The 288,358-nt window shown below is 41.4% G+C and overlaps 10 protein-coding genes and 3 pseudogenes across 21 annotated transcripts; 7 read left to right on the top strand and 6 right to left on the bottom strand.

Annotated features, from left to right (window-relative positions):
• Nucleotides 1–27,591: 27,591 nt before the first annotated feature.
• On the bottom strand, nt 27,592–27,709 carry LOC117215831 (annotated as a pseudogene).
• A 958-nt stretch (nt 27,710–28,667) lies between these two features.
• LOC117215810 lies at nt 28,668–30,425 on the top strand. Its single transcript, XM_033462286.1, has 2 exons — nt 28,668–29,804; nt 29,886–30,425. The coding sequence occupies exons 1-2, from the start codon at nt 28,668–28,670 to the stop codon at nt 30,423–30,425; spliced, it is 1,677 nt and encodes a 558-aa protein (XP_033318177.1).
• A 23,548-nt stretch (nt 30,426–53,973) lies between these two features.
• Nucleotides 53,974–54,657, top strand: LOC117215830. The gene has a single exon (XM_033462328.1). The coding sequence runs from the start codon at nt 54,121–54,123 to the stop codon at nt 54,607–54,609; it is 489 nt and encodes a 162-aa protein (XP_033318219.1). The 5' UTR covers nt 53,974–54,120; the 3' UTR covers nt 54,610–54,657.
• A 10,013-nt stretch (nt 54,658–64,670) lies between these two features.
• Nucleotides 64,671–65,696, top strand: LOC117215809. The gene is made up of 2 exons (XM_033462285.1): nt 64,671–64,757; nt 64,932–65,696. The coding sequence occupies exons 1-2, from the start codon at nt 64,671–64,673 to the stop codon at nt 65,694–65,696; spliced, it is 852 nt and encodes a 283-aa protein (XP_033318176.1).
• Nucleotides 65,697–66,961: 1,265 nt separating this feature from the next.
• On the top strand, nt 66,962–74,994 carry LOC117215808. Its single transcript, XM_033462284.1, has 7 exons — nt 66,962–68,736; nt 68,804–69,050; nt 69,126–72,286; nt 72,821–73,018; nt 73,181–73,411; nt 73,739–73,932; nt 74,774–74,994. Exons 1-7 carry the CDS (start codon nt 66,962–66,964, stop codon nt 74,992–74,994), a joined length of 6,027 nt encoding a protein of 2,008 aa, XP_033318175.1.
• A 32,189-nt stretch (nt 74,995–107,183) lies between these two features.
• On the bottom strand, nt 107,184–109,198 carry LOC117215807. The gene is made up of 3 exons (XM_033462282.1): nt 109,164–109,198; nt 108,333–108,537; nt 107,184–107,406 (listed from the first exon to the last, which is right to left on the bottom strand). Exons 1-3 carry the CDS (start codon nt 109,196–109,198, stop codon nt 107,263–107,265), a joined length of 384 nt encoding a protein of 127 aa, XP_033318173.1. The 3' UTR covers nt 107,184–107,262.
• Nucleotides 109,199–133,935: 24,737 nt separating this feature from the next.
• Nucleotides 133,936–137,072, bottom strand: LOC117215817 (annotated as a pseudogene).
• A 1,453-nt stretch (nt 137,073–138,525) lies between these two features.
• On the bottom strand, nt 138,526–139,085 carry LOC117215827 (nucleolar protein 14 homolog). Of its 2 annotated transcripts, XR_004489223.1 has the most exons (3): nt 139,036–139,085; nt 138,840–138,962; nt 138,663–138,756 (listed from the first exon to the last, which is right to left on the bottom strand). XR_004489223.1 is itself a non-coding variant. In XM_033462325.1 (2 exons), exons 1-2 carry the CDS (start codon nt 138,921–138,923, stop codon nt 138,544–138,546), a joined length of 297 nt encoding a protein of 98 aa, XP_033318216.1. In that variant the 5' UTR covers nt 138,924–139,059; the 3' UTR covers nt 138,526–138,543. The 2 variants fall into 2 exon arrangements, 1 of the variants encoding a protein (XP_033318216.1); XM_033462325.1 differs by having other exon boundaries at nt 138,526–138,756; nt 138,840–139,059.
• On the top strand, nt 138,714–140,894 carry LOC117215823 (annotated as a pseudogene).
• Nucleotides 140,599–143,463, bottom strand: LOC117215822 (retinol dehydrogenase 14). 3 transcript variants are annotated; one of them, XM_033462320.1, is made up of 5 exons: nt 143,332–143,463; nt 142,326–142,491; nt 141,348–141,587; nt 140,896–141,278; nt 140,599–140,805 (listed from the first exon to the last, which is right to left on the bottom strand). In XM_033462320.1, exons 2-5 carry the CDS (start codon nt 142,456–142,458, stop codon nt 140,701–140,703), a joined length of 861 nt encoding a protein of 286 aa, XP_033318211.1. In that variant the 5' UTR covers nt 142,459–142,491; nt 143,332–143,463; the 3' UTR covers nt 140,599–140,700. The 3 variants fall into 3 exon arrangements, with proteins under 3 accessions (XP_033318211.1, XP_033318209.1, XP_033318210.1); XM_033462318.1 differs by having other exon boundaries at nt 142,326–142,593; nt 143,334–143,436; XM_033462319.1 differs by having other exon boundaries at nt 142,326–142,544; nt 143,332–143,433.
• A 149-nt stretch (nt 143,464–143,612) lies between these two features.
• Nucleotides 143,613–145,355, bottom strand: LOC117215828. Its single transcript, XM_033462326.1, has 4 exons — nt 145,203–145,355; nt 144,836–145,123; nt 144,552–144,761; nt 143,613–144,456 (listed from the first exon to the last, which is right to left on the bottom strand). Exons 1-4 carry the CDS (start codon nt 145,318–145,320, stop codon nt 144,176–144,178), a joined length of 897 nt encoding a protein of 298 aa, XP_033318217.1. The 5' UTR covers nt 145,321–145,355; the 3' UTR covers nt 143,613–144,175.
• A 469-nt stretch (nt 145,356–145,824) lies between these two features.
• Nucleotides 145,825–147,096, top strand: LOC117215824 (proteasome subunit alpha type-2). The gene is made up of 3 exons (XM_033462322.1): nt 145,825–145,930; nt 146,288–146,620; nt 146,691–147,096. Exons 1-3 carry the CDS (start codon nt 145,890–145,892, stop codon nt 147,019–147,021), a joined length of 705 nt encoding a protein of 234 aa, XP_033318213.1. The 5' UTR covers nt 145,825–145,889; the 3' UTR covers nt 147,022–147,096.
• Nucleotides 147,097–147,270: 174 nt separating this feature from the next.
• LOC117215819 (RNA-binding protein Musashi homolog 2) lies at nt 147,271–270,651 on the top strand. Of its 9 annotated transcripts, none has more exons than XM_033462310.1 (6): nt 147,271–147,541; nt 175,969–176,034; nt 204,350–204,471; nt 247,319–247,535; nt 263,037–263,277; nt 264,547–270,651. In XM_033462310.1, the coding sequence occupies exons 5-6, from the start codon at nt 263,044–263,046 to the stop codon at nt 265,420–265,422; spliced, it is 1,110 nt and encodes a 369-aa protein (XP_033318201.1). In that variant the 5' UTR covers nt 147,271–147,541; nt 175,969–176,034; nt 204,350–204,471; nt 247,319–247,535; nt 263,037–263,043; the 3' UTR covers nt 265,423–270,651. The 9 variants fall into 9 exon arrangements, with proteins under 9 accessions (XP_033318201.1, XP_033318199.1, XP_033318195.1 ...); XM_033462308.1 differs by having other exon boundaries at nt 147,277–147,541; nt 247,319–247,592; XM_033462304.1 differs by lacking the exon at nt 247,319–247,535 and having other exon boundaries at nt 147,316–147,541.
• Nucleotides 270,652–288,358: the final 17,707 nt, after the last annotated feature.

Below are 288,358 nucleotides of genomic sequence, written 5' to 3'. Positions count from 1 at the left end.
ATAATTTACTTACGTTGTAAGTGTTCACATAATCGTAAATAAGAGTATACATGTATTTCGTACATATGTAGAATAACAGTAGATATTCTTGAAAAGTTGTCAGAAAGTCACATTTGGGTTGTTTTATAATTATTACAAACAAAAAGGATATAGATTTGATTCTAGTCAAACACCTTATATATAATACATTCTTTCTAACAGTTACCAGTTAACACGTTTCATCATAAACAAAATATAACTATTCTAACGGTACTATAATTTTAAAAAAAGAAGGAAATGCAAAATGAAACTTCATTGCACTAAACTTAGATAATATTGTTACATCAGGATCCTCTTGCATAATAATTTGCTAACAAATATTATGTGAATAAATGTTATTATATAAATATTACTAACACATATTATGTAACAAATATTAGTGAATCGACAAATGTTGAGTTATAAATTGTAGGCTTCTCTGTTATAATTTTACAACGTTACGTTAGATAGTATAGAGAAATTAAAATTTCACTTGTTGCGGGGTCAAACTTGTCCTGATTACGTAAGAGAATCTTCGTATCACTAGTAATTTGTTACTTGTGACTTATAAAATTTCATTATTAATATTAATGAATTAAAGAAGACTATCCAGATATTCGTAATTTATATTTTCATGATTTTTTCATCAGTGTCATATTTCAACGTATGTAGTTTAACAATAAAAATCCTGAATATTCTTATTTAACACCTTTTACACGTTACCTTTTATTACTCCTTTCATACAAAAGATCGATAAGCGTTATTTCAACACCATTTTCTCGACATTGAAAGTCAAGACCCGATTAAATGACTTGAAGAATCGTCGAAGCTCGAAGAGACAAACTGGCCAGATCGATACCGAATATCGAAAACTCAGAATGCTTAAGTAAGAAGCTCATTTACGTCAGTAGAGAGCCGATGAGGCTGAAATATGTGACCTTGGTGAAGCGGAGAGGGTTGATTCTTCGCACTGATTAGCATGCAAAACTACCTCTTCTGCGCAGGTCTCGTTGCACATATCGTAAAACGCATTTCAAGCTCGAACGCTATGGAAAAATGTTAAATGACAGTTATTTTCAGCAACACGATCTTAAACTTTATCGAAGCAATCTTGCTGCGCGATACCCGAGGAATTTTCTAAAGGTGTTCCTCTTGAAAAATTTCTCCAACAGATAAAAGGTCGAACGCGTTACGAAGAATAAACGAGCATTGTAATTATCAATTATTCAACAAATAAATAGTACAAGCGGATAAAACACGCGTTGCATCGTTATGACCGAAATTCTTGTTCGAGTAAATATTCTGTGAAAGATCTTGTCAAAATTTTCCCATCTCATCTTCTGTTTATCTTCCCAAGGTATAACTCGTAGCGAGTAGACGGAATTCTGGAGATTTGCGCACGGGAAACACAAAAAAGACATCTCAGCAACCGCGAGAATCCTTCTGGTTTGAAACCAGGTCGTCTATGTAGAGAAACGAAAAGAATTCCGTATTGGAAACGGAAACGAATGAATCTAAGTCAGTCGATTTTCGAGCAACGTTCCAAATAACGCTATTGAAAACGGGTAGAAGCACGAAATTCTGGAGAATGTATTGTATACGATAATTGCATTTTATGTTTACGTAGGAGATCGAATTCTCGATCTTATTTATATTCTACAATCTGTTTATGTGAATATCATATCTTTCTTCTTACAGTTTCAACGATTCGTTATTTTAAAACATTGCAGTTATACGAGACGACTTACCTACTGGTAGTTTGAAGTTTTGTATATACGGCGAGAAATAAAAGTATTGGTGCAATTGGAATGTGGAAATAAAAAGAAATATTTTCTATATATTAAATGTATTTAAATATATGTAGCAATATGTTATTCATAGATATTTACAATAATAACTTTGCAGTACTTACAACAGTAATTGCAGTACTTAACTATAGTAATTGACTTCTATTTATGTATATTTGTTATCGTAAATGTCTGCGGCTATATTAAATATAATATAGGGCTACTATAGTCTATTCACAGAAATATAATGTAGGACTATATAGGCGACTATAAATAATAATATAGGAAATACTGCTTTCTTTATTTCTATATTCTAACTGTACGAATACTTTTGTCTCTCACTGTATATATGAAACTTCCAACTATCAGCAGGTAGATTGTCCCGTATAACTGCAACACTTTAAAATAACGAATCCTTAAGGCTGTAAGAAAAAAGATGTAATAGATATTCACAGAAATATACGATTGAGAATTCGATTGTATATAATTTAAGAAAATCAAATCAAATTACAAAAAATTTCTAAAACAAATCAATTCTTTCTAAACATTATAATATTGAACTTATTGTAATGATTGACACCATTATAAATAATCAATTAAGATACAAAAAGATTGCAAATTTCGAAATAAATTTCTGGAAACAATTATCACTTTCTTATAACTGTTTGAATTAACTATAACAGTCTATATATCAATCTAAATTTGTATAGATATATTCGAAATATTATAATCTTTTCGATCTAGACTTAACTTACAAGGGAACATCTCGAATTTAGAACATATCGATTTTGATGGAACGTATCTAAATATATGAAAAATAGATCTCGAAAAAGTATTCTCCACGCATTTTTTTTACATCCGCTGTCATCTACATTAAAGGGATAATAATATTCCTGAAAGTTGAGGGTGGAATATATATTTTTTTGAATATCTCTGACGCTTGAGGACGTAGAAAAAAGATTTTTTTAAATTGTGCTTCTTGAAATGGAGAATCTAGCCACACAGAAAATATTTCCCAGAAATTATTTATTTAAATATGATATTAAAAATTCCCATCTTTTTGTTAATTTTTTTGCTAGATATTACTCCATATTCATGTAAATTTGTGTGTATAAAATATGTACCAACTTGGTAAATAGTTTTTAGATTTCTTTGTTTTTTTGGCATTCGACGATAATTGTTTAACGCATAATTTTCTCTCACTCTGTGTTATGGTAACCGTTCAACCATTTAACGTATGTGTATGAATTCCGGATTTGTAAGGATTTTTCCCGAAACATCTCTGACTATAGAATGTCACTAAATGCAGATATAAATTTATGAGAACTGCTTTGTATGTAAGTTTCGTCAAAATCGATGTGTGTAGATTCAATATATTCCTTCATTAGTTACTTTTGATGAAAAATAAATTATGAATGAATTAATCAAAGCCACGATATCAGAAATAATTTGACGAAAATGGATCGTTTTAAACAGATCCCAGGCAAATATACCACTTTGATTCACTCTTAAATCAAAGTATGGTAAAATGGATTGATTTGTCTGCTTCTTGTAAATATACGTATTATATGTATTATTATGTTTCGTCTACACTTTTTTTCTTTTAGTAACTCCTGCTAGATTCTTGCAATGGTTCATAGGTTCATATATAACATTAATAAATGTTCTATCCGAAGAAACATACGCGAAGATATTTGTAAGTATTTTTGTGACACGCGTATTCGAATACAAGAGGCATTTTTGAGTAAGAGCACTAGTTTAATTCTAGCTATTGCTAACGCTTTCTTACAATGCTTTTTACACTTTCAATATTTGTCCCGTTCCAATAGTCGAAAGTGTCATAAACTCGATCTTTAGAAACTGATCGGTACTAATTGGCGTAGCGAATAAGAAACGAAATTTCGCAACCTTTTCCTAATCATTCAGCGCAGGTATATCACAGCCGCTACAGGAAAAGACACAAGAAAAGGAAGTATGTGACAATTAACACGCATGCTGATTGGAATTTTATACGATCAGTAAAAATCAATTCAGAATAATCAGAATGCATAATTCCAGGAACGCTCTTATATGATCTTTGTGAAATCGCTGCGTGGGTCTCATAAGATCAGAATTGTTTCAGTCGTCGCAAAGTACAATTTACCTGAAGACATTAGAATTCAAAAAGTTAAGACCTGGGGAATTGAATATGCTAAGAAGAATACTGAACGTACAAGACAGATGGAAAGAATTAATGGTAATTGTAGCAAAGGAGAATTTATTATTATTTATAACATGATAAAGCATACAACAGCACGACAGTAAGGAAATGCAGCGGAGATATTTTTGATTAATTGGAGGACAATAGGGAGAAAGAAGCCAATCTTGGGTTCCTTACTGAGCTTTTGTTAAAAGGCCCTGTTATTCTGAGCCGCATAACTCCTAAATGCACTATATGGTTGCAAAACAATTAAATGAAGGGGCACGGGAAAAGGAGAGAATATCAAGTTCTAATGCTAAGCATTTCTCAGAAAACAAAAATTTATCTTTCAATATATAGTATAACGTCAAAACATCATATTTTCTCGTATATCAAAATTATAGGGAGAGCGCTTAATGGTTTCAAAAAAAGAAGAGTCACGTTCATTTGAAGAATCCCGGATCTGGACCTTTCGACATTTGCTCGGCGACTGACCGAAACCGATCAGTAACGGTTCGATGATGGAGAGTGATCAGATTATCGGTGTCCAGTCCGTCGTGAACTCCGATGACTGACACGGGTCCTCAAGGGAGGTTTTCACGTTTTATCACCTACATTTCGGCCAGTCCTGATACTCGTGAGGTGTAAGTGTTGTCCGTGGTAATTGTAGCTGCTGGTTGTAGATGTCGCTGCTGGGGTACTGCTGTGTTTCTTCTAATTTACATGCGTGGAAGAAAAAAGATAAATATTACACCTTTTATTAAACCAACTTAAATATTAAACCAACTGTCAAAAAAGATGTTGCACGGCATATCATGAAGAACTAGCGAACGCAGAAGGAACGGTATGACAAGAGTAGGGGAGATGCCCAGACGTGTACCGCAGGAGAATTAGTGCTGGTACTGCGGATCAGTGAACTTGTGACGGGCGCAAGCCAAAAGTTACTTCCGAAATTCAAAGGACCGTCCCGGATTCGGACCGTTTTGCCGAATGAACGCTATGACCTAGAGGATATGCGGGAAAGGGTAAGATGATACTGGACAGTTGTCGCTGCTGATCGGATCAAGCCGTGGATCACGATGCAAGGTGACGACCACGACGGCTCGGAGTAATCCTTTCCTTACAGGAATTGATAGCCCAAAAAACTATCAAGGGTACGATCATGGTACATGGTATGAATGTCCTTACATGTATGTCTTTTCTTCTGTGTGCAGAAAAAAGGTTAAAGAGAGCAAAGTGGGATCCAGGATTGGCTAGCCCCTAGCGCCGGCTCAGATCACGGAACCGTCGAGCAGGACGGATGCCGTGTTGCGCCGTAGCATGGTGGTTACGGAAGCACACATGAGCATGCACGGTGTCGCATAGAGATTAGTTCATTTCAATTCGTTACAATTATAGTAATCAACTTTCCTTGTACACGCTGGTGTATCCGTTGCACGTAGAGGTGCTTCCCTCGTGGATGTAAACGTTTCCTCCTTTTGCAAAGTCTTCGAAATCCACGGGTTTGTCACCTCCTTGCGGCCTCGATTGTTTCTAGGTGACTCGGCAAACGAAATGTTTCTGTATAAACGATGCGTTCTTGCCTGATCTCTTAACCAGATATCTGGGAATCCATCGATTATAAAAACGAGTTCTTCTTGGTGGACGGTGACTTCATTCATCAGCATAACTCTGTCGAAATAATATTCGCAAAAAGACTCGTCTTTCGAATTCTTTGCGCAACGTTGCTTTACTTGGTCGATCATAAAAAACGCGTACAACTTGTCAAGGAGATCCGCAACCATCATTCTCAAATGATCGAATGAAACCATTTTGCCGCTTTTGCACGTAAGCATAAATCCATTAAAATTCTGACACTATTGTCTTCCAGGCGGTAAGTATCTCGCAGTAATTTCAACTGTTACTTCCAATTACGAAAATTATCTTTAGGTCCGCCAGGAAATTCAACCAAAAGATTAGCAATCGTCTTGATTCTGATCGTCGGAAGCATGGAAAGAGTAATAGCACCCTCTGTAGGTTGTGTAAATTGCAACTCTTGCCCATGTTGTGAGTTTCACTCTCGCTTTTTTGCGCATGGAGCCTCTTGCTTGCGTTGCATGGCTGTCATTTCCGCACGCGTCATTTTCAAAATTTACATATCCAAGTTACTTATAGAACTTTCGGCTGCTGCATCTTCCAAAGGTCTTGCATAAACTTCCTCTGTACCAGCCGGAAGAGATTTTACAATACTCGGATTAGCTTGTAACAAACGCGCAGTCAGTTCAACCTTACTACCAGTCACTACCAAATCAGGTTCACGTAATAGTTCTTCTAATTGGTTAATCCTTAATTCTTGCAATTTTCCCTTCCGTCCACTCGGAATCTTGATAAAAAGAAAAAAAAGAACACTTATGTGTACAAACTAAACATCTAATAAAAGGTTCAATACAAAACTTGCACAATATGCGAACCGCGAGATTAACTGTACAGATCTTCAGATTGTCATCATTATCATTCAGATTGTTATCATTAGTTACAAACTCTTTTGAAATAGTATCCGCAGATGGCAATCGATGGCAAGTAAATGGCAGTCGCAGTTAAAACGAAAAATCGCGAATCCCACTAAAATTTTCGATTAACCCACTTTTAAATTTGTAGGGACTATTTAATGTGACGTTTATGGGATTATTATCATACGAGTCAGGCTTTCGAGCAGTGAGAGAAGTCGGCGAGGATATTTTAAACTGTAAAGGAATACGATTGTAATATGTTGGCAAGTATAATGCTTATACATTGGACCAGTTCGAGAAATTCCTGCGATGCGAGATATTGCAAGAGGCCGTAGCGCGGGAGAACACCGGATGTGTCCATCATTGAATTCCCCACAATGGTGTTTTTAATTGGTAAGGATAAAAACATAGCGAGTAGGTTTAGGTCACAGTGAATACTACGTCATTGCTAAATATTCAGCTGACTGAGAGAACATATCAAGTAAAACAAATGTAACGTCACACAGAGAGGAGACTCAATTAACTAGTGGCTTTAACTAACCTCAAATAATCTTGTTTCGTCAGTTTGGTAATTAGGTGATATGCGTAGTGTTCTACACTGTACGTGGATTAAGGAAACGTAGTTTCATCCTAATGCAAGAGACAATGAATATCTTTTAACACTTATTTGCCAAACACCATTTATATTTATCTAAACATAGTTAATGTTGCTAGTTAATAAATCAATAGTCTGGCTATTCATTTCCGATGGAATCGATGGGTCAAAAATATAAGTGCGTTGGATCTCTTTTCGCAAGGATGAAATTTGACATACTAATCAATACTATCGTAAAACTCAGAAAGAAGCAGTCTGGCTAATTTCCGATTATGGAACCTGCAGTCCGGTAACATTCCTTAGATGTTCCCGATTTTTTAAAATTCGGGTTGATTCCAAAACGGGCTGCACTTATTTTCGCATTAATGAAAATTTTTGTGCTGATTAATGTTATTATGAAAAAAGTAAAAAAGTTGTCTGGTTGATGTACAATCATATAATTATACATAATGAAATGATAATTTACATTATGAATCAGGAAAAACACAGCTTGGCTTTTGTTAGAAGTCATTAAAGTATTTCCAGACTAACTGAAAGGATGGGCATAGGATTTGATGAAAAGTCGACGCAGTCTACTCTTGTTGAGGAGGCTTCATAAAACGACCGCCATCAGGATCGTAAGGGGATACCGAACAATATCATATATTCGTTCGTTCGTTCGACCTCCAGGCCCTAGCGCTCATACCATATACCATCATACCATATACGCATATACCATCAACTGCAGGGCCTGTGCTCGGGCGGGGATACGCCCTCTGCCGGCCAGTCGGTCCGCGACGTCCGGGGGAAGGCAAGGCTCGAGACTTCAGAACGGTGGCGTAGTCAGTTCGCCGCCGAGGATACGATGCGGTCTCATTGGGCCGTTATAGCGGTCCTACCGACCTGGGAGGCCTGGAGAGATCGTGACGGGCTTCCACTGACATACAGGATGATGCAGGTGCTCACCGGGCACGATGCGTTCGAGGAGTTCCTGCTAAGGATTCGGCGGGAGGTAACTAGTACGTGCCACCACTGCGAGAAAGAGGAAGACACGGCACAGCACACGCTAGAGCTCTGCCCGGCGTGGGAGGAACCGCGCCGTGTCCTACGACTCGCAATCGGCGAGAGATTAGCCCTCGAGGCGATCGTAGAAGCCATGCTGAGGGAGCAACAGAAGTACATCGCCGTCCGCTCCTACTGCGAGCAAGTCATGCTCGCGAAGGAGCGCGCTGAGAAAAAAAGGGTGAGAGGACAACACCCATCGAGAGTGCCGTCACGCCAAAGAGGGTCTGGTCTCTCCTTCGGACTTGCACGACGGCCTAGGCAGCTTGGCGTCAGGAGGAGTGGTCCCTCCTAATGGCCCAATAAACCAAGGATGACTCCCGATTACACCATCAGGGAGAAGACGAAGGAGTATCCCAGCAGCAATATGAAAAGATGGCCTCGGGGCTCTTCTACCAATCGTCAGGACGATCACCGTGGATGTTTTAGCTGGTACGAATCCGGCACTACCCGGTGCCCTCTCCCTAGAAGGGGCGGGGTGCCTATGAAGGTTTCCTCCACGAAAAAAAAGACTAACTGAAAGGCGCACAACCCGTAAATATCTAAAAATACGAAAAAATATTTTAGATTTTGCATTTTTGAAGCCGTTAGTTTCACAATGTAATTAAATATATCTGAGTTCATTCTTAAATATTCATAAAACTTTTCAGAACAATTTATTTTCTTATATGTGGTGGCACTCGACGACGGAACTTTCGGACGGCTTCGCGACACAAAGCGTAATATCATCAAAGTGTAAGGCCGATATGCCTGATGTACTATCCTATCTATATCCCTTCGGTCTTTCCGTCGATTATTCGGAGGAATGCGTATGCGATAACGGTCGCGGACGTCTAACGAATGCGTGCGTAGTGGGAATATCAAGGAGCAACAAAAGAAAAGAATCTATCCAAAGGTTCATTCGTATTTGAACAGCGAAGTGCGAAGGGTTAAGTGTAACAGCGAAGCAAACAGTCAACAAGCGAGGATTGTTGATTGTTGGTTGTTGACTGTTGATTGTTAAATAAATTATATTGTTGAATATCGAGAGTATTTCTTGGACACTTACATCTAACACCACCTCATGTATAAGTAGTAAAACTCGCTAAAATCCAACCTTTCCGCGTTAATTGAATGACCTCTATATTGATTCTTTCAAACAGTATTTGTTAAAAACCATGATTTAACTCCTGAACTATTATTCTCACTGTCTTTACTACCTCCTAACACGTCAATTAAAAAACTGATTTATTCTTAACTGAAAAGTAAAAAGTGTATTCTAGCCTGTCGTTCGAATCGAAGTAAATTCTAGTCGACGAAACTGAGGTGGTATAATGTTGTCCGTGATACTTGTAGGCTGCTGGCCGTAGATGTCGCTGCTATTTTTCTTCTAATTTAGATGCGCGGAAGAAAAATCGGACTATGGGCGCCGGGATTTTCGTAACCTAAGGTGTTAACCACTGCGCTACCGTTGTCCGGTGGAAGTTAGTGTCGAGTGGTGGTATTTGCTGTTGAGTGCCACCACAGAACAATCGTGCTATGTAAATTTTACGCAGACTTAACTTGACAGTCAGCTGAATAATCCGATACACCACGACCTAAACCGGCTCGCTATGTTTTTAGCCTAAGCAATGAAGCAGGTAAAGAGATAAAGTAAAATAGTAGTGCCGCGAGCTGATTAGTCACCTGTCTCTCTGTGTGATGTCACATTTGTTTTACTTGCTTTGTTCTCTCAGCTAGTCAATCGGAATAACCAGTTCTCTCTGAATAATCAACTATAATATAACCTATGCCTACCTCACTATGTCTAAGAGTCTCACACTACGCTCCCATGGACTCCAGAGTGTCATTTTAAGATTCACACCACGTTAAAAAAAGCTTATTGTGAAATTAAAGGTCACTTATGATATTAATATACATGGAAAATTTTTAAATATATTACTAAATAAAATGTGAATAGCTCCCTGTAATATAACTGATGACTTGTGTTTCAGACACTGTTTAATATGTAACAGAGGAAATGTTTAAAAAATCCACCCAAAGAACATCAAATGGAAAACACTATCGTGAAACAAGAGTCTTCTCGAAGGCGTCACGGCGCCCGTCCTAGTTATCATTTATTTTCCATTTAGCCACCCTTGACAGCCGCGGAATGAAGAGCAGCTCATTAGGATTCTTGCAGCGTTCAGGTATTTCTCACTCGCCAAGGGATTACATAGAGTAGCATGGACGCCGTCTCTTCCGGTTTTCTTCGCCTTTTTCGTTCATTCTTGTTGCGTGCGGGCATGACGCATCGAATTTACGTGAGCTGACAGAACACGGCATGCGAGAAGAAAAGAAAATATGTAAATCGAGTTTGTTTATGCAGCTGGAAAGCTGGCGCGGTAATCGAATTTTCACGGACCATCTCATACCATATTTGCAAGTACAGGCTAGCCAATGTAACAGCCGCGAATGAAGCGACGTGATCGCGTGAAGAAATCTGATTTTCGAACGGCGACAACGACAACGACAACGAAGACGAAGACGACGGCGACGATTGCTACGATGCTACGATGTGGCAGAGGAAAGAAGGATGAATATGTAATCAACAATGAATAGAGTGGCATGATTGTGAGCTAACGGAACGGTAGAAAAATGACCAAGTGGGGGAAAATGTTGGAACTGATTGCCTGTTGACTGACTGACTGTTGTTGTTGATTTGAATGAACTTTCTATAAGGATATATTTATTTTTGCACAGGATAGGATAGTGACAAGGTTCGATATGTGCTTATAAATCCGAATCAAGCACGATATCCAAGGTTCACTTTGTAAGATTTGAATCATTGTATTTACGAAATATTCGATCTTCAGAAACCCTTTTCAAATCTCCGAATGAATACTAACGTTTCGAAAATCTCTTTACAAATACTTCGATATTAAAATGAATCGATACCCTTACAAATACTAGTCGAGTCATGAAAGTCAGAAAGCACTATGCAGGATGGTTGGTAACTGGTGGTACAAGCGGAAAGGGGGTGATTCTACTCGAAAAAAGAAGTCGAAAGTATAGAATAAAAATTTTTCGTTTGAGGCTTTGTTTTCGAGAAAATCGACTTTAAATTTTCGCTCGGTACGCGTGCGGTACGTTATAACGGATCTCACTGTAGATCGTTGTCTCTATGGAAAAATTTAAAAAGGAAAAAAATTAAAAGAAAAAATTGTTACTCTATATTTTCGACTTCTTTTTTCTCATAGAATCACCCCCTTTCCGCTTGTACCACCAGTTACCAACCAACCTGTATATCTTATAAATTTGATTTGTGTCGGTTGGTTTTACGACTGTTTATTACAATAGTGACCGTGTCTAGTGTTCTTTACTGTAAGTGTATGCCTTATAATAGATAAGTGTTTAGTGCAGAAAAAAATGTCTAACGCAAATTTTAGTCACATTCTCGTTACTCTCTCTTTCTCTCTCTCACTTTCTCCCTCTCTCTCTCTCTCTCTTTCGCCACTCGGTCCTATTGATCACTCGTCTTCCTCCTATTATTCACTCAACATTCAAACAATCACCTCATTGTTACCTAAAAGACATTTCTGATTCCGCATTCGTGATCTCATCCTAGTTGATGAAACAACAGTTGTGTTGTATATAATGCAAAGTTGTATTATCTATAATGCTTCTAATATTTAGAGATTTATTAAAAATAAGATACTGTTCTAACAGTTTTTTCACGTGTCATTTTCCAACTCTTATAATCCTAAAGTTTCTATACGTTGTACCAATATCGTAGAGATATTTATTTCACTGAATTTCGATTGCGTTTTTTTCTATTTATACGAATACATGGACATATGTATAGTACTTGTACATTTTATCAAATGAAAATTCATCATACATACATAGATTTTTTACTAGATAGAAGCTTCACAAAGTTCCATCAAATCTCTTCGTTTCTTCGTCATCAGATTGCTATCCCATCTTTCCACGCGTAAACAAACTTCTTCGATTTTTTGTTAGTTCCAGAGTGGTTGGTATCTCGAGGAGAAATTGAAGCCGAGGCATTCGCGAGTAATTGCTGCATCGAATTCCTACAAGAACAGACCTTCCTTGAAATTTTCTCTCTCTCTCTCTCTCTCTCTTTATCTCTCTGTGAATCATTTTCGTGTCTCAGATCTTAGGTTTCAAACGTACCTCGTAATCTTCGTACATTATATTCGATGAAATGTACCAAGAAACAATTTTAGCAATTCATATCAGAGAACTGGGAATACGGGTTTCAAGTAAGACTACTGTTACTTATATCAATATCCTGGCGTAGCACTATGTCTGTATTTGTTACTTTGTGTAAGAGGGAATGATTTAAATATCGTGTTGCTTATTCTTCGAAAATACATATGAACCATTTAGTGCAGCTTGAAAATATGTCAATAGTTTCTTTGTAACAATATCGTATAATTGTACAAGATGGAAAGAAATGTTTTATCTTCGCCAGTACAAACGAATTTTACACCTCCGGTTCAGTGGAGATCTGTCGAAAAAAGGTAGAGAGTAAATAACACAATATTAATAAGGAAACAGCAAATTATTCCTTAGACCATGAAATAGCCAATCATAATCAAAATGAAACAATTAATCCCGCGATTTTACATTATTATAAAATTACATAGGGCACATGAAGACATGTGACTGTTAACTGCGTTTTTTTAAATAGTATCACATTTTTTATGCGGTGATCCACGACTTTCATTATTTCATGTAAGAAACTACGTACTTAGTTGTTCATGCCAAAAAACTATCTCAGGAGATGTTCATTAGTTTTGTTATTTCTCTTCAAAAGTATAATTTATTAAAATATCCTCCAAACTAAATTGCTTTTTGGCATGAGCAAGAATTCATAGAATTCAATTATTTAAATTATCCCTCCTTATACAATGTAATAAACAACATTAATAATCAGCAGAAATTGCGCTGAATCCGAATATTATTAAAATAGTTATTAAAAAACGCAATAGGCCGAATTCGTGATAGTGTCAAATATAATGGATTTTTACATCGTCATTTACCAATAGCTTTAGAAGGTCGACCTGCAGCCAATATATAGCATCTAGAGAAATTCCATTTATTTGAGGTTACACTTCGTTCGGTTTAAGCGTTTGTGTTTAACAAGTATCATAATATCGTTTCCCAAATATGGATCTTTTGGAAACCAAATACTCGGTACCTAACCTAATGGCACTTGGGTACTCAACTTCGGTAGTTCGATGCTTAAGTACCAGTTCTCGGTACTTCGAAGTATCGATTGTTTAACTTAACGAGATTTTCTACCCCATTATCGAGTCTTCGTCCAGTAGCTACCAACTTCTTTACTTCTATTGTAAAGACATCGCGTTACGGATATACTGGAAGGTGTTAACCGAAAGTTGCCCGTTTTTAAGAATAAGTTTAGTTAATCATAGACTGTAGTTTAGCATAGCTTTAGCTTTAGTTATAGTCTCCAGTACGAAATGGCCCTTCGTGTAGTTTTTATTAGTTGACACCACATGCAAACAACGACAAATTCCCACGGATCAATCACGGGAATATTTTTAAAATGAGAAAACTTGTAACAACTCGTAACAATATATATTATTATTCGAAAGTATTTGATCACTTCCCATAGAAACTTTTATGTTCGTATCGTATGTGTTATATAAAACATTTTGAAATCACAATAGCACATTTATTATATTTCTCGGGAATCAGCAGGCTACACAAAATATAATAGTTCAGATATATATATTATATGTATACATACCACTACATATGAATTTATTATTTAAATATCACTGATTCCGTTAACGTCATAAGCATTTTTATCAATCTAGAAAAATTATTTTAATGTAACTTATATTTATCTATTAATTGCCTTAAACAAGATATGGTTTATATAGTCAAGATGTCGCCTGAATTTTGGGATCAGTAAATAAGTCGGTAAGAGAAACTCTGATGTCTACTATAGGTATTTTCTTCGTCGCTTCTTTTGCAAGCAAGTCTACCTTCTTATTGCCAGTAACTTCAATATGAGCTCGTATGCAGACGAACTTAATAAAAATCTGGATATTACTGCTAGATAGGTAACATATTATTACATTCGCGTCATATAATTTCTTTATTTGAAGATTATACGCTCGGATTAGATTCTAAAAAATTCAGGATCAACGCGAATTAAGAATCCTTCCTACGAAAATTCCGCGTAGAGCACAGACTCCTATCCCCCACTACTCCTTTTCCTCAATTTGTAGGTCCATAAAAAGGATAATGATAAGGGCTAAGCGGATTAATTGAACAAGAACTTTGCTGCGAGATAGGGTATCGAAGTCCCTGTTGAATTTTCTTCAGCAACCATATAGTAGTACGTCGAATTACTGTTAGGCATTATCTCACGTTATTCTTTGTCTTCTGCTCTCTCGTTTGTGTGAAAAACGAGAAGGATTAGATTCTTGCTCCGTCGTAATCGAAACTTAACTTTATTAAATTTAAGTTGCAATATTCTTTTCGAAATTTCTTATTTTGTGATTTAGAGTCTAACATAAATATCGCGACTATTACACTCAGCAGTTTTATTTCCCGACTCATAGAATATATATATATTGTTCTTTACTATATAACGTTTTGCTCAATCGTAATATCCAATCCATGAAACCCACAACGGTAGTAAGGTGGTCGTTGGTGAAGGTGCCCACAAGAAATACTCTTGATGTTCAACAATGAAGTTTATTAAACTATTAACAATTAACTATCAAGAGTCAATAATCCGTTTCTCTAATTGTGTTTGCTTCGCTATGACGCTTAACCTTTCGCGCTTTGCAGCTCGGGGCAGAATGAATCTTTGGTTCGAAACCAAACGGATTCTTTTCTTTGTTGCACTTCGATATCCCCACTACGCACGCGTTTATTAGATGTCCGCCACGGTTGCCACGTATGCAATCTTCCGAATATTCGGCGAAAGAACCGTAGGGATATCGATGGTACATTAGGCATGTCGGCCTTATGTTTTGAAGGTATAGCGCTTTGTGTTACGAAGCCGTTGGAAAGTTCCGTGGTCGAGTGCTACCACAGTATACTTTTGTCACTCTAGGTGTTTGTTTCATTAGCTGAATGTTACGAAGCCTACTACTAAACGTTTCTAGCGGCTCCCTTCGATAGCCATACGTTGGTTTGTCCTCGCGCCTATTTCATTCGGCAACCAATGCAATTAACAATAGTGGATTCGCTTGATTAACAACTCCGTAACCTAAACAACACCCTGGCTATTTCAATGAATTATCTATTCAGACTATAACGAAAAGTTGTTTCTGTAGCGATCTAATTACACTTAGGGAGTCAATGACGATAAGAAAATTCATAATAGAAGTGTTCAGGTAATTAAGTTGGCTGAAGAGTGGTATCCTGGTCAGTGTACAATTTTCCCATTTTTTGATAATTCTAGTTACTCTGTTCTATCATGTATTATGATGTGTTAGGCTTGGGATACGGATAGACGACCCGCAACATGTTGCTCAGTACTTTAATGTCGTCGATAAGCTTCCTAGCTACGTCAAGATGGTTAAGATTGCTGAGAAGAAAATTGCTTTGGTTGGTGTAATTCAAAACAATAGTATTTTCGTGTTGAGACAGAATGTCTTTAACTGAAACAAAGCCTCAGATAACTCAATATCTAGTTCCTGATCGCTACTAATTGCATTTGTTCGTGATTTTTATCGTCTTTTTTCTATTTATAAGTTTGCTTGTAGTAATCTATTCGTGATTAACCTTGGTATCGGAATCGTCTGATGAGAGATATAAATTGCACGAAGTTTTCATGTTGGTAGAACAAGACTCGGTATTTGACAGAGGACTTTTGTCATCTTCTGCGTGAATGTCGACATCAAATTCAGCAACTTCGAGAGTGTCACCTATAGCTACAGTTTCTTCGTAACTAATATCTTCTGACTTAACGGGTAACGAGTATTCTGTGGTTATAGTAACGTTTGGACATTGTTTGGCTAAATTGTTGTCTTTTTTGCAAGTGAAACATTTTGGATTATCGGCTAAAATATAAATCCAATAAGTAACATTGTCGCGATCAATTTGTATACAATTGGGTAATTTAGTTATATCACTAATTTCTATGCTAGTCGTTAAGAACTTAAAATATGGGAGAAATTCGTTTCGTTCATACCTACTCCTGTAAATATTATTTGCGAGGTGTACCTTATGCCCGTAGCTGTCAAATTTTTTTTCCGATCGTAGCATGGTGAATAATTGGATAGACATTTGATAACATCTGTAATGTGGTTAACCTTGAAAATGAGCGAATACGAAACAGTGAAACGTGAGTATCAATATTGATATTTACATTAAGGAGAGATTCTCGTATAACAACAGTAGAAGCAGAGACTTTTATGAATTTTTTTTACCTCAACAACAGTAATTATATGAGACCTCTTTTGGATGTAAATATAGTCTCGAAATACGTATGTAATTTTTTTACATTTCTATTCTTCTTATTACTTATACTAACTTTTTGAATTGAATGACGTGTATGATAGATGGAAAACTAATTGATCGATCAATTTCGGACAGATCTCACTTACTTCGTTTCGATCAAAAGACTTGTATGATATACAATAAACAATAAAAAGAATCGGAATAAAATAATTGCATTTGTACTTCGAGACTATCTATTTGCATCTTAGAAAGGTCTAATCATATATAACCAATAATTAGTCTAGGAAAGATTCATACTATATCACTTGCGTGTTGTTGGCTAACAAGATACGTACAAATTCTGTCGTTCCAGATTCTACAGACATTAATCTGATATTAACCGGAGAAATTGCTTTAGTGATTGCCATTGTACATTCCTTGATGAAAACGTCATCGATTGTATCCATAACAATTGCTTGTTCCTTAATCGGGAATAAGACAATCTACGGTACAAACGCCGCGTACGTTACGCATACATCTTCTGCCACAGCTTTCGCTGGATTGACTGATTTGTTTAACTAAACACTTGTGTAGTCAGAAGCATCGATGCTCCTTGTGTTATCTACAGATGAGACCCGCCTGGTACGCAGCAAATGTCGTTGCTTTCCTTAATTGTAATTAATTCGTAAATGTAGCCAAACAATTATTTCACGAACATTTGTGCACTAAACCACTGAAGCGGAACGATGATGTTCATTTTACAAATACATCTAACTGCGTAAATTGTAAAGTACAAATTAAATAAATAAAAAATGTGTACATGAAAAAGAATTTTACAAATATATCTGACTCGCTCAATGGTCTGATCGAGGCTCATCCATCGTCTATCTTATAATTCAGAAATCAGAGGATTTGAAAACAAAGAGCTTATTTCATAATAAAATAATTCTACAAGATTTGACAATAACAAATGCCGGTTTTATTAGTACATATTGATCTTAACATGTAATCGAATTATAATACACCATTACGCGCAGCATTTATCATTATAAAGGATAAAATCATTACAGTACGACTTCTTCATAATTTTCTACCTAAAATACAAGTATAATAATGGTAAGTATAATAATATATTATACAATGTATAATACTAGAGTTTGTAACAGGACAAGGTATTTGCTATTAACAGACACTCTGTTCCGATAGCGAAATTTTCGAATAATGGAGCTTCGGATACGGAATATTCTACTGCATCTAGCGATTAATAATTTCCAAAGACACATATACACACACACATAAATCACAAAAGAGGTAAATCTCTATAGAATATTACATTCAACAAAGAAAATCATAGAATGACTTACGAAATTAAAGATTTACTACGAGAAGTACATATGTAAGAAATGAAATATATGATTTTAAAAGAAAAACGATCGTAAAAAGCTTAGAAAGTATAATTGGGTAAATTTCAGAAACTTGAACTAAAGTGAAATCGAAAGTGTGCGTTGTATACAATGATATAAGAAATTTGTCGTTAAAGATATAAAATATGGGTTTCAATTAAAATACCTAAGTCACAGAAAATTGCAGAGAGTTTAAAAATTATATGAAACACTTAATAATTTAGTGATTTACAAGAATCACAAAAATATCAAAAACATATTGTCCTTACCAGATTATATTATAAATGTTTGTTGTTTAAAGTTCATAATACAGGAGCTTTGCCATCTAAGAATTTAATAAAATATCTGTCCAAGAAATCTTCACACTATTTGTCCTGAGAGTAAAGTAAAATATACGCAGAGGTAAAGTGAAAAATATGTCTCAAAGAAGGTTGTTTAAAGAAAGTCAAGTATTTTTATGGAATATTTAATAATAATGTTGAGTTTATAAAAATAATCTTATTAATACTAAACATATTAATAAAAGCTAAAGCTTGAAACTTGAAACGTGTTTGTAACAGAATTTAAAGAAAAAGGAGTAAAAACCTGGAAAAGCACATACAATATATTAGTATTAAAAAGAATAGTTAAAAAAAGAAGTATACGTGTTGATCATAGATACCTTCCTTCTTTTCTGAAGTCGGTACAAAAATCTAGATAAAATTACAAGAAAAGAGTACAAAATTATCTATTACATAGTTAATTATCTTTTATATTAAGTTTAACTTTGTTTCTTTCTTTTTATTTTTGAGCACAGTAAGAGATTAATAAGTGAATGTTATGAAAAACCATTGTTAATAATAATAACATACTTCCATATCATTTAAACAATAAACTAAGAGAATAACATCTATACAAATAGATATAAACATTTACTATTTCACGCAACAATTTCAAAAATTTATTTGTAATATAAATTTTTATTTATAAATGTAATAAAGGAAAGTACAGTTTAATTTAAAATGCTATTTTCTTCTCTCAAACAAATTTTATTTATCCTGTCTTTTCGATTTGTTATCTAAATAAAACTTGAATTTAAAACCAAATCTTTATTTTACTTGTAAATTTAATAAACGGCAGGACCGTTTGTTTAACGATTGTACTTTTTCTAGAAAGATTCACCACTCTCGAAGAAGATAGAAGGATTCGTTATGTAAACCAGACTTTTGGAATTTTTGCGATTGCGATTCTAAACATGAACAGAAAAAAGGTATTTGAGAATTCATTTGTCTTTTTTTTTATTTAATTCTTTACATACACAATTTGTCCAATTTGGACATTTGGTAGAATTAGAATTCATTTGTGGCAAGTTTCTCTGTTCTCTTTAACATTTTCCCTATTTCCCTTTTCCTTTTATTTTCTGATCATGAAACGGTGATAGAATACAAAGTTCTTGTTTTTTTATATGTGCGATGAATTTTACCTTTTTACTTCAGAAATAGCCGGCGTAGGCAAGTTTCGCTCGTGAATCATTTTTTTTCTCGTTTAAGCGAAATACTTTCCTTCCTCTTGGAATTCCTTTTTCCGCCGCAGGACGAATGTAATTTGTTCTTGTTCGATGCAATGTGCAAGCGCGTTACGTCTTTTTTGAAAATTATTCAAGCGTATAGCGACGTATAGGAGTTGGAAAGAAATTAAATGCACACAAATAAGGACCTGCAAACTTTTGATAGATAAGGTGTGTTTAAACAAAACTTTTTAAAGGGAAGGAAATTAAATTGTGAATTTGATTGGAGAATATTGTAAATTAAAATCAGAATGCTAATGCCATATTGATAAAAGAAACGTATTACATCTAAATTACGGTAGAATGACAGGAAGTAAAGATTCAAATTGAGTAGATATGGTAAACGAAACTGGAAAAGAAACCTGGCAAGATTAAATGAAATTATATGGAAAAGGAAAAGAGAAGAGCAGGTCAGGAAAGAAGAAATATCAGATAGTTGAAAAGTAGAACGGAGGGAACAGGGAGATGATAAGAACAGTGTTAATAGAATCTAGGGTAGGAAAAATAATTCAGGGTAGGAGAGGGAAAGTGATATATAAATAAGAGAATAAAAGCTAGAGAAAAAGAGAATGTAACGAAAACAGACTGGATATAATGTAAGTATTGTATTGATTTGTACATTTTAGTAAAATTCAAATATTATCAGCAAAAAAATATAAAAAGTTTGGATACTTACGTATAATACATAGTGTATTAGATATTAAGTTTGTTTAAATACCATATATATTTATTTATTTTTAAGTTTTGATATTTATCCAAATTCAGTAATAGATATAACATAAGAATGAACCCCTTCCTGTACTTTAGCGAGTTAGACTCGCGATGAAGATTTTGGCCCAATCATGAATATCGCGAGTCTGACTCGCGACCAGATACTTGGGCCAAACGTAAACATAACAAGCCGAGCTCGCGGACTGTTTTTTTGCCCTTTACGATAGTAACTGAATGTTAGTTCCTGTTTACGAGCATCAGTCTGGTCTGTTTCGTCCAACTAAATGGTACGGGAACGGGTTAACAACCACCAAAACGCACTAGTTACTCAATTACTTGACGCGACGGATCAGATCCGCAGGCTAAAAAGACATTACCCTCTAGATTTAAAAATTAGATTCAGCTAGAATCAAACATACGATAATCATTTATTATTCACGTTATAGTACCACGCCAATATGATTTACTTATAATTCTCAATGAGAATTGATTGTAAACTACTTCCAAATAAAAAAAAGTTTTGATATGTTATACATATATGACAATATTTTATTTTACGTAGGTAAATAATTCCAGGGTATTTCAAATTTAATGATGCCTTTTAGGATTGGAATAAAACTAAAATTCAGGAAACCATTAAACAAAATTACGTATTTAATTCACTGCGAACGTTTTTTACATTTTTGAAACGAATATTTCTTTAATAATTCTTAGTTAATAGTTGGTGAACAAAATAAATAGGGAGGGTAAGAATTCTCATAAAAACTGAAATTTATCTTCATAAAAATCATTGAGCTTTACATTTTTCCTATATCAGAGAACTATATACTATTCTCTGATAATCCAGTACCGTAATAATTCTAGATATATTCAATTAAATTAGGAAGGCAGTCGATAACATTGCAGAGCATTTTTCATTAACAAAACCCACTGAATAATAAGTTATGCAGGATGTAGGTAATATAAAGTAAAGAACAAAAGATTCGTACGATTTATGAGAGCGAATCTTTATTCTCGATAAATTATCATTGGTACTAAGAATAGATATTATTACTCATATTGTAATATACATACATATTGGATAATATTAGGATATAGATATGTGATATACATACATATTGGATAATATTAGGATATAGATATGTGATATATATACATATTATAATATGTAGGAAAGAATTTTCTATTTTTAGTTGAAAATTTACAGCAAATTTTAATTAAATTGAGTTATCTTACAATTGGCGTCTTTTAGTGTCTTTTATGACGTATCTGTACTTCTTATGATATACCTAATTCGAAAGATGATTGTAAGTATAATGACAGGCAATAAAATTCGTAGGCAACTATGTTTTAACTAAGCAAAAATTATGTTGAAATTATCGATATAATCTGTTCTACTTGCTCATTAATACTTTAATTTATAATACATATAAAAAACTTGCTACTAAACAACGGGTTTTTATTCATTTATAAGAAATTCGGAAGTATAAAAATGCAGAAATATAATACTCATTATTATATTTCGTAATTGACTGCATAACTTCCATTTTTCTGATTTTATTTATAAAAATACGTATTTACGTAAATATTGTTGAAATACGATCGCAGTTGTGAGCAGGTTGACGGAGGAAAAGAATTGCAGGCCAGACAGACATTACAAAGTGGACTATATAAATTTTTTGGATTTTCGATTTTATAAATTTATTGGATACGTGTCTAACAAGGGACTGCCCCTCATATACATCTTACTTATATAATATCAATATCAACTGTTGTGTCGTGTCAGTCGGACAGACCGCGACCGTTGAACCTCGTGAGAGGGAGGAGAGCGTACTCTACGACTGACTGTTGGTAGCTGCTCGATGAATCTGGCTCGCCGTGTCCGGTGGTCATATCAACATCTGGACATGTCGTAAGGCGCGGGTACAACCCTGTTTCTGATGACTCCTTGGCACCTCTGCCCTTCTTGTGTGGCGACCAGGCCTTGATCCTTGATTCTCGTAAGACGGAAGATAACAGCTATTAATGACTAAGCGCTCGCATCTGCCCGGCAGTTGGTCGCTCAAGATGGGTGTGAAAGTTAAACGTGAAAATTTGCTTCTCTTACTGAGTTGTTTATGGTATTGTTGTCTCTTCAAGAATTTTTTCAGGCCTAGACCCCTCTGAGGACCCACTCAGCAGTGTCATAAATCCTTATCCGTTTCAATGGTCTCGAACAGTTCAATTGTTATAAATATAAATCTCGTATCAATAGCTCTAAAACTTCAAAATTAAAGATTAACAGAATCAATACTTAGAATAATTACAGAATCGAAAAGATCGAAAAATAAGGAGAAACGATTAAATGAATGAAAAATATTTCAATAATTGAAATTATATCAATATTTTAAAAATAAAGGTACGTTTTGTTTCTTACGTGTTGCTGTCAACAACATTTGTCTTTATACCTAATAGATTTAAGAATGCTGTAAATTATATTGATTGATTGAAATTTTGTTTCTTACTATTAGTCTTTAAAACACGTGAAAATGTATTATTTATTTAATTTTTCGTTTACTGGGTACAGTGTTCTATTGGTAACTATTTATTAAAAGTAATTTAAAATTAATAGAGGATGAAATATTTCGAACGTGTGAAAAAGAATGTAATGTAACAGTTTAAATACAAATAAAATTTCTACAGTTTGATTACAATATAATAAATTATTAGATAATTGTTATATTATAGTCATTTGTAATTGAATAAACTAATACAAAATTCTTCTTGCTTTTTAGATGAGAAGTAAAGAATTTAATTGGAATTAAAAATTCATATGGAATATTATCAGAAGGTATAGGATTTTCTTATTAATTGTGTATTAACATTGACTAAGATAAGTAAATGTTATCGATGGACGATAAAACAGTATTGTAATCTTGCGTACAAGTGTGTCTAGTTTCCTGCTTTAGTTCTCTTTACAGTATAGTTACTACCAACTTAGTCAATGGTTGTAAAGAGATTGGAAAATTTCAAATTTCAACGTCTAGCAAAACCCTTCAAAGGAAAATATTCAACAAATACGCACACATACATTTACATACTGTTATATCTATATAAAAAATATAATTAACGACGTAAAGATACCGCTGAGGTAAAAATAGTCTGCCGTACCGGCAATATTCCGATTGTAATTGTCAACCATTGAACCTAATTATAATTCCTACCGTTCCAATGGCGCTAGTAGTTTATTCCACATTAAACCGATAACGTCGCATTTGATAAGAATGGTCTGGGGAGGGGGGGGGGGGGGGTGACATGCGTTTAATTGACTATCTAAATAAAAATAAATTGAATAAAAAAAAAAGCTTTACAGAATCACGTCCAGTAATAGTACGAGGATTCCCTTTTCTGGTAGAACCTAGTGCGCCGGAGATATGAGATACCCAGATAATCCTCTGCTCAATTTACGTTTATAAATAAATAGATGTTTAATTATGTAAAATTTTCATGTATTTTGTTTAAATAATTATTATTCGATTTCTTTTTCTTTGGCTTGTCTAGTTTTCATAATTGCTTTTTTTTTATTTAATTGTTTACATTCACAATTTGTCCGATTTGGACATTTAGTAGAATTTTTTGGCTGTCTGATTATCATGTGGGTGGCTACCCCCAGCGGGGTACCATCTTCGTGTTTGTTAGGTTATGTCCTTTGTGAGATCTGTTGGATGTTTCCTTTTTAGTCTTCTTTCTATGCTTGATGTGTTGATCGTTTCCGTTGCCAGCCGATTCGAGTGCGTTGCTATTCTTTCTCTGTACCTTCTTACACATCTGCTAATCTCCTCCTTGACCGTTGGTATTCCCAGGTCTTTCCGAATGTCCTCGTTTCTAACGTACCACGGGACGTTTACTATTATTATTTTTGCTTGCATTGTCTCTATTTTGGTTATATGGCTCATTACTGCCGCTCCCCATAGTGGTATTCCGTACGTCCAGATTGGTTTTATGATCATTTTGTATATTTTTAATTTATTTTCTATACTTAGTTTGGATTTTCGACTTGTTAGCCAATACATTTGTCTCCTTGTTGTCTGTATTTTGTCTATTATTGATTTAGTATGCTGTTTCCATGTGAGTTGTGTATCTATGTGGAGTCCTAGGTATTTGATTTGCCTTGTTTGTATTATGTGCGTGCCGTTAAGAAAGATGTTTGGTGGTATCTGTTTTCGCAGTGTGAATGTAATATGGTTGCATTTACTGGGGTTTGCTTTAATTTGTTTAACTTGTAGCCACTTTTCTATTTTTGTGATATGTTCTTGTAGTAATGTGACTGCTGTTACAGGGTTAGTGTGCCTGACTAGTACCGCTGTGTCGTCCGCGAATGTCAGTATTTTGCTATTGGTAGTTGTTGGTATGTTAGCCGTGTATAGTGTGTATAGAATTGGTCCTAAGACGCTTCCTTGCGGAACCCCTGCCTTGATATCTTTGACTTCGGAGTATGTGTCCTTGATTTTTATTACGAAGGTTCTGCTGCTTAAGTAGGATTTTATTAATTGGTATATTTGCTCCGGGAATTGTTTCCTGATTGTTTGTTTCTACAAAAGCCTTCTGGCTTTCGTGGTTTATTTTGTCGAATGCTTTCTTTATGTCCATAAAGAGGCCTGTACAGTATTGCTTGTTTTCTAGTGCTGGTATTATTTCGTTGACCAGTCTATGCATTTGCTCTATAGTGGAGTGTTTGTTTCTGAATCCGAATTGGTGATCCGATATTAATTTTTCCTTCTATATTATTGGCTTTATGCGGTCGTAAATTACTTTCTCTAGTATTTTAGAGAACACAGGAAGTAATGATATTGGACTGTATGATGTAGTTTGATGTGGGTCTTTGCCTGGTTTAGGTAACATTCTGATCTGTGCCAATTTCCAACGTTTAGGAAAGTATTGAATTCTTAGTATTGCGTTAAATGTTATTGTGATTTGTCTTATCGCTTTTGACGGAAGGTTTTCCAGGATTTTGACATTGATTAGGTCGATTCCTGGTGCTTTATTATTTTTTGTTTTTTCGATTATGTTTATAATTTCTTGTGCTGTTGTTTTAGGTATGGTGTAGTGTTTGTCAGTTGATGTACTAGTGGTTAGCGCATCCTCGTCCGTATAACTATTGTGGTTGCTGTTGTTGATATTATGCGGTGTAAATGTGTTGCATAGGTGGTTGGAAAATTCTTCAACTTGTTCTTTGTTGCTTCTTACCCATGTGTTATCTGCTCTTCTGATTGCTGGGTCCAGTTTTATTGTCTTCTTTATTTTTTTTTGTGGCTTTCCATAGGGAGTAGTTGTAGTTCTCGTGTGCAGATAGTGACTCAATGAACTTTGTGAACTCGTTGTTGTTGTGTTCTTTTATTTTGTTTTTTATTTCCTTCGCAAGTTTGTTTAGGTGTTTTTTGTTTTCTTTTGTTCTATGTTTTTGCCATTTTGCTTTCGCTTTTCTTTTTTCTCTAATTTTTTCGAGAATGTCTAATGGAATTATTTTTGTTTGTCTGTTGGTTGATTCAGGTATAGTGGTTGCCCATGCTGCTTCTTGAATAGTTTCTGTAAATGTTGTTACTGCTTGATCGATGTGTTCAGGTGTTTTCAATGAGATGTTGCAGTTGATTAAAGTAAAGTATTGGTTTGTTTCTGTATGTAATTATTATAGGTGTATGATCAGAGGTAAGCTCAAAGCTGGGTGCTACGTTTATTTTATTTGCGTTTAGTCCCTTTGTAACTGCAAAATCAAGTAGGTATTTTGCTCATGTTTGTCGGCCATTATGTCGGTCTTCCCGTGGATAATATATTGAGGTTATTGTTTCTAATGTAGTTTTCCAAGGTTCTACCTCGTGGTGTAGTGACTCTTGATCCCCATACTGTGTGCTTTGAGTTGTAGTCTCCAGCTGCGATATACTTTTCACCTAAGTGTTGAAAGTACTCTTCCCACATTTGTGATGTAATTTTGTGTCGCGGCGGTACATATACTGCTGACAGCTGTAAATAGTTGCTGCTAGTTTGTACAGTAACGCTGATTGGTTGTATATGTTCCTTACTAATTTGGCTGTGTAAGTGATGTTTAATGTCATTTTTTATTACTACTGCCGTCCCCCGTGTGTTTTTCCTGAGGGATGCTTGGTATCATATATGGTGTAATACGGTATTTTTACGTAACTTTTTGTAGTGAAGGGCCAAGACCCCGCCGACATCCTTCCACAGGCCGGCCGGGATTCCATCCGGACCCGGAGCCTTCCGAGCTTCGATCTTCCCGGCCTGCCCCGGTCAAGACTGGTGCAGGGTGACGGGGAGCCCCACAAGAAGGGAACGTGTGTGGTCTTGGCAGATACGGGCCCACCAACTTCTCCGAAGTTCTCCGCACCGAATCGGCGAACTAGCGGGTGCCAAAGGCATCGACCAGCCACTACACGGATATAAGAGAATATCAGATTCATCGGTGTGTCCCAGGGCTTGATACTACGGCCTGAGAACCCGTAGCCGCCTCGTGCTCCCCAAAAAGCTTGAAAAGCCCCCTCGAAACATATCAGTTTTAGTCTGGTGGTTTGGCGGCAGCATCCGTCACTTTCTCACTTTAAGATATTGTGAATTTGCATCGAGCCACTCTGTATAAGTTTTAAAGAGATTGAAGGTGTTTACGACACTTTTTTTTTTATATGTACGTGGAGGAAATCCGCACGGACGCCAGGTCGCTTCTGGGGAAAGCAGCGTGGTAGTGTCGGACTCCAACCGACTAAGACCTTGTGACACCAATTATCTCTCAGAGAAAAGACATCGACTCCCGACTGTCGGACGCCAACGCCGCGACGCATCTTAGTCCACATCATAGATAAAGGCTTCGACTCCTGACCTTCGACGCATCTCCGGCTACACAGAAGCTATGACACACCTCAGTCCACGTCATAGATAAAGGCTTCGACCCCCGACCTTCGGACTCCTTTGGACACGTCACCTTATCATCATAGCCTACTCAACATCCTAAATCCAAAGCGTATATAAACCGAGACTTCACCTAGCTCGAGTAGTACTTGTTCTCCTTCTAGTTGTTGTACAGTCCTTGTAGTTTTATAAAGAAAAATTAGCAGTTGGGTTACGACTCAGCCTTCTTGTTATCATCCAAGTACCAACTTTACGTGACAACCTCCACGATGACCGTCCGCTGCGATCGAGAGAGGCCCGAGAGCTGGTGTGAGCGACACACCGCCCCCCCCCCCCCCACGCTCAATGCCACCGCTGATGGAGCGGTGTATGGCCATGTCACACCGCGCCTCGTCGCCGGAGCCGCTGTGCCAAGGAGCCCGGTTCCCTACCGGACTGCTTGGCGGCCCCGAGGCGCTGAGCCGCCAGCGTCCAAGCCCGAACCCTATCAGGGGGCGCGGCGGACCCAGCACGCTTCGCCAACGCCACACGGAGTTCCCAGGCGATCACCCATCCAAGTACTATCCGTGCCCGGCGCTGCTTAACTTTCGTGATCTGACGGAACGAGTGCACTCAGCGCGGCATGGGCGTTGGCCCAATCCATGATACTACAGTATTTTGGGTGGGCCCTTAGGTTTATTGACGGTCTGACTAACGGTCAGCGGACCCTTAGCGGTCAAATAACGAGGGACGTCGCACGGTTTATATCACGCGACGTAACAAATACATTTCGGTAGTTGAAAAATGATGTCCACACTAAGCAGAATATCATGAATCTATGACTATGAGTTGGTGGAATAGTTTGAAAGTAGAGGTGAAAGTAGAGTCTAAGGCTGTTTTCTGTGTATCCATTTTGCTCTCGCTTCTAATCGGATTAATACATGTATACGTGACGAAACAGTGTGGATGTGTGTATTCGGACGAATTTGCGTTATGTCGAATGAAATGTCCAAATACACTCAGAAAAATGTATACATATAGATATGTAACCTGACTAGATTGATATATTCCGTCACACGTGAATTCATCCGAATCTGCATCCACCAAGAAAGTACTCATGAAGAAAAACGAAAACTGGATAATAGTTATCTGAGGAAATATAGGGAAACCTAAAATGTAAAGGCGCGATCGACCTCAGAAGCGGTAGGTTGTATGACCCAGGGTGGGGATATATGGGAGGCAGACGTAGAGAGGACGGAGCTGCGAGCGTAATCGAAATCTCCGGAAAACTGGAGAGCTTGGGCAAGGGAGGTAACCAGAGTGGAGGACTAGTGCCTGTGAACGCAAAGCGGGTGTGGATACGGGAAGTCTGGCTTGGACAAGGAGTTAAAGCAAAACCAACCAAGTGTGAGGTTAGGACGGTGGAGTAGCCATATTAGGACGCGTGACAACAGCGCCGCTACACGGGCTACCCGAGAAACTACCCAGACGCAGCCATATTGGCGCGTGCGCCGAAGCGCGTCGCGCGGGCCACTTGAAAGTGACAGCGACTGGCAGAGTGGCAAGTGCTGACCGAGCGACATTTCCCGCCCAACGGGGAAACAGACGCAACCATGGCGAAAGGGAAGGAGGTAGAGGAAAACGCTAGGGGACGGAGGGAAACGGAACTGGCTGCGGAGCTGCCACACGTCAGCACCAGGAGCATGACGAAGGCGATGCCGCCAAAGGAGGGACCCTCCCGCTTCACGCTGGACAAGGAGGGAATATGGACTGAGGAAACAACAGAGGAGGAGGAAACCCCCGCCAGAGAAGCACCCCGAGCGAAGAGAAAGAAGGCCAACGAATCCCCCGTACTCCCCGCGAACCCGGCTGAAGAAATGAGGACAGCCACAACGGCGGACATAGGAGCCGAACTGATTCGCCGGGCCGCCGAGGTGGCCAAGGCTGCCGAGGCACCCCGCAGCCACAAGGGCACGCAGGGGAAAACCCTGAAGGAGGCGGCGAGAACCATCACCGCGGGCGTGACAGAGATAGTGAGGAGAACGGACCCTGTCACCGACGCACTCGCTATAGCGCAAGGACGCATAGCAACACTGGAGGCGGCGGTAGAGGCACTCCGAAAAGAGCCGGCCTCGCGCTCCACCGCGGATGAGAGCAGCTATAGGGCGCGTCTCGCTGCAGTCGAACACCATGTAGAGAAGATGAGATCCTTGCTACACCGACTGGAGGAACAACTACAGAGAACAGAAAAAGGAGAAGGAAAGGAGGTTGCCCCTGCCGCGAACACGAGAGGGATGGAGCCTGGAGCTCCAAGCGACCCAGCGCCCAAGGGAGGCCGGACGGCTGTCACCGAATGGCAGACCGTCGGAAGGAAAAGAAGCGGAAAGAAGAAGGAGGCAGGGAAGAAGCAGCCGGCGAAGCTGATCCCCGAGACAGGGGCGGAGAGCCAGAGGAAAACTCCGGAGAGTGGATTGGAGAACGCACGAAGAGGGGGAGGCAGGGGGCCCCTCCCGCGCGCACCGCGAATGTCTGCGGTAACAATCACCCTGACGGACAAATCGAGCCAATCCTACGCGGAGGTGCTGGCTGCGGCCAAGGACAGTGTCTTCCTGACCGAGATCGGCATCAACACGATGAGGATGCGGAAGACCATAGCCGGAGGCGTCATCTTAGAGGTCCCCGAGGACCAGGGAAGGGAGAAGGCCGCAGCGCTCGCAGCACAGCTGACGCGGGCTCTGGACCCGAACGAGGTCCGCGTGGCGACACCCTTCCGAGCCGCGGAGGCAAGGGTGTCCCTGATAGACATAGCGGCCACCTAGGCGGAAATCCAGAACACCCTGGCGAGGGAGAGCGGCTGCAAGCCGGAGGACATCCGGCTGGGAGAAATCCGCCCCGCCCGGAACGGACTTGGCACCGTGTGGATACGAGGCCCCGCCAGTGCAGTGAGGAAACTGGCCCAGGCTGGAAAGGTCGCCATAGGCTGGTCGACGGCGAAGGTCGAAGCCATCGAACGGAGACCGTTACAGTGCTACAGGTGCCTCGGGATAGGACACACGGGGAAGACCTGCACCGCCAAGGAGGACAACGGGCACCTGTGCTTCAGATGCGGCGAACCAGGGCACCAGGCGAGAGCATGCACTACTGCGAGCCCGAAATGCCTGCTCTGCGAGGCGCTTGGAGCACCGTCGGTGCACAGGATGGGGGGACCGGCCTACGCCCCCTCGAAGAAAGGAACGAAAGGAGCCGCCCGTGGATCCACGGCTGCAAGAGGCAGCGAGAAAGGCTCCCCGTCGCAAAGCGACCCTAAGCCCACGAACAAGGAGGTAGGCACGGAGGAAGCCACAAACAAGGAAAGAACACCAAAGAACTGAGAATGCGCATCCTCCAGACCAACCTGGGAAGGTCAAGGCGAGCACAAGACCTGCTCCACCAAACCATCCGGGAGAGCACGGTCGCCCTAGCGGTGGTGGCGGAACCATACAGAGTTCTGGATGCCCCGGCGTGGGTCGGAGACACGGACGGAATGGTTGCCGTCACCTGGACATCAACGCCCGGGGCGTTCGCCCACGGAGCCCTGCTGGAACGCGGCAACGGGTACGCCGCGGTCGAGTGGGCAGGGATGATGGTGGTGGGGGTGTACGTGTCACCTAACAGCGGACGGGCAGCGTTCGAAGAATTCCTAGACGGAGTTGGCGACTGCGTCAGGCGACGACTCCCCCGACAAGTGCTCGTCCTGGGAGACTTCAACGCACACTCCACGGAATGGGGGAACGCCAGGACCAACGCGAGCGGCCGCATGCTATCAAACTGGGCCGCGGGACTTGGACTTCTGTTAGTGAACAGGGGCTCGACCAGTACCTGCGTGACGTGCAGAGGGAGCTCCATTGTTGACATAACATGGGCCTCCCCCGAGGCATTCAGGCGGATCTCAGGCTGGAGAGTGGCCGAAGGGGTCGAGACGCTGTCGGACCACCTCTACATATTCATGGAGGTGGACACACCTGGACCTGGAATGCCTACGACAAACGACGGGCGAGGCCCGCCGAGGGGGAGACGCGCGCGCCCATCGCCGAGATGGAAAATAAAGGAGAGGAATGAAGATCTACTCCGAGCGGCTGCTATAGCAACAGCTTGGAGCTGGGAGGCCTCGACAACGACGACCGAAGCAGACGTGGAAGAGGAGGCCGAGAACCTCCGCCAAGCCATGACAGCAATCTGCGACGCATCCATGCCACGGGCCACACCGGGCACGGTGCGAAGCAGAGCAGTTTACTGGTGGAACCCTGACATCGCGGAGCTGAGGACGAGATGTGTCCGGGCCCGAAGACAGTACCTAAGGGCCCGCCGCTGGCGACGACGCGACGAAGAAGAAGTCTCCTTGCGCTACCGGGCGTACCGCGCGCTACGGCGCTCGCTACAAAAGGAAATTAAAAAAGCGAAGGACCGTGCCTGGTCCGAACTGGTCGAAACAGTCGAGTCGGACCCATGGGGGAGGCCATACAGGACGGTGACACAGAAACTACGCGCGAAGGGCCCCCTGACAACGGCAGAAATGGAACCTGCGCTGCTGACGCGGATCACCGGAACGCTCTTTCCCCCACAAGAAAACAGAGTGGTGGAATGGCTACGGGAAACGACACGACCGCTGGAATGGAGGGACGACTGGGAAGTCACGGAGGAGGAGATATGGGAGGCAACCAGAAGAATGACCTCCCGCAACGTGGCACCGGACCCGGACGGAATCCCTGGCCGGATCTGGGGGGAAGTGATGGGGGTCATGGCCCCCAGATTCCGGCACCTCTTCACAAGATGCCTGAGGGAGGGAGTCCACCCCCGGGCGTGGCGGACGGCGAGGCTGGTCCTGCTCCATAAAGAGGGCCGACCTACGACCTCGCCGTCAGCGTACCGGCCGATATGCCTACTGGACGAGGTCGGCAAACTACTCGAGAGGGTAGTCGCCGCCAGCTTGGAACGACACATAGCGGGCCAAGTGCCAAATTTGCACGAAAGCCAGTACGGCTTCCGGAAGGGGCGCTCGACGATTAACGCGGTCAGACGCGTACGAGCGATTGCGGAGGACATGGTCTCCCGGAAAGGCGTGGCGCTGGCGGTTTCCCTGGACATCGTCAACGCGTTCAACACCATGCCATGGGACAGGATAGTGACGGCCCTGGAGCACTTCGAGGTTCCCAGCTACCTCGTCCGATTGATCCGAGCCTGCCTCGACGACAGGTGGGTGTGTTACACCAGTAAGGAAGGAGAGGAAAAGCGATCCGTCGGGCGTGGCGTCCCGCAGGGCTCAGTGCTGGGCCCCATACTATGGAACGTTGCGTACGACGAGGTACTGCGATGCCCGCTACCCCCAGGCGCGGCCATGGTATGCTATGCGGACGACACCCTAATCCTGGTCGAGGGTCGTGGCTGGCACGAGACGCTGCGCATTGGCGGAATCGCAACGGCCTGCGCGACCCGTGCCGTGAACGAACTGGGCCTGAGAGTCGCCCCTGCGAAATCGGAGGCCACCTGGTTCTTTGACAGGAAGAGGCGAGGGTCACCACCGCCCGTCCTATGCATAAACATGGCAGGTGAAACCGTCCGGGTGGGATTACAGATGAAGTATCTGGGACTCACCATCGACAGCCAGTGGACGTTCGAGCCGCACTTCGACTCACTGATCCCGAAGGTGTCAGCGGCTGCCAATGCCCTGTGCGGCCTACTACCGAACATCGGCGGGGCCGGAGACGCGGTGCGCCGACTTTACGAGGGCGTCGTTCGGTAACGAGTGATGTACGGAGCCTCAGTATGGGCGGACGACCTGATGGCAAGCCGTCGCAGCATTCTGCTCCTGAGAAGGCTGCACAGAGTGACCGCCATCAGAATCATTAGGGGATACCGGACGGTGTCTCACGCGTCGGCGTCCACCCTAGCCGCGTCCCACCCGTAGGAGCTGCGGGCGCTGGCGCTCAAAAAGAGATACACCCGCCGGAGGGAATGGCACCCGGGAGAAGACCCCACCGAGCAGGCGGCTCCAAACGACACAGGAACCGCCGAGGGGGACACATGGAACCTGTGGCGATCCCAACTGATCAACGGGAGAAGCGAACATCGAGGCGCGGAAGCGGTCCTACCAAACTGGGAGGCATGGAGGAGCCGCCACGGCCTCCCACTCACATTCAGGATGACACAAGTGCTCACCGGACACGGCGTGTTCGGCGAGTTCCTGAAGAAGATCGGACGGGAGACAACGGACATCTGTCACCACTGCGGGGAGGGCAGGGACACAGCCCAACACACCCTGGAGCTCTGCCCGGCGTGGAGCTGCCCCGCTACACCCTGCGACACGCCATAGGCGAAATACTGACCCCCTCAGCTATCGTGGAAGCGATAATGAGAGGGGCACAGGAATACGAGGCCGTCCGCCTCTTCTGCGAGCGAGTTATGCTCGCGAAGGAGCGAGCGGAAAGGGAGAGAAAGAAAAACTCTCACCCCTGCAGAGTAAGACGCTGGAGAAGGATGGCAGTCAGACGACCCAGAGCCGCCCCGCCACCACCCCAACGGACTACGACCAGAAGAAGTGACAGCGCTAGGGGCAACGACCTCCCCCTAACGCCTACTCAATAGCCGGCTCGAACAAGAGAACGCGAGAAGGGGGTGCAACAGAAGTTAATTCATAAGAGGTTCTTGGAGCACCCCTGTCATACGCGTAGGATGGTCAACGTGGAGTTTTAGTCGGTAGGAGTCCGACACTACTCTGCTGTTACGCGATTATTCCAGCAGCGGAGTGTCCATGAGGATTTCTCCACGTACAAAAAAAAAAGAAAAAAAAGGTTCTATGACCCAAAATATTTCAAATTTCAGTTCAATCGCAGGCAAAGACGCAGTGATTTTTACCGTTTCCTACACGCATACTGCCCGTATAAATAAAAATCTCGGCTCGATCATCTTGATTATATTTTTAATACGACGAGTACCATATCAAGCTATCAGTTTGTAAGCATTCGTTCATAAAAGAGTATAGTACATTATTGAATAAATCTGTACTAATAAAAATGGAAACGCATGATTACATGCATTTTGTAATAAAAATAAAAAAAATGGACTCACTATACCAGTAAAAGAAGATTTATGATGATGTGCCTCACTGAGGAATAGGTTTACCTGAATTTTATAAAGTCCATATATAAGTTTCTGGAGACCCAAACATCGAAAGCCCTAAAAAAATGACAACAGATCAGAAAAATTAAATGTAAGTATCTAAATTGAAGCACAATTATTTTGTAAGAGCATAGTTGAATTATATATTTTATACCTGTAATTAAGTTAAAATTCTTTACTATTCTTACAGTATATTTATTTATGAGTTATCATTGAAGTTATCGCTATAATATTCAAGAATCTACATAATATTACATGTGTTACATTTGTTAAAAAATTTTAATTTTTCTGTAATTTGCATGATTTAAGCAGATCCCGTTGTTACTCATTCATCAATCAAATTGATCATATTCTTAAAATCTGAATAGTTCTCAAGCTTATCCTTGATACTGTTGAAGTATTCGAAGGTTGTTCTACCCTTCCGTGTAGCCTGCCAGCGTTCTTGCCACTTTTCAATGGCTTCTCTGACGATTGCTCTCTCGTTGTTTGCTTCGTCTTGTCCTCTTATTTTCTTATAACATTGTTCTGTAGGCCTTCGTCACTTGGGGGAGTGCCATCCTCTGTGACCTTATCAGCATGTTCCTCGTTTTCCCATTCAACAGGTCGCTCCAGCAGGCTACAGCATATGTGGTTATCGGCTCGAACACCCATTTGTACAAGGTACGCGTAACGTCAATTCATATCAGAGACCAGGCCACACACCACGGACAGGATGGCACCCAGATGTCTGCATATCCTTGGCGCGCACCCTCAATAGTCTTAAGTGCCCACCAGGGGCCTTGGCATTTTTATAGTTAAGGTCCTTCGGACTAAGCGAGTATTTCCTGTCTTAAATTTCCCTTTACGTTTATTGTCTACCACGTGTTAGCTTAGAAAGTTGGTTTTCTCCACATCTGGTATGTTCCGTTGGCAACTTTCTCGCGAGGGCGGCTAAAACCCTTCCTGATCCACCAACCGTCCTATTATCCAATCGGAGACGGTGTCTACTGCCCTCACTTCCTTAACCAAAATTGTCATCAACAAATCCGATAGTCCCGTGTCCTTAGACACGCCCACCCCTAGCTTTCCTCAGACACAGTATCGTCAGTAAAACTTCACTTATTCTGTATCCTTAGAATAGTCAACATATCTATATCGGTCTCTACCCTTATAAGTCGCGTACTTAATGTATTGTTGTAACTAAGTCTTACATAACGTGGTTGGAGTGAATTGTGATTTATGTTAATTCAGTGCGTGTTACATTGTGATTGCTGAATTCATAATAAAGGTTGATTAAAACAAAGTTAATAGTTGTGTTACGACTCAACTATATTTTATTTTCACCAACCAACCCTAAAAATTACGTGACATACGCATGGCTGAGTGTTCGCCTTGGCCACTCTTGCGAGGCTGCTGAATCCGATCCGAGAACATCACGTGCTCGTGGAAAATGGTCGCCGTTCTAGTAGCCATCAGTCTTTACAGTAATTTTCCCACTATAGAAAGCAGGCAGATTGGCCTGTAGGACTTCGGACTACTTCTGCCCCGATCCGATCCCTTCGGGATGGTGATAACATTCCCCACTTTCCATCTTCTCGGGAAGACCCCCCAGGTGAGGCAGCCATTCATGAGCCTAAGGAGATCTTGATGGATCCCCCCCTCCAGGCGCGTTGTATTGTCTCCGCTTCGATTAGGTCGTGACCAGGACAATTTCCCCTTCGTCAGCCGTTTCACAGCGCCGCTGAGTTCTTCAAGCCGAAACTCTGAGGTGTCTTCGACATTCGGAGGGGTTGTCGTGCTACGCCTGATCTCTGCGTGCTCCGGCGTATCTGTTTCTTCTTGGTCGTCGGGTAGGAGGGCGGACAACATCGCCGCTGCGATCGTTCGCCAGTTGGAAGTATCCCCTTGTGGCGTCCGTAGGGTCGATACTGTTTCTTCTCTCCTGAGTTTACCCGTGACCGTTCTACATTTGATACCCCAGGGTTCTTTGTTACCTGTTCGATCGCCCTTGAGTTGTCTCGAATGTATAGGCCTGCCCTGGCAGATTAAGGACGTGGAGGCCGTATTGAGCTTTAATGGCCTCTAGGGCTTCTGCTCTGTCGTCTATATTCTTGCTGCAACACAACGGTGATTTTGCAGTTGGCGGGTCGTATTTCGATCCTCGACAGGCGATCGAGACTCCTGGTCCGAGTCCAGGTATCTTTTCGTCGATGCTGTATGGCTCTTGCATCAGCAAGATTTCATCGCCATCAGCTTTCATCTGCGTCCTGATCTCGTAGGGGACAGTTTTGGATCGCTGCATGTTATCCTGCAGGATCCATATTCCCCTTTTTCTCCCATGTCCTGTTCTGTTCTTGTTTATGCTTTTTTTTCATAGTCAGTTCTGGCTATTATTGCAGATTTCGTAATCGACGCGGCAATATTTTGGCACGTGCCCATAGCCTTGGCATTTATAGCAGCGGCTGACGGCAATAAAATCGCGGACCTTGCATGCATTCTACGAGATATACACCTTTCCCTTTAATAGCTTTTCTCTTACCTGGGAGGGGGGGGGCTACTTCTATTATCCAATTGGTCTCCTCGGAGTCCCTGCGGCCCGTCCTGATAATTGTTGCGGCCTGATCCTTATTTACCTTCTTGCTTGGGTCAAGACAGAACGTTAGGACCTTTCTTACTATGTCCCCTGCTTGCTCACTTATATCAGGTATCGGCCTGGTTGTATCAGGTGCTGGTCGGGATTCCTATTTTGTTTCCTTCTCTTCTTCCTCAATCCTTTTCCTTTCTTTCATTTCTGTGCTCTGTTTCTCCGGCGTTGATCCCTCCGGCTTTTGCGTCCTCAGAGGTTGCAGCACCACCCGCGCCTTCTTGGCTTACGCTCGACATCCATGGTACCATACTAAGTCATTGCCATCATCATATCGTGTAGATGTACGGCCAGGTCACTACCGGCCAGCGACCTGCTAACCGTGCTCGGCAGTTCCAGATGGGACTCACGTAAGCGGGGGCCTCAAGGTACAAAGTACCCGGGAACTTATCCTGACGGTCCCATCTTTGGCATCAGGATCGTGAGTGCGTTACTACCCAAGTACGCAACGGGACGCGAATCGCAACATACGGCACCATTGTGATTAATCTAAACATGTCCCTAAGACGGGCATTTCGTGGTAGCTGATGTTCAAACGAACATCATCGGCGTGGATTTTTTTTTTCTTTTTTTTTTGAGCCACTATGGGTTGCTCGTGGACCCGCGAAATAGACGACTCCTCGACACGATAACCCAATTGTCATCAAGGGGAGGAGTGGGTGTGTGTAAAAAGTTTAGTGGAGTTTGTTGAATTACAAGCGTGAGAAGTTTTTTTTTTTTTTTATTTATTTGTTGAAATTACAATCAATTCTCGCGTTGAGAATTTTCAGTAATTTTTCTGGCGTGGCGCAGTGACATGGCTGTTTATTTACAATAAGTTAATACTTATTATAGATAGGTATAATTTATAAGTATTATAAGTAAGTGCAAATGCTTAATTTGGATAATTAAATGAATCTAACGTTTAGGTCTAGCGGGTAGTGCCTCTTCAGCCTGCGAATCTGGTCCGTCGTATCGAGTAGTCCAGTGATTAGGGGGTTTCGGTGTTTGTTGATTCTTTTGCTATATCTGTCGCTATATTTTGCTATTTCCTCTTTGACGGTGGGTATCTTGAGGTCGCGGTGTATTGTTTTATTGGTTACATACCAAGGTGCGTCAATTAGGGATCTTAGCGTTTTCGATTGAAAGCGTTGGAGTATTTCAATGTTGGAGTTACTTGCTGTTCGCCATAGATGGATTCCGTAGGTCCAGACAGGTTTTATTACGGTCTTGTAGAGGGTAATTTTATTCTGTATGTTTAGTTTGGAGCGTCGGCCCGTGAGCCAATAGAGTTTTTTTAGTTTGTCCTTTAGTTGCTTCGTTTTATCTGAGATGTGTGTCTTCCACGTTAGTCTCCTGTACAGGGTCATGCCCAGGTATCGGACTGTGTCCCTGCTAGGGATTGTTGCATTGTTGATGGTGACCTGGGGGCAGGTTTGTTTTCGGAGCGTGAAGGTTACATGTGAGGATTTCTTTTCGTTGACTTTGAAGCCCCATTTGTGAAACCACTTTTCCATGGAGTCGAGACTTCGCTGGAGAGTGGATGAGGCTATTACCGGGTCTGCGTGGGTAGCTAATAGCGCTGTGTCGTCTGCAAATGTCGCTATTGTTATATCGTTTGATATGGGTAGGTCGGCAGTGTAGATGGAGTACAGTAGGGGTCCGAGGACACTACCTTGGGGTATGCCGGCTTCTATTGGGAATGTTGCGGAAGTGGCGTCTAGGCATTTAACCATGAATTGTCTATTGGTTAGGTAAGATTTTAGGATGGAGTAGTAGGGGTGAGGTAGGATCTTTTTAATCTTGTATAGTAGCCCTTCATGCCATACTTTGTCGAATGCCTGTTGGATGTCTAGGAAAACCGCTGAGCAATATTTTTTCTTTTCGAGTGTTTGGCTGATCGTATGAGTTAAGCGGTGGATTTGCTCTACTGTAGAATGATGTTTTCGGAAGCCGAATTGGTGATCTGGGAGTGTTTTCAAGTTCTCTAGGATTGGAAGGAGTCGGTTCGTGAGCATCTTCTCGAATAGTTTGGACAGGGTAGGTAAAAGACTGATTGGGCGATAGGAGCAGGTTTCGTATATCGGTTTACCGGGTTTAGGGATGAGGGTAATCAATGAGAGTTTCCAGGCCTTAGGATAGTGTTCCAGGCGAAGGATAGCATTAAAAATCGATGTGATGAGTGCTATCCCTTTTGTGGGAAGTTCCTTGATTGCTTTATTGCTTATTAGGTCGTGTCCTGCTGCTTTCTTGGGGTTTAGGCGACTGATTGTTTCTATAGTCTCTGCAGAGGAGAAGGGTTCGATAGGAGGGGACATTTGGAAGGGGGTGTGCAGGTATTCGGTAACGTCCGCGGCGGCTTTGGGGGAATAGGGTTTGAATACTTTTGACAAGTATTTGGCAAACAGGTCGGCTTTTTCTATAGGGCTACGCGCCCATCCACCTTGCGGACGGCGGATAGGTGGGATTATTTGTGGGGGGCGTGTGAGTTTCCTGGAGGCCTTCCATAGTGAGTAGTTGGCGTCGGCTGTGGGGGATAAGCTGGCGAGGTATTTATGGAAGCAGTCGTTTTTATAGATTTTTAAGGTTCTGGATAGCTTCCTAGTTGCGTTGTTAAGTTTGCGTTTGTCCTCCGGTGTTCTATGGGTCTGCCATACTCTTCTTAGTCTACGTTTTTCTGCTATTTTTTTTAGTATGTATTGGGGATATTCTTGTTTGCTGTTAGATGGCTTTGTCGGTGTGGAGAGGCGGATTGCGTTTATTATGCTCGTGTTTAAGTATTCCGTGGCTGCTTCGATATCTTCCTTTGTTTTTAGTGGGGTGAAGGCTGAGGTTGAGTGTGTAAAGACTTCTCTGAAGAGCTGCCAGTTGGTGTGTTGGTTGTGAATGGAGCCGTTAGGTGTATTCTCGATGATTGTTGAACTGACTGTTGCTATCACGGGAGAATGATCAGAGGAGAGATCAGCCGAGGAGTTGATCTGGACGTGTCTTGATGGGATATTTTTAGTTATGAAGAAGTCGAGAAGGTCGGGTATTTTTTTGGTGTCAGTGGGCCAGTATGTGGGTTCGTATGTGGTGAGGTAGTTGATGTTGTTGTTTATTATGCTGTTTAAGAGGTTTTTGCCTCTTGCTGTAACCAGTCTGCTGCCCCATTGGATGTGCTTGGCGTTATAGTCTCCTCCAACTATGAATCTATTGCCCAGGGTGTCCAGGAAGTTATCAAAGTCTTCTTTGGCGATGGAGTGTCTGGGAGTGTCTGGAGTGTCTTCTATTGCTACGTTTGTTGCTTGTAGGTAGTCTTTCTGGAATGATGGAAGTTCGTAGTGCTTAATACTTGCTTTGATTATTATTCCGGTGCCACCGTGGGCCTTTTCGCTGGGGTGTTGGGTATGGTAGAATTTCTAACCATTTATTTTCAGGTAGCTCTTGTCGGTGAAGTGGGTTTCCGATACGAGCATTGCGTCGATTTGCTGGTGTTTTAAGAAGAGTTCTAGTTCAAGTTTGTGTTGCGCTAGATCGTTGGCGTTCCAGAGTGCTATGCGCCTTGGTTTTATTTTGAGTCAGGGCGTGCTAATTTTTCCACGATGAGTGTTAGTAGCGATAGCAAGTGATTTATTTGCTCTGATTGTTTCTCTATTAGCTTTTCAAGCCTTGAGGAGTTGTCTGTGTTAGGTGGGTTGGGGACACTGTTTTGGGGAAGGTTCCTTTGGCTGTTCGGGTTATTTTGGATGCCTTGTACTGCTTGGGCATAGGAGGTTGAGGTGGAGATGAATTTGGTAGGACTGGGTGTTTGGTTGGTTGAGGGGGTTGGGGTAGTCGTGAATTTCGGCGGACTGGGTGTTTGGTTGGATACTTCTTTTGCTCTGAGCTTAGGGTACCTGTTCGTGTATAGTGTTTTATATGCTGGGCAGCCTTTGTAGTTGGCAGGATGGTCCCCTTGACAGTGGATGCATTTCGCTGGGGTTTCCGGTGATTTGGCGCACTGGTCAGTGGAGTGAGTGCCTGCGCGTTTAACGCAGCGGAAAGTATGGTTGCAGTATTTCTGCGTATGACCGTACCTTTGGCACCTTTTGCATTGCACTATTTCTTTTTTCACGAGCGGTGGTTCGATCTTTACTATCGCGTTCATTAGGCGACTGATGTTGTAGATTTCCTTATTGTTCGGCTTTTGTTTAATGTCTAGGAAGAATAAGGATAACGGGTCTTTCGAGACTCTATGCCTTATATTACTTACGTTGATGACTTCGTGGCCGAGTTTTGAGAGTTCGTATTTGAGTTCGTCTATGTCTGCTGAGTGGTGTATGTTTCGTAGGACCACCCGGAAAGGCCTTTCCTGTTTGAGTTGGTAGGTGTGGAAGTTGGCGTTCAGGGTCCTGAGTGTCTTGGTGAGTTTTCTGTAAGCTTCTGGGTTCGTCGGCAGTATTTTTACTCTATTGTTGCTTATCTTAAGGTTATATTCCTCCTTGCTGATATCTCTCTCTAGGGACCTGGTCATTGTCTGTATGTCAATGACGTCGTCCACAAATATTGGTGGGGGAGGGGGGATTCTCTGTGAGTGTTGGTTTGGTGGCGGTTCTACGATTTCCATGGCGTCGTTTGAGGATTCCAATACGGCTAATCTGTTGTGTGTGTTTATTTGCGTTGCTGTTTCTATTTTCCTTTTCTTTGTAGTATTAGCGTCGTTAGTGCGGAGAGTTCTGCTACATTTCTGCCACGGGGGGGGGGGTAGCACGGGGTAGCTGCGAGTCTGCTCCGGAGAGCCTGGTCGCGGTTGTTGGGCCATCATCGAGCTAGTTAATTCGGAATGAACAACTAGTCGTGAGGCTGTGAGGCTAGTATTCGGGTTGGGGTTAGGTGCGTGGGATTTTCTTCTCCCTAAAGGGTAAGGGACACTTAGCTGTGTTCTCTTTCGACGGTTGGGCGACACGTGTTGTTTTCGGACTACGCTGGGCACTAGAGACACGTCTGCACGCTTCGGCACTCCACAGCGAACTGGAGCGTGAGAAGTGTAAAAAGAATTGGTGTTGAGACAAAGGAGAAAGGCAGCCATCTTTGTGACGCGCGACGGTTTTACCGCCATGGTGTCCCTCGGGCGACTAATGAACTACTGTGTAGTGCTGGTAGTAGTAGTGGGAACTGCGTTATCGACGACGGGAAAATTTACCGACGGTGGGCATTTACCGGCGGTGGGAACTTACAGACGGCTATAGAAAACGGAATTAACTTTATCGACGGTGAGTACAGGGTAAAATTCACCTTTGTCGACGGTAGAGAAAAAACCGGCATCAGAAAACCGGCGCTGAGGGTGCTTCTCCAGCCACTCAGGACCCAAAAGCTGGAGGGTAGGAATCCTCCACCAGTAGAAGAGGAGCCCAGCTCTGTCCGCGACTTAAGAGCACAGGCAAAAGAAATAGAAAGAAACATGCTAGCCTTCTGTTTAGACCGAAATAAGAAGGTAAATAAAGAATAAACCGCAATTATTATGCGCTACTTTACAGACATGAGGGGTTATTGTGGAGGAGCTTTCCTTCCACAACAGTTACCTCAATGGTAAATTAGTGGGTAATTAATGGTAAATAATTGGGTAATAAGTGGGTAATTAGTGGTAAATTAATGGTAAATAAGTGGGAACGGCTTGGTCGTGGAAACGACGAAGCCGGAAGGCCTAAGGGCATTCACGGAGAACGCGAAGTTAAAGGAGGCTGAACTAAAAACCAGCACGCCTCAAAGGAGACTACCCCGTGTAATATTATACGACGTACCACGGGAAATCCCGGAAAAGGAACTATTGGTCTGCATCAGGAAGCAAAATCAGGACAGATTGACAGAAGAGGATGTTGCAGCCATTCGATTCTGCTTCAGAACTGGTCGCAAGGACTCTGAAGAAACCAGTTGGGTACTGGAAGTACCCCCCCCCCCCCAGGTAAGGGATAAATTAATATCTAACAAGGTATTTATTTCCTGAAATGCCTGTAAGGTTAGCGATTACATAGCCGTTAGCCGTTGTTTTAAATGCCAAGGATACGTCCACGTAGCAAAGTATTGTAGATTAAATTATGAAATCTGCGCACACTGCGCAGAAAGACCAGCAATACCGCGAGCACTTGCGGATATAATTTGAACATTTAACCGCTTACGGTGTAGTTATCAACCTCGCAAAATGTGAATTTGGCGTGAACGAAATCACATTTTTGGGATACACCGTAAACGAGAAGGGAATAAAGCCGCTAGCCGAACACGTCGACGCCATAGTTAAAGTACCGCTTCCCGCGACCGTTAAAACACTACGTACGTACTTCGGTATAATTAACTTCTACCGTCGTATCATACCGGGGGCTGCGAAAATTGTCCAACCCCTCAATGACCTGGTAAAAGGGGCGAAAAAGGGTAACGCGCCCATTGAGTGGTCGGAGCAATCCGAAACTAGTTTCCGCGTCTCGCTAACGCCGCGATGTTAGCGCATCCGATACCTGGCGCACCTGTTAGCCTCGCGGTAGACGCATCCGACTATGCAATAGGAGCGGTCCTCCAGCAACGCGTCAACGACTCTTGGCAGCCGTTAGGTTTCCTCACCAAATCTTGACCCTCACGCAGCGAAAGTATAGTGCGTACGATCGCGAACTACTCGCTATGTACACCGCGGTCAAGGAATTTCGACACACCATGGAAGGGAGAGATTTCATGATTTTTACTGACCACAAATCCCTTACGTATGCATTCAATCGAAGTCTCGACAGATGCTCCCCGCGACAATTCCGACACCTTTATTACATCGGACAATTCACCACCAACATCCGGTACATAAAGACGTTCTATAATAACGTATCCGACGCTCTGTCACGCATCGAAGCGATAGGGAAATCTGTGGATCACCAAACTCTCGCCGCCGCGCAAGAAAACGATGACGAATTACGCGACATCGTCAACACCAGTACATGCGCGTTACAGTTAAAGAAGATACGTTTTCCTGATCACGACGTAGAAATACATTGTACGACCGTGCGTACCGAAATGCTTGCAGCGCGACGTATTTAATTCGTTCTACGGACTTTCCCATCCTGGGATATGCACCACTCAAAACCTAGTGACGACGCGCTTCGTCTGGCCGCCCATAAACAAAAATTGCCGAACATGGACACGGCAATGCATCTCATGCAAACGATGCAAAGTCACAAGGCACATAGCATCACCAGTTGGAACGTTTGAAGCGTCAGCAGGTCGATTCAAGCACATACACATACACATACACATTATTGTGATGCAATATTCGCGAGGCTACCGATATTTTCTAACGTGTATTGACCCGAAGTGTATTGGCCCGAAGTCATTCTCATCGTCGATATGGAAGCGGCAACCGTTGCTTCGGCCCTCCTTTCTACGTGGATATCCTGTTTCGGCGTGCCTTTTAAAATAATTTCTGATCCAGGACGACAATTCGAATCAAAATTATTCGAGGAATTATGCCGGTTGCTCGGCGTCAATCATCTGCGCACGACTGCCTATCATCCCGCGTCCAGTGGGATGGTAGAGCGCCTACATTGACAACTCGAAGCGGCGATTAAGTGTCACTACACGAGCAATTGGGTCGAAATTTTGCCGATCGTTTTGTTAGGCATTCGAACCGCTACCAAGAAGGACCTCAATGCAACGGCGGCCGAAATGATTTACGGCATCGGTATACGATTGCCGGCAGAATTCTTTTTACCGACGAATCAACGGGCCAATTCGGAATACACGAACCGGCTAAAAGAACAGATGGGGAAAATCAGGCCACATCCAGTTACGCGACGTGGCGAAAAGAAAATCTTTGTTTTTCGCGAACTAGAATCATCGCCGTATGTATTCTTGCGCCATGGCGCGATTGGAGGCCCTTTACAGCCGCCTTACGACGGGCCGTTTAAAGTGGTCCGAACAGGCGAAAAGAATTACACGTTAAAGATAAATAATCGCGATGTAACGGTCTCCGTAAACCACTTAAAGCCCGCCTTTATCGTATCGGAGGACTTCGAACAAAGAACCGCTGATACTCGTAACGTGTTGTTTCCGGTGAAGCTTCGGTACAAACAAGACGCCGATCAAACGAACGCCCGCGATGAGAGCGATACAACCAACGACAACCAGACGAACGAAAAAAACACCCGGAATAGACACGTACGCGGCCAGGGCGTAGAGTCCGATTCTCCGATTGATTTTAGGCAGGTTTCGGCTAGGCTGTAGTAAACAATAGTCTTTGGAAACTGATTTAGAAAAGACATTTGTTGGGTCTGAAGGACCTTAGCAGGCAAGTGACTCGGGTTTATGACGGGTGCTTAAAGCTATTGAGAGTACGCCGTACGGAAGAGCGGACATCTGGTGTCCGTCTGGCCCGCGGTGTGTGACCTGGGCCAGGCAGAGAGTCGCCCGGCGTAACAAAGAGTCTTGAATAAATTTCGTCTGCACGAGTCGCGAGTCGAGACGTGTAAAGAAGCCGTTAGTCAAGTTAATAAACACACTATTAAATAAAACTTCTTGGGCACCCTACGCGTCCTACTACCTCACGTTACACTTAACCAATCGAAAGAAAATAGGCAAACTGTTCATTCCTACGAGCACTGTGCTCCGTGTACAGTAAAGTATTTGTTTTTTTTAGCTCTTGTATCTGATGATTAGCTTCGGAATTGTTCAAGTCATTCTGGTAAGACTTATAATAAAACAAATATTCCAAAGAGTCTCTTCACGAATCGATGAACGTTGTAATATATGTACTTGGATCGGTTCGAAAATTTCTGTTGTGATTTCTGTAAAATTATTCTATTGTAGCTATAGAGACACTTGCGTCAGGTTCAGAGAACGAATCAGACTGCGTGAAAACTTAATTCTTCGCGAGTAAATTCTCAGATCGACTCTTCTTCACCAAATTGTTCTTCGATTTTACATTCACTTCATCGGTGTTAATAGGTAGATCATTGGTTGACAATTCGCTCCAGTGAATTGATCAAATCAACAGACAAACAGGGTCTTCCTATGTTCTTTGTTATCGATGGTCTTTTGATAGTCAGTGTATAGTGCATAGTCAGTGTATTTCATCATCTTCCTCATGAACTTTACCAAGTCTTTCAATTGCGTACGCATCAGTTCGCAATATTTTTTGGTCTTTCCGTTTACTTGTCACCGTATCTCTGTAGCGATATCCCGTTCCGAAACTAGCTTCAGTCATTGTATGTAATCGACTTCCTTCTTCATCTCATTTTTCAGTGGCACAAGGTTGAGTACATAGCCTGTCATAGTTTTTCATGTGTACGATCTCGTCCGTGTGACATCAATCTCATTTCAACCATGAGATAGCGACCCCGAGCTTTGGACTCCTTTGGACACATCACTACCTTATCATCATAGCCTACACAGAAGCTATGACACACCCTTAGTCCACATCATAAATAAAGGCTTCGACTCCTGACCTCCGACGCATCATCGGCTACACAGAAGCTATGACACACCTTAGTCCACATCATAGATAAGACATCGACCCCCGACCTTCGGACACTTCTCCACATCATAACCTACACTTAGCCCCTCAACATCCTAAAACCAAAACGTATATAAACCGAAACTTCACCCAGGTCGGGCAGTTCTTGTTCTTCTTCTAGTTGCTGTACTCATACAACCCCTTTTCTCCAGTCCGGTGTTATTTTGTAAGTGTTAAGATTTATAATAAAGTTTTGTAATATCGTAAGGTAGTTTGAATTAGAAATCGGTTGAAAATAGAAAGACCGTGTACGTCGTCTTTCTGTGGTTCGTTTACATTTAAGAGTGCCTATGTGACTAAAGGCACGTAGTTGGTAGTTCTTACATAGGTATGAGGAAAACAATAGACAACATTAGAAGAAGGACGGTTTCGCTATCCAAGGCGGGACGACCGAAAGATCAGAGTGTGCGAGTCGAAAAGTGTGCGTGTTGCGAGAGTTAGAGCTAATCGAGTCGTCGAAGAGTAGAGTCGTTAGACACCGAAGAGTAGACTCGAGAGAATTGGTAGAGTTGTTAGAGAGAGAGAGTGTGTGTGTTAGATTCGTTGTGACGAGAGTGGCCAAATAACTGTAAAGTTATTTGATATAGATACGAGTATTGCATTTAGTTTCCGTTAAATAAATATCGTTTTCTGTCCAATTTATATTTGTATATTCAATTTAATATTAATAAATTGTAAGCAATCGGGAAAAATTTTCTATCTTTATTTTCCGATATTACAGTTTTATAAAGGAAGATTAGTAGTTGGGTCACGACTCAGCCTTCTTACTATAACCCAAGTATCAATTTTACGTGACATTTTGGCGATCCTGCCAGGATAGTGAAAATTGTTTGTTCGGAAACCAAAAGACATTCATCATCTACGGAAGATAGAATTATTTGGAACTACGGTCATTCGCGACAACGAAGTAACTATCAACGAAACCGGAAGAAACATTCATAAAGCATAAAGCATCTACGGACACTAGATCCCAGGATTGTGAAACATCGCTTCGTCTGGAAAACAAGGACATCCATTCCTACGGGAAGGACTAACTTGGACTACGGTCATCCTCGGCGACGAATTCTTAATCCACGAAACCAGAAGGCCTTTGGAACTGGAAGCATCTACGGAAGCTAACAAATCAAGGTAAACGCTGGATTCATTTTGCATATAGAGGCAGACTATCTAGCTTCGAACAAGACTCAGACAAAGAGTTAGAGACACTTAAAACGATGTCGAAAGATAAAGCAGGCACTGGTAGAAACAAACAAAGTATTGAGGTATCAAACCATCTACAAGAACAAATCACGCAAGTACAAAGACGCCTGGACCTTTTAGCCCAACAAACAAATGGAGAGAACAAGCAAAGGGTTAAGAAAATCGAAATATTGGGACGCACGGTAGCTAAAATAAAGGTAGGGCTGAACGATAACCGAGCCACGTTAATGACAGAAGACTTTGAATCAGTCCACGATGATACGCTTCGACGCACCCGGCCGTCTGCACCAGAGACAGAAAGCGATGACGATGACGTGCGAATGCAGCCAAGAAACACACGTGAACCTCTTCTGACAGCAGAAAAAGCTGTAAAACATATTCCGATACTAAACGGTGATGACGACATAGGTGTAGAGGATTTCATAGCAGATGTCAGAGCAATAAGAAACTTATGTTCGCAAAAGGCATTACTACTAAGGCCATTAAAAACCGAAAAAATAATAGGCCGAGCAACACAGTAAAACTATTACTGTCTTATATACATATTATATTATATCATAACACTATTATATTGCTTATTTATTATATTAGCTCTTAGCATTTAGCTAGTTAGTTAGTTGGTTGGTTGCTTCGGCTCGCACCATTAATTAACTCACGTTGAACACCCCCATAAACTCAACAAGAATACACTACTAATAATATACAGCATGAGAAAACTAAAAATTACAAATATGAAATATAAAGTATAAAATACGAACTCTGGTCGACCCGACTTTATTCATTCATAATAGGAACTCGCGTCGAGCCGATACATTCTCTCATACGCTGCTCGTAAGGTGGCGAGGCCACACATCGCCGCCGCGAACCACCTTACATGCGCATCGCGACCCGCTAGCCCATGCGTCCAGCTCTTCCTAGCCACACAATACGGCTTCGATCACCTACCCACGTGTGCGTCTTTACAAAATCTATTCTCGTTCTGACAATATCGTGCCATGCCACAAGTGCAATCTTGCTACCAGTACTAATTCAATTCATTATTAATATTCACTAAAACGCTCAATTAGCTATCTCTACGGTAAGTAACTAAAGCGTGTCCCGTAAAGTGTAACGTGTGCGTTCGTATACTCAATAATTGATTTATAACGCACAACCACACGTCCACCAGCAGCTCACTTTAATTTATAACATTTATTATTACAACCACAGCTCTATACAGCTATGGAAAGTTCACTGTTCCCAGCTGTACTTGTATAACAATCTATTAGAGGCACATAACCTACTAATGTCAAGCAGAAGCATAACTGAGTCAAGAATAGCTACCTCAGTAAAACTACTACATATTCTTATACATTGCCAATATATCCCACTAAAAACAAGGTATGTATCCAACATGCTTCAACACCCGATAAACTATCTGAAATAAATAAATAAGGTATTTATTTCCGGATAACCTCTGACCCATCATGTGTCACCGTTGCGGCAAAGAATATTCCTACCCCAACGCTTATATATCTTCCCCATCAGATCAACACTGTTCTCTCCGAACTCCGGTAATAAGCTCCATCATACTATCTCAATGGTCAACTGCTTTAAATAATATATCCACCTTTATAACCTATATCCTAACATACGTGAAGAGTTAAAAGCCTAATTCGATAGTCAATAACTATATAAAATCCATAGTACTATTTCCCTAATCATCTACTATAAAATAATAACTAGTCCCCATACCTAATCCATAGTCCATCCTTATAGTAAAATAGTGAAATAAAGTAAAATAAACTAAACTCTATAGTACTATCCTGGAGGCCACTTGCTAAAATAATATAAAATCCACTTCATAAAGTAATCATTTGATACCCACTTTCAACATCAAAGCCTCATTCGCCTAACACTACGCGAGCATCAACTTAGTTCTCCCTACCTCTAGATGTAAGTACCTCCATCTTATATGCCTATAAATAGAGAGTATATCACACCTAAAGCAACATAGAAAAATATGTGACAAATTTAAAAGCCTCCTTCACAAGACAATTACTAGTAATATACATCCATCGTACTAACCCAGCAGTCAATTAATATAGATAATATACTAATACATAGCTAAGTAAACTAACTCCATAGTGCTTTCTGATTTCCAATTGTTAAAATAATATACATAATATAAGATCCACTTCCCAAAGTAATCATTTGTTACGTACTTTTAGGTATCGTAACCTCCTTCGCCTAACACTACACAATCGTCAATTAGTTCTCTCTACCTCTTAAAAATAAGTACGTCCCTCCAAAAAGCTTATAGTAAACAAAAAAATAAATAATAAAACAAATAATAATAAATAAAATTAAATACACATAAAAGTGGTTAATAGTTATAATGACATATAATCACTATACCTAATTCAAAGTCACTGTTTATAATAAAATAACCTAATACATAAATAAAATAAACTATACTCCTTTGTACTATCTTAATGGTCAATTATTAAAATATATATGGTACAAAATTTACTTCACAAAGTGTTCATTCGATATCTACTTTCAATAATGAAACCTTCACCTAGAGCACGCAATCATCAACTAGTTCTCTTACCTCTTAAAAGTAAGTACGCCCCTTCTTATATGCTTATAATAAAATAAACACCTAAACGTGCATAAATAACTACCTAAATAAGTAAACGACATACTCATTTTATTCTTACTTGTAGGTAACAACTCATCAACATACGAGCACCAAGCAGGTATTAACATTAAAATTCCTTCACTGAAACTATCAAGAGCTGCAGAAAGAACACAACTACATCCCTATCACGGCAACTGTCTGTCATTATAAATAATAATATTAATCACAATGAGCATATCACGTGGCTAGCTGCAAGCTTATCTCACTAGTCACCTACTGTTATAAAATAAGGTAAAATTCATAGTACATATACAGTATCAATCAACCCACACAATCAGAATAATCAACATAATAATCACCCTGTGCCTACTTCCAGGTATCAATATAACAAACCCCTCTGACACTCTCGCCCTATGCGAGCATCGATTCCACTATCTCTCACCTAAGCATAAGTAAGTACATACCTACTATAAAACTATATTAATAAATAAATGAATAAATATCTAGCATAACAACACTGTAATATCATACTTGACTCAATAGCTCCTGTAATAGTCAATTGCTTAAATTAAAAATCTTTTATTAAAACTTGCAGAGAGTTGCAGGAAGGATAAGAACTACGTAATAATATCTGACGGATCACCAACCAGATGTATCCTACGAGCAATATCCCTATCACGGCAATATTATAGTTGTAATTATAATTAGCAATACGAAATATAAAACATATAACATACCTACCTTTTAAATGGAAACCTAACCTATACCATTCATCATACATCCTATAATACTGTACTTATAATTGAATTACAAATTTCTATCCATTATCTTAGCATTAAGACTTACATACTAATTAATAACTCAGCACTGTTAACACCCATATTTATTAAATAATTACTTCCATATTTAAAATTTAACACATATCCTATCAACTTTCATACAAGTATTAGAATAATTATAACTTAATGCACTTATCTATCGAGTTAAATCATAACGTCCATTCCGCATCTAAATTACTCCTCCTTTTCATTTTTCATCCTAAAACATTCACAATTACCCCTCAGTCACTTATAATCTAATCACCTCAGTGTAACGCACCAAGATACCACGTTACCACATATTACATCTATCACTCCTACTTAAGAGTATAAAACTCCTCTTAGTAAATTAACTATAATAAAATTACATTACATTTATGCATCAAAAAAATTTATACATCGAATTACTAACTAAACCATCCATACTAAAAATCTTGTTATACAAGTATCAGCTACAACAGGACTATAAAATATTCCTTCAAATTTCAGTTAACATAATTACACCTTGGGCTTACTTATGCAACTTAATTACGCCGACACGCCAATTTATACATCAACTGCTCTTGCAATCACAAAAAAGTTCGCTTTATCAAGTGATTCCCAAATTAACGTTTGTTTACGCTAGATACATAACCGCCTATAACCTAACTTCAAACTTTTTAATTTCCACCATTCATTAGTGGTTATAGGCGACTAATTGTCTCCTCCACATCACGAGCATATGCCACTGTCAACTTACTGTCCACTAAACAGTCTATTGTTAGTTATTTAATATATTTATCCCAAATTGTCCCTCCTCATCTGTCATAACGACATCATATATTACTTATTTGTCTTATATCTGCCCTCCACTTTCATTTCACTGCTTTAACACATTAATAATAGTAGTCTTTACGTCACACGTCACCCTTAATTCTCAATAATTATTTTCGGGAGCGCGCCACAAACACGTCCGCACACGTCAACGTCTCGAGCCGAACAACCTAACTATGAAACCTTAGGTACTATGAAATTTGAGGAAAAATTGAAGAGTTCGGACAAGGAGGGTTGGTCCAACTGAAGTAGCAGTGCCTGTGAGAAAAGGTGTAATAGAATTCGAGCTCACCTCTACATATTTATGGAGGTAAAGGACACACCTAAACCTGAAACGGCGCCCGCGGGTGATGCCCGCGTCCCTTCGAGGGGAGAACGTGCACGGTTGCCACCAAGGGAAGGTCAAGGAGTGGGATGAAGATGTGCTTCGGGCGGCCGCAACAGCAGCTGCCTGGAGTTGGGAGGCATCGACGACGACGACGGAAAGAGGAGTGGAGGAGGAGGCCGACAACCTCAGACGAGTCGTGATTGCAATATGCGAGGCTTCCATGCCGCAAACCATGCTGGGCACCGGACGAAGCAGAGCCGTGTATTGGTGAATTCCCGACATCGCGGAGCGAAGGACGAGATGCGCTCGCGCCCGTACACGGTACCAGAGGTTCCGCCGCAGACGACCCCGCGACACCGGAGAAGTCTCCCTGTGCTACCGGGCGTACCGCGAGCTACGGCGCTCGCTGCAAAAGGAGATCAAGATCGCCAAGGACCGTGCATGTTCGGACCTGGTCGAAGCAGTCGAGTACGGCTCATGGGGAAGGCCATAGAGGACGGTGATGCGAAAACTTCGCGCGAAGGACTTCCCGGCTACGACGGAGATGGAGCCGGCACTGCTACTGAAGGTTTAATCGCTGCAAGTCAACAAGCGACTTATTTATTTATTTAATCTTAGTCCGTGCCTTTCGGCTTTGGGCGACTTCCTGATTACATCTCTTATATTGCCTTTACTTATTTCTAACGCTTATCCTTCTTTGCCTTCTATCCTCTAACCTCATCTTTCTTTTCCTTACTCTTTTCCCTTCTTGGCCCGTTCCCCAGTTCCTTTCTCTCTCCTTTATACATTCCTTCACTAATTCCTTCTTCGATTCCAAGGCTTTCTCCTCATACCTTACTGCTCTTTTCAGTGCCTTTTTTCTAATTTCCTCTATCTTGCACTCTTCTCTCAGGATCTAGTTTGGCGTTGTTGTGTCTAAGCCTAGCAACCATCTCACGTATCTCCATTTTACCCTGTCCAGTCTCTCCTTTATGTTCCATCCCCACACCTCAGCTCCATACAGCGCTACACTCTCTACCAGTAACATCCTCATTCTCTTCTTGTAGTCCCTTTTAAATATCCTTTCTCCTACGCTCCATGTCTTAGCAAGCGACTTAAAACAACGGTTAAGAAAACTGCGATGGCTGAACCAAAGCAGCCCTCGTACGCGGAAAAAGTAAAGAGCGGAAAAGTAAAGTAGCAAGGTCGGGCAGATAACAGTAAAACCACGTAACAGTAAAAAAAAAACAGTAAAAAATCTGCGCACACTACGCAGAAAGCGAGCACAGCACGAGAGCGCGCACAAGCAAGGACAAAAATGCCAGCTGCGTAAACTGCAGGAAGGCAGGGAAGAAGGGGGATCATGCGGCCTCCAACGTAAACTGCCCAATGTACAAAACGGAGTTGGAAGCGACAGTTGCAAGAACAAACTATGAGTAAAGGAACAAATGAAAACAGAAGAGGACATAGGAGAAAAGGAGGAATAAGGATCTTGCAGCATAACATGCAGCGATCCAAAACCGTTCCCTACGAAATCAGGACGCAGATGAGAACTGATGGCGACGAAATCTTGCTGATGCAAGAGCCACACAGTATCGACGGAAAGACACCTGTACTCAGAACAGGAGTCGCGATCGCCCGTCGAGGATCGAAATACTGTCAATGGCGGGAGTAGGCGTGAAATCAGAACACATAACGCCACTCGAAGTCGCCGGACTCTGTACAACGCATTGCGTATATGTGCAGATAAGTGACGGAGAAACGGAATTTCACATGATGAGCCACTACTGTCTGCCGACCGAAGACATCGGAGTCGGCATCGAACAACTGGATAAAGTACTGAGGAGGAGAAGGAGGCACGAAAACCATCATTGGCCTAGACTCAAACGTAAAATCACCGTTGTGGTGTAGCAAGAGCATTGACGACAGAGGAGAAGCTCTGGAGGCCGTTATAGCATAATACGGCCTCCACGTCCTTAACCAACCAGACATACAACTGCATACATCAAGACAACTTGAGGGCGATTGAACATAGACGTAACCATGGCGAGTCCAGAGCCAGTACCACTCGTGAAAGAATGGAGAGTTCACGAGGACGGAACCTCCAGTAACCACAGGATACTGGAGACGCGCCTGGATTTCGAGGAAAGAAGTACCACGCCGCAGCTTCAGGAAAAAAGGTACAACACGCAAATTGCCAACTGGGAGGTGTTCCAAAGAGTTGTCATGGAGGAGAAAGAGGCACTCCGAGAGACAACCCTCCAGCAGGCTGAGGACGCCGAACGAATGGCCGAACAAATGCAGGCAGTCCTGATAAGAGCCTGCGATGCGGCCATTACAAAGAAAAAATGGCATAGGTCAGTACCATGGTGGACGCCCGAGCTCACACGAGCAAAGAGGAACACCTACCGGGCAAGAAGAAGATACCAAGGGGTTAAGGACCTCGCAACGAGGGAAGAAGAGAAGCTGCGGTATAGGGAAACCAGAAAAGAGTACATGAAAATGATCACGAGAGCCAAGGTCCAGAGCTGACAGAAATTCGTAACAAAGGAGGGTAACAAAGAACCCTGGGGTATCGCATATAGAACGGTCACGGGTAAACTCAGGAGAGAAGAGACAGTATCGACCCTACGGACGCCACAAAGGGATACTTCCAACTGGCGAACGACCGCAACGGCGATGTTGTCCGCCCTCCTACCCGACGACCAAGAAGAAACAGATACGCCGGAGCACGCAGAGATCAGGCGTAGCACGACAACCCCTCCGAATGTCGAAGACACCTCAGAGTTTCGGCTTGAAGAACTCAGCGGCGCTGTGAAACGGCTGAAGAAGGGGAAATTGTCCTGGTCACGACCTAATCGAAGCGGAGACAATACAACGCGCCTGGAGGGGGGATCCATCAAGATCTCCTTAGGCTTATGAATGGCTGCCTCACCTGGGGGGTCTTCCCGAGAAGATGGAAAGTGGGGAATGTTATCACCATCCCGAAGGGACCGGATCGGGGCAGAAGTAGTCCGAAGTCCTACAGGCCAATCTGCCTGCTTTCTATGGTGGACAAATTGCTGGAAGGACTGATGGCTACTAGGACGGTGACCATTTTCCACGAGCAATATGGCTTTTGCCCCGGAAGATCGACGGTGGACGCGATTACCAAATTCCGCGAAAAAGTCGAGCAAATGAGCGAAAAGAATTGCGTCCTCACAATTGCACTCGATATATCGACAACGTATGGTGGCCGAACGTAATGCATGAACTGAAGAGAAGAGGCTACCCCAACAACCTGTATCGATTAACGAGGAGCTACTTTTCAGACAGAATCGTGAAAATCGTCGGGAAAAATGAAGCAGTCAGCAAGCCCGTCACGAAAGGATGCCCGCAGAGATCGATATGGCGGCACGGGCCACGGAACTTTCCAACGGCTCTGGATACAAAGCGCTACGCCGTCAAAGCGCAACACCGACGTGCCCAATGTGCCATCGATATCTTCATGCTCTTTCCGCCGAATTCTCATACCGAAGAGCATACACGTGCCAGCCGCGGTGGCACTTCTAATGAACGCACGTTAGAGGAGGATATCGATGGACAACGAAGGGAAGATCCGTTCGATCCGGAACAGAAGGACAGTCAGTCTGTCTTGCGCCGTGAAATAAATAAGTCCTCAGTGACGTTGCATAGCAACGCGCCGGTTGAACTCTTGGTGTCAATTGTTAGTTGTTAATCGTTACCAGTTATTTGTTGATCATATCTGTTACGCCGGGGGACTCTCTACCTGGGTCAGGTCATACACCGCGGGCCCGACGGACACTAAACGTCCTCTCCTTCTTACGGCATATCCTCAATAACATTAAGCCCCGTCATAAATCCCATTAATTTGCTTGCTAAGGTCCTGCAGAACGAACAAATATCTTTCTAAATCAAGAAAGATATTGTTTACTACGGCTTGACAAAGGAAAGTTGGGTTTTTCCGCGTACGATGCTTCCTAATAACAACTTTCTATCGAGGGCAGTTAAGATCTTTGCTAGTCCACCAGTCTTCGTTTGACCAATTAACAACGAAGCCTATTTCCGACACACCCATCACGAGCTTTTCTACGACACAGCATCGTCACTGTAAGTCACTGCTCCTACGATCTCAGGAGAGTCAAGTCAAACTTCTTCTACACCGTTGGAAGAGTCAACTACTTCTTCTATACCGCGAGAAAACACATCAACTAAGTCCAAATCTAACGCCTAAGCACGAACACTCACTTCCTCTACTAAGTATCCTCTAGTGCTACGTCCACTAACATACGAAGTTCAAGTCTAAGAGCCTTGCTCTAGCGTGCATATCTATCGTACCTTCGGGCTACAAGTTGTCATCTAGGAATTGTATCTACTCAACAGTGTAACTTAAGTGTTGAAAATAAAACCTTATAATTCTGTGAATCACAGTGTTATACTAATTCAACCACCCCTATTCTCCTAATGGAAATCAGGGGATCAATCAACTCGTGGTGTCGATTGCTATAATCGTAACGGGAATTTACGACTCCCGTTGACGTCCCTCCTCGTGAGTTCGTCTCCTCGCGATTGGTCGAAAATACAATATCTGCTAATTTTTATTTGTTAATTCTGTGTGTTAAATCGTTTCTTAATAAACTATCGTTCGTTAAACATCTGAGTATTCCTTTCGACATCCTACCTATCACGACATCCCACTCCAAACTGGTGATTACCGACGTGATTTAACGTGATATATAGTGAAAGACGCGACAGTGATAATGCTGTCGCCTTTTTTTAACCACCGATTTTGAGTGCGCCGCGATGATGGAAAATAATACTCAGGGAACTTTAGCCAGCCAGGTGGTCAGCATGTCTTCACTGCTGCCCACGAACACGGCGGCATGGTTCGCCCTTCTGGAGAGACAATTCGAGGCAGCGCGGATTACGGAGGACAACATAAAGTACGTGACGCTAGAAAAATGCCTCAACGATTAACAGCTTCAGGACGTCGAAGACCTGGTGACGAACCCCCCAGAGACCGGACGCTACGAAAAACTGAAACACGCGTTCATTCGCATATTATCCGATACGGACGCGACCCGGATAAAGAAGTTGGTGAGAAGCGAAGAGATGGGAGATAGAAAGCCATCTCAGTTTTACCAACATTTAAAAAAACTTTCCAGCCCGTCCACGCCAGATGATTTTACCTTCACGCTGCGGAGGAACCGATTACCCGCCTGCATCAGGCGTATCCTTGCCGCAGTCGACGACGCGGACCCGGGAAGGTTATTACGGCAAGCGAATCTGATCGCTGAAGAATTCAAAGAAGATTATCAGCGCACCGCCCGAATAACAGCAGTAATGGACCCACCAACGCAAAGCGCTGGAACATACGAACCGATGGCCGCCGCAATCAACGTGTTGAGCGAGCGAATGTCACAGATGCAGGCACAGATAGACGCGTTGAGCATCACTAATCATCGTCGACCACGACCACGATCACGCTCGCGTTCGCGATACCACCGACGTTTGCGCTCGCGAGATCGGCCACGGCAAGACGGTCTGTGCTTCTATCATGCAAAGTTCGGAGAACGCGCGAGGAGCTGTCGTTTCCCATGCACGTGGAAGCCGGGAAACGAGACCAGCCGTCCGTAGACGCGGCAGACGACGACGGCCTGAGATCCCGCCGCATCTTCGTTACGGACAAGGGAACGAAGATTTCTTTCCTCGTAGACACCGGCGCCGACATCAGCGTATACCCCCGCAGTAAAATCCATAGGCACGTCAAGAAAAACGAGTACGAACTATTCGCGGCCAACGGGACGCGCATCGCAACGTATGGTACCACTGCGATTGGCCTTAACCTGTCCCTTAGACGAGCCTTCAAGTGGAACTTCGTAATTGCTGACGTTCAAACGCCTATCATAGGCGTAGATTTTTTAAGCCATTATGGGTTGCTCGTGGACCCGCGAAACAAACGACTCCTCGACACGACAACCCAATTATCAACAAGGGGATATGCTGCCACGACGGAAGAAATATCCATCAAAACCGTAATCGGCGAATCGGTCTACCATCGACTTTTGGCGGAGTTTCCGGATCTAACTCGTCCACCGGCCTTCGGACGAGAGAAAATCCGACACAGTGTGGTACACCATATTGAAACCACACCCGGGCCACCCGTCTACAGTAAACCTCGACGCCTCGCACCGGATCGTCTCAAGCAAGTCAAGGCGGATTTCGCAACAATGATCGAGCAAGGAGTGATGCGGCCATCGAAGAGTCCATGGGCATCACCCCTGCATGTCGTCCCAAAGAAGGACGGAAGTCTACGACCATGCGGCGACTATCGTGCGTTGAACGCTCGCACCATACCCGACACATACTCCCCACCACACATCGAAGATTTCGCGCAACATCTGTACGGTAAGCGTGTCTACTCAAAAATCGACCTTGTCCGCGCTTACCACCAAATCCCGATCGCGCCAGAAGACGTTAAGGAAACCGCGATCACGACACCTTTCGGACTTTTCGAAGCAACCAACATGATGTTTGGGCTTCGAAACGCCGCGCAAACGTGTCAAAGATTCGTTGACGAAATTACCCGTGGTCTGGACTTCGTGTTCGCTTACACAGACGATTTCTTAATCGCATCCGAAACCGAAGAACAACATCGCGAACACCTTCGGATTTTGTTTGAACGCTTAAACGAGTATGGCGTAGTCATCAACCCAGTAAAGTGCGAATTCGGTGTGAACGAAATCACATTCTTGGGACACACCGTAAACGCCGACGGGATAAAGCCGCTAGCCGAACGCGTTGACGCTATTGTAGAAGTACCGCTCCCCCGGACCGTTAAAGCACTACGCAGGTACCTCGGTATGATTAATTTCTACCGACGTTTCATACCGGGGGCCGCAAAAATTTTTCAACCCCTAAACGACCTATTAAAAGGAGGAAAAAAGGGCAACGCGCCCATCAAATGGACAGAGCAATCCGAAGCCAGCTTCCGCGAGTCGAAACGCGCCCTCGCTAATGCCACGATGTTAGCGCATCCGATACCTGGCGCACCTGTTAGCCTCGCGGTAGACGCATCCGACTATGCAATAGGAGCGGTCCTCCAGCAACGCGTCAACGACTCTTGGCAGCCGTTAGGTTTCCTTACCAAACCGTTGAACTCCGCGCAGCGAAAGTACAGCGCGTACGACCGCGAATTACTCGCTATGTACACTGCGGTAAAGCGATTTCGACACGCCATTGAAGGGAGAAATTTTATAATTTACACCGATCATAAACCCCTTACATATGCGTTCAACCAAGATCCTGATAAGTGTTCGCCGCGACAATTCCGGCAACTAGATTACATCGGACAATTCACTACCGATATAAGATACATTAAGGGGTTAGATAATAATGTAGCCGACGCTCTATCACGCATCGAAGCGATAAGAAAATCTGTGGACCATCGAGCTCTCGCCGTCGCGCAAGAAACCGACAATGAACTAAGCAACATTGTCAACTCCGGTACATCCGCGTTATGGTTAAAGAAAATACGTTTCCCCGATCACGACATAGAAATATATTGCGACGTATCAGGTGACTTTGTACGACCGTACGTACCGAAATCCTTGCGGCGCGACGTATTTAATTCGCTCCATGAGCATACACGTGCCAGCCGCGGCGGCACATCTAATGAACGCACGTTAGAGGAGGATATCGATGGATAACGAAGGGAAGATCCGTTCGATCCGGAACAGAAGGACAGTCAGTCTGTCTTGCGCCGTGAAATAAATAAGTCCTCAGTGACATTGCATAGCAACGCGTCGGTTGAACTCTTGGTGTCAATTGTTAGTTGTTAATCGTTACCAGTTATTTGTTGATCATATCTGCTAATTTTTATTTGTTGATTCTGTGTGTTAAATCGTTTCTTAATAAACTATCGTTCGTTAAACATCTGAGTATTCCTTTTGCACCTATCACGACATCCCACCTCATCGGTGTTGGGTCCAAGTATTTGGAAACTTATATTCGATGACCTGCTGGCTGAGTTACTGACGAGCGCGATAGAGTGTGAACCTATCGCGTACGCGAACGACATAGTGATCCTAGTCGCTGGAAACGCGAGGATCGAACTACAGGAAAAGGGACAGGAATTAGCTACACGCGTTTCTACCTGGTGCACCAGGAAGAAACTATCGCTATCGGCGCGAAAGGCAGAAATGCTGCTAGTTAAGGGCGAATTGGACGCGGAGAGATCACCGGTCATCAAGATCAACAACAGGCGTATTAGAATGGGACAAGCGATCAAATACCTCGGAATGTACCTTGAGAGAGGCCTAAAAATCAACCGGTATATGTATGAAGCAACCCATAAGTCCCAGAAACTGTTCAGCAGCCTCGCAAGAGTCGCCAAGGCGAAATGGGGACTCGGACACGCAGCCATGCGTACCTTGTACGAAGGGCTATTCAAGCCGATAATCACATACGCCGCAGCCGGCTGGAGCGACCTGTTGAATGGGAAAACGAGGAACATGCTGATAAGGTCACAGAGGATGGCACTCCCCCAAGTGACGAAGGCCTACAGAACAATGTTATAAGGAAATAAGAGGACAAGACGAAGCAAACAACGAGAGAGCAATCGTCAGAGAAGCCATTGAAAAGTGGCAAGAACGCTGGCAGGCTACACTGAAGGGCAGAACTACCTTCGAATACTCCGACATTATCAAGGATAGGCTTGAGAATCACTGTGTAAGACCCGACCACTACATGACACAGTTCATCAGTGGACATGGGGATTTCAACAGCAAACTCAAGACATTCCGTCTGAGCGAAGTGGACTCATGCGACTGCGGCGAGGAAGAAACCCCTCATCATGTCCTAGAAAATTGTCCAATTTTCAATGTAGACAGACAGAAACTGTGGAACGCAATACAAGAACTGGACTTGCACTGGCCGGAAGAAAAGTGGGAATTTGTAACAAAGGACGTATACCCCCACTTCCGTCAGTTCACAACGAGTATTCTGCAGGCAAAGGAGCAGAAGAGAAGGATCCTACGAGAGATGGGGGGTACATCCCAGCAAAGACAACAACCCAGAGAGAAGATCGACACAACCGGGTGTGTAGACAAGCCAGCCTCCAAGACGAAGCCCAAGGCTGGCTCGACGGGCACCCGAGCAGAACAGAGAAGAAGAACCTACAGCACCGGAAGAAAGAACAACAACAGCAACAATAACGACGAAGACGACAACGACTAATAGAAGAAACTCCACGAAGCAAAACTCGGAACAACAAATAACACAGGACTCAAGATAGGACAACAAACATGAAAGAACCGGAAACAATGGACAAAGAACCATGGGAAAGAAAAATACGATAAGTACGAGTCGGAGAGGAGAGGAGAGGCGGCGCCATGCGTGTGTCACAGGGTAAATTTGACTCCGATAAGATAGTTAATCCTAATTATTTTATCATGAGTCGCCGCCAGGGTAACATCCAGTCACTCCAAACATGACCAAAGTCCAGAGTAACATCCAAACATGATATGACCAAAGTCTTTCTCCCACTCTAACCACTAAACTCATATAAATACTCCTCCCAAAATCACCCGAGCAGTCTGCAGTCTGCAATACTCAAAACCTACCCAAAACCTTATCGTGAACCTCGAATATAATAAAAAGTTTATTGTATAAGTGTGTGAAAATAAAGAGCTCGATCTCCTGTTTTGAGATCGACACTTTGTAATAATTTGATAAATTATTACGCTACATTTTGGCGATCCTGCCAGGATCCATTCGGTTCAGGGAAAACGAAATCACGATTTCGGTGTACGCGCATCATTGAAGATCGAAGGATCAGCGGACCACTACGAATCTTTGTTACTACGAAACCCTGCAGCAACTTTCAACGTTTCACTACGGTGAAACTAGACGAGAGGACTACGGTCAGCGCAGAGTAAACCTACGAACAGGATTCGGGATCTAAAACCAACCAGAGAGGAAACACCCCAAAGGATCCTCAACTACTACGGTAAGCTGGAAATCTGGATTCATTTTTACGTTATTGTGTGAGAAAACCAAGTTTCTCAAGCGTTTCGAGTTCAATTAACAACGATAGTTCAAATTCAATAAACTCCATTAAAATCATGTCCACACCTCGAAAAGAAAAAATCGAAGCCATTAACACCGCTTCTGCACCCGGAGCTATGGATATATCGACTCGTACCATACTCGACGCTATGCAGAAACAAAACGAGCGAATCGAACTTCTTGTGCAATGTATAAAAGAAACACAACAAATGGCCGATAGTGAAAACAAAAAAACGTGCAACAGAGATTAACTATTAGGAAAAAATATCTCGAAAATGAATTTAGGACATGACGCTACTACTGAATTAGGCTCTTTTATTACCATAGACGAACCTAGTACCGCGAAAGACAGACCTCCTCCACCTATTCGACCAGAAGCTAACGATCACCCTTCCGGTGAAGACCGTTTATCGCAATTTACTTCTCCGAGCCACAGACGCGATAGCGTGTATTCCACAGCTAAATGGCGAAGACGATATCGGAGTAGAAGAGTTCATACGCGAAGTACATGAAGTACAAGCCATGTGTAGCGAACAATCAATCCTACTCAAAATGATTAAGATCGATAAAATTACGGGTGAGGCCGCAATGGCCATCCGCAATATACGGATTAGTGAATACGTACAACTGTACGATGCCCTACGACGAAACGTAACCACCCGAGCCTCCGTTCGGGAACAACTAGATCAGCTACGCGAAATAACACAGCACTACAACGAAGATGTTTAAAGTTATATCATCAGGTTCCGCAGAGCGTTCAATAAGCTACAGTATAGTATAATAAACGAATATTCGGACGAAATTACTAGACGAGTGTAATGAACGATAGAATGCCGAGAGACTCCGTAACCGATTTCATTCGAGGCCTAAAAACCGAAATAGGACAAGTATTACTCGCCAGCCCACCATACAATATCATCGAAGCTGAAAAGAAAGCTACCGACATTGAGCGATACTTCAGAGAAGATCGAAATCGACGACCAAGACCAATGGAACAACCAACGACCAATAATCCCAACCCAATCATCATTAAAAAACCAACTCCAACACCTAATCCAATGCCAAGAACCTTCCGGCAAGACGAACGAATGCCATGCTTCAAGTATAATCAAGTCGGACATGCCTCCAGTCAATGTAGAAATTTTCGATCACCCGGCCAAAAGCTTGACAACAATATTCTTTTATTGCAACAGGAAAACAACGTACCCCCGAAACAAGCAGTGTCAAACACAGTTTACTTGGAAGGAAAACCGACAACGATATGCTTTATTAATGGTGGTGATCCAGCCAAAATAACCAGTCTTGCCGAAAACTCAAATACATACGATCAAGTCTCCATATTTAAAGATTCAGTCAGACTCTCGCATATAGAGGAAACTCTCCGCGAACCAATCAAAAAGATATTGCTGTTTTATCTCGACGTATTCAATTTAGAGACCGACTAGACACAGACTCTAAAAAATACACGGCGTTCTCTACACCACAAGGACACTACCATTACAATAGAATGCCATTCGGTTTAAAGAATGCACCTGCAGCGTTCCAACGCATGATGGATACCGCGCTAAGAGGACTTATAAATAAACATTGCTTTGTGTATTTAGAGGATATTATAATATTCGGACAGTCGATTGAAGAGCACAATAGCAACCTTGCGATAGTATTGCAACGCTTACGCGAACTCGGACTCAAAATACAGCCGGATAAATGTGAATTCCTTAAACCAAAACTAGAATATCTCGGACATATAGTAACCGCCGAAAGTGTAAAGCCAAATCTCAAAAAATTAGAGGCCGTTAGTAACTTAAAACAGCCGCGTAATCCCACAGACATCAAATCTTTCCTAGGACTATCAAGTTATTACCGCAAATTCATCAGAAACTTTTCTAAAATCGCGAAACCACTGACTGAACTTACAAAGAAAGAGACACCATTTCATTGGACAGATAAAACCCAAGAAGCATTCCAGACATTAAAAGACAAACTCTGTTCATCACCCGTACTAAAATTCCCAGACTTTGCAAAACAATTTACACTAACGATCGACGCCAGTAACGAAGGAATAGGTGCTATCCTATCACAGGACGGACATCCATGTTGTTATGTCTCACGAACTTTGAACCCACCGGAACGAAATTATTCCACAACTGAAAAAGAACTTTTAGCAATCGTATTAGTAAAATTAGAGAAGTATTAGTGCGATATACAATACACTAAAGGAAAAGACAATACTTCAGCCGACGCACTATCTAGAATACATGTTCTGACGAGACGAAACGAAAATTTAAACATAGAACTCGGTAAAAAGTATCATGATTGGGAAAAATCTACCGACACGTTACCCAAAATTCTCAAAATGACTCCGAACTGTAAATCTTTCTATCAATTATCGATAACAAGCTAGGAAGTTACGACAGAATCAACTAGTTAACCAAATTAAACGAAATCATTCGTAAAAACGATAAGATAGGTACAGGTGACGACAGTTTCACAGAAACCGAAAAGAATACGATCAAACGAATTTCATGATTCCTGAACAACACCAGGTGAAGGAATTAAATTTTGCATGGGACCCAATCCAAACATACAGCGACGGGCCACAAAGCAGTCCAGTAAGGGACGAGGCGCGGTGTGACGTGGCCGCACATCGCTCCATTAGGGGACGTATTGTGCACAGGGAAGGACCCGGTGTGTCGCTCACACCGATTCCCGGGCCCCTCTCGATCGCAGTCGGGACAATCATCGTGGAGGTTTTAGTCGGTTAGAATCCGGCTTTTCCTCATAAGTGGCCTGGTGTTCTGGGTTTCCCCCACGTTAATAAAAAAAAAGAAGAAATAAACTTTAGCATAAAACAATTTGATGGAACTCAAAAAGTCACAGACTGGATATCAGAGTATGAAGAGGAATGCAGAAAATATAAAATCAAAAGTGATGAGGAGAAAGTCAAAGGTTTAAAAAAGTATTTAGAGAAAACAGCAGCAAAATGGTACCAAACAAATCTGCTGAAGGCTGAAGGATACAACTGGGAAGACTGGAAAGACGCATTTCTCAAAACTTTTAACAATAAAGGTTGGTATGCAATACGATACGCTTACAACTGCAAATATGCTTCAGGTTCGTTCATTGAGTATGCCTTAGAGAAAGAACGATTAATGTTGGAAGTAAAGAGGAAAATGGCTGAAGACGTGAGGATTCATTTGATTGTCATTGGATTACCTATCGACATCCAAGATAAAATCGAGAGAGAAATTGTACAATCAACAAATGACCTAATGGGAATTTTGGGACAATACGAAGATCAGAGAAAAAGGAAAGAAACGCAAGAAAAAAAGGTAAACCTGGACAAAAATGCAAATCCACCATCCAAGAAACGACCGTGCACGGTCTGTGAAGCACTGAACTTCCCGGGCCGATTCCACCCAGTAGAATTATGTAGAAATAGAAGCAGAAACGCTCAGAAGAAACCCAAACAGGTAAATTCACTAGAACTATTTAGTCAGTGCAGCCTCAGGAGCGAAAGAAATTATGTGGCTAAAGAAAATATTTCTTGAATGTAAAATAGAGATCCTTAAGTATACGCTATGTGTAGACAATACTAGTGCCGTGAAATTAATTAAGAATCCAGAATTCCATCAAAGAAGTAAGCATATTGACGTAAGATATCATTTCTTGAGAGATGTATACAATAGGGGCGAAGTTGATGTAACGTATGTAACAAGCAAAGAGCAACTGGCAGATATATGTACAAAGGCGTTGCCAAAACCGAGATTTGAATATTTAAGAAAAAAGTTAGGTTTGAAAAGTAAAAAGGATATTAAGAGGTAGTTGTTTGTAAACATGTAGAGTTTTTAGGGAGGGTGTCGAAGTGATTATTACTTCTCAAAAAAAAAAAAAAAGGAAAAACTCTACATGATCTATTTAGTCTTCTAGTTTTTTTTTGTAATAAATTAATTTGTATGGAAAAGAGAAATGCGGCTGGCAAATGTACTTGAGAAAGCATTGACAAATTAATTTTCAGTTATTTACGACAAGAGTTAGAAAAATATTAAGAGATAATTTGTAAATTTGAGATAATTGTTCGTAGAGATGTAGAGTTTTAGGGGAGGTGTTGAAGTGGTTACCACTTCTAAGAAAACTCTACATCTGGTCTTTTTAGTTTTCTCAAGCACTGAAGCCATCGACAGCGCGTAGACAGGCCATAAACAGTAGACAGGTGACGTTGGCTTCAGCGCCCGCTTAGCCGCGGTGGAAACGCTAGTTTCCCATCGATCACGAAGGTTAAGCAACGGTCGCCGCGGCACGGGCAAGGATGGGTGATCGTTCGGCGGGCGCAGACGAAGAGGAAGGAGGCGCACCGAAGCCATTTTTCTGGGACTATCCAAGGAGCACGAGGCAGGCAGAAGCCCCCGGGACACAGGACTACCCTGGGAAACACCGATGGATCTGATATTTCTTATAGTCGGGTGGCGGCTGGCCGGTGTCCGCGGCACTAGCCAGTTCACCGATCCGGTGCGGAAATTTCGGAGAAGTTGGTGGCCCCCACGGAGTCCTGTAAGCAATCCCGACGGATCTGATATTCTCTCATAGACGGATGGCAGCTGGCGGTGTCCGCGGCACCTGCCAGCGCGCCGATCCGGTGCGGAGAATCTCGGAGAAGTTAGTGGGCCCCACGCCTGTCAGGACCGCTCACCACCTCATAACAAGGGGCTCCCTGGCACACCTGCACCAGCTCTGACCGGGTGTGAAGAAGAGTGAGCGGCACCAGGAGACAGGACACACCGTTGACGACCTCGGCAAAAAACCAAAACAGAAAAACATGGATATAGAAAACTTAAGTAACAAAGTTTACGGTGCAGGGGAGGGATACCCCAGTACCGGCGCAGCCGTGGGTAGTGAAGTGGGCCCCACTGCGTCGACATCTCGCGACCACGGCCGTTCGAGGGTGGACCGCCAGGCCCCCGGACGTGTTTCTACGCCTGGCAATGGAACAGGAGACAGGAGGAGGACAACCGGAGGACAACCGGAGGACAACAGGATGGAAACGGCGGAGGAATCTTCGAGGAGGGTGACAAGACGCTCGCTAAGAGCCGCGGACAGGCCGGAGGGCGTCTTTCTCACACCAGCGAGGCTGGACGATGGCACGTCACCGATGGCAGGAGGATCACGGGCGCGAGCGAGGTCCGACGACGAGGATCCGACCGCCTCGATCACCTCGCGCTCGGCTTCGGCGGCATCCAGGGGGAAGAAGAGGAGAATAGCAGCCACAACCCCGGAGGTGTCCGAAGAATTAGAGGCGGAGATGAGGACGAGCTCCCCGGCAGACATCAGCGCGGGCCTGACGATGCACGTGTCTGAAATAATGCACGTCGCGACGGCGTCCACAAACCTTAAGGGGACCTACATTAGATCCCTGAAAAACGCGGCGAGTTACATCACCGCCGCCTGGAACACGGAATCCTCGAGGAGGACGAGACCAGCGCGAGGCACCGACGACGTAGACACGAGGCTGTCCGTGCTGGAAAATGAGAACGCAGCCCTCCGCCAGGAACTAAGGAGACTGGCTGCTCGAGTCCACGAATGCCCGCGATGCACCAACGCGACGCCCGAATACGACCGTCCTCCACGAGAAGATGGAAACGACAGGACACGCCTAGACGCCCTAGAAAGAGTAGTCCGAGAACTGGGACCCTCCATTCTTAGGACCATAGAAGAACAATTCGGGGACACGCGATGGCATCACCCCCCCGAAGCACGACCGAGCAAGGACCATTCCGTCGATCCCCGCGCCGCCCAACCGACGTCGCCCCCAAGGGAACAGGAGGATGGGGGATGGGAACTGGCAGAGACGAAGAAGAAAAGAAGGAGAAGGAGGAAGAAGCCGAACGGGACGAAGACAGCCGCCGCCGCCGTCGGAGGAGAGGCGGCGAGGAAAGGACCGACCGCGCCACCACCGACGCGGACACGGCAGCACCAGCCCCAGCCCGGCAGGACGGCAGGCACACCGAAACAGAGTGCCCCCGCAACGCAGAAAGGACCACTGAACACACCCAAGGTGGCCACGCCCCCTCGCGCACCGCGAACATCCGCGGTGACCCTGACGCTGAACGAGGGAGCGAGGATGTCGTACACCGACGTCCTGGAAGCGGCCAGAACAAGGATCCCGCTTTCGGAGCTCGGAATGGAACGGCTGGAAATGAAAAAGGCGATGACGGGGGCCATCATAATCAAAGTCCCTGGAGACAAGGACAGAGGAAAGGCGACGCTACTGGCGACGCGTCTGGCCCAGGCGCTGGACCCGACGGCGGTGAGAATCGCCACTCCAACCAGGATGGCGGAGCTACGAGTGACCGGGATAGACATCTCGGTCAAGAGGGAGGAGCTGCAGAAAGTACTGGCCTCGGCGGCAGGATGCGGCAGCGCGGAGGTACAGGTGGGCGAGATCGGCGCCACCAGAGGCGGCCTCGGGACGGCATGGATCAAGTGTCCGGCAGCAGGAGCCCGCAAGCTGGCCCAGGCAGAGAAAGATAGCCATCGGCTGGTCAACCGCGAGGATAAGGGCCATCCCGAAGCGGCCGTTGCAGTGCTTCAGGTGCCTGGAACTGGGACACGTACGCGCCACCTGCGTATCCAGCGAAGACCGAGGGCACCTGTGCTACAGGTGCGGCGGAAACGGACACCACGCCAGAGACTGTCCCGCCTCCACTCCCAAGTGTCCCCTGTGCGAGTCGCTCGGGGCGCCCGCGAACCACAGGATGGGCGGAGAGGCATGCACCCCACCGAAAGTCAAGAGAAAGCGACCGATCCGCCAACCAACAGCAGCAGCAGCAGCAGCAGCAGGCGCGGAAGGGACACCAGGAAGCGCCGCCGAACCAACAGCGGCGGACGGCCGGGAGGAGGCCATGGAGGTAACCACATAATTCAAGCGCCTCCTGCAATGCAACCTCGGTAGGTCGAGAAGGGCGCAAGATCTGCTCCTTCAGACCATCCGGGAGAACGAGGTCGCCCTGGCGGCGGTGGCCGAACCATATCGCATTCCCGACTCGCCCAACTGGGTCGGGGACCTGAACGGATCCGCAGGGATAACGTGGACGGCAGCCCCGGGCGTCCTGCTGGACCGTGGCAGCGGCTTCGTCGCGGTCGAGTGGCGGGGAGCAGCGGTGGTGGCGGTATACGTCTCCCCGAACATCGACCTGGCCGCGTACGGGGACTTCCTGGATCGAGTCGGCGAGTGCATCGGAAGATGCCTCCCCCGCCAAGTACTCGTCCTCGGGGACTTCAACGCCCACTCGACGCAATGGGGAAATCCCAGGACCAACCCTCGAGGAAGGATGCTCACCGATTGGGCAGCGGGTCTGGGGTTCCTGCTGGCAAACAGGGGCTCGGCGGGCACCTGCGTGGCGTGGAGAGGATCCTCGGTAGTGGACATCACGTGGGCCACCCCGGAGCTACTCAGGCGAATCCACGATTGGAGGGTGGCCGAGGGGGTGGAAGCGCTATCCGATCACCTCTACATACTGATGGAGGTGGCCCTGGGGGCCGAAGACGACGCCGGAAGACGACGACGACCGGGAGAAAACCGCCGCCGCCCGCCACCGCGATGGCGTTTCAAGGAAAGGGGCAAGAAGATGCTACGGGCGGCCACGATTGTATCCGCCTGGAGCTGGGACGCCCGACGGACAACCGGGCAGGAAAGCATCGACGAGGAGGCGGAGGAGCTCCGAAGATACATGTGCGCGGCGTGCGACGCCTCGATGCCGCGCTCCGTCCCGGGGGGGGGGGGGAGACGCGACCAAAGAATGTACTGGTGGACTCCGGAGATCGCGGAGATGCGAGAGAACTGCGTTCGGGCCCGCAGAAGATTCCTAAGGGCCAGCCGTCGCAGGCTGGCGCGCGACGAGGAACAGATCTCCAGCTGCTACGAGGAATACAGAGAGGCGAGACGCACTCTTCAGCGGGAGATCAAAACCGCGAAAGCTCGGTGTTGGACGGAACTGATCGAGGAGGTCGAATCCGACCCGTGGGGACGGCCCTACAAAGTAGTTACGAAGAAGCTACGACCCTCGGCGCCCCCACTGACCTCGAACATGGATCCGGCGTTGCTGGACAACGTCATCGGGACGTTGTTCCCGCCGGAGGACACGGACACGAGCCAACCAGCGCCATCCTCCCCCTCTGTCGACGACGACGACGACGACGAGGAGGCAGCGACGACAACCGCAACAGGATGGAGCGAAGAACTGCGAGTGACCGAAGAAGAACTCTTCGAAGCAACCAGGAGGATGGCATCCCACGACGTGGCACCCGGTCCGGACGGAATACCGGGCCGAGCGTGGGTGGAGACGATCGTCACCATGGCTCCCCGCCTGCGACACCTGTTCACCAGATGCCTACAGGAGGGCGTCTACCCCCGGTCATGGCGGACGGCTAGACTGGTCCTGCTGCGGAAAGAGGGCCGCCCGCCGGACTCGCCGTCCGCGTACAGGCCGATATGCCTGCTGGACGAGGTGGGCAAGATGCTCGAAAGGATCATCGCCGCCCGGCTGGAGGCTCACATGACCGAGAGGGCGCCCGGATGGCACGACAGCCAATACGGATTCCGCCGCGGCCGCTCGACCGTGGACGCGGTGAAGAGGGTGAAGACCATGGCCGAGGACAAGGTCTCTCGAGAAGGGATGGCAGTAGCGGTATCACTCGACGTCACCAACGCCTTCAACTCGATCCCCTGGGCCAGGATCGTGGAAGCCCTGCGACACTTCGAGGTCCCGGCGTACCTGGTAGGGATCATCCGAGCGTATCTGACCGACAGATACATCGTCTACGCCGGGAAGAACGGGGAGGAAAGAAGACGGATCGAGCGCGGCGTTCCGCAGGGGTCGGTGTTGGGACCGATACTCTGGATCACGGCCTACGACTCCGTCCTCCGATGTCCGATGCCCCCGGGACCAGGTATGGTGTGCTACGCCGACGACACCCTGGTCCTGGCCGGGGGACGGTGGTGGCACGACACGGCGAATCGCACAGAGGACGCCGTGGCGTTCGCGGTGCGCGCCATTCGAAGGCTCGGCCTGACGGTGTCACCGGCCAAATCCGAGGCACTGTGGTTCTTCGACCAGCGACGAAGAGGAACACCTCCTCCCGGACTGTCGGTGAACATCGGCGGAGAAGAGGTCCCGGTGAAACGCCAGATGAAGTACCTGGGTCTCACGATCGACAGCAGATGGACCTTCGGACCGCACTTCGAGCAACTGGTCCCGAAGGCGACGGCCGCGGCCAACGCCCTGTGCGGCCTCCTACCGAACATCGGCGGAGCAGGATCGAGAATCCGCCGACTCTACGAGGGAGTGGTTCGGTCCCGAGTCCTCTACGGGGCACCCGTTTGGGCCAGAAGCTTGACGGCCAGTCGCCGCAGCCTGACCTTGCTGCGGAGGCTGCAGAGGACGACCGCTATCCGCATAGCGAGAGGCTACAGGACGACATCGTACGCGTCGGCGACCGTGCTGGCGGCATCCCCCCCGTTCGAGCTGCAAGCCCTGGCGCTCGAACGCGTGTACGAACACCAGAGGGGCCCGACGCCATCGACCGCCAGCCAGCCGGCCCCGAACATCTGGGAGGAGGCGAAGAAGGAGACGTGGGAACGATGGCGCTCGCAGCTGATCCAGGAGGACGCCGTGCGGCCGCACCGGGCCGTTCGCGCCGTGCTTCCCAACTGGGAGGCCTGGAGGGATCGAAGCGGAGCGCCGCTGACCTTCAGGATGACGCAGGTGCTCACCGGCCACGGAGTGTTCGGCGAGTACCTGCTAAGGATTCGGCGAGAGGCGACGTCCGTCTGTCACCACTGCAAGGAAGAGGAGGACACGGCGCAACACACGCTGGAGTTCTGTCCGGCGTGGGCGGAACCACGATGCGTCCTACGGCTCGAAATCGGCGAGAGCTTAGCCCCCGAAGCGGTCGTCGCGGCCATGCTCAGAGGGCGCCAGGAGTTCGCCGCCATCCGCACCTACTGCGAGCAGGTCATGCTGACGAAGGAGCGGGCGGAAAGAAACCGGGAGCGACCTCGCGATCCGTCCAGGACATCGCAGCGCCCGAGGAACACAACGCGCCGCAGGGGCGCGACGCCGCCACCGACGCAGCCGCGGCCACCGTAGGAGCGCGAAGAACCAGGAAGAGGCGTCAGGGGACGGGGTCCCCAGGATGACGCAGCAGGAGCGAGGCGCTAGGGGGCGTGGTCCCCCCCCCAGCGGTCCAAGAAGAGCAGGACGCCTCCCTTCGACAAAAAGGAGAGATAGACGCCCGGGGGTAACCGGTAGTAATTCGGGAGAGATCCCGGGTGCATCTCGACTCAGGCGTCAGGACAGGTCACCGTGGAGGTTTTAGCCGGTACGAATCCGGCACTACCCAGCGCCCTCTCCCCGGAGGGCGCGAGGCGCCTATGAAGGTTTCCTCCACGAAAAAAAAAAAAAAAGGTGACGTTGGCTTCGGGGTTTTTCAGTTATTGGGTAACACAGCTAGCGCGCGGATCTGGACCAGCTCAAATTGTATTCTTACTTATTACACTTCTATTTAAATATATTTTCTGCCTTAGAATTTATCCACGTGTTTTCTCTGTTTACACATCGAATAACCTCAACATAGCAAATATTGGCCACCAAACAAGAACTATAAACAATATTACAAGGTACGATACGAAGCAACCACTACCGCTATTCTTAATAGAATTAGAACCTAAAAATAACAACAAGGAAATTTTCGATATTAAAAAATTTTTAAACACATTAATTACAGTCGAGCCACCCAGACACAAAAAAGACATACCACAATGCATGAGGTGTCAACAATATGGACACACTAAAAATTACTGCAACAGGAACCCGACGTGAGTCAAATGCGCAGGAAAGCACCTTACAGTGAACTGCCCATACACGGGCATAAATGATGTAAAATGTTACAATTGCGGTGGAAATCACCCAGCTAGTTACAAAAGCTGTTTAGTACGAAAACAACTTCAAGGTAAACTTTTTCCGCCGCTTCGTAACAGGATATACACTAACTCTCACACACATCAGGATAGCACAGTAACTGAAACATCAACAAACATACAGCATGTAATGAACATCAACCATAATAATACCAACACCTTTGGTAGTCGAAGCTACGCGCAAGCAGCCAAACAGTCAACACCCTTAGATAATCAAATCCAGAACAATAACATCGACGACGCTACAGAAATCAAAGAACTGATAAAGCTATCCATTAAAAACACGGAAATGTTAGCAAAAATAATAAGTGAACAAAACGCAATCCTTAAACAGCAAACGCAACAAATCACACTCATGCTACAGCTACTCACAAACACGCTAAGCAAAAAATAAAAATGGACACGCTTAAAATAGCAGCCTGGAACTCTAACGGCCTACAACAAAGGGCCTTAGAAACTAAAACATTCCCGTACAGCAATAATATCGATATACTACTTATTTCAGAAACACACTTCACTATAAAAAACTATTTAAAAATACCGTACTACCACCTCAGGAAAAGCACACGGAGGGACCGCAGTAATAATAAGAAACGATATTAAACATCATTTACACAGTCAAGTTTGTAAGGAATATATCCAAGCAACCACCGTTACAGTACAAACTAGCAGCAACTATGTACCACAGCAACACAAAATTACATCACAAATGTGGGAAGAGTACTTTCAACATTTAGGTGACAAGTATATTGCAGCGGGAGACTATAATTCGAAGCACACACTATGGGGATCAAGAATCACTACACCTCGAGGTAGAACCTTGGAAAAATACATTAGAAACAATAACCTCAAAATATTATCCACAGGAAGACCGACATACTGGCCGACAGACCTGAACAAAATACCTGACCTACTTGATTTTGCAGTTACAAAGGGACTAAATGCAAATAAACTATATATAGCACCCAGTCTTGAGCTTAGCTCCGATCATACACCCATAATAATTACATACATTAACCACAATCTAATCACTAATTGTTACGACCGTTCGCGGAGAGACGTGATCGCGAGATAGCACGTCAACGAGAGTTGTAAATTCTCGCTACGATCATGTTAATCGACGCCGCGAAATAGTCGTTCCCCTGTTTCGTTTAGGATAACAGAGGTGGTTCAATGAATATAGCACTGTGTTAACACTAATAAATTAACGTTTATTTCAACAACTTATTAATTAGAAAGATATAAATGGAACAACAAAAGAAATGTAACTACGTAATGAGCGATGTAAGATATGTATTGACTGTTTGGCTTCTCGAAACGTTCTGCCCGCCCTTCGATTTGTTAGTTTTTTCTGGAAGGCGACCCCCACTACGTTCGGATCACGCCACATTCGTTTACGCCAGATAAAATAACGGCCACGAATCGACGTTTCTGGAGGTCGCTCTGCTTAATGAACCATGCGCTTGCCACTACAATGTTTATTTGTCGGGCAGCCGCGACGATCCGTCCGCGACATTATAGTGCCGCGACCGACAGTTAAGAATATGATCTATGGCAAGCCGCATGGCGTAACACTAATTAAATTAAATAATTTAATAAAAAGCAAAATTAATTCAAACAAAAAAAAGAAAAATTGGACAAAAATCGCAAAAGAAAGTGTGGAAGAGTACAATAACACCAGACACAGTGTCACAGGATTTACTCCGAATTACTTACTGTACGGGAAAAGAATTGAGATCGTACCTAAAGGAACAATTGAAAATAAGATAGACTTAGAAAGAGACAGAGAAGAAGCATTTAAGAACTCAATGAGAAACTTCGAAATTAACAAACAAAAATATAAACACCAGTTGCATGAATTGTTTGTGAACTGATGAGTACACATAAATGAGCTCGTAAATAAAAGTTGTTTTTTATTACAATCAAATATATATTGCTATTGTTATGAATAAAATGAAGTAACTTCGCAAAATGTCAACTTTACATTTTCAATTTGGGTATTTAACTTCATATATACATATATATGCTTTAATCTAATTACTATAATTATATATGCACACACAAACACACACACAGCATTTTAATGAATATATATATATATATATATATATATTAATATATCCAAGATATATACATACATATTGCATTTTGATTAAATTTAAAAATAATGCATTCTAACTACATATTATATTCGGTTTTGAATGTTAAATGTAAATAATGATGCTAACCCGCGCTTTTGACTATACACTAAAGTATACTTGCTTAAACTTCAGTGTTGCATTGATGAATTACTTTTCATAAATTGTTATCCGACGTACCAATTTCGCAAGTATTACACTATTCGCTATATCTCACGAAGTGCATGAACAATCCATAGTATCATTCATCATGAATTGTACTGTTTCTTGCAATAATCTTAACTTTCGTATCAGAAGTTATTACGATATATTATCTTTAATTATAATTTATTATCATTCTGTTATTATATCATTGCAAATATGTTATCCTTTTATTATGTCATTGTTATTTTGTCATTATGTTATTATCTCCTACTAAATGATTAAAGCCTTGGAGATATCTTTTTTAACAAAACACAGAATGGTAAGCCAAAGTAGATTCACAAAATTATCCAACTTCTTCCGTTTAGAAAGTGTAGGGAAATGAAGAAAAGTGTGAATTGTATTTTTATGCGCGGTATAAAAATTATCGAGCTCTTATGTTTATGAAACATATGATTGACTGTCCAATAGACAACACTTTTGAATCTTGAAGCATTTAATAAACCAATTACACGGTTTATGAACTAACAATTTTTATAAATTCAACTTAATCCAATGAACGAAGAAATTCCTTCACTCCTTCATTGTTTTCCTTCTTTCGGTATAGTTAGCATTTCATTATTTCACCTTCACTTTTATTCCACATAAATTGCGATCAGTTAGTGCAAGACTTTTAGGTACAAATACTTCTGCACAACATGTAGCTTTATTCGTTTCAGAGAAAACTGGAGAACTATATGTCTTCTTTCACATGGTGTATTTCTTTTCGTTTATTAAATGAACTAAATGAAATCGTCTAACATTCTTAGAGATTTTTACGCTTGAGCTATACTCGATGGGAAGAGATATGCGCCCTTTTGCCAACATTTGGTGAAACATGCAGTTGACAATTAAGTTTAACAACTGCAAAAACAGTTAGTATATAACTATCCTCAACTTTTATTAAGCATTACTAATCCTGATAGAATGGTAGAAGCTTCCAGTGAATAAAACATATTTTATACCACTTCTTTTTCCTTCTTTCGATACCTTCATTTTATAAATTAGGATTTTTCCGCTGCTTGAATGAGTACTTCTTACGACGATAAATTAAAGTTGTCGGTGACTTTATATGCAAACAATTACAAGAATTAATTACTTTTGAGCTCCTGTGCTACATTTTTCCTTAAAGAAGTAATCCAACGATTATTAAATTTTTTTCTAGAGAATACGCTTGCAGACAAAGTAGTATGGCAATTACATTTCACACGATTCAATGAATCATGAATGAATCGTTGCCTTATTTATATTGAATAAGGTTTACTTACTTATATTGAACAACTTGCGTAACAAATCTTTCATTAATTCACACTATTATAGAATTCTTGTATTATTATGAATGTCAATTATTGAAATGATGCGACCATGAAAGAATATTGAAATGCTCGTATACTTCTGCATTACAGTAAAATATCTGAAGCTCGTCTTCTCACTTGGTATTCGATGACAGATTTATCTTATATATAATATAATCAACTTTATCATTTTTGGGAGAAGTAATTCGCGGCTACAACTTCTCTGGTGACACCGAAATTCAATTCTTTATTATATTTGTTTGTAAAAGGTTGTGATAAAAATACACTTATAACACTTTCCTTCGGCGAATTTGAACACTATCTTCATATAACATCCAGTTTTTAAGTCAACCATAAGCTAGGACTTCCAACAATAACGTTCTGATCTCATTATTTACATCTATCATTCACAATCATATTCTGCTTTTTGTTATTTAGCAGTTGATCTTTTGTTGTTATTTGTAATTTTTATCGAAACTTGTTTCCACAGTTTTTATTATTAATATTGTAAATTACAAGAAATGTGCGATCTATTACACCGATCCACAGAACAGTTATTGAGAATTGAAGCGGTCGCGAACGTCAGTACCGACAATAAATTATTAAATGATTCAATTTTTATAGTGTACATTGCATAAATCATTCACGTACCACTCGATTGTGTCCCACATACCAGCGATTAAGAATCGCTGGTGCATTACGATGATACTACATAGTTTGTATGTATTACTCAATCTGTGTGATAAGTAAAGAAATGACACTTTTTTAATTTCTCTTGAGCTTTATATATGTAGAATGGTTGTAGCCAATTTGTTGAGACGGTTCTTCAATCATAGCTGATATTACTTGTTTGGGCTTCTTTTCATCCCTTTTCATGCCGACATCGATTTTTTTGGATAATTTATCAACTTGGAATATGTATACCAATCTACATTCGGTTTAACTGTTAGTATCTTGCTTTACCATTTTTCTATAATCGTTGTTCGTATTGAAAGCCACGTTTTAGTAATAGTTGATAGGCAATCGAGTCTTCAAAGCATATTTGAAAATTAAAGAGAATATTGAGCACATTCTTCGTGTAATTTATTATCCAGCATCAACATTCGTCTTTGTCACATAACATATTCTTATGTTCTTGTAGTAGCAAGAAATTTTAACAAGTATTTCGTGTCTGCAATGCAACTGCAAAATGCAGTGTCACGTTATTATTAACAACTGCGTAAAAATCAGTAAAATTTTAGAAATAAAGGTATAATTTTGTTCCTGTTACATATAATATATGAATGAACTACGAAAAGGTGCATAAAGTTTTCTAGCAAAATTTTATACAGTTCAACTCATGAACAACAGGTATTTATAACCGAAGCAATCTTTAGTTGCAATAATTGAATATGAAATACAAAGAAATGATTTACGCATTTAGTATATCGTCTTATGTATATATTGTAGCATGAATAGCATAATAACATAGTTATAGTAAATCATAGCGAGTAAATATTTTAGTCGAGTATTGTTGACTTAACTTTTTCGATGAAAAGTAAAGATGAGGATTAGTAACATAAGATTGATTTTTACTTCTTGTAATCAAGAACAGCATATTTATAAGATTAATATCTATTCATAACAATTCTATTGCAATAATTTGAGTTTACAAACTCAAGTACTTGAGTAACTTGTATAGAACGCACTCACTAATTGGTGCATCATTTTTACAACGATGTATTTTGCAAAAAAAATTGTATCAAATATGTCTTGTGTGTATGTGTGTGTGTATGGCATTAAATAAGCAAATCTTATATAAATATAAGGTTTGATTACATGTTTACTTTTTATTTAATGTCAGGATCGTATTTCCTTAGGGGCATGAACCTGTTAAGGACTTATACTATATATTGCATTGTTGAGAATATAAGAAATGGAACTGATGGGACTAGAGATTTTTTTCACCGACTATATAAATGTTATGAGAGACGTTCTATAAATGAGTACCCTAATTTGAATGTTTTATATATTTTTGCATAGTACGAACACTTTCTGCATTTTGTATTTTGTAATTCACCGCAAGTCCACCAATATTTACAGTATAATCGTGAGTAAACTGTTTGCTAATTATAAATGCGTAATTTGAAAAGGAAAGATCAGAGAATATGAAAATATTTATTTCAAATTTTCTAAAATTTGAACGTTTAAACATTAAGTGTGGAAAATAAAAGTATCTTTAATATTTCCATATGGAAGCGGAGTGCGAGGCTGGAATGTGTCAGCTGAATGAATGAGTCCAAAGATCATAAAAGCAATATATGGATAATATATGCATATACCAATATATGCAATAACGTGCTGAGAAAAGTTAGGTTGGTATGATCGCCGTGGCAGTGACTGGAGTGGTGAAGTAGCAAGTGCGGAACAAGTGGCCATTTTTGCGTCCAATGGGGGAAAAAGACGCAACCGTGGCGAAAGATAAGAAGATAGAGGAAATCGTCAGAGGAGGGGGTAAAGCGAAGCTGGTTGCTGAGCCATCACACGTCAGCACTAGAAGCATGACGAAGGCGGTCCCGCCAAAAGAGGGGTCCTCCCACTCCACACTGGACACGGAGAACCTACGGGCGGAAGAAACGACAGAGGAAACCACCGCCGGCGAAGCGCCCCGCGCGAAGAAAAGGAAGGCCGGCGGATCCCCGAACTCCCCACGGACCTATCCAAAGAGATGCGAACATCTACAACGGCGGACATAGGAGCGGAACTGATCCGTCGAGCCGCCGAGGTGACCAAGGTTGCCGAGACATCTCGCAACCTCAAGGGCACGCAAGGGAAAACGCTGAAGCAGAGCAGTCTACTAGTGGAATAGTTCGGGTCTCGAGTCTACGAGTGAGAATAATCCGGGGGAGGCTATGAGTGTACCGATCGTGCCCAGGAGGTCAGCAAGATTACATAAACCAAAGACATGTGATAGTTGTGCTGCATGTGATAGAATTAAGGACAAATTAGACGTTAGGCTGCTAGGTACAGACACTCAATTTTTATCCATCCACCTGAGTAAGCCAAACAGTACCACTGTCGTATTTGATCAATCCGTACAGATCGGTCAAATGCATATAATGTATGTCGCCACTGTAAATCGCCCTCATGTCGCGTGTGCAATAGGGAAATTAAGCCAAAGATGTGCAAATCCGACTATATCCGATTGAAAAGCAGTGAGGCGGATTTTCGAGTACCTGCTGAAGACCAAAGACTTAAAGCTAGTATACCAAAAGACAGGACAACCTTTGAAGGTGTTTTGTAATTCGGATTTTGCGGGCTCTACGGTAGATAGGAAATTCAGGAGCGGGTATGTCTTCATACTCGCTGGTGGTGCAATATCCTGGTTGTCTGAGAAACAACCAATTATAGCTCAATCGACGTGCGAAGCGGAGTTCGTGGCGATGCAGGAAGCAGCAAGGGAAACTGTGGATTTCCTTATTGTTAAGGGAGTTGGGTCAATATGTCATATCAAAGCTATGGGGTTTGTAGAAACTATGATCAAAGGGGAGTATTGAGAAAAGTTAGGTTGGTATGATCGCTAGTTACTACAAGCTAAATTGGTACGACTTCTAGCGACGCTCTTTTGTCTTAGAAGTCAACTACGTGTTAATTGATCAAGTGTATCCTGTGAGTTGAGACGTGTTGTACGAGGCGGAGAAATATATAGAGAAAATCGAATCTGTGTGAATCGATTAATTATCAACCCCAAACCTACATCAATTAACATAACGGTTGTCTATGTATGTTCCCACTCATCAGCGTTACATATACATAATATCTCTGCATGATAAAAATCATTTTAGGAATAAGACAAATTCATGCACTTAATAATTCCAGATATGAAAATTCTTTTGTGAAGGTAGTTTTCGAAAAATTGACCAATATCTATTTTCACGTAGATCTATTATAAAGTCGTATATCGTATGTAATTAATGAGACTGTTTTCACCTTTCTATTCACACAAAATGGTAACACCATTCGTTAAATTTCACCATTACTAATGATGAAACTACCGATATGCATGTGTAATTCAGAAACTTGTGCGACTGAATATTTTACAGGGTATATTGAAAAAAAGTTATCAAAATGGCACAATGTCGTAAATGTCACGACGTAAATATTTATTTCTAAAAATCTTAGTTTCTGTCGCAACGAGCAAATTCTGTTGCTTTTACCAACGTATATCGTTAATGATAATGTGGATTTAGGAAATGTTTATCTTCCAAATAAAGAATTTTAGGACATTTCCAAAATTATTAATAAAATTTTTGATATTTATTACCTGCAACTGCGCAACGAAACATGATTTAATAATGAAGGATGCATTCCTCATGATAGAAATATGACATATTTGGCATTAATTATCAAACTATACAAATATATAGTGTGGCTCGGCCAACAGTTAAGATTTGTAGGCTCAACTATGAAGACGCATTCAAAATTACTGCATTAAAAGAATGTTTAACCAGTTTCACCTTTTTTTCAACAGTAACTCTATATGCTTCTAGACTTTGTAGTATTCTTCTTCCTTGTCTACATTTGCTAAGTCTTATATTTGCAGTATATGCAAATACGTATATGTGTATTGTGTTGCTATTTCGCTTACATTCTCACTTTTTCCATGTATATACAGAGTGAGCCAAAATTATATATCACGACCACCGTGGTCGACGTCGAGACCTCGATATTTTATGACAATCATAACTAAAATCATCAACGACCTAAGAAAAATCGACTTCCTCCCACTTCATATTGATTTGTGACCTAAAGATTGAACTTATCGTAACTTAATATACCTCACTTTCCCATTTTCTACTAAAACTTTCCCATTTAGGATAAGTAATTTTTAAGATATAAAGCAAAATGTAACAAGAATTCGTGTTTTTTACGTTTAATCAATATTTTGTTTAGGAAGCACAGGAGAATTGATTCAAAGCAGCTTATATTTTTCTAAATCCCGTTGCATATTAGGCAAAAACATTTCTATTATCAATTTGTTTCTGAATAAATATTAATTCGATTGGGCTAGAGAGGTCGATTCTGGTTTGGCCGGTTCTTAGTTTAACAAGGAACAATCCTTTTATTATTTAACATGCAAAATACAAAAGTTTTAAGTGAAAGCGATGACAAAGAATCCAGTGATAGTGACGTGTTTGTACCAATCAGAAAGTGTCCAAGGCGTATGATTATAGATGAGAGTAGTGAAGAGGAAGGTACGACGCGTCAATCATGGATTTGGCAGAAAGTAAAAAAACACACCAATAGTTTGGAAGTATTCTAAAGCTCGTGGCATAAAAGCGTCTGTTTTATCTCTAATTTAAGCGAGGATGCAAAAATATTAGACCTACTTTCTATTATATTTGATAACAAATTGTGGGAAATACTTGTTACGGAAACAAATCGCTTCGCATATCAGACAATGCACGACGAGCGTAAAAGACGGAAAGTGGACAACACTTGGTATCCTATTACCTTAGACGAAATAAAGGTCCACTATGCACTGTGTATTTTGATAGGTCAAGTAAAAAAATCATTTATCCAACTGTATTGGACTATAAGAGCAGTAGTAGAAACACCAATATTTAGAAAAACAATGCCTTTCAAGAGATTTCGGAAAATTTCGAGATTTTTACATTTTTCTGATAATGAAACTGTTGATAGTAATGATCGACTTCGAAAGGTAAGACCTATCATCAACCTCTGGAATGAACAATTTAAAGAAATTTACACACCCACTGAATATGTCAGTATAGCTGAATCCTTGATGAAATATAGAGGGCGTTTAGCGTACAAACAATTCAAACCGTCGAAAAGAGCTCGATTTGGATTAAAAATTTACAAATTGTGCGGAGCAAGTACTCGTTTCTGTCATGGATTTAAAATATATACTGACCAGGACACAATTAATCGAAATGATAGTGAGTTGGAGAACGTTGTGATAAAGTTATCAAAATCTACAATAAACAAGGAATATACTTTGTTTCTGGACAACTGGTACTCTTCACTCAACCTCTTTTTAAAATTACACCAGAAAAAGGCAAACGTCATCGAGACAGTACGTAAGAATAGGAAAAATATGCCAAAAGACATTTAAAAGCGTATTTTTAAGAAAGGAGAATGTGTATGGAAGTGTTGCAATAATTTGATAGCTCTGAGATGGAAGGACAAGTGCGTCGCATATATATAATCAACAAAACACGAAAGTGTAGAGATGGTTGAGCAATCAGACAAAGAATTACAGACAGTAATGAAGCCTAAATGTATCCTGGAATATAACAAGGGTATGCGTGCAGTTGATTATCAAGATCAGATGTTATCCTGTTTCCCAATCATGAGAAAAGTCATCAAATGCTAAAAACTTTTCTTTTACACCATTAAACAAACAGAACTCAATTCTGACACCGCATAACACAGGTGTAAAATGTAAATATTGTAAATATTTGTAAATATTGTAAATATTTGTAAACAATCCTATTTGACATCCCCCCCGCCCCATCCCTCTCATCCCACCCCTCCCCAAAGTTACACAGCATCCAAAAAGCAAGCTATCGAAGCGTCCTGTTTTGCGACCAAGTTTTCAGGACAGAAAAAACAACTAAAAACAAAATCACATAGAAGCTCCGCTCCCCCAGCGGCTCAAACCCAAAAATTATATTAAACACGAAAAATGTAAAGCGCCGACACATATTATAGCACGGCTACGTCGTACCGTTGCGTATCGGTACTTTTGCCTAAAACATCACTACAAAAATTCACCGTTTATTGTGAATACCAAAATGTATTTAAAATTATATCTTGGGTTTAATAAACATCTTTAAATAAAAATAAATAGAAAGAAAATAAATAAAAAGAAAAAGGTCCTTATGCACATGATTGCGAAGTACTCTGATGTTTTCCCTATAATTGTTTTGTATCGCCAGGCATTGCTTATTCAAACTACTCGCTAATTACAATATATTGCATTACATAATTATTTCGGATTAAACTTCAACTAAAGATTGTACAAAATAGATTTGGGGTGTTTTAAAGATATCAGTCAGAATAGCATAGCCTTGCTTTCAGAAGAAACTCCTCAAATATTATAACTGTTGCTGGATAATTCCGTGTTATACAAAGAAGGTGAAAGCATTGACGATAAGCATGGTAAATCTTTCTTCCTCAATAGTCGGTATATCCATAAGCACATTGCCATGTTTTATCCACTTTCATGCAAGAGGCTAGAACAGTTTTCGAAGAGCAGAATCATATCGACAGTTCACAGAAAACTTTCAGAGAACTGAAAATATTAGGCTAAGGTAATTATAGCTTTAGTATAGATTAAAGCCACTTCTTGCAGATGTTTTAGATTTTTCTATTTTTTAATTTATAGAACCTTTTTATTTATTGTTTCTAATTTTTTAGTTGCTTTTTTCTTTTTAATTATATATTTTTTATTTAGTAACTTGGGTGTATTGTGTGTGCAGTACGCATAGTGCGTGTAGTGTAGCCGTAGTGCGTGTATTGTGTCCAATATAGTCGTACTTTACATCCTCCGTTATTTATATCGCCTATTACAAAATGTCGTGATTTTTTGACCTAATCTACTGTAAAGAATCCCACATTTTTCTCTGATTGAATTGTAATACGATAGACCTTTATAAGAGTTTTTTGGAAAATTTGCGCTAGTCAACGCCTTCTCTATTGCATAATAACAATGTGTAATCCAAATGCAGATTCGTTTCACGCTCCTAACCCTAATCATAATGTGAACCCGACATATACATGAAAAAACAGTGTGGATGCGTATGTGGCGGCACGGGCCACGAAACTTTTCAACGGCTCCGGATACAAAACGCGACGCCGCCAAAGCGCAACACCGACGTGCCCAATGTATCATCGATATCTTCACACTCTTTCCGCCGAATTCTCGGAAGAGCATACACGTGCCAGCACAGGCGGCACTTCTAATGAATGCACGCTAGTGGGGATATCGATGGGCTACGAAGGGAAGGATCTGCGCGATCCAAAACAAAAGCAGAGTCAGTCTGTCCTGCGCCATTAAAAGTGTAACTCCTCGGTCCTATTTGATAGCAACGCGTCGAACGATATCTCGGTGTCTATCGTTATTTGTTAGTTGTTACCTGTTGTCTGTTAAGTGTAATTGTTGATTATTAATTGTTAACTCTGATTGTTGATTAGTTCTAATAAACTGTTGTTCGTAAAAACACCAAGAGTAGTTCCTTACGCACCTATCACTATACCACCTCAAACTGGTGACTACCGACGTGATTTGACGTAATATTTAGTGAAAGAGGTGACAGTGATAGTGCTATCGTTTTAACCACCGATTTTGAGTGCACCGCGACGATGGAAAGTAATACACAGGGAACCATAGCCAGCCAGGTGATCAGCATGTCTCCACTGCTGCCTACGAACACGGCGGCATGGTTTGCCCTTCTGGAGAGACAATTCGAGGCAGCGCGAATTACGGAAGACACCATTAAGTACGTGACGCTGGCAAAATGCCTCAACGATCAACAGCTCCAGGACGTCGAAGACCTAATGACGAACCCTCCAGACATCGGACGCTACGAAAAATTAAAACATGCGCTCATTCGCAAATTATCCGATACGGACGCGACCCGGATAAAGAAGTTGGTGGAAAGCGAGGAGATGGGAGATAGAAAACCATCCCAGTTTTATCAACACCTAAAAAAACTCTCCAGCCCCTCCACGCCCGATAATTTTACCCTCACGCTGTGGAGGAACCGACTACCCGCCCGCATCAGGCGTATCCTCGCGGCAGTCGACGATTCGGACCCAGAAAGGTTATTGCGGCAGGCGGACCTGATCGCTGAAGAATTCAGGGGGGATTTTCAGCGCACCGCCCGGGTAACGGCAGTAATGGACCCACCAGCGCAAAACGCTGGAGCATACGAACCAATGGCCGCCGCAATCAACGTGTTAAGCGAGCAAATATCACAGTTGCAGGCACAGATGAGCGCGTTGAGCATGATTAATCATCGTCGACCACGATCACGATCACGCTCGCGTTCGCGATACCACCGACGTTCGCGCTCGCGAGATCGGCCACGGCAAGACGGTCTGTGCTTCTATCATGCAAAGTTCGGAGAACGCGCGAGGAGCTGTCGTTTCCCATGCACGTGGAAGCCGGGAAACGAGACCAGCCGTCCGTAGACGCGGCAGACGACGACGGCCTGAGATCCCGCCGCATCTTCGTTACGGACAAGGGAACGAAGATTTCTTTCCTCGTAGACACCGGCGCCGACATCAGCGTATACCCCCGCAGTAAAATCCATAGGCACGTCAAGAAAAACGAGTACGAACTATTCGCGGCCAACGGGACGCGCATCGCAACGTATGGTACCACTGCGATTGGCCTTAACCTGTCCCTTAGACGAGCCTTCAAGTGGAACTTCGTAATTGCTGACGTTCAAACGCCTATCATAGGCGTAGATTTTTTAAGCCATTATGGGTTGCTCGTGGACCCGCGAAACAAACGACTCCTCGACACGACAACCCAATTATCAACAAGGGGATATGCTGCCACGACGGAAGAAATATCCATCAAAACCGTAATCGGCGAATCGGTCTACCATCGACTTTTGGCGGAGTTTCCGGATCTAACTCGTCCACCGGCCTTCGGACGAGAGAAAATCCGACACAGTGTGGTACACCATATTGAAACCACACCCGGGCCACCCGTCTACAGTAAACCTCGACGTCTCGCACCGGATCGTCTCAAGCAAGTCAAGGCGGATTTCGCAACAATGATCGAGCAAGGAGTGATGCGGCCATCGAAGAGTCCATGGGCATCACCCCTGCATGTCGTCCCAAAGAAGGACGGAAGTCTACGACCATGCGGCGACTATCGTGCGTTGAACGCTCGCACCATACCCGACAGGTACTCCCCACCACACATCGAAGATATCGCGCAACATCTGTACGGTAAGCGTGTCTACTCAAAAATCGACCTTGTCCGCGCTTACCACCAAATCCCGTTCGCGCCAGAAGACGTTAAGAAAACCGCGATCACGACACCTTTCGGACTTTTCGAAGCAACCAACATGATGTTTGGGCTTCGAAACGCCGCGCAAACGTGTCAAAGATTCGTTGACGAAATTACCCGTGGTCTAGACTTCGTGTTCGCTTACATAGACGATTTCTTAATCGCATCCGAAACCGAAGAACAACATCGCGAACACCTTCGGATTTTGTTTGAACGCTTAAACGAGTATGGCGTAGTCATCAACCCAGTAAAGTGCGAATTCGGTGTGAACGAAATCACATTCTTGGGACACACCGTAAACGCCGACGGGATAAAGCCGCTAGCCGAACGCGTTGACGCTATTGTAGAAGTACCGCTCCCCGGGACCGTTAAAGCACTACGCAGGTACCTCGGTATGATTAATTTCTACCGACGTTTCATACCGGGGGCCGCAAAAATTTTTCAACCCCTAAACGACCTATTAAAAGGAGGAAAAAAGGGCAACGCGCCCATCAAATGGACAGAGCAATCCGAAGCCAGCTTCCGCGAGTCGAAACGCGCCCTCGCTAACGCCACGATGTTAGCGCATCCGATACCTGGCGCACCTGTTAGCCTCGCGGTAGACGCATCCGACTATGGAATAGGAGCGGTCCTCCAGCAACGCGTCAACGACTCTTGGCAGCCGTTAGGTTTCCTTACCAAACCGTTGAAATCCGCGCAGCGAAAGTACAGCGCGTACGACCGCGAATTACTCGCTATGTACACTGCGGTAAAGCGATTTCGACAGGCCATTGAAGGGAGAAATTTTATAATTTACACCGATCATAAACTCCTTACATATGCGTTCAACCAAGATCCTGATAAGTGTTCGCCGCGACAATTCCGGCAACTAGATTACATCGGACAATTCACTACCGATATAAGATACATTAAGGGGTTAGATAATAATGTAGCCGACGCTCTATCACGCATCGAAGCGATAAGAAAATCTGTGGACCATCGAGCTCTCGCCGTCGCGCAAGAAACCGACAATGAACTAAGCAACATTGTCAACTCCGGTACATCCGCGTTATGGTTAAAGAAAATACGTTTCCCCGATCACGACATAGAAATATATTGCGACGTATCAGGTGACTTTGTACGACCGTACGTACCGAAATCCTTGCGGCGCGACGTATTTAATTCGCTCCATGGACTTTCCCATCCAGGGATACGTGCCACTCAAAACCTGGTGACGACGCGTTTCGTCTGGCCGTCCATAAACAAGGACGCCCGAAATTGGACACGACAATGTATCCCGTGTCAACAATGTAAAGTCACCAGGCACGTATCCTCACCCGTCGGAACATTCGGAGAATTAGCGGGCCATTTCGAACACTTACACATAGACATTATCGTGATGCCATATTCAAAAGGCTACCGATATTGTCTAACGTGTATCGACCGTTTTTCGCGTTGGCCCGAAGCCATTCCCATCGCCGACATGGAGGCGGCAACCGTCGCTTCGGCTCTCCTTTCCACGTGGATATCTCGTTTCGGCGTGCCTTTAAGAATAACGACTGATCAAGGACGCCAGTTCGAGTCGAACCTATTTAACGAACTATGCCGGTTGCTCGGCATCAGACATTTGCGCGCGACAGCCTATCACCCCGCGTCCAACGGGATGGTAGAGCGTCTCCACCGACAACTAAAAGCAGCAATCAAATGCCACGATACGAGCAACTGGGTGGATATCTTGCCGATAGTTCTATTAGGCATACGAACAGCTATTAAAGAGGACCTAAACGCGACGGCAGCCGAAATGGTTTATGGCGCCGGCATACGATTGCCGGCAGAATTTTTTGTACCGACTAAACAACAGGCCAATTCGGAATTCGCAAGTCGCCTAAAAGACCGAATAGGAAAAATCAGGCCTCATCCAATTACGCGACACGGCGAAAAGAGAACCTTCGTGTTCCGCGACCTCGAAACATCGCCTTACGTATTTCTGCGTCGCGACGCCATCGGAGACCCCTTACAACCACCCTACGACGGGCCGTATCAGGTTATAGAGCGAGGAAAAAAGACCTTCACCATTAAAATAAATAATAAAAACGTAATAGTGTCCATAGACCGATTGAAACCCGCATTTCTATTTAACGACAGTATTGAACACCATAGCACGGAAAAGCGCAATGTAACAATACCGCCCGGTGCCCGAAACGAACAAAGCGAAGGAGACTCAAGAGTTCATCACACCACACGCGCGGGCAGGAGAGTTCGATTTCCTGATCGGTTTCAGGCGGGTCTCGGATAGGCGTTAGGAGCCGGCGAACGTGCACCCTTGCCTGTAACATTTATATATTTTTCATTTATATAGCGTTATCACTGGTAAGGAGGTACTGTGGCGGCACGGGCCACGGAACTTTTCAACGGCTCCGGATACAAAACGCGACGCCGCCAAAGCGCAACACCGACGTGCCCAATGTATCATCGATATCTTCACACTCTTTCCGCCGAATTCTCGGAAGAGCATACACGTGCCAGCACAGGCGGCACATCTAATGAATGCACGCTAGTGGGGATATCGATGGGCTACGAAGGGAAGGATCTGCGCGATCCAAAACAAAAGCAGAGTCAGTCTGTCTTGCGCCATTAAAAGTGTAACTCCTCGGTCCTATTTGATAGCAACGCGTCGAACGATATCTCGGTGTCTATCGTTATTTGTTAGTTGTTACCTGTTGTCTGTTAAGTGTAATTGTTGATTATTAATTGTTAACTCTGATTGTTGATTAGTTCTAATAAACTGTTGTTCGTAAAAACACCAAGAGTAGTTCCTTACGCACCTATCACTATACCACCTCACGTATATTCAGACAAACTAGCATTCTGGCGAATGAATGATCTGAACTGCAATGCATACTTTCAGAAAAATGTATACATATAGATATGTGAGGTGTATAGGTCGTGATAGGTGCGGAAGCCTCACGGAGGAAGAGATATGGGAGGCAACCAGAAGAATGACCTCCCGCAACGTGGCACCGGGCCCGGACGGAATCCCTGGCCGGATCTGGGGGGAAGTGATGGGGGTCATGGCCCCCAGACTCCGGCACCTCTTCACAAGATGCCTGAGGGAGGGAGTCTACCCCCGGGCGTGGCGGACGGCGAGACTGGTCCTGTTCCATAAAGAGGGCCGACCGACGACCTTGTGACACCAATTACCTCTCAGAGAAAAGACATCTGTCGGACGCCAACGCCGCGACGCATCTTAGTCCACATCATAGATAAAGGCTTCGACTCCTGACCTTCGACGCATCTCCGGCTACACAGAAGCTATGACACACCTCAGTCCACATCATAGATAAAGGCTTCGACTCCTGACCTTCGACGCATCTCCGGCTACACAGAAGCTATGACACACCTCAGTCCACGTCATAGATAAAGGCTTCGACCCCCGACCTTCGGACTCCTTTGGACACGTCACCTTATCATCATAGCCTACTCAACATCCTAAACCCAAAGCGTATATAAACCGAGACTTCACCTAGCTCGAGTAGTACTTGTTCTCCTTCTAGTTGTTGTATTTAGTTCTAGATTTATTAAGCGGGTAAAAGAAGCTCGAGCCGAATGTCGAGAAAGACGCACGCTATTACGCCTTATTTTAACACAAAGAATCATCGGAGAAGCAGAACGTAGTATCCGCCACTCTGTAATCGAAAGCTATGAAAACCTGTTCGATAGCCACAGAAAATTTGTATCCGTGAGTATCACATCCAACGGAGCCCGCGATAAACTGCAACGTACACGACAAAACTTCAACGAATCGGTACACAGTTATGTGAAGAGGTTCCGACACAACCTCAACGAACTACTATACGCTCTCCAACACGAAATTCGCGATCCGATACGTCATGCAGTCACTATAGATCTTGAAAACGAACGAGCCACCAAGATTTTCACCGTAAATTTGAAACCCGAAATAGAAACACGCACATCATCTAAAGGACCAAAGAATCTCCAACAAGCACAGGATACAGCCTTGGAGGCAGAGTTACTTATAGGGGAAATCGAACGCAACAAAAACATAGCAAGAGGAAGAATAATGAATCGACCAATCGCGAGAGCCGACGCCCAATTCCAAGGAACGCCTAACGCAAAAAGAAATATCACGCTTGAGAACACCACACGGCCGAAACCAATGAATCCACTTACGGAAAGAAGAGCGATGATGGAACGATCACCGCCCAAATGTTTCAAATGTAGTCAAGTAGGACATTTAGCCAACGCTTGTACCCAACAGCGAAATTTTCCATCAGCCAGCCAAAGAAACTTACCGCCTCCGAGAAATTATCCTATAATGACGGACGAAGAGAGTATGAACCCCGAGGAATACCAAGGGTCAACACGACCACAGGAAGATTGTTTACTGTACGGTTCAAGAGGAATGACGGACCAATAACGCACTTAGTCGACACAGGAGCCGGGATCAACCTTATTAAAGAAAATCGGGTGATATCGACTGTTTATAGCACGAACAAACCGCAAACCTTTTATATGGGACAGAGTAAATACAGAACCGACAAATACGTTCTACTAAAAATATTTAATAAAAGCCATAAATTTTTCATAGTGCCTAAGGATTTTCCGTTAATTGAAGATGCTATACTAGGACTGCCGTGTCTAAGAAAATACCAATACTACATATCAAATGAAACTTTGAAATTAGACGATAACTATTTGCACTTCCAGAAACCCATAGCGATTCAACCAGGAGAAAAGAGGGTTCAAACGATTTACTTGGAAGGACAACCAACGAGAGTATGTTTCTTCAACACTGGTGAGAAAAATCACGAAATCTCCAGTTATATAGAAAACAATAAAGATTTAGATAAAATTGCAAAATTCAAAGCCATTTTGAGGACAAATCATATCGAACGCGAATTTAGAGAACCTATAGAAAAAATACTGATTCACTACATAGACGTATTCAACTTAGAAAAGGACGTTTTACCTTGCACGAACTTGACGAAACACGTGATCACACTGAAACAAGATAAAATTATTAATACCAAATCTTATAGACCCCCAGAATGTCACAAAGCCGAAATCGAGAAACAAACGAAAGAAATGTTAAACAAAAATATTATCGAGGAATCGGATTCACCTTACAATTCACCAGTTTGGGTAGTCCCAAAGAAAATAGACGCTTCGGGAAAACAAAAATGGAGAATAATCATAGATTTCAGGAAACTTAACGAGCTGACAGACCAAGACGCCTACCCTTTACCTGACATAGAGGACATACTGAGTCAATTAGGGAATGCTAAGTTCTTTTCCGCACTAGATTTATCTTCAGGATTCCATCAAATACCCATGGATTTAAATTCAAAAAAATACACCGCGTTTTCAACACCGCAGGGACACTTTCATTACAACAGAATGCCATTTGGATTAAAGAACGCGCCCGCGACTTTCCAACGCATGATGGACACAGCTTTGAGAGGTTTAATGTTTTGCTTACATAGACGACATAATAATATTCGGAGATACCATCCAGAAACATAATCAGAATTTAGCAATAGTTTTACAAAGACTTAGGGAAGTAGGACTCAAGATACAACCCGATAAATGCGAATTCCTGAAACCGGAACTAGAATACTTAGGACACGTTGTAACGGGCGAAGGAGTGAAACCTAACCCGAAGAAAATACAAGCAGTAACAGACTTTAGGGCACCGAGGAACCCCACAGAAGTCAAATCATTTTTAGGACTGGTAGGATACTACCGTAAATTCATAAAAAATTTTTCTAAAATAGTGTTAGGGAAGTGATACATTTATACTGTACATGAGAGTGTGTGTGTAAGGGTTAGAGGGCGTCAAGGTCTTAGTGGAGACAAAAGACTGTTGCCAGATGTTAGAAGAATCTAGGATAGTCGGTTGGCGACAAGCGTGCGTGCAAGACGTTCTTCAGAGTGTAATATAGATGTATAACTGTTGTGTGGGAAATATAGTCAATTATTTGTATTCCCAAATCCTCGAATTTCCTTAACATGGTAGCAGAGCGTGGTTACTAGTTTTGCAAGATATTTAGTGCGTGGTTACGATCTTGCGAGTGAGTTTTCAGTAAAGAAAAAAAAAACTTTCAGAGGAAAAAATATACTTCGAGCACGTAGGAACGCTTGAGTAAGAAAAGAAAAAAAAAAGAAGAATCAATTAAAATGGAGAGGTCGGAAATCATGATACCTATATTCGATGGTGAGGATTATGGAATGTGGAAGCAAAGAATCACGATGTTTCTCAAATATAAGGAATGCGAGGTTGTTACAACTAGAATGAAGAACGAAAGAGACGATGAAGACTGGGACAAAAAGGATTTGAAGGCGATAAATATAATTTATAGTGCAATATCGAACAGACAATTGGAGTATGTTAGGGAAGGAAAAACGGCGTATGATATAATAAAAAGGTTCGATGAAATGTACTTGAAAGAGTCGACGGCACTGCAGATCGTATGCAGAAGGAGATTGGAAAACATAAGACTGGAGAACTACAGTGATTCAGCATCATTCTTTAACGATTTTGAGAAATTAAGCAATGAATTAAAAGGTGCGGGCGCACAAGTAAGTGAGAGGGAAAAGCTGAATTACATGCTGAATACGTTACCCGAAGAATACAGCTACATAGCGGACATAATAGACGCATTGAAAGAAGAGGATCAAACGGTAGCGTATGTAAAAAATAAAATAGAGATAGCAGAGAAGAAAAATAAATCCAATCGAGGAGAAAGGCAAACCAACGCCTTTTCTGCAAAAAAGGAAGGATGCTTCAGATGTGGAAGATTAGGACACTTTGCGAGAGAGTGTCAAAATGGCGTCCAAGCGGGAAGCAGTAACGGCTATTGGCATGGGCCAACACGTGGTTGAAACAGTGGAAGAGGGAACAAAGGCAATACGAGCAGAGGACGTGGAAACTTTCATCGTCAATCAACAACCGGCACGGACGAGCATGGAAACTCAAGAGCAGGCATATGGACAGCAACGGCGCACGCAGCAAACAGCAGTGAGACGAATGAAATAAGTAAGAACGAAATAGTGTGGCTATTAGATAGCGGTTGTACCGATCACATAATTAATAATATAAATTATTTCGATAAATCTATCGACCTAAAAGAACCGGTAAATATATATTTAGGCGATAATAGACCGATAAAAGCGACAAAAGTTGGGAATGTTATAAGTTATTTTGAAGCATTCGGAAAACAAAATGAAATAAATATGAGGAAAGTATTTTACGCGAAAGAAATGTCCGCAAATTTGATTAGTTTAGGTAAACTAACAGACAATAAGAATACGGTTATTTCCAAAGGAAATATTGCGAAAGTAATAGATGAGGATAATAAATTTACAGCTGTAGCGTTCAAAGAGAATGGGACATATAGAATAAAAAGTATATTGAAAGGGAAGAAGCACTTAGTAAACAGCGCCGAACGTAGTGGTATGAGTAAAAAGGAAAGATGGCATAGGATGCTAGGACACGTAAATTTTAAATACTTAAAGATTCTGGGTAAAGAGCAGCTAGTGACTGGCATACCGAAAGAATTTGAAAAGGAACTTTTGAAATGTAGGGTGTGTATAGAAAGCAAAATGCATAACTTACCTTTCAAAAATAATCGAACTAAGGCTAGGGAAATAATGGAAATTATTCATACGGACGTATGTGGTCCCTTTAAGACTACCGGATTCAATGGAGAAAAATATTTCATTTCATTTATCGATGATTATAGTAAAATAGCTAGGATCTATTGTATAAAATCAAAAGATGAGGTCTTTGATTCTTTCGTACAGTTCGTAAATGAAGCCGAAAATTTAACGGGCAAGAGGTTAAAAATATTAAGATGCGATAATGGTAAAGAATATTTAAATAATCGAATTTATAAATTTGCTAGGGATAAAGGTATAAGAATAAATAATTGCCCAACATACGTACATGAATTAAACGGGACAGCGGAAAGGTATAATAGAACAGTGATGGACATGGCGCGTTGCTTGTTAGCGGAAGCGAAAGTACATAAAAGGTACTGGCCGGAAATAGTTTGTACAGCGGCATACTTGAAAAATCGAATATTAGCGAATACTATAGAAAGAAAGACACCTTTTGAAATATTCTTCGGGAAAAAACCAAGTGTTAAAAATCTACATCTATATGGAAGTAAAGTTTTTGTAAAAAGGCCAGAACAAAAAAGAGTTTCCAAATGGGACAAGAAGGCAGATATGGGAATTCTATTAGGATATAGTGAAGTAGGATACAGAGTTTTATTAGGTGGGAAAATAACAATAGCTAGACATGTAGAGGTCATAGAGACAGACACTAAATGTATCGGTTTTGAGGAAAATTCATCAGAGGCAGATAGAAATGATAGCGAAGATAACTATTCATTGGTTGGTATGGATAAGGAAGAGTTAGAAGGTAGGAAAGATGAAAATAATAGTAGTATTGAAAGCTCAAACACTCCTAGGAGATCTACACGTATTAAGAAAACTCCAGTAAGGTATCCAGAAAAGGAAAATATTTGCGAGATTCATGCAAATTATTGTAAAGTAGATATCCCTCGTACATTTGAGGAGGCGATTTGTTGCGAAAATAATGAAGTTTGGAAACAGGCTATGGATAAGGAAATAGAATGTCTCTATAAGAATAAAACTTGGAAATTGGTAGAAAGGGTAAAAGGCAAAGAAGTATTAGATGTAAAATGGGTTTACACGAAAAAATCAGAGGACAGGTATAAGGCTAGATTAGTGGTAAGGGGATTTCAACAAAGAAACGTAGCCGATGACATATATTCTCCAGTGGCGAGTAATCAGACCTTTAAGATATTGCTATCATATTGTTGTCAAAATGGATTAATAATTGAGCAAATGGATGTAGAAACTGCCTTTTTAAATGGTGAAGTAACCTCGGAGGTATATGTAAATCAACCAAAGGGATATGCGGACGGAACGAATAGAGTTTGTAAATTATCGAAAGCGCTTTATGGGTTAAAAGAAAGTCCGAGGGACTGGTATGAGTGTTTTGATAAGTATGTGACGAGATTAGGTTTTAAAAAGAACAATATAGAGCTGTGCCTATATACTTATGGAGAGGGAGAAAATGTTGTTTATTTGTTAATATACGTAGACGATTTGTTGATTTGTGGTAAAAACAAAGGGAAGATACAAAGTGTAAAAAAAATTATTAACTGATAAATTTGAAATGAAAGATTTAGGTGAAGTAAAAGAATATCTTGGAATTAATGTAGAGTATGATTATTTAAAAAATGAAATGAGATTAAGCCAAAAGAAATACATAGAATCATTAGCAAACAAATATAAATTACATAATAGCAAATTGTACTGTACACCTATGGAGACCAACTTAAAAATTGAAAAAGGTGAGATAAATGGAGAGGACATTGGATACAAGAATTTAATTGGCGCATTGCTGTATATTAGTGTAAATACCAGACCCGATATAAGTTATAGTGTGAATTACCTGAGTAGATTTCAAGATTGTTGTAACGAGACACATTTTAAATATGCCTTGCGAATATTGAAATATTTGTACCGGACTAGAGATTTAGGGCTACATTATAAAAGAAATGAAAAGTGCGAAACGATAGATTGTTATGTGGACGCTGATTGGGCAAGAGATCATATAGATAGGAAATCGACTTCTGGGTATGTAATTAGATTGTATGGAAATGTAATTGGATGGAAGTCTAAAAAACAAAGGTGTGTGACAAAAGCCTCGACGTATGCAGAGTATGTAGCTCTATCGGAAGCGGTGAGCGAAGTAATGACTATCAGAGAACTAATGAAAATCTTCGATGTAAATGTAGACGATAACCCTGTAAAAATCTATGAGGATAACTCTGGAGTAATGAGTATAGCAAAATACGGAACTTTTAAAAAAAATTCTAAACACATCGAAGTTCATTACCACTACGTTCACGAGTACGTAAAGGAAAATAAGATAAACATAATAAAAGTAAGTACAGAAGAAAACACTGCGGATATTTTTACGAAGGCACTGTGTAGAGAGAAATTTGAAAGGTTTAGGTCATGGATGAATGTAAAATAAGAGAAATGTAAATAAAGCGATAAATGTTAAATATTTTGTTAATTCGACAAGTATGTAAATAAAATTAAGCGTACAGTATAAATGTAAGGAGGCGTGTTAGGGAAGTGATACATTTACACTGTACATGAGAGTGTGTGTGTAAGGGTTAGAGGGCGTCAAGGTCTTAGTGGAGACAAAAGACTGTTGCCAGATGTTAGAAGAATCTAGGATAGTCGGTTGGCGACAAGCGTGCGTGCAAGACGTTCTTCAGAGTGTAATATAGATGTATAACTGTTGTGTGGGAAATATAGTCAATTATTTGTATTCCCAAATCCTCGAATTTCCTTAACAAATAGCTAAACCTCTAACAGACTTAATAAAAAAGGACGTCAACTTCCATTGGACGGATAAACAACAAAACAGCTTTGAAACATTAAAACAGAGACTGTGCGAAGCACCAGTCTTAACATACCCCGACTTTACTAAGACTTTTACGCTAACGACCGACGCAAGTAACGAAGGACTGGGGGCAGTTCTTTCGCAAGAAGGACACCCATGCTGTTTTATTTCTAGAACACTGAACCCACCCGAAAAGAATTATACGACGACTGAGAAAGAACTGTTAGCAATAGTTTGGGCATTGAAACGATTACGACAATACTTGTTAGGACGGAAATGTATTATTAGAACGGACCACCAAGCTTTGAAATGGTTGAATAATTGCAAAGACCCATCGTCTAGATTAATGTGATGGAAACCAAGGCTAGAAGAGTACGAATACACAATCGAATACGTTAAAGGCAAAGACAACCCAGTCGCAGATAGCTTATCTAGAATTCACGCCATTCAAAAGGTAGAAACCCCTGAAGGAACAGTAGCCCTAGATTTCTTACAACATTTTACGAAATGGAAAAAGAAATCAGAAATCCCAAAACGGTTAGAAATGAAACCTAACGATCAATCTTTCTATCAATTGACTAAAACAGAATTAGGAGAGTTTGACGAGGCAATATGGCTGCGGAAAATTAACGACATATTACGAAATAACAAGAAAATAGGCATAGGAGACAACACGTTTGCAGAATTAGAAAAGAACCAGATCAAACTTATGCTTTTATATTTCAACGATACCCGATACCCTGTCACTTTTGCATGGGACCCAATCCAAGAGTTAACCGAAAAAGAGATAGAAGAAATAATTCAGGAAAATCATAACGGTACGATAGGACATTTAGGAACCCAAAAGACATACCAAAGAATCAAAGAACGACACAATTTTCGAGATACGACACAACGAGATACTCAATTTTATATGTTTAGGGTATAATACAGCAGTTCACGAAGGAACAGGATTTACCCCTTTTGAATTAACGTTCGGAAGAAAAGCTAATTTACCGTCCGCAATTGCAAAAACCACCAACTTAACGTATAATGATATGTTCTCTCTATGGCAAAAACAGTTGAACAAATATTTGGAGTTAGCGAGACAAACACTAATAAATAGTCAGAAACGATACGCTCGAGATCAAAAAAGAAAGATCGTGCGAACCCAAACAATTTTCAAAGAAGGAGATTTTGTACTAGTTCACAACGATCACAAAAAAGACAAATTGGATACTGAATGAACGCTTATCTCATACACAACCCTCGTGCTCGGCCTGGAATTAATACCAATTGAAAACAACGCAATTTTCCACGAAAAAATATCTAAAGCTTATTTGTACAATGAGGAGGTTAATGTATATATAGGAATAGATGTAGGTGATATAACAAACCACATCGATACATTAGGAAAACACATAAAAGAGACCCAGAAACATTGTACCACCTCGTGTCGAGTAAAATCAGAAATACTTTCATTAACCAACAAGTTTAACAACGTCAAAACGCTAGGAACACATTTAAGATTACTGACTCACTCTAAAGTTAAGAGAGGATTGATAAACGCTATAGGCTCAATCAGCAAAACACTTTTCGGAACTCTAGATTCTGACGACTTACAGTTGATAGACCAGAATATCGACAAACTATTTAGCGAAGGAAACGAATTAAAAACCATTGTAACTAACCAAACCGCTCTAATTAGGAAAATCCTAAACACCGACAGCCTAAAGCAATTAGAAAAGGTAAACGCGGACATACGAAATGAAATAAATCAGGTAAACAAGCAAGAACTTCTAGTAGTCAAGATTATTTCTATAGAAAGCGCTTTGTCAGATTTACACTTTCAACTCAATGAAATGTTCGATCTAATTCTACTAGGAAAACAAGGAATTATTAGCCCCCAGATCATAAATCATCACACTTTCTTAGAACAATACGCTAAGGCTTTAGGAAAGCACACCATGAATAAAGAATTTTTACCAGAGGAAGGTAACTTCCAAAACATCTTAGACATCTCTACACTCACACTGTTTGTCCAAAGCGAAAAGATCTTCTTTAAAATTTCAATCCCAACAATAACTGACTCAGACTGGGATATAGAACAGGTATACCCCATACCGACTCAAAAGAACGGAGCATTTCTCGCTCCATTAGTCGAACGTTCGATATTTTTTACCTCAGGATTAACTTATATGAATGTAGACCAGACGTATTTGGACAAGCAATGTCGAATCAGACGCGAATTATATATTTGTAAACACACTCAACCCATACATTATAGACGTTCGAAACACGATTGAAACACTAAGATTTTGGAGGACCAAAATCCATCTAAAGAGGGGGGTATGTGACACCAATTACCTCTCAGAGAAACGACATCGACTCCCGACTGTCGGACGCCAACGCCGCGACGCATCTTAGTCCACATCATAGATAAAGGCTTCGACTCCTGACCTTCGACGCATCTCCGGCTACACAGAAGCTATGACACACCTCAGTCCACATCATAGATAAAGGCTTCGACTCCTGACCTTCGACGCATCTCCGGCTACACAGAAGCTATGACACACCTCAGTCCACGTCATAGATAAAGGCTTCGACCCCCGACCTTCGGACTCCTTTGGACACGTCACCTTATCATCATAGCCTACTCAACATCCTAAACCCAAAGCGTATATAAACCGAGACTTCACCTAGCTCGAGTAGTACTTGTTCTCCTTCTAGTTGTTGTACAGCCCCTTTTTCTCCGGTTCAGTGTTTCTCTTGTAAGTGGTAAATCATATAATAAAGTTTTATAAAGAAATATTAGTAGTTGGGTTACGACTCAGCCTTCTTGTTATCATCCAAGTACCAACTTTACGTGACAACCTCGCCGTCAGCGTACCGGCCGATATGCCTACTGGACGAGGTCGGCAAACTACTCGAGAGGGTAGTCGCCGCCCGCTTGGAACGACACATAGCGGGCCAAGTGCCAGGTTTGCAGGAAAGCCAGTACGGCTTCCGGAAGGGGCGCTCGACGATTGACGCGGTCAGACGCGTACGAGCGATTGCGGAGGACATGGTCTCCGGCAAAGGCGTGGTGCTGGCGGTTTCCCTGGACATCGTCAACGCGTTCAACACCATGCCATGGGACAGGATAGTGACGGCCCTGGAGCACTTCGAGGATCCCAGCTACCTCGTCCGATTGATCCGAGCCTACCTCGACGACAGGTGGGTATGTTACACCAGTAAGGAAGGAGAGGAAAAGCGATCCGTCGAGCGTGGCGTCCCGCAGGGCTCGGTGCTGGGTCCCATACTATGGAACGTTGCGTACGACGAGGTACTGCGATGCCCGCTATCCCCAGGCGCGGCCATGATATGCTATGCGGACGACACCCTAATCCTGGTCGAGGGTCGTGGCTGGCACGAGACGCTGCGCATTGGCGAAATCGCAACGGCCTGTACGACCCGTGCCGTGAACGAACTGAGCCTGAGAGTCTCCCCTGCGAAGTCGGAGGCCACCTGGTTCTTTGACAAGAAGAGGCGAGGGACACCACCGCCCCGCCTATGCATAAACATGGCAGGTGAAACCGTCCGGGTGGGATCACAGATGTAGTACCTGGGACTCACCATCGACAGCCAGTGGACGTTCGAGCCGCACTTCGACTCACTGATCCCGAAGGTGTCAGCGGCTGCCAATACCCTGTGCGGCCTACTACCGAACATCGGCGGGGCCGGAGACGCGGTGCGCCGACTTTACGAGGGCGTCGTTCGGTCACGAGTGATGTACGGAGCCCCAGTATGGGCGGACGACCTGATGGCAAGCCGTCGCAGCATTCTGCTCCTGAGAAGGCTGCACAGAGTGACCGCCATCAGAATCATTAGGGGATACCGGACGGTGTCTCACGCGCCGGCGTCCACCCTAGCCGCCCCCCCCCCCGTGGGAGCTGCGGGCGCTGGCGCTCAAAAAGAGATAGACCCACCGGAGAGAATGGCATCCGGGAGAAGACCCTACCGAGCAGGCGGCTCCAAACGACACAGGAACCGCCGAGGAGGACACATGGAACCTGTGGCGATCCCAACTGATCAACGAGAGAAGCGAACATCGAGGCGCGGAAGCGGTCCTACCAAACTGGGAGGCATGGAGGAGCCGCCACGGCCTCCCACTTACATTCAGGATGACACAAGTGCTCACCGGACACGGCGTGTTCGGCGAGTTCCTGAAGAAGATCGGACGGGAGACAACGGACATCTGTCACCACTGCGGGGAGGGCAGGGACACAGCCCAACACACCCTGGAGCTCTGCCCGGCGTGGAGCTGCCCCGCTACACCCTGCGACACGCCATAGGCGAAATACTGACCCCCTCAGCTATCGTGGAAGCGATAATGAGAGGGGCACAGGAATACGAGGCCGTCCGCCTCTTCTGCGAGCGAGTTATGCTCGCGAAGGAGCGAGCGGAAAGGGAGAGAAAGAAAAACTCTCACCCCTGCAGGGTAAGACGCTGGAGAAGGATGGCAGTCAGACGACCCAGAGCCGCCCCGCCACCACCCCAACGGACTACGACCAGAAGAAGTGACAGCGCTAGGGGCAACGACCTCCCCCTAACGCCTACTCAATAGCCGGCTCGAACAAGAGAACGCGAGAAGGGGGTGCAACAGAAGTTAATTCATAAGAGGTTCCTGGAGGACTCCTGTCATACGCGTAGGATGGTCAACGTGGAGTTTTAGTCGGTAGGAGTCCGACACTACTCTGCTGTTACGCGATTATTGCAGCAGCGGAGTGTCCATGAGTATTTCTCCACGTACAAAAAAAAAAGGTGCGGAAGCCTAGTGTAGAGAATGAGATAGGTTCGGTTGCCGGTGTAGATGTAGATGCTATATTTTTCTTCTCATTTAAGAATCGTGGAAGGAAAAATCGGTCTACGGGTGTCGGGATTTTAACCCAGGTTCCGAACGTTCGTAACCGAAGGCGCTAACCACTGCGCTGCCGTTGTCCGGTGTTAATTAGTGTCGAGTGGTGGTATTTGTGCTGTCGAATGCCGCCATATATATAACCTAATTAGATTGATATATTCCGTCACACGTGAATTCATCCGAATCTGCATCCACCAAGAAAGTACTCATAAAGAAAAACGAAAACTGGATAACAGTTATCCGAGGAAATAAAGAAAAACCTAAAATGTAAAGGCGCGATCGACCTCAGAAGCGGTTGGGTTGCATGACCCAAAATATTTCAAATTTCAGTTCAATCACAGGCAAAGACGCAGTGATTTTTACCGTTTCCTACACGCATACTGCTCGTATAAATAGAAATCTGGGCTCGATCATCTTGATTATATTTTTAATACGGCGAGTACCACATCAAGCTATCAGTTTGTAAGCATTCGTTCATAAAAGAGTGTTACGATCGTTCGCGGAGAGACGCGGTCGCGTGAAAACTGTATTAGCAGGTTAACATAAAATAGTATATTTGACAATAATATGATAAACACGCCACAAATTGTTTAACAATGAATACTGTAAATATGTTGCAGAAAGTCGACCGACCTTACGATATCTCTCAATGAATTCGTTAGACTATGCGTCTTTGATTTTGCTCGTCAGATCTCTCGATGTATAACGTTTGGCTCGTCAGAAGGGACTGATTGCCTTTCGATCATTTCTTTGTCTTCTTTGGAAGACGACCCCCACTATGCTCGGGTCACGCCACCGTTCGCGCCTATGATCACGTACGCCGCCTTCTTGTGTGGAAAACGTAACGGACAAAAATCGACGTTTCTAGAACTCGCTGCTTCGCGACAACTATGCGCTCGTCCATACATTGTATGTGTTCCGTCGGGCAGATAAGACGATCTGCCCGCGACACTATAGGACCGAGAGTGACGGTTAGAAATACAGCCAGTGGTAAGCCTCGTGGCGTAACAAAGAGTATAGTACCTTACCTAATAAATCTGTACTAATAAAAATGGAAACGCATGATTACATGCATTTCGTAATAAAAATAATTAAAACGGACTCACCGTACCAGTATAGGAGAAGATTTATCACGATATGCCTCACTGAGGAGTAGGTTTACCTGAATTTTACAAAATCCATATATAAATTTCTGGAGACCCAAACATCGAAAGCTCTAAAAAATAACAGATTAGAAAAATTAAATGTAAGTATCTAAATTCAAGCACAATTATTTTGTAAGAGCATAATTGAATTATATATTTAATACCTGTAATTAAGTTAAAATATTACAACAGCGTATCATTATTTGTTTAAGTTTCATCAAATACTTTTAAATAAGAGAATTTTAATAAAAACAAATAATTTATAGTACTAAAATTCTTTACTATTCTTACAGTATATTTATTTATAAGTTATCATTGAACTTATCGCTATAATATTCAAGAAACCACGTAATATTCGCATGATGTATCTCGTTACATTTGTTAAAAAATTTTAATTTTTCTGTAATTTGCATGATTTAGGCAGATACTTTTGTTAATCATTGATCAATCAAATTGATCATATTCTTAAAATCTGAATGGAGTTAGAAGAATTAATTTGAAAATACCGAGATATAATACTAGATCTAATATTTCATAACATGTACATAGAAAAAAATAATTTTAAATCAATCCAATTTACATAAAAAAGAACATTATTACAATTTAACATTGTAAATTGTAATATATTCACATTTATAAAACTATTCATAAATGTAAAGGAAATAATCCGTCAACTGTTAATGCTTCATTTGGATCGTTTTGGGTGACAGAAATATAATTTCACTTGAACCAATTCTTGACAACTGAAACGATTCTAAAATCAATGGAAATGTATAATAATTTATAAGCTATGACGAAAAGTAAAAGATTCTACAAAAGTTCAATATTTCAATGTGCCATGCGTATTTATTACATTTATAACATATTGTATTTATTTTATTTATTTGCTGTTTATTATATTTATTACATATTATTGTTATTGATAGTGGTTCCGAGACAAACGGTTTTCAACATGTAAAGTTTACTTTTAATACGCATTAAAGAGAATTGAGTAACTGTGTTCTTAACATTATAGATATTAAAGGTGTACTAAATTTACTTGATATTTGTCACAATTCCTTCTTTATATTATAAATAATACATTGGGGCACCAATCGCTTAGGTGCTCAAATTACAGAACATGATCGGACAGTGTTTAGTACAGATAGATATTTTTATAATAGTCAAATATACTACATTATTATTAAATATTTAACAAAAATGTTTAACATTTAATTTTCGTCGCGTATTCTAATTCTAAATTAATAGGTTTACACCTATAATAGAAGAAAAGAAAGAAATTGGACAGATAAAGAAGGTACAGTATATATACACACCTCAAGGACGTAATGTAACAAAAAGCGTATTCAAACGCTTGAAGGTGAACGATGTTCATATCGAATGTCCGGAAAGAACGTTATATGTTCAATAAATTCGGTTGATGTTTGAAAAACTAACCCTATACATCATACTACATAAAAACTTATGACTACTTTATCACATTTTGCATAAATTTATTAGAAACATTAATAGTAACAAATTATTTTTAGCATATTTAATCTTCTATGTATATAACATAATATCGTTATAAACTAACATTAAACATTTATTAAATATTAGAAACTGTAACGAAATAGATATTTTTCATAATTTTCTTCGAAATTATTTTGCAAAATTCTTTATATTTTCACGTTCTTTTATCCTATGTTATCGTTGTTGCTATATGATAAAAAAGTAAATACTCTTTTTTATGTACAATAAATTAACAAGGTAGAGTCTTTTGTTAATAAAACAGTACAGTTTTAAATTTCTTTTAACGGAATGTTTCATGCGGACTATAATTTTTATTATGGATAAAATTAGAAAACAGAATTACGAAAAATATTATAAAAAGGGTCTGTAGTGTAAATAGATATTCAATGCATAAAATCGAAGGATACTTACCTTTTTAATACACGATGCTGCTTTATTTCATCGTTATTTGTTGTAACAAGTAGATTTCTTGAAACAATAGCGGCATCAGTCCATGATGCATTCATTCACCTGAAAAATACATATTTTTATCAATACATTTAACATATATTTAAAAGTAACATGGTAAGTAATATAATAAAAAAATAGTATATATTACAACGCACAATGGAGACACAGTGTTGGAAGTGAAAATTAAGTTACAATAATAACTTACCACCAAACTCTACTGAAAAACATACAGCGCAACGTAATGACTCAACAGCCACTGATATCGACAATCGAGATCGAGATCATCCAACGTTGCCGGCTAGATTCCCATTTCTAGTGCGCAGGATTATATTGCTCGCAAGATCCAATAGCAAAGCAGTTTAAAAGGAAGAACGATTCTAGAAAATATTTTATCTTATCTTCATTTGAATTTTTTAAACAAAAAGAAATATAACTAAAGAATAATTTTAATTAACTTTGGGGAATAATACACATAATATAATTTAATATTATAATATATCTTTTGAATTTATTATTTCATTAAATGCATGAAGGTATTACCAACCTAAGAAATGGTGAACATACTATACAAAAATGAAATCCTTCTTTTGCTTGAAAAAATAGACATTTGATTAGACGTGTGAATATATCTTGCATAAGTGAATCTAAAAATATTAAAAATTTGGATAATATATGTATACTGCAGAAAATGAATATGTAAAATGAAAATGTTCTTACAATTCCGTGAAACGTGCTTCGAAGCGCCTTCTGAATTATTATAAAGTACTTCATTTTTTTACATTTATAAAGTATATGGTTTAAATCTCTCTCTCATTCTCGGATCCTCACTCTATTGGCAAATTCAAATAAAAAGAAAAGGGATAGCGGATTGTTTATTTCGAGTCAGTGATCAGTTATACATTTCAAGGAAAAACTATATATGCGAAAGTACTAATTAGAACTGGAACTAGGAAATAATTTTTTTCTGTTTCTAATATCATCCTTTCTTTACAAATATCAATGACGCTTTTTTTTCGAAGACTGTGCACAGATGCTTTGTAATGATATTCTCGGCTCATATGTACATAGCTATTTATATGGGAGAGACTTTATGGAGGTCGAAAAAGTTTTTGAATTGATGATAAACTTACAGTAACCTTCGAAGAAAAGATGTGGTCTACAGAAGAATATACACTTACTCAATCATATATATAGAATTCACATATGCAGCTTCTCTGTATTAATTTATTTTAAGTTAATTAATTTATTTTTAATTAATTTTCCTTCTCTTCGTGCCACGATTCACGAATGTACGAAAATACTTTCTAACGGTATTTTACAAAATGTGACAATCGTCGCTGTCGTTGGTTAAATGAGCAATTGTTTGAGATTTAATATGAATCGAACAACATATGAAATACAAAAAAGTAATGAAAACACGATTAGAAAAAAATGAACAGCGAAAAACAACGACTTTTGAATTTTATATTTTGTTTTTGTTTCTCTGTGAAGGATATCTTTTCTTTGATTTCTTTAAGTCCAATGGTATTTCATACGTGCTTATTTTCTTCAATATGTTGTTAGTATTGAGCAATTCTTTCGTTATTGCCTTCTCGGCGTTTTGCTTGTTTTTATTTGGCGCGGAAAGTTGTCCTAAAGTATTCTCCTTGTTTCGAAATGCTGTCTTCATTTTTATTAACTTTCTCTTCAACGTTTCATTTCTTTGTTTCAAAGCTTCTACTTCGTTTAGACCTAATGAATAATCAAATTTGTAAAACCGTATAACAAAGAATTAAGAATATGTGATCTAAATAAAATTAATTTTAATATAAATGTAATGTTATAAGAATTGTAATAATTTACAAATCATATCAATCTATAGTTATTACAATATAACTTTTGAATTAAGTTATAACAATAAAAAGATTTTGTAAAGAGGTTAATTTTTATAAAGGTAGTAAATGAAATATGTAATTTTGTAATGTTAAGTTACCTTCTAGCGACAAAAACTATTCGCTATCGATTTCTCGATCTGGCCCATTGCTACTGCTATCATGTATTTTCATCGCTCAAGAAATCAATCATGTGATTTTCAAAGTGTCTTGACTGGTCTCATATAGTATTGTAATAATAGCGTCATTTTTAGTCTTTAAATTCGGTGAATAACTTGATTTACTGCGTTTATTAATGCTTGAGTAGCTTATGGACAACCAGTATTGCGAATTCTAAAATGAATACAAATTTCAATTTTCAGTTTTAGCGTTAATATAATTTAATATAATTTTCGATTAATTCTTAAAAATAACTAAAATATTAAATCATTATACAATTTCTGTTACAATCATAATATGGTATTATGATTACATATTTATTTTATATAGTAAAAGGAACTTGAGTATATGTTTATTTTGTCAATTATAGTGCATCAAAAACGTCAGCTATTTCATGAATTAGTTGTTTAAAAAGAATGAAAGTAAAAACTATAAAAGTTAGAAAACTATATCTACAAAATTATTATTCAATAGATACATGAGTCCCTACAAGTACATTCAAACTTTCAATCAATTCCCTTGCCTTGAATGAGCTGTTTAAGACTAAACAAGAAAATGAAGATACGTTTAATAAAAATGTAAAAGCTAACATTACGTATATGCTTGATATTCTTGTACGTGTATACTTGATAGCCTCTGTAAATGTCGAAGAAACGTCACTAGAATTTAACACCAAAAACAACAAACGTAATGCAGCGAGAAATTCTTTTTTTGTAAGATATTTTATTTTACATGTTGTTTTTTATCTTAGCAGGCTATACAGATGTTATTCCTAGGCAAGAATGTGTTCAAAAGAAATAAGAACTTGCTGAAACATTACAAGATGATGATTTTGAAAATACCTGAACTTAAGACCATTTTTGCTCTGGTTTCTTATCTTATTCTCAGAGGTAAAAGATACATCGAAAATATATCCGACGAAACTATAACCTTTCTTTGCAACTACAGCTACTTTTTGATGAAAATCTCTTTTTATTATTATTTTGTTTTTTATTTATTCAATCCTTAAACCGATTATTTGGGTCATTAGGACTTCATATAACTTTAAAGGGAATTTTATTTGGTATATGAAAGGAAATTGCAATTGTGATTATAATAACCATTCCTTGTTCCAAATCGTAGACAGCAAATCTGGGAAATCTGTTGTATATTTCTGTTAGGTAGATGATACATTTACACTGTACACGTGAATGTGTGTAAGCGCCAGAGGGTGTCCAGGTCTCAGTTGAGACAAAAGGCGATTGGAAGCCGTTATAAGAACCTGGTGGAGTCGGTTGATAACAAGCGTGCGCGCAAGAAGGTAATCTTCAGAGTGTAATATATATGTATAACTGTTGTGTGTGAAATAAAGTAAACTAATCCTCTAACCGAATCCTCTCTATACCTTAACAATTTCTTTCTCATCGTATCGCAGTTTTGGATTCAGTTAACTTAACTGAACTCGAAAATGAATTTTTCAGGTCAATATCATGCTTCTGAAGGGAGAGTTTTATAACATATTCGCAATTTGATCAGTCTAACAATAATAGAGTTGGTACTTGGTATCGTTTTGTACGTCACGAGTAATAATGTTCGATACTGATGGTTATTCTCCTTATTATTTATTATTATTATTCTCCTTATTATTCTCGTCTCTATCAGGGTTATTGATTTGACCAAAAGATTAATGTCGCTTTTTTTCTTATCCGTTGATATCGTGCACTATGCTTTCTGATACAGCAGAACTCCATTTTTCTAAACTTGTCAAGGGACAAACAATTTATACAGGGTCATTCTTATACTGTAACCGACTAAGCTTCCTTTAAAATGAAGGGAGGCAGAGCAGTGGTTAGCGCCGTAGATTACGAACGTTTAAAACCCAGGTTCAAATCCCGGCACTCGTACTCCGATTTTTCTTCCACGACACCTGAAGGAAAAGAAAGCAGTAATACCTCACAGCGACCTTATACACCAGCAGCAACACCATCACCTACAGATATATCCACCTCAAAACTACACGCAATATACTAACAGTAATCCTAATACTATGCACTTCTATTATAAATTAATACTAGTACTTACTAATATTATATTATACTGAACATCATCACAATATTTTTATTTCTAATAAATACATAATTATTCTCGGTGCTAGGAATTTGTCCCCTGTACCCTTTGCGTAGATGTGCTGCTTGGTCTTCGTTTCCACGATTCAGTGTTTGCCCTAGAAAGGTACTGTCGAAACGTTCCAATACCGTTCCTGCCTTCAACAAAAGCATATGTATCTTAAACTGAACAATAACTTGGCGTTGTGGACTTCGGAGACTTCACAATACATTAGCTGTCCGTTCGACAAAGGTATCAAATTGGTCTCGCGGTCGCACAATTAAACTGTTCATCGAACTATTAAACTGCCTCGGCCAACATGGTTGCATTCCGTTCTCAGCCGCGGCGCGGGGCCTTTTTTTCTTTTTGAGGGGGGGGGGGAGGGACGGGAAAATGCAATTACGCATACCCAGTGCCCGTGTCATTGGGTTAAGTGGGACTCAGCAGATGGTCGCCATACCCACTAAAAGCTCCTTCTCTATCCGCTCTTCTTATGGTACCAATCCCGGAACTGACTTTCGGCATTACTTCAGGGTTGGCCCTAACTTGTACCCTTCCTTCGTTACATCTTATCAATTACTATTTCTGTCAGCTCTTATTCTTCTTCTCCTTTCTACGTCCATCTCCTGTTTATGTCTCGCCGTTATAATTCTTTTGCATAGTTCTTGGAACTTATTCCAGTTGTCCTCTTTCTTAATTCCTCAATAATATTTCCCATCGTCAATGTCGTGCCAACATAGCTCTCCAGTTCGGCCCTATCGATGATCCACCTAGGGCAGGACAACGCATGCTCCGCGTTGTCTATGCGTGTTTCCACTAAATATTTTATCATAAATTTCGTCGAATTTTAAAACAACTTTATTTAAATCAGCATCCTTCGACGTATACCTAAAATTTCCTAGGTTACGCCACGTCTTTTTCGTTCTAAAATCGTGCAGGACATACGTGTGTTCTGACGTTGTCCACACCTTTAGTATTTTCCCTCCTACGTATTTCTTGGCCTATCCTCTATCGATACTTACCACATAGATGAAGCTCGTCCTCCCGTTCCTACAGAACGTATAGCTTTCCTTCATGTTAATGGGTACGATGCCGTTCTTCACCAACATATTCATCAGGCTCGTATCCCTGCGATCAATTCTCTAGTCACACCACGCATTAGATTTCGCGTTAAAATCCCCGGCGATCATCATTGAAGAATAACTCCGCCTGTTTGTCCGGATAATGGTCTCCGGACCAATTTCCCTTAGGTAGTAGTAAAATTCTTCTAGCTTGACATTGGGAGAACAATACCCCCCAATGCAAAACACGGCGCTGACACAAATGCTCACTAGTCCGTTTCTGGTTGCCAGAGTACTTTCATCCCAATGTTTTCCTCTGAACAGGGTCTCCCACATCGATGCATCACCTTGTACCAGTAAGTCTGCTGTCGTTAGGGCTCAGTGATAAAGACCACGTCGACTTCGGCTTCGCAGACATACTGGTACATCAGCTCCTGAGCCAACCTGCACCCATTCCAATTTATTATTATTATCCTTATTATTATTATCCTTCACCGCTGGACATGCTAGCGATCCTGTTATATGTCTCAGGTTGGCTCTTCTCTCCGCCGCGCAGATCGCATGCCTTGGCGTCTTACCACAGCCGTTTATAGTGTGAACGCCATCGCCAGACCTCCGACATAGCTCCTTCCCAGGACTTAATACTGTTTATCTCGCCTCATTATGTCCCAGCATATGGCATCTATAGCATCTGAGGGCATTCAGAATAACTCTAGCTGTCGTTATCGTCAACCCTGTCCTAATCCTCATGGTGAGTTTCTTCCTTGGAATGCTATTCGCCGGAATTACCAATAACGCTTGCTGGGTTGCCCGATGTGTCATTCTCAGCGATCTCTAGAGTCTATTTGCCAAGGGCAAAATTTCTATGTCCTTCTTCATGGTCGTCTTCAGCTTCTCTGCAACCTCGTCCGCCGATACCTTAATGTTTATTTCAATTAAGATGTGCCTTGCCCTGGTCTTCCTTACATCAGTTGTTTCCCTGAGTACATCCTTCGCTTCCCCTATTTCTCTGCAAGAGTCGATCCAGTTAGCGTCCTGGTCAACTTTAACCAGGATCGCCTCGTTCTTTCTCCTTGATACTATATCTCTTCTTCCTTCCCTACTGCCTTTCTACTTCTAGGTGCCTCCTCATCGGTCTTATCGGCTACACTATCCTAATCCTTCTTCTCCTGCCGACCATTGTCCATTCATCCTCGCTTTCAACATTTTCTCTATTCCTACCACATGCCTCAGCATATGTTAGCTCCTCCTGCCTCGGCTTTTTCCTATCAGCCGTTGATCTTTTCTCCCACGGCGAAATTTCTTTCCTTTTTGCCGACTGGCCGACTTCTGTTTGGACGGCTACCGACACTCTACCATGGTGTATTTCATCTCACTCCTTAGGGGTCATTTGGGTAGCCACCGTTCTCCTGTCCTGTCGTCCCCTTTTCATTTCGGCATTAGTGTCCATCCAACGCCACACATTCATTATTTCGTTTACATTATCTGTTTTTAACTTCTCCAATATCGGATTTCCCTTGCTGGTACTGCTGATTCTCCTCATCATTCTCTCCATACTCCTTATAAAGAGTTCCAGACTCTTCATGAGGTCCCCGACATTGGTTAGCCCTAGCATTCGGCCTCTGCCTTCGTCCTCGGAAGACCCATCCTCCATGGCTACCTCGTTATTTCTTTTGACTCTCAACCCTTTCTTTTTTCCAACGTTTTTTCTTCCTCTTTCACTCTCCCCTCCTTTCTAGTTCTGCTCGTATCAGGTGTGAGGTAACTACTTTGATCGGTCAACTCCACTTGGGAGTCAACCTCCATCTCACTATCCTGACCCACCAGCTTCTCCTTTACAGTCGGGTTCCTTTCCCGTCTTCACCGCGGTTTGATGGCGTCCACTTCCTTAGTGCTCTCCTTCATTCCAATTAGACTATTCGGAGCCTCCCCTAATCCTCTCTCCGTGTCACTCTCCAGAAGCGCTTGGTCCCGGGTCGCTTTTACCGCGCGAGAGGTAGCCCTGGGACCGACCATCCTCTCGTCGTTCCTCACCCAGTCATTTGATGACCGTCGGGGCGAGTCTGGGGAGGCACCACCCGCATCACCGACGGGGCCTGGGCGCTCCGAAAGACACTGAGCCGTAATTTTTTTCCTTCTTACTGACCTGTCCATACTTTTTTTCTTTCTTTTTTCAGATAGCATAGTCCGGGGATATAGCCAAGTTCGTCATGAATTCGTTCTTCCTTTCTCGTATCCATTACTGTTATCAAGGTCGTCATAATCATTATACCCTTTCCATGTAATACTCTATCAAAGTCCTCAATAATATTTCTAACCTTCATCCACCATTATACACATATCTGACTGTCACTTTATAATCAAAACGGCTACTCACAAATGCTTCAACAGAGCCTTATTTGAACGTTTAACTTTAAGTAAAGGTGACTCTCACCGGTTAACGTTCAATATAAATAAACGGTGTTCTCTTTAAAAAAATTGCGTCTTTGTTACAAACTTTTATAATTTTAGTAGATAATTCTAAGGCAATTTCTGAGGCAATTAAACAAATGTAACTTAAATAAAGAGTAGTTTTATCTTTTAAATCTTATAACAAATATGAATTTACATTATATATTTTTGCAAATCACCTGCATTCTGTAATTGACGCATTTATAATTTTCATAAATGCTTAAACATCCATGATCTAGTCATTAGTATATAATATAATTCAAAAAGAAAGACTTTTAATAGGCTTCTTAATCAGCACCGTATTATAACAAAAATTCATTTATAAAACAAAAAATTTTATATATTTTGTAAAGGTTTATCAGATTTACCTAAAGTTACCTAAATGCTAAAAATAAAGAAGACAAATACTAAGAATGCTAACTAATTTGCTATACTAAAAAACCTTGAAATATGTAGATATAAAATATGATATACAGTGGATTATATATATTTTTATATTATTATTAAAAATAACATCAAACCACATAAACATATTTCATAAATTTAATAATTCACAATTCATTATCAATTAATACAATTTGTATAGGAGCAAAATTAAACCAATAAAAAGTATATGAGCGAGTTTAACATACAAACACATCAAACATAAAACATTTTAATAAGATTTCGGAAGCCATATTAAAATATTAAATATACTTAAAAATACATAAATATTACATAATAATCGATGTTCGAGAAATCTATGACTAAAAATAAGTATTCTTTGTCTTTATGATTTTTAGCTTAAAAAGCGATTGTATAAATAGTGTAATAGTGTTTACAATGTGCCGAGATCTTAAAATCCATCAAGCATCAAGTTTTATATGTTACAGCGTTTGAATGAATGAATTCATACAGTTCCTAATTTTGATCATAAAAGTTTCTTACAATATAATATACTAATTAAAAAAATATAAAACACTTGTATACCTCATATATTCATAACAGTTTCTTGAATTAAACATTATCTATTTCACTATGATATCTTGAAGAATCTTTGTACAATGTCTAATATTTGATGCAGCAAATACTATACGTTTATGTATTGTACAATAAAACATTAATTCTCCATTCATTATATTAGGTTAAGTAAAAAGTTCTGAGCGTTTTTCGCTAGATGTCTTTAGTGAGCCATATCTCACGATGTGCACATCGCATCGAGTCATAGTATACACCGATTTCAAGGTGATATTACGCATCAAAAAGGTTCTTTGTCAGTTTTGTGTTCGGTGAAGCCAGTTGTGTGTTACAGCGTTCGAAAATGGAGATAAAAAAAGAGAAAATTCGATACATTCTTCAGTACCACTACGACCAAGGTGAAAAGGCGGAGCAGGCGGCCAAAAAAATTTGTGCTGTTTATGGACCCAGTACAGTATCGAATGCAACAGCAAAGCGGTGGTTCCAACGATTCCGTTCTGGTAATATGGACGTCGAAGATGAGGCACGCTCTGGTAGGCCAATCGTCGAAAATGTGGATAAAATCATGGAAATCGTCGAGTCGGACCGGCATGTGAGCACTTATTCCATTGCCCAGGAACTGAAGATTAGCCAGAAAACCGTTTGGAACCATTTGCATAAGGCTGGTCTCAAGAAGAAGCTCGACGTATGGGTGCCACATGAATTGACGCAAAAGAACCTTTTGGACCGAATTGATGCCTGCGATTCTTTGTTGAGACGTAACGAAATCGACCCATTTTTGAAGCGGATGGTGACTGGCGATGAAAAATGGGTCACATACGAGAACAACAGCCGAAAAAGATCGTGGTCCAATCGCGGTGGGCCGGCCCAAACGATCGCCAAGCGTGGATTAACGGCCAAGAAGGTTTTATTGTGTGTTTGGTGGGATTGGAAGGGAATCATCCATTATGAGCTGCTCCCATCGGGGCAAACACTTAATTCGGACCTCTATTGTCAACAACTGACCAGACTGAAGCAGGCGATCGACCAGAAGCGGCCAGAATTGGCCAATAGGAAAGGTGTTGTGTTCCATCAAGACAACGCCAGGCCGCACACATCTTTAACGACGCGTCAGAAGCTCCGAGAGCTTGGCTGGGAGGTTCTATCGCATCCGCCGTACAGTCCAGACCTGGCACCAAGCGATTATCACCTTTTTAAGTTTTTGCAAAATTTTCTTGATGGTACAAAACTGGCCTCAAGAGAGGCTTGTGAAAATGAGCTGGTCAAGTTTTTTACCAATAGGGACGAGGACTTCTTCAACCGCGGAATTATGAAATTGCCTTCAAAATGGACAAAAGTAATCGAACAAAACGGCGCATATTTAATCTAAATCGAATAATCTTGACTATGTTAATTTCATCGTCGAAATAAAGCGAAAAAGCGCTCAGAACTTTTTACTTCACCTAATACATCTTCCATTAATATATTGGCCTAAATCCTATATAAAACACAAATAATAAACACAGTAACTCTTCATGCACATCGTTATGAATTAATGAATATACATACTAGGATTTGAAGGCAGGGAGGGTGAGGGTGAGGGTGAGAGTACCGCACCCTCACCCTCTCCGTGGCCTCTTTTCGAAGCATAACTTGCTCACAGAAGGAGATCACGGCCCTCCTCCTTCTCTCGCTTACCAACAATGCCTCGAGGATCGTCGGCGGCGAGAGGTCCCATCCGATTTCCACGATGAGGTTGCGGCGCGGCCGCGCCCACGCCGGGCAGTATTCCAGTGTGTGCTGCGCTGAATCCACGCTCGCATCGCAGTGGTGGCAGCGCTCGATCGCCTCCTTCCCGAACCCTGCGGGACACTGCGATGTACAGCCCTCCCCCCGGTCACCCCTTCGCCCCAGACGGTGTAGATGATGCTCCGGTCCCAGAGGAACGCCCGGATCACACCCCACAGGTACGCGGGCACCCGATGAAATTCGAGGGCCCGGCATATCTTGTCCCAGGGATGCTGTTGAAGGCGTTGACCACGCCCAGCGACACGACCAGCGCCACGTAACCACGCTGCTCGGCCTCCTCGACAAGGGAACGGGCACGGTAGACCGCCCTCCCCGGAAACCGAACTGGCCGTCGTGCAGTCCGGGCACACTCCGGGAATGCGACTCCAAGCGGGCAGCCACCACTCTCTCCAGCAGCTTGTCCGCCTCGTCCAAGAGGCACACCGGCCGGAAGGCGGAAGGCAAGTCCGGGGAGCGCCTCGGCTTCGGCAGCAGGACCATCCGCCCCTCCTTCCACGAAGCGGGGAATTCACCTCGAGACAGACATCCGTCGAACAGACGCATTAGTCTCGGGGCCAAGACCCCGGCGACGTCCTTCCACAGGCCATTTGCTGGCTGGTGAATTTGCTGTAAAGTATTGGTTTGTTTCTGTATGTAATTATTATGGGTGTATGATCAGAGGCAAGCTCAAGGCTGGGTGCTATGTTTAGTTTATTTGCGTTTAGTCCCTTTGTAACTGCAAAATCAATTTTGTTCAGGTCTGTTGGCCAGTATGTCGGTCTTCCCGTGGATAATATATTGAGGTTATTGTTACGAATGTATTTTTCCAAGGTTCTACCTCGTGGTGTAGTGATTCTTGATCCCCATAGTGTGTGCTTTGAGTTGTAGTCTCCAGGTGCGATATACTTGTCACCTAAGTGTTGAAAGTACTCTTCCCACATTTGTGATGTAATTTTGTGTCGCGGCGGTACATATACTGCTGACAACTGTAAATGGTTGCTGCTAGTTTGTACAGTAACGGTGGTTGCTTGTATATGTTCCTTACTAACTTGGCTGTGTAAGTGATGTTTAATGTCGTTTTTTATTATTACTGCTGTGGCGGATGTAAAGAGAGGGTACATTTCGTCCCGGGACTACCGGTAGACTCGTCAGTAAGGCTATACCCGGTAGTCCCTGCCTTAGACGTAGAGGGAGTCTCGCTGGGTGCGGTATTTGTATCAATCGCTCGTATATTCGACCGCTAGCGAGTTAGACAGACTCGTTGTCGTCGTAGCCCTCTAGTGTTAGCGGTTGGTACCAGCGGATCACCCGGGTGGTGTTGCGCCGCGTTGATGCCTCGACCTGTCTGCGTCCTATTGATACCGACCCGCCACACTGCGGTGCCTCCGTGTGCTTTTCCTGAGGGATGCTTGGTATCATATATGGTGTAGTACGATATTTTTATGTAACATTTTGTAGTGAAGTGTGTTTCTGATACGAGTAGTATATCGATATTATTGTTGTACAGGAATGTTTTAGTTTCTAGGGCCCTTTGTTGTAGGCCGTTAGAGTTCCAGGTTGCTATTTTAAGCATGTCTATTTTTATTTCTTATTTTTTGCTCAGCATGTTTGTAAGTAGTTATAGCATGACTGTGATTTGTTCCGTTTGCTGTCTGAGGACTGCGTTTTGTTCGCTTATCATTTTTGTAAGTATTTCGGTGTTTTTGATGGATTGTTTTAGTAGTCCTTTGATTTCTGTAACGTCTTCGTTGTTGTTGCTTTGATTCTGATTGTTTATGGGCGTTGCTTGTCTAATGTTTTGGGTTACTTGCGCGCAGCTTCGGTTTCCTTGGGAATCTGTGTTTCTGTTTATAGCTTTTATTTCATTTTGTGCTTTCAATGTTGCTTCGTTATCCGTTGTACTTTGTTGTTGTTGGTAGTTATCGACTGATCTATTGCGAAGTGGTGGAAACAGTTTACGTTGTAGTTGTTTCCTGATTTCACATCCTTTATAGCTGGCTGGGTGGTTTCCGTTACAATTATAATATCTAACTTCTTCTATTTTTACTGTGTATGGGCAGTGTATTGTTAAGTGATTTTTTGCATATTTAACACATGCCGGGCTTCTGTTACAATAATTTTTTGTGTGACCATATTTTTGGCACCGCATGCATTGTGGAATATCTTTTTTGTAGCGTGGTGGTTCCACTGTTACTATTGTGTTTAGAATTTTTTTAATTTCATAAATTTCCTTGTTATTGGTTCTGGGTTCAAGTTCTATTAAGAATAATGGTAATGGTTGCTTCGTATCGTATCTTGTCATATTGTTTATTGTTCTTGTTTGATGGCCAATTTTTGCTAATTCGTCACTTAATTTTTCTGTGTTAATTTTTGGATGTAATCCTCTTATAACTATTTTGTAGCTCCTTTCCGTTTTGAGCTGGTACGTGTGGTATATAGCATTTTTTTCCTTTAATTCTTTTATCACTTTCCTATAATTTTCCGGGGTATTTGTTTGAATTTTTACTTGTTCTAATTTTGTTTGTTTTATCGTGTAATTATCTTTCCCAACTATATTGTTTAGTCGATCAATAAGCGGGTCTTTTATTTGAGCCTCAACAAATATTGGTGGTGGTTTTGTAATGTGTGTTGGTTGAGTTGTGGTTTTGCTTGTTGGGTCATCGTCTATTTCTTCCGTTAGCGAGCTGAAGGAGTTTCTTAAAGGTAGTTCTTGCAGCCATCGCTGCTTTTCTGTATCTAGATTTCCTGTTATTTTTCGTTTTTTATTGTAGCTCGCCACCTTCCAGCTTTCATCCTGTTGAGTTGTTTCTTTATTGGTTTCCATATCAACTTCGATTGTAACTGAGCAGTCCTGTTCTTGGTTTATTGGTTGACTTGGTTTTGATATGTTTGTTGTTTTATTTATGTAGTATTGTTCGTCTTTGTTAATAATTTTTATCGGTGAGATGTGTTTTTTCATGTTAGGTTTGCTTATAGTCTTCTTAGGAGAAGACACGGGTTTCCACCATTTAGCTATGGGCTTAGCCGTTCGTAACTTTCTTTTCCCCACTTGCCGCACTTTTTCTGAAGCACTGTTTTTTACGTCCGCTTAGCTCGGCTGCTCGGACAGAACTGATCTACTTCCTGTGTTTTCCAAAATACTAGAGAAAATAATGTGGCGGATCGGTATCAATAGGACGCAGACAGGTCGATGCATCAACGCGGCGCAACACCTCCCGGGCGATTCGCTAGTACCAACCGCCAACACTAGAGGGCTACGACGACAACGAGTCTGTCTAACTCGCTAGCGGTCGAATATACGAGCGATTGATACAAATACCGCACCCAGCGAGACTCCCTCGACGTCTAAGGCAGGGACTACCGGGCATAACCTTACTGACGAGTCCACCGGTAGTCCCGGGACGAAACGCTAAACTCTCTTTTCATCCGCCACAATAATATACGACCACATAAAACCAATAATATAGAAGGAAAAATTAATACCAGATCACCAATTTGGATTCAGAAACAAACACTCCACTATAAAGCAAATGCACAGGCTCATTAACGAAATAATACTAGCATTAGAAAACAAACAATACTATACAGCCCTCTTTATGGACATAGAGAAAGCATTTGACAAAATAAACCACGAAAGCCTACTACAAACAATCAGGAAACAATTCCCAGAGCAAATATACCAATTAATAAAATCTTACTTAAGCAGCAGAACCTTCGTAATAAAAATCAAGGACATATACTCCGAAGTCAAAGACATCAAGGCAGGGGTTCCGCAAGGAAGCGTCTTAGGACCAATACTATACTCACTATACACGGCCAACATACCAACAACTACCAATAGCAAAATACTGACATTCACGGACGACACAGCTGTACTAGTCAGGCACACTAACTCAAAAACAGCAGTCAAATTACTACAAGAACATATCACAAAAATAGAAAAGTTGCTGCAAGATAAACAAATAAAAGCAAACCCCGATAAATGCAATCATATTACATTCACACTGCGAAAACAGATACCACCAAACATCTTTCTTAACGGCATGCACATAATACAAACAAGGCAAGTCAAATACCTAGGACTCCACATAGATACACAACTCACATGGAAACAGCATACTAAATCAATAATAGACAAAATACAGACAACAAGGAGACAAATGTATTGGCTAACAAGTCGAAAATCCAAACTAAGTATAGAAAATAAATTAAAAATATACAAAACGATCATAAAACCAATCTGGCTGTACGGAATACCACTATGGGGGACAGCAGCAATGCGCCATATAAACAAAATAGAGACAGTACAAGCTAAAATTCTTAGAACAATAGTAAACGCCCCATGGACCTGGGAATACCAACGGTCAGAAAGGAAATTAGCAGATACGCAGGAAAATATAAAGAAAGAATAGGAACACATTCAAACCGACTAGCTGTGGAAACGATCAACACCTCAAACATGGATAGAAGACTGAAAAGGAAACACCCAGCAGACCTCACAAAGGACACAACCTAACTGTTGAGGTTATTCGGTGTGTAAACAGAGAAAACACGTGGATAAATTGTAAGGTAGAAAATATATTTAAATAGAAGTGTAATAAGTAAAAATACAATTTGAGCTGGTCCAGATCCGCACGCTAGCTGTGTTACCTAATAACTGAAAACCCCGAAGCCAACGTCGCCTGTCTACTGTTTATGGCCTGACTTCGTCGCAGTCTTTTGTCTACGCGCTGTCGATGGCTTCAGTACTTGAGAAAACTAAAAAAGACCAGATGTAGAGTTTTCTTAGAAGTGGTAACCACTTCAACACCCTCCCTAAAACTCTACATCCCTACAAACAATTATCTCAAATTTACAAATTATCTCTTAATATTTTCTAACTCTTGTCGTAAATATCTGAAAATTAATTTGTCAATGCCTTCTCAAGTACATTTGCCAGCCGCCTTTCTCTTTTCCATACAAATTAATTTATTACACAAAAAAAACTAGAAGCCTAAACAGATCATGTAGAGTTTTTCCTCTTTTTTATTTTGAGAAGTAATAATCACTTCGACACCCTCCCTAAAAACTCTACATGTTTACAAACAATTACCTCTTAATATCTTTTTTACTTTTCAAACCTAACTTTTTCCTTAAATATTCAAATCTCGGTTTTGGCAACGCCTTTGTACATATATCTGCCAATTGCTCTTCGCTTATTACATACGTTATATCAATTTCGCCTCTATTGTATAAATCTCGCAAGAAATGATATCTTACGTCAATATGCTTACTTCTTTGATGGAATTCTGGATTCTTAATTAATTTCACGGCACTAGTATTGTCTACACATAGCATATACTTAAGGATCTCTAATTTACATTCAAGAAATATTTTCTTTAGCCACATAATTTCCTTCGCTCCTGAGGCTGCACTGACATATTCAGCTTCGGTCGTAGATAGAGCTATACATTGTTGTCGCTTACATTGCCATGTGATGGCCGCATTCGCATACTTACATACAACGCCTGATGTCGACTTTCTTGTTTCTTTGTCGCCTGCATAGTCAGCGTCGCTAAAGGTTTCGAGACTGCCTGCTTTTGTATATAAGAGTCCCATGTCTGCGGTCCCTTTTATGTAGCGCAAAATTCGTTTGACTAATTTCCATTGATACTGGTTTGGATTCTTTAAGTGTCTCGCCGCTATATTTATTGCAAAACTAGTATCTGGCCTACTTACGGTTTGTAAAAACATTAAGTTCCCTACGGCTTCTCTGTATGGTGCGTTACAATCATTATCGCCTATGTTACTTTCGTTCCAATTAGTCTCGATAGGTGTAGAAACACTGTTTGCCTCATTCATATTAAATTTTTCCAATATGTTTTCGATATACCTACTCTGATGAATGAATATTGAACCATCTTCTAATCTATTAATTTCAAGTCCAAGAAAACTCTTTACTTCTTCCGAACTCGTAATTTTGAATTCTTTATTTAAATCATCGAAGAATTTATCAATTAAAGATTCGTCTGAAGCTGCTACCAGTCCGTCGTCTACGTATATGGTCATCAACATTAATTTGTCGTCTTCTGTATAAATATAAAAACAAGGATCTGCGTTACTCTGATAAAATTTTAAGTTCGAGATAAATTTTGTGAAACGTTCCGTCCAACATCTTGGAGACTGCTTTAAGCCATATAGGCTTTTTAGCAATTTACAAACCCGATTTGTACCATCATCATAACCTTTAGGTTGTTTCATACAAATATCTTCTTTCAGACTTCCATATAAGAATGCGGTTTTAATGTCGAACTGTCCGAGGTGTAAATTATTTTTGGCTGCAATACTGAGCATTAATCTAATTGTGCCAAACCGAGCAACGGGACTATATGTTTCCTTATAATCTATGCCTTCTTTCTGTGAACACCCTTTTATTACAAGTCGCGCTTTGTATCGTTCCGAGTTGTCCGGATTTAGCTTTATCGTTAAAACCCACCTATTGCTAAGTACCTTCTGATCTTTAGGTTTTTCTACAAGTATCCACGTCTTATTTTCATCGTGCGATTTCATTTCATCATTCATAGCTGTTTCCCATAACTCTTTCTTTTCGGATCTCATCGCTTCGTTAAAATCCACCGGTAATTTTTCCGCTACGTACGTTACTGGGTTACCATAAAAATCGGTTCGTTTGATCTTATCTCTATCTCTCAATTGTCTCACATTGTCGCTAGTTCCATGAGGTTGTTTTTCATGTTCACTCTCTGCACTTTCATACGTACATGCTCTATCGCTCTGCGCACTCACATCTTCGCGCTCGACAATTTTCGGTAAACTTAATTTTACGAATTTCGCATTTTCTAGTTCAGGCTTAAATATTACGTCACGGCTTAATATTACATTTTTTACTGTTGGCACGTACACTCGATACCCTCGTCCGTCATCTAAATAGCCTACCAAATATCCTTTGTTAGCCTTTTTGTCAAGTTTTGTCCTTTTCTCCGCAGGTATGTGAGCAAAGCACTCAGTACCGAAAACCCTAAACTTTTCTAAATTCGGCGGTTTCCCGTACCACAGTTCATATGGTGTTTTCTTATCTTGTCTTGTCGGCCCCGTCTTATTTATGACATGTACTGCTGTGTTTATGGCTTCGGCCCATAAGAACAGCGGTAGATTTGGTTTCGAATATAGCATCGACCGACCTGCCTCTATTATTGTTCTATTTTCCCTTTTTGCGACACCATTCTGTTCAGGAGTGTATGGGACGTTAATCGTGTGCCTAATTCCCTGACTTCTTAAAAATTCTTTGACTTCTTTATTTTGGAATTCTTTCCCTCCATCACTATGAATTTCTTTAATTTTATCCTTAAATTGATTTTCAACTTCTAGGCAAAAGGTTTTTAGTTTTTCAATTACTTCTGACTTACGTCGTAAGAAGTAAATCTTTGTGAATTTTGAAAAATCATCTTTAAATGTCAGAAAATACAGTTTCTTGCCTAATGACTCGACTTCCATAGGTCCACATACATCCGTATAAATAATTTCGCGAGGTTTAGTCGCCCGATTGATTTTCTCGTGAAAACTCGATCTATGCTGTTTCCCGTACGCGCAACCTTCTCAGAAAAAGTTATTATCCTCTACAACTTTCATATTTGAATTCTTTAAGAATTCTTTAACATGTCTGATGTTCTGATGACATAGCCGTTCGTGCCATAACTGCAATGTGTCCGCGTTTGACTCCGCTCTATTGCTAAAATTACAAACTGACGGTATGATAACTCGCATATCTACTTTATACAAATTTCCGATAACAGAACCTCTTGCTATTATTTTCTAATTTTGTAAAAATATGCAATTGGTCCCTTCCTTTGAAATACAAAAATCTATGCCCCTTCTTGCGACAGATCTAATCGAAAACAGATTTCTTTTCATACCTGGTACGTATAGAACATCGTTCATTGTACATGTTACCCATTTGCCGTCCACAAAAGTCTCTACTCTGATTTTTCCTTTGCCGCACGCATCCATGAACGTACCATCGCCGATCTCTATCTTCACCGTGTTATCGAATTCTTCGAAAACGCTGAACCATTCTCGTCGTCCTGTCATGTGATCCGTAGCTCCTGAGTCGATTATCCAAACATCAGGGTTTGCCGTTTGTATCGCTGAGGTACTTCCTAATAGACCAATTCCGCTGTGATCCCGATTTTGGTTTCTAGGTTCCTGGTTGTCTCTACTGTTGCTTCTTTTGTTATTTTTAAAACAGTTTTTGCTGGTGTGGCCTTTCCTTTTGCATATAAAGCATCTAAAGCAATCCTTCTTTAGATGGCCAACTTTTCCACAGTTAAAGCAACTTGGTCCTTGTTTCTCGTATTCACGTTTACTTGACTGCTTCTGCTGTTCCCTTTTATAATTATTACCTTTTGTTACCAGTGCCACCGATGTTTCCTGGTCGTCTTCCTTCCATCTAATTTCTTCCGTCATCAGCCTGGTACTAAGCCTGTCTAAGGTCTTCTTTTCTTCTTCCACGGAATCCCACGCACTGTGAAAATGATCGAATTTGTTTGGTAACACCGATAAAATGCGTGTTATCAGCATTTTCTCGCCAATTTCACTCCCAAGGACTTTCATCTTCGCCGCTATGAGTTCCAACTTTGATAGGTTGTAAGAGACATTTTCAGATTCTTCCCATTTAAAATCGAAGAACTGCTTCTGGACCATATTTAAATTCTCATCCGACTTCATGTCATATACTGTATTCAGCTTTTTCCACATTTCATGTGCTGTCGTGCAACATAAAAGAAGATCCAACGGTTTCTTTCCTACTGAGGTCACGATTAATTTTCTCGCTAATCGATCTGCTTTCAAAAATCTTCCACGAGCGATTTCTTTCTCCGCGCTGTTACCTGGATGACACAAATTCCCTTCACACACGTTGATCAGGTCGTCATCTTCCTCCAAAAGTGTACGCATAACAAAACGCCACTGGAGCCAATTTTCTTCGCCGCGTAACATCTCGACCTTCGCACTTGCTGATTCCATTTTAGCACTATCCCTTATTTTACTAAGCACAACACTTTAACAATTTATTCACTTCACGTTGCTACCTTGCAATTTACAGCCCTGGGCCCATAACCTGTTGAGGTTATTCGGTGTGTAAACAGAGAAAACACGTGGATAAATTGTAAGGTAGAAAATATATTTAAATAGAAGTGTAATAAGTAAAAATACAATTTGAGCTGGTCCAGATCCGCACGCTAGCTGTGTTACCTAATAACTGAAAACCCCGAAGCCAACGTCGCCTGTCTACTGTTTATGGCCTGACTTCGTCGCAGTCTTTTGTCTACGCGCTGTCGATGGCTTCAGTACTTGAGAAAACTAAAAAAGACCAGATGTAGAGTTTTCTTAGAAGTGGTAACCACTTGAACACTAACAAACACGAAGATGATATTTCACTGGGGGTAGCTACCCACATGATAATCAAACAGCTAAAAAATTCTACTAAATGTCTAAACTAGACAAATTATGAATGTAAAGAATTAAATAAAAAAAAAAGAAAATTCCTATGCAAGTTCGTAGGAGCTGCGACTGATCGACAGACTTCCAAGAATTGAGTAGTCTTATCTCTATTTTTTAAAGCAGTTTTTTAAACAAATCCAAGTAATATTTTTTCGCATCTATAATTCGCTTCCAAGGGGCAAAAACTTCAATGAAAGTACAAAATCTGTAATCATGTATGACTTTTGCAAAAAACTATTGATGTAGCTTAATTTCTCTAAAAAGTACATTTCTATGAAAGCGCCTGGATTTTTTTATCTAAAGTAGTTTCCAGGATATGAGGACTTTATAGAGTTACGCTAAACTTTGATGATTTTTGTTACTCCTGTAAAATGAATCATCGTTACTAAAAGAAAAAAGCATCTGTTAATGGTATCATCATTCTGTAAAAAGTTAATCAAAATCGGTGTTTTTTAATTGGATAATATTCGTAGACCACGGGGCCTCTCAAAACGCGAGACCGGGTTCCGGCGAATGCACTGAACCTGCCTTGCGCCGGCCCTGTAGACATACAAGTATAGGCATAACTTTCTAGTCTAGTATAGTATAGGCTACCTTTCTTTCATTTCCTCTTTCTTTTCTTCTTTCCAAGATTTCCGTCAAGCGGCAAACCTTAATCTTACGAATAAAATTGTATTCAATTCTGCTAGATCGAAATATCTCTTTCCTTTCTTCCCTATTCTTCCGCATACGTTTCGGGTAATCTAAAGTGAACGGAGCCTGTATATAGCACCGAAAGAGTTTCAGGCGATGCTTTGTTCAAGTTCAGCGACCAATCAAAAACAGCGAAAAACAAGTTATCATTGTAAATAATAGCTCAAATCACTTGGATTGTTGTGGCAAGAAATACGAAGACGTGTAATATCTATAAAGTGATCACCAAGTCTTGAGCGAAGCAGTTATAACGTTGGCCACATTTTCGATGCATCATGTGATTATAAAAAACCGAAATTACCTATAGAGTATTTAATATGGTGTAAGCTTTGCGTTGGGCATGATCCAAAGAAAAGATGAACGTTTAATGCGACGAAGACATTTTTTTCTAATGCAAACATGGATTGCGCCAGACACATTTTTAAGCTGTTGACATCGTTGGCAGCGTCTGTGCGAACGAGTACCATGAATAGTAAAAATTACAATGCGAGTATAAAGCTGATTATCAAATATCAGTCTAAACAGGAGAATGAACTAATACCTATTCGTGCAAAACGTGCGATAACATTAGTTATTTGTAATTTAAAGAATTTGAACGTTTTGATACGTAAATATTTTTTGCACATCCGTTGTTTAACGTAGAACATATCAACCCGTATTACTTTCTTCAACACGCGAGGCGAATTAGTCATCAAACGTGTTATGAACATTATTAATGAACACTTGTCTTTGTAAATGAATGTCGTATTTGAAGCTGAATTTGCGTTACGAAACAGGATTTCGGTGAAGAGTTCTAACACAAAATCATGAGCTATACGCATCATCCGATTTACGCATGTGGTATTTAAGGACATGATGCCCCTAGGCATCGGTGAAGGAGTTTCCGGAACGAGAGGATAGTTGGGCTGTTTCGAGGATATTGTATCTATTGGTAAATAGCAACAAGCACCAACCTCTATAGCTAGGTAACAGCCACTCCCTACCTTAGGCAGCACAATTGAAAAAAGCAGTTATCAATGTCAAATATGGTGGTGATGTGTGTCCATTTTGTGAGCGTGTTTTGCACTGACTGCAACCGTCTTTGTCGCTAAATCGCATTGACAAGTTTAAAAAACGTAACCATATGTCCATAAACATTTACGGATGAAAAAACAAGATGATTTATCCGTGTGAAAATGGACAAGCATGTCAATTTGCTACTCGTTGAAAGTCAAAAGATTCCGTTGCACAATTATCCTGCCTGTCTTTGTGGAATCTTTCCAGACCGATTTCAATACAAATTAGCACTTACCGTTGTACAAAGTATATTTTCGACCGGTAACTAATATCAGAGAGATAAATGACAATTTCAAGCTTATCATTCTAGTTGTTCCCATACTACTATTACACCATGCTATGGAGTACTCAGTTCAAGTAAAATTAGCATACACAAGAATCTGTAAGATTAGGGATCTTGCTCTGTTTGGTTGTAATCTAGCATATATGTATATACCTATGTATTTAAGCTTAGAGTTAGGGATCTGCAATGGTTGGTTGCACACTAGCATAGACAAGAATCTATTGAGTTCCATGCTACAAGAACTTATTTAATTGTACAATTCTACAGAAAAGTTCATATCTAATTTTCTATATAAGATAGGCAAGTATGAGAATGACAAAATCATGCAATAGTGAAACTAATTGTAACTAAAAGAGAAATTAACCGTTTACTATATCTTTTTTCCCCTTTCCCGTGCGGTTTTAGTCGGTAAGAGTCTGACACTATCCCGTCACTACCCCCAGAACAGTGACGGGGTGACCATGAGGATCTCCCAACATAAAAAAATTATATCGGATTCGGTGTTATTACAAAAGTATAAGTTACATGTTGGTAAAAGTTTCATAAGCTTTCGCGATCCAGCTGATTATTTGATTCATTTTAATCATTTTAGAACAATAATATCTTAAATAAACAGGACAGAGTAAATAGTAAGAAATGTATCTCTAGAAACCATTTATTACATATATGTAGTATCGTGGGCGAAAAGCCCAAGAGATATCGGGCGAACCATGAACAATGTCGCGAGAGCCGAGGCGCCGTCGGGTCCATCAATATGTCATCGGTCTTTTCAAGTGCATAGTTTCGTAGAAAAGACCTACGTGACCCTGGCTACGAGCGTCTGCAGAACACGTGTGCCTAGGAAAAGACAACAGAATGCGACAACGGCCAGAGAGTCAGTCGAGGAGCCGAGTGCGAGTTGAGCGGAGACAGAGGTTGCGAGTGGCGTTGCCGAGAGAGTGTTGAATGCATTTTGTGAGAGTCGGAGTCGTTAGCTAGTTATTTAGTTGTGCTGTTTTCTGTACGTTTGGTGTGAATAGTTCAGGTTGAACAACAATCGTCTTTTTCTGTCCGATTAACATCTCTATTGTCCATTCCTTGTAAATACATTATATCACGATATCACATATATATTGTTCATATATATTTTATTCTTAAGATTGCATCGGTTTATGCAGGGTGAGGCAGAAGAACATGTATATACGGTACCAGCGGATGTAAGGCGATCCCTCATGAAAAATAGGAAGGAATTATAAAATCTTCGTATGACACTTCGTCTTTGCGAAAATCGAGTTTGAAAATTTACTAAGTATACTGGAACATTGCTAATTCCAGACTTGTTGAAGTGATTACCACTTCTAAGAAAACACTACATCTGGTCTTTTTTAGTTTTCTCAAGTACTGAAGCCATCGACAGCGCGTAGACAAAAGACTGCGACGAAGTCAGGCCATAAACAGTAGACAGGCGACGTTGGCTTCGGGGTTTTCAGTTATTAGGTAACACAGCTAGCGTGCGGATCTGGACCAGCTCAAATTGTATTTTTACTTATTACACTTCTATTTAAATATATTTTCTACCTTACAATTTATCCACGTGTTTTCTCTGTTTACACACCGAATAACCTCAACAGGTTATGGGCCCAGGGCTGTAAATTGCAAGGTAGCAACGTGAAGTGAATAAATTGTTAAAGTGTTGTGCTTAGTAAAATAAGGGATAGTGCTAAAATGGAATCAGCAAGTGCGAAGGTCGAGATGTTACGCGGCGAAGAAAATTGGCTCCAGTGGCGTTTTGTTATGCGTACACTTTTGGAGGAAGATGACGACCTGATCAACGTGTGTGAAGGGAATTTGTGTCATCTAGGTAACAGCGCGGAGAAAGAAATCGCTCGTGGAAGATTTTTGAAAGCAGATCGATTAGCGAGAAAGTTAATCGTGACCTCAGTAGGAAAGAAACCGTTGGATCTTCTTTTATGTTGCACGACAGCACATGAAATGTGGAAAAAGCTGAATACAGTATATGACATGAAGTCGGATGAGAATTTAAATATGGTCCAGAAGCAGTTCTTCGATTTTAAATGGGAAAAATCTGAAAATGTCTCTTACAACCTATCAAAGTTGGAACTCATAGCGGCGAAGATGAAAGTCCTTGGGAGTGAAATTGGCGAGAAAATGCTGATAACACGCATTTTATCGGTGTTACCAAACAAATTCGATCATTTTCACAGTGCGTGGGATTCCGTGGAAGAAGAAAAGAAGACCTTAGACAGGCTTAGTACCAGGCTGATGACGGAAGAAATTAGATGGAAGGAAGACGACCAGGAAACATCGGTGGCACTGGTAACAAAAGGTAATAATTATAAAAGGGAACAGCAGAAGCAGTCAAGTAAACGTGAATACGAGAAACAAGGACCAAGTTGCTTTAACTGTGGAAAAGTTGGCCATCTAAAGAAGGATTGCTTTAGATGCTTTATATGCAAAAGGAAAGGCCACACCAGCAAAAACTGTTTTAAAAATAACAAAAGAAGCAACAGTAGAGACAACCAGGAACCTAGAAACCAAAATCGGGATCACAGCGGAATTGGTCTATTAGGAAGTACCTCAGCGATACAAACGGCAAACCCTGATGTTTGGATAATCGACTCAGGAGCTACGGATCACATGACAGGACGACGAGAATGGTTCAGCGTTTTCGAAGAATTCGATAACACGGTGAAGATAGAGATCGGCGATGGTACGTTCATGGATGCGTGCGGCAAAGGAAAAATCAGAGTAGAGACTTTTGTGGACGGCAAATGGGTAACATGTACAATGAACGATGTTCTATACGTACCAGGTATGAAAAGAAATCTGTTTTCGATTAGATCTGTCGCAAGAAGGGGCATAGATTTTTGTATTTCAAAGGAAGGGACCAATTGCATATTTTTACAAAATTAGAAAATAATAGCAAGAGGTTCTGTTATCGGAAATTTGTATAAAGTAGATATGCGAGTTATCATACCGTCAGTTTGTAATTTTAGCAATAGAGCGGAGTCAAACGCGGACACATTGCAGTTATGGCACGAACGGCTGTCATCAGAACATCAGACATGTTAAAGAATTCTTAAAGAATTCAAATATGAAAGTTGTAGAGGATAATAACTTTTTCTGTGAAGTTTGCGCGTACGGGAAACAGCATAGATCGAGTTTTCACGAGAAAATCAATCGGGCGACTAAACCTCGCGAAATTATTTATACGGATGTATGTGGACCTATGGAAGTCGAGTCATTAGGCAAGAAACTGTATTTTCTGACATTTAAAGATGATTTTTCAAAATTCACAAAGATTTACTTCTTACGACGTAAGTCAGAAGTAATTGAAAAACTAAAAACCTTTTGCCTAGAAGTTGAAAATCAATTTAAGGATAAAATTAAAGAAATTCATAGTGATGGAGGGAAAGAATTCCAAAATAAAGAAGTCAAAGAATTTTTAAGAAGTCAGGGAATTAGGCACACGATTAACGTCCCATACACTCCTGAACAGAATGGTGTCGCAAAAAGGGAAAATAGAACAATAATAGAGGCAGGTCGGTCGATGCTATATTCGAAACCAAATCTACCGCTGTTCTTATGGGCCGAAGCCATAAACACAGCAGTACATGTCATAAATAAGACGGGGCCGACAAGACAAGATAAGAAAACACCATATGAACTGTGGTACGGGAAACCGCCGAATTTAGAAAAGTTTAGGGTTTTCGGTACTGAGTGCTTTGCTCACATACCTGCGGAGAAAAGGACAAAACTTGACAAAAAGGCTAACAAAGGATATTTGGTAGGCTATTTAGATGACGGACGAGGGTATCGAGTGTACGTGCCAACAGTAAAAAATGTAATATTAAGCCGTGACGTAATATTTAAGCCTGAACTAGAAAATGCGAAATTCGTAAAATTAAGTTTACCGAAAATTGTCGAGCGCGAAGATGTGAGTGCGCAGAGCGATGGAGCATGTACGTATGAAAGTGCAGAGAGTGAACATGAAAAACAACCTCATGGAACTAGCGACAATGTGAGACAATTGAGAGATAGAGATAAGATCAAACGAACCGATTTTTATGGTAACCCAGTAACGTACGTAGCGGAAAAATTACCGGTGGATTTTAACGAAGCGATGAGATCCGAAAAGAAAGAGTTATGGGAAACAGCTATGAATGATGAAATGAAATCGCACCATGAAAATAAGACGTGGATACTTGTAGAAAGACCTAAAGATCAGAAGGTACTTAGCAATAAGTGGGTTTTAACGATAAAGCTAAATCCAGACAACTCGGAACGATACAAAGCGCGACTTGTAATAAAAGGGTGTTCACAGAAAGAAGGCATAGATTATAAGGAAACATATAGTCCCGTTGCTCGGTTTGACACAATTAGATTAATGCTCAGTATTGCAGCCAAAAATAATTTACACCTCGGAGAGTTCGACATTAAAACCGCATTCTTATATGGAAGTCTGAAAGAAGATATTTATATGAAACAACCTAAAGGTTATGATGATGGTACAAATCGGGTTTGTAAATTGCTAAAAAGCCTATATGGCTTAAAGCAGTCTCCAAGATGTTGGACGGAACGTTTCACAAAATTTATCTCGAACTTAAAATTTTATCAGAGTAACGCAGATCCTTGTTTTTATATTTATACAGAAGACGACAAATTAATGTTGATGACCATATACGTAGACGATGGACTGGTAGCAGCTTCAGACGAATCTTTAATTGATAAATTCTTCGATGATTTAAATAAAGAATTCAAAATTACGAGTTCGAAAGAAGTAAAGAGTTTTCTTGGACTTGAAATTAATAGATTAGAAGATGGTTCAATATTCATTCATCAGAGTAGGTATATCGAAAACATATTGGAAAAATTTAATATGAATGAGGCAAACAGTGTTTCTACACCTATCGAGACTAATTGGAACGAAAGTAACATAGGCGATAATGATTGTAACGCACCATACAGAGAAGCCGTAAGGAACTTAATATTTTTACAAACCGTAAGTAGGCCAGATATTAGTTTTGCAATAAATATAGCGGCGAGACACTTAGAGAATCCAAACCAGTATCAATGGAAATTAGTCAAACGAATTTTGCGCTACATAAAAGGGACCGCAGACATGGGACTCTTATATACAAAAGCAGGCAGTCTCGAAACCTTTAGCGACGCTGACTATGCAGGCGACAAAGAAACAAGAAAGTCGACATCAGGCGTTGTATGTAAGTATGCGAATGCGGCCATCACATGGCAATATAAGCGACAACAATGTATAGCTCTATCTACGACCGAAGCTGAATATGTCAGTGCAGCCTCAGGAGCGAAAGAAATTATGTGGCTAAAGAAAATATTTCTTGAATGTAAATTAGAGATCCTTAAGTATATGCTATGTGTAGACAATACTAGTGCCGTGAAATGAATTAAGAATCCAGAATTCCATCAAAGAAGTAAGCATATTGACATAAGATATCATTTCTTGCGAGATTTATACAATAGAGGCGAAATTGATATAACGTATGTAACAAGCGAAGAGCAGTTGGCAGATATATGTACAAAGGCGTTGCCAAAACCGAGATTTGAATATTTAAGGAAAAAGTTAGGTTTGAAAAGTAAAAAAGATATTAAGAGGTAATTGTTTGTAAACATGTAGAGTTTTTAGGGAGGGTGTCGAAGTGATTATTACTTCTCAAAAAAAAAAGAGGAAAAACTCTACATGATCTGTTTAGTCTTCTAGTTTTTTTTGTGTAATAAATTAATTTGTATGGAAAAGAGAAAGGCGGCTGGCAAATGTACCTGAGAAGGCATTGACAAATTAATTTTCAGATATTTACGACAAGAGTTAGAAAATATTAAGAGATAATTTGTAAATTTGAGATAATTGTTTGTAGGGATGTAGAGTTTTAGGGAGGGTGTTGAAGTGATTACCACTTCTAAGAAAACTCTACATCTGGCCTTTTTAGTTTTCTCAAGCACTGAAGCCATCGACAGCGTGTAGATAAAAGACTGCGACGAAGTCAGGCCATAAACAGTAGACAGGCGACGTTGGCTTCGGGGTTTTTCAGTTATTAGGTAACACAGCTAGCGTGCGGATCTGGACCAGCTCAAATTATATTTTTACTTATTACACTTCTATTTAAATATATTTTCTACCTTACAATTTATCCACGTGTTTTCTCTGTTTACACACCGAATAACCTCAACAAGACTAGATAGAAGTAAATAATCAGATTATTCTAGATATGAAAATAAATCGGAAATGTACAATAAAATTTATTCACAAGACGGTTTGCTTTCGAGAAAGATAAATTTGCAAATCTAACACACGTGTACACGAGGACAATTCTTAATTAAACGCGTTCAAATTCTATTTTCTTGAATTAAGCGGAAAAACTAATTGACAAATTTTATATCACACTTTTATTCATTTTCGCATGCAGAATAACCTTCTTCTGACTGTTTATTGCACTCGGTAATTAGCCAAATTCAAGTACACTCGACAAATATTCGAACTCGTCTTTCTTGAAAACTAAGCCTCCTACTAGTTTTTTCCATAAGCAATTACCTTCATATAATACAATTACAGTATCATTTTCACAAACGAAATGCGTTAAAAGATTTTCTTATTATGAAACTTATTTACATTTATTACAGTTAATGAAATTATAAGAATCTTAAAAAAACGCTAATATAGTGATCACGGTCCTTTATATCCAAAGTCATCATTGATACAATCGCATAAAATCATTCAAAATACCAATATTGCCTAAAAAAGATAATGTACACGGACTCCGGAATGCGCGGCTTATTCTATTACTATTATTTCTTCCGTTTTAATTTCTCTAATTCACTTTGTTGCACTGAAGCTTCGCCAAAGATTTCTTGCACCTTGCGCCTGACATTCTTCATCGTTCTTAATCTGTTGTTTTATTTGTAGTTTCGTTAAAAAAGTTCTGTCTCTTCGTATTTCACGCATAGCACCTTTCATTTCTATTTTATTCTTGTGCAACAATTCTTCTCTTTCACCTTTCTCCCTGGACACAGTCTTCTGTTCCTTACCGTCATATTTGTATAGAATATACGAATCTAATATAAGAGTAAGTATAAAAAGATCCTTTGAAATATCTATTCTCTAATGCACTCTGTTGCACTGAAGCTTCGCCAAAGATTTCTTGCACCTTGCGCCTGACGTTCTTCATCGTTCTTAATCTGTTGTTTTATTTGTAGTTTCGTTAAGAAAGCTCTGTCTCTTCGTATTTCATGCATAGCACCTTTCATTTCTATTTTATACTTGTGCAACAATTCTTCTCTTTCACCTTTCTCCCTGGACACAGTCTTCTGTTCCGTCATATTTGTATAGAATATACGAATCTAATATAAGAGTAAGTATAAAAAGATCCTTTGAAATATCTATTTCATTTTTAATACGACATCCAAGTAGTATTTCAGACATAAATATTGCACAGGCGATAGTTACAGATTGTCTGAAATCAGACGTTGGAAATATCAAAGAAACCAATTTGAAGAAAATAAGCTGAAAGAAAATGATGTTTATTAGAAGATTATGATTAATGCTGTTGAAAATATATTGTTAATATAATTATACGTTGAACATACTATATCTAAACCAGGGTAATTCTTATTTTTCTCAAAGTCATGGTGCTTTTCATTGATTATTCCTTGTATAACAGATTTGGCATTCCATGGATTTAGATGAGCAAGATCGAATAAGAAAGGAGACTAACTGAAATAAATATGTATAATATAATATGGATATAATACAAGTAACTAAATTTTATTAGAAAGTTATATATTACCTATCAATAATTTGGAAACCTTTAACTATACTTTCAACATCATTTCCTATAACAGGATCATTTACGTGTTGTAACAAAAACAAAAATAAGTTTGATAACTTTTCTTTATCTGTGTTACTCGGTGACCAATGATTACATTTAATTATACTATCTGCAATTATTGACTGGTAATCAGCGTCGTAATTTTGCAAAAATTCTTGTAACTCTTCAAAAGTTTTTAGAACTTTATATGTGTAAGGTAATTCCTTCCTTGCACTCTCCATGACGTTATTCATTTTTAGAAGACCATCCCCAATTTCTTGCTCTCTAGTCTCACCATCCAATTTCATAACACTTGTTTTTGATTTTCCTTTTGAACCATTTATCATATTGCTTTTGTTTGACTCCTTTTCTTCTTCGCTACAAGATTCTGACTCCTTTCGATAAGTTATCTCCTTCAGAACTTTCAGATCCTGAGATTTCACCGTTACGACTTTCAGCTAATTTCTTTTTGACAGAATTCTTTTTCTCTATCTTCCTTTCTTTCTTAATAAGGTCATTCATTGCAGTAATATTTAATTGTTTATCTCCCTGGATATTTATAGTCTCTTCATTATTTGAACCTGATTCTGCATCTTTAATTGAATTTTTTTCATCTGCTGGAACTTGGTCATTTATAGTTTCTAGCATAAAACCATCATCAACATTTGTGTTTAATCTCATTACTTATATTATTTACAAGTCCTTTCATTCTTGCCAGCCAATCTGCTTCTAAAGCTTCCAATTTCTCCTTTTCCTCTTTTACGATCTCTTCTTCAAATCTTAATTTATCTGACAATGTACCTTTAGCTTCAAACTTATGTACTGCAATATCATAATCATCAGCCTTTGTCTCGGTAGTTCTTTCTTTAACATTCTTATTAGTTGCTAAAACAATTGGAAGGAGATCCCTCCACTCAGAATCAAGTTTCTCCGTTAAACTTATAGCTTCCTCACTAATTTTCTGCTTCTCGGCTTTGCGTTTCTTTGATTCCACTATAAGTTGATGTATCAGGTCTTTCCTAGACTCTTCAGACCTTGATATAGACAAAATACCACCACCAAAGTGAACTTCACCAACAAACTTATGATCCAGTTTGCCGGCTCCACTTTCATCATCGCTATAGTTATCTTCGCTTCTCGGGTCATCAAATTTTTCAATTTCCTCTAATGTCTAACCTCTATGCGTTAATATTTCGTTGTCATTCAAATTATAAATATTCTCTTTTTTATAAGCTCTCCTACGTTCTACAATCTAGCCTAGGCTTTATCTTCTTTGTTCAGACACGAATTTCTTTCAGCTATGCACCTATCTAAAAACAAATTATCCTTGTTTTTTAATTTGTACTCTTGAAGAAGCGTCTCTTTTTCCCCTCTTAATTGCTTTTGCACGAGATACACCTGGGAGACTTTCATCTGTCTTGCTCTTTCTACCCAATACATTTTGTTTGTTCCTATTTACATGCACCTCAAACGGGTTCGAGGATTTCTTCTTTTGTTCATTACGTTTTCGTTGGGAAACTTCCGATAATAACATCTTCTTTGCTTTAACCATTTTTATTTCCTGCCCTTAACGTATATATCTCCCAAATATTTTAATTTAATTTTAAGAAATTTTAATTTTGTATTATAATTATTGTTTCGTAATAACTTATTGTTCGACCGTTATCCCGGAGAAACGTGTTCGCTGTGTAACTCGTCAACGAGAGTCGCAAGATGTCGTCTCGATACGATAATCGACGCCACGAATCAGCCGATCACCTATTTCAGTTAAGATAATAGGGGTGGTTTCAATGATTTTCACAGTTTAAATATCACTATTTATTTCCAACAACTTTTAAATGTGCGTTTAAATTAAGCGTTTGTGAATGTTGCGACCGAAGAAAAGTTGTAGTGTTATTTCCGTAAAATTGATTGGAAGTGAGGAACGATGACGATAATGTCGAGGAGGAAAACTAGCGATGGGTTCTGCCTGCCCTCTACCAACTGTCGCTCGCAGGTAAAAGCGGCCTTCGAGTATCGTACGTGAGAAGTCCACTTTTCTCATGTTGAACTGTGATGAGCAATAACCACAAGGAGATTCTCGACCTGATGAATATATTCTATAAATTTGTGAAGGGCCTCGACAGTAAAGTGAAGAACGCTAGATTTTACGACGGCCATAGACTTGATCGTCGTAAAGAGAATTTTAAACGTGGCAATTAACGGTTCCTTGGGATTATTGTGGGTCCGTGCAAATATGTCGAAACAGCTGTTGAGCATCTTGGCCGAAGGATGCATTAGAACATATGTTCGGGTCACAGGACGTAACATATATTATTGCGAAATATATATCGATCATAATTAACATCGTTTTTTAAATAAAGCGTATTTCTTTAAATGTTATAATCATGTACATTTATAAATATAAAGTACAATATTGAATTCATAACCTATCTTATTGAAAGAGAGATGTATTAGATTATCCAATGATCGTAAAGCTATAAAATCAGAATACGGTCTTATTGAAAGAAAGATGTATTAGATTATCCAATGATCGTAAAGCTATAAAATCAGAATACGGTCTGTTTGTGATATTGCAAATTAAAATAAAGCGTCGTTATTCAATAACAATGTTGTCGAAGATTTTATTCGATAAGATTCTCTTCAAGTTTAAGCGTGTTACCGGTGCTCACGTGTATACGTATACTTCAGTTCGGAACTATCAGGAATCAGAAATCAAGACATTCTCACGGAATTGTCAAGATCTTATGAGTCATAGAAACACGTATATAAAATTTCTTTGAACATTGCTAATTCCAGACTAGATAGAAGTAAATAATCAGATTATTCTAGATATGAAAATAAATCGGAAATGTAGAATAAAATTTATTCACAAGACGGTTTGCTTTCGAGAAAGATAAATTTGCAAATCTAACACACGTGTACACGAGGACAATTCTTAATTAAACGCGTTCAAATTCTATTTTCTTGAAAATTAAGCGGAAAAACTAATTGACAAATTTTATATCACACTTTTATTCATTTTCGCATGCAGAATAACCTTCTTCTGACTGTTTATTGCACTCGGTAATTAGCCAAATTCAAGTACACTCGACAAATATTCGAACTCGTCTTTCTTGAAAACTAAGCCTCCTACTAGTTTTTTCCATAAGCAATTACCTTCATATAATACAATTACAGTATCATTTTCACAAACGAAATGCGTTAAAAGATTTTCTTATTATGAAACTTATTTACATTTATTACAGTTAATGAAATTATAAGAATCTTAAAAAAACGCTAATATAGTGATTACGGTCCTTTATATCCGAAGTCATCGTTGATACAATCGCACAAAATCATTCAAAATACCAATATTGCCTAAGAGAGGTAATATACACGGACTCCGGAATGCGCGGCTTATTCTATTACTATTACTTCTACCGTTTTAATTTCTCTAATTCACTCTGTTGCACTAAAGCTTCGCCAAAGATTTCTTGCACCTTGCGCTTAACGTTCTTCATCGTTCTTAATCTGTTGTTTTATTTGCAGTTTCGTTAAGAAAGCTCTGTCTCTTCGTATTTCACGCATAGCACCTTCCATTTCTATTTTATTCTTGTACAACAATTTTTCTCTTTCACCTTTCTTCCTAGACAGTCTTCTGTTTCTTACCGTCATATTTGTATAGAATATACGAATCTAATATAAGAGTAAGTATAAAAAGATCCTTTGAAATATCTATTTCATTTTTAATACGACATTCAAGTAGTATTTCAGACATAAATATTGCACAGGCGATAGTTACAGGATGTCTGAAATCAGACGTTGGAAATATCAAAGAGACCAATTTGAAGAAAATAAGCTGAAAGAAAAAGATGTTTATTAGAAGATTATGATTAATGCTGTTGAAAATATATTTTTAATATAATTATACGTTGAACATACTATATCTAGGCCAGGGTAATTCTTCTTATTTTTGTCAAAGTCATGGTGCTGATTATTCCTTGTATAACAGATTTGGCATTCCATGGATTTAGATGAGCAAGATCGGGTAAGAAAGGAAACTAACTGAAATAGATATGTATAATATAATATGGATATAATACAAGTAACTAAATTTTATTAGAAAGTTATATATTACCTATCAATAATTTGGAACACTGCTTCACAGAGCTATGGCGATGAGTCCTTCGGCTATAAAACTAATAGTTTATTCCGGAATATCGCAACATGGACAATTGTAGCTAGCTCAAAGACAGGTACGATTATTTGATTGCCCTACTGATTCGACTAGTGCTATGGTTTCCGCTCAAAACCTGCAGAAAACTTCACGGACACGTTTCGCGACTTATATGTGCGTTTGATATAACAATATAGACCCAGCATGTAAAAATCTGGACAACTAGGAACGTTAGTGATATTATATTTTTGACAGGATTGGCGTGGAAATCCTATTGTGCTCTGGTCACCAGCTGTGGAACCGGAAGTTCCTAGTGTGTAAACGTTCCTGTTTGAACAGCCGTCCGATGCGATAAAGCACGGAAGTTTCTATCAAGTTCCTTTAATGATGGGAGTTACGGAAGTCGAATTTAGCGGTATAGCTGCTTGTGAGTATTCGAATTAAGATATTTTGCATAAATATGTTATAAAGATATGAAAATTGAGTATATCCAATTGTTTTATTGAATTGCGCAGTGTATGAAAATGTCACATTAGGAAGTACTTCTGTGTACCCTGAGTTGAACGATAATTGGAATACTCTCGCTCCGATCATATTTATGTACTATCGTAATACATCGCGAGCGAATTACATCAGTAGGGAATTACGATAATTCTATTTCAACGATCAGCCACTTAGCTCGGCTAGCTACAGAAAGCTTGGTGATGTGCGTATCAAATTCTCTTCGTGCTCTAATTGTAATTTGTTTTCCATTGAAATCATAAACAAAATATCAAATCTTTTTCAGATATATGGTGACGCTATAACTAAATTTCCTATGTACCGAGTAATCAAGTTATTCGATACGTATTCGAAATTCCCGGTATACTTTTATAAACTTGCTTTCCAAGGACGATATAGCTTTTATATGTTGAACGCCGATATACCATTTGGTAAAACTGTTTACTCTTCGTTTGTCTGGAAACACAATGAGGGCTATATTTTAAACGTTTTACGTGTCCTTCAGGTGTATGTCATCATGACGATCTGCAGTATCTTTTCTTCATAAAGAGCCGCTTCCCATACTTCAACAGCGACGCACTAGAAATTCCTATGGTGGAAATTTCTACCAGCATATGGTCGAATTTTGTTATGAATGGCGAACCGATCTGTAAGCACGATGGTCAAATCAGGAATGTATTATAAGGTGAGGTAAATTGGTATCTGAGCATGGCAATTTCCTGGAGCTGAATCTTCATCCATCGATCAAAATTAAGTTCTTTCCTGAGAATGGGAAAGATTGTTCCCTGCACTCTAGGTCTCAAATGCGATGAAACATTAAACAAAATAAATAAGAACCTATTTTTGTGATTGCTAATTCTATATTATATTACATTTTCAATAGAATATTAAGCGTGTGCAACATCAATGGTTATTATTTTTCTAAATCAAATTAGAATGTGTAAATGAAATATGAGGAACGTATTACTATTTCTCGATTATCACTTTGCGGGATAATTAAATACAAATCATTCATACAAAAAGTTTAACGAATTAGAAGTCTTTTAATTACAGAAAATTTGCAGCTTTTAAAATAGATTACATAGATTTTTTACATAGATTAACAAGATATGTTTATGTGAACTTTTATATTTTTGGATCTGTTGATTGGAGTTTCACCATGGTTTCGCTGAGTTCCCAAAATTTTTTACCTTGAGATGGATTCTTTATTCCGTGAGGAAGTTCGGTTTCCTAAAATTAATGATATGTAGCAGTAAACAATATCATCGTTATTTAAGAAATGCTATTTGTAAACAAAAAATTGTGGCAAGTTTTGCTTACACGACAATCCGAAAAATATTTGCCAGAAATTCCACTAACTTCACTGGACACTGCAAGATGTATCGTTGTTTGCGCGCCCTGTTCGGCTGTTTTGCAAAATGTGTTCAGCAAAAAATTTAATCCCCAAGAAAATGGAGGCGGAACACTTTTCCAGATTCCAGTGCTTATTAGACCAGGATGCAGACAATTGGCTGTCACACCAGAACCTTCAAGACGTCGTGCTAATTCTAGTGTAAAAACGATGTTTGCATATTTGGAAACATAGTACAAATAGCCAGGCAAGGTCGTCGTTGGATTTACATTGTTTAAATTTAATCTCGCTAAGTAATACAGTCCCGATGCAACGACGATTATTCGACTTGGTTTCGATCGTTTTAGTAAGTCTGCAAAATAATTCTGCAAGTAGTATCTTAGGATGAAGAAGGAAATCGTTAAAAAAGAAATTGTCGTACCGATCAAAAGATGTGTAAGTAAGAATGGACCATAGTGATTTGTTGCCATAGTCATTTCCAGACCGTCTTCCGTCACTTTTTTTTTAAATAGATCTGCAGTTCCTGCGTTATGAATTAATACATCCAACGTAGACTCTTCACGGTTTATTTGTTGCGCAAATTCTCTTACCGAAGTCAGTGACGACAAGTTTAACTCCCGAGCAACGATGTTCTCGTTGCCTGATTCCTTTATTAATTCCTCTATGAAACAACAAATTTGAATTGTGAAATAAAAAATATATAAAACAAGAAGGTTTTGTTCTTTAAATATATAGCGACTTCCAACATACATGTTCATATACATGCTGTATACATGCTGAAAATTTCGATACCTGTCGCTTGTTTCTACATAAACTGATATCGATAAAATTTTTAGCATATATATAACTGATATGAATGTTCAATATGTGTTATTTAAATTTTCATTACGAGCTCAGATAAAAAAGTTGAAAAATTCAATCTCTACCTTTTTCTTCGCGAGCAATTACAATTTTTCAAAATCTTTTTTGTACGTCATTTAATAAACTGATCCTTTTAATTTCTCAAAAACCCAGGTCGTTGATCCAATTTTAAAAAAGTTATTTAGTTTCAAAGGTTGTTGCAACAGTTGTGGAAGTCTCTACTTATAATTATATTAACAACTTAAAATTATCTATTAGTATCATATTAATATATCGTTTTTCCTCTAAATAGCTTTTTACAGTTTTGCAGTTAAGTGCTAACCAAGTTACAATTAGCAATACAAATGATTTCAAAGATTTAATGTCTATCTATAGTATAAACATAATCGTCTTACTTAATTGGAATACATTTGTAATTGATTATATTGCCTCATCTTTAACAAATCCTAAGGACTTTCTGTTTATTTAAAACGCAATAGAACTTGAACAATGATGGTGATTTAATTCTATTATGACAAAAGTAAGGTTTAAGATGAACCTTTTAATTTGTTCGCTGACTCCATATTTCGACAGGCCATGATCAATCTCGCTCCTCTTTTCGCGATATCTTTTGCAGTTTCTTTTCCAATGCCGGATGTGCATCCAGTGATTATAACAGTCTTTCCATCCATTCTGTTCTTACTCTTGCAAACTCCGAACGTGTACTGAATGAAAAAGTGGACCGCCGAAAAGAACAAAAATACAGCAAGCAATGCAGCTGCAGCCAGATACAACGTCGTGCAATGTAGCATTTTTGCTAACATGAGCTAAATGGATAGTATATAAATTGCCAATATATTATAATAACATTTATTGAAATGTAATGAAGAAAAAATATTGCGAAGTAAATTTACATAGACAATATAGTTATAAAACATGTGTTAATTCAATTTTCAGATCTCGATGGACTTAACAAATTATGAAAAACAAAATTTTCTTCCCATATACATATGTTTATACTTGAGAACCGGAAATTTTATTCTTTTGCGACATATGCAGCTAGTAAAAAGTTGACGACCATGAACGCGAACGATTAGAGACACTGACAGTATGACGTTCTACCTGAAAGAATAAGTTGTACAAAGTAACGTGTAAAATAGCTACTCTTTTTAGAATGTAGTATCCTAATATTAAAATTTCGTTTCGTGAAACTTGTGCACCTGTGCATATCTTGTTACGGTAACGCATGTATATGCGATAAAACATTTTCTTCATACTTACATACTTTCCAATTATATGTAAATTATTCTGTACAAAATTATGAAATTTATATATAATTTCATGAAAATTATTAAATGGAGTAATTAATTTTACAATTTGTATTCATCTACAGGCGTAGAAAGCTATTTTACTTGCAATAAATGAAACAATAGAATATATTAATGTGATTACAGTCGAATGAGAACGGTAGACGAATTTCAAAAGAACAGCGTTAAAAGTGTCAAGCAGTGAGCACAAAAAGCCGGCAGAAAAATTCTGTTAATTTAACGTTGAATTATACTCACACCAGTCGCTACCAAATTTTCATTCAGACCGGCTCAAGAGTCACCGTTTCTGGCGAAGTGTTGCCTCTGTACTGACATTGCGATACGTGACCCTGCACTAAGCATTACCCCACTCTCTCTTCGTAGAGAACAGTGATGAGAGAGTGGCTTTTACAAACCTTAATGTCAAGTTTCTCGTAGCCTCGTTTTGAAAAGGAGCTCGTTACATTTTTCAATCCCGAACGTCTTGAATATATATGTATACGCATTCACGTAGTTAGTTCATGTCAAGTGTGTTTCTCTTTGCCTTTACAATGTCGAATGTAGTCAAATAGCATGCGTTTTTGTTTTATCGTCTTTTCAGATCAGTGTGACGATTTTCAAAGATAAAAACTTCGTGTCGAGTGAAACATTATAGTATAAAGTGTTTTCTATTTTTATTTAAGTGCCACTTTCCTCCAATATCAATCGTTTCAAACTGATGATCCTTTAAACGTTAGCATAATATGTCGCCTCGTTAATATTCATTATAACGTAAAAAAATCTTGCACACATTTAAACATTTAAATATTCATATTTATGACGTAGTGAATATGAATTAGAGCGATCATATACAATTAGGAGTATACGAAACGAGTATTATTACACGAAGAAATTATCACTAAACGTTTCGTTGAAGTTATGTGAAAGTAAAAGTACATAAAAATTTTATGATTGTAACTAGTATATCTATATCATACGTGGAGAATTAATGTACATCATCTTAAAAAAAAATAAAGCGACAAGTATCCGAATTAGTTCTATGGTAATTGTATTTATTTAGTATCATTGGCACTGTTTCTCTATTTTTACTTTTTTCTGAACATTATGCGATCGAAGTTTGTGCATCGTTTATTTGGTTTTTTGCAAATTGCTTGGATTCCACAGTGTTGTCTATGATCTCCGACGTTAGGTTGGATATTCGCAGGTCTTTCAGCTTTATCGTGCTCTCAAGGTACGCAAGCTTGTGATTTAGAGTGCAGATAATATCGTCGATCTTCCGGATTTTTCGTCTTAATTGCGCGTATACGTGACGAGGAACAGCGTCTTCTTCGTTGATATTCTCCGATGTTCTTTGTGTTCTAGACGCCTCGGCATCTTCTTTCACTTTAACAGGTAGAAAAATATGTGGAATTCTTTCGCACAGGAATTCGTCTATATACTAACATCTTTTAATTTTGGTAGGTATACATACAACTTACACGAATTTTGATTCTCTAATTGAAACTTTATATTTTGAAAGTAATTCCAGGTGTATAGCCAACTTATGAGCCATTCCAATATAAAGTAGAACATTTCTTTGGCGCGTGTAAATATTGATCTCTTACAATCAAGAGCCTTCAAAATTGGGTGACCAGTAGGACTTGACATTGATTTCTTTGATAACTTTGCCATAACTTTTACATTGTTGCCTAAACAAAGTATTATACACTTTGGAAACATTATGATTAAATTCCTATCAATATGTATCTAATGTTTGTATTACCTTCTTCGATAGAGTCATTTTGTGGTAGGTCCTGAAGATTCCGGGGCTCAATTCCATCTTTTATAATTTTCTTTCTTATTTCTAATAACATATTTTCAGCAGCTCCAGGATGACAGTTTACTAACTGATTAATAACATTTTTAGTTAATTTCATATCAATTTTATTTAGTACTTTTCGATTTAACACTTTCCAATTTTCTGTCTTCGTAGTTAAACTGTTGGCTGGTACGTAATTATGGAGGTCAACATAGCGAGGGTAATACATTTTAAGGATTTCCGCTATTATTACTAAGGAACAGGTTTCCTTATTATTTTAATTACAAGAAGCTAAATGAATTTCGGAATAATTGTTTCGTGCTATAACTACCAGCATCCGAAAGGTCTCTAGATAAATTCTTTGTTGATTTTGAAAGTGGAATCTTAGAGATCCATGCGTACAATTCTTCTACTTGATTTTTGGTATCCTTCTTATTTTCTTCGGCCATTTCTGTATGTATGATAGATATTTGTGTTACTATATTCTGAAATTAATTTAATAAACGCAATGGAAGAGATACAAGGTTGTATCGAAGATACTTTTTCTACAATGTGCAAAATTTTGCACTATACATTGATATAGGTCGTAGAAGAATTTATTAGTACGATAAATCTTATTTTTTGATGGTATTCGTTCGAAATATTTAGTTAAAAATCGTCATAAAATTGACATTTTTCTTTTATTTGAAGTTGGATCCTGCTATATAGAATCATTTTTTGATCATTTTTTTAATCAAACACGTACTTCGCATCGATAAAAGGATTTTTCACGGATTGTCTCGAGGAAATGCAAGATTTCCAAAATTTTGATTCATAATGGCAGAATTTAATAGATAATAGCAGATAGATGTAAAAAAATGTACAGAAATTTTTATTTAAAAGTATAACCACAAATTTATATAGCAGCACAAAATATCCCTAGTATAAAAATCCCTGTTGTTCGTTCGTGCATGTTGCCAAACCTTGCACCGAAAGTTTCACTGTATTTAGTAACCTGTATTGTTGCAAAGTAATTGTCATGGCTTCGGAACGATATAGTTTCTCGTTAACAACTTTCAGGTAAATGTTGTCATTTCTTATAAGAATTCTTTGACTTCAACGAATAAATTCAACTTCATAATTAATATCGTCCACTTCCTATGGTTTAATAAATTAGTAAAAGTTCTCATTAACCTAACCTACAAATGAAATACATTTATCAGTTTACAGGATTTATTATTGAATATACATTAACAAGAAAGCAAATTTTTTCATATACTTTTATTTATCTAAGGCTGGTTATAAAAATTAATATTACTCGATCTATTCTCTTATTGAAAACAAATTGATTTCAATGGAGTATATAATGACTCGTCAAATATCTATATAGAATAAGTTTCAAAACGTAAATATCTCACAATATACTTTGTTACACAGCCCGTCTGGAAAACTGGTGCAGATAGAATATGCTTTAGCTGCAGTTGCTGCTGGAGCTGCTAGTGTTGGTATCAAGGCATCAAATGGAGTTGTTCTTGCTACAGAAAACAAACACAAATCAATATTGTACGATGAACACAGCGTGCAGAAAGTAGAAATGATTACGAAACATATTGGTATGGTCTACAGTGGGATGGGTCCAGATTACAGATTATTAGTAAAACAAGCACGTAAAATTGCACAGCAGTATCAGCTCATTTATCAAGAACCAATACCTACTGCGCAATTGGTGCAAAGAGTTGCCACGCTCATGCAAGAATACACGCAATCTGGGTAAATACCATTTACATAATTTTTTAATTTATTGAACATTCTATACTACTAATATATTGCAAAACTATAGAGGAGTCAGACCCTTTGGAGTCTCTTTGCTAATTTGTGGCTGGGATAATGAGAAGCCATGTTTATATCAGTGCGATCCTTCTGGTGCATTCTTTGCATGGAAGGCTACAGCAATGGGCAAAAACTTTGTAAATGGAAAAGTATTCCTCGAGAAGAGATATAGCAAAAGTTTGGAACTGGATGATGCTGTCCATACTGCGATTTTAACTTTGAAAGAAGGATTCGAAGGGCAGATGACTGCTGATAATATAGAAGTTGGTATTTGTGATGCAAATGGTTTCAGAAGATTGGAACCCTCCAATGTCAAGGATTACCTTGCCAATATTCCTTAACTAATTCCTTATATTACGTTGTTACAGTAATCTTCACACGATCTAAGGCGAATAAACTAGATTCTTATAATGAAATGTTTTATTGAAAATAAAGTTATTAATCCTTTATTTGTGACGTGTATATGGAAAAGTTCTTTTTTTATTTCTGAAAGGTCGATATATTTTTACTTTATTGGGAATTCATTAGAAGAAGATTATTAAAATAATTTTAAAGATATAAAATTTGTGGCCAATTAAAATCATATGTTGCATAGAATTCGTTCGTTAGATTCGATTTTTGAATTATATGAGGAAAATATAATACTTCTCTGATAGAGCGCGCCACGAGCATTCATGTTGGTTGGGCGCGATCGTGCGCAAATGTGAACGAGTTTTCGTAGTCGGTGCGCGGCCGGCCGGTTGGTTTGTTTCGTGTGTTGTTGCATAGTGCTGTCAGTTTTCGGTGGTATTTAGTGTTGTCAAAAAATCGAGCAGAACACGTGACGGCCTCATCGGGCTATTTCTCAACGGATGTGCGTAGGTAAGCTCGCATTTCATTGCAATTAAAGTGCGTTTCGTGATGCTCATCTTGCCACTCGTAGTCTTGCTTCATCCCGATTACCGCAGTATTGTATGTACTTGTTTTCGATATCGAATATATATTCCGATCAGAGTTTTACTTTTACACGTATTAATCTTCGCATTCGATACAAGATCGTATCTATCGAAAATGCAAAATTATTAGTAACTGTCGATAACGGTCGTTTATCGAATCGCGTGTTCGTCGCGTTGCCGGTTGTTTGTTTATGTCAGCCATTAGTCACGATCGGTCGTGGAAATATTATTTATTATTTACTTATGCGTACTCGTCTTTTGCAAAGGTCGCAATAGTATGTTGAAATTATTTACGTGTAATGTTCTCGTCAGATCTAACGCCTAATTTCTTAGAGGCAAGCAGTATACATAATACGTATGAGCCTCTTAGAAACCGGACTATTCAACTCCACTCTTTATAAGATTCTCCATTTCATTACTTGAATACGTGATTAGTATTGAATTTTTGAAAGAAACAAATTATCTATTTCCATGATTTCATTTACCACAAGAAAATGATATATATTCCGAATACTTAAAAAATTCGAAACTCGTTTTTTTACTTTTCAATTTGTGGAGTTAATCAATATCGCTTCTTTATTCTTCTTTAAATTTATATTACTAAGATGACGAATTGTATTAGTAGATTTCTTTTTATCGTATTTCATTTATCTTTAATTACGCAAACCTAGAAAGAAGCATAACAAAATGTAAAAACTCATTAGGTCTGTGAATGTTAGAATTAACTATCATGGATTCTCGATATTTATGTTTATTTTTATATTAGCAGAATATTACGTCAGTTTATGAATCGCAAATTCGCGTTTTCTAGAGGACAGGCCGCGGGCCTATAATAATTTGAAATCACGAATCCCGGCTAATCCCCGATCATCCCTCGGTTTCTATCTATCCTTGTCTCGCTGCTATACTTGCTCTCTTTTTCTTACTAACTCACTTTTCCAAGCGTCGTCTGCATTCGAAACGAACAATACCAGACTTTAATATGACGCATCCACAGACGCGTTTCCACGAGTAACGTCGGCTTTCATTTACTGGTGCTCGAACAGTGTTTCCACGTTGGTACTTGAAGATTTCCGCGGACAATCATGCCCGTCCAAAGTAAGAGAGGGAATTGCGAGGGTGAAAGAGATGGCTAAAGAGAGACACACAGTCTCGCGAAGACGAAGGCTTGGCTGTGCTGGTTGCATGGTTTGCAATTTTAATGTCGGCATTACAAGAGGCCAGTCAGTTCTTCCCTTCCAGCTGGCGAAAACGCTGAATTTACATTTCCGCTTTTGCGGAGAATCGCAAGCGTGCCGATGTCGCTTATTAAAAATTCTAAAAAGCCATCGAGCTCTCCCTCTTTTCATTCTATATTCTTCGGCTTTTGTCTTGGTCTATTGGTCTCTTGATGTCGCCACTTCTTTCCTTTCTGTCTTCTGCCTCTTCGATCTGAGTGTCTTCGAGATCCGGCACCTTCAGATCTACCATCTTCGTTTAACACAGTCGCTGGTTGTTGCTCATTATACGGGGGAATAAGACTATAATGACGCAAATAAAAATTGTCAGAATTTTAATTCAATCATGTATTTCTTAAAAATATTTTTTAAAATCATCATTTATTTAGTTTCATGCTGGAAGATACAGGGTGTCGGAAATATTGGCGAGAGAAGTAGAGATAGAAAAGAAGTCGTTTAGTAGAATGAATTTTTTTTTTATTCTAGAGTTTCTTTCCTTTTTATTCTAGACGTTTGTTCTACGACCTTCTTTTATTCTAATAAAAATTGGCTGAGAATGAAATTCCTTCTAAGTAATATATATATATATATATATATATATATAGAAGTCGTGTTTAATGCTTTTCGGACTTTTGCTTCCGAAAGTTGGGGACATCTGTCGCGACAGTTTGAACCGTACTAGGGTCTAATTACGGGCATTTTTTTTATCCTTTTACTCCTTCTCTTTCATTCCTTCTTTATCAGAGGTCAGCCAGTTGGACTTTACGCGCGAGACAAACAATACGAGAGTGAAATTACACGCTGGTTAATTGCGTGTTAGGTATGCAAGACGCGATCCGCTTGCACGAAAAACGTAATGAGCGTTGACACTTTTGCGGACGGTAGCATAATACCGATTCGATCGTGTCCGCATTTGTTCCTTTGTAACATTCTGCATAATCGACATACCGATTAGTTCATTGGATAATTTTGAAAGTTGGATTCTGACGAACGTAACGCAGTTTGAGTATATTTATTAACTATATTTTTGCAAAATGTCGTTTTTCGGTGCTTCACCCTGTATTTGTAAAAAATGTATATTCTGAATTTATATTCTGAAATATTACGTTTTGAAACTTCAAAATTCTCGATACGAAATTGTTAGAATTAATCTCCGTTTAAATATCACATTTTATCAAATTTATAAAATATCAAATTTATGAAACATTAAGTACTTGAATCCAGCTCGTTGAAATACGAATAAAATAATAATTATATGTTGCTTTCACGCGCTAAAAGTTTCGTTTATTATTTTACTATGTAATATCAGTTGATTAATGTTTAATTAAAACCACGAGAAACGTTCATTTTTCTCGCCACGTACATTAACGAGTCACGAGTCAGTGAAGCGAAAGGATTTTCGTCGACAAGTAAATGAACTTTGCCATCGTCCCCTTTTTCCACGGACGTTAGTAGGTATCCAAAGCTATAATACCACGTATCTATATATCTATATATTTAGAGCTATGCTATATGTATAATGTACACCGATCTAGTAGAACAAGTTCTTAAACTATGTCAGTGGTGTTCGTGTCCGAGAAGCTTCGGTTTAAATAATCGCGCGGTTAGTTCGATAACGATCATTCCAACTCCTCTCGTTACGGTTATAGCTGGCGATATTAGGTATTCGCTGTTTATTTGACACGTTGTCTGCATTGCAGTGACTACCGATATCGAATAAACGTACAAATAGGAGGCTGTTATCCACACGTGTTCGACACTCGGACTCTCGTAACGTTGTCCACGACGCAAAGTGGAATATTAGGCCACGTAAATAGAGAATTCGTCATCGATGGCTGACTGAAGTGGTTGTTGAAAATCAATCACCAATTACTATATAATCCTATAATACGAACAGCTTCGAATCTCTTCTGCCAATTAAACATTCGAAATTTTTTCAAGCGAATGTACTGTGGAAGAATAGCAACGAAGTTCTCGATTCATCGACTCAATCTTGTCCCCTCCTGTCTTTGCGTTCTTAATCATTTATTCCTGCAAAAAAGTTGCAATGTCACGGAGAGCCATCTGTCGCATCCTGTAGGTTTTTACTAGCGAGAAAGGTAGGTAGGTAGGAAGGAAGGAAGGAAGGAAGGAAGGAAGGAGGAAGAACGCAAGACAAGCAATTTAGTCAGACATTTTCGCCGGCGTCTCGCTTCTTCTCGGATGTGTCTACTTTCCACGTTTCGAAGCTTCACCGACGCTGAAGATAGATGGCGAATACACACAGAGAAAATGATAAAAGATTCCTACGATACTTCTTCAAGGTTAGACAGCATTTTCCCTGAAGAATCGTAGGTCTGATTTAACGCATCTTTTACGCGTTCTTTCGTTGCTTGATTCTTAATGGACTAATCTAGTCATCGGCAAAATTACTCGTAGAATATCTATTCTCTATTTAATTGAAACCTAGTTCAATGTGGTCGACAGGGAACCAAAACTACGGTGTACAGAAACCAAAATGGCCCGACATGTAACAAACAGGGCACGATTCCTGAAACGTTTCATTGGATCTCCGGTAAACCGATGGTCCATATATTTTCGACGTAGCTCGTGCGAGTAAAATATAATAGGCAGAACGTGTCCTTCTTCGTTGCAAGCGCAGCTAGCCGAGATGTCTTTGTCTCTGTTTGACGAGAAACGGCATTCGGCCGAGCGATCAAAGCTTCCAGGAGCTGACAAGCCCCGGATGACGTCGATCGCTTCGGTTTCCCGTCGTCGCAAGCTCCGATGAACAGCTTTTTTCATCCCGGCTTGCACAAGCCGCCCTGCAGAAGCTCGTTTTCCCTTTTCACTGTGTGGGAGACCGTGCCCTCCCTCTCGGTCCACGGATAAAATTAGATCGTTGCCCGATCTATCTTCTCGCGCCATTTTTCTAGCTCTAGCGGTTTTGCTCGCACACGTTCACCTTGCTTGCTAGCTCTGTTCCCTTCTAGTTTGTTCGCCGTGGGAACACCGAGTTCGTGCAGACCAATGATTGGACTTGTTATCGATAAAAAAAAAGTTCTCCCGATGAACTTTTGTTGATCGTTTGGTGAATAGGTACCATAGAAACAGGTACACTAGCGTCCATAAGTATTTGCACATTTCGAAATTATTGCGAACGTGTGAAATACAATGAATCTAAGAGACGTAGAAAAGAAAAGTACGACGAAATGCTAATACTGTTTCAAAATATTTCGAGTAAGCGGCACGATAGATTCATAGAAGTTGGTCGCAAATGTTGCAATACTTTGGTGTATCATTGTGTGGGCATGAATGGTTGCGTATACGAAATCAAACTAATTTTCGCTGTATGAGCGCGATGCAGATCACTCGCGTTACCAGGGAATTCCTTTTAACGTTCAAGGTGTCTTCGTCTTTGTCCTGGGAAACATAACTTCGTCCAAGAATACAATGAGCGGCGAACATCGTGGAATGTAATTAAGCCGGAGTTACTGACGGAACACGGCTGATGTCAAATTATGGGGTTGCCTTACCCTCTCCTTCCCTCTCGCCCTAGTTCGTCATACTGATTTATTTCCTGCCAACCAATAGCTTCTGACGTTTTGCGGCGCACGTTCCATCCTTTTGTGTCCAATATCTTGGGAATTCTGTGTATCTGAAACTTCCCTCAATGACGGTGAAAATATTTTTCTAATTTTCATATTTTTCCACGGATAAGTGCTTTGAGTTATTTAAATTATCGAGCAGAGTTACGCGGAAACGAGCATAGAGGTTTTAGATAAAGCGAAGAATGAAATTTCTCCGCTCACGTTTAGACGAGTTTGCTAGTGCAACGTAGTCACTAATACTGAAACCATACGGTAACCGACATGCAATCAATACTATCGTCGCTCGAACGTTATTTCATACTACCTCAATAATCACTAGCACGCGCCAAGTTATTTTCGAGAACGTGTCATTTTAATTGAGATACGGGAATTTCGGAAGCTCTGTGGAATTCCTTTGATTTCCCAGATTGCGAATAATGAAAAAGAAACGAGTAGCAACGATCTTAAAGAATCTTTCCAAATTTACCAAGTTAATCATTACATTTCAACCTGAAAATCTTCGTTGCTTCTCTTTTACTTAAAAAATGCATTTGCCATTCGCCATCGGGGAAAGGAACTTTTCTTAATTACGGAGAAAAATTGCTCGGCATTTTGAGACTCGCGTTCCTCGGATCGTAATTATTCCGTAACTCCATTGTCGCGCTTGAATCACGTCTACCGGTTTATTTTTGTCTTGACTTTGCTCCATTATTCAACAATATTTCCATAACCATCGCTCTCGTGCGCAGCAATTTCGAATTTTCTACGAATTCCCTTGCTATAGCTATATTTTCTAAAAGAGTAAGGCAGTTTCAATCACATTCGTAAGAGTCATGGTCGATTATTCGACTCGCGTTGGATGTAAATGACGAGAAAAAGTCGTGCTTTTAACTGCACGCCGTCCGCCCCTGAATTATAGCAGTTTCGCTGGAAAGTTCTCAAACAACACATCGTTCGCTCGAGTATGTATTCCCGGCGCTCATATACGAACGAATAGGTAGGAACAGCTCTGGATTTCGACAGAGGAGAACGATTCAACCAACACGGGAGAGGACTATTGCCAAAGTTTTGAGATATAGGAATACTTGTTTTTGCAAAAGCTCGCCAGACCCCCGTTTAAAGCGCCTAAGGCCTACGATTTCTCCGGGAAATCGCCAACAACGAATCGGTAATACGTTCGTGAATCTGTAAACATCGGACATTTTCCAACTTCGAGGCTTAGATTATGAAAATATGATTCTCGAGCGTGTTTAGTCGAAACTACGATGTTGTCTGCTGTTTCATTTGCTAAAACGCAATTTACTGCTACAAACTGGTATAACCTGTATTTGATTTCGGCCGAACGAAAACTAAACGCAAGTGTTACGAGGTTTCTCGAATCGCTCGTTTGACTTTTTGCTTTTCAGAGAATAACGCAACAGACAAACAATGGCCCCTGCAATTATTTTGTTAATAAACGTGTATACAAAACGCCGACGGTTATTTCCATGCTTCTACATATTGCCTAAAGTTTCGAAAGGATAAGGCTTGTTCTGAAATAAGAATGTATGCGCGGCATCCGCGTTATTTGTAACGCAAAATGCAGCAGCACTCGGAAAGTTGGGAACAACGTGGAAACTGAGTTACGACACTTGGCGCGTTCATCGAAAAAGTTACGGCGGTTGATAAATTTATTAAAAGGTAGCGCAGCGAGACGGTTGCTCGTGGTTATTACTTTCCCATGTAAATATTGTCGCGGACGTAATTTGTTAAAAAAGGATCCGGCGGAAAGCTGCTTGCGGCTTTTAATTGTGGCTCGTAAACAGAATGCACATTTTCCTGCGAGAAAAGTTTACTCTAGCCCGGCTTTTAACGGGCGTATTGCATGATGTGTACAGTTTTACAGGATAGAAAAGATATTTCGCAAGGCAATTTGAGCTTTCAGCAAATCGCTGTAACTTTTTTCGTTACGTTTCGAATTAGAGGCGAACAAATTTATTTCCCATACGAGCAAAAATATCTTTTAACGCGTGTATTCTACGAAGTATGGGGTTTCCAAAGACGGAGAGAATTCTTTATACATGCGACAATTTCTATAATCTCTGCTACGTTTCAGGTGAAAAAAGAAAAATTGCTTATTAATATAACTGGAAAATATGGGAATATTTGGAGTGGATTGATTTTACCGGTAGATGCTGGTGATAGACGAGTTTGTCTCGGGTTGTACACGGGATGCTAGGTTGCGGTTAGCCCTGCGCATCCTGTGGTATCAGTCCATTATCTCCTTTCCGCACGTATCGTAACATAGTCGCGTAGCAGCGATTAGTTTGCTATTTTATCGTCTAAAGCCGAGTTCATTGCGAGCCGCCCTCTCGATGCCGCGGGGTGAAAGATCGACGATGGTAAGTCGAACCCTTCGGTAACTTGAGATGTCGTTTCAACCACCGGTTACCACTCGTCAGCTTTGCTCTAACTACCACAAGATCACTCTTTGAATGCCTTCGAACCTTTAATGCAACCGAAATGTTCGTTCGCACCATACACGTCGACGTAGATTTTACTTTACGCGTAACGTCACGCTTACGCTTCATCCCTCGTTCAACGAATTAATTATTTCCTTCGACTATAAACATCGGAGGTTTCGTTTTTGAGAAAATCGAGTTTGAAAACTCATTAAATATTCATAATTCTGGTCGTATTTTGAACCACAGAATCTTGCTGATTTTAGTCGTATCACACGACTTACTATTTAAAATATAATTTTCCATTGATCGTCAGTACGATTTATTTGTCATCGTTTCCATTCGATAGGTAAGGTTCTATCTTTATCTCATAAACTTTTCAACTTCTGTCTGTTTCGTTTATTTTCGCGTATACGAAACAACGATTCAAGATCCTATTCATACATATAAGAAAATTTACATCACGCTAAGGATGATCTTACCTATTCGACATGACGAATACGACGGCCAGACGGTTCCTAGACAACAAATATCTGGATTCAGGCTTGCGTCAGGAAAGGAACTTCAAGCTCGGATAAAACAATGGAGATTCGAGGCGAAGACAATGCGGGTTGCCTTGCTGGTACACCGCAGCACCCGACAAGGTGCTCGAGCAGAATTCTGTTCATCTACGCGTATCTAAAGTAACTGCAGCTCCTTCCCGTGAGTTTAGTTTCACCTCCGTTATTCTCCTTGCGTTTTATGTTTCATCCTGTAGTCATTTGAAAACGATAAATCGCTTGATAATTAGAATCATCCACTTTCAAGCAAATTATTTTTTCTTCAAATAAATTTATACAAATATTCGTATGTTGGGGTAGGATCGTTCTAACGATTCTCGTTTTCGCAATTTTGTTATTTGGATCAGTGGCATAAAGTTGAGTGTCACTGACGTATTTTGGAATAATAGGTCGTTTATCATTTAGCGTGATTTGCTTCTAAGCAAATTGTTGTTTCCTTAGAAAATTCTAACTAGGTATTCGTATATTAGAAGAATATTACTTTTTCGATTTTGGTACCTGGACCGGTGGTGCGAAGTTGAGAGTGTTTTCTAGACGGATGTAAAAGGCGACGAAGAAAGAGATCCAATCGGGAGGAAACAATTTGCAGGCGGGTTCGATCGCGACATTCACCGTTCGATCATCCCTTATGGGCTGCTCAGGCTCGACCCTCGTAATTGACCAAAGTTCCTATCCCCCTCTACTCTCGTACCACCATGCGCAAGATTAATTTCCGTAGGTTCAAGGTCTTTCTTTATACCGGAATAACCGGTGGGCATTCTTAATCAGCTCGTCGAGCTTCGATCTCACCTTGTTTCATCACGTTTAGAGTCGTTGGGATGAAATTTTCATTGTCGAATAGGAACAAAACTTTGTCGGTGAATGCTGAATCCGCAAGCGTAATACAACGTACCATCAGTGTCTATTAATTTATGAATAATTTATCAGTTCCGGAAACTTGTCAGTTGTAACTTGTAAATTTCATATACATTATATTAATCATATATATTAATAAATTAGTCCAAAATGTACGACTAGGTAAAACGTACCACTTGATCGAGAAGAAAGTTATTGCTGGTCACATAAAAATCGTAGAGAAAAAAAATTATATCGATGGAATAAAAATGAGACGAGAAGTAAGAATCCTTGGGCTTTGCGCATGCTTTTCATCCCTCGTATCGGTATTTCCGCTTTTGCATCGAATTCTTGAGACCACCACGGAAGGATCTAGTAGGATCGATAACCTGATCCTCGTGGAACCGTGAGTTACGTTCGCGCCCGACTTTACCTCTGATATTTCGTCGTTATTTTGCTTTTTCAAATGGAAACATCCGCGGACACGTTCCTGAGAATAGCGACTTCCTCGCGAGCTTATAACTTGGGTGAATAGAAATCGCGACTAGGGACCGTTAATTCGTTCGAGTAGATTTTTAATTAAAGTCTACCGTAATTGCTCGCTACTTGAGGATATTCTCAAGGAGCTCCGTGATCTTCGAAGCGTTTTAGTAGTCAAGACCGAAATGGGAATGAAATTTTAATGGATTCTTATCGCGTTTCCTTATATCGTGTACCCAAATTGCCCAGACCTCCATCATCTGATGTCTAGAAGGCATTTTTCGGGCTGGAAGATTCGTGCTGTTCTGTACAATTCTGTACAATTCTGATCTGTACAATTTTATAAGTACAAGTTTGTATCTATAGCTTCACGTAGCCTCGATGAGTCGATCATTATTCTGGTAAGTTTACCACTTTGTATTCGGCTTGCGAACACTTTGCTCGCTTACTCGCGGGAATTATGCCGCTCGATTGTTTCTCCAGAAAGTGAAACGAAGTTTCCAACGTTTACTCAGGTACCCAGGTGTCTCCGGCAGAAACTTTCGCAGAGTCCCTTTAAGCTTCGTAAATTACAAATTGCCAAGTTTTTCTACCGATAGTATTTACTTATTCTGCTCCGCACTGGTCTCTCTATTCTTAGTCCCAAGAAATGTTTATGGACAAAATAGATATCTACGTATCGCATTCGTTGGAATGTTCTCAACGAATAAACGCAAGACTAATGAAAAGTATTTTTGACAAAATTTCCAAAGTCACTTGACATATTTTCATTTTAATTGCACCTCTTGAAAACTGGATGCAAAAATTCGCATCTCTTTTGATTAAAAGGTTGCGCACTATGTTCTCTCGATGTCCTCTGAATTCGTTACACGGATAGCGATAGTTTGAACAAACAAGTTCTCCACTGTAATACGGTTAATTATTAGTTGTTTGTGTAGCTGCATGTGTACGTATCGCTTACGCGTGCACGCAAATAAATACAGGACAGAAATTATGATTGTATCGTTGTTAACGAGTCCTGGCACATGCAGGAAATAATCAGATTATTTTCTATACAGTTACTTAACTCGATTATTTTAACACGATGCGGCACGGGGCTACATTACGCTCGCTGCTGACGAGTGGCTTCGAAACACGTATTTTATTATGGAAAAATCAGTCGGAACGGGTAACCTAAAATGCAAAATATTCTACGCGAATAATATTTCTTACTTACCTAATTACTCGTATAGAGGCTTTCCAGTATATACGTTATTTGGTGATTTTTGCGCAGGAATTATTACTACAAATTAACCCTTTTGAGGTGGATTTTTTGTAACGTTGAATAATATAATGGTAGAGACTATAATACACCAAAGGTTGAAAAAATATAGGTCGATTATAATATTTTTAATGAGGTATGTGACTTCGTTTTTCATGTATAACGAGATTCTATGTTTCAGTAAGTCACGCTGACGCCAGAAATATTATAGCAATCCGGTAGTAGTATTCCTAAAAATTCCTTCGAAATTTATCGTAAGAAGTAAAGTGATTTATCAAAAAGTGTTTAGGGTAACCGTTTGTACAAAATTAAATCGATCAAGTAAAGTTAATCTTACTGAAATACCATTTTGCCGTATCATAGAGGACTTGTTGCGACTAGCAAGAAATCGCTGACATTTTGATATTTTTCATTAGATTCGCTTTAAACGGCGAGATTAAAATTCGTTATCGCCGTATCTGAAACACCTTTAAAGAGCTTTTAAAGGCTTTAACAGAGGGGCGGTGGCGTACAGCGAAGGGTGGATATTTTATAATTAACGTAATAATTTATCTCTCTCTTTTCGTCTCTCTCTCTCTTTCTCCCTTGCGATGGCAGGCACAAGAGCTACGACTTTTTTTCATAAAAATTCCGGGGTCAATGGAAAAATAAATAAAAAGAGGGAGACCGACGACCAAGCGGAGAAACCGTGGAAAATGATGTTATTAAAAGTAGCGCGATGGTGCGCGTGTATGCGCGTTTTTACACGCCCACACACGCAGCTTCCTTTCATAAATCGACCATGCTTGTATCCCGCTGGCTGTGAAAAATCTGCTGCTTCCAGTAATTAGAATTATCTCTAAATCACTTGATTAAACAATTAAACGAAACAACGATCGTCCGTTAGTTTCAAAGCGATTCTCGATCGTTTTTGCTCAAACGCAAAATTTAAACGCCAACGCGTCTCCGTTTTTAATTCATTTCAATATCAATTCGATTTCTATTTTGGAATTTTAATTATTCGATTGCACCGTTTCATGGAAGTTGGTTAACCGTAATTGAAATCTCGATACATAGTTAGTTGAGAGAAAAAAAAATGGTAAAAGAGGTCAGGTCGTGGCAAATTGAAAAACAATATTGATCGTGTTAAACTTGTTTAACGCTCGTAACTTACTGGTCCAAGGTAGTGGTATTTGTTTATGTAATGCAGGCGTCTCTACGATCGCAGCTGATGACAACAATAATGGATGGAACTGCCGGTGAACTTTAGTCACTGCTAGTCACATTCGCAATGGATGCTGCTCGAACAAGTTAAAGAACCACGCTTTGTTTTTCTGTCACAGAATATACATGTAATGTATAATTTCATTTTCGCGAGATGGCATCCACGGCGTGGACAGAATAGTCATGAAATAATTTTGGTTAAATACTGCGAAAATTGGCAGCGAGTTATCCGAACGAAAAAGCCGAAGTCCTCAGCTGAGGCGTGTTCTGCAGAGAATGGCCGACGCTGGGATTTCGCACGTTAATAATTTCGGTATAATGCGCCTATCTGAGATATATGACGAGCGATTTCTGCGTGCGGCCTGCTCGTGAAGTTTATCGCCGCCCCTTTCGTGTAGGACGTCGCTTGATGACAGAAAAACTGGCAGAAAGAAAATTTATACGATCCGTTGCGTCGACCCTCCTCGTACTAGAGGATTTGCTCTGCACTTGTCACCAACCTGCACATTCTTCCTTTTGATTTATCTTGACGAGGATTAGTTGAACTTTCGATGGTCTCGAGTCTAATGATATCGCGAGAAAGAAGAAGTTAAAAATCCCTCGTCGATAATATAACGGAGCCTTTCTGAATGTAAGATGATCAAGTTTTTATTAAATCAACATCTCGAAACAGAAATCTTATTTTCATAAATTTATCTTAAGGGGATAACGTGAACCCGGAAGAAAATAAAAGGAGAATATTTGCAATTTGTCGTTTCATCCATGCGTTTAATTTATGAAGTTGATCGTGGCTTCTGAGCGACTCAGTTAATGAGAAGCGTATTGATCGAATTTTCCCGTGTGATATTCGATCGCAATGTCGAAGAGAATCTCCGCGTTCCCTTTTCCCTTGCTTTTCAAAACTTCTGCAAGCCCGGCCGAAGTTTAGTAAATCCAAGATACAATAGGCTGTGCAGTTTAATCCAACTCATGACTAATCCAGCCGAGAAACTTGCCTCCGTGGAAACTTCATCTTCTCGCTTGGAAAGACCGATGGACGAATGAGTAGCCATCGGTGTTTAAACTTGAAGCATTCTAACTTCGACCGAGGCGGTGCATTTTTTTAGTTTAAATTTCAGCTGGCTGCTTGATTTAGAAGCTTGTTACTTTTCGAGAAAGAATCCTTAACATTTTATATTGGTTATCTCTCGACGAAATAACATATTTTTTAATAAAGCGAAGGGTTTAGTTAGGAAAGACGAGAAAAAAAACGTTATATTAAATCGTGTCTCTCGGTGGTGAATTTTCTCCGAAGGAATTTTTTCACACAGCGACGCATCCCAGCAATTTGAACAATTAGGTAATTGGCACTTCTAGTAATTGTGTCTCAAGGAGGCGTTGCATAATTAAAATTGCGACCAGCGCTTGGGAAACTACTCGTATACCACCGAAAATCTTATACTTAAGTCTATCGATTAAATTCATTTTATACCTGCGGTGGTCTAACAAAAAGATTAAGTAGTACACAGGGAGGAATGTTCTAGAATAGAATAGAGTAGGTTCATCATCAATTAAGATCGTAAAAGAACGATTGAGATTTCTCTATACCTTGTATGTGTTCTATGAAACATTTTGTAGCACTGTAACCGCTGTAACGACTGTCGATATTAAATTCAAATAATTTCACCAGCTACGTTTCTAAAATCTACCGAGTTGAAAAATAAGTATTAAATAACGCGTAGAGTAGTAAAACGGAGGCAAAATCACGACGCAGTAAATTCACAGTAAGCTGACGCACACATCCTTCCATCCTTAACGTTGGAGAGCCCTTCAGTTCCCGTGAAAATAACGCGATAGTGGCAGAAATGCTGAGCCCTAGTTCCTTTGAGTGCCAAGCGCATTTTAGGGGGTCTAAAGTGCTCGAGCATCCCGAAGGGTTCTTTCACACCCTTGTTCTCCGCGTTTCCTTCTTCGGTTCCGAAGAATGGAATCGTCACGAAGGACAGATTGCGAGAAAGATAATGAAATCTCACGCTCGACTAGAATATGTTTCGGATAACGCGTTTCGTGATAAACGTACAGGTTCCCGCCGAAGTCCACGAACTTTTCTTTGTGAATCACGCTCTTAATCTTTTCATCTCTAGCAAAAGATTGAAACGATCGATCACGCATGTTGGCGATGGTTCTTTCATCTTTTCTTTTTTTCTCAAACTTTTTTCTCAAACACTCGAAGGAAGACAGTCTGAATTATTTTAAAATTCGGTACATGTTTGTTAACGATAGGAAACTGCAATGAGGTTGAAAATGATTCGAGGAACGCAACAGGGTTATCTTTCGCACGAAGCACCTGTACTTTCGTACTTAGCGTATTATAGTATTCTGTAGTATTATAGTATAGCTGGAACAGTTTCAAACGATTGAAAGACGACTGATTACAGGGAACAGGAGATCCTTCTGAATGCGAGAAGACGTTTAAAAATCTCAGGCTCGATTTCTATTACGGTCACCGGCTTGTCAGTTTTTTTTGCACGCCAACGAAGCTCGAACAAATTTTACGGCTTCGTTATTATCGAGAGCGCCTCACATTGTTGGCTTCTGCTTTCAGCGACATGAACGTAACGATCGAACGTTCCTAATCATCGAGCACTTTGGAAAGCTCTCGACCCGCTGAGTGCAAGCACTAGACGATGCACTAGGCAAACCTTTGCATAGAGAGGAGAAGGATAGGGTGAAGGGGCAAGAGAGGTGGAACGAAGGGGGAAGAAGGATCGGAACTAAATGCGCTAGTATGTGCAAACTACCATTCAATCAAACAATTCTGCACAATGGACGCAGACACTTGTTCTACGTATCTACTAGGATGGCTCGTCTACAATTCCTTTGCCAGTCATCTCTATTTGCTGACTTTGTTAGTCGCTCCTCCAGCTGACTGGACGCTTTTTAATCCCTTAAATTCACCAACTCTTTGCACTCGTTCTGTTCTTTGTAGCTATTTCTGATCTATTGTCTTTTTTAGTTAAAACTTCGTATCTATCTACCATTTCGAAACATTCAAGAAAGCCGAAGTTTTATTATTTTTTGTATCATTTTTGTTTCTCTTCGTTCGATTGAAAATATTTAGTAGACGAATAGAAGTATTCCAGGTTTTAAATAGTTGTATCTATGTAGTCGGTTAATCGATTAATATGGATGCTTTGGTTATTGGTATCTTTGATTGGAAGATATTCCCGCTCGTCGGATTTATTTATTAGCTGATTACGGGAAGGACAGGAGGAAAAGAGGAGCGTTAAAGTTTCGATTAAAGATGGACTAACAGCCAACTTTACGACCAACTTTAGACACGGAATCTCGACGTCTGAAACTTTAATGGATTCCGTGTTTCCATAAAATTTAAGAGTCGCGATCTTTCATTGCATTACTCCTACACGATAACGTCTTTCGCGTAGTTCATTAAGCTTCTTAATCATGTGACTCTCACATCAGACTCTCCTAGACAACCTCCTAAATATAGGAACGAATTTTTACAGTTCTACGTAATAGTTATCGCGGCAGACTTGACACGAGTTGTGAATAAAATTATCGTTGGAGCCTGGATTATTCCACATCACAATTTTATTTATTTACTTGTTATTTAGCGAACAGTAGTTACAAGTTTTATCTTCTTGAAAGCAAGTCGAAAGGAATCAATTCAAAGTTTTCGTCGTTCGAAACAACTTGGTCTCTTAGAGTTTCGTTAATTCGCGAATTAATTCACAGACCGTTGCCTCGTTGCATCAGCGTCAATTATTTATCAATGATGTCGAAATGACGGTCCATAAATCCGAATATAATACGGGGGATTCTTCGGTGCGAAGAAAACGGCACCGGTTATCTTTCCACGTGAGCAAGTCGAAGGAAAAGCGTATCGGAGGAAAAGGGGGTTGCCACTTAGGCTAACGAGTATATAATCGATGATATACTGCCGCGTGGCTTAATCACGCGCGAAGATAAAACCGTTCTCTTTATCTCCGGGCCCAGTTAAATCTAACCCTCGTGTCATCTGGCCACCCTTGCTTTACTTCCTGCAAGGTACGCTCATTATACTTCGCCAGACAGAGAAAGATTTTATTACCACGACGAGGAAGACTTTTTTACGGTCTGGCAAAAAGATATTTTCGCGCGCAGAATTTTCGCAATGACCGAGCAACTTGGCGATTCTTTAGGTTAATGTTGAAGTTGAGTAAACTTTTTACTTCTTTCTTCAACGTTCATCGTCTGTTTGTACGAATTAACCCCTGTGCAGCCAAGTGACTACCATTTCTTTACGTTTCTTTTAACGATTCTTTATCGTCCTATAAATCTAACGCAAGATCACTGCAAAATCTAAATCTTTGGACATTTTTACATTGAAACTTGTTGGAAAACTTTTAGATATTAATCCGATCGCCCACGTAGGATCAAATACGTGTTCGAAATAGAGAAAGATTAAAATACCCCAGTATTTTTTGCTTTTCATCGCATTGCGTGCAGATCACCTATAAACACCGAGTCATAAAAACGCATTGTACTATTTGTGTGCAAATTTTACCTCCGTAGACGATTTTTACGACTGATTTTACGGACCTTCTCGATGCAAAATAGTCTCACAATCCATCCCTTTTTCCCCCATCTCGTTCCTTCGATCTTCCCCATTGTCTGCGAGGAATACTTACGGTGCATCAGAGCTTGTTTGCAGTTCGTGAGCTTCAACGAAGGTAGTTTCTTGGCTTGTGCACCTTGGTGGAAGATTAGGCACGACAACTGCGCCTTGTGCGTCTCACCTTTCGGAATAAGGGAAATCGAGTTTTTAACAAAAAACCTTGGAAACGATATCGTTTCTTTTACTTTTTTCTTACTCTAGAATTTCCATCCGATTAATTAACGTTTCACGTATATTATTAAATCTCTTATAAAGTACGTGATTCAAACTTGGATCAAAATTTTCCACTTAACTCGTTTTAAACTTTTTCAATGATTTTTAAATTAGGAAATTATGAAGTCAACGTATATGTAATTATTTCACTCTATAACTCTCGCAAACAGCTTTTATGTATATTACATTGTTATGTTATGCTATATGTTATTTATTTATTTACAGAGAAAAAGACTAACCCATTGCTTACAGTAGCCATGTAAGCACGCGTAATATGAGAAATACATGCAAATTAAATTTACGAAGCTACATACCGACAAACAATAGCTTACAAGCTGATGTAAACTGAATAAGATACGACACAACTAGTTCTTAATTTTAAGCGGTTGGATGGAGGAACAGTATCGACTTGAAGAATAGGCACTAGTGAAGTTTTATACTATACGGTTGACACCAGTATGCTACCCATACGTTGTTTTATGTGGGTTTGCATACAGGAGACCATAATATCGCAGATTTCTCACAGAAACGAACGAATTGAACAATTCGAAGTTCGACAATTTGTGGGCAACTCATAAAGCTATTGAATACTTTGTAGGCATATTACACAACATTCTCATCAATCGACCGTTTTCCTGGCAATCTATTTAGATCGAATATGGTGTTTTGCATAAAAGACGTTCAAACACGCGTTGTAAACGGGGGTTGTAGGATAGAATATTGCCGAAAATTTGATGCGATTATCCTTAAATTCGTGGCAGCTCGCAGACTGCGAAGGTTAGAGTTTATTTCCAGCGGAACAGTTCGACTAGATTGCCGGGTAGTTCCACCCGATTCACCTAGTTTTACCCGACGAAACACCGGCTGACATGCACACGTCTCTGCATACTCATTCTGCCTGTAATTCACAGGCTATCTACTTCGAGCGGGATCTATTAGGTATTAGGTAGCCAAGTGGATATAGGCATTGCCTGATTATGGATTACCTTCCTGTCGGATGACATTCACTGGCAGAGATAACTGCAAGTAGATACGTGCACATGTAATATCTATAGGGAAGTGGAGTGTAGTCGGCGTTGTGCGCTCTGATAGATCGCTAGTAACAGCTTCGAACTACTCCTGTAATTTCTCTTCGAGAATGAAGGTTCTTGCGAGCCGATCCTTCCCCGCGGTAAGTTGTCCTTTCCACAAGAAAACCTACCTACGCTTGTAAATTATCTAGCGTCTAATTCAAACTAAACTTCGACTAACATTGGATGTCTTTTGCATTCGATGACGACAAGATACAACCAACACCCAAATAGACTCGATTAGACAATTTTTGAATACAAAATTTCATAACTTACAGTGCTCTATATTAACGAATAATTTTTATATCATAGCTACCTATTTTTATATTGTAAGATTTTCTCACGTTGTTCTACAATTTTTTGAGTTTTACGTATTCGCATTGAAATTGGTACCATACAGATTCTCGTCGTATGGAGCAAATACGTTTAATCGATTTATTGTATCATCGATGTGAATGACATTGATTAAGCAGCAGAATCATATATATATGTATATAATAGATAATCGCAGCGCGTCGTCGCCGAATTTTGGTTGTTATTGTTTATCCGATCGAAATCGGAATGAAAAGCCGCACAGATATTTCGCTGGTCGACATTATGCTCGACAGATTGACTTTGATTTTGCACATGACGCGCCAGTGATCGTTTCATACGATAATGGTATTGATGTATCAGTCCAGTTCGTGAAGGTATCGATTACTTTGGAACAATAATAGCTACGGTTAACACAGACTCCGGTAACAAATATTCAGTCGGCGAAATAATCATTTTTATTTGCTTCGAGTGAAACTAACGGCAGCGGTTCGTTTCTTCACGATGATTTATTTATGTTACGTTATTCCATCAAGCTTTTCGAATTTGTCACGTTCCCTCGATCACGTACGATATCAGAGATCGCCGAGCTGATTACTCGGTGAACACTTACTGTTCCGTTCGAAGGAAATTCCAAGATCTTAATGTTTTAGCATGACATATTTCTTATTTTCTCCGCGCTTCGATAAAAGCTTTGGTTTGAACAACAACCGAAAAATGCGTCAAACGGCTCGGACGAATTAAAACGCTCGTCTCGCGGACAAACCGCGCGCACGTTCTTAATTAAACTGCGCGAGTTAGATCGATACACGTTTTAAAGAACTTTCATATCTTTTTTTCCTTCTACGGTGAATAATCGGTGGCATTCCTTTTTAATTCAATTACATCGTTCGTGCGCACGATAATGAACCATATTAAAAAAAAAAGAAAAGAAAAAAGAAGAAGACGAAAGAAGCAAAAACGAAAAAAGAAAATATATGCCCTGAATTATTCAGAACCGACGCTGCAGCGGTAAGAGTACCTAGACTCTTTTACGGCGTTACGTTGAAACTGCTAAGAGAATTTTATCGATTACTCGATTCACCTTTTGTTCAAGGCATCGTACTTTCCCGCGCCTTCTACAACAAAATTGACGATGTTTGCGATGGACGAGCGAGTCCGATTCTTTTCCAATAAAATTTCATTCGTTATCCAGATGTAGCTTCTCCATCAGAGCATTGAATGTATTTAAGTTACCGTAAATACCTCTCTTCGGTTTTTAATTCACGTTTTTAAAAATTTGCTATTGACCCGAGTCTTCTTCGACATCTATTCTGCTATTTCGTTTTTTTCACACTTTTTCTTCGCTTTTTTCTTCCGCTCACACGTTCCATACTTCGTCTGCTCTTCACCGGAAGTCGGTCCGAGTCTTGTTCTGAATCACTAATACATCTCGATAGAAGTTTCTTCTTCATTCCTTTGCGCTTCCCTTTTAAATCTTCCATTCTCTCAACGATGAGAGAATTCAATAATTTAACTGATTGAAAAAGAATTGCAAATGAAATGTTGCGTTAACGCTGACCTTTAATGGATCAAATCAGCTGTAATTCGATACGCGGGAGTCTAAAGCGTGTCCAGTTATGTGTTTTACTGGCGCCAAGATTTCTTTCAAGTCTTCCGTATTTTCTTTAATGGAACGTCCATTTGAGATTATGTTTTCCTGGAACTCAAATCGATTAGTACGCTCTGTCTCTTAATAAAACGCTTAGACAAAAGGTTCCATTGTACCCTCGATGCTTCCATTTTCAAATTTTTTCCAGGCACAGCCGACTATTATAGCCAGTCGATAAACGTTCTCTTGGAGTTTACTGACACGTAAAGTGGCTACTATTTCGTGGATCACAACGACTTTCGCGTTGCCGACTCGATACGTTCGGATATCGAGTTAATCAGCCATGCGAGAGCGGCCGTCTCGAGCAGAGTCGCGCTTTTTTTCGAGATTATCGAGCGACCCGTGCGGCCAGGAAGAAAAGCGCTGCCAAGAAATTCTAGTATCGACGAAAGGAACGCTGGTCTGCCGTTGACTTTGCGAATAGGAATACGGGTCAACGGGTATCCCGAACAGAAATAATGCTTCGGTCATTTCTAGCGGCCAGCTCTTTCGAGCACGAGTCGAGAATTCGTCCAGCGAAATCTGCGAAATGGCCGAATTGCGAGGACGTTTTCCTCTTTCCGCCATTTTTCGCTCAACCTCGGCTCTTTTATGAAAATCTTACGCGAATACGCTTCGTGTACACACAGTAGAATCTCGTTTCTACCTACAAGCTACACTGTTCAGATTCAGATGTACGAACTGAAAGCTGAACCTCTATTGTCTGAACGAATTTAAAGATCAGACGCAATTTCAGTTGCATGAAAAAAAAAAAAGAAAAAAAAAGAACAAAATAAAACACTTATCTTACTTGTAATAAGTGCAATCGTTTCTTCATAGCAGGATGATGTAATATAATTTCGTTTCCTTTGGATACGGGAATGGAAGTTGTTTTTATGAAAACTACGTTCAGTTGGGATTCCGTGAGTGCCGCAGGTGGCTCGTCTCTACGAAATGGACCGTACTTCATGACTTATATTAACTTCCGGAAACAGACTATTCGCAAACCGTCGGACCTTTTCGGTAGATTAATTCCAGATGTTAGTCAATATGCTTTGCTCGTATTCCTAGCAAATTTACGATCAGCCCGTAATTAGTAATGTAACGGTATTACGACGGAGAAGTACTATTTTAATTCCACAAATTCACAGAAATGAAGAAATATTTCACGAATACGTTACGTGCCTTAAGCGAGACGTTTTGAAACTTTATTGGCACTGTAACGAGATCCACATTGATCTCAAATTTTACCAACACGATCATTACGGTGCTAATGAAATTTTTAACCGTTTTCTATAATCTACGAAATAATGTATAGTAAAGTTTATGGTAATAGATACAAATACTTTTGCGAGCCATCGTATATCGATCCTTTGGTGAGCTGTAACTGCGAAAAATCGTAGTTCGTCGAAAGGAGACTTTTTCCCTCGTGTTCCTTGGTCTTTCCGCGCCGCGGGAGCCATGACATTTTTTCCGCGGAGATGATTTTTCGTGGTAGACGAATTACACGGTTGTCGGACGCAGCGTTGACTCGCCGGCGACTTGTCGCTTAATACAGAAACGGCGAAATCGAGCGTGATAATCCGTTTCTATCGTTCCGTAATAATTGAACCAGAGCCACCCTTTCCCTGACATTCATTCCGTTTTGCACGGTCGTGATCCTGCGGGAAAATTAACTCCCCGTTTTCGATCCTGTCGCTCAGGTTTCTTTGTGATTTCGACGATGCGCTTTACCCGAGGGGAATACCTTCCCACGGAGAACCTTTGTTTCCATTTTTCATTGTCACCAAGGTTTCGCTCTTCGTTTTGGATTCGTGTTGAGATCTTTTTCAATTTATCTATTAAATCATGCGGGCTGTTGCGCCGATATTTATCCATACGTTAATCTATATTTTTACGAGCATAGGTAGATAACTAGATATTATTACAAATATAGTACTTTAAATATTTTATATATTTTTGCGCGTATGATTTGCATTCCGTAGATATTTGCGTCCTTAAATTTCACATAAACGTATAAACGTCCGTAGTCTAGTAATAAGCTCATTCCCCTCGCGTCTAACATTCCAAACTTGGTTTAATCATTTCCTAACGACTGCTTCTTCTTTTTCTCTGAATGGCCTGATACTTGTAAACAGGGATGTATATGCGAGTTTGATTTAGGGGTGGGAATCTGTCCTTTTCTATGACTTTTCGTTGCAGGAGAATCCCGAGATTAAAGAAGTCTGGGGACGACAATCTTTTAAAATAAGCACGTGGTCCGTATGTAATTCGCGTACAAAGCGAAGCGTGTCCTTCCGGCTCGCGCGTCGCGCTAAGATTAAAATGGCAGAATGCTTTGGCTACGAGGATCTCGAGAAAGAAAGCAGACGGCGAATAAATATGAGTTTGAAGCTTTGTCCCATCCTCATCAATGAAATGCGACGAGATATTCCCAGAAACGTGACGGCAGTTGCAGACAAATTCTTTTTCCTCGAAAAATTCTACTCTTTTTATTTTTACGTTTTAATGCTAAAGTTGCGGGAAACGGTGAAACGTTCCGAAAGCAGAAAAACACGAGAAAAAACACACAACGAAAGAAGCAAAAATATTTAAAAATCTACCCTGTTGGAAGCTCGAGTTCGGACGAAATACGCGAAGGGGTATAGCATGTTAAGCAAACAAGAATCCTTCGCAGCGTGCGGAGTGGAGATATTTTTGAAAATACCTTTGATTTTGCCGATATTACTCGCGATCGAGATTTACGTCGCATGGAGAAACAAGAAGCGAGCGGACGCAGCGATCTGTCGATTATTACTTATTTCTGACGGTGCAGAATTTCTTCGATAATGAAAAATTTAATCGCTCGTCGTAATCAACCGTTCCTCGTTTCATTCTTTTGTTCCAAAACGACTGCAGACCTGTCCCCCCGCAGATATGATACTTGGAAAGTGAACGAAAAGTGTCTCGAGATTGCTATTGATATCGGAGCACGTATTGTTCATTGGTTTGAAAATGTTTCATATTTTTCCTTAACTCTTCAGTGCATAATACGTCAAACGTATTCATGTAGAACGTATCCAATATTCAATTGATTTGTTGAACGTATTCTATAGATAACTCAAATTTTTCAATATCATTCTCGGTGTTCGGAACGATTGTATCCTTTTAAGCTTACAGTTATCGCGCAACTTTATCTTTCAAACAAAGAAGTAATACAGTGACATTGTTTGCTAAGAAATCCTGTTAATTTAAGGGTTAATTCATGCAACTGACAAATAAATATTTGCCAAAACGAGATACAGATTAGGTAGGAAAAAGAGAAGAAGCGTAACATACATACGCTTGTATTAAACTTTGGAAACTCGAGGTTTTAAAAATTTCAGTTGCAGAGAGAGAAAGGGGGAAGAAAAGTAACTATAAAATATTTCAAAACAGGCCCTTCACGACGCAACCTATTTTTTCGCTGCGACGCGATGTCTTTTCTCCCCTTTTGTTGAGCGGCTGGCTATTCAAAAAATCGAAATGAGAGCGAGGAGTAATTAACTTCCTTTCCGTATTGTGCGCCACGTACGCGTGCTCCCAGTCGGAACAAAAATACTGTCGGGCAAACTTATTTTCGTTGTTCTTAAAAAAAAAAAAGGACAGATTTTTTTTTAACGAATCAACCGGGAATCTATTATTCGATGACCTGAATACAAGATTTAATGTAGTTTACAAGAATCTATATTAACACTCGTAAAAGTGTAATACGATTATAGCAGATTTGTTTCATCGATTTCATTATCGCTTCTTTCGTCCGTGTTTTGTAATCAGTCGTTGCAATTTCAGCGTAGTTTCAGTTTCTATTTAGATCACAACCTACAAAGCAAAATCAAACTGTGAATTGGTTGAAAAAATATTTAATTCGAAACGGAATTCAAGCGGCTATTTCGAGATTGAAGTTAATAGATTTTATGATCTGGACAAAATATTCCAGAACGCAAATTGCATTCCCATTTCTCTCACTTAAATTTGTAAAATGTTTATCTGTTGGTTAAATCGATCCACTCCAACCAATTCATCGCTTTATCTCGTAGAAATAATTTCTACGTAAAACGTACATATATATTGAAGCAATTATAATTATTTTCTAAAGCAGCAAGTATGTACTCTGTTACGATTTTCTTCTCACCCTGTCTGTTCTCGCAGTATTACTAGTGTACAGTGTACCTCAAAGACTAAGCAACAACTATTTTTCTCGACGCTAAGCTCTCTTTATGGCGCAAACGCTGCCCTAACTCATTGTAAATTATTTTGTAGCTCTTACACGTGGACGTCTTGTACCTCAACCTTGTTCTCACTGTACCATAGAAAAATTCAATTTTTATAGCAATAATTTTATTACTTCTCCGTGTCAAGAGCTAAAGGATATTGATTCTTAAATTTTTCAAAGCTAAAACGAGTAAAAACAATGTTACTGAATCCGTTGCATTCTAGAATATTCATATCTTCGGTTGCTCGTGTGTAAGCGCGGATGCGTTTCAGCATGGAAACTCTAGCGGCTACGTCTTTACTATATTTCCGTTGATGCATATTATTCTTCGTAGGCTTGTTCTCGTCTGGCGGAGCCGTGACTTCGCTCGTGCTTCAGATAGATGCATGTTTATTGCTGCATTAGCGCGAGACCGTAGCAAGGTAAAGCCAGCAGCCGGTAGGATTCCGTTGGTTTACTGGAGGATTTCGTACTCCCCCGCAAAATATCCTACCCGGAAGATCTGCTCGTCCCGTTTTCGCGCAACCGCAAACAGCCTAGCATCTGAAGCTTCCAACAGTAAATCAGGATAACCTATTACAGTTATTGAATTTAATCTCATTGATAATCTCGAATAAACATTGCTACGAAATTCGAATAGAATTTTAATCTTTCGAGTGAAATAAGACTTATTTAGCAGCGTGTACCTTTTTCTTGTATAAGGTACCAGATTACGATATTCCTTTGTAAAATCATTACTGATGGAAATCGCTAGTTTAGAATGTAACGCGTGATGCAAAAACAAAGTACACGAGTCTAGTAGAGAGTCTAAACTGTAGAACCACAGGAGCAAAACAACGGTCCACCACCATGGGTATATTATTCCGCAATGGCGGAACGATTAGTCAGGCCTCCCCACGCACCGCTGACACTCGCACGCGCAACCTGCACATGATTAATAATCATAGCTGACCGTCGCGTCGTTATTGGCGCGGACGTTATCGTTATCTTCCGCCTATTTGCTCGCACTTTTGAGTGACGATCAGTCGTGACGCGACTGTCAGAAATTAATCTGCCCATCCTAAAACGTGATCAAGTATCTACCAATGTATCTCTACCAATTACTATATAGGCTAGCTATCTTTTAGACTTTTGGAGCGCTTGTTTTCCACCGCAAACATTCATTCAAAATGTACACTGGCTGAACAAAGTTTTCGAACCTTTGATTTCAGACGTGTCTCGATACAAGGCTAATGAGATTTTGAAAGATTTCATATAACACACTATATATATTGTAGTATTGTGGACAAATGTAGTATCGCGAGAAAGCCTAAGTGCCAACAGACCCATCAACCTGTCGTCGGTCTTTCAGTCGAATAGTTACGCGGAAAAAAGGCCTACGTGACTATAGCCACCGACGGTTGCGGAACACGTACGTGATGGAGCTATGAGAAAAGACAAAGGGATGGTAAGGGAGAAAGACGAATTAACAGTCAGTGTGAGTTGAGAAGTCAGCGTTGTCAGAGAGTGTAGTCCGCGTGAAAGAGAGAGTTGGAATCGTGGTGACGAGAGTTGTAAATTAACTATTTACTTGTCTTAATTATAACACATAATTGTATTTAGTTTACGTTAAAAAACCATGGTTTCCTGTTTAATCCATTTTAAATAAATAATTATAAAATCCTATAATATATACAGGGTGGTTGGTAACTAATGGTACAAGCGGAAAGGGGGTGATTCTACGCGAAAAAAGAAGTCGAAAATATAGAACAAACATTTTCTTTTTAATTTTTTTTTTTAATTTTTCCATCGAGACAACGATCTACAGTGAGATCCGTTATAACGTACCGCACGCGTACCTAGCGAAAATTCAAAGTCGAAAACAGAGCCTCAAACGAAAAATTTTTATTCTATATTTTCGACTTCTTTTTTCGCGTAGAATCACCTCCTTTCCGCTTGTACCACCAGTTACCAACCACCCTGTATATATATATATATATATATATATATATATATATATATATATATATATATATATATATATATATATATATATATATATATATATATATATATATATACGGTACGGTATATTATAGGATTTTATTCTATATATTTTATTTATCTATCTATCTATCTATCTATAAATATATGTAGATAGATAGATAGATAGATAGATAGATAGGTAGATAGGTAAAAGTTTTAGAGCGAATGTTGAAATAGTTTGCGCCTTTGTACATAGAAATATTTATTTCCAAGTTCCGTAGAATGGAATGAATTTATGGAACGATGGAGCGTTCGAAACACCTGTCTTGTATACGTGATTCAGAATAAGTTGATCGAGGAAATGCGTTCATAGTGTTTGAACGAATGACCGTGTAGTTGAAAGATCATGTTTCGCGAGGCGAATGCAGCAGAATCGTGATATTTGGTGTGCAGCGACGACATGTGCGACGCATCTCTGCAGAGGGGCGGCAGAAAGGGATGAATTATTCGTTGTCTCCTACACTCTGCACCCCCGGACACTGACACCGCGTTGTCCTGTCTGCCGTGTCGACCCTCTGTCGCTGACACTGTCATCTATAACGTTCGCGAGCATCCACCGACGCGCACGTGTGTCGCTTTTTTTCCACCAAGGAACATCAACATTCTTACTCTCTGTTGTAAAAATTACACCACGCCTCTGCAAGCTGTCTGAGTCGAACCTTTGAATGTCATGACGAGTGGCTGCGTTATGACAAAGGTTCTCAGTACTCCTTAGTGACAATCGTTTCTTTTACAGTACGATTGTACGACCAGTTCTTTAATAGCGTCGCGCGCGATAGCTTCCATAGATAAAGGGATAAAGGACTGATTCGAGCTCGTGAAAGATAAATATAAGGAACGTGATGTTTGAAATGTATCATAGTGAAAGCAACAGCGTCTCATCTAAGTAAAATTAAAACGAACGAACGCATGGAAATGACATTGCTCCGTGCAAAATCCAGTTCGGACTAACACGCACGAATTTTAGAATCGTTTTCTCGATTGGAGAAACGTTACGTTCGCGTCTTGATTATCCGCTAGTGACTTGGCCTCGTGATCCTTGTGCATCTCGAGACGATTAAATCCACCATCTATTTCTATCGAAGCTATCGTAAATGAAGAGATCGCGCGTCAGAAGGAGAACACGCTCGGAGTTAGCACAATACAGCTGCGAAGTCGGACGAATGCTTTCGCGAGGGGAAGAAGGGCGAGGGGCTTAGAAAACGAGGGAACAGAGAGGGGCAGAGGGTGATTCGAGCGACGCGTTCCGGGGAGCCAGGAATATCTGAGCTCCGTGGCGCTAATTAATTGGTCCGTAAATTAGCACGCAACAATGCTCGGCCATCGTGTAACCAACGAATCACGGAATTGCCGGCACGCGTGCGAACGTAAGAATACGCGTGATCTACGAGGTATTCCAGGCTGCCTCGTCCTACCTGCAGCCCTCGTTCAATTTTCTCACCCCATCGCAGACTGGGGAGACCACCCTTCGACTTCTCCCGTCCTACGCTTTTTCGATTATCCGTTTTCAGGATGCAGACAGTTTCTATGGGAGGGTTGAGGTAATCCTGAAGTCGCGATAGGAAACGTATAACGGTATATTCGATGATTTCCGCAAATATCTCGAATACGACGCAAAATACTCCGTGAAAAGATTGAAAACTATCTTTAATTTTTTTAATCGTCAAATTACCGCGTTCTTAAATGTAGGAGCAACTACGTTAATCTTGAGATTACTGTGACTTTCCTGCGTTGAACTTTATCAAACTCAGGTTTTTTAATTTTATTCCTAGATGAATCACCTTTTCCTACATCTGTCGCAACTGAGGTGGTGTTGGATGTAAGTGTTCAAGAAATACTCTCGATGTTTAACAAAAAAGGTTTATTTAACAATCAACAGTCAACAATCAACAATTAACAGTCAACAGTCAACAATCAACAGTCAACAATCAACAATCAACAATCAACAGTCAACAATCAACAGTCAACAATCAACAGTCAACAATCAACAGTCAACAATCAACAGTCAACAGTCAACAATCAACAATCAACAGTCAACAATCAACAATCAACAGTCAACAATCAACAGTCAACAATCAACAGTCAACAATCAACAGTCAACAATCAACAGTCAATAATCAACAGTCAACAGTCAACAGACAACAGACAACAGTCAACAATCAACAGTCAATAGTCAACAATCAACAGTCAACAGTCAACGATCAACAATCAACTATCACGCTTCTCGAATGTATTTGCTTCGCTGTTACGCTAGATCCTTCGCACTTTGCTGTTCGAAACGGAATGAATTTTTTGTTAAAAACAAAACGGATTCTTTTCTTTGTTGCCCCTCGATATCCATCCCCAATACGCACGAGGTTGTTAGACGTCCGCGACGGTTGCCGCGTATGCATTCTTCCGAATATTCCGCGGAAGAACCGTAGGGATGTCGATGGTACATTAGGCATGTCGGCCTTACGCTTTGATGGTATAGCGCTTTGTGTCGTGAAGCCGTCGGAAAGTTCTGTCGTCGAACGTCACCACAAACTATTACGCGATGAATATAACCTTTTTTTGCGAACGTAATATTCTTCCATACGACTTTTGTACTTCTTTGACGTGTAATTGTTGAAATAATTGGAAGAATGTTGATTTACCTCTGTTTCAGACAAGCCAGAAGCATCCTGTATAGCTGTCTCTTTTCTCGGTTTGATCGTAGATGTAATCTTCGCTGGTAAGCTACTTCTCTTTAAATTTCATCTATCTTATTTAGACATTACAAACGAAGCGTGTAAGTACATTGTTCGCGAGAACTTTCATTGTGGACTGTAAAACCACCGAAGACACGGAATAACCAGCGGGGAAACATTTGTGGAGTTTGCGTTTTTTTCGGAGAAATGTACGGACCATCGAGAATTATACTTTGGGAAAGTTGAGCGGTCCGGAGGATCGCGACGGTTAAAAATTAAATGAAAGGCGAACCGAAACAAAACGTGCGACTGTAAATGAACCGAGGAACCGGAATGACTTTCTATTTCGTTTAGAGAGAACGTGCAGCGAACCGACAAGAAAAGATAAATAGATACATAAGTTGAAAAGAACAGGTCGGGAAGAGAGGATGTCCGTAGGCGCGTGCATCAACCGACAGAAAAAACACCCATGTGCTTTTCAGGAGATCTTCCGTCGTAGTTTTCGGTCCTTTACAGCTTCAATTCTCTGTGTATACATACCTGCAACGGCAGTCAGGTTGTAAAGGGTCGCGAATTGAGTGCACCTGTTGCGACTAGTTGCAGCCAACCTACACATGTAATGGGAAACAGAGTGGCAACGTTGTTTCGAGGAGCAGCCACAATTTCCTTTTCGTCTTCGTTTTCGTTTTCTTGCATATTATCACGTTAGCTGATAACTTGTGGGAATTCATAGTCATAAGAGAGAGAGAGAGAGAGGGAGAGAGAGAGAGAGTACAAACTATTATATATGGTTAGTTGATTATAAATATTTATACATTTATAGGCAATTTAAAGAGCTATAGATTTACATATATGTATAACGTATATATAATTCGTCATAATATTTGATAGGTGAATCGAATTTCTATTTAGCGTAACGCGATATTGAAATCAGCCATATATAGAACAGTTCTCAAATTTTGCCACCCTTAATCGAAATAGATTAACTTAGCATTGGTACGAGGATTAGGATTGCCTGTATTTATGCTCAGCTAGCGATTATATAGTTACAATATTCATGAGAAATGGCACAGATTAATGTGTATTATTTATTCATAAACTACCGTATTCTATTTCCATCCCGTAAGAAGGTAAAAACCCGCTGCAATAAATAAATCCGTCGATTTCGATCGAATTAATTGCAAAAAGGACAGTGACGAAATAACAGAGTTGGATCGATGGGAATCGCCTTGATAGATTCCCATAGCTGGCAACAAAAGTTCCGCTCCCCAGGGGATTCTCACCACTGCAGCGTTCGCCTGTTCGATTTTTCATAGAGCGCTTTTTCAGTTTATAAGTGCGTTTAGTCATCGAGCGAACAGATAAGCCTTTTACCATGCACGCAAACAGGGCAGGAACGTTTTGAACGCACCGAGTAGAAACGTTTTGTTGGGATTGAACGCGGCGTTATTGACTGGAAGCTTGATAAGCGAGAGGCATCCTCGGAGCTCGCCACCACGAAAATCCATCGGCGATAAAAACTTAATCGTAAATGATCGTGAATCCGGGATACAGACTCATTGACGAGAGCAGAGAAAAAATCATTCCCGATGCAAATTGCTCGATCGAGTTCGATTTGTCCCGATCGTCTACCGTCATCCTGCTATGTATCGATTCGAATCAACTTTTTTAGTTTCGCATAAATTGCATTTTGATCCGGCAACGGCAACATTGTTGCTGTATTTGTTGGAATAGGCCAGGATAGATCTAACTCAGTTTATGTTTCTAAAAAACGGCGTGCTCTTCTTGTTATACTATAATTCTTGCAACAATTTAAACGAATTTCTGCTTCGTCCATGCATCGAATTATGATATTTTAATAACTATCCTAGTATTTATGAACTAGAGTATACTTATGTAAGATGACTCTCTCGGTAGTTGAAATTTCCAGTAGATAAAAATCGTAAGGAGTATCGATCGACGAGAGGAAATTGTTGGATCTGCCAGTAAAACTTCCTTGACTCGATACCGTGTCCAACTGCGGTCGTTGTCTGGCCATTAGCGAGCACCGGGCTTTTTCTCCTTTTTGTCGCTTCTGTTGGCCGTTTTTACGCCGACATGACACCACCAGTTCGGAAGCTCATAAGGTTTCTTGCTCGTTTCTGTCGACATTTCGTGCTGCTGAGCTAACGATTTCTCCCGGATGAAAATACGCTCCGATCTTTCCAACGAGTATGCATCGAGCGGAACCTTCCCGAATCGTGGCTAAATCGATCGGTTTTTTTGCCAATCCTATTTCGTATTACGGGCTATGGTTCTGGCTATTTGCTGGCTAGAATCGTTCGCAGTAAATAAGAAAGTGGCGATGATGTCGCGAATCGCTAGTTCGCAAGGTCGCGATAAAGCACGCGAATTCCTCGTTCTTCAGTTCGTCTGCTGGCTCGCGCAGCCAACACGATGGCTGATCATTTATTAAAAGCTCGTTCGCGAGTCTACCGCGCGTGGAATCACGGACTATGGTCTTTCTGCCAACGGTAGTCGCCACTATTATTAGCGTCCACGTGCATGACAATGAGACGAGGCGCGTTCCTGTTAAGCTTGAGATGGTCATTCTCCGAGCGATTCCGCTTCGATTTTACATACAGTGGCTTTCGAACTTATTTCAACGCCTGTATAAACTTTTTCGATTGTATCGGGTGTTTATATAATTTTCCGTGTCTCAAATTTTTCTGCATAAATTGCAGAGATGTAATCGATAAGTGAAAATGGGAAAGAACCGTTACATGATGTTTCGCAATAAACGTTTATTGGAAAGTTATGAGCAAATATTGAGCGCAACACGGAATACGTGTATACCAATTCATCGTTAAATTAACGGCAGCGTAGTACTTGTATACATAATAAATTGACTGTAGTATAGCGCGATGCAACTTAGTTGCTCGCTGATATTCAACAAAATTCTCAAAGGACTTGAAATATAATAAATTCCATATTACATCGACGTCGAGCCTGGATCAACGTATCATTGTGATATTCTGAAATGAAAATTTAAGCACTTCCGCGATTGCTTACGGTACGAATAGAATAAAATAAATTAACTACGACAGACTTTTATATTCTGTAATAAACAGTCCATATTTCAATCTGCACTTGATATTTATTTATAATACGTTGTAATAAAATAATTGCAACAGAACGTCGTATACTCTTTTTCCTTGAAAAATTGAAAATACCAATGGAAACGCGCTTGAGGAGGAAAGAGAAGATTCTGTTTTATGATTTCGCGATTGCAGTGAATAAGTGCAAATAAGATGCGAAAAGAAATTTCGCGTGAAATAACGTATCTACATTCGGTTGTGTTTGTCTGATTCGAAGCCACAAACTCTCCAACTCTAAAGCCGATATAAATCGCGTACGTGTGATGAAATTAGATTACAGCCGTGACTCTAAAGTTGGCCGAATTCCGTACTAGCGAATCGAATTCGAACTAGTAACAAATGGTTTTCGGCTAGGACACGGATCGAAGAATTTTTGATGTTCGATAGAAACGAGAATAGACGTTCGCCACGCTGCGAGGTCGATTAACTAATACGCTTATCTTCTTACCTGATGATTTATTAATCTCACGTCACACCTCGATAAATCGTTCCATTCGAAACCATCCCACGTTGTACGTATAAGGCTTTTACATTTCGATTTCTGGTAAAAATATTTATTTACTTTGCATTCTTTTCGTATGCGATTAATTGCGTTCTGCGAAACTTCGTTTAATTTCTCCCAGCTATAAAAGTTTACTACTAATTGCGAGTGAGCTCGAGTTAAATTTTTACCTGAACTATTTAATTTTAAAGCCTCAATTCTATATATTTGGGTGATAAATTCCATTGATTGCCTTTAAACATATAAAGTATAGAATGCAAGTTGATTCACTCGGTATCTGGATGGAGGAAAAAGCAAAACGATATTTATACAACGCGTGTCGTTTTGTTTGATGTACCTACAGATACGCTGAATGTCTTTTAACTGATGCGTTTATTTCGTACTAGGTGCCCGGTTGCGTGAACTGGTTTATCGATCCGTTATCGAATGTCAATAAGTAGAGTGATTTATGCACGGGTGTCGGACAACATTTGCGATTGCATTTGCTTGCATCGTTTCATCAACAGGACGAAAAGAGGGGTGCGATCTGCAAATTAATAGTTTGTCCAGTTAATTAGACTTTGTGATCGATTTGTTTCTTTAATATTTATCGTACCAAGATTTTCCTAAAGGCTGTTGTTTTCTGCGAATCTCGGAATGAACGGATTTGCTGATTTTATTCCTTGTTCCAAGGTACATCTTTTTTCTACGATTTTACCAGGAAAATGATCGTACTTTTACGGTTTTATCGTCGACGATAATATTCCAGAGAACATATCGTTATCTCGTCCGTTTTCCCTACCGGTTTGCTAGTTTCCCGAGATGTTCTGGAATCATAGCGAATCAATACCAACGGAATGTTCCACCCACGTTCAAGCAGCGCGCGCTGGAATGCAATATCTCACTGTTGCGTTATATTAAATAAGTTAAATTACACCCGTTAACAAGCCGATTGCCCGCAAATTAATGTCATCGCGTTCGATGCATCTATCCAACCGTTCTTTGGGGCAAACGACGTTACGCCGCTTTCCATTGATACTCATTTTCCGATTAATTAATAATAATTTTGCAAGATTTCAGCCGCGTTTCCGTTCAATTCTTTCCAACGATTTTTAAATCTATTTCTTACTTTTGGCGGACAAAGCAGCGAATTTACGAACTGAAGCTTTAAACAAATACATTGATCGATCTAATCACAGCTAGGACTATACGCATGTTCTGAACGCGTGTTCAGTTAGCAAACTCTATTCATAACTTGATATCTCGAACTGTTGCTTACAATTTTCAATTAAAAGCACGCTGTGTTAACCCTCTATTATTTTATACCATGTAGTAATGATTTTCTCTAGTAAAAGTTCACTTGTATCCCTGAAAGAAAAATTAGCCCGAACAGCGAGCCGATGTTTCTAGCTGCTAACGAAAACTATTAGGAGCTATTTTAAGGCACTAATCTTGATATTCGTAAAATACGATATAAATTACCAAAGACGAACGTAACTTGGGAAAACATTAATGGACATAATGACATCCGATAACACGTAGTTCAGAGTCACGACGTTATGCTTTTCAAACGTTTATCGCTCCTTTGATCCTCTCTCTCCGTTTCGATGACCCAAACACGTGTACTTTCAGGCCTGACTAATTTCACAAGCTCGTTATACGTATCTCTTGCACTAAACATATTGTAGCAAGAGACGTTACATAGTTGCACGTGTCGGCGAATTGCAATCGATCGAGTATCGATCGAGCAGCGATAAAAAAGCTACTCTCAGACTTGGCTGAAAACATTAACCGCAGCTAACGCGTTACTCGACGAGTAAAGACTGCCACCGCGCACTCTGCTGTGTATCGACTCGCGGTATGGTCCGATTAACGTGACGGTGCATCCTTCCCATAAATACACACCGACACCAGGATGGTTAGCGAGACGCCGATGCGGTCGCCTTAAATTTGCCAACTAACGTTACCTTAAATTTTCCCGTCTCCCGGGAGCTTAGAGTGCTGGTCTACATCGTGTTTCTTGTTTATCGAATGGCCCGTTTGCCGCGACGATTAATTCGTTGGCTCGTGTCGCGGTTTTGTACCACGGAACGTGTCGATATTCTACGAGCTTCAGGCAGAAGCTTTTCTCCACTCTGTGCCGCCACGCTTCGTCTTTCTCGCGTTCTTTCATTTTTAATGCTGTGTTTTAATCGTTATCCATAATCGGTGGCTATCCGTAACTTCACGTTCGTTTATTTTCAATGTCGGATTTTAATTGCGTGTAAATTAACGATCCTGTTTCGCAACAGCGCGAAGTTGGGCTAAAAATTTCTATTGAAAGACGGTTTATAAGATACTTAAAGTATACTTCACGTTACGGTGTGGATATATAACGTGGCTTTAATTGTAGCGCGATGCGCTTTATACGATCGATTCTCGGTAACCAAGCCGTTTGCTGCGTCAGCAGCTCCATTGAGTCTTCGGGTAAATAGCAATGTTTCTGCCACTTTTACGATACATCAGCGTATTTTCAGTAATAAAATGTCGCAAATGTATGTACGTGTTTGTCGAATTAAAATAGTTAATTTAAGTTCTAACTTCTTGCATCGTTACGTAGAGGATGTGCATAAACTCGCTGCAAATACGCGTGCATTGATTAAAGTCACATTGAATTTTGTTTAGCGGCAACTACATTGTTATCGCGTTTGCTCGTTACAAGTACACGATCCAAAGTTTAATCTAAATCCTACTTAGGCCGCGTTCGCGTAAATACACCGGTCGTCTCGTAATCAGCACAGAGTTGAATAATATCTTTCGAACAATACGCTGCAAAAGCGACTAATGCGCCAAACAAACTTTGCTCGCACGCGTTAAATTCGAAATATACACCTCGCTGAAGCGACAGTTGATAGAAAATATCTGAAATTTTCAAAGAAAGTTTATATATCCGATTGATTCTACGAAAGAGGAATTGATTCTCCCGCCATCCTATTCAACGACGATATACCATTTTTGTCGTATTATATTCACTTCCACGTACAGTCACTAGGTATTCCATACTCTATGATTTAGTACTATGAGTTACGTATTTTCTACTTATTACTTTGCTCGTAACGTTGCATAACAGAATTGTTGGTTAAAACCATGATAACTCTCGACGTGACGCTATCGCCATACGTGTTAACTATTAGCGCGTGATATACATATTTATTTAAGTATTTTTCCCATTACCTTACTAATATTCAAAGTTATCGAGTCTTCTTACAAACATAACCCAAATTCCGACGCGCAATTTACTAAACTCCAACGTTGACAAGCAATTAAATCCAACAGAAGATCGACGACGTTAGTTGCACCGTTTAGAAATTCATTGTGCCGCTACCATGGCCGAACGACAGCACGCGAGAAACAAATTACTCAGAACGAGCTTGACCCGAAACGAAACTGTCGCAGGACAGGTGTGAATCAATGGATGAAAAATAAAAGAGGGAAGAGCTTTCGTCGCTAGCGAGAGGGTTGCTCGGTTATATCGTCCTTGAGGACGCAACGTGGTATGTGCAAGTGGTTCGCGCGGCCCGACGGCCGGCCCGATCAGCGTGACACGGTGCATCGTCTGCGTAAATAGACGTCGAGGTGGCCGGTGGCACCGGTGCCACCGGTTGCCACTTTGCGGGCAAAGCATGCACACGATCGCCGGACGCACGCGCACTCCTGTTATGTCGCTTTATAGACACCGAGCGAGTGGTGCACCCTCCTTCGCCCGTGCACCCTTCGTCCGGTCGTCGATGCCGTTCCTAACCAGCCGAGTGGGGGTAGAGCTCTCCTCCGCGGACTATCCCTCGAGGAGGATATCAAACTCAGTCGCAAAGCGTACGCTCGCGCGCGTGTTCGTTCGTGCGTCTTCGTCGAGAGACCGCTGCTCGCCGCGTGACTCCAATCATTCTGAATACAACGCGGTTTCCTCGATTGCAAGCTTCGATCTCCCGAACGGGAGATCCGTACGTTCCTTTAACCCTTCGAACGACCGATTTAATTTACTTATGTGAGTGATCGAGCAGGAGGTGATCGAGGAAGTCGACTAATCAGTGACTTGTTGAACTTGCTGCAACGATATGAGGTGACTATCCGAGAGGTGTAAAGGGCGAAATGACATTTCATATGTTCGGAGGATTATTTAGAGGTTTCACGAGATACGGAGGTTTCCTACGTCCAGGCATATGACATTTCGTTGTTTGAGATGTGTTTGAGTCAAAGCATACGTAACTCGTTTCGAGACGTGCGAGTAGAATACGCGTTAACGTCTCTGGTTGCTTCATCGATAAATCGTACGGTATCCTACACGTTTTGACCATAATTTCTGTCTATCGTAAATCTGGAATAGAAGACGGAAGATGTGCATGATTTATATCTATCTGTGAGAGAAACGTGAATTACCAAGCTTTTATATATAAAGGTAGAAAAGTAAGAAAGATCGGCGTAGATGTTGTGCTTTGAGCTACCGATAGATCTCCGAGCGGTTTCGTCCTTCACCCGGAAAAGGAAATTGAAGACCATCGGGATACGGCTTAGTGCCAGAATCAATAATTCCGGCGGCAGGCGAAGGCTGAACACGCGAAATATTCTGGCAAAGTCGCGACGAATGACGGCGATCCGTTGCCCCCGTGATCAGAAGCCGTGAATCAATCCGTACACGCACGCATCAAGCGACCTAAATCCGCGTGAATTAGTCGCTCGATGTCGGAAGTGGCGAATAGTCCGGGTAATCGATAATCCGCCGCGAATCGCTCCAGCAAAACTTTTCTCCGTCGGAGAAAAACCGATACCAGTCGTTTTTGCTTTGATATACCCGCTTGGAAAGCCTGTTTTTTCCGTTTTTATCAGCCGCTTTGCGAAGATCGTGAACTTTATGTTAAAAGGCGTCTCTGATCGAGTGGATTCGCTGCCGATCGATCACGAATTTTCGACGTCGCGAGTTATTAGGTTGTTGTATATGAAACGATCGATTTCACAAACGCGTGAAGATTTCAGGCTATACTAAAGTGACTAAAAGTGCTATTGAATAATGTTTATTGGATGCCGATGTAAAGCTTGAAGCTCGAGAGACGAGACGTAATCAGTGTTTTGTCGATCGTCTTATTATTAAAAGGGAAATTATGTGCATATCTGAGCGAATCGTGATTTCACATCGAATTGGAGTACCTACACAATTTTAAATCTCGACTCTAACAGAATAAAAACCATATTAAGAAAAGATACAATCTGCTGTTAAAGTCGAGTGCTCACTAAAGTAACAAAACCTGAAGCCGCGTTAACGTGTATTTGATTTTAATGCTGTACCAAATTGACAGATACAATTTGTTGATTCCACTAGAAGATCGGTATTGCTCGGTATGGATCGGTAGTCATTGAGTTGAAAGGGCTAGCGCAAAAATTTTAGATCGAGAAATAGAAACAGAAAGATGAATCGAAATCTGATCAAGGATGATTAATATATCGAGATATTGAAAGATATTGGTCTTCATGATCGTAACTTTGTCTTACAACAGCCAAAATATATCGGCTCTATCAAATCATAATTCGATTATCGCCGTTTTCAAGGAAGCTACGAAAGGTTTCAGCCGTTTTACCTAAATCTAATAATCTGATAAAAGCGTACCTCAAAACTGTTGCATCCATCAAAAAGACCACGTTACGCGTGTCAAACTGCCCGCTTCCCTGCGCTTCCCTCGCAAACACACAAAGTTAACTCGATAAAAACTTTGTTGCATCCCGTGCAAGTAACTCGATCGATAATATCTATTACGTTCTTTACGAAAACGAACAATCGGTTTAAAGCCAGATACCCGATTGAAATTTCTTACGTATGTGATCCGCAAGAAGCGTCGTAGTCGTTTAACAATGTTTCTCGGTCGCGTGCATTGAACGTTGCACTATGAAATCTCGCGTAACGTTCCGTTGGCCTTCGATTTCTCGTTACTTTTGCAAATCGTTTAGTCGGCCGTTTTTCATTCTCCGTTCTGTCTAGCTTTCGTTCACGTGAAATAAAACGTCGACAGAGAGCGAGAAGTATAGACGGAGAGCAATGCGAAACAGGTTACCGAACAATAGGGAAAATTTTATCTCCGCTCCGTACGAAAAGTTGGCGGTTTTGTTTTCCTGGCTTTCTATCGGCGATCCGGCCGGTTAATTTGCAATTATCGATTGAGCGGCTTTCGTCGGGATCCGAAAGCGTGTAAAGGCCGTCGAAACGTCGAACACGCTATCCGAGAGCAGTTTTATCCGAGCGAATTGGGTCACCAGTATCGTATTGCCAAAAGTTGATCGAGTCGAACTCTTCCGTCCCACCCATTCATCCTATCGTTACGTCAGGAGCGAGTCCCCTAGGTAATGTCAGAAGACACCTATCGAGCCTGTTTTATCGTTAGACCGGTTAGACAACCGAACGTAACTTCTTCGTACATGTTTCCGAGCAGTGAAATTGAAAAATTCGTGTAAATGGAGTTCATCGTTGTGGCTTTCGAGAGGCTACAGTCACAATTTCTTATTACAAATCTCGAGAGTTTATAGTTTAGCACGTACGGTGTACGAGTTTCACGTACGCAAATGAAAGGATTAAAAAATGCGGGTAAATTATGGAAAAAAATCGAATTTTTAAAATATATAACACGGGGAAGAATAAATATAATTTTCGAAGAACACAATGTCACCTGCCTGTGTTGTTATACCCAGTGACATAACCCGAGATAACGATGTGTTCCGCGTGATAAACCTTGAACTCGAATCGTTGAAGACCATCGACGTCTCGCTGTCTTAACGACTTGTTCTCACGTAAACTAATCTAAAGCTGTCTAATTTATTGGATTACGAATCCGTTCGAGAATCGTATATTTTTCGACAACTTTTTCTTGAAACGTATTGCTCGAAAGAATGGCGCAGCAGGTTTATACGTGGCAAGTACTAGACGCGTCTCAGAGATAAAGCGCCCTAAACACTTTCAGAAGAAGTTTGGAAAGCGTAAATATACCATTTTACTGGTTGCGTTATGACGCTGTTAAAATTTACGCTCGCTTGATTTAAGCCGCGCCCATACGAAACCGTTCAAGCAATTTACCAGAGAATTCGCGTTTCAGGAGCATATGGATGGCTTCTTCGCGCGTCTACCTTTGCTCTATTACGTAAATATCGGATCACGTTGATACTATTTTCATGATCTGTAGGTTATCTCACTATTTTCTAATTAAATATTGTAAATCTGGGTCGGCCAATGCAGATTAAGAGAATAATAATACAAATTGCATAATAGGAAGTTTAATTAAATGATCAAATAGTGGTGGGTTATTTTAGCGCGAAGGAAAAAGAATTTCATAGTCAGTGGAGCGATCGTCGGTGGACGTCAGTGAGGAACAGTGGTTCCCTATTTAGAATTTCATTTTGATCGTTTAATATTCCACGCTATGCGCAGTATGCCGGTGTTTGCGGCACCCTCGTGCCACGGGGTGTTTTCCGCGCAATCTTGCCATCTACTCTTGGCGCAACATCGTCATCCTTCAACTTTGCGAAACTTCCATTGCAAGCGTGTCTTCTCGTGGCTCTGTTGGCCGTTTCCTTGATGGAAGACACAGTGTCGAAGATTTTGTGGTATCTCCATCCTTTCGCGCTTCGTGTTTCGCATACGCAGCATTCTAGATCGTATAAGTTGTTATTCGCTAAAAGATAAATACGTTTGTTAATACGTATAATTGGTACGACGATAACCAGCTTTCTTCGCGTATGTTTCGTTTATAGCGCAATTTTTAATTATCTTTCCTGTGTTCAACGCGCTTTCGTACCGCACAAATTCTTTTGCCTGCAATTGCGGCACATTTCACCGTGAACTCTTTACTCTCGCACGTCAACACAAAAATCTTTCTATTTCGTGCAACGTTTAAATCGATCCTTCCTTCATCGAGTCCACGTTTTTTCTTTTGCGTTGTCGAAAGATTCGCGGAACAACCTTTTTCGTCGGTATCAACGACTGGGCGAAGGGAAACAACTAGGTTCCTCGATTTACGAAATCGTCTATTTCAAACCTGATCGGGGGTTCATCGAACCAGAGAATAGACTAAACCAGATGCCGGCTAAATCCGTAGCGTTTGGCGACTTTGACCGCAACTTCAAAGCATCTTCTTGCGTTGAACATTGTCTAGAAAATTATCATTTCCCAGTCGAGAAATCATTTTAACCGTGTCAAGGTATCCGAGCCAGAAATGTCCTTCGCGTAGAAATCGTTATTAATTTCGACGAGATTATTGAAGCAGACTATGAACGTGCGTGGAACGCGCGGGATTTACTCGGCCGTTTCGCCGTTTATTTCCAGCGTCATCTCGAACAAACAGACGGGCTCGCAATGATTCAATCAAGCGTGAACGCGCTCGCTCCTCCAATCCGACAGTTTTATTGTTCTGGGGCGAAGGTGGCTGAACATGAAACTTAATGGTTGCACTGTTCTTGGCGGGATACCCTTGCTAGGATCCGCGTTGATTAATGATCGAGTACTGCCATAAACGCTGATAGATTCGCCGCTATGCGTGCGAACCTCGCTCGTTACAGCTTCGGGAAAATGAGGAGGAATTCCTGCGAGTTGTATAAGCTGACGTTTCCAAACAATACGATCACGATCGACGAATTTTCCATTCGACGAAATCGTTGTTGAACGTCACATTTTTTCTTCGCGTCGCGTTTCTCCTTGTCCGGATAAGATAGGCTTCGACAGGGGAAAGATCGTATAGTTGCGAGCACGGCTGAATTTACGGCGAGTGTTTCTGACGTTTGAGAAACTGGCGATAACTTGAGTGCACCGGGGATGATCTTCGTTACTGTTTTTTAACTACAGAATTAACGAGGCTACGAGTATCGATTTCGTTGATTCTGTTCACTGGTCGAGTTAACACGTTTCACGTGTACCACGTGAATCTCTTTAGGATGCAGAATCGAATGTTGGAAATGCGAAGTGATGAAAAATCACGGCACCGTAGAAAAAATGTTTTACGATAACTCGTATGAAACAAACGTTATGTAAAATTTAACGATGCAAAGACAGGTATTGTGGACAGCGAATGTATGCAGTGAATGTTTACGAATGTATGAATGAATGTTATATATTTAAACTGAATTAAAAGGTGCAAAAGTGTACAGAAAACTCACACAAAGCTGTATAAAATATGGATCGCCGTAATATTCGATGGATGCGATTAAAATCTCTGCCTAGGTTGTATTTCTTTGGTCGAATTCACAGAAATATGATTTTGCGTATACGTTCGCGGTTGTAGATGAAAATCGAATGTGTAGCGATCTAATTAAAGAACTTTAAAGAAGTAAAATGTATTTCTGTGTACAGAAATAGTACGGAAGTTATAATCGTCCAATCGGTGAACGTGTTAATTGAAAATCGACGTGGGATTGGAGAGCCGCGTTTTTCCTAAAACGAGCATCGCTCTCCACGCTATGTTTAGTATTATAGAAACGGGCATACGAAGCGAATCGGACCTGTGTCTCCTTGCTAAACCGCGTCAGCTGGCTAAACTTGGAACTTAGACTTTCGTCTGGCTTCCGTTGAACGGCGCTCGGCGTACTCGACCATTTTTGTTTTACAGTTTATGTAATCCTTAACGCGAACATCGCTTTCAATATTTTTAGAATCGCACTTTTCTTTCAATGACTCGGTCTGGCGCACGCGGTCACCTGTCAATCTTTCATTTTCTATTCAAATCGTAAGAAACTGAATCATCGTTTCACGCGTTGCTCTTCATTTTACTTGCGAGATATTTATCGTAACGTTGATCGATTCTCCATTTGTACGATGCACCTTGCACATCATCCCATTATCAAAACGTCAGATTTTCGACGCTTGGTTTTTGAGAAGATCAAGTTTAAAGTTCAACGGATGCTATACGCGTAATCGTACGTGTAATCGCGCTGTGCGTTATTGACTCTTAAAATGCATGTATTTATTCATACTGGAGATAGGTGCTAAATAGTTGCACCGAGCGTCTATTCTTCGCCCAGTCTTCGCACATAGTTCACTGCATCTCGAAATATTCTGTATACGCTATTCTCGTCCTCCATTATGCTCTTAAACGTCTCTATGCGCAGTTTGTTTCTTCGTTTTGAACGTCGCGTTGAGGAGAATGGGAACGTCGATCGATGGAGAAAGTTGCGGTTCCTTTCGATTTTTATTTAAAGTAATCGCTAGACTGGCGTGCCAGTGGCAACGACGATGAAAATCATAGGGCCAGAAAGACAAAGGGAAGGCCGGCGATTCCGTGGGGGCAGCTAGGAGGCTGGAGATACGAAGGCCGAAACGAAAAACGTGCAGAAAGTCTGTGTTACACAGCCGGAGAAAAAGAGAGAAAAGAACGAAACTCTTCGGCTGCGTAGCTTTCTCATTATCGCGATTGTTCCACGATGGGTACCGGTCGACAATAGGCGACACAGTTTTTTCGTCGTGGAAGAAAGAACCGTGCTGTCTCTCCTTTTCTTTCTTCTCTTGGCTGCCCTGTCTCTTTCCTCGTCTCCGTTTCTTTCTCTCTCTCTTTCTCTCTCATTTTGTCTTTTTTCTCCTTCCAGGCTCGTCTTGAGTTGCAATAGTTTCCATTGTACCAGTACGTAACTAGAAACAGGTCTACAAACCGTCAATAGTAGGTCATCGGCTGGTTGTTGGTACACGCGCTTATTTGCTTCCTCTCTTTCTCTCTCGTTCTCTCTGTCTTTTCTCTGATGTTCCTTTTCGAGCTCTGTTTCTCATTTTTCGGCTCAAGACGGTTTACGAAATAGATACAGAGAATAATTAAGATCGTGGCTAAATGAGAAAAAAGTAGCAGTACAAAACATTAATCGCACCTCTGGTCAAATATCATGCTCCATGTACCAATTTTTAGATTAAGCTAACTCCGAGCTCGAGATCTTGGAGGTTTCGAGGTTTCCTCGGAGAGTCGGTTGATGAAACTACTGATCCCCCTGTTGTTCTTCGTGTGTAATCGTGTTTTTCCTGTGTAATCATGTAGTCCGTGTTTGTTCAGTATTCGTTACCGAAATAATTCGGAAGTAAGTTACTCGTGTCGCGGCGTATCAACTTTCCATGTTTCCTCTTTTGTTTTACAACGAAAATATATACCCAGGTTGAGAAATCGTCTGGATTACAAGGAACGCGCGGTAACAGGAAAAAACAACATAATTTCATTCCGGTGATAAAAGTATGACGCGTTCGCAGTTAGCTGAAAACAGCTCCAACCTTCTCATTTCGCCTTCCTCGCCTTGCTCGCTGGTGCTGAGAGTCTCGCAATTATACTTTGCAAATCTGCGATAAAATAGATTGCGAGTGTGAATGTTAAAAAAAAAAGGAGGAAAGAAATACTCTTTGGAAATCCGGTTATCGCGTAAATCCAACAAATCTGTCGCTCTTTTTACCTGAGCGAGTTTGGCTTTGTACAGGTAATAAACGAAAAAATTTTCCCAAACAGAAAGCCGTCATTTCGAGTTGCTTTATTATGTATATAAATTTTGAAATTCTGGAAACAAAGGGAAGCAAGTCTTTCTGCCAACTTGTATGAAAATGGCGAAGATATAACAAATTTTTATGATAGAAAATGTTTCTATAAAATGTAAAGAAAAAAAGTAACTTAATAGTGGCGACAACACGATCGACTAACACGTGAAAAGGAGCGAAAATCTGAATTAAAATCATAAAGGGGGAAAAGGATAGAGAACGGCGCCTCTGTAGAGGAAAAGATAATGGGGATGCAAGGTACATGCAAGGAAAATTATGTCGCGGAAATGTCGAGAATCTGTCTTGCTCGGTTCCCGTCGGTGAACCTAAAAAACAGCCGTCGAGGAGGTCGAGGAGACTCGCGGAGACACAACGACGTCAACGAGTGAGGAGACAAGATGAAAGGGATGAAATGGTCTCGTGACGCAATCAGTGACGTAACTCGCTCGACGAAAAAGTCCTTTCGCTGCGAAAATCCCATTCTTTATTCTTCAGAAATTTTTTCGTAGAACATGAACGGTATGTCTCTGACCAGCAAAAAGTTTGCCCGGTTGAAACGCAACCGGAAGCTATAAATGATCCATGGACGAAAGAATACTTAGCGTGCGGAGCAGATGGCGTTACTACTTTCCAGTGATACAGGTCAACGCTAGGTCGGCATATCGCCAAGTTTCTATGGACATAAAAGAAGTGAAACAGAGATCAGAAATCGTAAACGTTTTCTCCTTTAATTTAATTGATTAAAATTTTTGTCCCGTTAATTGTAATTACATCAGCCTCTCGTGTGGGTTATTTGTTAGAGATGCAAAGGAATACAAAGTTACGATTATAGATTATTATGTAATCTTAGGACATCCTGAGTAATATAACGGTTCTTGTATGGATTTATGACTTCGCATAAAGTCGATGAATTTGACGAGGAAATTGGAAGAAATCGATAATCGAAAAATTGGATTGGCGACGATACGCCACTGCAAGTTGCGGCAGACTCGATTTATCTTTAGCTGACGTCTTTATCTCGGAGCAAAACAGTCCGGGTTTTTCACAGACTCGTGTTTCCACTATTTTCGATCTTCCATCCCCTTCCTCGTCCTCAGTCGCAGCCGTGCATCCCCTTGAAGACAGCAAATGGCACACGGCGCATGCAACACGATCTCTTTGTTGGCGAAGAATGAAAAAGTCTGGCGTGTATTGCTCCACCGAGCGGTTCGTGACTACACAAGGTACATTAAAAGATTTTCATCGGGGATTTCTGTGCTACCGTGCACATTCCCCGACGTCGACGAAGAAAAAAAAAACATTTCTGTGGAATTCCTGCGTGTTCGTCTGCGGTTTCATCATCAGAAGCAAAGTAATTACACATCTTGTTTTCTTGCACCGCGATTGATCCAACCTGACGATGGAACAGGATCGTTCGTCGAAACAACGGAGATTATTTTCATTCTTATTTCCATCTGGTTTATCGTACAGTGGCTACGAAACGTGCAATTGTATTTACTGTTTATTGTAACATCTGCATATTAATCAATCGCGTGCAACTATATTAAATTTTGTATTATTTGATAGAATTTTCATGCGAATGGTAGGGATTCGCTTCATTAGATTAGATCGAGGGTAAATGCGAGTACTTTTTATTGGGCCATTATAAGTGAAAGGTAAATTTTAAGTATGGCTCTTTCGAAGATCGATCCAAGGATTTTCCGGTATCATCGTACTAAGGGATTAAATATTTGGCCAAGGTTCAAATTGCAGGGTCTAATTTGGCCGAGATCGGACCGTCCACAATCCCCCATGACGTTTTCTTTCGCGTATTCCCTATAAACGGACACTTTCGATAAATTATACCGGGATGCTCGGATGAGTTCGGGCGTTCCACCAATCTTGGAACAAACTTTGCTCGTTTTTCCGAAAGAAAACTTGGCTTTCAAGAAGCCAAGATACATCGCGAGTACGCAATGCAGAGTACAGTTTGAAATCTTGTAAAATCATCGATGCCGAACTAGAAATATCGTTCGTCCGTATGAAATAACATTAAATCATCTCGAAGAAAAGTACGTAAGTTTTGACTATTTTTCTCGATGGTTGTATAGATAAAATTCAGATCTAAAGACTGCTCGTTTTATAAAAACAAGAGAGAGGCACCACTTTCTGACCTTCTCTTTTTTCTTTCTTTTTTCTTTTTTTGATAAAAAGAAAAAGTAAGGACTCATTGACACAATTCAAAGTCTCGGCGTGTATGAAATTAAGTGGCACGTGAAAGCATACCAACGCTGGTTGGATGTCGGGGTCAAGAGATTAAAGCCTCGTGTACGCTACGCTACCTATATGTGATGCGTCGAATTAAGCTAAGCCACGCTCGAGCGTTTACGCCTGTTCGAACATCTTTCTTCTTTTCGGTCTTATCCGCGCGATAGAATATCTTCTGGCATTTAATTAGGCATTATACGTGCTCGAGAATTTAATAAGCGTTTACTTAGCCCGCTCGTTTTCTGGAATATGGCTAGTCCGCGTGGAAATGCGAATAAACTATGCTTCGAGGAGATAATTATTCTAGTTTCAGTCGAAATCCGGTCTCGAGGTTCCTTTTTACGGGACATTGCCCTATCTAAGTTTGCTCGCCAAATACAATGGCAATGGGATTCGGCTGAATTCCTCCAGAACAAGTTCTTGCTTTCTCTGTGAAAGATTAACGTTAGCCGTGCATATCGTACTCGGACTTTCGCGTAGCAACCATGTTATCTGACGCTTCTTCTTCCAAGCTATTTCATATCGCTTTGCCTTTACGATTTGTTACTATATCGCGAGATTGCAATGTTATCAGTCGTACGTGATTAATTCAATGACGTTTCGTAGCTCTGTTTCGAACCTCGAATTTTTATATCAGTCGGAGGCATGTACCGATATGCAGAATCGATTGAAACGACGAAAGGTTTTTAGTTACCCTTAGACGTTGACACGGCTAAACGTAGTTATAGGTTTTTATAGTAACCTCGTTACGAACGAAGCGAAGAGAATCGTGATTTAGCGATGTAACGACGAAACTGCATTTCACGCGAGTAGAAATAAGGCACGATAATAATTAGTTAGGTAATAACGTCGCGTGCTGAACGAATGTTCTCCTATCTCGGTAAGTAATCGCGGATGTGCACCACATCCATTCGACGCAAACTATGATAATTCAGATGTTAATTAATGTCGAGTAACGCATAGACACTGATTTCGTTCCATCTTCCAATTGCCTCGTCGTTTTCTGAAATTCCTAATTAAGTATCTACTTCTCATTAGTATTCCAACAACTCCACTTAACGTGTATCCCTTTACTGAAAATCTTAATCGTAGATACGCTTTCTTCGCCCGCCAAAAACGCTCGTACCTCTGTCTATATCGTGAAAATCAACATGCTTCGTACAATTATCTACATCGCCGGTGGATAAATGGAGGCTGTAAAGAATTGACGGAGAGCAAATTGGGTTATGACGTAGTTACATTGTCATCCATAAAAGTCGACGAAGACGTCCGATACGGCAAAATCGCCGATAATGTTCTTAGCCTCGACATAAATGCCATGTCAATTATTGGCTAGCTCGACCCGATAATACTTCCGACAAAAGTCAGCCAGAACGTTGTTCCGTTCCCTAACGTTTACCCGACATTCCGTAAGGATCATTCACGTTAGCCGTTCATCTTTAACACGCTTCGACTGGACCGAAGCTGCGGGTTAAAGATCCTAATTTTTCCTTGCCAAGAAAGTATACGTCTCTCCTTGTTACTGCTTGAGTCTGCTTCGTTAGGATAATCGGTTTCTTTCCTCGGGCTCGAATAGAAAAAAGCGGTGACGTAACTGTAAAAGATAAGCTGACTCGTGGTATTTGTTGTCACACAGAAAATATTTTTAAAACGAGGTAAATCTAAAAAATTGTTAAGATATTGTTAGAACGTTTGGGAATTGCTGCTTCGTTCGATATCGTTAAACTAACGTGGATAGGAGAAACTATATATTCGATGTTATAAATGGAAAAAATGAAACGTATTGTAACTGTAACACAATCGTAAATTAAAGATTTAACCTTTCGATGCACATACTCGTGACATGGACAGTTATGAAAGTTGGAAAGGAAATATCGATGGAAGCTAATACGATTTACAGACAGAATCAAAGGAAACGTGGCACGCTTGGGAAATCCATTAAGATGTGTAACTTAATCGTTTTTCAGCTGGTTGACTCGGTGAAAGAGAAGAACTATATGGAAGACGTACAAGCGATACACCAGCCATGGCCAACGAGAAATCGTGCCCATTCTGGTTTGCCCACGTGTTCGTTTCGTTCGTTGACTCGTTTGATCGGTATAATCGGAAAAACAGTGTACTTTGTGATACGTTCTTATTCACAAGAACACAATTTAAACGATATGTTATTGTAATCTATTTCATTACTTACAGACAAGCGCATGATTCGCAAGATTTTTTATTTATATAGAAATTAATATCATTACACTTTCGAATAAACTATTCCCAAAATTGCGATGAATATTCAGCCGCGTGGCTATTCACGCAAAAACAGACTCGAAGTATGCATTGTACGAATGAAATATAATTTCAGTAAAACGATATAATCCGTACGAACACTAGCAGCATTTTCCAATAAGATTGCCGATAAGTTCTACGACTTAGACTCGCTGTTACATATTAAATTGCGAAATTCTTCGGATCGGAACGGGTTAGCGAGCGAGCTGTAACCCGTGCTATACACACGTCGAGTTGCGTAAAACATTATGCGGTTGCTTCGTTTCGAAGTAGATATACGTTGATGTAAATAGTAAAGGGGATTTACGACTTCCTAGTCAAAGGCGATAGAGAAAGTGGACGCGATCCGCAAGTCGACGGCGCAACTTACCGTTTATAGTCACCAGCCGTACTCTCGATACGTCTTAATGGCCATAACATCCACGACATATCGCCCTCTTCCGACTTCGATCGCGTTCGCCTTACGACTTTCAGTCCTCGGAATTACCAATGAGACGCTCAAGCTTCTACTAGTATTAACTCTTTCGCTATGAGGCTTTCAGACCGTCAAATATTACTATTATAATTAACAGACGGTGTGAGTAGCTCATCCTGTACATTGAATTGCATTAAATTAAAGAAAAGAAGAAAACAAGAAAGTTAATATAACACGCACTGATATGATACATATTGTATTAACAAAGGGAGTACACGAATAAATTTTGTATACAGGAGGAAGAAGGAACTTTGCATAGTGATAGATTTCCTCACCCTGTTTCCATATATACATAAATTATAGGAGCTGATACTCGATATTGTTGAAAATATTCATGAATCTTGATTAAAATTTCATTACCGTGGTAAAATAATCATGAGATCATGTAATCGTTCGTTTAATTCTCTGTAATATAGACTTGTGTTTATTTTCATCTGTATTTAACACGTTATAATTAATCGTATAAAGTATTTCAATGTTCATACGCGTATCATTTTCCTATTATCGGAAACCGTGTCGTTGTGAAGGCTAAAAATGCCTTCAGTTTCTAAAGCGCCATAGCGAGAACGATTTCTTAGAACAAGCGAGTCTAGTTTTTATTCTCAGTCGTTCGGTTTATTCCCTCGAACAAGTAATTGTAGACAGTTACTTGCGTTGGATGTTCGCGATGAAAAACGAAGATAGACACGCAAACGTATACATTCTACGACAAAGTGAGTCATTGGTACAAATACGAAAGTGTGCAGAAGGCATATTTGGCTGTTTTGCCTTGTAAAAACAAGGAAATCCACATTGAAAATATTTCCACTGTTTTAAAGCTATCCCTGGCACCGTGCCAATCTCGTTGACCACGGGATATCGGTAAAAACCAGATCGAACGTGAGTTGAAATCTGCCTGGTTTGTGTATCAAAGTCCAACAGGCTCAATGCGGAAATTTACTTATTCTCGCTTCTGTTTCCATACACTGTGAACTGATTCTAATGGCTCTAAATTTCAATCTTTCCAACGTTCTTCGTGAAATTTATTTCATTTGATCGACGAAAGCGGTGCGAGAGGTTATTTAGAAATCTTTTTCATTCTGTATAGTTGGAAAGGTTTTAGCGGAGAATACTTTTTAAATACTTTGCGGTACTTTATCGCTAAATTCGTTAAAAAGATACGTAATCCCACCTTTGCACGGTCGGTAGAAACTATAAGATCATAATAGCGGGATTATCGTGTCATCGTGAAGAAGTCGGAATAGAAGTAACACGCGTCGGGCTCTCGACGAAATTGATTCCGTAGAAAACTAAAGAAAGGAAGAAAAACAAGCCACTCGACGTTGTAACCTAGATTTTGAGTGCACTACGCGAACCGGAAGACACAAGCACCCGCGAGATCCTCCCCGCTCGAATACGATCGCAAGATCCTTTCCGGCTTTTCTGCTTCGCTTTTTGACCTTTTTTTCGTACGCGTTTCATCGTATTCAGCTCGAGAATTGCCGGACCGACTACTCTCTCTCTCTCCCTCTCTCTCTCCCTCTCTCTCTCTCCCTCTCTCTCTCTCTCTCTCCGGCGATCTTCTCAGGATTCTCCTTGCTCCCTTTTCCCATGTAAATCGTGCACCTAACCCAAACCAGACAACCGTTCGTGTTTCGCGGAACTCCGCGTCGTTTCGCTTCTTCGACTCGCTAGTGAAATTCGTCCCGAATTTCTCGAATGCTTTTCTCACGCCGTTCGTTTAGACTTTTGTGAATCCGACGATATATGTTTTTTATTTTATATGTTGAGAATTTATCTCAACGAAAGATTCAAGCTAACGCTTTTCGGTTAATGTTACTAAAGGCAATGCGCGAAAGTCGAGAGATGGCGAAGATCAAAATCGAAGGAAAACGCGAAAGAAAGGGTAGAATGGAATAGAAATTGGACGCACGATCAGCGCGCTCTGTGAACTTTATTAATTCTCAGCTTTCTAATTGGATTACTCTCGAATTAATTGGCACGATTAAACGGTCAAACTCGACATTACCGACGTCGACGAACTCACCCCCACTTTCCGATTTAAATACGCGGAAATTTATTACACGTCGTTTCGACATTGCTCGAGTTTTCTTCGTAGAGTCGCAGAAATCTCGTCATTCAACTCTGACCATCTCTTTACACAAGCTCGCAATTTTACGACGTTTCTTTAAATCGAACTGCATCGCAATAAAGGTTAAGATAAGATTGGGGATAATTTATTATTTGCCTTCAATATTAAACATTCGAATAAGCGCATCAAACGTCCGAACGACTCGTTAATTCTTACGAACTAAAGCGCCGAATAAAATTTTTATATCACGTTCCATTGATACTTGGGCACTCGCTTCCTCGATTATCGTCGTTTATCGATTGTTTACGAATTCTATAGCTTAATCGCGACAGATCGCGTAGACATTTATCGGCAATTCGGCAATATGTATTTAAGATATTTCTATATCGTTTGATCCGCCAAATCTGAAGCTTTCTTTCTAAATATTTTTATTTCGCAAGGCAGAGATACGTGTCGATATGAACATAACTTAACACGTTGAACTTTGGCCAACCAGCCGGAAGTTAACTTGGAAGATTACCAAAAGATAGTTTGTGAAGGGGGTGGGCGGCAGTCATCCTGGCGCCCGTACAACCCCATTTGACGATGACGAGAAAATAAAAACAAAGAAGAGAATGTAAGTTGCACGGATAGATTTGCATCGCAAGCGATTTCCTCTTGAACGCTTCTCATAAGCTGCTACACTTTTTTGCACCTTCCATGCTCCTCTTCTTACCAGTCCCTCGATTGACACAGTTATCAATTATCCATTTTCCATTTTCCTAGCACCCCATTCCCGTTAATTTATTGATCTCTAGATCAAGAAATTATATTATCTTTTGAAACGTGCTTTATATTCAAAATATGAAACCCATTCTTTCTCTTCCAATAAATATAATTTCTGGATATTTGAGTTGCCTTTAAATATCTATGTGCTGCCTGCTGGGTCGCGCTTCGGCAGAATGTAATTTGAATGCAAGAACGAGAGATACCTATAGTCGTTAAAGATACGAGCATGTCTCGCTTCAACAGGTGCAGAAGGTCATTCTCTACGTAACAAACCTGTACGTCATAAACTACAAATCTAATGAATATTTAACCAGTATCATATAAACTACAAAGTGCTACTGTCAGTAGGAACACTCAACTGTCGTGTTACTTAACTGCGTCACTTAATGCAACATCCTTTGGAGATCGAACCATCGATTGACGATAACTAATCCCTGCGAGAAAGCCTCTAGCCGCATATAATAGCGAGTCTATGCACTCGCGCGAACTTTCTATTTGGTTCTTTCGCAGATTCTTTTCGTTCATTGATTTTAGGAATCGTATACTAACGTAATCTCTCGTCCTTCTAAGAACGAGTTCGTCGAGAATATTAAGTTTGCAAGGAGGTTGTGTACTCGTGCGTTAGATGTGATCGATAACTGGTCTGCAAATTCTCTGCGCTAGGAAAATAATAATCGGCCTGCTGCAATAACGCGCTATTGGTGAAAGGTTGCTCGAGTAGCAGTAGCAGTACCGGTTCGATTCTTACGAATCACAGCTCTTGACATTTTTTTTTTCGATCGATTGTCTTATCGTACGTCGATGGTTAACCGCCTTGTCTGCCCGCTTTATGTTAGAATATTTTTAGAAAGTTGTTTGGATAATTCGAGATCCGATTGAAATTTTTTTAATTTACAACCGATAAAATGAGGTGTATGAAAGCCTAGGAACTCTTATTTCAGTGGTAATTTAGAACGACTATTGTACTAGTTGCGGATTAATAAGGAAACGATCATTTTCTAAATCATTTATCCTGAATCTTACGTCAACTTATTACACAGTCGCAACTTATTAATTCAGCCCGAGGCAACGTAATTGCTTACAGAGATCTAGAAACAACGTATTTCACGCTAATTTCGATGATGTTAAACCATTGTACTTCCATTTATCGCTCACTTCGCAAAACGCTGATAGTTTCTAACCATCCTTGAATGGAAGCAAAGTGGCAAATTGATGATCGTTGTTCGATCGTCTTGATGGAAGATCGTCGAAACGTGTCCTGATGGGATTCTCGACTCGGTTTGGATACCTCGGTCTATGAAGCTATTCGGTAGTGTGCTGATAGCCACGGTGGGGATTGTTCAGAGTCGCGTGACGCAACGGAGTACGAGTAAGTAGACAGGGAACATAGTGGTCAGACATCGTGGCGCTATGCTTCCAAACGAAATCTTACGCTTCGTTACACTTTACTCTACATTTTCGTCCTTCGATCGATCATCGCGCTCAGGCAAATATTTAATTTCCGTACAATCTTCGCGTAATATTCCCCTGTAATTTAGTAATTCGATGGAACATTTCATTCCGTAACATAGCATTTTTCCTAAATGTCACGAAATCGAACGATTTGGAAATTCAAAGACTTCTCATTTGGCTATTTTCACCTCCCGTAGATCATCTATTTCGAACTGGGCCGATCAGATGTTTCATTTGGATAGCTGCCAGTTTTCCTACGCTACTATATCTATAATAAGAATAGAATTATCAAGATGTTGCGATACATTAACTTTCCGATATAACAGCTGCGATCCGTTGAGTCATTTTGCACCGTTTTTGTGTAGGTTTTGGCTGGTTTTTGATCGTACGAAGGTCGTATGAAACATACTCGATTCTTAAATATCAGTCGATGTAGTCGATGTAAGTATACATTTTAGATGTACGTACATAGAAGAAGAAGAAAACCTTCTCATCCACGAATGGATTCGTTCCATCCATATGCAATGGATCGTCTCCTAGGATGTTAATTAATCCGAAAACGGGCGCAGTTCGATGTACGTGTTTGTATGTATGCGTGTCGTTCGATCGATAGAACTTCGTTTCGGAAGTTGGTGGTCCAGCGAGGATACACGCAAATGAGTTCCGAACCGAGTTATGGAGAATTCGAATTATTACCCCGAGATCGCATCGAACGCTGTGAATCCATCACGAACACAGCGTTGTCTAGAAACTTGTCGTCTTTTCCTTATCTTGCTTACCGTTTTACTTTTACTTCGGTAAATACTTCTTCGGATAATCAAAGCCAGAAAAAGAATATCGGATCCCTTTTATTATTTGTTCAATGTTTAATCCTTGACCAGAGAAGGCTGATCATAAATATTTTATCGTATGAAAAAATTCTCATACAATCGCTCAATTTATTACTCAAAGTTTGGTAGAATGACAAAAGTAAATATAACTTGGATTAGAAGAAACGTGAGACCAGAATGTGACCAGCCTTCGCTATTCGAGGATTAGATTTAGTTGTTGGAATGACTCGTAATGACAGATGATAAAACCTATCGAATCCAAAAAGGCTCGACTAGGCGTCCCCCGATTGGACACAATGTTCTCCAATTAATTCCGGAAGTCGAGCGCGCGCGTTTCAAAGCGATCGATGAACCATGACTCGAACAAAGAAGCCTCCCCCGTTTCGCCAACTATCCTCCAAAGATAATGCCACGAAACGCGAATCGCAACCCTTATCAACGACGCGCGAGCCGACAAACAATGGCGGCGGACAATGCCGGCGATCGATGACAACGAATTTCGTGGCTGTCGCTTTCTCCATCCAGTCGCCCCGTTTCTCGCGTTCCCAGCGTTCTCCGATGTTCCCGCTAATTAGTACCACCCCCTTCAAGCCCCGTTTTCGGTCCACTCATCGACGAGAACTCGGCTCTTCGAGCTTTTCCACGCTCGCTTTCCAACTTTTCGCTTACGATCGGCATTACGATCGATGATCTATCGTCAACGTGCGACGATATCCATAGCATATCGCGAAAGTATTAATATTCGATTTAATGTTATAATACTATTCGAACCGTTCAGAAGACACACTCCACACCCAACTCCATAAATTGAAACGCAGGAAAAAATGGTATTGTTGCAAACACTTGGAGTCCCATCCTCGTGAATATTTCAAAATTATCAATTGTCGCGATATTAAGTAGACTCTTGATTTTTTTTTTTTTTTTTGGCAGAAACACGGTGTATTTCTTATTTTCTTTTCTTTCTTTCTTTTTTGTTTTGTAAAAATTTTCGAAGAATTCGAATGCGATTAGGGGAACTTTCGCGTAAGATGATTCGAATTTGATACAGAGAAGGAATTCGTCTCGATCGATTTAAGCTTGTTCCACGCTGATCCAGGATTAATGCTTCTCCTCCAAGACGATCCCGAACACGACGAATTTCTCGCGAAATTCGTGGATGATCCATTTGTTATGACGTAGGATAGAGCAATCTGCCAAATAATTTCCCCATTAGTCGGTTAATTTGGATCGCGCCGACAAACATTCCAGGCTGCGTGGAATTTGCATGCTGCTCGTGTGAAATCTATTTCGACGTTCTTGAATTGCCAACCACCCTTTGAAAGGTTTATGTAGAAAGCTCTTCGCGCGTTTGTTTCTCGCGAACGTTTAGCGACTGCGAATACCTAGTTGCAAATCGTTTCAGTTTAATCGTTTTTCATTTCATTTAATCAAAGAAAAATCTGGCTGAAATGAATGGTAATCTATCGTGTTCTCCGATGGCTTCCAATTTTACATTTTACTCTTGAACCGTCTAAACGAAAAGACTTAAGTTGAAAAAAAGTGACGAGAAGCGATTCACCGGGCAGACATCGATTCGTTGCGATGATGGTCGTTCGAAAATGGAATCTCGTTGCAATTTTAACGCGATATCGACCGAGTCCGAACGCAGAACAATAGACCGCGTACGAGACCAGCCTGAAGCATTGCCTAGAAAGGTTCCTCTCGGTAACAATTTTCTCTTCTTCCCCCTCGTCTTCGTCGCCCTTTTTCCCACCTACTCGAACGCTCTATCTTTCTACATCAATCTTCCTCTCTCTATCCTCGCTAACGGTATCCATAATCTTCTTTGTCGTCCTATTCTACTTTGTCTTTTCTCTTCTACGTTTCCTTTCTCTTTTTCGATGCGTCCACCCTTCTCTTTTAGTCTGTCGGTTCTTTATGCTCGGCTACTGCGACTCTCTTCGCGCGATTCTTCTCCGTTATTCTCCACCCCTTTGCCCGGTCTCCGCGTGTGTTTCAACGATACAGAGAATCCTCCCCTGTGTTTCTGTCGTCGGCTCGGTTCACGGTGGACCCGCTAACTGAGCATAATAAAGCGATCCATCCAGCCCTCGTATCTGCCTATTTATCTTGCTCAGCCGGCTTTTTCCGAGGACGTAGCCGGCAGACAATCAGGTAGCCGCGCGATAATGATACACGCAACAAGGACGAAGTTGAGCTTACACGTGTAACAACTCTTTCCCGGCTAGCTATTGGTTCGGCTGGTTAAAAGCTCCCCGGCTCGGGGGAAAAAGAAACGACGCGATTTGAAAGCGAGAAAATAGCGGCCGTCGGAGAAGGAACGACTCTAAAACGTACGGAGAACGGGGCAAAACGCGAGATAAAAACCGGCCCTTGGAAAAGAAAGGAACGCGGAGTCGGTGGAGAAAGGGAGAAGGAAACGGGTGGTGGAAAAATAAAAGTAGGTGAGGGAACGAAGGAATAGAGAGAGAGAGAGAGAGAGAGAGAGAAAGAGAGAGAGAGAGGAAGAAATCCACCGATACGGAGGAAAAGGGAGAAACCGGGTGAAAGAGTCTGGTAGGAATCCATTAACGAGTGCCGTTTTCATACCTCTTCTATGCCATCGCTCTCTCTCTCTCTCTTTCTCTCTTTCTTTCTCGTTTTCGTTCTCGTTCTCCAGTTGCCCCCGCCTCCCTTACCTCGTCTCTTTTGCTGTCTGAAAGAGCACCTACCAGCACAATAGATCGTTCATTACCGATACCGGGTGCCGGTGCGACGCAGACCCAGTCGAAAGTAGAAAGATAATAATGCGAGAAAGGAAGAGCGTGGAAGGCGCGAGTTCTCGTCGCGGCTGTATGCCACCCCTCCGCGAGTATCTCCCAACGACGCTTTAAGTGCTAAATGGAAAATGTATCGCGGACATCCCTTCTAACTATACCCGTCAATTTTCTTCTCTTCTCTCTAACGAGCATCCATGAAACCTTTCCTCACGAATCAGCGAGAATTCCGCGTCCTAGGTCGTTGTCCATGAGGGCAGTACTTTTAACCGAAAATCTTGCAAACATCGTGCTAATAACGGTTTTAAAAGATTTTTCGCTTTTTAGAAGCTTAATGGGTCGTTTTGCTTCCGTTTCAGCAACGCAACGGAGCCGTGAACAGTCTCGGTAGTGACAGGACAGACAGGATACAGCCGCGTCCACCGATGGCGGCCGCGAGCTTTCCGCCAAACTTCTCGAACGTCGGCATATTGGAGAACTGGTAAGTGATTGTGTCACAGCTTGTCACGCTTTCGAATTATTACTAGAAGCCTCTTAAAAGTCTCGAAAGCTTCGTTAAGACTAGAGGTTGCCACGAGGCTAGAGCAGAAATTCGTGCAGGCGCCTCGATACCATTTTCTTCTCTCAATTTTTTCCAAATTGCGAAATTTAGGTTAATCCGTTGATAGAAAATTGACAGGAAATAAATGGTCGAACGATTATATCAAAGATTTAAATAGTAAGTTCGCGCCGCTTATCTCTTCAGTATTTATAAGCTTTCAACTTTCGTATTATTTTCATTTTCCTTAAATTACCAAATCGATATGAAACCTTCAGAACTTTAATAAATGCCTTTTAAATCGATAAACCGTTTCTTTCATTTGATTCGTTATGAATTTTATATTTTCGCGTCTACTCAACTAACGATATCCACCAATGGCACCACGCTGTTGGAGTTAACTATTCGTGCACGATAAATTATTTCCTTTACTTTTCACGTATTCGATTATCGAATTTTCTTACAGGATAACGCAATTGGACAATGGCGAAAAATCACGATACGTGAATTTATTTCTCTAAAACGGCATCTGTAGACTAAATTTCATTGCATAAGATTAATCGTCTCGCACGTTTATCGTTTTGTGCCTATAAAACAGCCAAAGAGTGCATATATACACATCGCAGCACGAGTATATCGAACGACCTAATATTTCCACTGTAGTTAACAGGGGATAATAACCGAGGCGGCTGCACGCGCTACCAACGTCTAACCGAACCCGTAGTGTCCCATTGAAAGCTTCGTTTGAGCATTAAATATCTATTCGTAGTGCATGCTGTTTGTGTATGACACAAGCGTCAATTAGAATCAACGAAGACGTACATGTTCGCGATGGAATACTTCGCTCGTCGAAAGTCTCTTTGTGCCGCGTCCTTAGCCGATACTTCTTCACGCTCGTTACGCTTTTCGATAACGATTACGTTTCGCGCTTTGAAAGGAACGTTGATCTCGAAAATTTGAAACTTGCGAAATTCTGGTTAGGTGTGTTCGACTCTGAAGGAGGCTTCGCAATCAACTTTGCCGTGGTTTCTTGATTAAATATCGCAAAGTGGATTAGACGCGGCGCTTTTTAAATGAGATCTTCTCGTCTTAACACTGAGACTACCGAGGGCTGAAATAGAAGCGAATAAACAAGGTTTTATCCATATACTTGAGAAAGAATCGGTCGAATGCAGAAAGATACATCGTCGCGAATAGAAACTTCCGTCGACAATTATTAATTTAAAAGTTTATAAATACATCGTGATAGTTCTAGCGCCTGTTGAGTTCTAGAAAGGATTATGAATCGTCTATGTTCTCGCGCGTGTTAAAAAAAGCGGCAGAGGATAATATTATGGGAATAATACTCGAGTATTCGCGTTTAAATCGAAATTTAAACGATTCGTCTTGGCGTGCTACTTTTGAACAGCGGCCATTGTCAACCAAATCCGCACATCGCGAAGACTGAATCCACCTTAAAAGTCGTCTGGCGCACGGAGAAAGGACGAAAGCGTCAGAGGAGGCATAATGGGACAAAGAAAGCGGCAACGGGCCATTGTTGCGTGCAACGAAAAGCCCGAAATATACTTCAAAGAAAACGAAATACATTCGAAGCGCGGTTATTGGTACGGTGAATTTCAGATTTCAACGAGCTTGCGGGTATCCCGCAGCCTTTCTATGAAAGTGTTTTAACTCTTGCAGAAAGGCTGTAGGATACCCGCAAGCTCGCTGAAATCTGAGATTCGCCGTACCAGTGCTCCGAATGTATTTCGAGTTAAAACACTTTGGAGATTTCTCATGACGATAACCGTCGTTGAGATCCTTTCGTCATAAGTTGAACGCGTCGCTGGCTCTCCGTGCTTGCTCCTTGTCAAGGTAATTCAGAAGCAATTTCATTAGAAGATGAAACAACGAGAGATTGGCGAGCAGATTTCTCGAGCGTTATTAATGGTCCCCGTGTGCACCGACGACGGAATTGCCGTGGCGCGTTCGCACTCTCGCTGTTGATATCGCGAACAAAGTGGCACGGACAATACGTGATTGTCGTTAACCTTCAGACAACGTGACATAGGCGAAAGGTCAGACGAATCGCGTAGGTTTGGTCAGAGTAGCTAAAAAGTAGGTCTACTCTCTCGCGCGCAGTTCTGATTAAAACTTAGAAGAAGGGAGGGGAGCACGTTGTAATTTTACAGCCGCGACCGTCCCTTTTTTTCGCGCTCCGTCGACAGTCAGGAAGTCGCGATTAACTCTTTCTTCGCGAACTTCCTTTATTACCGAGCGAAGGGTACGGAGATTCCGTGGATCGAACGAGGGAAAGATAATCGAGCTTTGTGACTACGATGCGCTACGATCTCCAAGATGATGACTTGCCCTGTTTACTACGATCCACTCGTCGTATTAATGGCACCCATGACTTAAGCTCTCTATGATCGGTTACTTTCTCTCGTCGATCGTTAGATTCGAGCTAAACGAAACTCTACCACTCGTTAGTTTCTTCTGGACTACCCACACGGCTGAATTGCATCAAAATTGCACACCAGAATCGTTAACGTTAATGCAATCGATGGGTATGAGTGATGTACGAAGAACGCGAGGAGTACACAATGGCGATCTAAGTATTTCTCTCGTTTTCCAACATGCAACGTTCCTCTATTTTTCTAAAGCTATTAATTCAATAGGTCGAGCTGGAGCTCCGAGTGTGCCGAGGCTTATACCTATTACTGCAAATCAACGAAAATATCCGCTACCGGCTCTCTACAACTACCAAGGAGTTGGCGAGTTGGCTAAATCGCGGTGTCAGCTTTTCATTGTATCATTCACCGCTGGGTATTCAGATCCTACGGTTGATTGCTCTAACGCTTAGTCGAAATAATTCCATAGAGGAAATAAACAGATAGAGGTGTAAGATTTTATGAGTAGTTTCACGAATTATATCAAGTTTTGGATTCTTTATATTCTGATCACGTCACGAGGACGATGGATATTTTTCTTGATCGTTCTCTTTGTGCGTGAGCGCAATTACTTCTAAAATTCGACACGGGAGATCAGGCATCGATCATTCGGGAAGAGATTAATGGCGTTCGTCCCAAGGAAAGACGTGCGCGCTATCTGCTCCGATAATTCGGATTGGATTCGATGGTTATTCCTACCATAATTCCCTGTTAAGCGAATATAATAATGGTGCAATTAACCGTAATTAAACGTATGTCGAGGAAAGCGTGACTAGACATCGGTTTGTTAAGTTGGCGCACACCTGTGACGCTTACTATTTTTAATGGTTCATTGAAGTAGGAAGAAGATGTTCCAAGTGACGGGCGTCATCGGGTTGACTGGCGTGGTGTTAATTTATTTCATGAGCGAAACACACGTACAGTGTCAGGTGCAGGGACACCCACGCGGTGTAAATTCGGCGACTGGAATAACGTGGGTGGCATTCTGACTTAGCTAATGCCAACCAGAACCGTAACCTATTGTCGTTGGCTATTTAACAGCGTTAAAAAAGGATTTGAAAGTTTAAAGAGTTAGAGTGGGTGTAGACAGGGGTCAGAATCGTCTGATCGTCGTAGATCATAGAAGCGATGCTTGCGTTTTAATACGTGGCGTTTTAAAAATTGGCGCTATGTGAAATAGAGACGAACCGATGAATTCGAAATTACTGGAGATCCTTCGAATTTTTTGAAACCGAATGGTTAGGAACCGCTCGTCGTATATTCTATTTGCACGCGATATGATCGGTGAATACTCCGCGGCGTTTCTACGTCACGCTGCCATTATCGTGAATATTGGAGGATGCGCGCGACCGTAATCCTTCAGAAGCGGCTCAGCTTTCGCAAATGGAGCGTTCGCGGCTATAACGATAGGCTTTGCCGATGCTTTCAAGATATGGGACACCGGCTGCTTTTCCACGACTTCGCTAATTTAGTGGGAAATCCAGTCATACCGCAACCGATACGACGAATTTAGTCGAGAAACTCTGACAAATCGTCGCGTCACGAGAATATGAGCTTAAAAGTGAGTTGCCCGGCGGCATAAAACTCGCGGTACACGGTCAATTAGACTACAGCGAAAGGATTAATAACATAATAGCTTAGCGCTAAAAAGAACGCTGACTCGAGAATGAGAATCGAAAGGTAAATGCGAGGTTCGAATATTTTTTTAGCGTCGAGAGACGAATGGAAAAATTTCCAATAGTTGGACGTAGACGAGCAGAGGCTGTCTGTGCCGCCCCACGTTTTAATTACACTTCGCACGAATTTCGACGAAATACCCGAGGAGCTGGCTCGCAATTTTGTGCCGCGTAACAGTAAGGAATAAAATAGCGAGGAGGTTTGAACGGTGGAGAGATCCGTTGACCTAAAATATGCGGCGATACAGCGCGGCAAATGCGCCGGGAAGATTCCTCGATAAACCCGTAACACATATCGAACTATATCCCCGCGGCCCGGGTATTTTGTGTTACGTGTATCGTAACTAATATGCCGCGTTCGAAACGTTCGCCGCAAAATGTGAAAAATTCCGAACCTTCGAATATTTTCAAGCTCATACTACTGATGTACAGCGGCGGACACTGGCCTCTGATACGCTGACTATTAATACGAGTATTAATCGACCCATGTGCCAACTGCGCCGTGAATCTCCAGCTTTTATTTTAGACTGCCGCTACATTTTCGTAGCCAGGATGCGTTCGCTTCAATCTCGTCTCGTTCCACTAGCAAACTTTCCATACTAAAGTTAGACCGTCAACGTGATATTAGATCACGATAAACGCACGGAATAAGTATTTCAGCCTCGACGACATATTTTTAATCAAGAAGCCCTTTGAAAGAAGTGCACGTAGGATAAGACGATGGATCGAGTGAATCTAGTTGGAAGTTTTAGTTTCAACTATTTAATATCAGTTGGGGTTATTTTATCTAAGTTAATATCAGAGTGTTATCTTATCTGTAGATTCTATGTATAAGACTGTAGATTCTCGTATAAGACAGTTTCTAAGAGTCCTAATAATCGCGAACAGGATCGTATTTACCATAAATCTACAGACCTTTTTTCCAGAAAGGTCCTTAACTTCTTTTTCCGAATAATCATTAGGTTTTTCTAGGAGAAAGATGCTCCGATGCGGAACGACTTCTCGCGGAATCGCGTGTCGATCTAGATTCCGATTCCCGTAATTATAATTATCGCGTGCAGGTCGCGAGGGCACTTCAACAAAAGGGAATTTCTTTCGTTTCAATTACGTTCGAGATAACAAGGTGATGCTTGCATCGGATTGATTGCGAAATAACGAAATTAATTATATGGTAATTGCGGTGTACAAGTTATATGTCGATAATAAGCAAAGGAAATCGCTAATGGATCATAGACTATTGCAATTATTTCATATATTTTACATCGCGTTGCTTTCGATTCCAGAGTATTTATCATCGTAACACTGGATGAAACAGCATGAAGGGAAAACACGAAACATCAATGATACTCACCAATGAAAAACACACAAATTCATCGTGGCGAAATGGGCCACTGTTTACGAAACCATGATTCTTCCAGTCCCGAGAGAGTTGTAAAAGCAGTTTGCAGCCTCGTAATAGCGGTTCCTCTCGTTGAAACGCAGTTGCTTAGTACACTGCCACGATTTTGCTCGAGAAAACAGACGATACTGAATTGTAAAAGTCACAGCTCCCCTTCTTTTCAACGGTAAAGACTCGACGTTAGAAAAATTATAAGATCGAACTGTAACATTTGTCGGTTCATCGATCTCAATTTTATCGAACAGGACGATATTTCAATTGCGATTGTTTTCCTCAAATTGTTTAAAATTAAACGAAACACGGAGAAATTTGATTTGAAGAAATATTGTTCTTCGTTGACTGAGATAATTAAAAATTGAATACTTCGACAATTTTTGATTGGATATAACATTTCTGCGAATCGAAGTGAAACAATTTCCATCTGAGAATCCTTAACATAAGCATTCGCTTATTGTTGCAGACACTACGACACAAAAGTTAACGAATTCTCAGTTTTTTTTTTTTTTTTTTTACAAAAGCTTTGGTCGTTCTCAAGATTCAGACTTCGTGATTCGACTTTGTTTTTCTCTCTCGTTGAAGTACCAAACTCGATGACGTTAAGAAGAGTAGAAGAATTCGATTAGAGACAGATAAAAAATCCGCGAGAAAATTATTGAGAAATACTCGCAAAAAGGAAAAGCTAAAAGTTAACGAAACTCGAAGTCGGCGAATGCCAGGTATCTTGAGACTTGGCGTTACGCTCGAATTAACGTCTACACGGATGGCTTCCTTTCTCTGCGTGATCCTCGTTCCTCTCCGTTTACCGCGGAAATGCGAGTTTAAAGAGTGCATTCGTCCCATCAAGTTGACTATAAATAGACGGCCAACAGACGTTTTACCGATAACACGCTATCCTTTCGATGTCTTTCTTTCGTCCGCTAAACTGTAATACGTTCATCGTTTACGAATAAATCACCGAGAAAATATAATAGAAAGAAAATGACAGAGAAACGTAAATTACATCAGGGAGAATTGAATCTTGCTCGCAAACGTCTTTGTATCGATTATTCGGCCCCACGTTGCGTCCAATCTTCTTAGCTATCGACATAAACGCCAGAAAATCAACAAAAATGGAGTTATCTTGCCTTTCTCCGTATGATCCCCGATTACAATTAATCCTATCAAGATGATCTTTTTCGCTGTAATTTCTAACGCGATCTTACGCTTCGATAAATTTCACTGGTACCAGAAAAATTATATTATGGTAACTAGCAATCTCGCTTAGGGCGAATTGTCCTGTTAGTCTCGTAAAGGTTGAACCAGTACGACGAAAACGAAACACGTATACATATACATATAATGGTATTTCGATCTTGATAAAAATCTATATTGATTACTTCAAACACCTCTACCCGTTTCTAAAAATTGTAGTAAGGTGAAAATTGAAACGTGTCATTTTGACAGATTTAGCGATTCTACTTCTTTTCCCCGACGTCCGATTCTGACCGTAAGTCAAACCTCTCGGCCACCTTCCTAATTCCGATTTTTCTTGGAACGTACTCCCGGCGAGGCCACGACTCGACGATTCTTCGATCGGAATGACCCCGGGGCTGTCGATACTGGTTCCGGTGTCCGATAAGGGTAACGAAGACCCGTACTTTTGTCGTACGAGGAGAATACTACTTTCTCGCTCTTCCCTCTCGTTTTCCTTTTCCTTCCTCTTTCGCTCGGCCTATTCTTTCTTCTCTGCCTATTTCCTTTTCCTCCGCCTATCCCTCCTACCCATCGCCCACCTCCTCGTTCCTCCATTGCCGCCCTCTCTTCACTCTCTTTTTCTCTGTCCCCGTTCCTCCGTCCCTGCGTCTGTATGCCTCCTCGAATCGATACGGCATCAAGCTCGAAACAGGGCTGGAGAGTCGATGGTACGACAGGGTTTTGGTAACGATCTCGCCGTCTGATATACCTGCCAGGATATCCTACGAATCGACACGGGCTCGGTTTCGCGCGTTTCCACGACCTTACCCGACGTTTCCGATCTCTCTCTCTCTCTCTCTCTCTCTCTCTCTCTCTCTCTCTTCCTCTCGATCCTCACGTGATTCTATTTCAGAGCGTAACACATTCATTGTCTAGAATTTACAAAGTCTTAGATATTAATATACCCGAAACAAGAAAGTTACAAGAGCTAGAGGATCGATTTTAGTAGCGAATTCGTATAGCAGTTTCTTCGAGCCGAACTTTCTTATTTAGCCGGTGAAATGTCGGGGGCTTGGGTGAACTAGGGGTTGGGCGTGGTGGATGCAAACAGCGAATGGTAAACAGTAAATCGCGAAATGGCGGGAGGGATAGAAATCGTTCTCGCGCACGCATTCTCGTCACGATGTGCACCGGCTGGCACGGCGCACCAGACACAAGCCGTACTTTACTACTTACAGCCCCTGCCCCTCGTTCCATCCGTTTCCTTCATCCCCCCTCACCCCATCGAACGCATACTTAACCCATTTCTGCGCGGGATGCCGCAAAATCAAGATTTCCTTCGTTTCCTCCCCACTCGTCAATCGATCGGTTGCTCGATCGATCGAATATAAATTATTTTATTTAACACTCGCGACCCTAGAGTCGTGCAAGCGACCCCGCTTCTTGCAGTTTATAGACCGTTGCCATTTTGTTTCGTACTTATAGATCGCTTTCGAGGATAATTTAGCGACTAGGCAAGCCTTTTGTTTCTTTAATTGCCCTTCGTTTTAAACGACATTATACAACGCAATTTAGGAGCGAACTGAGTGCGCTTGTTTTCGCTCACTTCGTGGAAAAAGCTAGCTTAATCTCATCATCCCCGTGGCCGAAAACAATGTCCGCCACTGAAGAACGAAATACGAGACAACCGATAAGATTCTCAGCTTCTCGCGGTAATTGCGATCGTTGTCTTTGAAATGAGCCTGAATAGACGAGTTTTGTTAAATTTCTGCCGACGTGATAAGGAGGGAAGAACGGCCATCGAAAGAAAAGGGCATGTATCATAGTTGATGGTTGGTCTTTTTCACCCTTTCCGTTTCTAAGTGTGTATGCTAGTAAATTATAACGATACCGCACTATACGGGATCAAGTTGTAACTTGAAGCGGAAGCACGGGAAGTTCCCACGACTGTTATTGTTATTGTTGCCGATTTCCGGAATAAACTGTCAGACCTAGGTTCACGGAAAATTGAACTTTTTTGGAATTAAGGAGACGATAATTCCGTTGCGATAGTCTTTGTTATGTACATATATAGTAGATATGTCTAAACTAAGAGGATACAGAGGATAGATTAAACTACATCTATGATCGGTTCAACTGAGATTTTTTCCAGATTTTTGCTCCATAAACTCATATTCTTATTAAAATAAGAATGGTACTCGTATGACTACAAGTACATAGTATCATGTGCAGTCTTAAATTAGTCACGTGAGACATTCTTTCAAAAATTTCGTGTAGCGCACGATTTCATTTTCCCCATTCAATGAGGCATAGGGAAGAAAATATATTCCATAGTTCGTCACGAGGAAATGTCGCTTGAAACTTGTACGAGATGAAATACGATATTCTCCCTTTATGGGACCCTGTAGTCTCAGGGTTTACATAGAACAATGTAATCCCGCATCGTGTTTCTTGGATGAATAACACGTTTCACGTGAATCATGGCTAGTTTCCATATTTAGAAAATCGGATTAGCGAAATATGTACTCTTATGATCTACAACTTTTCTTTGTCCTCTTTTCCTTAGCATCACTCTGAAGTACCTGAGCTTGTCAATTTTCACTATTAAAACGAAAGTATTACTTCCGTCCGGATCATATACTTTCTTGCGTCCTTATTTTCCTTGCAGCAGATTCGTTCCTTACTTTTCTCTCGGACGATGTTTCGGCTTCACCAGGGACGAGATGGAAACGCCGTTGGAGCTAGCCAGTTTACGCGCGGCAAGTTACGAAATTTATGGCAACGAGAAATTTATAGATTCAATTTCCGCGATATTTAATCGGGTCGTGTCCGAGCTCCGCTTAGAATTCAAGCAAAGCCTCCCGGTTAATCGTTCCTAGCCATTCGACCGAAGAAACGGTCTGCAACATTCGTGCCAACAACTTTTTTCCTCCTCGTGCAGGTTTAACCATGTATATATTTATTGTCCAAACATTCGGCCATTTAAACGCTTACGTACAAACTTGCCACGATCTTTGCAAATAAAAATTACACGGATAGAATGTAACAAGTAGTAGAATTTTCTTGATTTACTTTGACATAAAATAGTTGAAGTGAGATTGCAGAATTTTCTTTTGAATGGACTCCTGTTTTTCTTCACTGAATCTTTTAACATATTTATCATATATCCAAGGTTGTTACGTACGGATGAGATACGAGCTGTTTTTCGCATGATATGCCGATTAGTAGTATTGAACACGCGTTAAAAAGGAAAAAGTACGTGTTCGTGAAGGCGATAGAAATATAATGAAGAAATAAAGACCAACGTTAATTATCCGTAGCGGCGAGCATCGTCGCGATCTCGATGTATCGCGATTTCAAATTACAATATTCACGGTTTGCTTGACACATACCGTGTATTAAGTATCTACGTGACCATCAATTAAGGCCGCGAGTTAATTAGTAAGACTGATTAATTTATTCGTCGTAGCATTCGATTAGATTCAAGGTGATAAAGATACATGGAAGATTAGTGGATTGATAGTTTATGTCAAATTAAACAATTTAGATGTAATGTATTTCTGTTTTCTAACTTGTTTTCTAACATTCTGTGTATCAAGTAGATTGTAGCTTTTTAAGAATTCACGACAACAAGACTTGGTGTCGTATTAAGCATCTTACGATTAGCGTAATTAATCTTTCTTGATTAGTTAAAAATCGATCGTCGAGTTCCTTATCGCGTATTCATGAAGATCGGAATATTCCCGAAGAGGATCGTTGCGAACGAGTACCGCGATTCGGAGCTTTTAACGTCCTCGGGGTATCCGTTGGATAGATACAATTACAACATACTTCATTAGGTAGATCCGCGATGTTATCTCCCGAAGGAGGATCGTAGACGTGCTGCGTCGTATCGCGCAAATTCAATTTACGTAATAAAATCGCGCGTCCGCGATGTCTCGGTCGAAGTCACGGGAACGAACCGAAGCGTGAGGATAGGTTTCAACCGACGACGCCAGAAACACTACGACTGTTCTCACCCCAGCTGTCTTCCCTCCCTCGCAAAGCTTCGTGTTACCGGACGAGGAAGTCCGAGAGTACTTCCTGCGTTTTGTCTGGGCCGAACCAGCTAGAAATCGTTTGCTTCGCATCGAACATCGAACTCATTTGCCGTGTCACGTTTTATATCCTTTTCGGCGATTCTAACTGATAAATAAAAAAATATTCTTGCGTTCAATAGACATCACTCTATCGCTCTGACGATATACCTGCGTATTACAACACTCTTCTACTCTTTACAGGAACTTTCCACTTTTTACAGGATACATTTCTTATATACACGTATTCTTACCATCTTTGAAAGAGAGCTGCTCGAGAGTTTCGACGAGCATTAATCATCGCTAATACCATCGGATAAAACAAGTTGTCGGAGAAGTTGTTCGAAGTATCGCTGCATAAAACATCATGCGCAAAACGATTCTTTAAGTAATTACACGGCCGGAAGTAAGCGAGTTTCGCCGTTTGTACGGAAATGGTATCTACTTCGCGAGATTAAAGTCACGGCGCTGTGTACTTGCGCCATTTAGATATTGCTTGGTTAGAACCCGTATCCGTGTTATTCGAATCATATTGATATTCGTAATATCCAGCCAGGGCTGATACGCGTGCCGAGTATCGAATCGAATGAAAAATACCTACAATGGGAACAATACCCTTGTTCGATCTTCATTCAGCAACTTTCGAAATAACCTAGATATACTTATATTTTTAAGCGAAAGGGACGGGAACGAAGGTTGAACTTGCCGCTGTTTTCATATTCGATGGCGAACACTCGAACGCCATCGCCTTCCTTGGCTCAATACAAAAATAAAGAATAAAGGGGAGACACGTGTGAATCATCGTACGTGGCAGAGCCGCCTCACGATAAGATTCACTGGCTGTCTTTTTGTTTTGTGTCTCGATGCGACGTACAGCCGTCAAATAACGTCGGCACATTTACCTTGTGTCGAGGCACGCACGTCCAGAATCTGGCCAGCGATTTGGAGGCCGGCCAGCTAGTCCCAGATCCTGACCTGCCCTCTTGACATTCCACCGTACAATTCTCAAGCAAAGTGGCGGCGACCGAGCGAATGTACGGTACAGGGGATTGAGTTGAAGGCCTGGGAAAAATGCAACGGCAATTACAGTGACAAGTTGGGTATACCGTTCTCAGTATATATATTGTGTATATATATATATATATATATATATATATATATATATGCGAAAAAGGTTGGAGCAGGTAATAAAAGTATATAACAGTGGGAAAAGCGTACATTCGAACTATCCAAGAAACGTATTCAGGTATTACTTTTCCAGGTTTTCGCTTCATACTTTGTGTTGATTGTTTATTTGACCGAACGGTACTTTTTACTATATATAGCTTTTACTCTTAGCTGGTTTTATAGTCACTAGTGAAACGTGCGCGTTATTCAGTTGCTTAAGTCGTACGACGTTGGCTCGTGAGATTGCCGTCTGGTCTGATGCCGATTTCCCCACGTCAAGCCCACCGAGCCCACCTCTCTTTGTGTCAACGTGCACGTGTTAAAGAACGCCCAGGCGTTAACATTCTCGATCGTTTCTTCCCTCTTCGCTTCCCTCACGATTCGTGGAAACGCACCGACAGTTCTTCCGGAAAAATGTATTGTGCCGCGTCTTCGGAGAAAATGAGCGAGCGAATGGTGGGAGTTAGTGGCTTAAGACTCGGCGATACAACAGTGGAAATTTTACCCGAATGTGAACTCGGCGTTCCACAAAGCTGCTGGTGAGTTAATTTTCACAAAGGTACAGATTCGAACACGTTTTGAATAGTATCAAAATGCATATCATCGAATTTCTCTGCTTCCATTGACAACTTGTACACGAACTGTCTCCAAAAATCTAAATCACATTTTCCATATTAACGAAGCAAATTTCATTAAAAGGTTGATCCCTTTTAAACTTCATTCACCAGTTTCGCCTGATTCGCTTGATTCGCTTAACTGCAAACCTAAGTGTATTTTCGACCAAACGCGGAAAGACACGATCCCCCGATTTCCGTTAAGATAATGGGGCTGGTTGAGAGGGTATAACACTGCGATTAACAGGGTTATAAACTATATATTTTTAACACTTAAGTTACACCGTTGCTTGTGATATACGTCGTAAACAATGATTTGGCGTATAGAGATGCGATACACTGGCACAATATTCATTGGTAATCGAGCAAGGCTCTTAGAGTTTTTGTTATAGTTGACGTAGCAATAAGGGAAAAAACTAACCCGGTACTGACATGTCGATTATTCTAACGTTGAAGAATAAGTAATTTACCGATGCTATGTCGGAGGAAAGCTAGCGATGGGTGTGTCTAGCGCACGGAACTATCGGATTTGTTCATGACATTTTTGGTCAGAAAAATGAGGGCAGTATACATTGCTTCTAATGGGATAAACGAAGGTTGGTGAACTAGAAAGGGTCTTAGCCGCCCTCGATAGAAAGTTCCTAGTATGAAGTGTCATGCGTGAGAATTTTCTAACTAATTTTCCCGTGTCAAGCCATAGTAGACAATAATATTTAGAAAGCGATTTAGGAAAATCGATATTTGTTCGGTCTGAAGGACCTTAGCTAGCAAATTCCTGAGATTTACAATGGGTCCTTAAGACTATTGAGTTGCCGCGGTATGTGGCCTGGTCTAGGTAGAGTGTCGCCCGACGTAACACTAAGAGTACATTTTATACATTTAAAATGGAACCTTTTTATCGTACTGTTGTTTTTTCTAAATCTGCAGTTTCGCTCGATTCGTTTTAATACCAAAAGCGCCCAATATAATGTTGGTAATACGATCAACGATTGGCGAGCTTCCTAGGAGAAAGGAAACGCGTAGCACATACGAACGAGCCGTCGAGAGGCAAAGTGTGTCATCAATTAGAATCCTTAATCCTTTCCGTCTCCGGCAATGTGATTCGTTGCACGAACACGAGGGCTCTCGGCGGATGAAGTGGCCCTCGTAACAGGGCTCAGAATCAAGAGAAACACAGTTCTCTCTACGTACAGTGACTGACTCGCCAGTTCGTTTACATACTTCTAGCTTCTAGGAAATGCGCATTTATCTTCTTTTTAGATAAATTTAGAATGCGCACATTGCCGTTGCTATGTCTAATGATTGCAAGCAACAATTCTTACTTATGCATATTTCGAAGTTTCCCTATCGAACTTTCTAAATAGTGAATTGTATTAATTAGTAGATACTTACTTTGATTTCTCGTTCCTTTGCAGTTATGAGGAGGATTAAAAACATGGAAATTATGTCGAATATAGGAAAAGGAAATAAATAGAATAGAATAATATCGTGTTTCGAAGCACACGACAAAAGTAACGAAATTCTGGTTGTCCATCGAGGGATCTGAGGTCCTTGAATGGCTATCCCAATCGCCTGACTCAATTCCCATTGAGCACCTGTTGGGTTTATTGAAAAAGTCAGTGGTTGATTTTTACTGTGGGAAAAGGTGCAACTAAATTATACCATATAGATAGTTGCTTACAAGATTTCCCTTAAGTTTTTGTGCTCTTTCCGATAATACATATTAGTTTATATTTATCAAATATATAACAAATCAATCGAAATGAATACAAATCATGCAGTCTTAAGCAAAGCTAACTCTTCGGTAGATGTCAGCGTTGTTAACAGTAAAAGTAAAAGCGATCGTTTATTTATTCCGTCGCGTTTAGATTATCGATGAATGGATTACTCTCCTCGACGAATCTTGTCAGCGAACCACGAATAGTTGAAATTTTCTTGCAGCAGTCGAGTAACTTGAAAACCGCGTACGATTCGAAAACCGATATTCGTTGGTAAAAGCAACCGTTTAGTGGAAGTTGAGAAGCATTTAGTGAGCACCACTGCAAAGACTGGACTCCCGACCGCCGCGGAACAGCACGAGGCGTGGAGTCTTTTAGCGAAGGGCAGAGGAATTGCGAACAGGCATTCTGTCTGTGTGCGTGCGCCTGTTTCGTAGTACGCGCCACGGCCGCGTTCGCATAGGGGTGCGCTCGCTTCTCCCTCCAGGTGTCCCAACCTAACCTACCCCTACTTCGCGGTGTATCCCTTGGTTCGGCCAATTCCCCCTTCCCCGTTGTGCTCGTCGACGGCCCGTGCGGTCGGTTCTCCGTGCTAGAGATCCCTTCGCCTATCCCCTCTCTGCCTGCCACGGGTTTCCCCCACCAATAGGTCGAAGAGGCGAGCGCACAGCTGCCACACTGTGAAGTGCGAGGACTGGAGAGACGCGCAGCGACGCCGTTATCGTCTAGCCGGTCGTTTGGACTAACCTACAAAACTGTCGTGGAAAGAAGAAAGGGGGGTCGAGAGAGAAAGAAGGAAAGAAGAAAGCCGACCGTGAGAGGGAGAGGGAGAAAGAGAGTGGCCGGCGTGCGTTTCTCGTGTTTTCCGGTTCTCGCGGTGACTCGCGTCTTATCAATCGTGGGTGCTGTTACCGCGTCGAAAGCCGGTCCTCGACTCGCGCGGCTCGTCGTTCCTGTCATCACGACTCGCCGTTCCTTTCTTTCAGTTACTTCGTATGCGCAGGCAAAAGTCAGCGACAGCCTGTTCGAATACCGGCGTAACAGGGAGACCCTTTGTCTCGAAGATTCGGCTTGTTCGAGTTGGCCGGTGTGTGCGGTTCTAATTCGCGAATATTAGCCGGTCCAGTTGCTGCGTTTTGGCGGTACTGTGATTTAGGTACCGAGAGAGGCAGCCCGTAACGCACGGTCGCGCGTCATCGTGGCCCACCGACGCGACATCCTCGTCGTTTGGTTATATTCGTATCGTCACGACCTTGAACTTGTGCGTCTATATATCGTATCGAGTGGTTGTGTATGTTTCGTTTAACCTGTGACGTCGAGACATAGTGCGAGGAGAACGTAAAAGAGAAGGTACATCGAGAAGAGTCTACCGGTTGAGAACCGAACGACGACAAGGATCCTGGAAGTGACCGCGTCCAACAATGTTTCCCTATACGACATTCCCGGCAGTAGGGTAAGCAAACGACCACTAGTCCTTCATTTTTCCCTGCGGTTCAAGTCGTTCGACGGCAATTCCCTGTCCGTTTTCTTTTTGTATGTCACATGCGTGCGTGTGTGTGTGCGCGCGCGCTTGTATGTTCACCGTACGAAAGACCTGCTTTTTCTCTGGCAGCGAATACGCGTCTCGTCCTGCTGCATCTCACACGCTTCAACCATCCCGTGTCCTGGTGTTCGCATTCCTGTTCATGTTCATTTTCATGCTCATGTTCATGTTCATGTTCGTGTTCTTTCTTGTCCTTGCGTTAACCCTTTCATTCTGGACTGTTTGTTTTCGTCGTGCTCGTCTGTCATGCTCGCTTCGAATCGCTTGATAATGAGCTTCACGTACGTACACGCTGCCTGCGTATTTGATCTTGTGCCCATGCTTTATTTCGCGTAGAAAACCGGCCAGAGGAAACAAAAACGTGTGCAACTGGCATCGCGATGTGCGCGGGTGTATGTGTGCGCTCGATGTTGCACGTATGTATGTATTTCACGAATGGGAAAGAGATAGGACGCGCGGTCGGCTGTGTGCAAACAAGAGACGGGAAACGCTGGACAGAGAAACAGAAAGAGAAAGAGAGACGTATGCACGTTTCTACGGGATAGGAGGTACGCCCGAACTTCGAGCGCGTCGACGCTTTGTCCTTTCCCCCTTTGCTCCTTCTCCCTTTCTCCGTCGCACTTTCGCCCTCCTGTATCTTCCATCCCTGTCTCTCTTTCCCCTCTTGCCTTACTCGCTCGCTCTTTCAGCCCCGATGTATGTACGGCGTGCAAACGTGTAGATACGCGCGTGTATACCTACAAGGATCGTGGCTGAGCCCTTGTTGGCTGGTTTCAGAGAAATCAATCGTGTGCAAACGAGAATAGCTGCGTTCAGACCGATTCGAAAGTTGACAAAAAAGCTCACGTGTCGAACGACGACATCGGAGATCGTTCCGCCATACTGTCTTTTCGCTCGACGGACAGCCGGAGAAAGAGAGAAAAAGACAAACAGCCTGATGGTAAACGACGCAAGGGAGAGATGTAAGAAACGTTGAAGGTTCCATTGAATCACGATTCGGATCTTGTAAATTGCGTTTCGTTTAATCAAGAGGCTCCTTGGTTGTCCTGGCAACGCAACACGCCAATTCGACGCGGCTCGCGAGGGGAAGAAAACAGAAAGCAGGGAAAGGGTGCAGGAAGTAGCGTGACACCGAGGGCCGTTATGCTTGCAGTTAGGTTAGGTGATTGTGATTCCGATTTTCTTTAACCCGGTTGTCATGACGATGAAAAAGCAACCGACTGTGTATTGTGTATTGACATTGCCTCGACGGTAATCGAAAGCGAGGTCCGTGACAACTTTCCAAGTGAATTTCGCCAATCGGAATGGATAATTGGTAATTAAGCTCTCGTTACGTATCGCAATAAAATTGCCTGCATCGAATAATCACTGATTTGCCATCGACAACTACGCGGCAATAAAATTTGTCTATACAGAAGCTACGTAAAAATATTTATTGGTACTTCCTAGCGCATTGACGTCGACGGTATATAGGATTACATAAATCTGTGTACGTCACGTAGTATTACCGTTTTCAATACTTTTATCGGAAAAGCATGAATAATTGCATATGGCTGTATTTAGCTATGTTCCATAATTAAACCTCGGTGCAAACTGTCGTGTCGTATGTTTGGACGCGGTACAAGTATGAACGAATTTGTTCTGGTTTCCTTAAATTACTTTGAAGGTATCGCCTTCACGAGATTTCTGAAAATGCCAACGACAATGACAAGTCTTTAAATTCCTCTCTTTTGTTGTTGATGCTACAAAAGCTCAGGATAATTGTTAGTACGTAAGTACATAATACGAAAGATATTCTTACGAGGTCGTGGAAGGAAAACGAGATGAACAGCTGCATTTGCGCGAGCAAGGCGAGAAAAATCAAGCGAGGTCGTAAATTAACGCGTTGAGTGACGATACTCATTGATCTAGCCGTACGTATTGTTGTACGTGGCCCGCATGCATGCGGACACCTGTGTCAATTTTCCATAATTAATTTCCATCATTGTTAGTAGCGCAACAATGTGTCATTGAAGAACTGGTTCTTCCGAGCTATCATCGTTTGGCTTTGAACGAGGCTCGAGGTCCTCATATCTCTCAAACCGTCTGCAATTACATATGTACTTGTTTTGCTTCTCAAACATGTAAACTTTAATTCCTGATCGATTTTATGACCTCGCTGTATCGCCCCTATCATACGAGACGGGTACATATGCACATATCCTTGTATATATATTGTACGTGATTCAAATGATGTATACGTTGCATCACGCTGGACTAAAGAGCCAACTATGTCACTCTATTTGTATTCTCTCACTAGCTAAACTAAAACAGTTCACGTTTATTCGGTTGCGGTCTTATAAAGATAAATTTTGTTTTATGGATTGTTCAGTCTTTCGCTCTCTTTCTCTTTGCAATTTGAGAAGTATAATTGGCTTTATAGAAGTATAATTTTCAAAAGATATGCGTTCAAGAATCATCCTCGGTGTAGTAGAACGGTAGAAAACGAAACTTTTTAGTTTACGGCAGGAGGAAACGCGGTTACTGACGTACATGGCTAAAGTTTTAATTGAAACGTAAGCCTGACTGTTCTCTCCTATTGTTTCAATGAGTCATAAACAGTGGTACCATGAAAAAAGTGGTATCTACTTGCGTATCTGATGCTGCATGTACAAATATTAATTATTGGAATTTCTCTGATGTTAACGCAAAGACTCGAATGAACGCGAACAATATCGCATCAAACAATGTAAATTATCGCATTATTCGTGACTCGTGCAAAAGGTTAAGGGTAAAAGGCAAATGCGTAGTCAAATTATCGAAGTGACGCAAAAGCTACTCAGTGAGGCTTCATTAGGAACTGCAACCCCGACGTATCGCATTCGTCGAGTATTTGTAACGTTCATTCGACAAATCGTCGTGCATCGAATCGCCGATCCTCTGGAATGTCAACATTTTTGTGACGGAATTCGAACCGTGAATATCTCGTAATTAATTAACGCGCTCCCCGCACGCTTGTGCCTGTAGGAAAATATATAATCATTAGTTGTTACAAATGGTAAGCCAATAAATTCCTGCACAAGAATCGGTTTAATGTTATTGGGGAGGGAGGAATTGAAACTATTGAAATGCAGATATTTCCGCATATCCGAATTTTTCTGGATACGACTGAAGGAATCGAACTTGAGCAAAAATTTTGATCGCTTTATGATTAAACTGGAGGAAAACTATTAAGCGCAAATCTTAATAACTGTTTAAAGTAAATCTTTTAAGATTAGTTGATAGATCAATCAAATTCTCCTAAAAGTATAAGTACTAAGGCAAGAGATACTTTTAAAATTTTGAAGAAGATAGAAAAAGATGCTATACATGGAAGCAGGTGTAGATATGTGTGAAGTTTGGAAGGTATCAGAAATCGAGCTTAAATAGTCTCTGCACGGTTTTTCACTTTCATTTCTCTTGCCACGCAATTCCCGGACGCGATTCTCTGGCAGAAAGCCCATGATAAACGCAGACGGAGAGCCAGCGAGCCGTCGTTTGTTTCTCGATGGAAAGCGTGGCTTGTAATTAGTTTGGACGATAGGTCGGCCGGTTACCGAGAAGCACGAAACACGCAATTGGTTTTGCTAGAACGGAGAAAGAGAAGAGCGGGTCCGGGCTGCGCGGCGCAGCCAGATGGAAGCTTCGGGACGAAACAGAGAGGAACGATGAGAGGGATCGAGTCACGTGTTTTCTTCGACCAGTGGATGTCCGTCATTGTGCACTTGTGCAGTCGATAACCAGCGCGGCTGGCTACGATCCGCGAATGTTGTGTCAATAAATGTCCGTCACTGACATCGTCAGATGCTTTTAAACCGGGTCTGGCCATCGCCGCGACTGCTCGATTATTTGCCTCGCTGGAGTATCGCGCTCGAGGTGCTTTCGATGTCACTGCTGTTCACTTCTGTTGTGACTCCCACACCGGCCCCGATAAATATCGGGAAATTTTTCTTTGCTTCTCTCGGTCTTTAAAAGACACCGTCGGCTCGTGTCTCCGAGTGCTTCGCTCTTTCAATCTTTTGCGCACCGTCCATCGATCTCGCTTTGTGCCTCTAGAGATTCTTATTTAGACTGTTTGTACGGACTCTTTCAGAAAGTTGTGGTATTGAAATAATGATTCTATAAGAAAGCCGAAACATGTATTTGAACGAATGGAAGTCATATCGAACGTTGTGAGTTGTAATTGTAATCTGTCGTCAACGCTGTAAGCAGAGACAGTCGATATTTGATCGATGAAAAAGTCTTGTAACTTTGAAACGAGTAAATGGACACATATCTATTGAAACTTTCTTACTAGTTTTGTTAAGTAATATATACCGAAGTTTGGCGCCAGCTGTCTGAAACTCTATATATTAGAGTCAAATCGAAATCGATATACACTTGCTGAATGGAAAAATAATGTGTATCTAACTTCTAGAAACATCGATTGATTTCGGTTTGATTGAAAGAATACGCGATAACGGAGCAGGTTGAAGATCCTTCGTGGTTTCGGCGATTAATCCTGGCATAGAATATTTTTTGGTTTCCCATATCCGATATCTTGATCAGAGCAACGTTCGATACGCAAGATATAGAGCTAGTTAGTCGTGGAACCGGGACCTCGTGTGCCTAAAAAAGTAGCCTAGCAAAGAGAGAGGAATCGGCCAACCACCGGTGGTATCCAGAGACAAAGACCTCGGTCGATGCACGTGGTGGCACTATCGGGCTTCTCTTTCTCCTTTGGCTTCCTTCTTTCTTCCGCCCCCTCCTCTGTGTTCCCTTCTTCCTTCCTTCTCTCCTGTTCTTTTTCTCCTACCCCTTCTGTGTCTCTTTCCCTCTGTTCGTAATTCTCTTCTGATCTACAACCTCTACGAGTGAGCTCGACTCGACTCCGAGAACTTCCCTTCGCGATATATACCGGGTGCATCCACCATTCGACCAATCGAGAGGGAATAAATCGTCGTCAGGTCGCTCGAGAAATTTTATCGTCCGATTTATTGATCCCGCGAACGAGAGGTATTCAATTAGAGCCATTCGCGGCTAGTTCTGTCCGTGATTAAATTTTGTTCGTGTTATTAAATCGCGATATTAAATATCGTTAATTTGCGCAACTTTAATTAAAGTACTGTTCAAAGTAGGCGAAATGTCATACAAATTTGAGCTTCTTCGGCGGTGTTCGTAGGCGACGGATGTAAATGTCTGATACGTAGGAGTAGATCGTAGGTATTATTCCAGAAATTAATGTTCCCCCATGGAAAAGTAAAATTCACAGCTTTGACGAGAATAGAGGATATTATTACGAATATAAACGCTGCGTCCGTAATGTTGAATAGAAACAAGGAAACAAAGCGGATACAATTTAAAGTCCGATTTAGTGCCACACCTCGTAGATCGACTCTCTTTCTCCTTCGTCCTCGTACAGAGCTCACTTACAATCGATTTTTCACGAAATGTCCGCTTTCACTCAACACGTCCAAGCCTATACATACACGTTCACTCTAATAAAGTGGAAGTTAGACAGGTTCTCCGAAGAAACAGATAAAAGATCTTCACAGCATATTGAAAGATATGAGAGCCTCCATAAAATATATTTTACGCTTTACATTCGCAAAATTGGAGAACCTATGCTGGATTAAGTTACATTAACACGATGAGAATGTATTCGTTATATTTTTTATATGCCATCTTCATACGAAACCTATAACTTTCTGCACCTTTCAATAAACGCAGTTTGAATATCGGAACTGTCACCTTATCGCCGCAAACTCTTCGATTGTTCGCTGTTTAGCGTTTCAATTCTCCAAAGAAATAAAATTCTCCGTAGAAATTAAATTTCCAGTACGTACGCACGGCCGAGATAAAGATCAAGAATGTCGAAAGCAAATTATGGTAGACGGAACACGCACTCGTCGCCGTTCGCTCGTTGGACCGAGACGGTTCACTTTTCTCTTTTATTGGCGAACTAGCGCGCTTTCGGTTCGACTTCTGCTCGATAATCGAACTGAACCGAATCGAGCACCGGGATCGCGCTCCAAAGATTTATTCGTTACAATAGCGTAGGTTTCCGTTTGTTCGAGTCGCTCATCCGGAAAAACGTTATTTCTGTGTAACCGGTGGATACACGTTCGCAGCTACAAGTTCGTCCAAAAGTTCCCGTTAAAAATTCACGTTGCACGCAATTTTCCAACACACGCGAGAAAAATCTCGACGAAAGTCGTACAAGGGAAAAGAGCTTTTTGTTTCTCTGTGTCTGCGTACGCGTCCGTAAGATGTTGCTTTCGCGCCAGACTTCGAGTCAGAAATAAAGCAGCCTTGGACGATCACTAATTTTACGGCCTAAATTAACACGCGGTCCGCGACAAGTAACCAGAATTGTACACTCCATACTTCGATGGTCCATTAACGATTTTGTCGTAGTGTTTTTTGGCATCGCCTAAATCGCTTCACGGTCTCATTGGCAGTGACTTTACCGAAGGCGTGGATTCACTCTGGTTTAGGTCGGAAGTTACGGTAAATTTTAGCTTTCTTTCAGTAGCCAAGAAAGTATTTCGTGCTGTCGAAAGAACGACTTCAAAATTTCCAAATACGTATCAGCGATTATTCGTGAAGCAATCGAGGAATTTTCGTTTACATAGCACGTTTCTTGTAATCGAATTGAACATGCAACCTTGAATATCGTGGTTTAGTGGGATCAGATGTATCGATTTAAATCGTTACGACGACAATGACTTACATAACATAGCTCGGTAACGTGACTCGATCGAAATGCTTTTCGAGCATCGACTTACTAGATTCGTTTCACCTTCGTACAGTTTTATACGTACATACGATCTGGGTCTTCCTGCAGTCTTGTGCGCAGTAACTCGTATACCTCAAAACCAGATTTCTTTCGATCTGAAACAATTACTCATTAAGAGGTCTGAATCGATATATTAGATTCATGCTCAAAAGGAGTAAGATCATTACATTCGTGTCCGCCAGTCTCCCTGAAGAACTTCGTTGCTGGACTGACTCGTCGGTATTTTCTTTCCTTCTTCGGTTCTTTCATCTCGTTCGCGAATCACGATCGCTCTTCGTCTCTCGAAAAGCGTTGGCGTTTGATACTTGAAAGCCATCGAAAAAAGGCGAGCGAGTTGCGTTTTCGACTCGCGTCGTTGCAAGCCCCGGTACTCGTGCGATGAAAATCGTGTGCCTGATGGATTTCGATGAACGTCCCTCGAAAGCGCAAAGTAATGCTTTTTAGAATTTCCTTTCTTTTTCTTTCTCCCTCCTTCCTCCCTTTATCCGCTCTTTTTCCTTTTTTTCCCTGTTTAACTGTGTCACGATGCATTTGCATCACTGCTACATGCAATCGAGCATCGAAAACCGGAGCTGAATGCAAGATGCAACACATCGCTTGGAACACCGTTTCGAGAAATGCTTTCTCCGAAAACGAAAAATGCGGCTCAAGCGATCGATTCATACGACTTCGACGATGAAACGTGACATCGAGCAGCACTTAAAAAACGCAACTTCGAGCTCCTACGGTCTAATTGATTCTACGTAATGGAATTCCGTCGGAGATCGAACGATCGAGGCTTTGTAGTCTTTGCTCGAGTTAAAGTTCCTGTGCCCGGTTAATGAAGACTGGCCAGACAAATTAATAATGCAATCCTAAGATAAGAGCACGGCTTATGATGGCGCGTTTAAAAAGGTTAGGGTCGAGTCTTATCTGAAAAGTAGTTTTCTTTAATTACTACGAGGCAGTCTCTGGTTATTTTGTTTCGGTCCTCGTAAATGCGGCTCGATGGTAATTGGTTTAATACAATATTGTATAATTAACGATCGTTACGAGTTCAGACTTTTCCGCAACAATAAACGGGTGTTCGTTAGATCGAAAATTGTATACATCCTTAGTACTAAATCATGAATTGTAAAACGGTGGAGATTGAAGTAACTTTGTGAATAAGCGAACAGAATAAAAAAATGCCCGAAATGAATGGCGTGGGTAAATTCGACGGTATATAGATCAAGTGAAAAACTCTTGTTCTCTCGTATGTGCATTGGGTCCGTAGGTCAAGTTATCCGTGGTTGGTGCTCCAACACAAACCCATTTGTCGTAAATCAAATTTCGTCGGGAAAACTCGCCGTTCTTTCAGGTTAAGCGGGCTCCCGTATCCAAAGTTGAGACAGCCAGAGTTGATGTGTAAATTTATATACCATCTCTCTACTTTGTTCCGTCTAGCGTCGAAATTAATTTACTCTTTTTCAAACACAAACGCGTGAATCCACCTCCGTTAACGCGATCATAAAAATAGGGCATGCGAATTTTTGTCGTTTATAAATCGGGGCTAAGTGATCGACATCTAGTTTCATTAATTTTAGTTGCCCCGATTAAACGTAATAAAACTCGTCTCATTATTTATAAAAATAAAGTTCGTGCGAATTCCCATTGTTAATCTTATTTTCTACAATTTATCGTACTATCTTGATTTTCTTACGGCCATGAAGTCTCTATAATTACCGAATACGGAAACAGCGCCGTCTCTTTCACTTTCGTCGCATATGTAAGTGGGATCGCAAATTTTTTAGCCTGGCGCTGGTAATATCTGTCGGCGTTCCCCGTCGTCCGAGATTTTCTTTATAGCTGGCTTAGAATCCGTGGGCCGTGGTGCACGCTAACAAAGCCGAACGAACGAGGAAACATTTTACTGTCGAAGCCTTCCGTTACGTTCGCTCGAACGCTATCGACTCACCAGTTTCATAATTGGAAGAAAATTTCGTAACAACCGTTCTCTCTGTACTCGATGCTACGAAATTCAATTATCAACGTTCATAAATTACGAGCTTGGAATGCTGGGTAGGACTTTTATATTCTGTTTTCCTTTCCGTTCGTTCTCATTCACGTATCGTTGGATTATTTTCCTAGCAGGATGCGTACAAATATCGATAATTTTCTGCGGTATCTTTCTTAAGATTTTTCATCGTCGTTTTTCGGAACGTAAGAAAATGATCTGCCAGTTCTTACTTTCTGAGAAATGAAAGTATCTGAAACAGAATTGCGGTCGATACCATTTCCGTTCACAAAGAAATCATTGATGCGTTGCAGATGGAAAAAGTTCTAGTTGAAATCTATCCGTGCATTTCGCAGTAAAAAGCGTCGATGTTTTAGAGATAACGATACGAGTAACTGCGCGCGCGTCGGTAAATTCTTTTTACGTGGTCGCTTACGAAAGCCTGCGAACGCGCGCCATTTTCGAAATACACGTTTCACGGCGGCGCCGTGGTACATTGCTGCGTTCAATTTAAATTCATCGTGCACTCGCTCAGGCGTTATTAAAGCCGTCGGCATAAATTTCGGCAGAATTGGCGGCGGAATCTAATAAACGTCAGATGGTTATCGGCCTGATGAAATATCAAATCAAATTCGATGACTATCGCTGGCGGTGTAGCTAATGAACGTTAAGAATAACATACGAGGGTGCAAGGTAAAGAATTTCGTTCTATCCATAAACTCCTGTAACGTATAAATAGATGGAGTGTAGGAATGTATAAATGGACGACGTCAATCTTATTTTAGCGTGTAGGTACGCTCGTACTTGAAAAATCAATAAGACAGGATTTATAATCGACTACACCAATCTAACTACTTAACGCACGCGTTACCGCCAAAAAATGTGACTTCTATAAGTATATTTTGTTACAACATCCGCACATCTGTTGGTAACTCGATGAGGTAACGCGTACCATGTACCTTAGCTTCTTTGGTGAACTACGTTTACCATGTAGTGTTCGGTCGAGAAGAAGTCTTTAACGTGCATGACAAAGCAGATAGTTCACAATACTTTGTGAACCCTACTATTCTACGAATCCTATTATAGAATTTTCATCCAAGGCATTTTCCTTTAGCTCGCCTCATTGACTTTATTGGCTGCCATCACAAAAGGCTGATATTACAATTGGTTGATCGACAGATCAGCCTGTCTTCCACTTAAAACTCTTTCCCACTCTAAACTTCTTCTCGACTGTAAAATTGCATCGCTTTTATTAATATTTGCGAACATTTCATCGAGGTATTAAACACCAAGATATCGCCAAACGCGCCATCTCCAACATGTCTAGCCATCTAGACCAGAGTGCAGTCAATCCTCTTTCGGATTGGAGCGATTCTACCCTACGTAATCTCGCCTCCTTTTCATCGTCCGCGAGTTTCATTGTCACGACCGGCTGCTCTCGGCGAGTACATACACTCCCACACTGGTGAAAATGTTGCTCTCCGAGTACCTAAGTACCTACACGAGGAGAGTCGCGGCGCGATGCGACTTCTATCCTTAGCCTCCTCGTTCGGACAGACGAGGTTGCGAGGCCTCTTCGAGCAGCCGGTAGGCGCCAAGGCCGAGCATTCCTTCACCTCGCCCGATTTTTACTCTTTTCTTTATTTTCTCTCCTCTCTCGCCGCGATCTCCCGTCGATTATCCCCTCGTCTCCTTCTCCTTGCGCTTCCTCTCAAGGGGCCCGATGCCCCTTGTCCACTAACTTCTTTCTCTTTCTATCTCTCTACCTGCGGTTTTCTCATTTGTTTAGCATCTCACGCTGTCCTGTCTGTCTCCGTTTTTCTGTCGGCTCATGCAACCAGTACCTAGAAGAAGAATGGGACTCTGCGAAGTCCTTTCAAATACTGTACGCATGCTCGATACGCCTTTAGTGCCATTTCTTTTCTCTAGTTTGCTACATAACTGTCTATATTTGCTGTATCGCGTGGTTTAGGTCAGCTGAGAAGCGGATAGTTATTTTAAACATGGCGCGGTTTGAGAAGCGGCCGGACGAGCAATTTCGATGACGCGGTTATTGGCTGGTTTGGAATTTGATACAATTCGCGTCACAATAAGTTCATATCGCGTTTAATTAATTGACTAGCTCGTTATCAGATTACTTGGTAACGAGTTTGTATAACGGAGCAACGGTAACGTAACCGAGTTACAACGTTGTTAGTTACGTTAACGACTCTTAATACTTGGGTGTTTGTTGCTTCTCGCGATATATGTGCAATTTTTACAACGAGAAAGTTGTTAAAATCGATTTAAAATTGAAATGGGATCGTTTACGCGATGAAAGTGGAGTGCAATGAGAATTAAATTAGCGGTTAAGTATAAACCGCTTCGTTTACCAGGTTACTGTCTTTTCTGGCAAACGAGGCACGACCGGCAGTTATGTTATTTAAAAATGCATATGATTTCAATCGATGTTGACTTCGTCTTCGTCTATGATGTCACACACGAGTCGCTCATAACTATGCTGATTTATTCTATAAATAAAAAATGGTGCCTTCTAACTGTATCTTTGGAATTTACTTTTTTATGACTTAGTATGACTTAAGTATGACTTAGGTAACGAAAGGAAAAAATTTACAAAAATACAAGTTGGATGCTACCAATCAAAAGTTTGCAACTATTACATGTTTCTTATATTTACTTAACGAAAGATTTTGTCAAAGTAAACGATACTGTCATTGATATTTGCAGCGCTAACGTGTAGCACGTGAATGTAGGTATAAGCGCAAGTTTTTATTAGAGACCCGCGAGTTTCAAGTAGTTTTCTACCGAAACGAAGAGTTTATTTGGTTAGACTTCTCTTTTCTTTTGTAGTCGAGCCACGATCGCACTGTTTTTCCACGAATCGCATTCGCACAGTGGTCGAAACGTCCACAGAGGAATAACACGTATTTACGATGTACTTATTCCCGTGGAACACGAGAAAGCACACCACGCCCTTTTTAAGTGGCATGCCTTTCTTTTGCCAGACGCGCGCCGATGGTGTATACCAGATCCGCGATATAAACTCTTCTGAAGTGCTCCCTTCTAGCGGCGAGCGCGACAGAGAGAGGGGAACCAGCAAGGATTTTATTACGTACTCCAGCGAAAGTTCTTTCCGAGCAGTAACGAGGTGAAAATGAAAAGAATAGCGACCGCGATCGAGAGACACCGTAATAGCTGCTGCATCGACTACTTTCCTATCGTTTTCATTCGGAGAGAATATCCGATAATGCGAACAGAAAACACGTATTAATCAAACTCGCTGATGTTCCTCCTAAGAAACACGTTGACTATTGTACAGCGAACATAAACGCTTGCTCTGTGCGTTCGCGTGACGATAAACGCGCCACGATTAAACCAGCGACAGCCTGGAACGTGCGTATCTCGATCAACAAGTGTTAATCCGTTTAGAAAAAAGATTGGAACGGTTTTTGCTGTTCCGGACGCGATTAATTAACGGGACGAGGTAACGAGTTTGCGATTTTTCAACGGAAATTAAAGTTCGCCGTTGTTTCTAATGGAATGTCCGCGCGAATTAAGCCGATTCGCCACACGTGCGTGTTATCTTTGCGTATCAAACTTTTCAAATTCTTTGCAGTTTTAACGAAGTAGCGATTTAATACGTTTGCTAATATTCACGCATACGTTGTGTCCTCTTAACCTCTTAGGTACGGCTTTTGCGCGGGGTTGTTTCTCTGTACGGTAGAGTTTGACGCGAATTACGCGTAAACGATACATCACTGTAATGTGTGACGGATAATGCCGTTCTCACCCAAGCACATTGGAACGAAGTTTTTGATAACTAAATTATAATTTTTCTTAAAAATGCGATGCATATACTTTAACTTTAATAATTTACTTTAATAATTAATAATATAATTGAGTGCGATATATTTTAAAGCACAGTACAACACATAGACCCACGTTACAATTTTCACACTCATAGCGCGATAGTGTCTGTCAAATTGTTCTTAATTTTCCATTTTGAAGCGACATTTTGAGGTTGAAGATTCTAAAAAATTATAAGGATAAGGATCGGCATGTTAAAAAGAGCATCTAATAATGGTATATTTATTTTAACGAAAAGCAACAATTAATACCTGACACTGGCATGTCAAAAACAAAGCCCACATGTTGTGTGTATATTGTTAACACTGTTATAAAATGTTGTGAGGGCAAAAAAAAGTGTGAAGCAAGACAAATGAAAAAGATCAGATAGTTCAAACGGTAAGCGAATGAATCAGTAGAATGAACCACTATAGTGGCGCGTCGTAATATAACATAACATCCACGAAAATCACTATAGTGGCGTATCGTACCTAAGAGGTTAACTGTTTGAATCTCAAGTAGCGCGATCGCGCTGTTTAGATTTTGTGTCGAAAAGTCCCAGTACATTTGAACGCTACTGACGACTAACGGTATTTTGCATTTCATAGTTATCTTCTCAATAATTTTTATTGAACAAGACTTGAAATATTTATAAACTAATAGTACACATATATAATAATATAGATATATTCCATAAAGTAACAAATGTGACGAGCGCTATTGTATCGCTTGTTTCTCTTCGCAATTGATTAAAACAAGTTCGGGATTTTTCGGCCCTATTCTTTCAATGACCCGTGGGACTCAAACAGTTAATTATCTGAAACTTAGCTATCTGACTCTCGTTGGTAGGTTATAGACGCAACTGTTGCGTCTTCGCTTTTACGAATTTTAATGAAACCATTTGAAAAAACGAACAGAGCTTAAGCAATCGAAATGGAAATAGATATTAAAATAGATATGATAAACTGAAGATATCTGAAACGAAATAGATAAGTTGCTAGGAGGGAATAGTTACGATATTATTTTTCTTATTAGCGATGTTTTTCAGTCTTTTATTTTTCTACATTACTAAAACATTTAAACTAAGAATTATCACTAGATTAGACAGAGATCATTGGTCTACGTGAGACACTGTTGCAACCATGCGATTGAGGTTACATTTTGCCGCGAGAAGGTAAGCAGAAGAGAAAGAAAGAGCATAAACGAGGCATGTTCGGTCGTGAACATTGGCGTCGATTCACTTTCCCGCTTCGGCGAGCGAATTCGTTTTCTTTCCTTTTCGCTCTCGCTTTCGCGCACCGTCAGTTGCTGTACGCTGTACGGTATAGCAGGTCTGAGAGCCAGTCTGTAAATTGCTCGCTAAAAGGGCTTTTCGAAATGGACGGAAAAAGGGAACACGAACGCTCCTCTTTTTCTATCCTTCCTTCCTTTCTATTTGTCCATGCGAAACTTCACTGACATCTTTCGATCTCTTTCTTCATTTGTCGACTTTCGATCCGTTAGACTTGCATTCTGTCACTCGTTCATAGCCTCGGTCGACGAAGACAATAGAATGGACAGAAAAACGGTACTTGCATTATCGAGAAAGCAGTTAGCAACCTTCGTCGCGTAGGACAGCCGTGACGATTCAAGAAAAAGACAAAATAGCAACCTTAGTATCTCTTTGTTTCTTTCAATAATTTGTCGTCACATTCATCGCACAACCACAATATTTGAATTTGCTTACATAATTGAATTTTCCTAATCTCAAAATCATATTCTAACATAGTCTCCCTGTACACCATTATACTACAACAATACACATTACCATTCAACGCGGTCGAATCGATTCAATACGGAATAATTGTCGTTGTTAATCTGCGTTCAACCTGATGAAATCGATTCGATACAAAATGGTCGTGAATGTGTTAATTAATCGATGACGATTGCCCGATATGTCGGATCGAGTGGAAAAATAGTATTCTGAAAGCTTGATTGCAGGCCATGTGCAGAGAAGACAGAGAAGGCACAGGCGGACAGGCAGGAGGCAGGCTTGTTGCAGCGGCCTCTCCAGCCAAGGCCATTGTCCGTAGCTGAATGAGCTCTTTGTCCAGGCACATGCTGCCCCCGACGACGATGTCGGAGGTAACGCAGGCCTGGTCCAGGCTGCAACCTCGTGGAAGGGTCCACTTGCTGAACCGCGTTAAACGATCCAAACACGCTGTCTAATGTATAGCTCTGATGTATGGCCTCTCGTGCAGGGACGAGTAACAGCTGTCGCTAACCTACCTACCTTCCTACCTTTCGCCGCATTAAGGGTGCCCCTCTTAATCGCTTTGCACAGACTATCACCTGGCCTGACCTTCATATAGTCATTATCAATCCTGTTATATACTCGTTATATCGGAAATAAGCCATAGTCCTGCGATGGTCGGTTTTGTTTCCAATGACAGTTTCAGAGTCCAACTTGTTTGCGAAGTGTCGGCCAGTACCTTTCTTTGTACCGTTAATGCCGAAGAATCCTACGCGTATACCTACCTGTACTTTTAACGAAGAAGCGATATTTCACCTCTGCTTATCGATTTCCCTAATGGGCGAAAAGAATTCTAGCGTTATCGTTAAGAATGCATCGTGCAAGGAACCAGGAAACTCCGAATATAATCGCGTTCTTATTTGGAATAAAATGATAACGGACGAAATCGCGTAACGCCTTGGATTTTATCCAAATTACACGCGACGACGAGCGTTTTATTCGTATAAAGCACACGATCGTTTGTTAGTATGCTAGTTACAAAGTGCTGGAAATTATCCAAAACTAATTCGAAGTAGCACGCTATACCCCCGTGAACGGGGTGAGATCATAGATCGAGGTCTGGATTGTATTATCGTTGCGAAATTATCTGGTTATTAGAAACGTTCGCGGTGTGTGCGAACGATTTAACCCGTCTATGGGACATCGATATCGAGAATAGACGAGCCCGCCATTCCGGTCAATGTTCATTCGAACGTATTTCTCCACGTGTTACGTAATTTTCGACCGGGATAGAGCCTCGTATCTCTCGGTGTCCGCTAATCTGTCTTAGTCACGCTCGATTCGAGAACCGAGCGTGAATTATCGTTTGGAAATTGCTGGATTGCTTGGTACGTGACAATTTTTGTTTCCACATAATACGAACCCTCAGAAGCTACTGTAAATAGAGAATTAAACATTAGTAAGGACAAGTCAATTTCAATTAAATCGGTTTCGGTTTCGATCCTTTCAAACGTAAATACAATGTAATTTATTTTTAATGAAGATGAGTGAAGATATAGGAAATTCTAAATAAAGAAAGTGTCGCGTTCAAGAGATTGGTAATTCCGAACGACGGATTAACTGATTCTCCTCCATGTAACTGATTAAAGCGAGTTTACGGAGGAAGTGAATATGAATGACGTGGGTCTACGCGATACGCATTGCTTGATTGACATTCATTGACTAGCTTTCTCTTTCCTTATCAAATCGCCCTTATTGGATCCGTAGATCGAGAAATGTCTGTCTTTTGTGAGGTCTAATGCATCTAACGTATCGACATATTCCAACGAAAATTAAAATTGTCCCGCCTGCTCGAGACTGTATAGAAATGTTGGAGTGACGTGAATGATGCATACTCGCTCAGCAAGAATTATGCAGCAAAAAAATTTCAACAGCAGACCGAATCTCCCATAACGAAACGGAATAGAATATCGAAACTCTGGAACTTTGTAACGAGAAGCGCGAAAAACGAGGGGATATTACTGTTTTTGTGTATACGCGGAGCATAGTTGAAAGTGTCGAGAATTTTCATCGAAGCATCGTTTCACGGTACAGCTCTTTATAATCTCGTAGTGGAACGTGCAACAGCTGCCTACCTACGTTGGACTAGCTACCATCGGACATCAAAAGAGGGTTGCTCGCTTCTCGCTTTCTACAAACTACCACACACCTGGCGTGCCAGCTACGCGGTCCTCTTCCGCATGGATACAGCGTGTACGCTTCTTTCGCGTGGAAAAAGTTGGCCTATATCTTGAAAAAAATATTATTTCCTTCTAGCCAGGTCATACGTCAACTTATAAAACCTGATATCTTAGCATTCTTCGCTCGTAAAATTATACTTCTTTTCTTTTCTACTGTGCAACAAGCTGGATTCCACGATGTAACAGAATAGATGCGTTAAGTTTACATTTAGTTGAACGTAAGTTCGAAAGGAGAAATTATTTATTGGTATTTGAGAAAATAATTCGAACGCGATACAAGGTTTTCTATTCCGTAATCTTTAGCCGTGGTAAACGCATGGTAAAATAATCGTGACCCTTTTCTTCCATTATAGCGAGTATTTCCTCTGGGCTAGGTGGCGCAGTTTCGTCCTCGCCGATTTGATCGGTTTCATTTCCGTCCGCGTCCAGCATAGGCTCGTTTCTCATTAACCGGTACCGATTGTCCAAGTGAATCGCTGGCTTCAACTTGTGCCGTTTGATTATCTGAAAACGAAGGAACCATGTTAAACGTTATACTATGTAGGCGTCACTTTGTGACAACGTATATGTAAGACTATGGTTACGATGAATGCGTGTTCTGATCCTATGAACTGCTGTTCTGACGAACGAAACACCCAGAGATCAAAATGTATGCATACATGCGTAAGAATCTATACGGAGTGTCGGAAGATACGTGAGGATGTTTATAGAGACTGTAGACATCAAAGCGGTGTAAAAGGTTCGCGTATAAAAATGTCCTTGAGCCGACGTATCTTTCTCTTTATTTTGTACTTTACTTACTCACGCTTCGTCTTTCACATTCTGTTAACGCAACAACCGAAATCCTATCCATATTCTATGTCACTTATTTAGATTTTTATCTCAAAGTAAAATGAAATAGTATACAACTTGAAAAATGACATCGTAGTTCAATTCCTTTCATCGTTTTATCTACAAACATTTTCTACATATTCTTTGATATTCTCTATGCATATTTATTTTGTTTCGATATATTCATCGAAATAACTGATCGTCAGAACACTCTTTTGCTATAACCGTAGTCTAAAATACATGCCCGACGATCGTTGTTAAAAAGAAGGGAGAAAGCGATAGAACTAAGGAAGAGGAGATGCACGAAGCAACAGAGTGGACGGTTATCCAAACATCTCTCGTGCAATGAAACGACAGCAAAGTGTCAGGAATAAGTGTAGTAGTTGACCAAGTTGGTCTCGATATTCGGGATGATACAAAGGAAAGAAGCTTTCGCGGATATGCCAGCCTTCATCCAGCGATGTAAGAGTTTTTCGGTAGAGATGTCTCGACTGCGCAGCAACTATCGGATAGAAGTCAACGTCAAACAGCAACGTCGCTGAAAATCCATACTGCGTCGCTCGCAATAAGCTGCTTACTCCGTGCCATCGCCCCTCTGTAAACCCTCAGCCCCAGTCCCGTTAGGAACTTTGTCGTTGCCATTGTCAATATTAAACCAAGCCCTGTGTTTCTCGCCGTTCTGCTGTACAACGCGCTTCTCGAATAATCACCCAGCCTGCATGATTGTTTCATGCTCGCTGGAAAAATGCTCGAGTCGCCAGAACTGCGCGAAAGACGGTGCAACTTTCTATCACCAGGAAATTGTGTATGTCTTTTAAATTCATTTGCGGTCAATATCACCGAGGGAATATTTTTAGTAAATTCGACGGTATTATATCATGGTGTAAAGATAGATAAGAAAGGAAAAGAATTTTATTTCAGAAAGTATGGCTTTTGATATCGACCGCAGAAGTAGTATCGTTCGCGGTGCAACGATATTGAAATGAAAGGTCCAGTTGTTCTTCGTATTGATCGACGCTCGATTCGCGATTCTAATGATCGTAGATCTCGTAGGGTGACGCGACACCGTCTGCGTGGCGGCAATTATAATTACAAGTGCGCGTCCGTAGTCGTCTAGCCTTAATTAATTCCAGTTTCATTCCTCTGCTGAAGCACACATTGAAAATTCAACAGCCATCCTGACAATTTTTCTCGACGACGAGGAAACGGGGAAAGCCTGAAGGAATCATTTTTGCCATTGCTCGAATTCGAAAATCTGTTGCTTTGTTTAGAACGACGCGAGAGGATGCGAAGGTAATATAGCGATTTTGAAGAATTTCGACGATCCGACGAAGCGAGGATTACGCCCTCGATGCTGCTGTTCTTTGCTGAGGCTTGAATGCGGCAGGGTCGAAGAATGCCAAATAATGGCGGCGCCATCGTTCGAATTGCGGCGTAGGAGGGGACTTCGTGAATTAATCCGCCACCAAACGAGTCGCCTTTTACCTTTGGGACAAGTGATTTTCGACAAATTATGTAACCATCTCTCTATTTGTCGTGCCTCTAAATAATGATCTTCAAATTACAGAAACGACTCTTTCATTTATCACACAAAGTTTCATTGTACGTTGCAACGATGGAAATTAGGATAAAGAATTAATTAATGGAAACACGCGCACAGAGATGCGATTAAGGTCTGATGTTACAATGTGAACCGTTTAATTTTAATTCAACGCAAACTGGACTGGCAAATCGCAAATTAGACGCGACTAATTCAGAAGACTAATGCGTAGAATTTCAGTTGAAATTCTACGTGTTCTCCACGAGGAATTATGCCATAAAACGCGAGTTCGGAGCGTGAAAAAACATTACCGGTGAAAACTAAATCGTGCGACGTTACGACAAGTTTAATTATGCTCGTTGCACTGTGCTCGATTTTAAAACGATTATTTGCGCATCTCATGCCGCGAGAAAGTATACCAACAAATGGTGATTGATCGTTATTGTTAGCAGGTTGTACACGTATGTAACTTGAATCTATTCCAAATGCATTTTGAATATCGCTGAAACTGCAAACAATGGCTGTTCCATCGTGTTCTACCTAAAAACTTTCTTTGCCTATCGTTGGCTGCGTTTTTCAAACTTTCGTTATCGAAAAACCGTAATTCGTTAAAAATCTATGTGGAACCATGTCGAAAGCGGTGATCTAATGAAACGATACATCGTACTCGCGATACAGTTGGCGACCGATCGATTGATCGGCCGCGTACTGACTTTGCTGCCGATTAAGCGGTGAAAAAAGTTTGTGTGAAAACATAAGAGATTTCGAGTGGAGCGGAAAGAGGAAGGAGAGACAGGAGGGGGAAGAGAGAGAGAGAGAAAGCAGTGCTTTGTGCAACCTGAAAATCAAATTATCTCGTTAGAAGCCGCAAAGCGGAGATTCCAAAGAGAGAGGAAACCTTTGGAAACTACCCTCGTAAGCCAAATGCCTGACCCGAATTCACAGGTCTTCCTCGCTCGTTTACTATGCATCCTTTTTTCCTTCCTTTTTCTTCTATGGCTTCCAAAGCGCGTGATATTCTAAATTGTTCGAACACCTGCGTCCGCCGATTCGTCCGTAAACAGAGAAACCTTGCTCGGCATTGTTACGAACAGCGGAATATTAGGCGAAATACGAACGAAAAGCTAATCAGATTGCGGATGTTTGTGCATACGTGGAAAAATCGAACGTAGAAAATGTACTTAATACGCAGGATTGTACGGAATGTCCAGAGTACAGCGTGTTAATTATAATATTTGGATTCAATGTCTCTAGTGGAAACGTCATGATAATCTGAATCTGCGTGGATATTCACAGTTTATTAATCGCTATTCTAATAACATACTTCAATCCCGTTTTCCAACTACGTCGGAGAATATACTTGCTTCAGCAGAGAAGATCGGTCAATTCGAATTGCGAAATGGAAAGGTATAGATCGTCTAAGAGAGAGAGAGAGAGATTAATTAAAGTTCCGAATTTTTACAATTAAGTTCTCGAACTATGCACGTGGTCGTACTCGAGAAATTATTATGTATACGCTGTACCCGCATTCTGCTTGCACCGTGTTTCTAAATTATCAAGAAAAGCGGTGAAAATTAAAAGATGTAACCTTCTGGGGCATTTCGGTCGCGTTCCGTAGACTTACTGTCTACCCGTACGGTGTATTGATCTTAGGGGGGTGATTTTTAAGACGAGTTTCCCGACGACCGGCACAGATGGCGCCACCCTACGGATGGCACTCTCTTCGCCGAACATCGTTCTCGCCCTCGAAAAATTCTCTCATCGATCCGATCGCGTTTTTCTTATCATTTTTATTCGCGTATTCCATTTCTAAGAGAATATTTCTTCTATAGCCTCAACAAAATTTTCTGCCTCGTTCGTTTTTGTATGCTTTCAAAGCAGACAATATCACGAAATTTCATTGAAATTGTCGCGTCTACGGAATCTGGATCGGTTCGTTATAATTTCGAAGAACACAACAGCCGTAGAATACTCGCTGCTGCAGTTGAGGGGAAAACGCAGGAACGCGTTTCGAAGGAAGGAAGGTTGTAACAATTCTATCAGCTTGCTAGAGAGAGGATCAATAGTCAGGATGGCGAGAGAAATTTCTGCCGTCGTATCAGTAGTTGGCAGAGACGCGCGATACAATTTAACCAAGATATGACCGTCTTTAAAGAACGAAGATACGTATCACGTTAATTTTTGTCCACGGAGATAGCGCACGTACTTGTTCTCTGATGCGCGATAGACACGAAAGGAGATTCGGAAGGTAAAGGAATTCCGAATCGAATTAAAATTTCCATTTGAAACGAGTATAGACGAAGACGAGCAAACAAGAAGTTGTCGTAGCGCGTCGGCGACACTCGATAAAACGACGTCGTCGTTTCTTTTCTCACCTCGTAGAAAGGGAAACACGGGTGAAGAAGGAACGAAACTGTGATGCAACGCGGGAGAATAAGAGCTCCGGATACTCGTCGATCAATCGCTTCCTCTTTCATCCCCTCTAGAAATACAAACTCGTTCTTTAATCCGGGCACTCAATTTTTATATTTCTTTCCACGTCATTTGTGATCCCCGTTTTCCGAATACTTTTATTTCGAAATTCACGCAGAATTGTTCGACATTAAGGCTATAGTTCGCTTGGAGCTAAATTTACCTATACGCCTTTAGTGCACCTACACGAAGATTGACCAATAAGGAAGAAGAACGACTGAAAGAAAGTTTAGAAAGTAACGAGACGAAGTTCAACCCTGCGTTGCTATTGTTCGGTTTTAGAAAACGAAAATTAGTTACGAGTCTGGCTGTATTTACTTTAAAGCACCCAGTTTTCAGCTAGTATATATATTTCGCGCGATAAATGTGATCGATGGAAACTGAGCTCTTGAAATTAGCGCAGAGCATCCTAAAATCAAGTACGAACTATTATCCGGAAGCGTTGTGCGTTAACTGTAACAGAACGATACGTACTCCAGCGTTAAAGAAGAAAATCAAAACTGCTATACAGCGTACGGAAATAAATTTAGAAGGTGCAAATAGAAAAAAGAAGAAAAGAAGAGACACGTGTGCTATGTGGAAGCACGTTGATCCGAAACGCGATGGTAGCCGATTATGTCGCGGGTACACGGCACACGGCACAGCGAGGTTATTGACCAGGAAGATAGGTTCGTTGGGGGTGGCCTTCGAGGGGAGGTGTCGGCTGTGGCGGTGGGGGAGACGGTGGCTCGAGCCGGGGGTAGAAATGGAGTTTGCTGGCTGGTCTCTCAAGAGCAGCCACCGGAGGGTGGGAGTCGCGAACGGCTCGGGAGGGGAGTTTTGCAACAGATCTACAATACTGCGCTCGCTCGCAGTCCTTTTGCATGCCGGTTCGTTCACCACCGCAGCGTTTCCATGCACGTGGAACGTACGCTCCACGGCTTCTTGGAAGGTGGAACGCGACGAGGGAACGAGAACGTTTCACCCTGGAACACGAGGGATGAGACGACGCTGGCTAGTGGGTTTGACTCTAAAGAGTCAGATGAGACGATTCTGCAGGTGGTTCTCAAATCGTCGTCAACTCGTCGATGTAGCTGTCGCGCACGCGATGGATCTACCTCTCGCTTCTCTTCGTTTTTCTTCGATTCTCTGAGACTTGGAATTATACTGTACGAGAGAGAGAGAGAGAGAGAGAGAGAGATTTCTCAAGTAGAGGCTAGGATCGCATTGGAAGCGGCGATGCGAGCGAAGAACGTATTGGAACTCGATTTGGATCTAAGAATCGATTCCGTTGAATGCCGCAGGAAATATCAACGTCGAGACACGCGGCTGGCGCGTTCGAAAGGCTGCTCGTTAATTCGCGGCGCGCGCCTACACGTGCTGCAGCTCGTTAAGACGATGCAACGACCGCGTAACGTATGCTCGTTAATTCGCGACAGAAGGAGCACGTTTCTCACGAGGAAGATACGGCTGCCAGACGATGCTCGCGAACTCAACCGATTGCAGCAAAGAAGTGCCAGTTTAACGCAGTGTCGGACTTGAGACTCGTCGTTGAGATCTGTGTGGTAAATGTTCTAGGATTTATCGACTGCTTTTTTAATCGGTTTCGTTTGAAAAACAAAGCGGGAAACATTGCATATGAATGAAACGAGAAACATGAGTCGAGCATTTAATTTACGAGGTGTTAGGTAACTTGATTTTGCATATTGGAAATTATCGTAGTTAGGACATTAAAAAATTACTACAGTTGTCTTTGAAATTGCAATAAATCGTTTTCATTAGACAGACTTCAACAATTTGATTTGAATAATTGAATAATCTTAAAGTAAAAATCTACATATTTCACTGCTTGTATTTCGATGACGTACACTTAGACAACAACAACGACACGGTCGACAGATCGAATCGATGATGTTGAGGATATAAGATTATCCTCAGTTTACGATACGGATAATGTATCTGCTATTTTTGAGAAGTTGGAATTTCCAACATTGCAAGTTATAAAATTTACAACTCGGATCACGTCTACAGCTTAATTAGCATCCTATGCGCTAGAAGGGTCCGCTCAATAGCAAACGACGCGTCATAAACTCCGACAAAAAATTCATCGATTAAACGAGAATTACTATAAATACATTTTCGCTTATCGATCTCTCGCGTTTAAAACGATTAGAATCTCGCTGCGCTAAGGATTGTCGTTTAATTAATTAAGTCGTGTCGCCGATATTTTCGATTAATTCAACCAAGTGCCCGATCTTGCGGAATAAATAGCTGCCACTCGTCCCTACAGATTCTTGACTTTCTTTACATTTTTATCGCATTTGTCTCTCTCTCTCTCTCTCTCTCTGCTTTTTTCTCTTTTCTCGTTCCGGGATGCCAATTAATTGATTCCATCCACGGGATGCCAAACAGCAGACAGCAAACAATTCCACAACAGACACGATGTAGCTCCCATTTCTTGAACGATTTAATTGCAAACAATAGCTTTCAGACAAATACCGTCCGCGCAACGTCGTTTTAAGGGAACGTGTTTATTTAACATTTATAGCATACCAAAGAGTCGATAGAATGACACGATATCAGAGATCTCATTGTATAAATACAACATTCGACCATTGGCAGAAACGTTTTTCAAGCAAACGTTTCCATTTTTAATAAAAGTACGCGAGCGAGCAAGTAAATAGTAAAACGACTTTGACCGTATCGCAGCATTCCGAATAAATGATTCAAAGTCAGATAAAAATCGATGATTTATGCGATTTTATTTCTGATTTTCGTATCGTTTATTATTACTTGCGGCATTGGTAGAACAGACAGACAGGATCTCCTTTGCTTCCTCCCTTGCCTTTATTCCGGTTTACTGCAGTTACGCCTACGAAATTGTCGTGGGCCGAGAAGACGTGGGTTTGCACGCGCATTGTTCGATATCCTCGATTTATCAAGAGACAACAGAGGAAAGCAACGATTGTGTCGATACCACCGACCTTGATTTTGCAGGAAGCAATTTTATAAGTCTCCTTTATATGTCTCTATTCGCAGATAAAATCTCTGTTCCTGCATCAAAATCGAGACATTTCTCATTTGGTTGAGACGTTGAATACTAATCGTAATGATAATCCGATACCATACTGAATATTACTGAATATTACTGATTCCATACTGAATATTAATCGCAGTGAGACTGAGAGATTTAGAAAAAGCAAAGTTGATCGGTCTGGCTTCTAAGAGGTTTAATTGTTATTCGCGCATCCGAGACCAAGAAGCTGCGCAACACTTGGCATCTTCGTGACCGAGTAACTGCTATGAATACCGCCCTTAATCTGCTTTAGCATTACTCCTTTTTTGCATACCGTTGCTCTCTCTCTCTCTCTCTCTCTCTTTTTCTCTACTTCTTCTTCTTCTTCTTCTTCTTCTTCTTCTTCTTCTTCTTCTTCTTCTTCTTCTTCTTCTCTTTATTCGCCACTATACATAAGGTGGCCATTTTCAAGAGACATCAGCAGGCCCTCGTGCCTCTCTCGAGGCAGTCCTCTCAACCTTGAAGCAACAGGGTCATCCAGAGCCCTCTCAAGTTTTCCGCTTTTTTCCCCACTTTTCTATCGTTTCTCGATTTAATCCGCGTATCAATTCGTCAACGTCGGAGAAAAGCGTGGGAAACGAGCAAACGGATCTGCTCGTTGTCAACGAATTTTTAGTTTTCTATTTCGTCGATTAACAATTCACTAAACAATTTTTTAAACGACTTTTTAAACAATTTAAACAACGATTAATTTGGAGACGAACGTAATAAATATTCTTAGTCGTTTGTATTATATTATTTATTCTCGTATTATATTTTATTTATGGGATTTTCACGAGTAGATTTGTTACGATATTACGCGACACGTTTGATTAATCTGTGGACGAGCGTGTGCAAACTGTGCCGACTAGAATACTGGCAATTATTAAACGTCCCGATTATCTTCGCGTGTAAATATTAGTGAGAACGTTACATGCAAATCGGCAATCTAAAAGGGAAATAATGATAGTAACGCTAAAATTACAGACGATTAACGTATAAAAGTTGCATCAAAGGTACTAGAAATTACCGATCAAAAGTTTGTAAATCAGTAGGCATTTCATGAAACAATCTTTTTATCGTAGAATAATTTCTATTCAAAAATCGACGTTAATTTTGAATCGACAGTAGAATCGCAAGTTCTAAATTTAGCACAGCTACAATTGGAAAACTAATTACAAATTTTTCATCGGTTGTAAGAAACAAGCTCCGTGGCAGATCGGTAAAGCTATGAAAAATAAAATTCCTATGCAAAATTGCGAAATAATCGTTTCAACTGCTCTGGTAGTTCTAGCGTTAAATATCATAATCCTCGTGTCCCGATTAAACATGTGTCTAAATGAGCTGCTCGTTTAATGTAACACGACCGCGTAAAACCGTTTACACACGTACATACATATTATGACCTTAAAAGAAGAAGTACATATGTATGTATCGCGTTTGAGTTGAAATTAGCGTGGGCTTGGATTTAAAAAGAGCCGACAAATAAACCGATTCCTCGATCGATAGCGTATGCACCCTCTTTCCTCATAGGTTAAATAATATAGGTTAGTTCGCAATGGGAGCTGGCGTTGCAATTAATCATAGCGATCGACTAGCTGCAGAATTGCGTTTATTTGTGTATAACTGTATAGTAACAGCAATCTAACGAGATCACAAGCTATACGGGTTATAATCGCTGTCTGTAGATCGTGTATACGTAACATATACATATCTCACACATTTATATATGTATATAAATATCGCTTGTAGTTGAAATATTCATTTTGACCTGCGAGAGCCCTTACTGGTAATTTAGTGCGACGAGACTATTGATATATCTGGTAGTGCGGCAGATTTGTCATAGAAACTATATTTTGTCGCTTCTCTCTCTTTTTCTACATATATATATTTATATATATACACGCACATATACATAAACTAGAGCGATTGTCCTTTTTATTTTTCGATTTCATTAATTCTCAGTGTCATATATCGAGTAGTGTTTTCTTAGTATCTATATATCTATATATCGATGTAATTACTATATTGTTACTATTACTCGTCGTTAGATTTTTATCATTCATCTCTATTTTTTCTAACACCGCTCTCCACCAGAAAAGAAAAGAAAAGAAAAAAAAGAAAAAAGGAATGTTTCTTGTCTTATATAAATTTTGTAATTGTCGTGTCACCGATATATAATCATAGATCACCATATATCGTTGAGATCGCTAAGATCGAGCAACTCTTCCCGATCCCCTTGGTTAGTAGGCATATTATAACATTAGTGTTGTACGAGCAGTCGAACGATCTTGCTGTGTCCACAAACGGTTCGAGAGATCGCGTAATAGTCAGAAACGAGTTTAAATGACGAAATACCCTTCTCTCGACCGAGTTTGTTCTCTTCCTAACCGTTTTGTCCAATCGTGTCTTCAGCCTCCCCTTGATATCTCTTTCCTTCCACAGTACCCATTTTCTGTTTTTCTTTTTTCTCGAGTCTCTATTCACACTGTCTTTCGCAACGAAAACAAGCATCGACGATTTTCGCAGGCTTTCCACGATTCTTCTCGGGGAAGAGGATCAGAGGAAAGAGGGGAAAATGAGTTAGAGAGACAGACAAAGGCGCAGAGCAGCGACGGGCCGGGCTACACACGAGGCCGAGCACGAGCCTTTTCACCCGAGAACCCCTGTTCCGTCTCTCTTTTTTTCAAGGATGCAGGTACGAATCCTGTTCGCCGGTCCTGGTGAACCGACGTTGGACCACCAGGTGCGAACACGAACGACGGACCAACGGTGACCGGGACCCGGTGCTGTATTGTCTCTCGTGAGTCCCTACTTACCGAAAACTCTCTGATCAATGATCAGGTAAAGAGAGAAAGGCAAACGGAAAGGGCTGCGGACCGTCCATAGCAGTATACACCGTGTTGTTACTTGCTACACTTGCCTGTAGCGATGGGATCTCAAAACACCTCGAATCGCATCGCATCTGCATATGCTACGTTTGAAGAAACGTGGAACTTTGAACACGAATCGAAGCATACGATCTCTTGAAAATCTCGATAAGTCTTGGAATTCCTGGATGTCTCGAATATGTTGGAATATCTTGATAGTTTGCAGAATTTCGGTAGTTTTTGCATTAGCTTGGTAAGTATTCGATGTTTTTCTGGCGTCTTCAATCGATACTTTTGTCCAAATAGTGCATCAACATGAGGTGTTGACGAAGGTTTGGAACGTTCGACTTGTCATAAACACGTTTATTTATGTTATTCGTCTTTATAATTTCCGCTACTCTAAAGCTACACTTAAGACCTTGAAGACAGAAGAAGATCGAGACTTCCAAGACGAAGAGTTGCAAATATTCGAATCATGTTCGAAATTCTTCGAATATTCGTAGTCTTGTATAACGCCCATCGCTACTTCCTGCCGGCTTTGCTTTCTCGATTCGTTCGTTGCTTTGCCGTGCAGCAATTTTAGATTCTTGGTTAGAAAAACCGCGAATTTGCTCGATATGCGAACTTTTACTCAGCAAAAACAGCGTACTACGTATGTACAATAATATGAACGATACGAGACGATCGATTCTCTCGTATACTCCCTTTTTCCTTTCTCTCTCTCTCTCTCTCTCTCTCTCACCCTTTTCTTTGCCTTTTTTCTCTCTCTTTCTCTCCTCTTTTGCTCTCCTCTTTTGCAATTCTTGCTCTCCGTTGCTCGCACAATGCACCAGCAAGCTATCTCGCTTTCTTTCTTTCTCCATTATCGCGCACCCAAGTAGAATAATCGTTAAGCAAAGCAGCCAGAAGCGTGCGTTGAAATACAAGACGAGGAAAAGGTGATACCTCGTCCTGGACCGACCTAGATTGCTAGACACCGTTAGACGTATCCAACATCGAAACCAGCTGATAACTCGGGTCAACGCATCGTCTCTGTTCACCTTTCACTCTGCGATAGATAGCGAACTTCTCTACCGCTTATTCGTGCTACAGCCGACAGCTATTATCCGATTGTATCCGTAATAAACGAACGCGATCAATCACGATCGTTTAAGCTTCATTTTGTTTCTTTTATGGTAGACGTCCGTTCTATATAATACAGTTAAATCAATCTTTGTCGTTTTAGTTGGCACGCTGTTCGGCCGCGATTAGTAGATATAAAATCGTTGAAAACGAGAGAGCGTACAAGCGGAGCGCAAAGTAAGAAGCTCGATCAGTTATCGAGACGCGAGTAGAGGAAACAGAAGAAGGTCGATCAAGACGAGTATTAATCGGTTGATCGACCAGTTTTGGTAACCGATTTAAATTGCTAGAACCGGTTGTTTATCGGTAAATCTATTAGATGCTAGTCAACGTTACAGATGATTGGCGCCACTCTAATTTCTCTCGATTATGGCCAGGGGTGTGTGGTTACGGACAGAAAAGATTCAGTTAAATCTGTTTCGACGAAACTCGTTACGCAACTAAATTGCACACGCCAACTTTACACACTCGAGTTAAGAATACTAATTGTTGTCCGTTTGTTTCTTCTTTGCTTTCTTTCTTAAGAATATACGTATATTTTTAAGATAATCGTTAATTTTCTGTCTTTTCGAAGCTAATTTAAAAGTCACGATGACGATTGCTGGCCGAGGCTGCGCTGAGAGTTTCCTCTCGGAGGGAACGAAAGATTTCAAGTGAATTTGAAAAGTCGGAAAAACACAGGGGTTGGACGATCGTGAGTGAATATTGGGTAGGGAGATGGTCGCGATAGCGCGTCGTGTTCCATAGTCGAGAAAAGTGCTGGTTGAAGACGAGTGATTGAGCAGAACCTCTGTACACGTCACGCCGCATCGCATCGGAAATGAGTCCTTTTCGATCTTACGAAAGATGCCGAACGAAATCCTGCATGCGAAGTAGCCTCGACACGACATAGACGATTCTTTGTACGATAAGTGAGTTTTGTGATTAACGAACTTTCTCGAACGCATGGAAGAGGAGTCTGTTATAAACGGTACGTATGTATGTTACGACTCGTGTAACGCGTAATGGCGCAAATGCGATTCTCTTGTCGAGGGCAATGTCTAATCAGACAGTTCCTCGATACACATCGTTTATGGACGATGAGAGAATCAATTATCTGGATTAGTTAATTACTTATCTGGAAATTGATAGAAATTGCTTTTAATATTTTTGCTGTATCGAAAACTGACCATTGCGTGAATCTGGCTCTTTCTATATGCTGAAAATTTGGTTTTATAATTCTTTTTGTAAAAGAGATCATCGTTAAAAGTTTGTAATTGATTTATAATGGTAACTTTAGCGAAAAAATCGACATAATATGCTTGAAGAAGAAGATAAGAAAAGGCAGGATTAATAAATTAGTGGTCGTGTTCGTGATCTTGGAATAGAGCATCATAGAGAAATATTTTCGATGGCAGTATTTAAATATGCAAATCGAAGTATCCTTATTTCCTACTTCGCGTAGAGGATGCGTATGTAGTTCCGTTTTGAATGAGCTGTGGTAGAAACGAGAACTACGTTTCAAACGCTTGCTTACTCGGTAAATCGAAATAGGAGAGACGTCGGTAATGCAATACGTTTTGAGCATTGTAGAAATCGTCTTTACCGACTACCACAAAGGTTTCTACCGTCTTTCTATTCTACCTTTCGCTACGATATAGCGGCCTGCAAGGTACGTACGTCAGAATCGATCACTGTTATTCATTCTAATTCTTGATCCTCTTTTTTACATGAATATTTTTGTATACGTAAATAGATTATCTCTTGTTCTACATTCTTCTTTCCTTTTCTTTATCTTCTCACATGTTCAATATTTGACAATTCTTTTTGTACGTACTTTAATGATATATACCTATTTGAATCTATAATTGCAAGGACATCATCCGAAGCGAATGTTCTCTCTTGCAGAGGCAAACAAGTGTTTTTAATATCGCATTCCCGTTTGAAACACTTCGTTATCATTTTTCTCTAGCGTCGTTTCTGTAATTTCATTCTACGGAGCATAGGCTAATTGATATTTACGAATTCCAGTATGATCAATTTCCGTGATCACGAGTTTTTACGTTCCGGCGAGTTTATTTCGGTCGATTATGGAGGAAAAAGGATTGGTATAGCAGTTTTCGCGATATGATATCGTGGTAAGGTGATTAATTAAATACAAACAGGACCACGCCCGCCTCAAACAGACGAGAAAACGCGATAGCCCGATTGCACGAAACGGCGACCCTCTAGACTACGCGTTCTTTAACAACGAGTTACACGTTCTGCGTCCTTTTCCTGCGATACTTTATTACTACCGGAATACTCTACTCCGATCGCGACGAAAGCTTCTTCATAATTGGACTGGCTGGGTGCGGATGAATAGCCATCAAGTAACAGTCCAATTTTACACACAACCTTACACAAATCCACCGGGTAACACGCAGGTTACGTAAAATATGAGAAAAAGGAAGAAACGATACGTTCTTGAAACGGATATCGATCTATCTTGAATTTTAACGTTTCAAGAAAATCTCTACCAAAGGAAAGAAAGACATTAAAATTATAAAGAAAGAAACAGACTTCGTTATAACGTATGAAGATGGAGGATTAATTGCATCGACGAATGACGAGAGACATATGAGAGAAAGAATGTTCGGAGGAAGCGTGATTTCCAGCTTTTCTTTCCTTCCTCGCGATAGTTGGAGCATGTTGGAAGCACACGAAGTTTCCAGTACGACGAACGGAAACTCGCGCTCGGTGTAGAGCTGCTCGTTAGTACGCGAAACCGATGGAGTTGATGGGCTGTTCGGGTAACAAGGCTGGCCTAGATCGAGGAACCAGCCAGCGATGCCGCGAAGCAGCTTCGACTCACCTTTCGAACACGCAAACGACTTTCCTCCCGTGTCAGCTCGTCCGCGATATCGTTACCGATATACGTAGACGTTTGACAAGATTCGAAAAGGAACCTGCGATTGAACTGATCAACAGGGACAGGCGAATAGAAGACCATTAGGAAGACTAAAAAGAAAAGGGGCAGGATTAGGTGGAAGAGAAAATTGTTGAAATCGTGAGGACAGAAATCGCGTTTGATGGGGGTGTTTAACGGTGAGACGATCAGACTATCGTTGGGATCTGGGTTAAAGGAAAGAGTAGGTGTTCTCTGATTGCTCGTTTCGCTTTATCCATCCCCGTAACCTCAAGGCGAAATTGCCACGATCGTTCTTCTAATATCTTCACGAAGAGAACGATTTTCTCGCGCTTCGCTATTTCACTCGTTTCCAAAATGCCAAGATTCTCAATTCTTAATTCTTTGCAGATGAATTCTCCTTTTTTTTCAACGATAGCGCAGAGTATAATAAGCTAAAAATTAACGGAAACTGTAATTTTAAAAGTACTATAAGCGAGCGCTCTCATTTTTAATGGAATACTATCGCGCAGAGTTGAAAAGAAGCGGAGTAGGACGAATGCAAATTCATTTCTTATCCTAATGGATTGAACTCGCCTCAATCTCACACGCAATTTTCATTGTAGAGTATTATTGGTCGAAGCGGGCACACATCTACTAATTGCGCCCATTTCAAGCATACAATGTGGATTCTTATCCATCAATGAAATATTCAAATATGCCTAAATATAAAATATCCAAACTAAAGTAGCTGTTATTATATTAAACGAGTGGAGCGAAATCAGATTCCATTTCCTTACTTATGTTCACGAGCGTTGCAGGCTGCTCTGATCAGTTACTTGCATGCCATCTCGCTATTCTTCTCTCCAGCTTTTTTCCACATAGTGCGTATGTAAATCCCGATAGATTTCGGTGTTCACAGAAAAATTCTAATTTCTGTTTTCTAAATTCTAATTCTAAATTCTGGCAGTCTCCAGCTAGTTAGTCTCGAAAGGTTTAAGCAATAACTAATTCGACGCTAAAACCAAAGAGAACGAACAGAAGATATCCCTTCTGAGGCGGATATATCGCGTTGTTTTTCCGCTTTGGAGTTGCGCGGACGCGTTCTTATATACAAAAGCGCCTGTGCGATGCAGAAGGAGCCCCGTTGATGGCAGTGCTTGTGGTTTAGGAGGTTTGACGTAGGAGGGTACGATGTTTTCCATAGGCCGTCTGTCGAGGGCACCCCCTGCGGATTAAATGGAACCTAACCCTACACGTATTGATCCAATAACATGGGTGCTGGATACACAAACCGAGGGAGAAAACTCTGGGAGGAATATCGCGAGGGCCAGTTGGCGGAAGACTGTGGAAGAGAAAAAAGAAAAAAGAAAACAATAGTACCGTTCGATCGACCGAATTAGGCGAGTAATGCTCGTCGCAACACTCCTACGACTTTTCTACATTTATACGTTAGACAGCGAAGATGTAAGGGAAAATTGAGAATATTTTTTCTTGTTTCTCTTGTTTCTCAATATGTTTTATCTGAACTTAGGAAACAGCGAGGGGGGAAATCTAAAAGAATTCTATCGGAGAAGGAAAATTTGAACATAGACTTAATCACAACCGAGGGCCGGTTTTACTCTTATTTTTGATATATCGCGTTTAGTTTATCCTGGAGATACGCTGCCGCTTCGTTTCTAAAAGATACCTGTTATTCTAGTCCACAACGATAGTCCAATAGCTACGAAGTAAAGTAAGATCGTGAAACGAAGAACTACACTGTAAGAACCGAGTGTAAAGTACTCGGGTGGGCGAATACTTTTCCGATCAATCGCAATTATCTTTATCCGTGCAATCACAAATACAAAGTGTAGAGTGATGGACGTTTATCTATGAACGTTTACCTACGTGTTCTAGGCATCTGCGATTTATAATGCATAGAGTGTGACTATAATCGTGTACGGTCGTTTAGTCGTACACCTGACCCGATAGATCACGTACACAAGCACGTTCAGCAGAACGTACGTGTGCGTGTGTACGTACTTACGTGCGCAACACGCGTACGAAAGAAGAGTGGCGAGGGTTAGGCCCTAATCGACGTATCCCCCTTGAGAAGCTCTCGCTACGAAGACTTTAAAGCCAACTTATTTCCATCCGGTCTCACCGTGTCACCGACGACACCCGCTGACGACGTGTTTCGTGTTAATTGCGTACCTTAATTAAAATTAATATCGTCCAAATTAAAATTAATTGAGCCGCTCTCTCGGTCGTTCTTTAAAAGAAGGAAAAAGAAAAAAGGAGAAGAGAGATAGCGGTAAATTGAAACGAACCGAGTGTAGGGGTTGTTTCGTGACGCGTAACATTTAATCCTTTCGATCACGGCACAGTGCAATTATTTTAATGGACGTTTATGCGTGTAACTTGCAAATGAGTCACCTCTTGTTGTCGCTGGCCGATCGTTCCGACCAACTTTTCTTCTTCCTTATATCCTTGATCCTTGATAATCGCTCTTTCGAGGATAATATTTCGTAGAATCGAACCGGGGAAAACTATTGTCGAACGTTTGACCGTTATTGGCGCGAATCGAGACGTCAGATAAGTCAGAGAAATTGTTCTGGGTCAGGAAATCGAAGCATCGAGGTAGATTCGTGATTGAAACAACTTTGTTTCGATTTATTGAACATTCACCCCCGTTACTATTATTCGTACATACTCTAGTACATTCGTGAATTTTTTAAGAACCGATTATAACGTTGAATTCGTCTCGACGAGACTAGTTTCTGCGTGGTAAGATCGTTCTTGCCAGCGATAGTTATAAAAGATATAATACAATCTACGTGTGCAGTTCTATGATACGCAAAAGGCAGTGATACTTAACATATAGAGTTACGGTAACGTGTTTGCATCGCTTAACTGCATATAGGTCATTTGCAACGCGCAATACATGCAAATTGCGCGTTGTATGTTGCCACGGGATTCTGTTCGCTCGCCTTTCTCCTATGGATATTTTGTTTCTCAAAACGCGTCACGAACCATCGTAAAGCTTAAGGGAACACGCGTATACTTCGATTCTAACAAAATCGATCAAAATGTTGCCTCGCGCCGGTACGTGTAAACACACATAAAGAGCGAGAAAGAGAGAAAGAGAGAGAGAGAGGGAGAGAGAGAGAGAGAAATATATGCGGACGAGCGCGTGCGCACGTTTGTAAATAGATACGTGTATCCATGTACATAATATCAAGCGGAGTATACAACGAGTATCTAGAGCGAAGACGAAACAGTTTTTCGGCTAAAGCTATACTCTGTCTCCGTCATTTATATACATACATATATATATATATATATACTACATATATGTATACGTATACATATACGCGTAAAAATATCAAATATATAATACATAGATCTCTAAGACGGATTGTATCTAATCTATAACAATGTCTACACAACAACGACATCTGCGCGTAACGGTGCGTACTCTAGGCTCTACACATCTATGGGGGTTTCTCTTGTCTAAGGTGTCTCTCACGGGGATGAACATGGCGGAGCGTATTCGGTTTTTCCAATGTTCTTCTTGCTGCTCCCGCTGATTGTCATAGACGTGTATGTGTGTGTAGACGCTTCTATATCTCGATGGTAGGTTTCTCGTACGATTCTTGAAAAGGATATCAGAACGTACACAATGTTCGAACAACCGGCTAAACACAGACGCGTTCTTCGACAACGACGACGACGACGACGATAGCTGCCGTAACGAACGGGGATAACCTGCAGCTTTCGTTTCCCCTTTTCCGTGCCCGCTCCCTCTACCACGTTTTCCTCACGATCAAACGTGTCGCCGCCTAGCGGCTGTGCCCTCTACCAACCGACAGGAAGGTTAAATGACAGCCCACCCCATTCACCCGGCATACTACCACACCATCACCGTCACCACCAGCACTAGTAACCACCATAGGTTCTACCATCTCCACGTGCATCTACGAGACCAGAGCACGACCACCAATACTGTCACCACCACCATCACCACCAACACCACAACCACCGCCGCATCACCACCACCACTACCACCACCACCGCCACCTCCATCACCGGTGAAATCCAACTCCAACCCAACGACTACCTTCGCAAGCCTCCTCCTCTCTCGAATCGCAAACGTGCCGCGCCCGTTAATTCAACGGCTAATCAATTCTTACCGCGATTTCTGCATGCCCTAACCTACGCTCGGCCTCTTTTCCATCTTCCACAGCCCCTTCTCTTGTCTCTCTCCTTTCTTTGCCAGAGTCTTGGAACGTCCGAGAAGATTCGTTCTTTCGAATCGATTAAATTTTACAGAATCGAACAGGATTACGTTGAAATTACGACAACGCGGTGGTTGCAAGGGGTAGCCAAAGTACAGAGTTACTAATAGGATGCGATGTAGGGAACCCCGTAACATCCAGCCGCTAGAGTAAAACGAGACGGTGAATGATGTAACGAGCGTCGCGTGCCATCGATAATTACAGAGACGCGTATTCCTGTCTAGGTGGAAGATTCCCGCCCTTTTCTCCCTTTAACAACTACTCCCCCTATCGTATTTTTGTACTTAAACGACGTTGTCGATGTACCGTGTGTACAGTGATTACCAGCGAAACTCTGAAACAATGAAATCGATTCGATTCGATCCAGCCGGACCAGAAATTTCCAGCGAACGTTAACGTTTCGTGATCGCGGCCTGAGACTCGTCAACGAAGAACAACGAGCCTTGTGAATAGCTTCGAAGATCTGCCGATTCGATGAGTTCACCAGATTGTGCCATAGCTCGTTGTTTATAACGTCTGATGAATCGTTGGCGATGAGAGTGGGTGAATCGGTGGCGAGATCGTATTGCGCGTGATGACGAGAAAAGCAATGGAAATTACTTGAGTTTAGGCAAAAGACTAGGGTCGAACGTGAGTTACGAGCATATCCGTGTACGTCATTCGGACACCGATCGAACGTCGCCGCTAGTAGAAACTCTGATCGAAACTGGGGAAACCAAGCAACCTAGAGGGGAGTCGATTAGAGGAAGAGAGGGAGGGGCGAGTGGAGGGAAAGAGAAGGCGTACGATCGACCTAAACCCGACGTTAACCTTTTCATCGACCCCGTTCGAGTTCTTCACTGCCCCGTCGTGGCGCCGCTTTAATTCGGTACACTGCGTCGAGGATGGAAACAAGCCTGATTCATTATTCAATAAACGACCGCAGATATTTCGGGGTTGAAACCACGGAAGATACTATGTGTGGACTACTCCACCCCGGAACTAGGCCAAGTGGACGAGCTCGTCAACTGTTCGATCGCGATAATGCGTCGACGATTCTGTTACGAGAACGGATGCGTGTAACCACTTTGTTACGTATCCGCGAGAACGGAAAGAATTGCCTTTATTTATCGACGTGTGGCGTGGTCGAAACGAATCCATAGGTTCGATTCGATTGTTCGAAGAAATATACTTTTCACGAAATCCCTTAGATTCCGAGAACCACCCTTACGGGGATAGGAAAATGGAATCCATCGAAGAAAATAAGTCGGGGCCACGGATGATCGCTGGTTCGCGAGGAAAACACACCTGAAACGTTCTGACATCGCCATCTTGCCAATTCAGACATCACGATACGATTCCATTCAGAATCCATTCTACGGTCCACCGGTGCCAGTGATTTTAACGTTTTGGGAACAGTATGGACAGAATGGACAGTTCTGACGACTTTCTTGTTCGTGGAAGGGGAACGAGCGACTATATCGAATGGAAGCTTCGTCTGTTTTTTTTTCTCTTTTTTTTTTTTTAGTCGAACTTAAACGAAGAATTCCTTTTTCGTTCGTTCTCGCTTCTTTCCATGAACCGAGAAGAAAGTCGTTCGATGAACCATCGTAGCCGCACCTTCCGGAAGCTGCCTTATCGACCGGAAACGCCGTGATATCCACGCTGGCAAGAATTAAGAGACACCTTGGCAGAGTCTTCGCCCGTTACGGTCACCTGTCGAGGGACGCGGAGTTACTCTAATCTTTCACGAAGATAACGCTCGAGATTCGAAAGACGAAAGTTCACGAAATTTACGGAGCTTCCTTCGCCTCTTCTTCTTGTTTCGTGTTCCCTGTCCTCCGATACCTGCAAATATCCCATGAACTCTATCGTTCTTATTTGTTCCGCTTCTCCACCTTTGCAAATCTATCACGAAACACAAAGAGACCGCCAACACTTTTGTCGGAGTTCCTTCCACTTTGGAATCCAGAGAACACTGGAACGAATGAGACTGCGTTCGACGATGGCCACGAGACGAGGACAATGTCCCATCACACCAGTAACTCTTTAAAGGCGTACTGCTGTGACAAGACAATATCCCCGGCGAGTGGTTGAGTGGTTCGAGTCCTTTCAGCCGGAGAGATCCTACTTCCTTCGACATCCTCGAGGTCCGCGATTCGATCGGGATTTGGCGCGGTTCGCTGTTCGCGATGCAACCCGCGAGCGTCCGAGCGTCTTCGATATATTTCGCACGCTAGATCGATAGCGAAGGAATGATTCGCGCGAAGATCGTCGATCGTTCTCGCGATACATGACGACGATGATAGAGGCAGGAACGGAAGATGCCGAAGGTGGCGACTGGTGGTGTTATGCTTTGGTGTCGTTTCGCCGATGGCGGCGTCGATTCGACTCTTGCGAAGGCGGTATCGCTCGGTCGAGCGTCTCGACGGTACTGCATCGCTCGCTGGCGACGGTGCCTCCGCACCCTGTCCCTCCCCCACCCGAGGGAGTTTCTCCTCCAGCTTCGTAGTCCCACCAACAGCGGTAAAGCACCCTCTCCTCGCCGGTTCGAGCCCCTTGGCGGGCCACCGAGGGTGGAAGGGTGAAAGGGTAGCTGGTGCGCGCCTGTCTAACCGCGCATATTCCGCGTGCGACCGAGTACAGGCTCGAGGGAGACTCGGAGAGAACAAGAGGGAGAAAGAGAGAGAAGTGCGCGGCCAGCCCGAACAAGGGCGGCAGAGAATGGGAGGAAAGTAACCCTCGATGTTGCCGAGGGCCATCAGGGGGACGACGACTACGCGCAGCCATAGCCTGCTGCTTACCGATACTGGAAATACTGAAACCGTTCTCGCGTATCCAGCAGCTTGACTCTCTCCGTCTCCCCTGGCCCGTTATCCTCGCTTCCTGTTACACCTCGCGTTTCGGCCTGTCGCAAAACGATCGGGGTCATGACTGGAACGCGCTAACACCGCGCTTCGACCACCAGTTGTGCCACGACGTCGACTAGAAATGTTTAATCGTTGAGGAATTCCCTCGTGTCTATCGTAAACGCGTTGAGATAGATGGAGAAGAGGTCACCGGTAACGATCGATTTTCCAATCTTTGAATACTTGCTTGGAATTGGACACGCGGCCGAAGGAATCGCGAATATATGGAGAAATGAAACGACGAAACTTGGTAAAGTTTGCGACAGTTTCTTGTATCGGAAGGTTCCTTCGATCGCGAACAATGAAGTCGAATGACAACGGAGATAGTTGCACGTGGAGAGTCGAGCTTCACCGGGATACGTAACGTAAATCGCATTGTATGCGAAGAATGGGCCGAAATAATTACACGATGTTATAATAGGACAGTGTATCGTTCGAATCTCACGTAACGCAGGTTTTCAACCAGTTACGTTCCTGTCTGCCTGTTGGATCTAAATTTAGGCGTCTTTCTTAGGCGAACGAGTTCGATCGGTTGGATGGCTGGAAGTCTGATTTCGTGATTGACCTTCCTCCCCGCTCTCTTCTGCCAATTGCGAAGACTACGCTCGAAAGGAGCTCGAAGGAATCTAACGTATCGAAAAGAAAGTAAATCGATGAAAGAACGGATCTTGAGAAATTTCAGTAGAGTAGAAGAAAGGAATCGTCTAGTTGGTTAAAGGACGCGGATTCGGACGCGATGAGAATGAAATGACCGGAAGAAGGCGCGGAAGAAAAAGCCGGCTAATGCGGAATGGCACGTGAGAGAGACGAGTTTACGCGAAAATTAGGCGGCGAACGAGAAAAAGCAGCGTCGCATCTCTCGATAGACGTACCGCAGGGGTGGAACATTGCGAAAGGGAGAGAGAAGTACGAAGGGGCGTATTGATCCACCAGCTGCGCGTTCTCTCACCCTCCACTCCCGCTCTCTATCCATCCTAGCGTCCCCCACTGGCCGACTCCCTCGCCCCGAATGGCTCGCCCCGTTTCACTTTGCTCTTTCCCTCCCCTCTTTCTCTCGTTTCGCTCTTTCTCTTTCTACCCTGTTCGTCCACAGTGACGGGAACGATCCGCTCACGACCGCCATCGACCGACAAAACTTTCGTTCGAGTACTCCTCGCAGCTTCCTTCCAGTTTAACCAACGGTCAACTCGAATCATTTTCTTCTTGGTTGCCAAGACAATCTCCATGAATCGTGACTCATTCCCGAATCGACAAATCTTAAAGCCGAAAGTATCTAAAGATATATGAAAATTTTACTCTTCGAATTGCCCTGACGATTCTCCTCTGGAGAACTACGACAGGTTACATTTGTTTCTGCTGCCCTCCGGTCCGCCAGAGATACGGCAACCGCGAATCCAGATGGGTTCGGGATAATTGATAAATTATTTGGATGCGCGCGGAATCGAAGCCACCGCTAGTCGCCGTTCTTCCTGCCCCTCTTCCTTTCGTCCCTTGTCTTCCATCTCTCTCGCACCCCGCAACCGTTACGAAGGTTATCTCCTTTTCTCGCCAACCATTCTCTCCCTTTGCCCCTGTTAGGTTGTGGGTGCACGTACACGCGCACATCAACATCCTTTCTTCTCTTTCTTCCCTAGCGCGATCCTCGGAACCTTTCCACCCCCGGGAGCTTCCACACTAGACCGCGCTGCGCCGCAGCCACGCCGCTCCCTCTGCTCTTTCAACCCCTCGCTACGCTCTGTCCACGTTCCTCGCGGTGATAGAACCGAATCGGAGTAACGTGCGGCTCTTTTACGTCCCCCCCCTAACCCCCTCGCAATCCGCCTGCGCTCTCTCTTTCTCTCCGACGAATGTTGAGCAGCGGGTCTCGACGAATCATGCCGGGAAAGGCAACGTACATCTCCACGACTTTGTTATAACCGCTGGAAACTACGTCTCTGGCTCTTTCTACTGGCTCGGGTCTCGCTCAGTCGGGATCGTCGATTAGACGATCGATCGAATTTCTTCGGACTTCAGGGGTTTAATGCTCGCGGGCGCTCTGTTGCCATTCAGACGCGTTACCCGTGCCATCTTATACGGTTACTCGGTACTTTAGGGTTATGTTTCCGGAAGCTTGAATGGACCGATGGAATAGAGGAAGTCGTATGGTAATTCAGCAGTTTCTCCAGGTTTCTTAAGGTTTGGTGAGAACGAGTAAAAGGGGGAAAAGAGACGGCCAAAGGGGTGATAAGAGGCGACTGAATGTAGGAATTTGTACGATAATTCTCGGGATTTCTTTAATTTTAAGATGTGGTGAAAGTGAGAGAGGACAAGAGGCGATGGTAATAGCTGGTGATTGATAGTTTGTTACGTGACAACGATGGATGAGTACTACCATTCTTGCGATTGTTGGTGTCATTGTAGCGCTCGTAGGGAGACAGGCGACGAATCATTGGCGGTTAAGAATAATAACGAGAGGAAGGGCGAAAATAAAATAACGTTGCGCATTCCTATCGGCTCAATCGAATCTTTCGAGTGGAAGGCGAAAGAAACATGATAGCTAAAATGTTTTTCCTTCGGATGAATTCGTTGGATAACGTTGGAGAACATTTTCTTGAATACAGTTTTCTAATGTAAATCGTGCATCGATACAAGATCGCGGCGCTTACCTTGAGAACCCGAGGATTTCGTAGATCGAAAAATCCTGGAGGAGACGTTATCTCGAAACGACGATTTCCCGGCGGAATCCTACGTGCAAAGAATTTCGATTATTAGATCCAGGGTTGATTGTAATCGTTGGATTGCTAACGAGAACCCTTCAGCGTAGGATGTACATATATCCGATCTGATTGGGCTAAACTTACTGAACATCGATCGTAGTGACAAATAGTCTGTGACAGCACAGGATAGGCACGCCAATGATCATGAAAGCTTGCAGTAGTAGTAACGGGATTATCTGAAACGAAAAGAGAAAATGCGTCACCCGAGTTTCCCTGAAACTCGGTAAAAGCAAATATCTTTGGAACCTATTAATTTTGGAACTATCGGTTCCTAATTATAATAATTTTCTTAATAATTCGATAGATTCACGACGGTGGATTTTTCAGAATTTGAATAATTTTGCTCTTACATTATTTCTTCACGTACTTTTAATTTTGATTTTTATGGTACAAATTTTACGCAATTGTAATGTTAGATGGATTCGTTGATCTTACTGATCGCTCGACTGCTTTCCACAACGATTTAAACGAAACGACGATGAGATTTAGTTTCTTTTCTTAAACGACGACTAATTTTAAACGAGAATTTCGCGGGCGACACCAGCTCGTCTCACAGAAAGCGCGAGCGGGCAGAAAAGTAGCAGGAGGGTCGATTCGGAACATTTCGACGCGTTTCGAGTACATATGTATACGTAGAATGTAAGGGACAAGTTACGCTTAATACCGTGCGACGCGTAAACACGTGCACGAAGAAGAAACGAGGGCCCAGCCGGTGGTTCGCGAGTCGGACAATAAACTGCCGTTGGGAAACCGTCGCGAGGAAAAGGTTTCTTTTTTCCATGCAACTCGCCTTACATCAGTAATTAAAATGTAACCTGCTGTTAATTACGTAACGACGTCGAGTTCCAGTTTTGGCCTTCTCGTTTCCTTTTTCACGCTATTGTGGCCTGATTTAATCGTTCGCGATGTCAAACGAGATTTACATAGATTTATCCGAATGTAAGTTTGTATGAAAGAACGAGATTAATCGGAGAGAGTGTTGAGAATCGAAGCTTCCGGGTGTATCACTGTACGCTGCTTCGAAAATGTTTTCTTTTATACGCTCGAGCTTGATGAACTAATAAAAGTTCTTTCCTTTGTTGGAAAGAACGTATCGTGATAAATATATAATAGCTAAAGTAATATTAAAGATAATTGTGCTTTCTTCACTAATAACTAAGTATGTATGAGAAATTTCAAGTCCCTTGCTGTGCAATTACCTAGTAATTTTGTATGTCAAACGTCACCTAAAAATGACAATTCTTACACCCTGAAAACTCGATTTCTGAAAATTCTGTTTTACCAAGCAACGAAAACCCGAAACCTCCGACTAAGATTAATCTCATGCCTTTTTCTCTTCTAATTTTTCTCCTTCTTTGTCTCCCTATCCTCCTTCATATTTTATATTTCTTCCGACGATAGAAATATCAACGAATAAAAGTCAAATGCAATGTCTAATCGAGGACGAATACGATGTGTGTTTCAGCGCCGGCATGGAGGCAGCGAACGGTGCGATCGAACACGATTTTCACAATGCCCTGGTGCCTATAAACGGTAGCCATTCCGGCAGCTCCGGCAGGAGTACACCGAATGGCGGCGACCCGGCACCTGGCAAACTCTTCGTCGGTGGCTTGTCTTGGCAGACCAGCAGCGAGAAGCTCAGGGAATACTTTGGCATGTTCGGTACCGTCACCGATGTCCTGATCATGAAGGATCCGGTTACACAGGTCGGTTTACTCGATGGAAGCTCTCCGTCGGCTTGTCCATCTCAGTCGCTGGCCCGAAAGTTTCGTCGAGCTTCCACAATCAAAATCGTGATAATAGAATTTTGCCGAAATTATCAGATGTTTCCTGAAAACATCTCGCGTTTGAAAGATACCGCGAAAACGTAGAAAAGATGAAGAAGCTCGGGAACGGGCCACCGACGCGTTCAAATTCTTGTCCATTTCCTCCTCGATAGGTCAAACCGTTCGCATCGAAGGAAAAAGATTCGGGATCGGTAATGGGAAGGGGGTAAAAAGAAAAAAAGAGAAAGAGAAAGAAAAAAAAGATGAAAACGCAATTCGCCTCGAGGAGATTCGATGCACCAGTTTCTTCCTTCCACTTTTGCACGAGACTTCACACAGTAGATCGTAGACAGAAAGTTGTACTAATCGATGTAACTAATTGCTGAGACAGTGTAAAGGAAGTAGAATCGTATTTTGGTATTTTACTGTATTAAAACATGTATTTAAAACTTGTAAAAGGTGGAAAAGAGGCAGAGGCTCGTTTCTAAAAGATACGTTCGCACGGGATTCGAGAGAAATCACGAACGAGGACTGTGGGCATAGATTATACATATATTACTCGTATTCGGTAGCGATGCAATTAACGACCGTAACTTCAGTTGATTCTTATCATATTTATTCGAAGTCCTTGTCTCACGTAATCCTAGAATGTTTGTCTTACATTGGCTTGGACAGTCTTGCATGTAAACGGTAGTTTGGTAGTAATTAGTTAACTGTACATAAAAGGAGATTTTATGGTACCTCTTTTACAATACAGAGTACGATATCGAGATAAACGAGACAGGATACTTTTTGGACGGAACGCGACGGTAATAAAAGAGTTTTCTCGTCACAAGCAAGTCTACTAAAAAACTGAACGATACGAAAATATTCGCGACGCGTTTGTAGCGCCGCGTGCGTTTTATAAAAGTACAGGCGAAATCGACGTCTCGCCGGATTAGATCGACGGAAAAACGAAGCAATATCCATAGACTATAGGCAGGTTGTCGAATACAGTTAAAGAAAGGGACACTCGATATAGGAAGCAGCGAAAGCGTGCGTACAGAGACTGAGAGAGAGAGAGAGAGAGAGAGAGCGTGTGTGTGCGTGTGTGTAAGAGACAGAGAGAGAAAGAGAGAAAGAGAGAGAGAGAGAGAGTGAGAGAGAGACGGGGAAGTTGGAAGAGACGGTCGTTGTGCATCGTGGCCGTTCTGGCTTGTTCGGTTACAGCGTAGTCGCGGCTTCGGTTTCATCACGTTCGCCGAGCCCGGTAGCGTGGACAAGGTGCTGAAGTGTCCAATCCACACATTGGACGGGAAGAAGATCGACCCTAAACACGCGACGCCGAAGAACCGCGCGAAACAGGCGAATCGCACGAAGAAGATCTTTGTCGGCGGCGTGAGTCAGGACACTAGTAGCGACGAAGTGAAGGCCTACTTCAACCAGTTCGGCAAGGTGGAGGAAACGGTGATGCTGATGGACCAACAGACGAAGCGGCATCGTGGCTTCGGATTCGTCACGTTCGAGAATGAGGACGTGGTGGACCGCGTGTGCGAGATCCATTTCCATACGATCAAAAACAAGAAAGTCGAGTGCAAGAAGGCTCAGCCCAAGGAGGCGGTTCAACCAGGCGCGTTGACCCTCGGCAAGAGGGTGGTTTTGGGAGCGCTGGGCGTTCGACTGGCGCCACAGCCTCCACTGCCGGTTGCTGCGGCCTCGCAGATCGTCGCGGCTCAGGCGCAGGCCCAAGTGCAAGCTGCCGCGGCTGCGGCTGCGGCTGCCCAGGTACAAAACGCCGTCGCCGGATACGGAAAACTGTTCGCCAGCAGTTACCCGGCTTTGTCCGCTTATCGATACGCGCCGTACCCGATCCCCGCGGCGGCGGTCGCCGCAGCCGCAGCCGCAGCAGCGCCGGCCCCAGCTCCGGCTCCACCAGCAGCCGCTGCCGCCGCAGCTGCCGCGGCAGCAGCCACTCCTGCAGCGGCTGCCGCGGCTGCGGCTGCGCCCGCCAACCCCTACCAGGGATACTCGCTCACCAACGTCGACATGTCCAGCTTCCAGGGCGTCGACTGGGGTTCCATGTATGGAATGGGCATGTACGTTTAAATGCCGTTGCTTCGGTCGCCTTTCACCCAACGTCGGCTCTGCGATCGGAAATCTTGCGCCGACCGAGTCTCCGCTGACTCTTCCTCGCGACGCGGGTGTCTTCGTTCCTTCGGACGATTCTCGGTTTCTTTTCCTCTTCCTCGCCGATTCTATACTTATCTAGCTGCCACTTTGAAAAATGTTTCGCGTTTGAATCAGCGCGAAAACTTTCGCCATCGTCTTCCCGTTGAATGGATAAAAATGTCTGCTGTCCTTTGTGTAATCGGTTACCGGTTCTACATTTCTTTTTGCTTTTGTCACGTATTTGCATTACGTGTTAAATATACTGAGAATTTATACGTTGAGAAGGATGAGTCGTGGAAAGCGGTGCGAGAAAAAGAAACGAGAAGAGAGCGAATACGGACATAAACTCGAAAGCGTCGCAGAGTCCGAGGTGGTGTCCTCGACCAGGGCATGAGGATTTCCCAGCCCGAAAACCGAAATTATTCTTCTTGCGTTTACTACTCGTCGTTATCGCTTGCCGATTAATTTATTAGCGAGAGAGTGTGAAAGGCAGCGAGGACGAGAGGCAGAACAATTGTATGTATGTGTGCATATGTAAAAGAGAAACAAGTCGCGCGTAATTCGATCGCATCGTATATTTCGTTGCGGTAACCTTGCATCCTTCGTTCGCGAATTTTCGTATATATTTTTCTTTTCCTTTCCTATTTCCTTCATTTTCAATTTCTTTGATTTCGTCCATCGTAATTGTTTCACGCGTTCCACGATATTCTCGCCACACATTCGGTTCCTAGTTAGATTAGCACGGTCCCTGGCAGAATACGCGCGACGTTGTTCAACCGCGCTTGCTCGTATGCTAATTAATTACTTAATTATTTAAACGATATCGGCGGTCGTTTCGCGACCGTTCCATTCTCAAGGATCTCGACCACGAAGCAATAAAACAGGGGAGGTAGAATGAAAAACAGAGAGAAAGAGGACAAAACATTTGGATGTGTTACACCGTGAACGAACGACCTCGCGAGCCCGATTACTCACTGGATTCGTTCGCTTTGCTTTTCTTTTCGACGTTTCTTTCGTCGGCTCCATTCTATATCCTATTTTGTCGATTTACAAAAAAATCGCGGGGCGACGTTGTTGGCAAACCCGAACGAAAGCACGTGGAAAAGGAACGCTCCACGTTGTAAAGAGCGACACGATCGCGGTCCGCGACACCCCTTTCTTCCGCTCCAGAGAACGAGGCAGTTCTCCTGTTTGTCGCGCGACATACTCCTCCGCCTCGGTCAAAGTGCCAAACGAAGCATATGTGGAAACGTTCTAGCTGTTCGTCTGTCTATTTCTCTCTTCGCCCATCCGTTTGTCAGCTTTCGTCGCGATCTCGGCTAACTTTTCTCTTCCCCTTTTTCCCCCTTTTTTCCTCTTGTTTTGTCTCCGTTTTAGTTACTGCGCGCTTTCGTTCGGTGAACGACTGTTCGCGCGTTCGGTCACACGGTCGCAAACGCGCACGGTCAACCACGCGTACACGTAGAGAGAAAAAGCAGGCGTGCGAAACAGGCGTTACACGGGACGCGTTTAAATAAGATAGCGCATAGGTATACATATATTTTTCTTCGAGTAACGGAAGACAATATTTCTCCATCGCGCGAGTAGCACGAGCAGTCCGCGATTCAACCGCGATATACAGAGAAAGGGAAGGAGAAAAGAGAAAAGAAAACACATTTCTGAGGGATACTCGTTTCTAGGTGTACTAGAGTCGCGAGCAACGCGGCCAAGATAACAGGAACCCAAGATTGAGATTAGCTCAGCGTTAATTAAGCGATCCTAGTTGTAAGTTTCAAGCAGATTAAGACTAGAATTTTAAGGAGTTCGAAACAAAACGAGTCGATACTTAATTTATACCTATCCGTAGGCGTCACGCTGTTCTCGTTTTCGCGACCAGGGATCGATCGAGGCGACTGCATCCGCGGCTCGATCTTTCGCCGCTTTCGATCGACTCGCGCCTTTCCATCGGTGTATTCGTCTCGCGTCTCTTCGTCATCGATCCTTCGCTCTTCGACCAACTCTTTTTCGCTCGTGAAAATTTATTTCTTTTCCCTTTCACCTCATTCTCCCTTTGCTCTTCCGCCTTTCTTTCCTTTTTCTATCGACGCTATCACGAACGACCATTTTCCTCGACAATTGATAAAATATGATTTTTGTCACATTTATAGGAATATGTAGTAAACTGAGATAGTTGATTTTTCTCGAACCTCTAAATAATGGTAGAGATACGTCAATGCTTAATTCTCACGTGGCATCATCCGGTTGCCGTAGTGTTAAGAATATTGCGTCGAGTGGATATCGTCGATGCAGGAGCGCGAAGGATCGACCGAGCGGACGAGAGAACAGACGAGTTTCCGCAAGACTTAAATTAACGATCGCAATCTGCGATTCTTCTATTTATTTATGATACCGTTCTAATTCGCGAACGATTGGGCGGAAGATGGTCGAACGAAACGGTCCCGCGCATGCAGGCGCCGCGATTTGCCGCTAGCAAACGACGAGAGAGAGAGAGTGGTCGTCGGCGAGAGGAACGCGATGCCGCGAAACAAATGTGAGAAACTTCGAGCAATAAGCGATCTACTGAAACTGTAAGCTGTGTATTATTTAAGTTTAACGAGATACGATAAGCGTGACGACACGAATCGAGTGAGAAAAAGAAAAAAAGAAAAAAAAAAGGGAGACGATAATCTGTACGCGTAAAGAGATATTTAAAGGAAAGAGATTCGCCGCTCCGGCGAACAGAGAAAAAGAAAAAAAAAAGAAAGAAAACGACGCGGCGAAAACGTGTTATAGCGGAGCGGGAGAAGTTCGAAGAAAGAATCCTCTTTCAAACGACAAGTAATATTCTTTAGTGATATATACTTTAAACATATACTTAATATGTACCGTAATATTAACGACGACAAAGCTCGCGAGTGATATTTATGACTTATAAGATGGTACTTAGATGAATAAGAAACAAAAAAAAAAATTTGAAAGAGAGAGTGCGAGAGTGAGCACGCGTGAGAGTGTGAGGAAGTAAAAGAGTTAGCGAATGTATGGAAGAGAGAGAGTGAGATAACGAAGCACGCCTTAATACGAGAAATCGCGGAAACAGGTACGCGTGCACGCGTGCGCGTAATCTAGCGAAAAAAAGCAAGCAAGAGGCGATGATTTGACTAGAGACCACGGTGCAACCGAATTCTATTTTCCACGGTCTGCGTACTTCGAGATGGTACGCAGTTTCGAGATAGAACATGGGTGCGTACTTAAAACTGACCTCGAAGACAACCCGATATCGGTGTACCCTATACCCCTGCAGCTTCCACTTTTCCTTTTCTTCTTACCATGCACCTTCTTCGTTCCATCGTGTCCCGCTTATTTGTTTCTTTCTTTGTTTCTAAAAAAAATTGCTCCTCTTTCTATTTTGTCCTTTCCCTCTTTCCCTTTCAGGGAAATTGATCGTATATTCCGAAATGTCGGTCGAAAGGAAGGAAGAGAGCGCTTCCACGGTCTCGCGTGAAATACGTCAATCGTTTGACGCGAGAACGGAAGGACGCGTTCCGACGAGGAAGAAACGCGGGGGCACTCGATCCGACCGATCGATTTCCTCGTCGACGCGGAACAGAACCTTCTCGTCATTTGCAATCGACAAGAAAACATCATCGACGACGATTAACCTGTTCCTCCTCTACGAACGTTTTCCTTCTTTTCTTTTTACCTGAAAACCTACCGAAAAGAAATCCCTTCTCATACATATGCCGGTGATTATGTATTTTATACGCTACACGCACATGCTCATACATAAAACACACGTACACACGTTAATGTACTTATTGCGAATGTCGAGAGTAATTCTTAGCGTAGTTAGTATTTTAATGATCGCTAACCATCCATTAGTTGAGAATGATCAGTAGGTGAAGCATGCTGGTTGAAATATCTTAGATCCGAATCCCGTTGTTCCTTCACCGCCCTCGTCGTTTCATTGTATTATACGTGTTTTAAGAATAGTATAACTCGCTGCTCTGCTTCCTTGCAGACGTTTCATCGCGACCGTGTCTCATCGGAACGATCATTCGATCGATCTTTCCTTTTCCCTTTTCTCTTGTTTATCTTTGAAATTATTTTTATTTTTTTTTTTAATATTTTCTCGATGAATGTTTGTACGCGTACGCAGTACGTTTTACTTTTTCTTCCTTTAATTACAATGTTATCAATTTGAATGTACATTCGCACAAAATATTATCGATCGAATGTCTGCCACGTCAGCCATGCTCTGATACTTCAAATATTCGATCGTTTCTATTTTTCTTTTCTTTTCCTGGTATATGTATCTTGTATATGGCTGGCATACCCTTTACACGGAAATTAAAATGCCCACCTTCCAAAACCCATCACTTTTAATCGTTTAAAACTTTCAATTATCCGATATAATTCCTCCGATACTCAAATTTTCAAATGACGAACGAAATACTTGATCGTTTATCGACGGAGCAGCAGTGAGTAGAGGGATTAAAAGAAGAACTTTTTCAGAGAATCCGAGTCTCTTAACGGAGATCGATCGTTTCTGTAATAATACCGCAACTTTTTCTTAAACTCCCCTACCGCTGCTGCTGTTCTTTCACGCCAAAGCAGCGTTCCTCGAAAAATAAAAGGGAGGGAAAGAGCCTTGGGATAAATACCGTTTTTTCCTCGGCCAAACGACCAAGGCGGACAACGGAGCGAGAAAGAGGGATCGGATGAAAAGAGACGAAGACAAAAAGAAATAATTCACCCTCGCCGAGGCACGTATCAGACGTGTCTCTCGACTCGATTAGACGAGTCCACCCACACCCTACACAATTCTCCGTTTATGGCTATCCGATATTCCGTATACCTCGTTCTATCCTTATTACTATTTACTGTCATTATCGCTCTATTATTACTATTAATATTGTCATCATCATCGTTACTACTACTACTATTATCACCACACTTTATCATTATTATTATCGGTTATCATCGTTGATTATTTTTACCGCCGGTGTCGTCACCCCTGCAAGTACGACTGCGATCATGGTTGCTGTTGCGTATCGTTGTTATAGTCATCGATCGTTGTTTTTCTATTTTTCTGCTTTCCATCGTAATCTTAATTGCCGATGAATCGCGAGTTTCCAACGTATTTTAAGGGAAACTCGAAAGGATTGGAAATACATTGGTAATCGCGATGAGAAGACGGACGAGCGTATTTAAATGAACGCTCGAGAAATCTCATTGTCGATCTTCGTCTTCTTTCTTTCCCTCTTCAGTTTTACCTTTTATGTTCGTACTTTTTCTTTCCATTGTCATTCTTAGTTCTTTTTCTTTTTCCTTCTTCCAATCATTACTATAGTTGTTATCTTAATTTGGTTTCGCTACTTTGTTGTGCCATAAACGCGGATCCGTTGAACGAGCGATGCCCGTGATAGAAAAGGGACGATAAAAACGCGCGGTACGATACATGGACGATTCCGAACCGCGGAAGGATCGAGACACGGCACGATACACAGCAAGAGTACGCAGGGCGGCGAACGCGAAGAACGACGGATAATTAGTTTAGTTCCATGCCTAGATGAGTTGCCAATAAAGTAGTTCGTTTCAAACTTGTAGCTAACCTGTATTGTGTGTACGACAACCTTTTTTTCCCCTCTTCGTTGTTCCTCCTTCTTTCGTAATAGAAACCCCTTTTACGATCGTATTTGTACATCGCGGCTAACTATATCGTTTCTCTTACTTTCGCCAGAAGTAACTGTTTTTTTTATTTTCCTTGTTTTTTCATGTTGTGTAATACTTGACTCACTCACTCACGTATGTATTGTTTCTGTCTCTTCTATAACTCACTTAAACTTCGAATTAGCGTACCTGTCAGTATTTACCGCCATCCATGATGGCTCTCTCTCTCATCAATTTCTTTTTTGTATCTTTCCCCCTTTCTTCTTTTATTTTTTTAGTAGAAGATTCATAGATTTCTTTCCTTTTTTCTTTTATTTTTTTTTTTTTTTATTCGCCGTTCGGTCGGTGGCGTCGAAGGCTGGCGCAACCGTCGGTGCCGGAGGCACAGTACCGCGGGCGCATCGCTAATTGGCTAATTAATATTAAGCCGTAATTAGCCTCGTTAACCCCGGTAGGCATTCGTTTCGCGCCGCTCTCTGGTTGGTCGGAACACGAGCGTTGCGTGCCCTTTGCATTCGCCGCGTTTGTTCGCAACTCCGATTCACCTTGTACCGCGCATCCAACCCTCTACCCTCGGCTACTCCTATTTCTCGGGTGCTCTCGAATCGCCGTGACCTCGCTTGGACATTTTGCGAAGCGTCACAAAAACGTGACCGACACGCGTGAAAATCGCGACAAAATACCTTGCACGATATCCCCGAAAAATCCCAACGAACGAATAATTTCCGTTTGTATGGAAACGAATCGTCACTTGGAAGATTCGCTTTCGCGGAAAGAGTGAAATAAAAAGAACGAACAGTTTCCGTTGAACCGAAGAGCGGCGTGCCCTCCTCCGGTATACGTCACGCGTACGCATTACGCATTACGCGTAGACGAATAGAATTTTGAAAGTTACTTTCCTTTTTCTGTCGCTCCATGTTGCTTCTTAAGCGGTTTAAGATAGCCAGCGGATGTGTTGTAGCGCATGCATCTTAGTTAGACCACTCCTGGCGCACTCTAACCAGCAAGTAAGAGTAAAGTTTAATAAATTCGATATGTACACAGTTTTTTTTTTTTTTTGTCAAATCTCCAGCGGGCCCATCTCGCCCCAGACGATTCCTCGGCGGTTCTCGCGGCGAAGGGATCGCCCGCACTACTCGTTTCTCCATTCGATCCCGTTTTACCTCCCGTGATTTCTCATTGCCAACGAGAACGCGGAGGAGCGGCTTAACCGCGCGTCAACCCCTTTTAACCCTTTGCACTTGGTAGAGGGATCTTTTCGATCGAGTCTCCACACAAAACTGCGTTGATCTCTAGCTACGGATATCGAGGAGTGAGTTTTGTCGATCATTCTGTCGAACATGTGGGCCGTGCGCAAAGGGTTAATCGCGAGCAAATTGGTTTCGTTTCGTCGCCGATTTCGGAAAAAGTGACCGTCTTCCAATCCTGTCCCTTTCGATTCGTACGCTCGAGCGAAGTCTGTAATCCACGAATCACTGACGGTTACGCTTGTACGATTTAACGAAGCTCGATATGTCAAGGTCGATAGAAGCGGAAAAGGAAGAGGAACTCGCGAACGACATCGGGAGCATCGATGGTGGACTGGAAGTTCGCCCGAGCGTACGAATACACCTGGTACCCGGAGCACGGAGAAAGAACCTCTTCCGATTTTGATCGTTTCACACGGATGAACGAACGCGAGTTCGGACGGGTCTGCCCGAAAAAATTCTCCGCGGTAAGACGCGCGAAAATCTTGCCTTCGAAGCTGTCTTAGATGAAAAGATCCCCGATCCTTTTCGAGGCTGGGATCGGTGTGTACATATCGTCGTCGAGTATTAGTTTAATACGAACCTTTAGAGCGTAGTTCGTTTTATACCTATACGCCGCGCTGTGATTCCTCACGTGTGATACCCCTCGAGCAAGAGGGGAGAGGAGGGTGAAGAAATAGGGAGTGTCGAGCAGCGGAAAGCCAAAATATCGCGAGTTCGTCGTCGTATTTAACGGACCAATTTGGTAGACGTTTGAACGTATTCCTCGAGAGTCGAGCGTTCCGTATGTCCGAGCGCTCGCTACCAGTTTTTCAGCTGCGTCGGCCACACAGCTTAAATACATATCGACTCGCGCAACATATCATTTTACAATTTATCAACTAATTCGATTCTGCTGTATCTTCCCGCGAGTATCGATCCTCGATCATGGATCTTCGACGTGCCGCCGGGACCAGTTGTTCGTGGATCCGCGTCTTCGACTTAGAACGTCTATGAAAAAGAAAAAAAAAAGAAAGAGGAAAAAGAGGAGAGAAAGAAGTAAAAGAAAACGAATAGAACTGGCGCAGTTCTCGCGCAACAGATTGCACTTTCTCCGTGCAATCGGCTACCGCTTCCCCTCGTTTCACAAGATTATCGATTCAACAGAGACCCGAGTGCCTTAATCCGATCTCTATCTTGAGCCCCCTCACCGATCGTTCCCCCTCCGTGAAATTCGAACGACAAAGAAATGAACGCGAGATTAAGAAAGAAAATACAGAACGATAGAAACGGAAAACAAAAAAGAAAAGAGAAACATATGTTGCACAAAAAAAAGAGAGTCGAAGAGAAGAGAAGCAGGAACGATTTAGACGCATATTAATTCCCATAGGCAGTAGAATTGAGTGTCGATCGATAGAGAGAACGCGAGAAACTGAGACGCTTCCACTGATTCAGATCCACGATTTGGCGACTACGACGGCTGAGAATCAGGTAAGACTACTTTTCTTCATCCCCTTTTTACCTTTACTATTTTTCATGTATATATGTATACAGACTGATTCGGGAATCGTAGTACGCTGAGAAAAACAAAGAAACGACAATATACGCTTCTCTTTCCAAAGGAAAACTACTTTCCATATATTATGTAGATATATAATATATATATAATATATACATATATATTCCATATATATTCATTTCTCCTTCTTCGAACGGAAGGACAGCAAACTACTCTCGGTTGTACCAAGATTTTCGACTCAGCCAGCGCAGATGGACGCATATGGACGCATTACACGTATTATTACAAATTTGCATTATTTGACCTTATCTTAAAAGTAGATATTTCGCATAGCGAGTGTAGACGTTGCGAGGTTTAGAGGCGTATTAGTTGCGCGCATTATTTATTGTCGATAACGAATCTCCCTGTGGCTTGTGATGAGCCCAGGAACGATACCACCTTCTACCCATACGCATTGTAATATATGATAAATGTTTGTAGTTACTAGTAGAGTTGAATATCGTCGGTAACGTAGAAGTAGATAAGATATGCACAATTGAAACGTTTCCTTTTGTAACTGATTCCAGAACCTCGTTACCGCGAACGGTTGACTTCCGTTTCAAAACATAATAATTAGGCCCTTCTCTCTCTCTCTCTCTCTCTCTTTATTTAGACCGGATATTTATTTAGACTGGATATATATATATCAATATCCAGTTCGTATGATTGAAAAGATTCAACCGTATCCCAGTAACGATGGTTCTAGGTATCATATGGTCGAGGAATTTTCCACGCGGCAACGTATCCGCAATCTTGCCAATCGGATTTGAGCAGAGAGTTCGATGACCAGCATCTTTTCAAAGTTTTCTTGTTAACGAAATTCGCGAAGCATCAACGCGACCTCACTTCACGTTAACACCTTCGCAACCGTTCTCGGAACTTTTTTCTTAAAACCGTTTTTCGTATCGAAAATTAATCGTCTCCCGGTGAAAAATTTCTCGCGTTTACGATCGATCCCATTCGTTACCGCGTGGACAATTCAATGACAAGAAAGTACCAGTGTCAGAGCTATTCGTCGATGGCCAGTATCGAGGTTTACAGTAACGGTGTGTGTCGTGCATGTGTAACGACTTGTACATAACTAACATGTGTCTGAACGATTATCTCGTATTCACGCATGATTTTCACTGGATACTTGCTACTAACGCTTGAACCTTCGGAAAAAGAAAGGAAAAAAAAAGAAAAAGAAGAAAAACACGTCAGTCAATTGAACGTCTCCGAGAGTTCGGTAGTGAAATGCTTGGTGATACGAGACAGTCGTGCCGGATCGAGGCAAAGCGCGAGGCCTTACCCAAAGTCACATGCGTGACTCGAGAAAGCAAAGAAACAGAGGAACAAGTATACGTAACTTTGCAATCGTTGATCTCGCTAAAATGATTCACCACTACTGCCACCATTACCATCCACTACCAAAAAACCATCGCTGCTACCATCGTTGTTTCCATCGATCGGAAAGCGAGAGAGAATGTGTGATAGGAAAGAAAGAGAGCGAGCGAGTGAGAAAGAAATTATCCGAAGATCAAAGTTGAAATGAATCGCTTTTATGACGGTGTGGTGCACTCGAATGTCGGCTTTTACGGTCAAGCTTTCCATCGTGTTTAACGGCAATCGAGATTCATAAATACACTTTTCTTGCGTCAAAATTCTCATCGTAACCTATCGCGTTTGGAGAGCTTGCCGCGTGTAAAAAGGGACGCTCGAAACGAAGAAAGTCCAGCCAATCTAACTGGTGAAAAAATGCAAAAGATTGGTGAACGAAAGAAAGGAAAAACGCGAGGTCGTGCATCGTGGCTGGCCTTTTTTTCGTTTTTCAAGACACTCTTTCAAAATGGGACCCACGCGTTTTACGTAGCGCTTCTTTCAGGCCGATGAATTTGTTCGGCGTCTTGTTCTTCCAGTACATATATACATATAAATATACATATATATATTATACATACATTCATACATACACATATGCATACACGAATAAATTAACAAACAAATAAATTCTATATATATATATGTATATGTATGTAAAAATATGCGTATATGTTAACGGATGTGTATAGGTAACCAAGAAAAAAACAAAAAAAGAAAAATCGGCGATCGAGCCGACTCTCGACATAACTCTCGACACGAGGAGATCCTCCAATCGATATCGAGGGACAACGAACTATCGATCGTCGCAACGTCGTTTAGTAACAAAATTTTCTCGTCATTCGATAGAAATCGTACCGAGCGATTATCGAGAATCCAATGGATACGAACTTCAGTGCTAATTTCCCTTACTTCCCCCGAGTTTTCCACCTACATCACGTTTACTCTCCAGATCGACCGACTACGGCCTGTGTCTGTAAATAATTAATCCTGAATCGGTCGTCAAAGCGGTCGATCGATCATCGATCGCTAAAGAAGCATAGTTTGTGACGCGGGAGACGCCCAACGTTCAATCCCACGGAAATTTTAATACAAGTTTTTCAGGCATCTACCTCACTTCTATCTTCCGCTGCGTCGTATCGCAGCAACCGTTTCTAGACGCATAACGTCTCCTTTTCCACCTTTGCTACTCTTCCACGTTAACGCGATCGTCGCACAAACTATTCTTCTATCACGGGGCTCGCCAATGGGATCGTGTTTTTCTTGTCCAGCCGATGCGCAAGCTCGATTTTTGCGTGACGATCTTAAAAGGACGAGACTCTTAGAATCCGAGGAACGATCGTCGATCCCACGGCGGTCGCGATCGGCGTTACGTTTTGTACATACGTACAGAGTTTTGATAAACGATATCGATAGAAAGTTTTTAAGAGGAGAGTTTAGGTTTCGACTGGAGAAGAAAACGGACGGGCCTTGATGATTATCGCGTGTGTCATTCGTTTCAAGGTTCGTTCGTTTCCCTCGGCTAGTGCTGTTGTTACCTAAAGTTTTGCCACCTGTACTTTATTAACGCTCGGTATTGATAAGTCGAATACGATATCCCATATTTTTTTATTCAACCTGATCGAAATATATCCCGACTGTTGGTAAAGAAAGAGAAGGAAGAAAGAGAGAGAGAGAGAGAGAGAGAAGGAACGGGGGAAAAGCGTCGAGGAAAAGGAAATGCCAATTAGTTCGATCGAGCTCCCAATCGTTCGATACGCGTATTTATCAGATTCTCGTACTCCCCCTTCGTTCACCGCGGCACACAGATTGTTTCAATTTTCTTGCTCCCTCAACAACGCGTACATCGACAGAGGTAAGCTGAAATCAGCTAAAAGACTCAGAGATGAGCTTTCAATGGTATATGCAACCGGCTTGAATTTACGCGATCGCATTTCAGCCCGTACGATCAAGCTTTGTGTACGTTTTGCGAGTACATTTCATACGAATCGTTTTCACGAGATGCTCTGACCCGTCGAGTTAACCTGTGTATTGTAAAAACGACGAAAAGTCGGAGAGCACGTCCCACTCGAATCGACGACCCGAGGTAGCAAGCGGTATATGCGAACCGAAACTCAAAGACGAAAATAGAGTTAGGAAAAATAGCGAAGAGAACGACGAAAGGACCTCGATCTCGCCGATTCGAGCGGTCGCTCGAGCGTTCGTTCGTTCAACGATACGTGACAATTATGGGACGAGGACACTTTGCAGTCTCGAGGGTGTTGAAAAAGTACAAACCGGGATAAACGTTAAACCGGGTCGACTAGTTACGACAGACCGGGAAGGACGGAGTCCCGTTTACGCGAGCCCTTGTCGATCGAGATCTACAACCAAGTGAAAAGAGACGTTCTTCCAGGACATTTATCCCGGCCGACCAGGCTCCCCGAACACGGGACTTTTTCCTCCCATTTAGCATGTAGCCACGCGTGTAGCGACATATCTCGCGTGACAGTTACAGGTGATTTTAATATCGATATTATGATTAGTCATACACAAGTATTACCACCATCATCACCATCACACGTCGTCGTCTTCTTCACCACCATCATCATCATCATCATCATCATCGTCGTCGTCGTCGTCATCGTCGTCGTCATCACCATACGTCAAGTAGCATTGAATATATTCTTTCGTCGAACGTGCCATTAGTTTATAATCGTTGCTATTAGCATTCTTATTTTCATTGACGTCACATTAGTGTTATTTGGCCGCGTAAGTTGCGCACCGAACGCTTCTATTCCTTTCAATTGACTCGAGAGTTAAGTAATTTACTGTTCGCAGCAAAGATTGCTATCGTATACAATTGGAATTGATGTTTCTTCTGTACTTCCCGTGTTCCGAGGACGAAGCTTCGACACAGCGTAAGCAGCATTCACCTCGTAAGCAGCATTCCCGCGGGCAACGATCTTACTGACTTTCCAATAACGACCTCCGTATTCGTTAGCTTCCCAAGCTGTTTCGTTCGTCGTTAGGGCGCTTGCTCACTTGTCCTTACGCGACTACCGTGACTTTCGATGCGACAACCGTGTATGATTTTTACAGAGAAATCGCCAGGATCGTATAGAACACGCGATAGATCTCTCACTGTAGAAACGATCGCGTACGATAGGATGAATGGCGCGTTTATTGGAAAGATCATGAAATCGTAGCCAGTAGATCAACCCAACTCCACAACGCAATTAGTATAGTGTCAGCTAGCTAGACAGCCGAATAGTAAAACACAATGTGTAGTCAACTCGTGTAATTTACTTACTCGATTTAAATGGGTAAGCAACAAAAAGACAGTAATAAGTGAGGTTTAATTAAGTAGTAGTCGAACGCGAGACATAGCAACAGCGAAGTAGCGGAAAAACTCTGTGCGTGTGTGTGCGTATGCGCGCGTATTCGCGTATGTTTATCGAATGCGAGGGAGAGGAAGATGATCGAGCGAAAGAAGAACGTGAATGAGAAAGGGATATCGAAGGAATAATTATCAACGTATTTACTGCAGGTAAACTGGTTACTGTACCTGTTGTTGTTGAAAACATTAAAAACACTCTTATTCCATGCTAATACCGCTTAATGATATTTTACCCCTTTCCATCGACTCTCCGAAATATTCGATCGACTAGAGTGAGATCAGACCCTTGGCGCACAGACTATCGGTCAAAGTTTAATTAATCGAATCGTTTTCAATCGATGGGATGGCGAGTCAACGCGATAATATCGATTCCTTTGGTAATGACGAGACGAAACTTTCAATTTCCAACCGATCAGAAATTTGCACGCAGCAATACCAATCATCGCGCGACGAACTTTCTTAGAACCACATCGAATCGAAGTGTAGTTCGAACGTTTTTGAATCCTTTGTTTCTTTAGTACGTGTACGTTATTACACTTGGCTGACGCTGCTTATTTCCAATTTTCGTAATATTCAGATTCCTTTAAGCCCGCGATAGATTCGTATAACGGTCAAACGAGATAACACGAAAAGACACAAGCTTGCGTAGGAACTCGATCGATCGGTATCCGTCGTATTCCACGTTCCTCTACTCTGTCAAATCGTACTTCATTCGTAATACATAAATATGCTATTATCCGGTAACGTAAATGAAGCGTCACGATTATTACGCAGTTATTGGTATCTCGATGCATCACGCGCCCGCGTGTGTACATATTATATATATATATACACGTACTATAAATATTAGTATCTCTTTGTAGTAGTTAATTGGCCCCTTATTTGCGCCGCTGGCCGTATTTTCATACGTTATTGTTCCTGAAATCCAACGCATACCCTGTCTCTTTCGAGTCTTTTTTTTACCGTTTCGAAAGAAAAGGAGGAAAAAGAACAAAGAAAAGAATATTTCCACTTGTTGAATTTCCTTAATTTTTAACGTGACGAACGGCCAGTAGCGCACATTCGTAGGAATTATGGTTTCTTCCCGTTCCTTGGTCGAAGTTCTTCCGAACGATACGATCGCAACCTGAACCGTAATTAAACAGAGCATGAGAACTGCGTGTAAATTGACTTTCGATTCGTATAGGGGTAAACAGTAGTATAATCAAATAAATAGATATAATGACCGCTGGTAATGAAACAGTATCTAGTGAAAGAACGGATGATACTCTGGAACGGTTGTTTCCGATTCGAGCAACGTGGGAATTTTAAGCAACTGAAGGTGAGTGACAATAAAGGGGGATTATTTTTACACGGATTTTAATGGCAGTGAATTTTATCCCCCTGGTATCATTTTGTGTAAAATAGAGTTAGCGAGAGAAGAAAAACGTTTATTCGCCGGACGTGCCGAATTCGAAAATATCTCTGTGTAGCGAAATATCATTTCGACTCAACTGGAAAGGCTAAGTACAGTCTGTATCGACGAGTGTGTGATATAACCTTAACAATCATTATTGTTTGAATGAAAGCGTAGGATGATGTGGTTCTACAAATATCTGTTTTACCCTCCTTGTTTCTGTGTCGACGTTTCTTAAATATAAACGAGTAGTTTGTTACTTTGTTCAATTATAGAGGAAACTAGGTTTTACTTGGACCGACGACAGGAAGAGTTTTTTTTTACGTGGCTTGTTTGATGATTGGTGCAAGAGTAGTGAGACTTTTATTGTAAAAAAGCAAACACTCAACTTAGAGTAATCGTCTATTTTATTCGATCATCGAACGAACGAACAGGGAGACCCCGTTTACCAATTACATAGCATACTCATCATTGATTAAATAAAATCGAACCAATGTCCCGTAAATGTTTCATCGTAACCGGATAGGTGCACGTCGCTGATCGAATAAAACTCGACGCGTTCGATTCTTTGTTATCGATTAGAAGAATTTTTCTTATCTGTATATTGGCCCGGTTTAGAAAAGATCTTGAGAGACAGCACGCGTGTGCATGGAGCCATCGTCGAAATCCAAATGAAAATTCAAAGTTCCTTTCTTTCTCGAACGTGCCTAAGAAAAATGATATTTCGTAATAATAATCTATCTGTAACCACGAAAATCGCTCCATGAACATACGAAAGATGAGAAACGTACTCGTTTTAATTTCCACGATAAACCCTTGAACGATCAATTTTCTTGCAGCATCGTAGAAAAGTAGCACCCTTTAATACTTGAAACAATTTACACACTTTTAGACATAGTTGCAGCTGACGTAATGGATAATGTTTAGAATCTAGGTAGAGAAACTAGGTATTTTCGTCGAAAATCTGGACGATGGTAAACCCGTAGGATTAAAGAGAAAAAAGAGAAAGAGAGAGAAACGCCGCAAAGGCGTTCGATCCCGTTTCTGCAACGAATTTCCAAGAACGAGCGTATCGCGTGGCGTTCACCAACGAAAACACGAGTTAGCATGCGATATGCTAATGGAAGCTGAGTGGATCTTCCTTGTGGATTTTTCGCGACCAAAGAAACGCGTGTACATTGAATCTTACCCGTGAAGAAAGGTCGAATGCTTGCTCGCTGCTTCGACGAGCAAGATCGAACTCGATGATGCGCTCAATTTCCCTCGATAGCCCAAAGTACAGCAACGACGCGGGTTAATTCGAACGAGGGCTGGCCTAATTCGATTAGTAAAAAAGATTTTGTTCCGCCGATGGTACAAAGTTGACGAGGAGCGAACCATTTCGAACTATAATTGGAGGAAAAAGAAAGAAAGCGAATAATTCTACGAAAGAATGAAATCTATTCCATGCGAGTATCCATCGCTTTGATATTGCATTTACGACAGTTTACAACGATTCCGGGGCGAGAGCGAGTGCACGCGTTAATACGTATAAGGCGTTGAACAAAATTTTCTATCGATAACCGTTCGACGAGTCAATTTAGGAATACGACGAATTAATACGCAACGCTCTCGTCCCGAACAAACCAGACATTCCAAAACGATACTCGTTCATGTATTATATGTGATAACGAAACCGCGTTGATGAATTTTGTAATTGTAATACGTTGTCGGGCTGACGGCTCGCAATTTTCCTAGCAACGAACGAATCGACATTTTGCAGGCGAAGAGAAACGGAAGGTGAAAGCGACGCGCGAGGATACACAGGGAAAATAAAGGGCCTCTATCTAAATTGGCTTTTCGTGCCACGAAAACGGAAGATTCAGGGAAAGAGATACTATCCTACGAATATATTCGATCGAAAGAACGATGCGGCGGTCTCTTTTTCATACGAGAACCTTGTGATCCACCTTTCTCGACCAAACGTCGCAAGACTTATTTTGTTACGATGTTGTAGCATTAGCAAGTCATCGAATTACCTCAAGGTACGTTCAAAGATACAGTGTAAAGGAATCGATGCGGAATAAGCGTGAAAGAATCGTCGATGATTGAAGATTGTACCGAGCGATGCGTACAACTCGCGACCGTTTGTATCGTTATCCAATATCGTTCTGTTCGACAGAGGCACGACTGTAGAAACTCTAGGAATATAAGCGCTTTTGTATGCCAAACGAGTACAAAATCTGTACATATCGTCACTGTATTATCATATATATATATATATACATATACAGGGTGGTTGGTAACTGGTGGTACAAGCGGAAAGGGGGTGATTCTACGCGAAAAGAAAAGTCGAAAATATAGAATAAAAATTTTTCGTTTGAGACTTTGTTTTCGAGAAAATCGACTTTGAATTTTCGCTCGGTACGCGTGCACTTTATCACGTCTCGTTATAACGGATCTCACTGTAGATTTTTTAAACAATTAAAAGAAAGAAAAGAAAAATTAAAAAAAAAAATTTTATTCTATATTTCCGACTTCTTTTTTCGCGTAGAATCACCCCCTTTCCGCTTGTACCACCAGTTACCAACCACCCTGTATATATATATGTATAATATGAAAAAGAATGCTATCTATGGAAGTAGATTGCTAATGAAAAAGAATGCTAAAGGGAAACGCGATACGAAACTTTGTGCGAACTTTACACGAAAGACGATGCTTTATGATTATTTATACATTTGTTTAATTTACGTAAGAACAACGAATAATGAGACGCGTTCTCGTCGATATCGTTGGGTCGTTCGAACCAACAGATTTTCGAATCTAGTCGTTTCTAGTCACATTGGAATCTACAGAAGTTCGTGATAAATCGCGACTAGTGTAGGATTTTGAAAGTTAAGAATTAAAGAGAGGGACTGGCCGACTTCCGTAGTTCCGTGTGCCGACTTGACGGCACGCCTTTTTGAGAAGAAGAGGAGGACGAAAAGAACGAAGAAGATGAAACAGGAAAGCGGAAGGGCAGATCAGAGTACGCGGAAGACCTGTCCATTTGCCATGGAAGGAACACACAATTGGAAACGAGCAACAGAGTGAAATAAAACGTTATCAATTATTCATTTCTGAAGCGTAGAACTTATTTGTATACTTATTATATTTATTTCCGCCACTACCATTGTTATTACATATATTGCTACATTATAATATCATCGCCATTATTATTATTATTATTATTACCATAATTATCGCCATTATCACTCTAATTGTATATACAATGGAATTCAACCAATGTACATCTATATGTTTAAATACTACATTCCCATCGATTAAGTACATATTAATAAGTAAGATTATTTGACGATACTTTTTAAGAAAAAAAGAAAAAGAAAGTAGAAATAACAAATGACACGACGAGAGGTTTCCGAGCACGTCGTTGGTTTATCGAAGGTCCAAAGGAAGCAGAGGAAACCGGGAAGAAAGGAAATCGATATTTGGACCCCCAAGAGTACGCGTTATGTACGCCCCTGTCGGCTAAATTGCGACCGCTCTGGGAAAAAGCCAGCCCGGAAATTTTTCCGTGCCCTTGTCGTTGATCCTACCTCCAGAGATATTAGGAAATATCCAGCGGTGCTTGATCGATGCACTTTCCGCGGGAAATTCATTTGTCCAATTGAAGTACCTCTCATTTTCGCCACTTTGATCATTTTTCTTTTTTTTTTTTTTTTTACCAAAATTACATTACAAAAATACATTTCAGACTGACTTTTACCTCTTTATTACGACCTTCCGTGAGACATTTCGAGGGTAATATCAGTATCTCGTTATTTAAAAAGTTACAAGTAAAATCTTGTTTCGCTTTGCATCGAAAATGGAACACTTCGACGAATAAATTCTATCGAACTCTGTCTTTCATCTGTTAACGTTAAAATCATTTCTGGAAATAACTTGCAGCGCAACAATTAAATAATATTTCCTATCCATATTTAAACACAACGTAGAAAAGCTTTTAGCTCTTACAGGTTCTTCTAGAAATTCTATTTTTTGGAATGATTTAAAAAAAAGCTAGTAATCGACAGCAGCTGCACACGGAATCAGTAGTCCCGAGGCGTACCCAGCGGGAAAATGATGCCCATCGTTATTCGATAACATAAGTTCGTCTCGCGCGTTTTATATCTTCCCTTTTTATATCCTATTCCATCGATTGATATCGCAACAACACGGAACGGAGCGATATGAGGAGACAACCGGGCATATTTTCACCCTACGGATGCGAGTCGAGGGAGCAAAGGACATTTATACGCATCCCTCGTGCTACGCTTGCGATGTGCCGTCCTTCCTAGCCTATCATCGATGTATCGTGTCTTCTCCCATTCCCATTCCTTTTCTCCTCTCCTTTAACCCTGCAGCCGAGTAAAAAATGGATCTATTATACGGACGAAACATGTTGTCTCGCGTCTTATTTCGCGTAATTGACACGTACCATAATCGATATCTCGCGTACGACGCTACAGAAAGTACGAATAAAGGCATAGCTAGATTAGCGAGCAGACGGAGAAACGTGTAAAAGAGCCATCTCTTTGGAAAGAAACAAAAAAAGAAGAAAAAGAGAGAAGAAAGACGGAGTAGCTGTTAGTTGGTAGCCTTTCCTTTTGTTCTTTGTTCTCGTTCGTCAGTTAGGGGAGGAGTAGCTGCGTCACGAAACCCGGTCACGCGACCCCTACGATCGCGTGGGTAATGATTTTTTATTTATTTATCTTCCGTCCGAAAATATGGGCAACTATCACTACCACCACGACTACCGAGGAAACTGTGTTTCGATGTCGTAACTGACTGAATTACAGCGATAAAGGTAAGTGAAATTTTTATTACGGCAACGCGCTTCCCACAACGAAACTTGCCTCTCGACGTCGTACACTTTGAAAAGGAAACGAATATTTGCAACGAAAACTGCGTTGGCAAACGATTCATCCGCGCCGAGATAATAGTAATGATGATATCACCGATCGATCGATCGATGTCGCTATTTTTGTCCCGGTTTATCGGTACTTTAGCTAGGCATAAAATTGCATTACTTAAACGGATCAGTGGCCGTAAGTAGTCTCCGTTTGCGGAACGATATTAGCTTAAGGGGGAAGTGGAGCAATTCATAAGGGTGGTTAACCAGCCTCCTACCTCTTTCCTTGCACAGTCAATCTTCGCGATTTATTGTTCGTTTGTTGCCGGATCTAGACCATCGGTTGCAGATTCCATTTTATCGTGATTCCTGAACGATCGGACCACGTTCCACGTGAACGTTTATTTTCTTTGTCACTTTCAGACTAGGAAATAGTCTATTTACATACTTAGCTTAACAAGTAATTTCGTAACGAGTAACGAGTTGGACAAACTTCGAAGTTTGTAAGAAAACGTAGCTTTATTCGAATCGTTATTCAACCTCGGGCGCAAAAAGATATACAAAAAGATCGCGTGATGCGATATTTCTGCTATCGACGATGTTCCGCTAAATATAACTCGAATAAAACTGATATCCGCATTAATATCGTTTTTTGACATTCTACGATTACGAAATTGTTTCTTCTTAACTTGGCTAGGTTGTTCGGAATTTTTCAAACATTTACAGGGGGACGTGAGACCTAGACGTGTCCCTGCTACTCCACCGAAATACACATTCGCAGTAACTTGTTTCAGACTACTGATAAATAGTTCACTCGTTCGGTAGAGTCGAGACAGGGAGCGGGTGAAGAGGAGGATAGGCAAGAGACACTCTACACGAGTACGAGCGCAAAAGACGAGTGACGGGGTAAAGAGATGTGGAGCTTAAATCTTTGATGCCCTTAGGTTGCTTGGTCGGCTGCTCTGTTCTTTCTCTTCGTTACTTTTCCTCTGTTCTAGCGCTACGTGGAACCACGTGCCAAGAAACGTTGCGAGCAACCAAACTTTTTCCGAGTCTCCAGCCGATAATTTAGAGAAAGAACGACGATGAATGTACGAGAAGAGTTGATAGGATGGCCACGAATGGAAAAAAGGGGGGAAAAGAAGTGCGCGGAATTACCTCTATGCGACGACCATCTCTGAGATACAGGCGACATCTGACCCTGCAGAAATTTTTATAGCTGGCAAGAAAAAGAGCAAAAAGGAACCAACCTCGTATCTTCGGTTTAGTGCCGCCATCGCTACCGATCTTTTAAAAATAAACAAGCTGATACACGTCGCCTCGTATCTCATGGTCCGAATTGCGCTTTTACCTCGATTAACACTTGCGTTCGCTTAATTAAAAATCGAAGGTCGTTATGTTTAGGCCGTCATCGGATTAAATTTTCTTTTAGCAAATAGCTCGATCGGATCATTGGTAAAGATTTTTATAAATCGTGCTTCGTCACAAATGTATGTCTAACGATAAGGTGTCACAAGTGAAGAATAGGAGAAACCGCAAATCTCGTCTTCTGACGTAAGATCACGAAGGAGAAAAAATTGTGATCGTGGGCGTCGATATAGGTATACAAATTAACTGTAGAAAACATACCAAGAGTCTAAGCGTACTCTCGTCTTTCATGCAATGATTTTGTGTTAACGGTATCGATTATGTTTCGACTAATTTTGTTAATTTTGTACGTTGCTTCAATTCCTTCGACCCGTGAATCTTCTGTTTGTCTGTTGCCTTGCGTCGTCTATACTCTGCACGAGTTCTAGTTATTTCCACGTGCTTTTCGGTATTAATAGTCCATTTTGTTATACTTAAGTTCTGTTGAATTTCTTTAGTAACGTTAACATTATAAAATGTATAAATACACGCTCAATGTTGTCTCGATACAGTTCGGTATATTTCCACATAGGGAAAAGACCGAATTAAACTGACACAGCGATTATGTTACGAAAATAACCAGCTGTGGAAGCCAAACTCATAAACGTCGACCATCTATGAAAATTTTAGATTATTACTCAACGACCTGTTGTTTAATACCGAATCGATGCATTCGATATTTAAGCGAGCTTTTAGGGGTTCGCTCGTAAGCCAAGTATGTATTTCGTGTGAGCGTGCAAAATGAAAGAAATGTTGTATCGACGCACGAGATGGACGTTAAGGATGTATATTTGTATACATATACATGTATATGTATGTGGGGAAACCGAAGAGGAACTCGATCGAAGTATACCGCATCCGTTCGGCTTTCTCGAAATTGAAGCAAATAAAAAGAAGCAAGCGACCCTCTATTTATCAGTTTGCAATACGATACGAACGTGCAAAAGTATTTCTGGAAATAGTGACAACAAGGATGTACATATATAGTCTAATAAAATAAACGCAATGTGCGCGATAAGACCCCGATTTTATATTTTCTTTTTGTACGATTAAATATTCGTATATAGGAGCAACAAATTGTTATGAAAATCTCTCACTGTTACTCATTATCAAAAAATAATTATAATCATTACGTATACGACTTCGTAAAGAATGCTTGTTTTTCAAATAAGTGATTGATAAACACTCTGTACATATTACCCAGTATAATACTTTACAAACTTGAAAGAGTCGTACCTTTAATTGCAAATAAAGAAATTTAAAAAGAATATAAATTAAGAGACATTAACGTTCATCTTCACATTTAATTATTCGTACCATGAATTCCCGTACGTGTTAGGTAAAACCAGTCAGTTCCAATTCAACGTTTATTACAATCAAGTAGCTTAAATATATCTGTCGTTAATTCATTTGTCGTATAACTTCTTTAAGTGTAATATTATAATCGCATTCGTAATGATTATGTGAAGGCAATTAATAGTCTTACCGACCAATTCTTCTTGATTTTTTCGGAAGTGAATAAATCAAACTTTACTACAGGCTCGCTGTATGGGCGGCGCATTAGGAAACACAGCGGAACTCTCAAGCGACCTATCATCCTTTCATTTCTGCAATCAACCAAAACTAAATGACGTTACGTCTAATAAATACGATAAGAAACTGGTAATAGATTGCTTTAAGTATCGTTAATAACCTGCTTTGAAAGTTTCAATAAAAGGGGAGATCGTGACAGTTTTGACGTTATGCGAATGTGTGTCGTTAAGGATTGTTTGTTTTTTATTTGTTATCGTACCTTTTGAACGATTTTCTGTTGTGATCTTGTTCGGAACATGAGTTATTGCTGTATAGGACAAACCAATCAATATGTTTGTTAAGCAAGCATTTTGCATTTTGAAAAGCATGATTAAACATTTGCGAAGGTTCGATCTTTCGATGAGAAAACATAATAATGATAAAAAAAAGCTATTCCAGTAGGTATAAAAACTAAAGAAAAAAAAAGAACGGGAGGATCGAAGGAGATGAACATTGA

Source organism: Bombus bifarius, unplaced genomic scaffold, assembly GCF_011952205.1.
Source record: "Bombus bifarius isolate JDL3187 unplaced genomic scaffold, Bbif_JDL3187 scf7180000009825, whole genome shotgun sequence".
Classification (NCBI taxonomy): Eukaryota; Metazoa; Arthropoda; class Insecta; order Hymenoptera; family Apidae; genus Bombus; species Bombus bifarius.
Note: the sequence above shows the minus strand (reverse complement) of the source record. Positions and strands in the feature narration are given on the sequence as shown.

Excerpts from the sequence above, each read along its gene's own strand:
- LOC117215810 (XM_033462286.1), top strand. The coding sequence starts at position 28,668 with ATGGCGAAAGGGAAGGAGGTAGAGGAAAACGCTAGGGGACGGAGGGAA. Across the intron at positions 29,805-29,885 it reads GGGCTCTGGACCCGAACGAG|AACACCCTGGCGAGGGAGAG; the intron begins GTCCGCGTGGCG and ends GCGGAAATCCAG.
- LOC117215830 (XM_033462328.1), top strand. The coding sequence starts at position 54,121 with ATGGCGAGTCCAGAGCCAGTACCACTCGTGAAAGAATGGAGAGTTCAC.
- LOC117215809 (XM_033462285.1), top strand. The coding sequence starts at position 64,671 with ATGATTCCTGAACAACACCAGGTGAAGGAATTAAATTTTGCATGGGAC. Across the intron at positions 64,758-64,931 it reads ACGGGCCACAAAGCAGTCCA|TGGCCTGGTGTTCTGGGTTT; the intron begins GTAAGGGACGAG and ends TTTCCTCATAAG.
- LOC117215808 (XM_033462284.1), top strand. The coding sequence starts at position 66,962 with ATGGATATAGAAAACTTAAGTAACAAAGTTTACGGTGCAGGGGAGGGA. Across the intron at positions 68,737-68,803 it reads GCCGTTGCAGTGCTTCAGGT|GTGCGGCGGAAACGGACACC; the intron begins GCCTGGAACTGG and ends CCTGTGCTACAG. Across the intron at positions 73,412-73,738 it reads TCCATTAAAAACACGGAAAT|TCAAGTTTGTAAGGAATATA; the intron begins GTTAGCAAAAAT and ends TCATTTACACAG.
- LOC117215807 (XM_033462282.1), bottom strand. The coding sequence starts at position 109,198 with ATGGTGTTGCTGCTGGTGTATAAGGTCGCTGTGAG. Across the intron at positions 108,538-109,163 it reads GTGTATAAGGTCGCTGTGAG|ATTACCTTCTTGCGCGCACG; the intron begins GTATTACTGCTT and ends TACACTCTGAAG. Across the intron at positions 107,407-108,332 it reads ACGATTTGGAACAAGGAATG|AATTCGCAATACTGGTTGTC; the intron begins GTTATTATAATC and ends TATTCATTTTAG.
- LOC117215827 (XM_033462325.1), bottom strand. The coding sequence starts at position 138,923 with ATGGAATGCCAAATCTGTTATACAAGGAATAATCAGCACCATGACTTT. Across the intron at positions 138,757-138,839 it reads ATTACCCTGGCCTAGATATA|CTTATTTTCTTCAAATTGGT; the intron begins GTATGTTCAACG and ends TTTTTCTTTCAG.
- LOC117215822 (XM_033462318.1), bottom strand. The coding sequence starts at position 142,590 with ATGTTAGCAAAAATGCTACATTGCACGACGTTGTATCTGGCTGCAGCT. Across the intron at positions 141,588-142,325 it reads GTCAGCGAACAAATTAAAAG|AGGAATTAATAAAGGAATCA; the intron begins GTTCATCTTAAA and ends GTTGTTTCATAG. Across the intron at positions 140,806-140,895 it reads AATATTTTTCGGATTGTCGT|GAAACCGAACTTCCTCACGG; the intron begins GTAAGCAAAACT and ends CATTAATTTTAG.
- LOC117215828 (XM_033462326.1), bottom strand. The coding sequence starts at position 145,320 with ATGGCCGAAGAAAATAAGAAGGATACCAAAAATCAAGTAGAAGAATTG. Across the intron at positions 144,762-144,835 it reads AAATGACTCTATCGAAGAAG|GCAACAATGTAAAAGTTATG; the intron begins GTAATACAAACA and ends TACTTTGTTTAG. Across the intron at positions 144,457-144,551 it reads ATTAGAGAATCAAAATTCGT|TGAAAGAAGATGCCGAGGCG; the intron begins GTAAGTTGTATG and ends TACCTGTTAAAG.
- LOC117215824 (XM_033462322.1), top strand. The coding sequence starts at position 145,890 with ATGGCTTCGGAACGATATAGTTTCTCGTTAACAACTTTCAG. Across the intron at positions 145,931-146,287 it reads TTCTCGTTAACAACTTTCAG|CCCGTCTGGAAAACTGGTGC; the intron begins GTAAATGTTGTC and ends TTTGTTACACAG. Across the intron at positions 146,621-146,690 it reads CAAGAATACACGCAATCTGG|AGGAGTCAGACCCTTTGGAG; the intron begins GTAAATACCATT and ends GCAAAACTATAG.
- LOC117215819 (XM_033462304.1), top strand. The coding sequence starts at position 204,416 with ATGGCGGCCGCGAGCTTTCCGCCAAACTTCTCGAACGTCGGCATATTG. Across the intron at positions 204,472-263,036 it reads GTCGGCATATTGGAGAACTG|CGCCGGCATGGAGGCAGCGA; the intron begins GTAAGTGATTGT and ends TGTGTGTTTCAG. Across the intron at positions 263,278-264,546 it reads TGAAGGATCCGGTTACACAG|CGTAGTCGCGGCTTCGGTTT; the intron begins GTCGGTTTACTC and ends GTTCGGTTACAG.